The 287,597-nt window shown below is 38.5% G+C and overlaps 1 protein-coding gene across 2 annotated transcripts; it reads left to right on the top strand.

The window, feature by feature from the left end:
• The first annotated feature begins 44,563 nt into the window (after window positions 1-44,563).
• Window positions 44,564-169,168, top strand: ZBED1 (zinc finger BED-type containing 1). 2 transcript variants are annotated; one of them, XM_063305044.1, is made up of 7 exons: window positions 49,190-51,158; window positions 62,840-62,947; window positions 74,262-74,330; window positions 106,554-106,655; window positions 132,294-132,501; window positions 147,994-148,201; window positions 168,696-169,168. In XM_063305044.1, exons 1-7 carry the CDS (start codon window positions 49,205-49,207, stop codon window positions 168,882-168,884), a joined length of 2,838 nt encoding a protein of 945 aa, XP_063161114.1. In that variant the 5' UTR covers window positions 49,190-49,204; the 3' UTR covers window positions 168,885-169,168. The 2 variants fall into 2 exon arrangements, with proteins under 2 accessions (XP_063161112.1, XP_063161114.1); XM_063305042.1 differs by lacking the exons at window positions 62,840-62,947; window positions 74,262-74,330; window positions 106,554-106,655; ... (1 more) ...; window positions 147,994-148,201; window positions 168,696-169,168 and adding an exon at window positions 44,564-44,671 and having other exon boundaries at window positions 49,153-51,272.
• The last annotated feature ends 118,429 nt before the right edge of the window (window positions 169,169-287,597 follow it).

The raw sequence follows: 287,597 nt of genomic DNA, 5'->3' as shown, positions 1-287,597 counted from the left end.
AAAACAAGACACAGAGGGTTTTGCAAACATGCCAGGATCCTGTAATGTTATTTAAATCATTTATAACAAACTGATCAAGTAGAATATTTTTGCTTTTAAATTCTGCACTGAGAACATCGAAGTAATATCTTTAATTTATTTTAAGAAGTCATTTCTAAGGCAGAGAATGGGAACCAAGTGCCTAATTATGTCACATGCAAAGCAAATATTAAATAGCTGGGTAACCCTCACAAATTACACAGTTAAATTAGAATATGCTATTAAACTTTGAAAAAAAAAATCTGGAGAACTAACACATGGTTTGTTATATCACAAAATAAAAGTAACAGATATATTAATGGATACATGTAATGCCAATAACTTAGATACCTATGTTATACATCATTTAACCCCATAAACCTACTTATCCCAACTTCACTGATAATTCAGAAGAGACTGTTTACAATTAAAAGCAACAGTCCCAAAGAGTAATTGAAGTACTGCCCTAAAATCTGACATTCTGCATATATCATTACAAGCCCTACTGCAGACAATAAGGCCCTCCCCCACATAAGACCACCTTTGGAAGAAATCCAGGAACTTTCCAACATGTGACCCATATTTAAGTTTCAAACCAAACCTTCATATTTTCATGTATGAATGCACTCAAAGAATTAATATATCAATTTATAACTGTCCACGTACTGAAATTACTGGTTCACCTTGTCTGGTGGCCACCATGTCAAGATAAGGACAAGGTATCTGTAAGTATGAAGGGGCAGGTATTGATGCATTTGTCACAAAGGCAACAATTCACTGACAGGCACAGACTCTGCATGCAGGTCTCAGGCTTCATCCTGGGCATCTTCAGCTAGGATATTAAACTCTCCTGTCTGAAATTTGGAGAAGTGCAACCAATAAGAATGGGGTTATGCATTGCACTACTAAGCCAACAGAGTTATTTGATTGGTTTTGGCTTGACATGATGTGTGAATCCAACCATTATGGTTTGTAAACCATACTCTATACCTTAATGTTGTGTGTAAACTAGGCCAAAGTACAGTGAGTAAACCCTGACTTGTTCAACAAACCATTCTATAAACCCAGTACTAAGTTACATGAATCTAGTTCTAACTCTCCATAAGACACTTTCTCTATGTTCCAAAGGAACCCAAACCGTTTTCCCAAAGGTATTTCTGGCAGTCATGTCTAATCTTTTCCAGCACTAACATTTCAAAATATACTTCATGGGAAATGTAGCCTTCTCTGACACGCCCATTCCAAAAGCTTGCACAAAATTTTTTATTTTGTTTTTTCCTCCAAGTCTATGCCTGTATAGTATCCAGCTAAAAAAAATTAGCTTGTTCTATTCAAATGTTAATTTGATTTGCCATATAAACTGAAGAAATGGGAGACTTTTTTAAAAAAAAACATTCAAACCCCCTTTGATCATACAAGACTGAATTGCAGAGTTTTCTGCATCTTGCCCCAAAGCAGTAGTTTTTGATTTGTTTTTCCTACAGAGGAAAAAAAAAAGCAGCTTTATAAAACTTAGCAAACAAATGACTGAAAGAAAGTATGGGCATATTTGGTGAAATATTTCAGCAATATTCCTAGAAAATGCTACACCTAATACAGGGAATTACTAACTTAACCTAATCACTTTCAAGTGTTGAGAAAAGTCATTAATCTTTGCTTTATGCAGATGTAACGCTTTCATAATTATCTATTTTCAGCAGAGCTCAGCCTCCCAGGATTTAATTTAGCTTGGGTGAGAAATTCTGATCACTTCATGACCATTGGTATAGAATGCTTGGGTAAGTTTTCATTTTAAGATTAGTTTTGCTCTATTTTTGCAAGAAGGCATTTTGCAGACATGAACATTAGAAAAAGTGTTCCTGCTCTATTTTAAATTATACCATTCATTAATTTTCCAATGTATAGATTACTAAAATTTATACATGTATATGAAATATAGCAACCAAATATGGGCTCCAAAAAGTTAGATAATCATTTGATTTATCTCAAATAGATGACAGCCTTCGGGATCAAGAGCTAAACTAGTCATCAATATTTTGATGTATTGTTGAGTATATGAGTATCCATGCAAGCCGCCCCAAATTCCTGGGTAACTTCAAGTTTAGTTAATGTGTTTATAGATTGTCTTATGTAAGTAAATACAGTGAATGAATACATAAGACAGTGTATAAACAAGTTATACTTTCAGATGTACTTTATAGGTGTTGTTAAATATGAAGATGTCCAGGAATATACAATATATGTCATTCACATTCATTTTCAAAGATAAGTAAAACTGAATAAACACCTTGATTGTCTCCTATGAACTGGTTGTTAGGAAGATACTTATTTTCCTTTCCACACTTTTTTCATTTTTAAAAAGGTTATTAAATTTTTCCATTATTTCCCTTTAGTTTCTTATTGTAAATCTTTATACATTATTTAAAACTGTTATCTTCTGTTATTTCAGTTTTCTGTGGAAACATATGATTTAAATGTATTTTTGATATTGTTGTTTTTATTGTTAAGTTTCTCAACACAAAGCTGCTTCATACTGAAGAGGTACATGAGAGCCATTAATGTAATTAATAGCACAATTCTTAAAATTCATCCCAATATTGTTAATATAAAAACTGCCTACTTGATTTCTTTTGATTTCCACAGGACCTTGGCATTTCAAACAAGATAAAACTGTTTTGATTAACAGCTGAAAATTATACTTCCAAAAATGAAAGGATTAGAATCATTTGCTTGTTTTTATTCTCCCCACCCCCAATGGAAAATACCCTAGGGCAGAAATACAAAACTTTTCTTGGTTTCAGGCTTCACTTGGTTCCTTTCTATAAGATGGGTGAAGAATGCCAATTTTCTTTTGTCCCTTTTTATACTGTTCAGGTTTTTTAAGGGTAGAATTGGAAGTGAGAGGGTCTTGGGAACTAAATTATTCCCACTTCTGCCCCTAAACTCCTTTAGAGGCCATTGGACTGCTGAAGTTAAGTTAAACATGACTAAATTTCATGAGCATTATTTGGGGCCATTTTCTCTAGGACTTCCATGTGGAAATGACAGCTGCTTTCATCCCAGAGGCTTCTCAGTCCCATCCTTACTTTTGGAAGGAGAAAAAAGCCACAAATAGGAGGTTGCAAATGGGATTCTGGAAGAAACATCTGCCCACTTTGGATTGCTACTACTGACCAATAGTCTGGGCCAATAAGATCCATATTTTCATATTAGGAGGTTCACCTTCACTGCATCTAAGAATACAACCAGCACTACCTTGGCTCAAAGACCAGTCACATTCAGCCCTCCATTTCCCTAGTTTCCAGCCACCTGGCCTCATGACCTTCAAGCAACTCAAGCTTTTGCATCTATTGTACTGTAAGTCTTCAGTTGATTTAGTAATGATATTGTCTTTATAGACCTTTGATTGTTTTTCCTTTCATGCCCAACACAAATACTGTTGGGGATATGTATGTTTGTGTATGAGAGAGAGAGTTTTATCTTGAACATAGACAGCATTAATTTTTCTCCATTATTTGACAAACAGGTGAATAAAATAGTAGTTTCAAAGGGCTAAATAGGATAAGTACCTAGGATTAATGGCACCCCATTAAAAAGATTTTTTCAAAAACAAAAGGATATACTGGAAATCTCTAAATCACAGTCATGCTGGTTTGTAAATTGTATCAGTTAAACTATGTCTTCAGCAGATATGCATTCATTGCTGGAAACACATATAGGGAGACTAATGTGTTCTGACTAATAAAGATTTAGAAATGTCTTGCTAAGATAAATCAGCATTATATTCATTTTTGCCATAGTGCCTGTAGCTGCTTATAAGCAAGGCATGAAAATTATCGTCCCAATACCTGATATTCTAAGATATCCTGACCCCAAATGCAGATGTTCCATTTAGCTTTCACAAGAAGGAGTGGCAGATTGCTCTATCTCTCCTGAATGTGTCTAAAGCTGAGACTTGGCTCAAGCTGTTTTCCTCCCTGAGCTACAGCAGCAAATGGTCTCCCCTCATCAAGTCAAGGTATATAATAACTCTTGAACAATCAATTGTTGCCTATGGTTACCAGACTTCTTTTTTTTGCCACAAAAACTAATCATGCTGTAGCAGATTATACGGCTAAAAATTGTAGATGCAAGAATCAGTGGTTGGGTTGTTACTGATTGTTCCTGCCTTTGTCTGAACTTCTAAATCATGTCCTCCAACATTTCAGCTGAAGACAGAAATGTGATTTTTTTTAAAGTTCTGAATGTCAATACCAAAGATCACTCTAGACTTTTACCCCGCACAAAAAAACAAACATACATGTACAACATGTTATGAAGGATTTAATATACTGGTTGCATAGCTCTAGTTTATACCCACTCTGATTTAAAGTGTAACAACTTCCTGCAGTATTATCCATGCTACATTAACGTGGGAAAAAGTTTAATTATACTTAGTGGAAATTATTTCTGAGTAAATATAACATTGTTCTATAACCCTTTAAACCTTTTAAAAAGCCATTTTTTCTCTATTTCAGTCTTTCAATTTCTCTCTTTCTCACACACATACACCGTCATTTTATTGTAGTAAATTTTACAAGTTAATTAAGCATTGTGAGAAAAAGTACTTTTTTTTGTCTGACTTGAATCTACTGCAACTTAATTGGGATGACCATGAATTCTCTTACCTACTATCTAAGTAGAACTGCTCAGGAGGAACACACCAATTAGACTCCTGTTGCTATTGTTTCTTCAAGTATTTCTTTTTTATTTCCCTCTGCCAGTTGCAGTTTCTTCTGGATTAGCTTTTCTAAAGTTCACCATTTTATTTTCAGCACCTGCTTTGCTGCACTTGATTTCCTATAAACAATCCACCAGCATTTGTGCTTAAATCAGTGTGTCAAGCCCAGGACCAGGCCTGCTTTGGATGGTCTGGGTAAGTGGTTGCTAGTACCTGGAAGCATAAACAAAACCACAGCAGGAAGTGTACTGGACTCAATGAAAGACCGTGATCTAAGTTGGGAGACACTGGTCACTATGGCAGTAGAGACAGCCAGAAGAATGTCAAGCTAGTGCTTTGGGAGATGATTGTCAACCATTTACTCAAATGGCCAGCCTATTCCCACTCTCTGGAAATGGGGAATGCATGATTATAGAGTGTGACTTGATATCTCAGCTTTGAACTTCTATTCAGAAGTGCTCTAGAAACATTGTACACTAGAAAACATTACAGAAACATTGTACATTTGTAGAAAACATTACAGTTTTCTATCTGTAGGAAAGGGTAAAAAAAGGCTTTTTTATTTTATTCTTTGTTTGAAAGTTAGGCATGCTAATAGTAGATCCATAGAAATTAAAATATTTGTTGGTTATGAATAACTTGTCCCATAGTTTTCAGTGGTACTACCAAAGGCATGACTACCTCACAATCCAGTGACAGAAAACAACACTTCTACTTTCATTTCCATTTTTGATCCATATAGTGCTGGGGAGAAAGTGGCATGAAAAAGAGGCCATGATTAGCAGAATATGAAAAATAATCATTGTACTGAAGTGATTTTGCATCATGATTCTACATTTTACAACTTCAGTGAACACTCAGAAATCCAAGTCAGGTAGCAGACTTCCAGGAAGAAATGGCAAACTGAAGATGGCTCCGCTAAAAGCAGAGCCAACGACCGTGGTGAAATGAAGAGCCAGTAAGTAGATCGGCTCTTCATAATTCTTCTCTGGGCGAGGAGAGGACATGAGATCACCCATATGTGCTCCATACAGTTGCTCCTAGTGAGGAGACCACAAGACAGAAGTCTCCAGCAGGTTTAGAGCTCTGAGATATGAGGGAATAGCCATTTTGCTCAGGCCACAGTAGGCACCTTTAAGGACACTGGGTTTGCACACTTGCTTTTCTAATCACTTTCGAAAACTGCTTGTTAACTGCTTTTTAGCTATTAGGAAACTTTAGACTGACAAGTCTGAAAACACCAAGTGAGTTTCCTTCAATCCTTAGTGAAAGAAGTTTTAAATACAAGTTTAAGGAATTAATTTTTTAATAAACAGCAAAAGGGTGATTAGAACTTTGATTCTGGAAAGTTATAAACAGACTAAGGGTCCATATGGATTTAAAATAAGATTTTGGAATTAATTATGAGAATCCTTCCTATGGGAAAATGCTTTTGTTTCGAAAACTTAAAAAAAACAACATGATGGGATGAGACTCTAGGACACTAGAGGGAACCAGAAGGTTGGACACTAGAGGGAACCAGAAGGAACCAAAGACTACAATTAAAGGACAGAAACACTTAAATTTGACTTACTAATACAGAATGAAGCAAAACATTTTATCATAGGACATATTGAAGGATATTCTTGAGCAATGGACCCAGAAGTTAACTTTAAGAATGTCTGCCTATATAGATAGACTGTCTTAAGGAAGAGGAACAAGTTTTACGTGACAAGATTGAGACTGATCTGAAAGTGGATTTAAAAATGACAGGCTACAAGAATGATGTGGAAAAAGATGCTGCACTGGACATACAAAAGAAACCGGCTGATTTCTTAATAATTAAAAGGGATATATAAATAATAAACCAAGAGAGTGACCTGGATAATCTTCCTATATTGGATATACAAAAGAGGCTTGTTAAAGCTTTGAAGAATTTTGTGAGAAGGGAAAGAAAAAATGAAAATAAATCACGTTCTAGGAATTATTTGAAGGGACTAAAGATGAAGATAGAAGTAAAAGGAAGGAATATAAACTTGGTTCATTTGATCAAGGTTAAAATAGATATGTTGTTATCTCTGGTAACCCTTAATGGACTTTTGCTGACATCGAGACTGAAATGATGAGGCTTTAAGGATTTGTTTATAGATAAGAGATGGGTTATGGGAAGAAGAGATAATTTGTTGTATTTTAAGAGAAGGTGATAAGTTACTAAAATTGTTTATACCTGTTGTGATGAAGGGGGAAGTCATTTCTTTATATATATATATATATATATATATATCTTTTTCTTTACTAGATTATTTTTTTTCTATTTTTCTGTCCATTTTTTGCTGCACCTTCTATTTTTTCTTTTTATTCTTTTCTTTTTTTAGTTTGTATTAGGTTTTATCTTTGCAACTGTAATTTTTAATAATATTACTATTAAAAAAAAGAAACCGAAATCAAGTAGCAAAACTGCAATGGTTAGAAATAATTGCTGTAGTCCTGGCAACTGACAGTGTCTTAAATTCAACAATATTTTAGTTCAAATAAAATTAATCTGCCCCAAAACATTCAATCTGCAACCCTAAATATACTTATTGTAGGAATAAAAGAATCTGTCATGTTTGCTTTTACTCAATTTGTCATTTTTTCAAAATTAAATTCAGCTTTTCTCCCATTTCTATACAAATTTTTCCTTTAAAGTTTGCATTAAACATCATGCATTTTTAAATCTATGTTTATTCCTTTTTACAAATTTTTAAAATGTAGTTCAGATAAAGAATGCAGCCTCTGTCCATTCAGTACGTCCAATTTAACCACAAACTCTTGTTTCTCAACAAAGAGTTTTCTGCCTGAAAGCTTACTACCAGCATTAGGACTCTTACTAGTGGCTTTATATTAAGGATAGAGTATAGAATTTGGGACATTAAAATAGGAACCTCCAGTTCTCATTTATTAGTGAGTTCATTAAGGCAGAACATCTCTGAACATTTTGAATCTCTTTTTCCTAGGCTCATTGCAGCCTGGATTGAGCTGCCATTAATGAGATTGATGGTTAAAGAATTCCTCGTCATCTATGGTTTCTGTCTGGCATTGCTTTGTTACTTTCCCAGCCTCCTCCCAATCTTTCACACTTCTACTTTTTTTACAGTTTCCTTTACATAATTAAGTTCACTTTTCTAAAATATGTTAGAACCCAAGCAGAACTCTGTCAGATTGGGTTATAGATTTATCAGCCTATTCTAAACATCAGGTCTAACTCGAGAACCTCAGAAGTTAGACTAAAAGCAAAACTTCTCTCCCACCATTATTTTCTAGCAACTGGTTTTAGAAACATGGTAAATTTGATTCTAGAGATTTGCATATGTGAGGATAAAAGGTGGTGTCAAGCTTTTCATGGATGATACCAGCTGGATTTGTACAGGCAATGAGTCGAGGATGAAGGCCTCTAATGAATATTCATTAGAAAATTAGGAAAGCCATTAAGAAAAAAAATTAACTGCCAAATATAAAAAGCAACCCTATTAATTCCATGTGTAATTATTGTATCTTTCTCAGCCAGACATGGTGCAACATGCTCAAGGTCTCCCACTTTTGGGCAAGATGAAAGGTTGTAACTCATTATTGTAATAATGGTCCTTTGCTTGTGACCAAACTATCTCTCACAGCTGTCAAGATAGCCAGAGACAAGTTTGGCCCATTACAATAATAATACACAGGTGCCAACCACTTCTCTCACTGAGAAATAAATGGCTACAAGTCCATTATGACATAAAGATGTGAGGAAACAAACAGAATTTGAACCTTATGACAGATCCATCCATCCATCCATCCATCCATCCATCCATCCATAGCTGGTTTTCTTTGTTATTAAGGGCTTTTCTAGTATCTGCAATGAAAGAATTTTATAAGAGCTGGGCCTGTGGAGCTCTGGCTTGAGTCTTTTACAGTAGGTCAAGTATTTGGGTAAGGCTTGACAGCAAACAGCTATCAAGGCAAGTAGCACTGATCCCCTTAACAATTAATCTGTGAAGTTGCCTTTTAAAGCCAATCAAATTGGTGACTATTACCTCACCTAGTGGCAGCAAATGCCATAGCTTAACTATGATTATGTACAGAACTGCTTCCTTTTATCTGTCTTGAATCTTCCCACAGCTATCTTCAATTGATATTAGTATGTGAAAAAAAGAAAAAAAACGTATCAATTTCTCCATGTTTTTATATACATTATTCTGTCTTTCTTCACCTACCTTCTTTCCAAAAAGCCAAATGCTGCAATCTGTCTTTGTAGGAAACCTAACACCCTGATGATTTTGGTGATCTTGTTTAGCATTTTTCATATTTTCCAGTCGTGTGGATAAAGGAAGCAGCATTCTGGCTGGTTCTTTTCTACTTACTGAGAAAACAGTTTCATTATAAAACAGATTATATACTAAAACTATGCCACAAACTGTGTACCCTTGCCTGCCATCTGTGTGGCATTTCATCCATAGAGCTTAAATATGACATAATATATTAAACTTTGGATTTTGTAACAAGTGTTCATAGACTGCAAGGAAATAAATTGGTAATCTGTTTATCATATTCACTTTATATTTTATCTTAATGTGTAAGTGTTCTAAACTTGCTCTCTTTAGTTTGTTCTACAACAAGATGTTTCTGATGCAGGAGATTTCTGCCACATAGCAGGTTTTCTGTTTGCTGCTGCTGCTGCTACTAGAACAGATACAGTCTCCTAAATATAGATTATTTATCTGCAAAATGAATTGCTGTGAAATAACCATACAGCTTTTCTTACTTTTTTTTAATGCACGGTCAAAGGAATTTTTGTGTGTTGGGAAATAAAAGGTCAAACCAGAGTTTTTTTTTCTAAAAGTACTTTTTTGGTACTTAAAATAATTAAATCTACTTTTCTCATGTTAATATTTAAGATCACCAAACACATTATGTGCATTTCTTGCTTGCATTACTTGGCAACATAAATATATTTATTAATTATTTTTATTTGAATTAATTGTTTTAATGGTGTAATTTGGAAATGTTTACAGCTTTCATATATCATGGAAAATATAAATCTAAAACATGGGTGATGGGTTGTTCAGTTTACCATTCTCTGGATGAATTCTTCCATACATTTCGGACCAAATTTTATTTATTGCTTGTAAAATTTTTGTCTCTATATACATGTGCAAGTGAACAGTTCCACAGCAGGAGAAATAAGCAACGTGTTGGCAGTTCTAAACCCTAGACCAATAGACAAATGAAACTTTTTATTTATTCATAACATTTTGTTGTATCATGGGCATTTTCCAAAACTTGTAAAAAATGTTAAAAAATCAATAACATGAAGAATTAATTATAAACATAGTATCAACTCACCCAAATTTAGTAGATAATTAGTATAAAGTACAACAAAGAGTAATATAAAAAGCAGCCTCCAAACCAGAAAGAGAATATAATGATGAATCAACAATCTAAAATGCGCTAAGCAAATAATTAGAAACTCAGGAGAAAAAAAGTTCATTACCTGGTGCTAAAAACAGCAAATAAACAAAACCTCAAAATGTAGCCACTAAGCAAGGTAAGCCTCTCTAGAAAAAGTATACAAGAGATGCCACCAAAAAGCCTCTCCACACAGGTGAAATTATATAGTCTGTGGTGTAATTCTATGCACACTCACTTGGAAGCGAATGTCCATTTAAAAAACCCCAAGTGGGTTATTTTCCAAGTAAAGATTAGTTGGATTAAACTAAACCTCTTCATCTCACACCTTACAACTACAAACCACATCACAGTGATGATCATCAGGTGCAAGGCCATGTGCAGTTTCTATACATTCTCCTCTCTTTGTCAGTATACATTTTATTTCTGGCCCTAACTGTATCACACATTTCTTGAGAGAGCAGAGCAGCCCTGCCAAGTAGCCTGGGTAATTTCCAGAGGACTGATTTGCACTCCGCAAGTCAGCTGAAGGAGCCTTCTCTGGGGAACGCCGCAGGTGACCTTAGGTGAAGTGACACCACCACCACGGTGTTCCGTGTGCATCCAGTACAGATAGCGTATCACCAGGTGATGCAATCAACCTGTGATGAGTAGCATGCGTCTTGAATCCGCTGTACCAATGAGGGGCGTTTTTTCTGGATTCATCTGGAGTACAACCTATGCATGTATTTGGATTCCTGAGGTACTTGCTTGAGATACTCCCCATAGCGCACCATTCCTCTCCCATCCCTTATTATTTATTTTTTACAGAAAGAAAACTCTTCCTCTCCTCCTCTGGCCGCAGGTACGTTAGATGCCCAATCAAAACTGAAGCTAAAGAACACCCCAGTTTAGCTCAAAGGGAGGGGGTGGGAGTTATAAACCCAGCGCTCCCCTCCGTCCATAGGCGCACGCCGCTTTCCACACTCCCCTGTAATTACAGCCACAGCTCAGGCGAAGACACGCAGCGTCAGTAACAGGCGAGGTTTCCCCGGCTGCACTGGCGTTTGCGAGAGAAGAAGGACGAGGCAAGGCGCTGGGGGCGGGCGAGTGGGAAGGAGGCGGGAAAAAGAGAGAACCAGCTCTGCTGGGTGGAATACTAATCAGGCAGGTTCCCTTTCTGCAGCGAGACGGCTTCCTCCTCTGCAGAAAACGCGCCACAGACAGACTTTGAGACGCTCCCTCTCCACGCCGCCGCTCAGCTGAGGGGGAAAAGCACCTCAGGCTGAGCAGAAGGAACTTCTAGGCGCGCGCCCTCCTCCGCCGCCGTTCCTGCCCGGCCGCCGCGCTCCTGCCCTTTCATGGCTTTCGGCAGACAGCTTCCCGGGCGCATTGTTTTTCCCAGCGGCTGCCGCTATTCGCAAGCGGCCTCAGTGTCGCCGTCCAACTTTGAAGGTACGCGCCGATCCGCCGGGTCCTGGCGCGCCTCCCCAGCGCGTCCCTAGACGGGAGGCGAGTGCGGCGGCGAGAGGAGGGAGCGAACCCCTCTTTTTGGCCCCCTCCCTTCCTCCGGCACCCGCGGAGCCCCAGCGGCGCGCGCGGCGCCCATGGCCGCACCGTTCGGAGCGCTAACTTCTCTCCGCCTGCCCCCTCTGCTTCGCGAAGAAGCGCTCCCCAGCCCCTTCGCAGCCGACGGGTCGCAGCTGCAGCAGGACCTGGGGAGCGGCGGCTTGTGAACGAGCGCCCGCGGGTCTATCTCTTCTCGGGCGCCCGGAGAGGGAGGCGGTGCGGAGCTCGCCTGCCCGCTCGCCCGGCGGCTCTGCTTCGCACCCTCTTGTTGGCAGCTTGGCACGAACCAATGCAGATGCAGCCCGGGTTTTAGCTGGGCTATTTCAGACAGCCGGGGGAGTTCGGTTTGCTCTGGATGCTGCTGCTGCTGCTGTTTCTACCTGCGCTTCCTTGGCTATTCATCACCGGGCTTTACGTTCCTGGCATTTCTTCCCGAACGTGGTCTTCATTGCCAACTGATCGCTTCGGCTGCTGCTCTCCCCGGGTGTCATGCAGTCCCTCATTTCTCCTGTGACCAAGGCGATTCTGGTGGCTTTGTTCATCTTCGCCATCCTCCTCATCCTATACGTGATTCTCTGGTACATCTGCCGAGATGTGGATTGCGATCATGGGATCTGATTGCGGATGCTAGGCGAAAGCTGAACGGGCGACTTCTCATTGCCTTCTAGAACTGTGAGCATCCGGTGGGACGAAGCTACTGACTGGGGGATAACCAGAGGAAGGTGGAGAACGAAGGGGGTGGTGGCAATAAAGGTGAGAAAGAATTCCAAGTATTCTGGGGGTCCTAGAGGGAGAACTACAGTAGAAGTGAGCAAGATTGACCTTCAGAGATCAGGATGACCTGGTGAGTCTCTCCTTTTCAAACGGAGAGGGGAAAAGAAAGCAAACTTCTTCTGTCTGATTAAGCAAGAAAAATAAAACCCAAAGATTAGTTTATTTGGTCCTTTAGAAAGTACTGCAGTATCCGGCACTTTTTACTGCCCTGTACTGTAGTTCCATGTGTATCTACAATCATTGTCCCTCCCCCCAAAAAGAACTATGTTTTTTAAAGGATATGTCAAGGTTTTGTCTTTTCCCCTGTATGTGTTTTCCATGTGGCTTATAAACCTGAAGGAAAATGCAAAATAGCTCCTGCTGCTACTTGCAACTCTGGATCTTATCCTCGATTCAATTACATTAGATAAGGAATGTGGATATCTAAGCAAAACAAAAAGCTTCCCATTGTTGTCATGTTCCTTCTTATTTAAAGTCTCCTTTTAAAATATACAGAATCTATGAATGTGTGACTGAAAAGGTGCAAGGCTGTTATCAAGGACTGTTAGATTGTCTTCACAGCCCCCAAATTGGTATGCAGAAGGTAACTGCACTGCTAAACAGACCATAAAGCTAACTCCATTTGGCAGAAAGAACAAAACACTTTGTGAATTCAGAAGGTAGAAGGTCAGTTGAAAATTAGACATTTTTCACTCAAGATTCCAAGGGTACAGTGGAACCCCACACACACACACCATATTTCATGGTGTAACTATTGTAGAATCATTCTCCTATTCTTGGTTGGCATATGTATTTTTTTTTAAAAAAGCCTGTTGAAGGGTCTTGGAATAGGGGGAGGGGGCATGAAGAGTTTTTTGTTTCTTTTCCTTTTAGTAGCCAAAAGAGTGAAGCAGTATCAGAATTTCTTTAAAAAAATGCATTCCTTTTGAATAATAGTTAAGATTCTGTATTTCTTTTTTTTAAAAAAACATCTAAACATCTACACCTTCTCATGCTATTGTAGTAGATGAAATCCATTTCATTAAAATAAATTGGTGGGAGTTTTGCTATCAAATTCAATGCAAAGTGGATAAAACAGGGTTTTCAGTTGTAATGTCAGTGAATATGCACCCTGCAATATCATAAATATTGGAAACACCACTGGAAATACATCTTGCTTGCATATATTCCATAAGCATAAAGGAAAGAACATGATCATTAGCAGTGGGGAATGTAATTGTGATAGCAGTATAATGTTATGACTTAGTCTCCTGAACAGGAGACGAGGTAGGAGGTGAAGATATCAGATACAGTGTTTAGAAGGAAATGATCAAGGCAGGATGTCTTTCTGAAATGGTGTGTGTGTGGAGGATGGAGGAAGGCAGTAAGCTAGACTGATAGAAAAGGGCTTAGGAACCAGAACATATACTCCAGGAGTACACCTCCTAAATTATGTATGTGCTGTGTGAGACATACTTTTCTTGCACAGCATATCTGTTAGTTAAGAGAGACATGTTGGGGGTCAAAGGGGGAAATAGATTGTTTTCAAATCCTCAAAGGTCAAGGTGTAACTATTGTGATCTGAGGTTGCTGCACTGGATTGTCTAAAAGTGACTTCTTACCACTGGAACCTCTGTTTATGTAGCCTTGAGAAATGGAAGAAATGGGAAATATGCTTTTATGAAACAAGGGCTATTAAATATTGCTCCAGATTATGTTTTATGTCAGAGTTTTTCTGTGCCCGATGGTTGGATCAGTTCTGACATTACTGTTAATATATTCTGCCAGCTAACACGATTGCAGCAGCAATGTCATCCGTGTGTACATGCCTGGCAATTCCACTGCTGAATCTGTTTGTTTATCCTTTCCCTCTCTCCAGCTGAAATGCTTGCTGCTCAAGACTATGAGCTTGAGAAAGGTCACAAGCAGATGTTTAACACAACTAGAGTATCTTTTGTGAAAACCAGTGTTTCCCAATGGCACAAATCCTTCTGCCTGAATGTTATCAAGAATAGTACATGGTTCTAATGACAACAGCAACAACATCCAATGTAGTTATAAGACCTTTCAAGTGTTAGGAATGCAATTCCCAGAAGTGTTCTCCTTGCACATATCTACTTTTAAATGAATGGGAATTACTCAATACAAGAGCATAGCTCTTGTTCCTCTAAGTGAGTACTCTGAAGACAACTTTCTAATGCATTGTGCCACTGGCATTGAAAGATAAAAGGGCAATTATATGGAAAAGCTAACATCTGCCATCTCTCAGTTGAAATATACATAGAAGATAACTTTTGCTGTTTTTTTTTTAATACCTTCTACCAGGTATTATCATTATTAACTAATATGTGGATATTTTTTGTGTTTCCTTTTTAATTGCAGATAGATGAATTCATAGACATGACACATGATCAAGCAGTCTCACATCTGTACAGGCTGTGAAATTGTGTTTTCATGCATATATCTTATTACTTCAATAATAGGTAAGCTGTCTTTAAATTTCTTCTGCAACATAACATATTAAGGTTGAAAAAAGTAATTTATAAATCAAGCTAACTATCCTTCAGTTTTAGACTTCACCAATAAAGTGGTCTTTCAAGATAAAAACTCCTAAATATTTACATGGACAGAAGCCCAGTATAAAACAGTGGGACTTATTAAAGGAAAATGTATCTTTATAGTGCAATCTTGTATATTCTTGGAAAAAAGCATTTGGAATTAATGCTTATATCCAGATAAGGTAACATTGCAGTCCTTGGAATCTTATTCTGTGCATGTTTGCATGAAAATAAAGCTACTAGACTCCATGGAACTTAATTCTGAATAAACATGCATAAGAGCTTACTATTATTGTTATTATAAATCATTTTGCCAATTCTTTCAATGGGAAGTGCTATAGAATTTTTTTAAACATAAAATAAATTTAACAAGCCAGGGTTTATAAACATCCTCTAATTCAGGATCATCTAAAACTTTTTGTTCTCTAAAAAGATTCATCTTGAATATGCAGATATATCAAATTAAGTTTTGTTTTTTTGATTATATACCTTTATAAACATACTATGTGAATTTGTATTTATGTGATTATGTAAATAGATTGCAGCCGCTGTTATTGGACAAATACTTCGGAACATTCAGTGTATCTCTAAGAAAAAATAACTTCCTTGAATATTCTTGAAGTTGTGAACTGAAATTGTAAACCAGTTTCTACTCTCATTACTGAAAGGCACCAGCGTTAGAGAAAAGAATGCTGTTTAGAATATTCTCTTTTTTCATTTTAATTAATCTTTGTACAAAACAGAGTGAATCAGTAGATATCTGTCAAGTACTTATATAACATCTGTAGTAGGAAGTTAGTAAAGTATATTATACTAGAAATAACATAAAATGATATTTGAATCTTTCTAGTTCCTGATTTTTTCCAGTAATTTAATAGGTACTGCAATAGAATAAAAAATAACTTGGAAAACTGAGGCAATGGATTCATCTGTGTAGCTTACTAAATGACACTGCTAGACATCTATCAATCTAATCAAGTTCCTCCAACATGATGTCGTCCTGATGTATTTGACAAGGAATTCAACACGTATGTTATTCAGATACAGTTGGGGATAGCTTGTCTAATCTTACTTTCAGAGCTGTGGTACTGAAAAGAAATAAAATCCGTGTTACGCTGCTCTGAGTTTTGGGGGAAAGGTGATGTTCTTTCCTGTTCCTAGCCTGTCAGCCTTTACCTATAATTTTGATTTTCTTAGAGACATAGTTACTCCTCTCCTGACAGGCTCTATTATGACTTTTAAGAGCTGCATATAATGGATACTGGGTCTTCCTTTTTTCCTACATGATACCACAGGGACAGGAAAAATCAGGCTGAATTCCTTCTTGCTATAAAGCTGTGAAATATGCAGAACTGGTAATTTACTTTTCTATAGTCAGATTTATCAGTATATTTACTTACCTACCTACCTACCTACCTACTTACAGAGCTTATTGCTGCTTCAGTCAGAACCAACTCTCTGGTATACAATTCCTGCCTCTTCTCGTTGGAGAATACACACACACTCATACACACACACACAAAGGAATAAAACAAAATAAGCATGCATCAACTTCATTAGCCTGAGGGAAAGGAATAATACAGACCCCAGGCCTGTTTAAATATCCAGATCTTCATAGACTTCCTAAATGCCAAAAGGGAAGGCTATTTAATATTGGGAGGCAGCTATAGAGAAGACAGCTCTTGAATATGGCACTTATTGAGCAAAAATATGGAGACAGCTGCCATACTTGATATTATTGGAAGGGTGGGCATTAATGGAAGAAGGTGTATTTTGCAGTATATATTGGAATTACATGGAGAAAAATTAGGCAACCTCTTAACAATGTGAAATATAAAGGTAAGCTTTAAATAACCTTTGTTTCCTTTTTTTTTTAATAATATGCAATAATATAATCAGGCCTTATATACTTATCTTCTCTGAAACTTGCCTGTAGGAATGATTTAAATTCTTAAATTAAAATAATGTAAATTATTTAAGTTGTTAGCTTTTGAAATGTTAAACTACCCTTTTCGGATTAGTAAGCACTTTGGATTTTTGCTGTGGGTATGTGATGATTCGGTGGTACAGACAGGTTAGGAACATTTTTAGTGCTAGGGTAAACTAGCATTGATGGGATATAGATAATACATAAAAGTGAACCTGCTTTGTATCCCTCACTTTTCCAATTCTAGTTGCTAGTTGCATTCTTTCTGACAATTTTTATTTCACAAATTGAGCTGAAAAGAATACTCAAAGAAGTTATTATCCCATCCCTCCACTAAGCTATCCTTCCTGCTGACTAACCTTTAGTGTAATGTTCAAATTATAGCTCTATCATGGAACATCCTCGTTGTGACAATCTTTTCCTTTATTATCCTTTTGTTCTCCTGCCACTATTAACCCCATTTCAGAGGTCTGAAGCTCTTTAAGCCTCTAAGGTAACCTAATTGGGTGGAATTTGGGGAAGATACAGTATAGCAAAGATACTTGGTTAACATAGGAGCAAAGGATCAAATAGTAAGAAACTACAAAGATGGTTTTTAACATGTTCCTTAAGTTCCACATGTTATTGTTATCCTGTCACCCACGCACTAAAAATAGTCCTAGCCTGGGTCCCTGACAGGAGAAAATATTCCCAGGCTTCAGCTCAGAGGCTTCCTCATACCCATCCTTCCACTGACACCTCACCAAACTCTCACCCCTAGTTCCCTTCTGCTGGAATATAACTTGGGAGAAGGTTCCCAGAATTGTCCACCTTTAACTGATAGCTCCATCACCCACTCATCACTGAGCGCTCTTGCTGTTGTTGGGAAGCTAGATATTCAAAAGTAGGATTACTATGAGTACATTATCAGTCACAAAACATGCAATGATTTATGAGAATGCTACCTACCCTACATCATCTTCCTGTTCAAGGCATTCTACTACTTTTTTAGGACAAGGGCATATTTCAAAATAAAGCATTAGGCTGCACACAGACACACAAACAAGATCCATTTGGGTGCGTAAACATTGTTGAAAAAAGATCACATTGGAACATGTTGCTTTGCTTTTCTGCATTATTTTTTTAGAATGTTAACAATTGGGATAGGGACTTTTGCAGGTATCAGTTAACATATTTGTGGGCTTGTGGGCCCTTCAGAGTGCAATGTTGGGGATTCCAATGTTAAGAGTTTTAATGGTCCTTTCCCATGAATACATATTGTTGCTGAAGCTGGTATATGATTTGCAGAATGTCTTAGAATGTAAATAATTCCACTTACACCCTCACCCATTTGGACTAGCAGTAATAGTTACTAACCATAACAAGTCAGTAATAAAGGTTCCAAAATAGCCATGGTGCTTTTACTAGCTCTCTCTAAAATATTTGCATATTCAGTACTTGAATACTCTTTAAACACAGGTGTTGGAGAATGAGTCCCATTTAGTAATAGAAATAATCTTATTTCTGAGATTATTCCTAAAGTGTGTATTATTACTTATTATTATTTATAGGACCAGTCCTGCCAGGTCAAATTCAGTGACAAAATAATCTTTTTTTTATTTTTTTTTCTGTTAAAAAACAAACAAACGTTGTTTAACAATGATAGAACATATACATATATACAAACATAGATAGAGATATAGTTCATTTCTGTCTTTTAATAAGTACATCAATAGTACTCTGTGTTTTATTATTATTATTATAATCCTTTTGTTTAAAACAAAGATATTTCAAAAAAAGATATTGTCCATGAATAAACAGATTATTACTAAGGTTGTACAATTATTACTGAATATATTAGTAAAGGTTCCAAGCACAGTATTTTTATGATATCAAAAAGAAGTAAACATTTCTGAGTTTAATGCCAAAATCTCAATTATATTATTGTTTATAAATGTTTAAAAATAAAATACTAAAAAAACCACCAGCACCACATTTAAAAATAAAATATTTTAAAAACATAAGCATTAAAAATACTCTGAATGTTTGTTTACCTTGCTGTGTAATATAAAATATATATGGATGCCATTGTTGCTTAAATTTAGTTAAACCTGATATATATATATATATAGAGAGAGAAAGAGAGTGTGTGTGTTAATTTTGCCAGGAATTAACTAGAGGACTTTTGTCAGGAACAGACTACCGCTTTCCCTAGCCCACGGGTCCCAAAACTCTTCAGCTGATTGAACCTTTCATGAAGTTTCTGATTGTTCATCGATGCCCCATACCACTTTAACTAATAGTACTAGTACTACCACTACTATTACTAATCATAATAACATTGACCTTAGATAGTCCCATTGACCCTTGGGGTTGATATTGATCACTTTGGGAAACCCTGCCCTAGCCTGATAAACATTTATTTGTCCCCTTTGTCATCGTGCTGTATAAAGCAGAAATAATTTGAAGTTTCTTCAAACTTCAGAGGGGTCAGACCCAGATTGTTAGGACAGAGTATTCAGTACAGTATTACAGTAGTAATATTTGTTTTAAATAAATGAAAAATCATTGAAATAGGTAGTTTTAGGTTCAAAACCTCATGTAAAACCAATCTTTAGAGTATTTCCTGTTGATTCTCTTTTTCTTCTGATTTATGCTATAGAATATAGAAAGAAACTTAGCAACTGCTGATAATATTATTTTCTTCAAATAATTTGCCAAGAGTTTAAAGCATCTTGGTGAGCTTTTAACAAAATCTTCTACCTGAAATTTAACACTGTGCTTTAAATTTGATGTTAATATGTGTAACTTCTTTCAGTATTTTTATTTGTGCATACAGTATTTTATAAAATAAGCAATATTACATAATGATTCATGTCTATCTTTAATAATAGGCATAAAGTAGAGCTTGATTTGTCAGAATTTTCCATTTTGAAGAGACCTTTCCTAGTTCAGTTTGTGGTACTGTACTCCTATGAACGCGTCTTTGAAATAAGGCTTTGAATTAATCATTATATTAGTGCCATCCTTCAGAGATATTACCTCATGTTATATATTAACTTACAACTAACTCTAGAAGACAGGTTTCCCAAAGTATTCAAATGAGCTGTTACATATTCAGTTCAGTAAACAAGATGTCAGATTTATTAAAGTAGATTAATCAAACTACTTAGTTTGCCCTAAGCGTTCCTGGTATTAACAGAAAAGATCAGTTATTATTTGTGCAGGAAGACTGTACTGATCTGCAGTAAACTGAACTCTTGATTTGCCAGACCTGGCCTTAGTGGACTTTGGATGCAATGGACAAAATCTATCTGTTATTTAATAGATGTGTAAAATCCAATCTTTCATTTAATGGACATCAGGCCTTTCCCCCATCAGGTTTACTGACCTGTAAACTGTAGATGCATAAAAATCATAGGAGTGCAAAACAATTTCCAAAGTTTCTTTATTGAATGAAAATATATTAAGTTTGCAGAAATATGAGCAATTGAATTGTTTCCCCCCTTTAGAATTCATTTTCTCTCCTCAGTTTCCTAAAGTGGAGGCTTTCAGTCTCTTACTCATGGTTCCTGTGTAAATTGGTGATAAGACTATTCTCTTAACTGATAATGGAGGAATGCCCTGGTTGCTAGAATTTAAATCTGTCTCTGGTTCTTAACATGCCATTACAGCTGTCCTCAGATCTGTGAAGTAATTTTAGATCAATAAACCATTGGGTTCATGAATCACATTAATTTTTTAAACCATTTAAATCATTTTGTTGATTAAGCCACAACTTGAAAGGTATAACATATCATACTAAGCTATGATCCATGGTTTACAAACTACAGTGGCTAGATTCACACATGCTAAGTCAAAATCAAACAAAAAGCACTGTAATACAGTGTGTGTGAATGTATTTAATACTGTTTTGAGACAATCTGACATAGCAAGTTTCCTAACTGGAAAGTATTAAAGTCAGATCTGTTAACGTTTAAGTATAACATACCACACAATACACTCCTTTGATCATGACAATGTGTAGCAGACCTGTGGTCCCTATAATTACAGCTATGCATACAGGATAAGAAAGGAGCAATAAAATAATCAGTTAAGTAAATTGCAAAATTGATGTAAGAGATGCATTAGAAAGTAACTGTGTGCAACATTTCTATACATTATTTCTAGAAACTGTATAGAGAAAGCCTTGAGGTGTTTCCAGTAATGTGGAAAGTTTCATGGTCATGAAATTCATATACATAATGCAAATATGTCATTTATTCTTCCTTTATATAGATTGCATACTTATTAAGCCCCTATTAATAAGCATTTGACAAATATATCTGAAAAATAGTTTGATTGAAGCTACAATAATAATTATATAAAGCCTTCATTATAATGGTCTTTAGAGGAAATAAATTGATGCAATTAGCAACATGTAGAAAAGTTTCTTTAAAAGCCCCTTTTAAATTAATGCACTTAGAAAGATAACAAGTTATCACTGCCACCCTTTTGAGATATGTATATTGAACAAGGATTAAAGCTCAGTTGATAATCAGACTCTATTTTAATGACTTGTTTTTATTTCATACAGCAATACCATTCTATTGGGCCTTTAGAGGATTTTAGCTAAGTGAGAAGTTAATGGAAACATGGAATCAGTAAAGATAAAATATGATGTTGAGTGTACACAGAAGGACTCTGACTGGCTTAACATTACAGCTGCTGAAGTGTTAAAGAATGTGCACTCAGCCATTCATTGCCAAAGTGAATCACAGCCGATATCACTGGCTAAATTCCTAAACACTGAGAAGGAAAGAATTGTTTGTTTGTTTATTGATTGATTAATTGATCACATTTATAGAAGGACTGTTAGTGGTTTATGAGATGAAATAAACTTGTTTTTACTTTTGAAAATAAAATTGTTCTTGATGACTTATTTTTTTCCGTGTTAGACATGTAATAAATGATGTTTTATTACTATCCAAATTTTTCAAAAAAAGGAAACACTGTGATAAGAAACCAAAGAAGTACTAACTTTCTTCCTGTGCAAGACTTTTAAAGTTGAGGTAGGCAGCAGTGTTGCTAAACCTAATTCCACTATTACTATCATAAAATTTTGGCCAAGTTAAGTATTTATGTTAACTGGTTGCTTATATATCATCCATCGAGCTTCAAAATGAGTCCAACGTTTCAGAAAGAAAGTAACCATTTTTGAAAACAGTACAAAAATATTAAAATGGCTCTGAAAGCATTTTGGTAAGCAGCTTGAAATGTATCTGTGCTTTGCTGTCACTCATTCCTTGTCTGAAGTGATCAAGATACACTCTAGTAGCACTGCCATAAAGCAGCTTAACTTATAAAAGATAATGTTGGTCCTGATAATGTTTTAAGTGCAAGTTTTCATGATTTAGTTTTGCTCTCTTTGAAATGGGACAGAGAAATCATTTCCCATGTAAGGAAAACTTATATGCAGTTAATATTGCTTATGTCTTAAGATTCTTATGATGTCTTTGAATTCCTATTTAGTTTTATTTGTAGAAGGCAAATCAAAATTCAGCACTGACAGTGCTAATTACAAAACATGATAAATATACAGTCAGATGAACTCCATGGACATCAGGTTGCCATTGTTCTGAGATAATTTCTAAACTAGCCACTCTAGTTGCTGTCTTGTGGATGTGTTGAATTATGCTGGCTGGGATGATGGAAATGTCCAACATACTTAGAGGATGTTGCATTGATGGATATTGTTCCAACTATTAATCTTCCATCTTATTTACAATTTGATAAGAAAAAAAAAGGGCAAAAAATGAGTTCTGCAGTGTAATCCTATACATGTTTACAAAGTTCCAGAGTTCAAAGGGATGTACTCTTTGGATTGCAGCCTTAAATGAACACATACTTGCACTTCTTGGAAGTCTTAAACATGTAGTAAGACATTTGTTCCAATTAATAAGTAGGAATCAACAAAGTTATTTCTGTATTATAATTTGATTTTAAAAATTACCCGCAATAATCACTTTTACAAGCTTAGCAATGTTTTAATTACTTCCTACTCAGTAAATTTACCTTTTTTTAAAAAAAACAAAAAACACAAATCTGAAGCATGGCAAGTTTCACTTTTTAAAAAAATATTTGAGCTTTGATCAAAATTGTTTTGTTAATTGTTAATATCTTTTAACCAGCTTAACATTATACATTATTAAGCATAAAAAGTTTTACTGAATACTTGTCAAACTTTTGAAAATTTAAATGCAACATTTTTATCATAGAAATACTAGAAATATTTTTTACAGTATACAAAGTTCATGGTCTATAAAATAAAAGTGTCCTCGAGTTAAATTCAATTCTTAGTTACTGCATTTATGCAAATTTCCTAAATTTATTCATTAGTTCTCTCAGTCTCAGCAAATGACATCACATAGCCACCCTTGTCTGGGCTCAGAAGCCCAACCTAGTAATTTCTTGGATGGGAGATCACCAAGGCTCTAGGTTAAAAGGGGAAATTGAGAAAATATTCTGGAAGAAAACAATAGGAAACCATTTCCTTCTGTACAAATAGTTGTGTCTATTAAGTCACCAGATATCAAGATCAACTCAACAGAGATTATTATTTTGTTTATATATTAGATTTATATACTGCTTTTCTTCCAAAATCTCAAGATGGCTTCAGTTTAGTATGGCTAAGAATGAAACCTGATTCCCCTTTTCCTGGTCCTTAACATACTATCCTACAAAGAGCAGTTAAAGGAACTTTGTATGCTTACTGTAAGAGAAGGCTAAGGAGAAACATGATAGCAGTCTTCCAATATATGAAGGGATAAAACAGGGAAGAGAGAGTAGATTTATTCTCCCTGCACCTGAGGATAAGAGAAGAACCAGTGGGTGGAAGCTTTAAAGTGAGAGATCCAAACTTAAACTAAGAAGGAATTTCCTGACTGTGACATCTATTAAGCAATGGAACAGGCTGCCTCCTGAAGCTGTGGGTGCTCCATCACTGAAGTTTTCAAGAAAAGATTGGACAACCTTTGGATAACCTATGAGGATTCTTGCACTGAGCAGGGGATTGGACTAGAAGACTTCCAAAGTCCCTTCCAACCCTATGATTCTACCCCACATTGGCACTCAATCACACTCATTCTTTCTACTTCACCAAATTTTGAAGCACTAAGGTTTCATTTCAGTTCATCAATTTGAGAAGAAGTACATATATTTTCCTTCAATATGAACAAACTACTTTTGTTTTGTCTTACTTTATGAAGAAAGCCAACTGGGATCGGGGAGAAATTCTCCTTGGCCATGGAGTTTACTGGGTGATATTGGACTATTCACTATCTACCAGCCCAACTATCTCAGTAAAGCAATATAAAAGTAACAATAACACCAACCCAATGAAGTTAGTGGACCATGGACTATGCTTAGCACAGTATATAAATCTAGCCAAATACAGTTTCCTCAATAAGCCATGGTTGTTCATTAATATCCCAGGCCTGTAGGATAGAATGGGAAATTGAAAATAGGAATTGCACAGCTGGCAAAAGGCAATGGCAAGCCACATCTATGTTATTGCCAAGAAAACAGTATGGATAATTATCAGTATCTGAGGAAACCTTTACCTTATATTCCTCTTAAGATAGCTGAGAGTGATATACAAAAGTAAGAAAATAAAACAGTATTGAACAAAAGGTCTGTAACAAAGTAGACACAATAAAACAGAACAATAAAATAATAAAAGTACAATATTTCATTTAAACAAAGATAATTTAAAAAGTCTGATCTTAACTGTTATCACACAAATGCCTAAGTGAATAAGCAGTGTAGCTCAGCCATATTTTCCCAATACAGTTTCCTAATCAAAGCACTACATTGACAAGGTGTACCCTATGTTATATACAGAGCAAGTCTGCAGGTGGAGTCCCAAACAGCACTTTCCCAGCTAATTTTCACAAGTGGACTTTGAAATTGGGCAGCGGGGGTGTGTGGGGTGGAATTAGGCAGTGGCATCTATAACAAGTAGAAAAGACATAAAAACAATGACAGGTATCACACAAAGGACACAATGTAATACTTGCATCACAATGTTCAACACAAGTATGTAAATCACATCATTTGCATCATCCCTCTAAATACAGTGCATTGCTATGTAGTTTAAATGAGAGCCGGTTTGGTCTAGTTAAGGCACTGGACTAGAAACCACGAGTCTGTGAGTTCTAGTCCCATCTTAGGCATGAAAACCGGCTGGGTGACTGTGGTTCAGTCACTCTCTCTCAGCCCAACCCACCTCATAGGGTGGTTGTTGTGGGGAACATAGGAGGAAGAAGGAGTATTAGGTATGTTCGCCGCCTTGAGTTATTTATAAAAATAATAAAGGTGGGATAAAAATTAAATAAATGAAATAAATAAATGAGTAATAACAAAGAAATGAGTTACTGTGGCAAGCTCATCCTATTTCATTATAATATCAAATTTGAAAAAAGGGAGGACAAAGAGACAATTTTAAATGCTTACATAGAAAATATTGATTGAAATTATCAATTATCAGTGACTAGCAAGTTTATATTGTAATCTGTAAGCATGTATTATAGAACGAATTGGTAGCAATTAGGGCACTGGGCTAGAAACTAGGAGACTGTGAGTTCTAGTTCCAACTTAGACACAAAGCGAGTTGTGTGACTTTGGGCCAGTCATTTTCTCTCAGCTCTAGGAAGAAGGCAATGGCAAACAACTCCTGAAAAATGCAGAAAGCCGTTGCCAAGAGTAAAAAATGACTTGAGGGGACAGCTTTTAAGTGTGTATGTGACATATTATTATACGTTTTAGTTTCGATTCTTTAAATAAGATATATGTAAACATTTTAACATGTTACTATAGCATATATTTGCAATTGACTTATATACTCATTTTATGGTCCCCAACTTTGTACTTGATTTGGGAAAAGCTGCACAATTTTTTTTTTCCTGCACAAGACAGGTCAGAAGTTAGAGGGAACATTGGTGAGGAGAAACATAAAATCAAGTTGATTTCAGTAGGAATGAGTTAAGAAGTCTGTGCTGATAAGAATGAATGGGTGCTGAATGAATGTGGATTGAATATAGGCCCAGTATATACAAAAAACTGCATTGAGGTGCTTTAGCTATATGGAGATAATGAATAAACATCAAGTAGCAAAACAACTCTATGAAGGAACTGTGAATGAGTTGAGAAAAAAAAAAGTTGTAGTTGGGTGCAATTAATGAGTTTGTCTAAAAGAAAGAGGTGAGAAGCTTAAAGAAAAGGCAATGTATGCAATAATGTATCAAGGTGGTAAAGCAAGGATGGTTTGAAGGTTGGAAAGGTATAGAAAAATACAGTAATTTAACTGTATTTTTTTTCTTAAATCACGTCTTTAATTTCTTTTGCGTATTCTTTCTCACTTCTTTTCTGTGCTGTGCATAATGTTCCTTAACTCAGAGGGATTAAGTTGATGAGTATGTACTGGATAATATACATGAATCCAGATTTGTTTACAGGAAGATTTTATAATCACACAACCTGAAAAGATGTGTTGTTTTCAGTTGCACTGATAACTGAATTACATTAATGAAATTATTTGAGAACATAATTGCACAATCTAAAAATTAACTATTTCATTGCTATTTTATGTATTCATGATTATATAACTATTGCTGTGGCAGATTTTTCTAAAAGTGTGTGCTATGTTTGATTATGACTAAGCTTGCATTAAACTAATCTTATGTGGTTGGAAACCAACTGTGTATGATTTAGAGTCATGAATACATACATTTCTAGAAAAAAGAGATAAATACAAGACTTTAAAATATAGGCACAGACCTCAGTTCAAAGGATTTCACATGTAGTAAATAAATTTTGAAACAATTTATGTAATATACATAATGATGTCATTATACAACAATGTTAATGCTGTATTTTACATCATCTGTATGTTGTCATGCAAATGGCACAAATTATATCATTTTATTCCATTTTGCATAATAACATTATTTTGTCTAATTTGTGTAATGACATCATCATGGCAATAAAGTAAAATGTTAAATTGTGCAAATTACATAATTTGTGCAATGATGTTATCATGCAGTTGAGATAAATCATTTCAATGACATACTTTCCTATTTAAAAAACTTTCATGAGTAAAGACTGTCAATTAGTGTGTTAAAGCAATGTTTCACTGTTTAGAATTGGGCTACCTATTTGGATTTCCAAAAATCCAGATGACTATTAGAATGAAATACAGTTATTCTGGCCATTACTACCTAAGCTGGAAGCTCAAGAGAAATGCTTGATTCTGCAACACTATTTTCTAAGTTGTGTTGTATTTTTTAAAAAAAGAACTTACACCAAAGAAATACCAAATAAACACAAGTATATAATGCTTGACTAATGCTATTTTTGCATTTTCCCTCCCCGTTGGATTACATAGGTCATTTCTATTTTTTAGAATGCTAGGGTAATGTCAATATGGAAGTGAGTTAGTGTTTTATTTAATATCTCACAATTGTTTGGAAACCATGCACTGGAAGAGAGATCTTAGAACTTTTTTGTAAATGTAATGGGACTACATGTCCCTTTCACCCATCATCATATTTTCTGTGTATTTTTCTTTCACTCCCTATTTTAATTAATATATTTTTGACACTAGAGGAAGAGGCTATGCAATTAATTTCTGATGCCTTTACCTGTTAATTATCTTCTGCTGCTACCCAAGACTTTCAGAGCCTTTGGGAGCTTCATAATAACTTGTTTTGATTTATAAGCATAGATTTACTCCTGATGGGAATGAAAATATTATATATTATCACTGCTATTTTCTTTCAAAATCACCTGATTAATTTATTGAATGAATATTAGATGAATGTTTTAATGGTTATTATTTTTAATCAGAATGTTAGCCTGAATTTCAGGGAAGCTAATGAATGTTTAAAATAAACTTACCTGTGCCATAGTTGTTATACAGGATGTTCTGCTTGACATACCTAGGTCCCAAAAATTATGAGAGTTTTCACACATTGGGCTGAGCTGCAGTTTGGTTTTGATTTAGTAGAAACTGTGAATTCAGCTTCTGTATCTTATTCAACAAACAACAGCTAACGCAAATTACGGCTTATTGTGTATTAACCCAATCATTATCTGGAATTGGCTTGTGAGAATCTGCTTCAGGTTGGGTGACTCTGTATGCAGGTGTGGGCTTGCCACCCAGTGCTTGAGAAGTGCAGTCTCATTGTCTAGTAGATTATTTGATTGGCTTGAGCTGGAGGTGACAACTAGTGGTATTCTGTTGTTCTGTTTTTGTTGTTTTGTTTTTTAATAGGTCCTGGGAATTCAGCTGGCTCCATTGAATTCTCTGTTGATCTCATTGGGTTTCCTGATTGCCTGGTTTAATTCCTATTAAGGACAGACCACAAAAAAAATCAACAACAGAACAGGCCTATACTTGGAACCTGAAGCAGATTCTCACAAGTAATAAGAAGCAACGGGACAGTGATACTGACATTACACCTATAGCCTGCAAGAAAACCATGTATCTTCTTTGCCCCCATATTTACATCAACAGCACCATCACAGCACCATCATAGGCTCCACAACTTCACCCACAAGATTAGAGGTGCCATCACCTGCTGTTCCACTAATCTAATATTTGCCCCCATCTGTCAGCAATTCCTCTATGGATTCTATGTAAGGATAAAAAGGCCATATTTTGCCTCCCAAACTTAATGGACACAGATTTGACATCAGGACTCAAAACAAAGATAAAGTAATATCAGAGCATTTCAAACATGCTGTGTTTTTAACCTATGGCAATTTTTAATACAGAAGGTACTTGTAATCTGTCTCACATGTAACCTGCATCTGCATAACCAGACTGTCTTTCCCCACTTCATCCCAATTTAAATCCTACATAGTTTAGTCACTCTGTTCATCTGATATAGTGAGCTGTAGCACATGAAAGCTTATTCCTTTTAAGCTTTTACTGTTCCTTTTAATAAAATGCGTTAGAGTCTGAAAGGGTACTACCAGATCCCTTTTGATTTTTGGCTACCTTAGACAACTGAGGACAGGCCATTTGGCAGAAGATGGTATCCCAGATGCAAATGTGTCAAAGGAGGGAGTCATACCTGCAAGAGACCTGCACTATAAAGAAAAGATCAGGAGTTGTAGTTCTATGGATAAGGGAACTGTTATTCATTTATTTTTGTTGTTGAAAGTGTACACGTGAACTATCTACCTATCAGGGAGGCAGGACCCATTTGATTGGTCCGCCTCCAGTGACTGATGGACCTGGCTGGGTTTCAGAAGAAGCTGGGGGTTATACCAGAGTCTCTCCTGCATGGTCCAGCGGAGGCCCTGGCTGCTGTCTGGAATAGGGAGGCAGCCGGAGCCTTGGACAGGATCGCTCCTGTGCAGCCTCTCTTGCCCACCCAAACCTAGCACTCCCTGTGGTTTATGGAGGAGCTGAGGGATTTGAAGAGGGTTAAGAGATGCCTAGAGTGCCACTGGAGGAAGACAAAAACCGAACCCGACAGAACACAAGCTAGAGCTGCAATAAAGGCCTACCTTGTGGCGATTACAGCAGCAAAGCGTCAGTACTTCTCTGCTCTTATTGCGTCCTCAGAATGGCACCCGGTGGCCCTGTTTAAGATCACCCAATTCCTTTTGGGGAAAGGGGAGTCAGAAATCCATCTACAGGGCCGCGCTGAGGAACTTTCGGGGCACCTGCAGGATAAATTCGCTCAGATCCAGACCGAGTTGGACTCCAAGCGTAAGAAAGATACCCAGGGAATGTACTTACCAGATTATCTGGGACCAGTTCGATCTGTTGAACCCGAGGAAGTGGACAGGATTCTCTGGGCTGTAAATGCTACCACTTGCCAATTAGATCCATGCCCCTTCTGGCTGGTGAAAGCAGCTCGGGAGGTGACATGTGGCTGGGTCCAGGCAATGGTAAATACATCCTTGAGAGAGTGGGTGTTCCCAGCAGCCTTTAAGGAAGCGCTGGTGCACCCCCTCCTCAAGAAATCATCGCTGGACCCTACTATACAGGACAATTTTCTCCCAGTCTCCCACCTCTCCTTTTTGGGAAAGGTGGTTGAGAAAGTGGTGGCTTTGCAGGTCCAGAGGATCTGGATGAAACGGATTATCTAGAGCCCTTTCAGTCAGGTTTCAGGCCCAGTTATGGGACAGAAATGGCATGGGTCGCATTTATGGAAGACCTCTGGCAGGAGCAGGATGGAGGCAGTGCATCCATCCTTGCTCTTGACCTCTCAGCGGCCTTCGATACCATCGACCATGGTATCCTTCTGGACCGACTTAGGGAGTTGGGGGTGGGCGGCATGGTTCTGCGCTGGTTCACCTCCTTCCTCCAGGGTCAGTCCCAGTTGGTGTTGATAGGGAGCGAGAGATCCGGCCCACGGCCCCTACTTTGTGGGGTGCTGCAGGGTTCGGTACTCTCTCCGCTCCTTTTTAACATCTACATGAAACCACTGGGTAAGATCATCCATCACTGCAGGTATCAGCAATATGCAGATGATACCCAATTATACATCTCCATCCCGGTGAAGTAAGTGATGCCGTGGCACCCTTTCCGAGTGCCTGGGGGCTGTGGGGGGCTGGATGGGGGACAACAGGCTTCAACTGAACCCAGAGAAGATAGTGTGGCTGTGGATTAATGGCTCCTCAATTTCTGGGAAATTGTCATCTTTAGTTCTGGATGGGGTTGCACTGCCCCAGACAGACCCGGTGCGTAACTTGGGGTTCTTCCTGGACTCACGGCTCCTGCTCAAAGAGCAGGTGGCAGCCATGGCTAGGAGGGACTTTGTTCAACTTCATGTTGTGCGCCAGTTATGCCCCTTCCTGGAGTGAGAGGCCCTTTGAACGGTCACTCATGCCCTGGTTATCTCCCATATAGACTACTGCAATGCGCTGTACATGGGGCTACCCTTGAATAGTATCCAGAAGCTACAGCTGGTGCAAAATGCAGCCATGTGGGCGATCTTGTGTTTCCCAAGATCAGCACATGTCACCCCTTTGCTCCGCGAGCTGCATTGGTTGCCAGTATGTTTCCGGGTCCAAAAGGGGGTGAAACAGGCAGTATTTTGCCCCCACTACCCTTCAACCTTTATATCAATAATTTGGTGAACTGCTTAAATAAGCCAGAATTCCATCCTCCCAAATTAGGAGATCGCAGAATTGCCACGCTACTCTATTCAGATGATGCTGTAGTTCTATCCAGAACCCTGATAGGACTTAAAAGAGCTCTGAAATCTTTGAATCTCTATTGTGACAGCAAGAAGTTGGAAATAAGCTACCAGAAAACCAAGATAACGGCTTTCGCAAAAAGACCGCAATGTAACGCATGGAACATCCGTGAACACAAAATAGAGCAAGTGTCCAGCTTTAAGTACCTAGGCATAGTTATTCACGCTACAGGTTCAAGGAAAGCTCACTGCGAGTATATTGCACCCATTGGACAACAATCGGCCAACACCATTCTAAAATTCTTCCGATATAAGGGGGGATTTTATGTTCCAGCAGCACTTAAACTCTTTTGGGCCAAATCATTAGCCCAACTTCTTTACAGGGTTTTAGTAGGACCTTCCCCCTCATGTTTTACACCACTGGAAAAAGTACAAACCAAATTTATCAGAGTGTTACTTCAGATGCCCATCTGTGTGTCAAACGCTCACCTACAACTTGAAACTGGCATGGTTAGGGTTGTGTCTAGAGTGTCTAGCCTCTCTAATCCTCTGGCTAAAGTTTAAACTATATCCTAAGGGCCTGGCACCTCTTGTTTTTCAAGACAACTTTCAATCTTCATGGATGAAGGCCATTAATTCAAATATTTTAAAGCTAGGATACACTTCAGCTGCTCTTCTAGAGATGGACTTTAACCGAGCAAAGCTAGAGTTAAAACAAAGGATAAAGGATATAGAGAGGCAAACAGACATAGGGAAGGCCCCACTTTTCCTGTCTCCTGTGCATAAAAAATATATTGTTTCTGCTGCTAGCTACCTCGAGCAACTCGAAATTCCCACCCATCCGAGAGCCTTTTCTTTAGCCCGCTGCCATGCTTTCCCATCTGCAGTATTGGAGGGCAAATATAAAAAAAATTCCATTGGTCACAAGACTTTGTCCATGTGACTCAGGGGAGGTTGAAACCACAGACCATGTCCTTCTGCACTGTGCCTTCTACAAAGACATCCACATTAAATTAATTACACCGCTGATTGTAAACATCCTGGATGCACAGATTCTGAGTATATGCAATTGCTGCTTATAGACAAAACTTCTACAGTTACAGCACAGGTAGCAAGGTTCTGTACTGCAGCAATGAATATCCGGCACATCAAGAGAGGCCAACCTTTGTAATTGTCTTGTATACAATAGTAAACTTTTTATAATTTTATCTACATATGCAACATAGTCGTAATGTAGTTTTTCCTGTTTTATATATCTAATACACTCTTGAAAAATTCTATATTCTCAAATAGTTAAAATAGTCTACAGCCTAGACCTTGCATATAGAGTTAGATAATTAGTGTATTTTAACTGATTTTAATATATATTTTTATTATACTGTATGTTGTTAATATCTTAAGCGTGACTATATTTGTCTTACAGAATAACACTATTGTATTGGTCTATGACTGTAATAAAGATTTAACAATTAACAATGAATGAATGAATGAATGGTGGTGTTATATTTATTTATTTATTTATTTGACTTTTACCTGGTCTTTTTCCTTTGGTAAGTCAATTTTCAAGGCAGCTAGCGAAATCCTTCTTCCTAGTCCTACAAGTTGTAGCTTGGGTTGATAGGATCCCTTGGATCCCTCAGACAGCTGGCTTCCACAGGTGGATTTTTTGAGATCTCTGGACTTTTATACCAATGACATCGTCGCCTGGAGTCTTTTGACCCCTGGACTGTAAAATCTCTGTAGTAGCTGGATGGCGTACAACATGAGGCCTGAACTAAGGCCTGGTTATCCCCTCCCAATCCTCCCAACCTGCTGGATACAGCAGGGATTACTAGGGACCCTCCAATGTGAATGGGGGCTCCCCCCCATATGACGAGGGGGGGAGTCCGGGTATGAATGCTATGTGCTACAACACTTGTCTCTGATTGAGAAATAGGGGGTGAGGGGCAGTGGATGTGATGCCCCCCTGCTGTGCAGTGAGAGAGGCTCGGGGTGAGGTGAGAGGTGAGGCAGGCACCTTCACTCCCAGCCTTCCGGAAGAATTTGAAAACCTGGTTCTGCCGCCTTGCTTGGGATGGGAAGGGCAACAGCTCTTTCTGGGGGTGGCTGGCGCCGTACTGCCCTCCCTATTGAATGAGAGGTTTTCACCACATGGATCTTATATTTATCTATTTAAAATGATGGTTTGTATTGTAATTTATGTATTATGGTTTTAATTTGTTTATTTTGTTGTAAACCACCCAGAGTCCCCCCTTTGGGGGAGATGGGTGGTGACGGAAAATTGAAATATAACTAACTAAATAAATAATGTGCGGGTGATAGTTGGGCCTATCAGTGCCGACAGCGAGAGCTGGTACACTAGGGGCCCACCATCCCTTTGTGGTTGTTTATATGTGTGCATGGTTGGATGAGAGGATGGAGGGATCCCTATTTCAAACCAGGAACTTTAGAGATCCAGGACTAGAGGCAAATGGACCGGAAAACCCTGGGGGATGTAGGGCGGGACATTTTATCGAGGTGGTGACAGGCAGGGGATGTTACAATGGAAGCTGGAGGGTGAGTCATCATAGAGGAAGATGCTCCAGGTGTTTATTACCTGTGGCATGTTCCAACCCTCCGTTCTTAAATCTATGCCCTGGACAGCAGACTCTTGGGGGTCCTGGCCTCCGGCTGCTGCTTCTTAACGCCAGGTCAGTCAACAACAAGACCCCCCTCATATGTGATTTGATCACGGAGGAAGGGGCAGACCTGGTGTGTATTGATTACCAAAACCTGGCTGGGCCCTGAAGGAGGAGTGACTTTGTTGGAGATGTGCCTGGTCAAGTTTCGGGTGTGGCACCGAGATGCCAGGGCAGGGGAGGAGGGGTGGTAGTTGTCAGCCAAGAGTCTCTAGTGGCCTTCAGGGGCCCTCCTCCACAAGTAGCCAGTTGTGAGACCCTGTTTATTAGTTGGGTGCCTGAGAGAAGTTGGCAGTGTTGCTGCTGTACCAGCCTCCCTGCTGTGTAGCAACCTCCCTGCCCGAGCTGCTGGAAGCTGTCTTGGGGTTGGCAGTGGAGTTCCCCAGGCTTATGGTTCTGGGGGACTTCAATCTGCCATCCCTGGGGTGGACCTCAGAGGCAGCCCGGGAGTTCAAGCCTGACTCAGATTATTCGGGACCTGACACGAAACAGTGGTCTCACACTGGACTTAGTCTTCTTGTCAGAGCAGTGGCAATGTAATCTGAGGGGAGAGTTCCATCTTTTCCCACTGTCATGGTCAGATCACGCCCTGGTGGCCCTGAGATTCCCCTATGCCACTCCCTTCTGCAGGGAGGCAGGACCTATTTGATTGGTCTGTTGCCAGCAACTGATGGACCCAAAGGGGTTTCAGAGGGAGCTGGGGGTTAAACCTGAAGACCTGCTGCATGGTCCAGTGGAGGTCCTGGCTGCTGCCTGGAACAGGGAGGCAGCTGGGGCCTTGGACAGGATCGTGCCTGTGCAGCCTCTCTTACCCCATCGAACCTGACACTTCCTGTGGTTCACGGAGGAGTTAAGGGTTCTGAAGAGGATTAAGAGACATCTAGAGCACTGCTGGAGGAAGACAAGGACTGAACCCGACCAAACACAAGCTAGAGCCTCAGTTAAGGCCTTTTGGCATAAGAGCGGCAAAACGTTATTTCTCCATTCTTATTGCATCCGCAGAATGCCACCCAGTGGCCCTGTTTAGGATCACCGGATCCTTGTTGGGGAAAGGGGGTCCAAAAGATCATCTACAGAGCTGTGCTGAGGAGTTTTCAGGGCATCTGTAGGATAAAATCACTCGGATTTCGCTCTAAGTTGGACTCCAAGCATGAGACATGGTCTGTGGAGATGCCTGGGGAATGTACTTACCCACCAGTTATCTTGGAACAGTTTGATCCTGTTGGACCTGAGGAAGTGTACAGGATCCTCCAGACTGTAAATGCCACCATCTGTCAATTAGATCCATGTCCCTCCTGGCTGGTGAAGGCAGCTTGGGAGGTGACGTGTGGTTGGGTCCAGTCGATGGTAAATACATCCTTGTGGGAGGGTGTGTTTCCGACGGCCTTTAAGGAGGCACTGGTGCACCCCCTCAAGAATCACTGGACCCTCTGTACTGGACAATTTTTGTCCAGTCTCCCACCTCCTCTTTATGGGGAAGGTGGTTGAGAAGGTGGTGGCACTGCAGCTCCAGAGGATTCTGGATGAAACGGCTTATCTAGGCCCCTTTCAGTCAGGTTTCAGGCCGGGATATGGAACAGAAACAGCATTGGTCGCACTTATGGACGATCTCTGGCAGGAGCGGGACGGAGGCAGTGCATCCATCCTGGCTCTCCTTGACCTCTCAGCGGCTTTCGATACCATCAACCATGGTATCCTTTTGGGGTGACTCAGGGAGTTGGGGGTGGGTGCCGTAGTTTTGTGCTGGTTCACCTCCTTCCTCCAGGGTCAGTCCCAGTTGGTGTTAATAGGGGAGGAGAGATTGGGCCCACGGCCCCTCCTTTGTGGGGTGCCGCAGGGTTCAGTACTCTCTCCGCTCCTTTTTAACATCTACATGAAACTGCTGGGTGAGATCATCCATCTCCATGGGATGAGGTATCATAAATATGCTGATGATACTCAGCTATACATCTCTAAGTGATGTAATGTGGTTGCCCTTTCCAGGTGCTTGGGGACTGTTGGGATCTGGATGGGAAACAACAGGCTTCAGCTGAACTCTAGTAAGACGGAGTGGTTGTGGGTTAATGGCCCCTTGGTTCCCAGGAATTTGCCATCTTTAGTTCTGGATGGGGTTGCACTGCCCCAGACAGACCCAGTATGTAACCTGGGGGTCCTCTTGGACTCATGACTCCTGTTTAAAGAGCAGGTGGCAGTCATGGCCAGAAGGGCCTTTGTACAACTTTGTGTTGTGCACCAGTTACGCCCTTTCCTGGAGTGAGAGGCCCTTTGGTCACTCATGCCTTGGTCATCTCCCATATAGACTATTGTAATGCGCTCTCCATGGGGCTACCCATGAAGAGTATGCGGAAGCTTCAACTGGTATAGAATGTGGCCGCACAGGCAATTTTAGGTGCTTTAAGATCAGCACATATAACAACTTTGCTCTGCCAGCTGCATTGGGTGCCAGTCTGCTTTCTGGTCCAATTCAAGGTGTTGGTTATACCTTGAAAGCCCCACATGGCATGGGTCCAGGTTACCTGAGGGTATCAACCCGTCCCTCCTGGTCATGTAGAGAGGGCATGCTATGGACCCCATCTGTAAGAGAATTCCATCTGGTGGAATTCTCTGCAGCAGCTCCCGCCCTGTGGAACATCCTTCCCCCAGAAGTGAGGTTATCCCCCTCTCTCCTGGACTGCATAAAAAAATTGAAGGCCTGGTTTTGCCACCATGCTTGGAGTGGGGAGAAGAATAGCCATTCCTGGGGCTGGCTGGTTCCCTAGTCCTGCTTGGGACCGGCCTTACCGGCTTATGGGCTGAATTAGATCTGCTGTTATTTGGACTTGACTATATTTTATATATTTATTGATTATTGGTATCATTTATGATTTTCTTGAATTTTAAATGGTTTTTATTGTGAACTGTCCAGAGTCCCTCCTTGTGGGGGGAATGGGCGGTGATAAAAATATGATAAATAAATAAATAAAAATAAAAATAGGATCAAATAATATGAATTTCTATGAGTTGAAAAGCCACTTATGTAGGTACCTGAACTTTGCTGATAATTGTATACAAATTGGATGAGGTATAATCCCTTTGTACATCAGAATTATTTATTTATTTATTTATTTATCTATCTATCTATCTAATTTATCCCCGCCCATCTCTGGCAATTTATCCCGTTGGGGGACTCTGGGCAGTTTACAACAATCGATTAAAAGCCCTAACCATAAATACACAGAATAAAATACAGTAATAAATAATATAAATAGAGGTAAAAATAAAGAATCCAAGTGATGAAGAATCTAAAACAGTCCAAGTGTGGGTGGATTGGTCTATAGCATCCATCTCCATGTAGATCTATTCCCCTCTCCACCCCAAGCGAGGCGGCAGAACCAGGTCTTCAGACTCCTCCGAAAGGCCAGGAGTGATGGGGCCAATCTCACCTCCGGGAGCAGCATGTTCCACAGGACGGGAGCTACTGCAGAGAAGGCCCGCTTCCTGGACCCCACCAGATGAAATTCTCTTACAGACAGGGTCCGCAGCATGCCCTCTCTGCAGGATTGGGTGGGACGGGTTGATGTAATGGGGAAGAGGCGGTCCCTCAGGTAACCTGGCCCCATGCCATATAGGGCTTTAAAGGTAATAACGAACACCTTGAATTGGACCTGGAAGCAAACTGGTACCCAATGCAGCTCGCGCAGCAGTGGTGTTACATGTGCCCTTCTAGGGGCACCAAAAACAGCTCGTGCAGCTGCATTCTGGACCAGCTGGAGCTTCTGGATACTTTTCAAGGGTAGCCCCATGTAGAGCGCATTGCAATAGTCTATATGAGAGATAACAAGGGTATGAGTGACTGTTCGACGGGCCTCTCACTCCAGGAAGGGGCGTAACTGGCGCAGAACACAAAGTTGTGCAAAGGTCCTTCTGGCAACGACTGCCACCTGCTCTTCAAGCAGGAGCCGTGAGTCCAGGAGGACCCCCATGTTATGCACCGGGTCTGTCTGGGGCAGTGCAACCCCATCCAGAACCAGAGATGTTAATGTCCCGGATACAGAAGGACCGTTAACCCACAGCCACTCGGTCTTACCAGGGTTCAGTTGAAGCCTGCTGTTCCCCATCCAGGCCCACACAGCCCCCAGACACTCGGAGAAGGTAGTCACGGCATCACTTACTTCACCAGGGATGGAGATATACAATTGAGTATCATCAGCATACTGATGATACCTCATCCCATGGTGACGGATGATCTCACCCAGCGGTTTCATGTAGATGTTAAAAAGGAGAGGGGAGAGTACTGATCCCTGTGGCACCCCACAAAGACGGGGCTGTGGGGCTGATCTCTCCTCCCCTATCAACACTGACTGGGATCGGTCCTAGAGGAAAAAGGTAAACCAGCATAAAACTACGCCACCCACCCCCAACTCCCTGAGCCACCCCAAAAGTATACCATGGTCGATGGTACCGAAGGCTGCTGAGAGATCAAGGAGAGCCAGGATGGATGCACTGCCTTTATCCTGCTCTTGCCAGAGATCATCCATAAGTGCGACCAATGCCATTTCCGTCCCATATCCGGGCCTGAAACCTGACTGAAAGGGGTCTAGATAATCTGTTTCCTCCAGGACCCTCTGGAGCTGCAAAGCCACCACTTTCTCAACCACCTTCCCCAAAAAGGGGAGGTGGGAGACTGGATGAAAATTGTCCAGAACAGTAAGGTCCAGCTATGGCTTCTTGAGGAGGGGGTGTACCAACACCTCTTTAAAGGTCGCCGGAAACACCCCCTCTCCCAAGGATGTATTAACCATCACATGGACCCAACCACATGTCCCCTCCTGGCCTTTTACTAGCCAGGAGGGGCACAGGTCTAGATGGCATGTGGTGGGGACAGAATTTAATTATGCACCTCAACTCGGTAGCAGTTATTGCCTTGGGCAACCCATTCTTGTTTTAGTCTGCGTCACAGTGATGTAATCTTAAAATAAAGAAACATCTTGAGAACGTTTGGGAGAAATTAATGGAAACATAATAAATTCCTTTAGCTAAGTTTACCATTCCCATACCTTTCATGAGTCTTGAATAAGTAGTTTGCAAACAGCAGTGTTATCCAGGAAGTTTTATACAGAGATTATATTATACAGAGATTAGGATGCAATTTTACTCACTTAGAAGTAAAATATACTGAAATCAGTCGAACTTGCATTGCAGGTAAGAATATTTAGGATAAAAGTGTAAGACTGTGAAACAATCAAATTGCCATTGTCAGGAAAGATTTGTAGGTTTTTGCTTAATTTGTAAAAAAATTTGTAGGTTTTTTAAAGTATTGTAGAATTGGATGAAGTGCAAAGAGGCAGAACAAGACATCACTGTAATAGTCATATATTTCCACAGCTAGCTATGTTAATGGAACACAGCTCTGTGGTGTTATTTGATATTTCCAAATTACACTTTAAAAGACAAATTCCTGTAATAAAATTACTTTATCTGAAAGAAATCTGTTGCTTTCCTCTCTTTAGTTCCTCCTCTGATCTTCCTGGATAGAAAATGCCACTTCTATCTCATTGCAATTTTCAGTAATATGGAATCCTGAAGTCATATTGTTTATTTTCCCATTTGTATTATTTTTGCAGACATAGCATGTAAATCTAGCCAAATCAAAATATTATTACTTAAAGACATTCAAAATTTTTGAACTTTTTTATTAAAAAAAAGTAAAATTAGTTCAGGCTGGAGTAGTCCATATAATGAATAAAATATGTATACTACTATATAACACAATTCATTTGAATGTGAAAGATATACAACTTTTCCAATCAAACTCTAGTGTTTGAGAAAAGAAATGATAGGATCCTTTAGGAACTGTAAAGGAAGTGTAGGGAGGAAATAGCATGTTCTGATGAATCATTTTGACCCATTTTACTTCCTTCAGTGCAGTGAGCATACCAGGTAGTTCTCAGTTAACACCCATTTATTTAGTGATGGTTCAGACTTACAAAGGTATTGAAAAAAAGACTTATGACCAGTTCTCACACTTATGACCATCGCAGCGTCCCCATGATCACATGATCATGATTTGGATGCTTGGCAACCAGTTTGCATTTATGACTGTTGCAGCATCCCATGGTCATGTGATCACCATTTTTGACCTTCCTGGCTGGCTTCTGGCAAGAAAAATCAATGGGGAACGATGTGATTTGCTTAACAACCATGTGGTTCATTTAACGCCCACAGTGATTTGCTTAAGAACTGGCACAAAAAGGTCATAAAATTGGGTTGGATTTGCTTAATGACCGCTTTGCTTAACAACCAGAATTCCAGTCCCAACTGTGGTCATTAAGCTTAGCAACCAGAATTCCAGTCCGAATTACCTGTACTGAAAGGCTAGGCTCAGAGGACCACCAAATATTGAATGTCTGCTGGAAAAGAAAGAACCAATAGAAATCCTGATGGGAAATAAATTAATGTATTTGAACTTCTTAGTTCATGTCTGGTTAACTGGATGAAACTATAATCAAAATACTGGGACTACACCACAATATTGTGTTGTATACCTCATTTATTTCTGTGTAATTAAAGAGATATACTTCTACCATCAATTTTTCTTAGTGACTGAGTTCACATGTTATGTTAAAGTATTTGTGGTGTAGTGATTAAGCTGCTGAATATAGGGCCAGGACAACTCAAGTCCACTCACACAAGGGAGTCAGTTACACTCTCTGCCAAATCTACACCACAGGATTTCTGTTGGGGAGAAATGGAGGAGGGAAGCAAACTATGTCAACTTGAGTTCTTTCAGAGAAGGTACATAGAATCTAACATATAAAAAATTATAATTGCTTAGTTTTGGCTTAGCATTTTGTGTTAAAAATCAGGTAATTGTGTTGCCAATGGAGTTTAAAATAATACTATTTTGGGGAATATATGTGATTTTTTCTAAGCACAATAAGAAAGTATGAAGCTTTCTTTGTATGTATCATAGCTCCAGTGTGACTATCCAGGTACTTACATTTGAGTAAAAGAAAACTGAAAGAACAGCTGGAAAATGGGTTTCATGTATAATATAACCTGTTTTTCTTGATCCTTATCAGTGTTTCTGATTAATATTATGGGCTTTTCCCAGTTAAATATTATTTATATTTATATTTATGTGTGTGTGTGTAACATACAGTATGTTAACTGAGATTTTAAAAAAGAACCTAATTAGATTTATGATTTCATGGACGATAATCACCCCACAAATACTACTGTGAAAATACAAGAACTATAATATCAAAATCAAAAAGCATCACTGGATTCAGATATGCTTACTGAAATCAATGCCCTCTAATAGCTATATTCTATACCATATAGCAGGTTTTTAATACAAAATATGAAAACAAAATGCTAATGCTATGGGAATATTGATTGAAGATGATATATTAATAGTGCTGCTGCACAATGGGTTATAGTGCATGTTTCACTCTCTGTATGTATTTAAAAACATGATATTTCAGAAAAAAGATAGCGTGTTTCTTCTTATGATCTAGAAATTATTTTAGAATTGTATTGTATGGTTAACTTAGAAATCACTGTACCTTGGACTAAATCGTTTGTAGAAGTTAAATCAAGAGCACAAAGCTTAAGTGTAACAACTATACATTTTAATTTGCTAGAATTATTTTAAAAAAACAGAAAAGTTGGATGACTACTTTTGATCTTGAACAAGTAGCTTATTCCCATATTATTCCTAATAGTGGTAATCAAGCAAGAGAAAATAGTATTGGGAAATATAAGCAGTGAAATGGCTACCAGGGTAATGGTTGGCAGTGTTCAGGTACTTCTTTTTAAAAAGAAGTTGTGTTTTAATTGTATGGTGTTGATCAAACAGAATAGCAGTATTACGAACTTTATTTGAAGATCCTAAATGTTCACTTTGACAATAATTTTTTTTAGCAAGGGGCACCATACTGTTCATCATCATCATCATCACTTAATAATTGTTTATTATGTCTATTTACATATAGAATAAAAATTTTAATAACAGGCAGGTGGCTGAACTATCACTCTGGGTAGGAAGCACCACCAGATAGGCAACTGAGTACTGTGGATCAATGTAAGTTGCACAGGGCAGGAATTTGTCTTTGGGAAGTGAGGCAGGGAAGTAATGAAAACAAGAGGCAGCTTTGGGTCTGGAAGCATAGATTCAGATGCAAAGTGACTAGCCCATGAGAGTATATTTCTATTAACGTAGTCTAACATTGTGTTCTTATCTTTTCTGCAGCTGTGTCTCCCTGCTGACTCATATTCTGCTTGTGATCAATTGCACTTCCAAAACCCATTTCATGCATATTCTTGTCTCTAGCCTACCCTTGTGTATTTAATTTTTTTTTCTAAGCACACCTATTTTCATTTCTCTGTAGTTAAATTTCATTCTGTTACTTTTAACCCCACTTTTGCAGTCTACCAAAATCTGGATTTTGAATTTTGTTCTTTTCTTCTTGGGTATTAGCTATCATACCCAAATTTAGTGGGGATTGATGATCATTCTGTATGATTTTTGAGCCATTTTTGTATTGATTTAATTGTCATGTCATCCATCCCACACTTAACTAGTTCCTAATTCTCTTACAGTATTGAGTTTAAGATATATCTGCAACTCTCCCATCTTTTAAGTAAATTAACCTATTAAACTAATCATGATAGACATGTCTCCATGCACAATACAGCTGTTTCAAGTGGTTTGTGCCAAACCGAAATATGTATGTCTGAACTAGACATGGAATCAACCAAGGCAAGGCATGGAGGAGAGGGGAGGTGCCAGGAAGTTAGGGGGTAGGCAGGCCATGGGATATCTGTCACACTGGGAGCTCTTGAGAACTTCAGAGATCTGTTGCTAAGGTTTGTGAAGAAATAGCAGTAGCACCATGTGTCCTTGTTCTGTAAAAGGAGAGGGGTAATGCACCTGTTTTTCCTACTCATCCTATAAAACAACTTTGGGAACCCTGCCAGATTGTTTTAACTGATAACAGAACAACAAAAGTATTCTGTGTTTTGTTTCTGCCAAATGGTGGCTAGTCAGAAGCCTGACAGGACTGCTGGAATGTGCAATGTGTCTGCATAGGGAACAACATATTGCTACTTTTCTCAATTTATGACTTCTAGTAATCATTGCATTGTTTTTAAGGTGGTTACAGACTGATTGCTTGGGCAGATCATAATCTGCCCAAGAAATTTCCCATGTATTGATGATATTAGCTAGTTCTTTCAGGGTTGTATTTGAGTATAGAATTATTGTTAAGTAAACAGTCTGATTAGAACACAGGACCTCCAATAAATATGGCATTCCCATTTACAACAAATAGGACTGACAAATTTCATCACCTTCCTTTTGTGTGTGTGTGTGTGTGTGTATTTCCATGGATAGTGGAAAGCTGCTGTCAGTTTATTTAGCACTGGTCTATAAGAACCAGTGATGTGATTCAAAATATCTTGATTAGTCTGATGTGTCAATTCAGTCATATTCCAAGATTTCTCTCTATGGCATGTTTTTATGAATCATCCATATCCTAATGGTAGAATAGGATGCATAAAGTTACACTTCCCTTTAAACTTTATTATAATGATGACACAATGTATAATTATCTTCTAGTTCTGCTGGTGCAATGTTGGTGACTAACCCTATTATTTCCAGAGGGGAGCACAAATGCTATGCATTTTCTGGCCCAAGTGATCAAATTCATTAAAAATAATGGTTTGTAAAAACAGGTTATAACAAATACATTAAAAATGTGCATTAATCCAATGGCACAATCCAAACTGTAAAACAGGCAATTAGATCACAACTTTGCACAATAGTATTTGTTTTGTGGGATGTGTTGAGTATCATAGGTGTGTCTAAATGATTTAATAGTGGAAATAAGAGCAGGAAAAGACAAAGTTATTGCCTTTAGGTACTGCCTCCTAAAGGCAGAGATAGCAATATAATTGTGCCCCAATGTCTTTCATTCTGAAGAGTGCTAAGTGCTGTAGATGGGTTGTGAAGGAGTCTGAGAAAGAAATTAACACGAGTCTTGACACATTCGAAGCAGACCGCATTAATAAAGCTTAAAAATAACTATTATGTGGGGACTATCATTTCACTTTTTCACTCTGTTTGCAACCCTCCCCTTGACTCAGCTGTAGCCAATATTTAAGTTTCTATTTTAAAATATTGAACTGCGATCGGACTACCTACCTACTTTTGTAGCTTTAAAATATTCAAGCTGTCATCTTACCTCCTTTTAACTCAGTGGAACTTAACTTTTGAATATATGTATAATTTGTCACTTTTGATTCAGAAACGTAGGTTCCAGATACCTTTCGAGACATTACGATCTACCGTATCTTGTTCCAGTTACACAATGAATCAACACTGAAAGTAACGCAGGGGTAGGATTAGACCGCTGATTATTGGTACAACAGTTCTAATTACAGGATGCCTTTTAAAAATACGCTTAATCTATCTGCCTAACAATTCCAGGGATTAAATGATGCAGCGTCTCTCGGTTCCCGCGGCAATCGGGCGATGGGGAGGAAGCAGACAGTCAGCCATAGACGCAGGCATACAAATCCCGAGCACCACCGCACATGCTCAGAAAGGGATCGATCGCTCCATTGAGGCGGGCGCAGTCCTCTTCCGCTGGGTGCGGCTACCTCGTAGGGTTTTGGGTCCTGCCGATTCCGCGCCTGCCTCTGCTGGGAGAGGGGGACTGGCTCTCATCGCCGCCGACCAAGGTACAGACCGGGACCCAAGGTGGTGTTTGCGGTTCAGCGGCGCTTGGCAGCCATGTCGCTATTGTCCCTGCTAATGCCTGCCCTTTGGGTCTATTTTATCGGCTTCCGCGTAGTCCTGGAGCAGCTGTTTCGTCGCCTTCGTCCGCACTCTGTTTCCAAAACAGGTTAGTAGATTGCACGCGGAGTGGGGCGAGCAGTGGGTTCCTTAAAAACCAAAAACGCCAGTGACCCTTCTTGAACGGCGTCGCTTTGCTTATCGGCATGAGCTGGGCTTTTACTCTGTAGAGAGAAGTGTAGGCGACCCGGATTCATAAACAAGAAACCAAAAATGGCAATGAAAGCTTCCCGTTTCTTAGTGGCTGTGTTGGAAGAGTTGGGAGAAGTCCACGTCGAAAAGCTTGTCTAAAGTTACTCTCATCACGGTAAATCTAGCTAGGTGGAACATGAAAATGCTGTAATATAAGACTAATAATAAGATAAGATTCTCTTGAATCAGAAAGTAACTTCCTTGTTAGTGTAGCTAAGATTGAACCTGTGGTTTCATTTTTGATAGCAATACTTTGTTAAATTTTGCACTGAAACTTTGGAGGTAGAGTGCCAGTTATAATTTATATTTAGTCTAAGTAAGGCACACCTGAGCTGCTCTTGATCTGTACGAATGCATCTCCCTTGATGTGACTGACCTTGTTTAGACCTATGCAGACTCTGGGTGAGATCAGTAGTTTCTCTGGTCCACAATATAGCTGTGGAAAAATCTGGCTTACCTGTAAATACACCTGGTCACTCCTCTACTGAATGATCAAGCTCATCCCTATTGTTTGGGTTGTTTTTAGATTGGTGCAATATGTTCCTTGTATGCCTTTTTTTCTTCCTTAACTTCTTTTGGTTGGAACAAACCACCACACTAGGTTTGCAGGATCTTAAAACAATCTGTAGATAAATGATTCAGAGCCGTATTGCTTATGGAAAAGATATACTGGACACACATATAAGCCAGACTTTATCCTGGTCATTTATGTGAATGGATACTATACTAGATCTAGACTGGATTTTTAGATTTCATTTAAATTAGTCTATAATATGTAGAATGCAGATTTTGGTGGAATATATCACTGATGGTCTATGTCATAGTGGTATATTTATTTCACTTTAATTGAAGTGAAAAGTGTTTTGGTAGTGCATTTATGTTGCATTTAATTTAAGTATGAAATGTCTAATGTTTTAATCTCAACACATGTCTTACATAGCTATCTCAATGAAAATCTAAATATGTAAAGAAGATATATTGAGGGCAAATTTTGGTAGGGTTGTTTTGTAGTCCCTGGCACTATTTTGGTTTATGAAATTATTGAATGTCATGATTTGCCTCTTCACTGGATTTGAAAGCCAAAAGCAAAAACTGCATCCATTCAATCTGTATAGTATTTTGCTGAAGGCAAGCACCCCTGTGTTACGTAATTACCATTGCTTAATTACCCTTTACATGGAAGTTTAATAAAATACCACTGCTACTTCTCCTTCCTTTTCCATTTTTCCAAAGTGCAGCTGTTGGGCACTTAGATGGTTAACATTGCCCTTCTTGATTCCAGATTGCTGACAAGATTTCTAAGAAAGGGCAAGAACTTCTAAGGATGAGAAAGAACAACAGTAGAGCCTCTTTGTGAGGCAAGGAAGGAGGCACCTCGCCTGACGTGAGAGAGCAGCAGATACAATACCCTGTTTTCACTAATTCTACCCTAGATGTTTTAGTGCCTCTTCTCCTTGCTTAGGTTACTAGTCAGATCAGGTGGTAATGTTCAGTTTTCTCCCTCCTTCCTGAAGATGTGCTATTCTTTGCTAAAGCCTCATAGCCAGAAGGCTATAGTTTGATATGTCTAAATATTACTTACAGCTTGTTTGTTCCCCACCGGCTTGCTATGTTTCTCTAAATTCTGCCCTCATTTGTATTAAATTTCAAAGTTTGCCAGCTATTTTACTGTCTTTCTCTTGCTTTCAGGATTCTGTTCCAAGAAACACCGCTAGATATTCTGAATTACAGAACCTCTAACTATTTCTGCAACATCCTGAGATAAATTCTCATACTTTGCTTAAAAGTTATGAGAAAATATAACATGGCTCTATTATATTCATGAAAATTCTTAGCTTTGAATATCTCAACGGTAAAATAAGTTTGTTTTTTTGGTATTGATAGGGAAGATGAGGCAAGTTTTAACCTAATTTAATAGGAAGAACAAGTGAACATTGAGCCTTCCTTTTCTAATTAAAGGAAGATGAAGGGTAGTCCTTATTAACCAGTAGGGAACCAGTGGTGGGTTGTAGGGTACAAAGGATCTAATGAGCAGGGGGGCAGGAATCATGTATGTCCATATGCATTACAATACTCCATCTGAATCAAGAGTAGCATCTTACACTCATTTATTTAATATTAGAGTACAATAAATGAGTATAAGATGCTACTTGTAATCTAACTAATATTAGTTACCTGTCATGTAAACTTTGTTGGCCAAAATGCTACTAAAAGCCATTGCTGGGTGTTGGGAAATGCTGGCTTGGTTCCATTTATCAAATAGTTTATGAAGTGCCAGCTGTGGTGCTGGTTATAACTTCTAAAAAAGCAAGCTAAAAGGGCAGCAGGTGTTTCCCTCTTTTGATTCATATATTAGTGCAATGTAATTAGAAGAGGAATGTTCAGAATACTAATGGCTTCATTATTAGCTGTAAATGTGTGATTTACCAGAAGTCTTTAAAGATACCTTGACAGTGAAAGTGGATCTGTTAAGCTGGAAAAACTAAATAGTGCAATTTGTCCTTTCTTTTGAGTTATATTTTTGGACAGTGGTAAATGAATGACAAAATAAGTTGCATACTTAAAAAGTCTGGGCATTTGTGCAAAATGGTTTGCCATTTTCAGTAACAAATATTGAGTAGGGGAACTGTATAGTTTCATGTTATAAGGAAAATACGCACACATATTTACATATGTATTGCCTAACACGCGTGTTGACTTTGTATACAACAATAAGCTTTATCTTTTGAGATTCCACACATCTTTGATTTTATGAGTATGCTAGTTATTGATAGGGATATAAGCATATATGAAAGATGCACAGTTGCTAGCTGTGCAGATAATGAGCCATCCAGAACTAATGAGATCAGCATATAAACACTATAAGCAATTTGCATTATTCATTTATTTGTCAAATTTTATCACCGCCCATCACCGCCCAGTGATAAAATTTGACAAATAAATTTGCATTATACAATTTCAGAAGAATTTGTTACAGTTTAAAACAAAGGCTAAACATGACTCTTAGGAATTTCATGGGGTATGTCCATCTGGTTATCATGGAAATAGTAAAAATGGTTTCTCATTGCCTTCAAGTTGTTTTTCATCTACTCAGTCTAGCTTTACAGCTCTTGGATTTTGTAGTAGTCTCCCCTCTGAGTATAACCAGATCCAACCTGGCTTAGCTTTTTTGAGACCACCTATCATTGCTGAATGCACCCATCTCCTAGGACATTAATCTTGGGTGTAGTCCTGCAAAGCCTTTTATGGGGAGAACTGTGTGGCCATCCAAAAGTATTTTTGAAATTTCTGTGGTTCATACTTCTGGCTTACGGAATTTTAATCACCATACTTGTTCAGATGTGCATCGAATAAAGCAAGCAATTCAAAAGTACTGCTTGCTATAGAGAGCACTTTACACATTCAGACGTATTGGGACAGCTTTGTACGACTGAATTTCTGAAATTTCGAATGCATCACAAGAAATACAGCATAGCCTATATTTTCCTATAAACTGAGAAGTAACACAAGGCAGTGTTTTAAATTAGATTCTAGATGAACATTAAACAAATGGTCTTCCAAATTCTGTTCATTAAGATGCTGCTAGCTTCTAGGTTATATCTGAAAATGTTTGTGTATTCATCTAGACACCCATGCCTATGACAATTGAAATAGTCTCAAAAAGGAAGACCCCCCCCCACAAATTCTCAGTTTACCAAAAGCTTCCCTGCTCACTGGTTTGAGCAGTGCTATATGTTCAGGACCACAAATATTCATTTGTCATAGTGAGTGTTTCTTCTGGTGAGTGTGATGGGTCCATAACACACTCTTGTGCATGGTACAGGGGAAAAAGGCATTAAGCTGTTTCTGCAGTTATCTTGTATGGAAGCATTCTGAGACTTCAGCCAGGAGATCAGGTTATTGATTCTTGAAGTCACACAGTCCTGGTATGCAGAGAACTGTATCAGAGACAAGAAGGGATTTGGTAACATTTTGTTGTATCCTTAGATGCATAAGTTTGTTGTAATGACCCATTCTGCACATATTTAAATTAAACATATGTGATTGAAGCTTTGGCACTTATTCTATTTATAATACTTTAGCAATTTATATCCCATATATCTGCCCAGAAGGCAATTCATTTTGGTCAAGTCTTTTGTCGTGAAGCTTGAATGGCTCCTGCTTGCAGAACATGTAGAAGTAGTATTGTATGTATTTAGTTTCCAAAGAGAGTACAGTCCACTCAGGCATGTTCCAATATTGTTATAAATAAGGTAGGTTTTGTATATTTATAGTAGCATTAATTTTATACAGTTGACCAAACCTGTGCTTTCTCATTTTATCTGCTGCCTTTATCAGGTGCTCATTAATGAGTGAAGAATCAAAAGGTTGGGACAGTGGCTAAGAAGCGATGGAGAATAAAACTTTGGAAACTTCCCCATCAGACCTAAAGTTAGTAGCCCACCCAAGAGCAAAGAGTAAAGTGTGGAAGTACTTTGGCTTTGATACCAATGCAGAGGGATGCATATTACAGTGGAAGAAAATCTACTGCCGCATTTGCATGGCACAGATTGCATATTCAGGAAATACATCCAACCTCTCTTACCACCTTGAAAAGAATCACCCAGATGAATTTTGTGAATTTGTGAAAAGCAACACTGAGCAAATGAGGGAGGCCTTTGCAACTGCATTCTCAAAACTGAAACCAGAATCATCTCATCAGGTTGTTCAGGACAACTTAATTATTAAAACAAGTCATAGTTATGAGAATAAAAAGCATCAAGAGCTGACTTCAGCAGTGATTAGTTTAATCTGTGAAGGGTTATATCCTCCATCTATTGTCGATGAGCCCACATTCAAGAATCTCTTAAGAACAGCTGACCCCAGATATGAACTTCCTTGCAGAAAGTACTTCTGCACGAAAGGAATTCCTGAAAAATATGTTGCTGTTAGAGAGATTGTGTTAAAAGAATTGATGGATATTCCATGGTGTGGCATATCAACCGATATTTGGAGAAGTGATAACCAGAATAGATCCTATGTAACATTGTCTGTTCATTTCCTTAGTAATGGCTCTTCCAGCAGCCTGGCTATTAATTCTCGTTGTCTAAAAACATTTGAAGTGCCAGAGGAAAACACTGCAGAGACAATTACACGAGTCCTGTATGAGATATTCATTGAATGGGGAATCAATACAAAAGCTTTTGGGGCTACAACAGATTATGGGAAAGATGTAGTGAAAGCTTGCTCTCTTTTGGACATTCCAGTACAGATGCCTTGCTTGGGTCAGACTTTCAATGTGGGTATACAGCAAGCTTTTCAGCTTCCTAAATTAAGCAGTGTTCTATCTAGATGTCGAAAACTGGTGGAATATTTTCAGCAGTCTGCAGTCGCCATGTACATGTTGAGTGAGAAGCAACAGCAGCAGAATATTTTGCACTGCATGCTCGTGAGCGATCGTGTTTCCTGGTGGGGCAGCACGCTTGCCATGCTGCAACGTCTTAAAGAGCAGCAGTTTGTCATTGCTGCCGTACTTGTGGAAGATAGCAATAATCATCACCTGATGTTGGAAACTAGTGAATGGAATGCAGTTGAAGGGCTGGTGGATTTGCTTCAGCCATTCAATCAGGTAGCTGAGATGATAGCTGCTTCCAAGTACCCAAGAATAAGTATGGTGAAACCTCTTCTTCACATGCTGCTAAATACAACATTAAATATAAAAGAAAATGACTCAAAAGAAATAAGCATGGCAAAAGAGGTGATTGCCAAACAGTTATCAGCAACCTACCAGCATACTCCTGAGATAGACATGTTTCTCAATGTTGCAACTTTCTTAGACCCAAGATACAAGAAATTGCCCTTTCTTTCGGCATTTGAAAAACAGCAGGTTGAGAACAGAGTGCTGGAGGAAGCAAAAAGTATCCTGGAAAAAATAAAAGACAGTACTTTGAGACCTGAAGAAAAATTATTTGCAGTGTCAGAAGAGCCACCAGTGAAAAAAGTGGCAGTTGTCTCCATGCCACCTCCTACTAGCACTATCAATAATATGCTTGCAGAAATCTTTTGCCAGACAGGGGGTGTTGAAGATCAAGAGGAGTGGCATGCTCAGATTATAGAGGAACTGAGTAATTTCAAGTCACAGAAAGTCCTGGGGCTCAGTGAAGATCCACTCAAGTGGTGGTCCGATAGGCTTGCTTTATTTCCTGTTTTACCAAAGGTGCTTCAGAAATACTGGTGCATTGTAGCTACAAGGGTCTTCCCTGAACGTCTTTTTAGTTCTTCGGCCAATGTTGTTAGTGCTAAAAGAAATCGGCTAGCCCCAGCTCATGTAGACGAGCAAGTTTTTTTGTATGAGAACACTCGCAGTGGATCTGAAGCTGAACCTGATGAAGAGGATGAAGGGGAATGGGGATTGGAACAGGAGCACATGATTAATTCAAGTGACACAGCAAACGGGAATGGCAGTTTTTTTTAATGTGTGTGACTGGCTTCATATAGAAACAACGCACATTCAGACAAAGGCTGCTGTTCTTGAATTACCAAAAGAAAAATTATTATTTTTAAAAACGTATATATTGAACAGCTTCACCATAGGCAGGTTTTATATGTGGAATATATGTGTCTAAATGTCTTGGATCATAGTTGTGATTTGTGATTCAAGAACACTGAAATTGGCATAAAAGTTATAATAAATATAAGTACAGCGTTTTGGAAAAGAAAGATCTATTTTCTCATTGATTTAGGACCAGGAGGTGTAAATAGTAATTTATAAGCAGTTGGTCAATTACCTGCTATAGATCCCTTTAATCAATACTTCAGCAAATATATGGCTTAGGTCAATATGCAAAGCCTTTCTGATGTAGGATTTTTAAACGCTTTGATTTAAGTGTTCACACATTTAAATATTTAAAGCTTTTTAAAGGTCAAATTATCAGGGATTATTATGTAAAGGACCTAATTTTTAATAGGTTCATGTGTTACATCCAACAACCAGATTATTTCTTTGTTGTTTACTGTGTCCTGTAAAATCTCCATAGTAGTGTTAATTTTTTTATTTTTTACAGATCTAGTGAAGTCTTGGCAGATGTAGCTGGGTATGCAATGCTGTAATGCAGGCAGAGGAACCTGTAGACTTTCAGATGTGGCTGAGCTACAGTACTCTTTTCAGGAGCTCCATATTGTGGTCAGTGGTAAGGAATAATGAGAGCTGTAATTCAGCAACATCCTTACCTGTACTATAAATTGAATATAACCTTTCCTAAGATTAACGTCAAGCATTACTAAGGTTTGCTCTATCAGCAAATGAATCTGAAGCTGAGTTGTATTGCCACAGTACAGCTTACTAGTTTTTGTTTCTTGTAGTGTTACTAAGTGATCCTCTGCAGAGCCTAGAAGGAGCGCTTTATTCATTTGTACCTTCAAGAAAGCCTTTCTTCAATATCAAATAACGTATGCTTCTAGGCACCATAGCAGACATACCACATTGAAGCAGCTGCCTTGCTAATTTATTCCATAAATTCTAAACAGATCTGTTGCATAGAAGCATCTGTGCCAATTGGTAGTAGTAGTATGTCAGAAGTGAGATGAAATTTATAGGCTTCTGTGCCAGTTCAATATCATGACATTTCATGTGACTCAAACATGGGATAGATTTTGCTTATTAGGGTTAAAATTATTGCTCTAGACATTTGTAGAGTGCTTCAGATATCTGTTCTCAGCAAGGGATGTGCTGCTTGACAGCTTGTGGAGTGGTGATTTTCATATTTGAGGATTCCCAGGCTGTGGAAGGATAAGACTTAGAAAGCCTTTTGAAATACCTAGACATTTAGGCCATCATCTCTTCTTTAGCTTAGCTCTGATTTGATGTTTTCCTTTTTTGAGGTACCACTGATGGTTAAAACATTCTCAATGCAAGCAGTTCTTGAATGCTTCCCATATCTATGCCCTTTGCCAGAAACGATTAACTACTTTATGTAGAAAACAGCATAGAAGAGTTTTAGGATATGACTCACAACACATGTGAGTGTATCAATTTATGTCACCAATGTAACAAACTTTGCCCTGGAATGTCCTCTTGCAAATAAGAGTTGATAAATACAGAAGCAAGGCACTCTACCTTAAATCAACCTGTAATCAGCCTGTTAAAGAAAACATGGATACAGTAAAGTTTCCTATGCCAAATAGTGCTTAGATAAGTAGAACCTTGTTACAGAGTTTTCTGAATGCTGTTTTAGCATTCAGATATAGCTGCTGGATCCCATTTTGGGGCATGGTTTCTATAACATGATCATGTTGCATTTATATATCATTTGCCATCTTATCTGGGCTGATCTTACATTTTTGCAGTTCTCAGCTGGTGCAATCTTAAGTAGTTAAGGATGCGAAACTACTACGTGATGAAATAGTTATGTTGATCGAGTTATTATAAAGGTGTAACTTTCTGGATCCTAAGTCCTTGCAACATCAAATTGAAACTTAAGCACAGTGTAATAGGTCAGTGCTGCATTTTGGATCTGAAGCAGCAACGATGCTTAGGAGCAGGAGTGGACATACATGGCTATTTCTCAGTGCCTCTTCAAAGAAGCTGCAGGTTTTCCAGGGCTTACATTGGTAACCACAGTCCCAGGAAAATACTCGTTTTTGTTCAGGAGCCCCTGACAGGGTGCTTCAAAGTGGGCATGAGCTCACAAGAGTGGGTGTGGGCTTGCTGTTAGAATCTCAAAAACTTATTTCCCTGGGGTCACACAGCAACTATGGAACCTCAGAGCTTCTAAAAGGAAGTGTTGACAGGTGCAGCCTGTATACCCATGGCTACTCTGGAGAACCATTGGGGTTTCAGATCTGAGGTGCAGCACATCCCTACTACAGTATTATAAGCTGCACTCTTCGGTTATCAAAGCTCATCTTTCTTGTGGTATAGTCCTGGACAGCCTTTGTGGTGGTGACTATGAAACTCCGTGCCTTTTAGGTTACTTGCAGGTCTTCAAGTGTTTTAATTTTACCAGTTGCTCAAATTTACCTTAAAGTTACTTAGTTTGTGCCGTTGTTTTCTTTTTTCTTTTTTAAATAAATTTTATTTAAAGTTTCACAAAGAACATAAAAAGTAACACTAATAAGGAGTCAAAGAAGCAAAGAAAAAAGAAAAGCAAAAGTTCAGAAAAATAATAAATAGAAGCATCTGATTTCCTTTGCAGCAAATACAAATACAATTACAAAATTATCTCTTACAATTACCAAAAAAAACCCCTCACTTTTTTCTATTCGGTTTTTTTCTAATCATCAAAATTACAAATCGTAAGTGTTTTTCTTCCTGTTTCAGGCCAAAAGTCTAAGGGGTTTCCAGTCAGCCATAAATGTAGATAATTCTTTTTTCTCTGATCAAAGGAGTCAATGTAGCCATCTCCACAGGTTCCATCATCTTCACCAACCAGTCCTCCGTTGTGGGTAGTGTCAAACCTTTCCATTTTTGACCGTAGTTTGTGCTGTTGTTTTCTGACTGGCTACTGACAGTTCTGCAGTACTGTTTTTGTTATCTTACATTATATTTTAAAGTTGTAAATATTTGGGATTTGGTATGGCAGCAGTACACTGTATAGTTTTTAATTTTGATGATGTTTACTTAGTAAAATCTACTTGGTTTAATGGAATTGACTTCCGAGAAAGTAAACTGAGATTGCCTTAACCTTGTGCAGTCAAATCGTGATTATGCCCAGTAATATAGGGAAAGAAACAAATGCGCAGATAAGTCTGCACATGTTAGAATATGTCTGACATGTGTTTATGTTAGGTTTCAACACCTATACATTAGAAAAAATAGAAATTGATAGCAGAAATGCAAATTTTGCAGTGTACAAGAGGGAGTTTAACTTTTAGAGTTGTACAGTCACAGTATTAAGGGCTAGTAGCATCTTTGTATAGCAGGTAAAAATGTGTAACTTTAAACTGTTCAGTAACCTATTTTCAGTCTAAAATTCCTACATATTGTCATTCGGGTTTTTCATACAACATTTTCTGAGTAAATCTAGTCTTTAAAATTCCAACTGTATTTGGAAATCCTGAAATTCCAACTGTAATTGGAAAAAAAAAAATAAAAGAGAAATTGTCAGAATACAAAAACGTATTTTTGAATTTTCTGAGCCTTTATATTTCTAGCTGATGATATGAAGTTTTTTAACGTGTGTTATTCCTGTCTTTCCACTTCTATTATGTAATTTTTTATCATATTACATTTTTAATGAACATTTTCAAGTGAACTTAATGTGAAATGTTTTCTTAAGATTTTAACTGAATAGAGTATCTCTTCACCAATGTCCAATTCGTAATAAATTGTGGGACCTGACTTTTGAGACACTCTGTATATCATTTTATGGAAGCACTTTGTCTATGCCTCTGAATTTTGCCTCAAAATAAATTAAAACTTTCATGTACAAACTTGACTATTTGTATCACAGGAAATAAATGCCAATTGTCAGTGACAGAAATTCTAAGATGAAAAAAGCCAAGAGAAAGTGGGATGAGTCCAAAATAATTTCTATAATAATGGTAATGCTTACTGAATTTTAGCTCTGCTCAAGCTTAGGAAGCAGATTTGATTTGATTTTGCTGTGTTAAACAGTGAACAGCTATAAGATATTCTGTTCATTCATTGTAGTTCTTACTCATATCTTAAAATGGGAATTGATTATAGCTACCTGGCTAGGAAGGGAATCAGATATCTGGATTTAAAGAGTCATTGTAACTTCCTAATCAGTTACAAAATGCTTAAACATTGAATTTTTAAGGAAATAGGTATAGGATTTTAGCTCTTTTCTTTAACGAAACACTTATTTCCTTATATTTACAATCTAATAGAAGCAATAAAAACAGAATATATTGATAGAAAATTAGAATATAAATAAATTAAAAGGAATCTGAAAGATGCAGATCAGTTGTTTGTACATTGACACTATTGATAAGATCTCCACCTCTGCTTTCATTTCCATCTCATTTAATTGTTTATTTCCTTCTGTTTCATCCCCTGCTGCATTTTGCCATGGTGTGTTTATATACTTGTAATTCAAGGTAACATTTAATGCATATGATGGCTTTGAGTACATGAAAGCTTATGCTGTAATAAAGTGTTAGTCTAAGGACCTGAAAGACTCATTGTTGCTTTTTGTGTTCTCAATTACAAAAAAGGAATTCTAGGTGGAGCCAAATGGTCATGGGCATTGCACACTTGAAATGCACAACTTTTTTCTCTCACAATAAGATAAGGCATAAATGTTTGTAGTGTTCAAATTTTAGTAGACCTTTTGCATTGAATGTTTCAGAGTTAGTCTTGGCTGTGAAGGGTGGTAATAATGTACACTGAAAACAGTATGCTGATCTAGATCATCCCTGGCAGATAAGAAATGAAGCCACAGAAGACAAGTCACTCCCTGATTATTAGCTGAAAATTGGGCCATGTGTTGGACTGGGCAGCATATCTCTTTCTCAAAACCTATTTCAAAGTTAGATGTGTGGATAGAATCCATGCATCAGGAATTTAGGAAATCAATTAACTTGTAAAAGCTTCTATGCCTACTCCCCAAAACTATTTTTAATAATAAAGAATCCATTTAATGATTCAGTAGGACTAGTAATAAATTGTTACAATGTGGAGTACCCCTATAAGATACTCCATGTTCTTCCTCAGCTGCTGCCTCTCCCAATTTTCAGACAGCATTTTATTTGTTGTGCGTGTTTGTGCCCATTTATGGTTGTATAAGCCGCTGTTTGGTTTTTGTTTTTTTGTTTTTTAAATTCTGTTGTAGATAGTACTTTTCTGATTGCTGGAACACAGGAAATCTGAACTACAATAAGATTGTAGTTGGATGATTCTGGGTGTTGGTCTAACATATCTGGAATACTCAAAGGTGAGAAAAGCTATCTTAAATAATGTTTAAGTTCTCAAAGAAATTGATATATTTTAAATTGAGATTCTATGGTTTCTCTCCAGAAACTTGCAAACTTCAGGGTTAGATAAGGTCAAAATAATCAAGCAATGGATTTGAGATATGCAGTGTCAAAACAGTTTAAGCCAAAATGCAAAGTTCTATTGCCTTTTGAGGAATATCCGGATAAACCTCTCTTGCAGCATACCTGTTGAATGTTCTTTCAAACCTGCTTTAATATTCAGCCTTTGGAATTCTTGTATGGTCGACACTGTACAATACAATATTTCAACCTCAGAGTACGCTCCTGCAGAGTAAAGGAGATTCAGACATGTCCTACTGAATTATGTTTTATGCTGATTCTCACTGAGGCTAATGCATACTTTATTAATCAGTTTCCCATGTCACATAGACAGCTTCTATATTGATTATTTACTTGCTGACGGGGACCAGAAAATGAGTGAGTGAGTTCGTTGCAATTTTTTCCCTTTTTTTTTTGCCACTAGAACACAGATCCTCCATGGGAATTGATTGCTAACAATGGCTAGAGTATAGATGTGGATATTTACTGTTTGTTAATGTAACAGTATTTATATTTGTATGTCACCTGATTTATTAGACTTTAGGTGGCTCACTAGCCTCTGTTCTGGTCTAAGACCACAATAAATGGATGTTTTTTATCTTTTAGTGAGCAAAATGGGCTTAATATTCAAAGGAAGGCTGTATGGTAATGGATCCCCTGATCTGTTCTAGTTCTGTTCAAAAAAACATTCAAAACATTTTGGCACAAATGGGATTTAAAGTTCCACATATGCAAATTCAAAGTGTAAAAAGAAATTCAGATGGTTTTCTTAATGCTAGAATAATTCAGGCTTATTTAAATGTTCTCTTGAAGCCACTTTAGAGAGAAGCTCTATGGTCTTTTGTTCATTTGTTTTTCTTGTATGTCAAAAGTACGGGCACTCTTGTACCTCCTTGTTCCTCAAGTCCTTCCTTTTTTTGTCCAGTGTAGTCCATTTTATCTGCTTTTTCAAGATAGAAAAGGCTGTTCTGCTCTCTTTCAACATTAAAAAGATCCCTCCCCAGCTATTTTTTTTTCAGTCTTGTTTCATCCTTCACTTCAAAGACTATTGTAGAATGCACCTGCTTCTTCAATGAGATCAAATGGTTTTTCCTCAAGTGTTTAGTACAATTCACAATTTTAAGGCAAATAGCTTGGATAACAAAACATGTGCCAGTGGGAATAATTTTTCTGAATGTAGTCTTATTTTTTTTAAAAAAAATTTATTATGGATATCTACTTTATTATATACAGTATTAGTTGATAGAAAAACTTTTTGAAGTAGCATATTTAATATTTTGTTTCAAGTATGCTAACATAATAAGAAATGCTTGAATTCCAGTGCTCAGTAGGATATAAATGTGGGATTATTTCTGTCCTTACAGTCATCCTGCTGAAAGTGGCAGTGCCTTTTCTATGTTATCTGGGCTTTTATGCTAAGCAGTTTATGGATAGAAAACCTGAAGGGAAGTTCAGGATTCTATGCTAGATTGGGAAATAAAAACCCCACCACCAATTCCTATTGTAAGAAAGGAATTGCAAATGATTTCCATATACGTAATCAACTGGACTAAATGGATTCTTCACTTTTTAAAAATTAAATTTTTCACCCAACTTGTATTACAACTCTAATAAATAAATATTATTAATGAATAAATTAATATTCATACCCCATTATGGTATTAGTATGAGGCAGACTAGTGAGGACTACTTATCTATTTGTGCTCACTCACTCTCTTTCTTAGGCAATAATCTCTTAAAACCTTGGATTAAGTATGCTTTCAAAATTTCCAGAATTTTAATCACTTAATTGATTAAATGTTTGCAGTTTTCTTTTCTATTATATGTTGGACATTGCCCAGAATCATTTGGGTAATTAAGATAGTTTATGAACTAAACAAATAAATAAAATAGATATCTGGGCAGCTTAAATTTTTGGAGTTATAACTCACATGCAGTTCTTACTCAGTTTGGACTCTAAAGGGATAAAAGTGATAGATTAGCAATGTCTTGAAAGTAAGTACTGGGACCAGCCCAGAAAAGGTAGCAAAACAGATGATTCAAAATAAAGAATCTATAACTTCTGCTCCCTGACTTAACCATTTAGTTATATATGACAACCACAAGTTTTATAACGTGCTCTGATTACCTTCAAGTAGCATTATATTATTGTGTAACTACAGGGAAAAAAAAAAACACCTTTCCTCAATCTTTTTCTGCTTGTCGGAACCCTCACAGACTACAATGTGTGTGCTCTATTTCCATGTCAGTAATTGGAGATAACCTCCATTGTGTATAGAATACCTTGATATAGCCAATATATTTCTAGTATTTCAATAACTCAGTTATTTTCAAATTAGTTTACCCACTAAACTTTTCTTTCTCCTTGAATATATATGAATGTATATACAGGTAGTCCTTGCTTAATGACCACTTGTTTAGTGATTGGAGTTATGATGGCACTGAAAAAAATGAAGACCAGTCCTCACACTTATGACCATCGCAGCATCCCTGCCACCACGTGATCAAAATTCAAGCACTTGGCAACCGGCATGTATTTACAACAGTTGCAGCATTCCAGGGTCACGTGATTGCCATTTGTGACCTCAGCCAGCTCCTGACAAGCTAAATCAATGGTGAACCATGTGATTCACTTAACAACCACATGGTTCGCTTAATGACCATGTGATTCACTTAATGGCCACAATGATTTGCTTAATGACTGCTGCAAAAAATGTAAAATCTGATGCGGTCATATGATGACTCGCTTGACCGCACTCCCTAATGGCCAATTTTCTGGTCCCTATTTATTGTTTATTTAGCGTATGGCATACAATGCCAGGGAGTCTACAATGTTTTTACACACAGTAAATGTTCTGGCACCGATAGTTGCTAGTTCCTTGTTGCACTGGTGCACCTCAAGAGGGTGAACTACCTTTTCACCAACTGGCCAGCGGCATTCCTAGGGAAGTTGGCTCATCTGGGGCTTTTTTTTTTCCTGGTCCCTATTGTTGTTAACTGAGGACTACCTGTAATCAATTTCAAATTATAATCCAATTTTTGTAATGAAAAAAGCATATTGAAAGAAGTAAATTTCAGTTAAGTTGTGTCTACGGTAATAGTTTTGTTGTTTTTCATGTAACTGATAAGAGCGTACTCTATCGAATTAGAAAGAACTGCCAAATAGTTGTAGGTTAACAGTATAGCTAACAGTGTAACAGTATATTTACCTATTTATCAAAGTTTAATATCACTGCATTCATGAAGGTTATTTATTAAATGGTTTTTAAATGTTTAACTACGTTTCTGATGGGAATGAATTACTTAAATAGATAGCCATTGTGCGTTAAAGGGCCTTAATATATAATTCCTTGTTTCATTTGTTTCCTAAACGTATCCTTTATAGCTTTATGCTGACAAAAGAGTGTGCAGAGTAAAATCTTTGCTCTTTAGTAAGTCATTGTGAAATGTATGAATTTGAGAAAGAAAGCTTATATTAGTTCTTAAGAAAGTATGTGATAAAGAACATTGGCATAAGTTATGGAAGACTTTATGCAACTAGAGAGTGGAAGGTTGCTGAATGTGATGAATATGATATATGATGGAAGTAAAGCATGCATGAAAATAAATGGAATGTTTAGTGAATGATTCAGTATTGAGCAGGGAATAATATAAGTAATTTCTTCTTGGTTGTTTAATCAATTTAAAAATAAATACATAGGGAATGCTTTTAGTGATACCAAAAATATGTTGCGGAGATGTGAATGTATGTACTTTATATATAGACAATGCTATATTGTTGGCTGAAAACCTGACACAAAAATTGAAATAGAAAAGTGAATAATAAGTGGTCCGTTGCAAGGAATAACGTTTTTGTTTAAAGGAACAAATTGACTGTCTAAGAGACTGATTCTGCTTATGAAAGTGAGAGTCCATACATATGAGGAGCTAATATATGAAGGAACGGAGAATGAATGGAGTGGAAGGTGAAGGCAAAGGCCAAGAAATTGTGGTTGAGGGAGTTGATGACTTACTTAAAAGGGGGGAATTGAGAAGGGTAAAAGCAACTCAGCAAACCTGTTGACACATATTATGGCTCAGATTCTAACAGAATGGAGTAAGTATATCACTGTTCAGTTGTAGATAAAAGTACTCCAAATTATCATCTAATCCATCTGTTGACTATCATAAGCCAGCTATACACCAAACACCTGAATGAGGAATTGGTCAGGTGACTCTTACAAAATAATTATATGGTGAAGGAACAGGCCAAAATCTAATCTAGTCCTCCAACATTCACTGAAACCCATTGTGTATCCATGTGGTAAACTCTAAATAGTTGATGAGACAAACAGGCTGCCTTTCTTGATCAGCATCTTTTCATGTTCACTATGAAGATGCATGGAAACATCACACAAGTCTAATCTCTCTTCCCAATATCCTTCAAAAGGGAACATTTATGACCCTGGCTCCAACTTCATTCAACTTCTGAATTAATTCTTTGGTAAACTATCATGAAAGGAATGCCACCCACCTATGCTGGCCAATGAATTAGTCTGCTTCTCAGTGCTACTATCCTTTCCACTTCCCTAGTGGGCAAGAGGTGATCCATTTGGGGTCTTGCATTTGTGCTACAGTGAATTTAAACTTACCATTAACTTAAACTTAAAACTTAAGGTATTCTCAGGATGTTTCTTTTCCACTTTTGGAAATTGACAACATTAGCATTACATAAACATTTAAATATTTAAGAATTCTATTGCAAGTCTCCATATCCTGGTCTGAATAATTGAGATCGTTATCCCTGCAACGTCAGTGTGTGTCAAGCACTATCCTTCACTTCACTTCCCATAACAGTGGTAGGCACATCATGGCTGAAGTTACAATCTTCACAGCTAAGGTAATGAGTTATCTGCTCTATGATGCACAGGTCTGCAGCTATTGCAGTGTAGCCCTTCAAGAAGCTTTCTGATCAAATCTTCTAAGGTCCCTATTCCATGTGTCCAGACATGTCATTAATTCTTTATTGTATTAAGCCTAGAAACAGGTTCATGTTCACTAAAGCCTGCATCTGGCTATGCTGAATGAAATACAGGGTCCAAAGCCACCCAAGATTATAGTATGTAACCTTCCCATTTCAAAAATTGAGAAAAGAGCTACTTCTGTCTTTTTGGGTGCTATCACTGTGCCCCCTATGGTCCTTGGTGCCATAATAAAGTGCAGCTCTATTAAGATGTTACCCAGTCTTGTTTTAAAGGATCAGAGTTGCAGAGAAACTTAAAGAACTAAAATTGGATTGAGTCCAAATGCTTTTCATTAGCTAATTGGGCCATATTATCCATGCTCTGGTAACTCTCAAGCAGGCCTGCAACTAGGGTCTGTGTCACCCGGGGCAAACATGGATTCCATGCCCATTTTGGCACACACCCCCCGTGCTCATTTTGGTGCCCCCCCCAGCACGGCACCTAGAGCACATGCTCCGCTTGCCCCCGCCTAGTTGCAGCCCTGCTCTTGAGCTCATGGTTCACAGGTGTGGCTTTATGGACTGGTCAGCACGTGTGAAGGGTGTCTGTTTCAAATGAGCCTGCTGTGTAGTTGCCTTCTGGGAAAAAAAGCAGGCAACTAAAAAGTACTTATCTGCTGGCTATACTGTCTGCTTTTCAAACTAAGTGACCAATACGTATTCTAATGTACCACTTCAATTTAGCTCCTGCTTTCATGGTTTTATTTGATGTGTTACTTATATTAGGAGAACTAAGTTGAACCGTATATTATGGTATATTATTCTATTCTTATTTGCGGCTGCAACAGTCTTTGTGCAATTTATTAAAATGTGTTATAGAAACATGAAAAAAAATAACCATTTTGATGAGATTGATCTTTTAAAAATATGTACTTTATGTAGCATTACAATCATAAGAAAAATGTAAACTGCCCTGGGAAACAGTTACAACTACAAGGACCGTTGTAATTAACATATGAAATGTTAGTCAGTGATACTTCTGTTTTGATGTGTAATTTTTTGTTGCAAAATCATTCTTAACCATACTTTTTTTCTCTTTTTGTGCAGTTTTTCCTCTTCAAAACGGTAATGTTGCCATAGTAACGGGAGGAATTAAAGGAATTGGTTACAGTACTGTGAAGGATTTGGCAAGACTTGGAATGCACGTTTTAATAGGTATTACTGTTGTGTTAATATCTGTTAATTGTATGTTTTTGTTCTGTTTATTAAATCCCTCCAGAGATATCTGGACAGCATTTTAAATCTTGTAATTACCCTCAGAAGAAGATTGCTTTGTAAGGTAGAGGCTTGAAGAAGAATATTTAACATAATTAGGAAAACACTAACTTATGGCTATTGAACAGGTTTAAACAGGTTGCAATTGGGAGAAGAATGTAAATACTGCATGTACAAAAGAATGGTTTTGTACAGCTTGTTTTGCTAGTGCAATGTTCTTCTATTAGATAAGCAATGAAAAAATAATTGCTTGGAAAATAGGAGTTTTTCTGGTCATTGAGCTGTTACACTTTTACTAATAGACTGGCTTCATTTTTTAAAAAAATCAAAACAACATATAATTTGCATTCCACAAGCACTTGTGAAAGTACCAAAAAAATTGTAAAATGAACACCGTTGTTAAAATAGCATGTATTGGAAGAAAGGTTCCAATAGTGTGTGTGTGCACATGTATTTAAAAATATGTTTTAAAAGCCACTATAGTCATATTCATCCAAGGCTAGAAAAGGAAGCAAAATCCCTATAATGGAGTGACATCTTTATTAGGGCCAATCAAATAAACCCAGAAGTGTGTGTGAGTTCTCCAGAATTCTTCATCAAACAAGACAATATCCTGTAAATAGATACATAAGACGGTTTAAAGAGATACTAAGTATGACCACGCAATTCAGCTGAATTCACTTTCCTTAGTACCAAATCAGAGTTGTTCTATGGCTTTGTTTATGAAAGGATTTATATTTTATTGTTTCTACTCTAAGATGCCATGTGTTTAGCCATAGATTGGTTATAGACTGGGATCTCATGATTATTTGAGTTTTCAAAGGTAGGGGAAGCTGTGGCTTTCTTTGCTTCTTCAGACTGGATTTAATGAGATCCCCAAAGCAGTTAAACTCTCTCTACTGAGTTCCCTGCTTCCATTTTGAAACTACTTAAAACATCCAGCCTAATGTTTGTGAACTTCTTCCTTCCCTGACTCCTTTTTTCATCTCTCATATGAGAGTAAGGTCTGGAGACCTCAAAATTACATGCATACTTAATGTGTTAATTTGATTATCTAGTTACCGTTTATATGGATTTTGAATAAACTACCAAAAAGTGTTCAGAAAATATTTAGACTTTGAAATATTTTCCTTCTGTAATAGATTTATCATTAGTTATTCAAAGTTTTCTGGATAGCAACACATTAGATTTATATCCACATTTACTTTTTTCAAACATAGTGTAACTTGTTCTTCTCAAAATCTTTATAGTCTCATCCAGTGCTCTTTGAACTATTTTCTGACAGTGCAACTTTTTTTTTAATCTTGAAAGGTTTTGTTCATGATTTAATTGTGGCATAAAATCCCCTAAAGTTTAGAATTTCACCTGTTGGAAAAAGAAAGGCCTGGTGATTCATGGAGGATTTATTAATATGTGCTGTTTTGATTCGTAGTTGTTATATGCTTTTTCTTTACCGTGGGAGGGCTTAGTGATTAATTCCTGTCTAATATTAGGCACTTTATACAAATATGGAAATTAAGGACAGGATTAAAAATTATGACAAAGAGAATAGTATCTTTCTGGCTAATTGTATTCTTAGAAGCTAATCGTGATTTTTTTTTTTTTACAAATTTGATAAATACAATTGTCTGTATTTTGATAGTTTAGTCAAGAATTAAGATCTTAAGCATTAGAATTAAAGTTTTAACTGTTAAAATGCTTATTGAAATGTTATTTGTTTCCATCTTTCTCTGAATTTTTTAGTTTTTTAAGACATTTATTTTGAAAGAAAAGGTTGGTCTGAATAAAACTTCTCTTTTTAGTGCATAACAAGCTGTATTATCTGATAGACAATAAATTGCATTATGTATCTTCTAAAGCTTTTGTATTTAGGCCTATAGTTCAGCATGTAAAATGCTTTTTTAATAATCTTTCCCTAGTGACGTATCATAGTCAGATTAGGAAAAAAATGACATTTCACCTGCCCAAGATATATTATGTGACTATGATTAAATACTATTGTGAAGAGTATGTGTTAGAAAAAATTACTCAAACATTCCCTCTGTTGTATAAATAGAATGGGTATATTCATACTAGAAAGTTTCCATCTTAGATCTTAACACTTTGCTGTATAATTTTATTTATTTGTTTGTTTTATTGGCCAAGTACAATTTATCAGCCCAATAGAACTGCTTATGTTCTGTCAGTAGAAGTTGCTCAAAGAAACAAAGAGATGGAATTTTAATAACGAAGTGCTTATTTAATCATCAACTAGAGGGTAAAAAGGTATTCTGTGTGAAATATTTGTGGTTTTATACAGCTAAGATTAAATAAAACAGGCTGGTGATTGCTAATCCGTTTTGTAACTCTTCAAATAAAAAAAAAAGATTATTTCCTGCGAAATTTATCCTATGGCTGACTTGAAGATATAATAATTTGCATTTTTGTCAAAAAAATGTCCATCAAAATGGGTGGTACATTTATTTTTCTGTTACTGGATTGCAAAAGGATTATACACTGATACAATACAAAGCTTTCTATGAATCAGGTTTTCCAAACCTATTTCAAGCTTATTTTCAAGGTGGTGCCATTGTTAATTTTAACAATACTTCTCAATATTGAAGATGAAAATGTATAGAGCGATTAAAAGAGAGAAGAAAATTGAATGAATTCAAGTCAAACTGTGTTAGTAAATGACCACTCATTTTTTCATTCCTTCTCTTCAGAACATAACTTGACAGATACTTGATCTGTAACCATGTTTATGAGCTGCATATAGTAATTTGGTTCTGCTATAGAAAGATATTGCTAAATTAGTACCAAAAACTAGTGCACTTTGGAAGAGATTTTAGTAATTTAGTTTAAACTATGCTCATATGAAAATAAGTGCACAGGAATTTTTGACAATCAGTAATAATTGTTAAGCCAGTTTGGTTCAGCATCAGGCTAGAAACCAGGAGACACTGAGTTCTAGTCCCGCCTTAGGCACAAAGCCAGCTGGTGACCCTGGGCCAGTCCCTCTCTCTCAGCCCTAGGAAGGAGAGAATGGCAAAGCACTTCTGAAAAACCTTGCCAAGAAAACTGCAGGGACTTGTCCAGGCAGTCTGCAAGAATTGGACACGATTGAATGGATTAAAAAATAAAAATCGTTAATGCACAATATGTGGTCTGATTGAAAGGAATGTTAAGAGATGCTTGAGACTAAATACACTAACTCTATTTTGTTTCCTTTTTGTTTCCATTTTCTGTTCTATACCACTATTTCTTCAATTTCTCATACTTCCACTGGTTTTTTCTTAATTTTTTTTCCTTATTTTTAACTTACACATTATGAAAATAAAAATAATTTATGACATAAATACACTCACTCTATAGCAGCTGAAAAGGAGAAAGATCTGATAAAAATCTTTCATTGATGTTCCTCCCTTTCGTGTACCCACTGCTCTGTTTGAATATTAATTTCTTCTTTTACTTAGACTGAAAAAGCGAAAAAAAATGATTTCATGCCATGACTCTCTTAAAGAAAATCAATGGATATATCCATTTTACTGGAGGACTTGTTTGATCTTCATCTGCTGATTATGATCAAACAGGTTGCCTGTGCTGTATAACAAACAAACAAATTGACAGTTAAAAAAAAGCGCTATATTTCTGTTTTTTTCATTTGCAGTACAAATAGAAATTTACCTGTAAACAGATGTAATTGAAAAGCTGATCTAATACATAAGGATCAAAGAGATACTTCTTAAGTATATGTGACAAAAGAGGAACTATAATTATGGGAGGCTAGCAAAATGGAAACAAGGATTCTTGCAAATTGTTTGGATAAGATCAGAGTCATGGCTGAGTCTATGCTGCATGTGACAAAATACTTTTTATATAACATTGGGGGCCTTGCACAAGTATTCTGATTAATGTATATTTGGATAGAAAGAAAGCTATGCTTGTATTCTGTCCTGATAGGTACCCTGTATCCTGGGCAATGATTTTAACTTAGAATCAAAAATTTACAGGGATAAAGACTAGCCACAAAATGAAACTAATTGGAAGAAAAATTAGGATCGATCAAGACCAGTGTTTCTCAAGTATGGTCCGAGGACCTCTGAGGATCCCCCAAGGATCCTCTCTTAATTGTGGAATCAAAATTATTTGCTAGCCTATGTTGAAAAATTATATACTAAAAGCCCGTCAAACAGTTGTGAGAAGCAGTAGCAGCAGTGGTGGAGGAAAGACAGAGCATTGCCTGGACTTACAGTATCTGAGCAGCGGAGGCGGATTGGCGATCTGGCTGCAGATGGTGACACCTCGGCATCAGGAGCGTGAAATGGCATGGCAGGCTGGTGATGGAGCTTGGCAGGGCTGTGGATTGGCTGCTTTTGGTGCAGCTGACTGGCAGTGTTTGGTGGTTTCCTGAATGTGTAGCAGCATGGTGAGGGAGAAGTCAAGTGGACCACGGCTTGTTTTCCATCCTCCATTTCATGGTCCACTCTGGAAATAGGATGGCAGTTGGCTGGGCTGTCTGTCTGCAGTGAGGTGGCTGTGCTGTGGCCCTGGGAGTAGAAGTCCTGCTGACTGGAGGACTCAGATGTCCAGGTGGATGGCAGCAATGGGAGCAGGAGTGGGTGGTGGTGCTGTGGGAGAACCAGCCTGTGTCCTATGGCTGCCAACTGGCCAGCCACATGGTCCAGCAGCCATGTTGGTAGCTCTTCCCTCTTTGTGTAACTTAGGACTTGGATGGGCTGTTTTGATTTGACTGTGGTGGCTAGTGGCCTGAAGGGAACACCTGGACTAGTAAGGATATTGTGGATTTTCGCCTGATTTGTTGGAGTTGGGCCAACAAAATGAAATGTGTCAACATTTGGAAGATATACAGATCTCAGTGAATCAATGTTTTGTGAATGCTGGACCATCAGAAAGGCTGAGAAAATATTTGATGCCTTTGAATTGTAGTGCAGTAAAGAATTGTTGAGAATACCTTGGAACATAAGAAATCATTGGCACAGTACTGAGATCAAGTTTGGTATCAATACTAGAAGAAGTAAAAGCAGATTGCTCTCTGGAAGAACTAATAATGAAACTGGAGCTTAAATATTTTGGACGCATAACGTGGAGTCAGGGGAAGGAGTTACAGGGGAAGGAGCTGGCAAAATGGTGTCCATCAGATCATAGAGTCAGAAGGGACTGAACAACAGTTATAGTCAACTAATTCTCATGTATCTTCATCCATTTTATCAAATTATGCTGTTTAGTAAATTTGCTTTTAATCATTTAGCACAATTTATTTTATAGTTTTTATAGCCTGCCAAATCAAAAGACTCTGGGTGGGTTACAACACATTAAAGATGTGAAAACAACAATAATGGAACATAATAAATCAAACCTCTTCCCCACTGCTTCCCATAGACACCAATTATATTTAATTAGGGTTGAAAGCTCTTATTTAGTGCTAAAAATGAAATTGAATGCTCAGAATATATGCTTGCTTTCATATGATATCCTTTAATGCTAGCACTACTTTATGAACAATATATCATAAACTTAATGACTCTTTGTTTCCTTTAGTAGAGCTTTGAAAGCTTTTATAAATCTTATTTTGAATGCTTTTGTTTGTTTATATGACTTTTGATCAAGAGATGCAATATTTGTCTCACAATTCTTCCTCTGCGAGGACTGGAACTGGGAAGGAAAGATCCTGGGAACAGAAAGGCCACCTGCCATCAAAAGCCCAGTCCGAGAAAAGGATAGCAAGCTGTCTGTTACAACAAAAGGGCAGAACAAGAATGTCTGTCTGTCTGTCACACAAGCTGCCCTGACTCCCAGATTTTTCCTGGTTATCACCTTTAAACCCTAAATGACAAAGGGCCAGGTTATCTGCTGGACTGCCTCTCCTTAAGGGTATCTGCCCACTCCACCAAGTTGGGTAGAGTGGCCACACTCCAGGTCCCTTGCCTTAAATGCTGCCATCTAGTGGGACCTAGGAAGTATGCCTTTTCTAAAGCATGTGGAAAGCTCTTCCCTCAGGGATCTGGCAGGTCCCTGCCATTTTAGCCTTCTGGAAGGCCATAAAGAACTGGCTCTTCCCCGAGCTCCTGGGATAGGTGAGATGGGAGCCTGGGGTTGGTTTTGTTGGAGGCATCCAAGGAGGATGGCTAAAGCACTGGGTTTTTGTTTTTAACCTTTTCTTGGTTTTACTGTCGTTACGAGCTGTCCAAAGTTGTGTTCTAAGATGGGCAGCCATATAAATATTTTAAATAAATAAACATCCATTCTATTTTCTACCTCCCTGCACAATTCTTAGATTCTGTAGATGCTGATCTTTGTCATTATTAGGCATATTTTGTATTGCACTAAACCTTACTTAACCTGGCTCTGACCCTGATGTCCCCTAAGTATGCTGTTGCCTGCATGTAAGCCTGGCACATTTTTTGTTTGGACAGGAAATTTATTGCAAGGTAAATGTGTTGAAATATATAAAGCATTATTTGGAAATTCCGACCACAGCAGAATAATTCTGATTAATATATATTCAATTTTAGTCTCCTTTGGTCAATGGTAATATATGTTTTTATTTACATGATAAAATATATTTTTTATTTATAAAATTTATAAATGATATATAACCATTTTATTTAAATGGCTTTATAAAGGTGGGACGTGGTGGCGCTGCGGGTTAAACCGCTGAGCTGTCGATCGGAAGGTCGGCGGTTCGAAACCGCGCGGCGGGGTGAGCTCCCGTTGCTCGTCCCAGCTTCTGCTCACCTAGCAGTTCGAAAACATGCAAATGTGAGTAGATCAATAGGTACCGCTTCGGCGGGAAGGTAACGGCGTTCCGAGTCGTCATGCTGGCCACATGACCCGGAAGTGTCTATGACAACGCCGGCTCCAAGGCTTAGAAACGGAGATGAGCACCGCCCCCTAGAGTCGGATTCGACTGGACTTTACGTCAAGGGAAACCTTTACCTTTACCTTTATAAAGGTGGAGAGAATGGGTATCTGAAGAAATGAATGGGTTTCCATTTATTAAATTGCAAAACAATTCATGCATCTTTATTTCTCCACTTCTCAACTTAAAAGTAGGACAGACAATAAAGGTGTTTTTGAACTTCATTTATACAGCTGTAATCGAAATTATTCAACCCCCATTGCAAATCAAGTTGATTGTCAGAATGTACAGACTTTCAGCTGTTTGCAATGAACAAATCAAACAAAAGCAATTGAAATAGCTCAACACAATGAATGCTTCAAGTGGTGTCCCCAAAGTCAACTGAAAATGCAACTTATAATGACTTCTCCAGTCTCAAAATTATTCAACCCCTTCATGGCAAGCATCTTCAGTACTTAGTAGAGCACCCTTTTGCTATTATGACCTGCTGCAAATGAGATGCATAGCCAGATACCAGCTTCTGGCAGTGTTCCTGAGGACACTTAGCCCATTCCTCATGAGCAATGGGGTTGCTTGGGTTTACATGCTCTACTGCCTTTTTCAAATCCCACCAGAGATTTTCTATGGGCTTCAAGTCAGGTGACTGTGATGGCCACTGTAAAATCTTCCAGAACTTCTGCATCCAAGCCTTAGTGGAATTTGAGGTATGCTTGGGATCATTGTCCTGTTGGAAGGTCCAATGACACCCAAGCTTCAGCTTCCTTACAGAAGGCATGACATTTTCTCCTAGGATTTCCTGATACTTCAATGAATCCATCTTGCCATCCACACGCTGCAGGTTTCCAATGCCAGAGGGTGCAAAGCAGCCCCAGAGCATCACCAAGCCACCACCATGCTTAACTGTAGGTAGAGTGTTCTTTTCAGCGTATGCTTCATTCTTCTTCCTCCAGATATACCGCTGATCCATCGGGCCAAAAAGTTCCAGTTTTGTTTCATCACTCCACAAAACAGGATCCCAAAACTTCTGTGACTTATTTATATGATTTTGAGCATATTGGAGCCGACTTTTCTTGTGCTTTTGGGTCAGTAGTGGTGTACGTCTTGGAGTTCTAGCATGGAAACCTTCTGTGTTTAGTTCATGTCTTACTGTGCTCACTGAAACCTCAGTGCCTCATGCCACCAAGTCTTGCTGCAGGTCTTTTGCAGTCACTCGAGGGTTTCTCTCCATCTGCCTTCTCAGAAATCTGGTTGCAGCCATTGACAGCTTCCTTTTTCTACCCCGTCCAGGTAGTGTAACCACTGTTCCTTTAACTTTGAACTTGCGAACTATGCTTCCAAAGGTGTCTCTAGGAACATTCAGTGCCTTCGCTATCTTTTTGTATCCTGTTCCTTGTTTGTGAAGGGTGATGATCTCTTCTCTTACCTTTTTGGACCATTCTTTTGACTTAGCCATACTGTATTTCTAACATGCAGTCAAACGTGACACTCAACAAACCCCTAGCCACTTCAGGTATTTCATGTGTTCCAGCTCAAGCACACCTGGTGCAGCTAATAAACCCCTTGATTAGTTGCATCAGGTGTACTTGAGACAACACCTGTTTTGCATACTGTATGTGTGCTGTTGTGACACATTATAGTGGGGGGTTGAATAATTTTGAGACTGGAGAAGTCATTATAAGTTGCATTTTCAGTTGACTTTGGGGACACCACTTGAAGCACTCATTGTGTTGAGCTATTTCAATTGCTTTTGTTTGATTTGTTCATTGCAAACAGCTGAAAGTCTGTACATTGTGACAATCAACCTGATTTGCAGTGGGGGTTGAATAATTTCGATTACAACTGTAAAATAGTGCTTTAAATGTGCTTTCTATTCTTCATTCTAACACTTATGTCTTTATGGTAACTATCACATTTATGTTTTTAGGCAACTTGCAAATGAGGGACAAACTGGCAGATTAATTGAAGATGAAAAATTATACCCTGAATGTGTATTACTTTATTGTTCTTCATATCTTCAAAGAATGTTTTTGTTGTTAGATTTTTTCTTTCTACTTTACCTTATAAATGGTGTTGGTTAAGCAGAGTTCTGTTTTGAAATAATGATTTTTTTTCCTCAATATGAATCTTTGCACTTTTGAAAAATGTTGAACTTGAAATATACAATTTTTCCTCCCAGATTTCAATTTCCCAGGGAAATGTTCCACTTTTATTACTATGTTCTTTGTAAAAAAAATTTCTGCTGATCTTGAAAATGAATATAGAAGTTGAGCAGGTATTTGAATTTAAGTTGACTGTGTTGTGTGTATTTGTACTAACATACATTTAGATACCTTAATTTTAAAGCAAATAATACAATACTTACTTACACCTAGGTCCACCTATGCTGTGTAACACATTGGGCTATGATTGCTCTCCAACAACTTTGATCAAATCTCATTGAATTATATCTGTTGTTTCCATAGTGGTGCAATTTTTTACAAGGTCAGGTTGTTATCCTGACACCCAACCTTCTTCCTTTCTTTTCCAGGCTTACAGTAGAACCAACAATAGCAGAATTACACTTTAATACAGTGCATTTATCTATAATTTCCCTTGAAAGGGGTTCACAGGTTGAATTGATGTACAAAAATGTCATTCAAGACTCTATGTACTCATTTTTGTTCCATTATTTTGATGCTTGGCATAATTGTTTTACATTTTTTCCCATCTTCTTATGTCTTCATTGAAACTCACATAGGACTGAGTTAATATTTCAACTCACATAGGACTGAGTTAATATTTCAACTCATATATTTGTGTCATGAATATGTTTACCGCTATAGGATCTCAGTGATCTGATTGTTGTTATTGTTAGTTGCCATCATGTTGTTTTCTACTCATGGTGACCCTGTGTATAACAGAATGCTGTTTGGTCTTGCACTGTATGCCTGACCGTTCCAATGTTTGCATCCATTGTTGCGGTAATTGTATCAATCCATTGCATTGAAGGTCTTCCTCTTTTCCACTGGCCCTTGACTTTACCAAACATGATGTCCTTTTCAAGCGATTGGTCTTTCCTGACAATGTGCCCAAAGTATGAGAGTCTAAGCTTAATTATCTTCACCTATAGGGAACATTCTGGTTGTATTTCTTCTAAAACTGATTTGTTTGTTCTTCTGGCAGTCCATGGTATTTTCAATAATCTTTGCCAACACCACAGTTCAAATGGATCAATTCTTCTATCTTCCTTTTTTAATGTCCAACTTTCACAGGCATATTGAGAAGACCATGGCATGAGTCAGATGCATCTTTGTTTTTAAACTGACATCTTTACTTCTGAAAACTTTAGATAGGTCTTTGATGGCAGATTTTCCCAGTGTGATTCGTCATTTGATTTCTTGATTACTACTTCCCTTGACATTGTTTGTTGATCCGAGTAGACTGAAATTGTTGACGACTTCAATTTCTTCTCCATTTATTGTGACATTGTTTATTGGTTCATTTGTGAGTATCTTCATCTTCTTCACATTCAGGTGTAGTCCGTATTGGTGATTATAATCTTTGATCTTCATCAGCAAGTACTTCAAGTCTTCTTCACTTCCAGCAAGCAAAGTTGTAACATCTGCATATCTCAGGTTGTTAATGGGTCTTCCACCAATTCTGATATCCCGTTCTTCGTACATTCCTGCTTCTCAAATTATTTGTTCAGCGTGCACATTGAATAAGTAGGGTGAAAGTGTACAACCTTGCCGTACACCTTTTCCAATTTTGAACCACTTGGTATCACCTTTTTCTGTTCTAACAACTGCCTCTTGATCCGTGTACAGGTTCTGCATGAGTACAATTAAGTGCTCTGGAATTCCCATTCTTTGTAATATTAACCATTACTTGTTATGGTCCACACAGTCAAATGCCTTTGCATAATCAGTGAAACAGAGGTAAACATCTTTCCGGTATTCTTTAAATTCAGCCAAGATCCATCTGACATCAGCAGTGATACCTCTCGTACCATGTCCTCTTCTAAATCCAGCTTGGACTTCTGGTAGTTCTCTGTCAATGTAATGCTGCAAACGTTGTTGAATTCTTTTCAGCAAAATTTTTCTAGCATGTGAAATTAATCAGTGATCTGATTAGATACTGTATTTTCAAGCAAATAATAAAAAGGCAAAGAAGACTAAGGACATTTTCAGTATGAAAAAACTACATATATCTTTACTGTACATACTATACTATACTTTACTACATACTATATTTACTGTAAAAAAAACCCTACTGTTTCACTGCTTGCCATCAGTTCTGTTTTATTTTTCTAAACTTTTAATACAAAGTAATATTTGTTGTATTTTATGTTATGTTTGCAGATTTAACATACTGCCAGTTATTCTCTGTCTTTTATTTTGATTTTTATAACAGCTGGAAATGATGAAGAGAAAGGCCAAGAATCTGTGATGAAAATAAAAGAAGAAATTCTGAATGCAAAAGGTAATTTATATAGGTTTTCCTACTATATTGTAAGTATTACATATTTCTCAATTCATTTTCTTTTTTTTAGCTCATTTATTTTTTCCTTTTTAAAAAGGAAATATTTTTAAAAGGATATTTATTACAAACACACATTGCTGAAAAACTGCTTACCCTTTCTTTGCAACATGATAATATTTCTAAAGGCTTTGTCCTTCCATTTTTATTTTCAAAAGAAAACTTTACTGCTAAAGAATTTGGCAGTAAAAGTTGCCAATGTTGGATTAAATGATACCAATAGTCTAAAGCAAAGTAAAGCTTTACACATTTGTAACACTAAACAGTATAACATGGATGTACATCACTTATGAAATGGGATTTCATGTTCATTTTTTCTTACATAGTTCATTAACATGTAGCAATCTGACAAGGCTTAGCCTGTACGTCTCTGGCTATAATGAAGAAAGAAAACCCATATTTGTGGCTATATACCAAACTTACTATTAGGCTTATTAAATTCCTTATAATGTATCCTCACTTGAGAGTGTTTAATTAAAAAACTAACACCACAACATTAATCGTGGTGGTGCTAGCTTTTTGACAGTATGACTGAATATGCCGTAAATACATTACAACAATTAAAGCTGCTATCATTCCTCACCATTGACTTGGTGAGTACAGGATGGGAATTGTAGTTCAATGGCATTCAGAAGTTCTTCAATCCCTTCAAGCCCAATATAATGCAGAGGATATTTGACTGCCTTCCTTTAGATTGGCTGAATCAAAATGATAAAAAGATGGATGCTGAGGTAGAGCATGGCTAGAAACTTAGAGCAACAGTGTATTTTGATACCATTGATCATGGTTTCCTTTTGGATCGGCTCAGGGAGTTGGGGGTGGGTGGTGTGGTTTTGCCCTGGTTCACTCCTTCTGCCAGGGCCTGTCCCAATTGTTGTTGATAGGGAGCAAGAGATCCGGCCCCCGGCTCTTCCTTTGTGGGGTACTGCAGGGTTTGGTACTCTCTCCACTCCTCTTTAACATCTACATGAAACCGCTGGGTGAAATAATCCGCCACCATGGGATGAGGTATCATCAATATGCAGATGATATCCAACTATACAACTCCATCCCGGGTGATGTAAGTGATACTGTGACCACCCTCTCTTGGTGCCTGAAGGTTGTAGGGGTCTGGATGGGGAACAACAGGCTTCAGCTGAACCCTGGTAAGATGGAGTAGCTGTGGGTTGGGGGCTGCTGTATCCAGGAACTTATCATCTCTAGTTCTGGTTGGCGTTGCACTGCCCCAGACAGACCCAGTGCAGAATGTGGGGTTCCATCTGGACTCACAACTCCTGCTCAAAGAGCAGGTGGCAGTCATGGCCAGGATGTCCTCTGCTCAACTTTGTGTTGTATGCCAGTTACGTCCTTTCCTGGATCGAGAGGCCCTCCGGTCAATCACTCATGCCCTGGTCATATCCCACATAGACTACTGCAATGCGCTCTACATGGAGTTACCCTTGAAGAGTATCCGGAACCTACAGCTGGTTCAGAATGCGGCTGCACGGGCAATATTGAGTGCCCCAAAGACATTGTGTGTAACACCTTTGCTGCAAGAGCTGAATTAGGTGCCAGTTTGCTTCTGGGTCCAATACAAGGTGTTGGTTATCACCTTTAAAGCCCTACATGGCATGGGTCCAGGCTACCTGCAGGACCGTCTCATCCCCATTACATAGACCCATCCTACCCGGTCATGCAGAGAGGGCATGTTACCGACCCCATCCATGAGAGAATGCCAATTGGCGGGGTCCAGGAAGTGGGCCTTCTCTGCCGTGGCCCCCGTCTTCCCCCAGAGGTGAGGCAAGCCCTCTCTCTCCTGGCCTACCAGAAGAAGTTAAAGACCTGGCTCTGCCATCTCACTCGGGAAGGGGGGTAGTCAATCTTGGGGGTGGCTAGCGCCTTAAAGTGGTCCCCATGTATTTATTAATCTGAATCGGAACTTTTAATTAGCATCTTGGATGCTATTTTATATTTTATACTTGTATTTATACGTTATGTAATATATCTTGTTTTTATTGTATTTTAATCTTTTTAGCTTTATTGTAAACCACCTAGAGTCCCTTTTTTGGGGGAGATGGGTGGTGACGAAATTTGATAAGTAAGTAAGTAAATAAATAAATAAATAAATTTCCGGTTTGAGACCCATAACAAATAGTTTTCAATTGGGGGTATGCACAAAACAGGAAATAGTTTTGTTTCCAACCCAAAACAAGACATCATATTCCAAAATTCTGCTGAACTGTTTCAGGTTAGCCACAGCTGGGCAGAAAGAAAACCTGGAATGTTTTGGTTCTTCCAGGGATTTCTTCATTCACCTTTGAGTTCCACTTCAACTTCCTTATGCACATGCCACCTTCATTCTACTTTCTTTCCACATTCCTTTCTTCTCCCATGGTGTCATTTTCTCCTTTCTGACAATTGATATTATTTATTTATTTTGTTTATGTTATTTAATTTCATTATTTTTTTTATAAATAACTCAAGGCCACTAGCGTATCTAATACTCCTTCCTCCTCCCATTTTCTCCACAAAAACAACCTTGTGAGGTGAGTTGGGTTGAGAGAGAGTGGCCCAAGTTCCCCCAGCTGGCTTTCATGCCTAAGGCAGGACTAGAACTTACAGTCTCCTGCTTTCTAGCCCAGCACCTTAACCACTAGACCAAACTGGCTCTCCAGTTTGAAGAAGGTCCTAGCATTCAGCAATAAGAATCTTAGACCAAAGCAACTGAAGATCCAATGACCTTGATGGTGAGCTTTAGGAGATGGAATTTTTTTCGATCCTGTTTCTACACCTTTGTTAATCACAAATAAATCAAAATGTGTTAAAAACTTGGATTTTTTACATTGACATTGTGCTCAAATTATGACTTTTTGTGGCCCAAAATAAAAAGTGTAGAATATATTTGGCTTCAACAAGCATTGTTTCTCCATTTTCTGGTAGGAACTGCTTGGGAGCAACTGAGTGAACTGGCAGAGAAGGTCAGAATGATCTTTTCTGTGTACAGCAGAAAGATGTATTGGATGGCTGGAGCAGACCAGTGTTCCATGGCCTCTGTTAGCTCACAGTGGTCTAATCAGACATTTTGCAAGATATTAATGTGATGCTTATATAGAGGCTGGCCTCCAGTTTATTTATTCCCAAATCAGTCGTTAGAAATATACAACCAAAAAGCAATGGAGTAGCTGAATGGCCAACTGCTAATGCTGTTGAATGTTCAAACGGTTCTATATGGAAAGAAAAGAAAACTTTTGTTTTTGGTTTTGGTCTGATAAATGCACACATCCCTGGAACGCAGCACTCACTAGCATGTATTAGCTCTAGAATTATCACAGATATCTGAGTAATGGTGGGAGTGACTAAAGGAACCATAACTGATTTAAAGAGCCATTCACAGTTACACTTTCATACCCCTGTGACTTAGACAAGCATGGCTTAATCTTTGAGGCAAGTTTTTATTTTATTTTATTTTTTAAATTTTACATTACTGTTTTATACTTGATGTGTTGCAATATTATCTTCTTTTAAATGTTGGTCTTAGACCATAAAAATGAGTTAATAAAATTAAAACTATTTATTGTAAAAGAACTGCTATTTGGAACATGTTTGAACTAAAATAGCTAGCTGTTTATAAGAAGAGAATGTTCACTTTTGCCTTGCATAATACACTATTTGTACATGCACCATTTTTACATGCACCATAAATTCGATACTAGGCTGAATAATCTCCAAAATATATTGCCATTAAATAACTGTTTGTGGGGTTCAGAATGTTATGTCTTTTGTTCAGTACTTAAATTGGTGGGGCTAATATCAAGTAGTTTTAGAATTAAGGTTCCAAGGCTGTGGGCTAAATTGGGAATTCAAAAAAACATGGCAGAGGAAAACAATTGCAGACCTCTTCCAAATGGTTGCCAAAAAAACTACATGGGTATGTCCAGAATTCACCAAGAGTCAAACCCAATTTGGAGACTTTAGCTTTAACAGGTACAGAATATTCTTTCTGTCATGTTTCTATAAAACTTCAGTTTTTACAAAGATTACATTCAATACACATAGCAATTTACTTGGATATCAGGTGTAACTATGAGAACTTCAGTAACCAGTCATAATGTCCTATTTTTAAGAGAAGTAAAGATTTATAACATACTTGAAAATGATCATTCCTGTGAAGTACTGCTGCTTAATAAATATATCCTGACTCTACTGCAAACAGTATAGGTATATGAGAATCCATGTTAGGTACCAAAACCACAAATGGTTTTCTTATCTCAAATTTGTGAGAAATACTCTAAACAGTGAAACACACTGTGTTAATGACTGATATAGTTCATTTTTAATATTCTGCAATTGAAACCTTCAGTAATACTCCTATTCTCCTACTTCAACTAAAGTATCTCTTAGTATTTACAGATCTAAAAATGCTATATATAATCCTATTATCCTATATATAATGCTATGAGCTTTACAGGCAATCTCTATAAATTATGAGAAAAAGAAGTCGATACCCCTATGGACTTTTTGTGTGAACCAGAAGAAAATGGGATTATGATTTATGGTTTTTATGATTATATATGATAGATTAGAGAAAGAAGAGAGTTATGTTGTAACCATAGAGTAAGAGGTAAATTTATAATTATACTTATAACTGCTGTTAAAGAAGATCAGAAGCTACTTCTTTGTATCTTTTTTCTTTTCTATTTTTCTTTTCTTTTACTTTTTTGCACTTTTAGCTTTATCTTTGATTTCTTTCTTTTCTTTTTCTTACTTTATATTAGCTTGTATTAGTTTTTATCTTCCTTTTAAAAATTTTAAAAATAAAATTATATATAAAAAAAGAAAAAATGAAAATGATAGTCTTTGCTAAGAAAACCAAAACATATAGATATAAATAGATAATAGTGTGATTTAACAAATAATATTTTAATGTAATTTTTATTAAAATAAAATTTTACATGAGATTAAAAAACTATGGAAACATAAAAGGAAAAGTAGGAAAAAAAAGAAATATGAAAAAATAAAGAAAAAGTGAAAGATAACAAAGGAGGCAGAAAGAGAAAAAGAGAGATATCTAAAAGAAGCAACTTCTGATATTATTTGCAGCAAACACAGTAATTACCATCTCCACCCTCCCAAATTAATTTATCATGGTTCCCTTCTTCCCATAAACAAACCTTTTTAATCAAATCCTGAAATCATCAGTTTATTTTTATCCATTTTCAGCAAAAAGTCCATAAAGGGTAAACAGATAATATCATAAAGAAGTTGGGAGTTGTATTTCAGCCTGCAAACACCTGGAAAACACATTGTCAGTGGAAAAAATATTGAGGATTGTTCCTGCTGTGTCAAAATGTTTGGTGATACATGATAGGCAATTTATCATTGTGGCATTTGAAACATTTCAGAGCTAACATGGAGAACAGATTCTATACCATGCTTCAATTTTGACCCTTTAAGATTGTGATCCATTAAGGATTGCTTAGTCTAAACGTTTGTGATCAGTTTTGGTTATGAAGCTATATGAAATTAGCTATATTGAGGACTCATAAATTAATATTATTTATTTTATTTATTTATATAATTTGTCCCCACCCATCTCCTCCCATTGGGGGACTCTTGGCGGTTTACAACAATCGATTAAAAACAACAACCATAAAATACACAGTATAAAAATACAATAAAGAATATAAAGAAAGGTAAAAATAAAGAATCCAGGTGGTGAAGAACCTAAAACAGTCCAAGTGTGGGAGGAGTGGTCTATAGCAACCATCCCCATGTAGATCTATTCCCCTCTCCACCCCAAGCGAGGCGGCAGAACCAGGTCTTCAGACTCCTCCAAAAGGCCAGGAGCGATGGGGCCAATCTCACCTCTGGGGGCAGCATGTTCCACAGGGCGGGAGCTACTGCAGAGAAGTCCCGCTTCCTCGGCCCCGCCAGATGAAATTCTCTTACAGACGGGGTCCGCAGCATGCCCTCTCTGCATTATAGCACTTCTCTCAATCATCCTGGCTTATAAAAGTAAGTCTTTCTTAGGTTTATACTTAATTTCTTCTATCACTTTTCTCAGTGAACTTCTGAATAGTATCTTTTTTTCCCCATATAATTTAGCTATTTATAGTTCAACTGCAAGTATCCCTTACTAAAGAATTATTCCAGCACAAGGTGGAGTTTAGGCTGAGATGTAGCTAGTAGGGCATGGGTCTAGATTGGCTATTAATGAATTTAAGCAACTGGATTGATTCATGTCCAGATGAGCGGTCACTGGAACTACTATGCAAACTGTTCTAATCTTGAATTAAAAAACAACAAAAGAAATGTCATGTAAATATGATCTTTGGTAATCTGATTTTAATGACATTAATTATCTTCAAAGTGTTGTCCATTCTTGTCCTCCATATATAATTTCAATTTTAATTATGTTAAGTAGATAAAAAAATTCAGTTCTAATCTTCATATAGTTGTACATTGATTCTTGTTTGTAGGGCTAGGCAACAGAAATTCTATTCATTCACTGTAATACAAGTCAGCAGAGCATGTTCTCAAGCCATCAGATATAAACCTAAGCAAGCCACAACTACCTAAAATTTGCATAGTTGTACTCTAATCAAGCTGTTACAGAAAGAAAGAAAAATTTTTCTTCCTTAAATGAAGTTCACTCAGCTCATTATTGTGCATCCTGAATATTTGAAATACTCCAACAATACATATTCAATAAAACATTTTGGGCAGTTGTAAGTAAGGCATCTCTATACTTAACTTCACACTTGTTCTAAGCTCTGAGTACTCCCTGATAAACAGAAATTACCTCCTTCAAACAAGGTATTTTGAAGACGTATTTTCAACATTTTTTTCATTTAAATTACACCATCACTTGTAATACAGCCATGTTCCCTGGTGCATTTCACTCACTAATTGCACAAGGAGCTCAATTTTTGTTAGGAAAGATCATTCTGCCAGGCTTCATGGGAATCATGTTGTCATTTTCACATACCTGCATTCAGATATGCTTTGGGGTTGGCTTTTTCACTCATCTGAAGAGTTCCCTCTAGTTCTGTTTTTTGCTGGAAGGCTTCCAGGCAAATTGTCACTTGTTACTGTCTGGCAAGTAGTGCTGGCAAAATGTTTTCAGCAGCCATGTCTGGAACAGGCTGTTTCAGGACAAAAAGAAAAGATAATTCTGGCCGCAAATCAGAGACAGAGAACAAATATTGTGTAGCAGAAATAATTCATTTTCTCAAAGTTGATGAGGCATCCTGCTTGCGGCGGTATAGGTGTTGAACTATTTGGCATTTTGGAGAATGGTGCAAGGAACAGTGAAAGGAAGCAACGGCTATGAACGCTGCAGTGGCATTGTGGATGTGCTGTTGCTTGATGTGATTAACATTAACATGGTGGGTCTTTTAACCATCAACAGCAGAACTGCACATCTTGCTTCCTCTTGTCTCAGTGAAGATCAGGCAAAAAGACAGTGATATATTTTTCAGAGTGTGAATTCTATTTAATGTATAGCTTCATTCATTTTAATCAGGGGTATTGGAGAAAGGGACAGGAGGTGCAAACAGGAGGTGGAAGACAGATTTATGCGAAAGGGAGTGAAAATCTATTTTGCAAATGTGCAGTATCCTACAAAAGCTCATTTGCACCCACATACAGGTTTTGCATTTAATCATCTAAAAATGTAAAAGAATTAGGGCAATAATAGTTTAACTTCTTGTGCTCTAAGAAAGTATACAAAAATACCTTTTTATTATTTTGGGATAAAAATATCCAAAATAAAATCAAGGAAAATCATTATAGTAGTTTACTTCATTAAATATTCAGTGATTAATTAGTTTTACAGGACTTTTTGTTTGAATTATTCAAATGTATGATTATTTAAGTTCTTAATTTTAACATTTTGAAGTAATTTTTATAGATACTATGAAAACTTATAATTTCCTCAGATTGTGTTAGTCTTTATGCATTCCATTAAAGTGGGTTAACAATTCATTATCTATGAATGCTAATGATTCATTAGATAGGTATTTGCTTGGGTCTTACAGTAGGTGCTACCTGTTAAAAATATTTGTTGTGCATTCTATACATCATAATGGATTTTTTTTGGTTTGTCTTAAATGAGAATACATATGTTTGTGGTTTGAAGCTGCTTCTCATATTAAAGAAAAAAATAGTCACTTGTTGAATCCGTAATATAGAGGTTGGCAAGTGCCAATTTTAGGACCACATGAGACCCAGGCACTCTCTTCTGACCAGGTTTGTTGGAAACTGGCAGCAGAATTTCCTGCAATCTTGAGTTGGGAAATATAAAAGTCCTTAATCCTAAAATAGGCATATCACAGTTAACAAAAATAAAGAAACCCGCTAAATTCTCACAAACGAAGCTCCATCTCACACACAGCTCTCAGGCCCCAAAAAGTGTTACAGGCAGTGCTTGGCTATCTGCAGATTAACCACCCTGATGTAATAGCTGCAGGCAACAACACCTATCTGATTGTGGTTGATTTTGAAAAAAAGCTAAGCGGAGCTTGAATTTGTCCTTGACATCACCAGGAAATCCCAAGGGTACAGGCTAGGCTATGAAGTTGAAAAATATATATATCCTGGAAGAAGGCAATTACAAAACTTTTCAATATGTGCAATGAACCCTAAAAAAAGGTTGCATTCTGAAATGCTCATAAGCACATGGTGGCCAGCTGCAGACATGACTAAAGCTTTTGTTGACTCACCGCAGTGGGTCCTGCTGCCAAGCTGACAACTCTTCCGTTTTAAAAGGAGGCTGCATCTTTCACAACCGAAAGTTCTGTAGCAAACGTTCCAGCTATAAATTGGGCTCTCCCTGTGTGAACACACACTGATCACAGGGTATTCGATCTTCAGTCCTTTAGATTTTGTGTTTTGGAACCAATCACTGAATTCATACTGATAGCCAACTAAAACTGCTTGGGTTGGAATGCCCTCTGCAGGAAAATAAATTGGCTTGTATTTCCAAAATGTGATTTTGGATGGGGCTTAAATATTTGGTTTTCAAACTGCTGATTGAGCTGGTAATCCCTGCTATTTTGTATTTACCCACAATTAGTTTGGGGGAAAGCATATCTTCAGACCATAGACACTTGCCTGGAATCACAATTTGCCATGTTGACTTAGGGCTGTGCTTGCTGAGCTATTCCCACTATAAACTGCTTTGCTTCCTGAGATTTATTGATGATGTATTTATAATTTAGGGTTATGGACAAAAAGTCCTTGAAAGCTCTATAACGACTTCAATTACTTTCACTCTGCCATCACATTTAGTATAGATGAATCTATATAATTAATTAACTCTCTGGATGCTACAGGATGGATAGCTTTAGAGTTATAAAGCTCTCTACTGCCATCTAGTGGTCATATGGAGTTATGCAAATATAGCCATTTGCACAGTCTTCAAGCCCTGCAGTGCAGCCAAATTATACGTTTTTCAGACTGTGGAATCTATTCTATTAGAAAAATCACTTTTTATAATAATCCTTGTTGATAGACACAAACTATTAAGAGATTTAAATCAGACATTTTTCAAACCCGAATAGAAATCCCCACAAAAACTCAGTGTGGCAATGATGTCTTCTAGGAATAATCTTTAGCAAAATAGATAGACCTAGACCACACAGTGATAATTTCAGACCTTAATCAAATCTTCCAAAATATTGGGACAAAAATGGAGGGAAAAAATCCATTTTTACCCCAGACTTCCACATGTCTTATGTTTCATATTATACCTGTCATGTATTTTCCTAATTGTAGAAGGAATAACTTTTATTTATAAAGTCCAATCTGTGTATTTAAATTCATACATCTATTTTTAAAATATGACCTAAAAATTTATTTAATAGTATGATGCATATTGTGCTTGCATTGAAAGAGTAATTATACATTTAATACAAATTTATCATCTATGGCTGTGATGAGCTATACAAAATAATTGCACAGAAATTATTGATCTAACCATGCTGAAGTTTATTACTTAACCCATTTGTGCTTGTACAAAAAATTGAAGAAACAAGGACAATGGTGCTCTTTCTGTACTGGTTCCAAAGTAAAAACAAGCTAACACAATACAGCAAACTGGATATCAGTAGCATAAATAGAAAGCCCAAAACTACCGCTTACCTTTCTAATAAATGTTATGAACCATCTATGATTGCTAATCTATTTCTTTTTCATAAGTACAGTAATCTTGGATCTGTCTGCATTCAGTAGCATAAAAACTTGAAACTATGTTTGACTTGCGCCTGTCAGTGCCTCCTTTGTCCTAATCATTCAATGGAGGTCCCAGGTTTTGTGACCATTTTAATATTCAGCTAAAAACCACTCAATGTGCCACAAAGCTCAGAGGCAAGGTGATTTAACCACAGATAAATTTTACATAGCTCTAAACTTTTTATATGTATCCATGTCACACTGTTCCTTTCCAGGCTAACCAGTGCTATGTGAAGTGCCCAGCAGTAAGTTGTAGGAAACAAAATAAAGGTATGTGTATGTAGAAAATTATATGCCCAATTAAATGCAAAATTCCAGAGGTTAGCCAGAAGAGATAAGGAATTATTTTTAAACAAGCAATGTGCGGAAGTGGAAGAAGACAATAGAATAGGAAGGACAAGAGACTTCTTCCAGAAAATTAGAAACATTGGAGGTAAATTCCAGGCAAAAATGGGTATGATCAAAAGCAAAGATGGCAAGGACCTAACAGAAGAAGAAGAGATCAAGAAAAGGTGGCAAGAATATATGGCAGACCTGTATAGGAAGGATAACAATATCGGGGATAGCTTTGACGGTGTGGTCAGTGAGCTAGAGCCAGACATCCTGAAGAGTGAGCCTTAAGAAGCATTGCTAATAACAAGGCAGCAGGAGACGACGGCATCCCAGCTGAACTGTTCAAAACCTTGCGAGATGATGCTGTCAAGGTAATGCATGCTATATGCCACAAATTTGGAAAACACAAGAATGGCCATCAGATTGGAAAAAATCAACTTATATCCCCATACCAAAAAAGGGAAACACTAAAGAATGTTCAAACTATCGAACAGTGGCACTCACTTCACATGCCAGTAAGGTAATGCTCAAGATCCTGCAAGGTAGACTTCAGCAATTCATGGAGCGAGAATTGCCAGATGTACAAGCTGGGCTTAGAAAAGGCAGAGGAACTAGGGACCAAATTGCCAATATCTGATGAATAATGGAAAAAGCCAGGGAGTTTCAGAAAAACATCTATTTCTGTTTTATTGACTATTCTAAAGCCTTTGACTGTGTGGACCATAACAAATTGTGGCAAGTTCTTAGCGGTATGGGGATACCAACTCATCTTGTATGCCTCCTGAGAAATCTGTATACAACCAAGTGGCAACGGTAAGAACAGACCATTGAACAATGGACTGGTTTAGGATTGGGAAAGGAGTACGGCAGGGTTGTATACTCTCACCCTACCTATTCGACTTGTATGCAGAACACATAACGCAATGTGCTGGGCTGGATGAATCCAAGGCTGGGGTTAAGATCACTGGAAGAAACATCAACAATCTCAGATATGCAGATGATACCACTTTGATGGCTGAAAGCGAGGAGGAACTGAGGAGCCTCATGACAAAGGTGAAAGAAGAAAGTGCAAAAGCTGGGTTGCAGTTAAACCTCAAAAACAACCCAAGATTATGGCAACCAGCTTGATTGATAACTGGCAAATAGAGGGAGAAAACGTAGAGGCAGTGACAGACTTTGCATTTCTAGGTGCAAAGATTACTGCAGATGCTGACTGCAGCCAGGAAATCAGAAGATGTTTAATCCTTGGAAGGAGAGCAATGAGAAATCTTGATAAAATTGTTAAGAGCAGAGACATCACACTGACAACGAAGGTCCGCATAATTAAAGCAATGGTATTCCCCATAGTAACATACAGCTGCGAGAGCTGCACCATAAAGAAGGCTGAGCGAAGGAAGATCGATGCTTTTGAACTGTGGTGTTGGAGGAAAATTCTGAGAGTGCCTTGGACTGCAAGATCAAAGCAGTCCATACTCCAGGAAAGACTGAAATACTTTGGCCACATGATGAGAAGACAGGACACCCTGGAGAAGATGCTGATACTAGGGAAAGTGGAAGGCAAAAGGAAGAGGGGCTGACCAAGGGCAAGATGGATAGATGATATTCTAGAGGTGATGGATTCGACCTTGGGGGAGCTGAGGGTGGCAACAACCAACAGGAAGCTCTGGCATGGGCTGATCCATGAAGTCATGAAGAGTTGGAAGCGACTGAATGAATAAACAACAAAAATGTAGAAAATATTCCCATGTTTTGTATTTAAGTAAAAGTCATATGCCATTTTTCAAGCTACACAGAACGATTCATAAAAAAGAGAGGGAATTGGTGTGGATTTGTGTATAGCTATAAGAAGGAGATACATATAACCACCTGATAGTTCTTTTTTTTTTTAAAGGCTTAAGTAATCAATACAGGAAATCAGTTTGCTTAGAAAAATATCAGTCCAAGTATTTGTGGAAAAATAAATTAAAATATCAATGAACTCATATGGATATATAAATCTGAAGCATGAAATTCAGAATTGTTAAGAGTTATAAGATTATAATAGTGCAAATATAGTTATGGCATACAATTTAAACAGAATACATAGTTGCACATATTTGAATGTAGTCTAAGAAAAGAAAATTCTCTTGCATAATTTCTGATGATTAAACATCATACAGATTTATGTTGATAAACACTGTTTAGTGAACATGTTAATTACATCTGACAGGCTTTTAAATAGTTTTTTTTTCTGTCTAGCCAAATTGTTCCATACCCTTGAAGGAGCAGTTTTCCTGTTTTGATTAAAAAAAAATTAAAAGTGGAAATATGATTTTCATGTATATCTGCAATCACTCAGACTTACTGCTTGTTTCTCTCCTCCAGCATCTAGTTGCTTTTATTGCTTAATTTCGCATCCAGTGATCAAATTCAAGTTATAAGTGACAAAGATGCATGGCTTGGTTCTTAGATTAAACTATTGCATCCAAAGTCAACAGATTTGTTGTAGCAAGAAGTATTGAATCTATTTCAGTAGTGATAATGTAGAAACTTTACAAAAATCCCTTGAGGCTACTTTAATCTTACTTTAACTTTGGATGCTCTGATGAAAGTTAGCCATCAGTAAATTCTCAAATTATGTCCTGCTTTACTATCACTATATAATGCTTTTTCAAAGGGAAGGAGGCTCAATCTTTTGGAAGATTTGTTTAAGAGGATGAAGTGAAAAACAAACAAAGATTCCTCTTGCAGGTAATCAGCTAATTTATTCACTGTTCCTTGTTGGAAGTGTAAAGCTTTCAATAGTAGGCAGTTTTTGAACTAAAAGAAATGTTTAATGAAGGCAAAAACATTGTGTCTATTATTTGGCATCATTATTAGTATTCACAATAATCACCTCATAAATGTTATCATTCCTATCGCCACCACCAATTTTGTATATTCTTTTCAAGTGTGACTCTGTGATCGAATGAAGCTAATACAGAATAAGGGAATTGTAAATGATGTAGATGTTCTCTCAGATCTCTTGAGGATTTCATGGATATGGGCATGTAATTTTGTTGGCAACAATGTGGAAATGGTTTGCCGTTTCCTTCTTCAATGATGTTTGCATTTTTAATTTTCTTCCTCCTGTTCAAGTGCTAACCAGCTCCAACCTTGTTTACTTCTATTCAATCTTTGAAAATAGAACCTAGTAGCTTCCAGCATGCTGACAAAGCCTATAGCCTTCGATTGTCATAATAGATGAGGTGTAGACATAAGTTGTAATAGACAATAGATTACTATAGTCCGTTCACTCAACATACCCTATGCATGTATCCATAAACATATTAAACATCCAAGGAGACATCACACATTCTTGTCTTACTCCCTGCTCCACTTTGAGCCTGCCACTAAACATTTCAATTATTTTCACATTTTATTATCATCATATACCATTCTTGTTGCATTGAAAAACTCCGTATTGATTTCAAATGGTCCATAATTCCACTATATGTATGTTTATACTATATTTTCTCAAAATCAAACAGATGAACAATATACTTTCTCACATTCATGACCTGATGAAGATAAAAAATAAGCTCTGTACATCTCTTGTTTGGCATAAAGCAACACAGCACTATCTAAATTTTGTTCCTTATCTCTCATTTCTTTTTAATCAGAGTTCTACCAAATGTTTTTCCACATGCATTTAAACTATAGTGTGGAAGGAAAGCCTTGCAGGGGCCACATGAACTCTTCCTTCCCTTTCTTTTCCCCCCTGGGACTTTAAGGCAGCCTGAAGAGCACCCTTGGTTTCCAATTATAAAAGGAAAACCCTCATAGCACCAGACTGTGGATGTGTGATGGGTAAAGATTTGTGTTGGGTGGAAGAGCAGAGAGAAAGAATTTGCAGCTGAGGGAGGGGAGCAGGTGACTGATGATGGAGGAACAGGCTTGGACCTCTGCAAACCAAGAGCAGACAAGCAGAAGGAGGAAGCAGAGCCCAGCAGTCTCACAGACTATTATAAGCTTAGGCAATGAAGGAGAACAGAAGTTCATTAGGCCATTTTACTCGCAGCACTTTTTTTCAATGTTCTTTCCACATTTATAGCTTCCTTTTCTTCCCTTTTTTTCTTGGTTACTAACTGTTTAAGCATTCATTCCAATTCCATTCTTTAATATGTCACTATAATTCCCATGCATATTTCTAAAACACTTTTACCAGCCTTCCTTTGCTTCGGATTCATCCCAAACCATTGCTTCTATTTTTAATTCCCTTCTGATAGAGAGTCTTTGTATTCTGAAACAATTATTTTAACTGTATTTTAGCTTTTGTAATGTTTGTAATTGTTTTACTTTATTTTAACTCTGTTCGCCACCCAGAGTCGCTTGTTGAGATAGGTGGCCATATAAATTGGATAAATAAATAACTAAATAAATAAACTGTTTAATTTCAAGCACGTAATTTCTTATATAGTTGTTCTGCTTACTAGTTTGATAAATGTTTGAGTGCTTCATGATCCTCTTATGTATTTGCATTAAATAGTGTACATTACAGTCATCCTGTTACATTCATGTTTTCTTCTCACATTTGTGTTGTGAAAGGGGCAGGTATGACCAGGGATTAGTCCATTACTAAATTTAAAATCAAATAATAATTTATTAGAATCTTCAATCTGCCTCAGACAAAATACTACAAAAACCGGTTGTTTTATCATAATACCTGTTATCGATTGCCATTTAAAAAAAAAAAAGCATATTTCATAAAGTGCCAGTAACAAAAGATGTGATAGAAACATGTTTAAATAAGTGAAATAAATAATATTGATTATTTTGTTAACAAAATTAAATGAATCAGGAAAAGGCTGTGAAACACTAATGAAGAAGTATTTTGCCATCTGGGTTTAAAGATTTTCTGTATAGTTTGGGCTTTTAAATAGCTGTTCATTGCAAAGTGGAAAGATGGAGCTGGAACTCCTTGCTTTGGGAAGGAGACTGCAGTTGTTTGCAAAATGGGGAAAGAAAACACTTGTGATCATGCACCATTTCCTTTATGAATCACAGAACAGCTTAATTGGGTATAGTTGACTGGAAGTTTGCAACCATTCTGGTTCATCTCTCTCTGGAAAAGGTTGCTTTGAAATAGAAGCAACATCTTCAGTGCTCTTAAAAGTTAGTCTTGAAATACTGTACGTGCCCAGAGCACTGTGCTTTCCAAGGAAAGGAAATTACAACTTTATTTTAGCCTGGCTTTTAAACCATATGATACTGGTCAGGCATTTAAGTCATTGTTTCAGAAGACAAATTCTGTACTGCTATCTTGTATTATGAACTCTTTAAAGCCATTCAAAATGAATTCCATTTTGAATCTAAATTATTTTATTCATTACACTTTTCCTTTTGATTAAAAAGATGGTCAAAGAAGAGAACCAATTCAACTCATAATTCTAGAAGAAAGGTTCTACAAAGCTATTTAAAGTAAGAATATAGAGAGCTATTGCTTCAATCTTTTTCCATGGGATCCCCATCTCCCATTCCATTCCATTTTCAAAGATTTGTTTTTTTAAAGGTCAATTCAAAGATCATAAAAATATTGCCCAAGCTTTCAAATTCTCCAGTCCTTTTGAAAATATATAGATGATTCATCAGATGCAGCAATAGAGGCAAAATAAAGTGGTTGATGGCTAAATGTATTGATATATAAATTCATGTAGTCACCTTCTTAAGATTAAATGTGTTTTGTCCACAGATGGTTGATTTTCCCCAAGAGTAATTTATATCTGCCTTAATTCTTTGCACTGTATCTGTCCTCTGGGTATGTGAATGGATAGTTTTTAAATATAAAACAATTATTGTGAAATTAATAATACCTCCCTACCAAGAATCATTTGTATCAAATACCTCCAATATGTCTTTATCTTGAAAGCTATTATTTGCTTTCCTATATAATGCTTTTTTGAGAAATAATTTTTTAGTCAGTGGGACGTATTCCTATCTAAATGGGTATATGACTACATTCTAAATGAAGCATGAATAGAAAAATGTTGATTTATGGATGTTGTCGTAGTTAAGCTTGAAATGAAGTATAGTGGTAGTGTTAGCCTTCTAGTGTTAGACTAATGGAGCCTGGTGCTACAAGGCAGCAGCAGTTCATCCAATCCATTTTTTCCAGGACTATACAAACCTTTTGAAATAACATGCAGAGACAGCCAGGAACAACTTCCAAAGCAGCTGTGGAGCCTGGAAAAATATGCCTAAATTTTCTAAACAGTGCTTTGTACACACTCCCACATTTTTCTTTTTCAGAGGATTTGTGCAGCCCTGTTATTTCCCTTAGCAGCACTCTGTTGCAGCCATGCACAGCTCCATTCAATAGAAGCTCAAGCAGTGTGGGAGTAAAGATTTTAAATGTTCTCTGCTGCTTCCAGTTATTTTGTTTTACTGTTTTGTTTTGATTTCTTGTATAGGCAGATAGGCTGGTACATTATAGTTTAATTCTTCTTTTCAGGGCTATAATTGTTTCATATTGTTTACAGCTACCATGTTTGGTATAAAAAGGGAACACCTATTCAGTGTTTTCTTCATAAAATATTTTTATGTCCTACTCAACCCCTCTTTGAAAATACTGAAATATATGAAGAAAATAGAACCAACCCTCTAACTGGAGTATAATAATTCTAAAAGAAATAGAATAATATGGAAAGAATTTAAATTAAAAGAAACAAGTTGCAACATTGGAAAGTTCTTCGATTAAATGTATGTTTACAATGTGTTGATGGTGTTGTCTATTTACCAGTCAGTACTATATATTGCTATTGCATTACTAAAGAGATCATGATATATATGGAAGACTGTATGTATTTAATGACAAGACAATAGCAATTGTCTTTTTTCTTAGTCCCCTTTTCGGGAGAGATGGGCAGTGATAGAAATTTGAAATATTAATTAATTAATTCAGTTAAGTGCCATTTCTTCTTTTCTGGTAGTAGAGACTATTGACATGCTCCATTTTTGTGATACAAAGTATTTTGCAGTCATTTATTAGGGAAATTTATAGAAACCAGCAACCATTTTCCTTAGCAGGAGTCCAAATTCAGTTAATAGTAGAACTGATTCAGAAGCTAGAGATATTTATTCTTTAACATCATTGCCCTGGAAAGGATAATTTATTGTCCTTTATTTATTTAAACAGAAGTGTAGAGTACTTGTCTATAAGATGCGTATTGCGTGAAGCATGTTTATCACATAAAATGGGAGTTTATCCCTCAAGTTACATACAAACAAAAATAAATGCATGCATCAAAATATTTTTAAAATGTTTATTAAATTGAATAAACTGTTATTACCTTGATAAAATCCTATATTGTTATCCCAATATCCAGTTTATTTGCAAATCGTGTCTATGGAGTTGCTGTTCTTTTCTTTCTTCTTTTTAATATTATACTCCTATTTTGCTGATAGTTCAAGATCTTTAATAATAGATACAATGTTAATTATTCCATACAGAATAAAATGTATTCAAGCATTCATTTTCTAATGCTTAACCACTGTTGCAAGTACCTAATATATTTCTGGTTTTTAAGAACTATTTTTTCTCTTTTAAATTTATTTGCAATTTATAGAATTATAGAAATAATTAGGTATACTTTAATTCTCTCATAGCAACATTTAATGTGAAATCATTACTATATTAGCTCTTTTAATTTTATTCCCTTTATGAATTATTTCTTGCATGGAATTCACCATTTTTAACATACCAGTTACTGCTTTCGCCACCCCAAGACTCAGTTCCTGAGAAGTCCTTTCACCAATCAGTCACTTATAGCTCTGTGCCATTTGTTTATATCTAAAACTGGAGTATTTGAATTAATGTCCATCATTTTACTCCTTTGCCATTTTGAAGCCTTTTTGCTCAGTTTGGACAGATCCTTTGGGAGCTCCTATAGATCTTTTTTTTGGATTTTACCACTATGAATAATTTGGCATCACTGGCAAACTTCACTTCAGCACTTACCCCTAACTCCAGTTCATGTATTGGCAAGTCAAAGCACTAACGTGGGTTTTAGTAAAGATTCAGAGGAAGGGGATAAGTCCCCTTTTCCACAACTTCATTGTATAAAGTGTCTGTTTCTGACCATTTCAAGTGTATAAGAAGTCCTGTCAATTTATCCCGTTGCTGCTGAATTTGCTTAGGAGCACTTGGTGTGGGATTCCCACCCCCCCCCCCGAAGGGTTTTGAAAGCCCAAGTATACAGTATCTGTTGGATTATTATCAACATGCTTGTAGATTACCTCAGGAAATGCACAGAAGGTTAGTGAAACAAGAATCTACATGGTAGCTAGTGACTTGTTGAAGGTATTCTTGAACACAGGCAGTATACAAGGAGGTGACATCTGTTGCCAAATTCATTTTCATATCTGCCCTAAGTAGGCTAGTAAAACGTGAGCACTTATTCATTGCTGGACACACCATTGTCCAACAGTAAGTTCACTCACAAGAAATACCTTTGTATAAGGATTAGTTCTTGCAGAACGCATGCTCTAAGCTTGACTCTTTCATTAATATTGTCACAATTTACGGGTATTAAAGTGACCTGTAATTTCCTGTATCTTTTTAATCAAATCATCTGTTCTCTGATGCATATTTTTGTTAGAAAATTAGCAGTTTCCTGTTTTTTGTTCTTTAAGGACCTCATGCAAATACTGTCTGGATGAAACCAAATTACTTAGGAGAGTCTGTTTCTTGTCTGAGCAAAAATGATTTTCACAAATCATTGTGCATGTGTCATCTATTTAGATCATGCACTGGAATTCTATAAGAATATGTGATTTATCTATCCAAAAGGATAGTTCTTTACTATATTTCATTGTAGGGAATATGGATTGTGGGAAAAGTGATAGACTTTCTGATAGAAATAAAACCATGGCTGAACAAGTTGAATGTGGAGGCCATTTACTTCTCTGTACTTTTTTGGTTCAATAAGTGCTCATGAAGGTAACCAGAGCTTTAATGGAGTTACTAGCAGAATAGTTTAGATGCAGTCCTGTTTTATTAAATGAGGGCAGAGACCTATTTTAGAATGGGTGAATGGAAAACAAGGGTTGTCCCCCCCCCAATTTTTTAAAGATATATCAGAAAACGATGAGTTCTAGGCCTCCCTTAGGCATGAGAGCCATCTGGGTGACTTTGGGTCAGTCACTCAGTCCAACCCACCTCACAGGGTTGTGGTGGGGAAAATAGGAGACAGGAATATTAAGTACATTTGGAGCCTTGAGTTGACCATGTGTGTATGTGTGTGTATTTATAGATAGATATAAAAAAGCAGGATAGTAATAGTAATAATAAGGGCAAGGATTTCTATGACATGTCATATTTTTTCTGGAACCTTTATTTGAATTTATAAGTAAGTTAAAACATGTTTTAGAGTAATCTGGTGAGAATTAGATGCTTTTTATTCTGCCTGAAAAGTCATATTTTGACTTTTTAAAGCTGTTATGTCATATTTCTGCTTAATTTTGTAACAAACATCATATTTTGGTCATATTTTGGTCATTGGCAACCCTCCTGATAAGCCAGCAAGTTTGAGCCAGCAAAGAAAGTGAGAATTTGCCTGTTGTTTTTTTTTCTTATTTGCTCCCCAACTCAGGGAGAGGTGTGTGTGTGTGTTTGTGTGTGTGTGTGTATGAGAGAGAGAGAGGTAGGAACAAAGGCTTCTCCCCTGACCAGGCCTTAAAAAAAGGTGAGAATTTGCCTGTTTTTTTCTTTTTATTATTTGTTCCCCAACTTGGGGCTGTGTATTTGTGTGTGTGTGTGAGAGAGAGAGGGAGAGAACTTTTTTTAAAATGACTTCAGCAGGCAGAGGCTTCTCCCCTGATTAGGCCTGAAAAAAAGAGTGAGAATTTGCCTATTTTTTTTCTTTTTTTCATTTGCTTCCCAACTCAGATATGTGTGTGTTCGAGGTGGTGGGGTCACATGAGAGCTGCAATCTGATTTCAGCATGCCTTAAAAGTAGATGATCAGCGAGTGTGAAATTACGGCATCTTGTTCAAGAATTTGTGGAGCAGATCTTCAGCAGCAATGGTGATATTTTGTTTTGTAAATTGTGTGAAGTTAAGGTATTGCCCCAAAAGCGTTTTAATCTTTAACAACATTGTGACACTGCGAAACACAAGAGTTGTTTAGCAAGATTTACCTTCAATGAGAACAGGCAATGTCTCCTCTTTGAGAGAGATTCTTCTTCAACTGCAGGTTCATCAAATACCCAGTCAGAATTTTGTAAGGATCTCTGTACAAATATTCCCAAATATTCCCTTAAGGAAATTAGGTAGTAGTAGCCTCAGGCATTTTTTGGAGAAGTACACCAGTCACCCAATTCCAAATGAATCAGCTGTAAGGAAAAATTACATCTCTGCCTGCTATGAAGATGTGTTAGCAAAGATAAGATCTGCTGTTGACAACAATAAGATATGGGTTTCAATAGATGAAACGAGTGATGTAAACGGAAGATATGGAGACAATGTTATTATTGGCACTCTGAAATGTGACAAGCCTGGTGAAGTATTTCTTCTAACATGTGAAACTACAAAAAGTAAACAATTCCACTATTGCTATGCTCTTTGACGATTCTATGAAACTACTCTGACCGGATGGTGTATATAGGGGAAATATCCTTTTCTTTGTAACAGATGCCACTCCATACATGACTAAAGCAGCCAAGGGACTTAAGCTTCTTTATCCAAAAATGATCCATATCACATGCCTTGCACATGGTATACACAGAGTGGCCGAAGAGATTCAAAGCAACTATCCTGATGTAGATAAGATAATTTCGAATGGGAAAATACGTTCATTAAAGCTCCACTTCGAGTACAAAAGTTCAAAGAAATTGCTCCTACTTTGTCTCTCCCTCCCCAACCTGTCACGACACGTTGGGGGACTTGGCTGGATGCGGCTATGTATTATTTCACAAACTATGCTTCCTTGCAGTTGATAGTTAAAGAATTTGACTGTTGAATCTTCCTCCATCAAGATTGTGCAAGATTCCTTTTCTGAAACCTTGGCTGGAAACTTAGCATATATAGGATCTCACTTCAATGGATTATCAAGAGCAATCACCCGCTTTGAAACTGTAGGAATGGAACTCAGTGATGCCCTGCACATTGTAAAACAAACTGAGAGTGATTTAAAGCAAGGAAAGGGGAAAGTGGCTCAAAAAATTAGTGATAAACTGCAAAGAGTGCTGCAATCTAATCTGGGTTATTCAACACTTTGCAAAATAAGTAATGTTCTAAATGGACTTGAAGCAAAATTTGAAGACTTCAAGCCAGAATTTTCTCCAGATGAGTTTGCTTTTTTCAAATTTGTTCTTTTAACCTCTTGTGATGTCGAACAGAGTTTCTCCAGATACGAGAACATACTGGTGGACAACAGAAGGAGTTTCGAGTTTGATAACTCAAGATGCACTTGGTCATCTAATGCAATTCTGCTGTTAATGAAAACTAATCCGGAGATGACCATTTTGCTCTCAAAATGTTCATTTGATTCCTTCAATACTAGCACTTCTGCAATGGAAGTGAAGAAGAATACACCTTTTAATTTGTGTGTGTGTGTGTGTGTAAGCACAGATTTTTAAAAATTGGGTGCTAATTTCAGAAAAAATTGTAAAGTCATATTTTTGCTTTAAAAGTCATATTTGCTGTTTAATTGGTCATATTTAAACGGTTTTAAGGTCATAAATGCTTGCATATTTCTAACATTTTTAGGTCATAGATTAGTCTTAAAGATGTTTTAACTTATAAATTCAAATAAAGGTTCCAGAAAAAAAAATGACATGTCATAGAAATCCTTGCCCTGCTTATAAGGTTGTGAAGGGAGAGTAGCTGAGATTTGACTAAAGGCTTATATTTGTATTGTATGCTGCTCCAGATGTTTCAGATTACAGCTTCTGTCGTCCCAAGGCAGCATGACTGACCTCTTCTGTTGACTTGACTGTACTTTGCTTTTTGTTGATGTTCCATCCATAAGAAAGGGCAGTCTGTGTGTGGTAAAGAACATTTGAATACAAATGTAGTAAAATGTTTACCTTTATACTAGATAATAGGAAGTGCCTGGGAGATTGGCTAGCATAAGATAATACGTTCAAATTGTGGAAACATCTTGTCCCTCTTTGGTTTTTTAAAATATGATAAAGTGAGGAAATTGATGGTTCTAAGATTTGTATTTGCAGTGAGCTGAGATTTTCATTATATAGTTCATTTTGATTGTTATTGTTAAGCAGAGATCAAAATATTGCCCTCAGCAGGGGACAGTACAGGTTGCTGTTTTCATGGTAACTTCAACAAAAAAGTTGTTGAATTTCTTTTAAGTACTCTCAGGTACTCAGACAAATGTACACATGCTTTATCTTCTACCTCATTTCCCCATCACAGAAATTATTAGCCTGATGCAGGTATAGCATATGTAGCAGCTGTATTTTGTAATCTACAAGATACTTCTAGGATCTAGCAGTCTCCACTCAAAGTCACCTTGCAAAAAGCATAGTTCAGTAGTTGATTCTTTGCCAACTGTATTTTGTTGTCAGTGGCATGAAAAGAATGATCTGTGAGCCTGTCCTCGAGATACATTTTGGCAACAGTAGCCAGGAAAAAATCCAATGCATTTCTATATTCCTTCTCAAGAATGAATCATACCCCAGTGTTTATCTATATGGATTGGCTGCAACATTCATAGCATGATAGAATGGAAATATTTTTGTGAGGCTACACCTTTTTTGCTTCCCCTCAGTACCTGACAAAGATGTAATTGTGCTGCTTTTTATGAAAGTATTTCCTAGATGGAATGACAAAAGCTTTTCAGCACAAATGATAGAAATATAGGTGCATTTGCTGCTATAAACATTGATGTCTGTGCAGAACAATGACATTCTGAATTAAATTGATTTTTAGAAGAACAGAGGATAATTTGTCAGTGTTTGTTGCTAGAGTTTCCATTTTTAGATTTGGGTGTTGTCTATTCTTGGACAAATTTAGAATCAGAAGGCAGAGCAAAAAAAACCCCCCAAAAACTTATGCTAGATCATAAGCATTTTCAGTTGTGGCTATTTGTAGGTGTAAATACTTATATTGCAATTAGTTTTAAGTTTTATTTAGAATGGATCTTGAATAAGTGCATTTTCCATATTTTTCTAGCTTTTCTTTCTATAGATCTATTAAGCATTTTGAGGTCTTGCATCATCTCTTCTTATCCTAGAAGAACATATACAGTATCATTGATGGCTGAATGAGATTTGAGTTTTACAACTTAAGTTTTATTTGTTGTTTGTTTATACAATTTATAGGCCACCTCACTCCCCGTTAAAAAGTAAAAAAAAGACAAAAAGACCACGAGTACTCCTAAGACAGACATATACTGTACATATACATATACTGTACATATACATATACCTAGAGCCTCCCAAGTCCAGATGGGAGATTCCACAGAAGGTCATGGAGAATAACAGGGCTAAGATCCTGTGGAACTTTCAGATCCAGATGAACAGGCAGCTACTGGGCAATCAACCGGACATCATGGTAATAGACAAGGACCAGAAGACAGCGGTGGTGATAGATGTAGTGATGCCAAGTGACAGCAACATATGGAAGAAGGAGTATGGAAAGCTGGAGAAGTACCAGCGCCTGAAGGAAGAACTAGAGAGGATGTGGAAAGTGAAGGCCAAAGTGGTCCCATGGTGGTAGGAGCACTCGGGGCTATGACTCCTAAGCTGGGAGAGTGGCTCCAACAGATCGCAGAACCAACATCAGAGCACTCTGTCCAGAAGAGTGCAATGTGGGAACAGCTAAGATACTGTGTAGAACACTCAAACTCCCAGGCCTCTGGTAGAGGACCCAAGATTGAGGAAGACATATACCATAGGGGTGAGAGGGGATTTCTTTTTTTATCCCTATCCAGCATGAGCTGAAACTTTACCATACTCCAAAGCTGAGAGAATAGGCAGGTCTTTAATCATTCCTGAACATAATCAGAGTGGGAGCAATTCTCGGGGGGGGGGGGATATCAAGGCAGGCACTGTGACAGAGAAGGCATGGGAAGTGATCCAACATACAGCATACAAAAGCTTCCTTGTGAATATTTTGTTTGTTTGCTTGTTTATTAACAGAGAAAAGCAAATTTCTTAATCTCATTTACAGGCATGTAAAGCAATCTGTGCAATAACTGCTTAAGGCAATTCAAGTGTGATTTCTTCTCCCTGCCCCTCCTCCCTTTGCCTGAGTGATAAAGCAGTAGGAATGTGGCAGTGATTTATTGGTAGTTGCACCAATAAATATAAGTCAAGTGTTTGTGTGCAAAGTCTTTAGCTTAATCTTGTGACTATTTAGGTATATAGCATCTCAGCCAGCCCCTTGCTTCTTAGAGCTGAGCAAGAATGTTAATTACACTGGCTGACATTCTTTCTCAGGCTGACAGGACATGGTCCTCATCCTTCAGCCTTCCCTGGAAAAAAGTCATTAGTGTTAACACTGCCTAGAATCCAGTTTGGTTCACCAGCCATCTAACCTTTTTCTTCCTCAAACTCTCTTTTAAAGTCTTGTGAGCTGCTTCCTTTTTTCTTGCCACCCCAATAGTTCCCTTTTCCTGAGAGAAAGCTTCTGTCTGGGAGAAAAGTGTGTTACCAGTTCTTTCCCAAACCTGTTTTATAATTGAAGAAGACAGCTTACCTGTATGGAAATTTTAGTGACAGGATAACAGACAGCGCTTTGCTGCTACACACTGCCACAGTCTTCAACAGAGAAAACTTAAAACTCCTGCTTGGAATTGTTCTTAACTGATAAAGCATTTCACAATACTGTAGGCATTTTACAAATAAATAATAAATAGGATAGGTCCGAAAGTCCTAATGGTCTTTACTTTGAAGAGTAGAATTTCAAAGTGTGGCTGAGTGTAGCATCTGCATTACAATCTAATTCTAATATGCAATTTATTATGATGGATCTCTATATTTTGAGGCCCACTTTTAATTTTACCCACAGAGACCAGCTAGAACAAAGAATTAAAAGAGGCTTATTAATTAATTGCATTTGTTTTGCATGCTGTCTTCCTTCAAAGGCATTCTGAGTAATTTGCATAGACATACATTTTGATCATAGAAACAAATGTGAAGTATATTAGGCTGAGATACATTGATTATCTTCTGAAAATCTGAAGCTGTATTTATGTATATACATGAATTTTTATACTACTGTGCTCCCAAGATTCTCTGATTTTACAATAAAATTGCAAGTATAAATGTATAAATTGGATATTAATCCAAGAAAAACAGAAGCCTAGATGCCTTGCAATCATAACAACAGTATTAAAGGTCAATTGCTGAGCAATGACTGCAACAAAACCATTATCTGGACTCTGTGGAAAGGAACTCGAGAGATACTCTGACACACTTCGGTGGGAAAAGTGTTCCACAGCAAGGGGGCTGCTACAAAGGATTGTCTTCATGTTAATGTCCCTTTGGTGTCTCCAAAGGGTAAGAACCATAAGTATACCCTTTGTGCTTGCACCCAAAGGCTAGACCAATTCAACCTGAAGGAGGTTCCTAAGGTATCCAGAGACCAAATTATACAGGGGTTTATGGGTCAAAATCAGCAGTATATAGCCTCGTCTCACTCCTTTGCCAGCCTGGAACCAGTCTGTTTTGACATGTTTTATCCAGACTGTGACTTCACAACCTGTGTATAGGTTTCACATTAGGACAATGAGATGTTTTGGGATTCCCATTTCTCTAAGCACATCCCATCTTTTGCTATGATCAACACAATCAAATGTCTCTACTGTACAATGAAAGAACCACACATTGACTTATTTTTGTATTCTTTGGGTTTCTCAATTATTCAGTCTACATCAGCAATAACGTCTTGTATTCCTCAGCCTTTTTAAAGCCACCCTGAACATCTGGCATCTCTAATCTGCATTGAATGATCCCAAGCATTATTTTGCTAGCATGTAAAATAAAACTATTGTATGATAGTTTGTTCTTCAGCAAAGGATTGTTACCTTGTCGTGGTGCTGGAGCTTGAGCACCTCAATGATGCCATGAGCTAAACCGTGAAGGGCCACCCAAGACGGGAAGGTCATGACAGAGAGGTCAGACTAAATGCGATCCCTGGGGAAGGTAATGGCAACCCACCCCAGTATTCTTGCCGTGAAAACTAAATGGATCAGTACAACCAGAGATATGTCGGTATACCATCGGAAGATGAGACCCCCAGGTCGGAAGATGGTCAAAATGCTACTGGGGAGGAACAGAGGATGAGCTCAACTAGCCCCAGACGTGATGACGCAGCTAGCTCAAAGCCGAAAGGACGGCTAGCGGCCGACGGTGCTGGTGGTGAACGGCGAATCCGATGTTCTAAGGATCAACACACCATTGGACCTGGAATGTAAGATCTATGAGCCAGGGCAAATTGGATGTGGTTATTGGTGAGATGTCAAGATTAAAGATAGACATCCTGGGCGTCAGTGAACTGAAATGGACTGGAATGGGCCACTTCACATCAAATGACCACCAGATCTACTACTGTGGACAAGAGGACCACAGAAGAAATGGAGTAGCCTTCATAATTAATAGTAAAGTGGCTAAAGCAGTGCTTGGATACAACCCAAAAAACGACAGAATGATCTCAATTCGAATTCAGGGCAAGCCATCTAACATCACAGTGATCCAAATATACGCCCCAACCACAAATGCTGAAGAAGCTGAAGTAGAGCAGTTCTATGAGGATCTGCAGCACCTACTGGACAACACGCCTAAAAGAGATGTTATTTTCATCACAGGAGACTGGAATGCTAAGGTGGGCAGTCAAATGACACCTCGAATTACAGGAAAGTATGGCCTGGGAGAACAAAATGAAGCAGGACATAGGCTGATAGAATTTTGCCAAGACAATTCGCTCTGCATAACAAACACTCTCTTCCAACAACCTAAGAGACGGCTTTATACATGGACTTCACCAGATGGACAACACCGAAATCAGATTGATTACATCCTTTGCAGCCAAAGGTGGCGGACATCTGTACAGTCTGTAAAAACAAGGCCTGGAGCTGACTGTAGTTCAGATCACGAACTTCTTCTTGCACAATTTAGGATCAGACTAAAGAGATTACGGAAGACCCACAGATCAGCTAGATATGAGCTCACTAATATTCCTAAGGAATATGCAGTGGAGGTGAGGAATCGATTTAAGGGACTGGACTTAGTAGATAGGGTCCCGGAAGAATTATGGACAGAAGTTGGCAGCATTGTTCAGGAGGCGGCAACAAAATACATCCCAAAGAAAGAGAAAACCAAGAAGGCAAAATGGCTGTCTGCTGAGACACTAGAAGTAGCCCAAGAAAGAAGGAAAGCAAAAGGCAACAGTGATAGGGGGAGATATGCCCAATTAAATGCAAAATTCCAGAGGTTAGCCAGAAGAGATAAGGAATTATTTTTAAACAAGCAATGCGTGGAAGTGGAAGAAGACAATAGAATAGGAAGGACAAGAGACCTCTTCCAGAAAATTAGAAACATTGGAGGTAAATTCCAGGCAAAAATGGGTATGATCAAAAGCAAAGATGGCAAGGACCTAACAGAAGCAGAAGAGATCAAGAAAAGGTGGCAAGAATATACAGAAGACCTGTATAGGAAGGATAACAATATCGGGGATAGCTTTGACGGTGTGGTCACTGAGCTAGAGCCAGACATCCTGAAGAGTGAGGTTGAGTGGGCCTTAAGAAGCATTGCTAATAACAAGGCAGCAGGAGACGACGGCATCCCAGCTGAACTGTTCAAAATCTTGCAAGATGATGCTGTCAAGGTAATGCATGCTATATGCCAGCAAATTTGGAAAACACAAGAATGGCCATCAGATTGGAAAAAATCAACTTATATCCCCATACCAAAAAAGGGAAACACTAAAGAATGTTCAAACTATCGAACAGTGGCACTCATTTCACATGCCAGTAAGGTAATGCTCAAGATCCTGCAAGGTAGACTTCAGCAATTCATGGAGCGAGAATTGCCAGATGTACAAGCTGGGTTTAGAAAAGGCAGAGGAACTAGAGACCAAATTGCCAATATCCGCTGGATAATGGAAAAAGCCAGGGAGTTTCAGAAAAACATCTATTTCTGTTTTATTGACTATTCTAAAGCCTTTGACTGTGTGGACCATAACAAATTGTGGCAAGTTCTTAGCGGTATGGGGATACCAAGTCATCTTGTCTGCCTCCTGAAGAATCTGTATAACGACCAAGTAGCAACAGTAAGAACAGACCACGGAACAACGGACTGGTTTAAGATTGGGAAAGGGGTACGGCAGGGCTATATACTCTCACCCTACCTATTCAACTTGAATGCGGAACACATCATGCGACAAGCTGGGCTTGAGGAATCCAAGGCTGGAGTTAAAATCTCTGGAAGAAACATTAACAATCTCAGATATGCAGATGATACCACTTTGATGGCTGAAAGCGAAGAGGAACTGAGGAGCCTTATGATGAAGGTGAAAGAAGAAAGTGCAAAAGCTGGCTTGCAGCTAAATCTCAAAAAAACCAAGATTATGGCAACCAGCTTGATTGATAACTGGCAAATAGAGGGAGAAAATGTAGAAGCAGTGAAAGACTTTGTATTCCTAGGTGCAAAGATTACTGCAGATGCTGACTGCAGTCAGGAAATCAGAAGACGCTTAATCCTTGGGAGAAGAGCAATGACAAATCTCGATAAAATAGTTAAGAGCAGAGACATCACACTGACAACAAAGGCCCGCATAGTTAAAGCAATGGTGTTCCCTGTAGTAACATATGGCTGTGAGAGCTGGACCATAAGGAAGGCTGAGCGAAGGAAGATCGATGCTTTTGAACTGTGGTGTTGGAGGAAAATTCTGAGAGTGCCTTGGACTGCAAGAAGATCCAACCAGTCCATCCTCCAGGAAATAAAGCCAGACTGCTCACTTGAGGGAATGATATTAAAGGCAAAACTGAAATACTTTGGCCACATAATGAGAAGACAGGACACCCTGGAGAAGATGCTGATGCTAGGGAGAGTGGAGGGCAAAAGGAAGAGGGGCCGACCAAGGGCAAGGTGGATGGATGATATTCTAGAGGTGACGGACCCGTCCCTGGAGGAGCTGGGGGTGTCGACGACCAACAGGAAGCTCTGGCGTGGGCTGGTCCATGAAGTCACAAAGAGTCGGAAGCGACTAAACGAATAAACAACATGATAGTTTGTTAAACTATCAATGTTAAACTTCTTTCTTTGGTACTGGAATTTAGACTGACCTCTTTCAATCTGATGGCTACAGTGTGGTTCTCCAAATTTGCTGAAATAGCTTGGTTAGAACCTTTACTGATTCTTCTTCTGTTCCTTCCATATTTCTGTAGATATTCCATCAAGTTCTGTAGCGTTTTGACTTGTTAATGATTGGAGTGCTGGTATAATTTCATCTTCTTTCCCAAATGAAACTGCTTCACAGTTTGGACTCAAAACTTTTGCTTGAAGAGCAGCTAGCAGCTGTGGCCAAGAGGGCATTTCACAACTTCATCTTATGTACAAATAATAACTATTCTTGGAACAGGAAACATTATTTACTGTTAATCATATCTTCATCACCTTTCCATTGGACTATTACAACACACTCTAAATGGGACTGCCCTTCAAGAGCATTCAGAAGCTACAACTGGTCCAGAGTGTAGTAACTTGAGTAACTCTGGGCACACATCAGGGCAATCATAATAACACTATACTTAGCTTCCAAGGACAATTCAAGGTGGTAATTATCATCTTTAAAGCTCCTTTATGGTTCAAGGCCTGAAGTAATGGTATGTGGGAAAGACTTTTGGAGATGGGGCAAAGAGATGCTGCCTAGGGAACAGTCAGATAACAGATAGCATAGCCCTTAGCTGGATACTGGGAAGAGCAGGAGGCTAAGAAGGTTACGTGGAAGAAACCCTACCTAGTTTCTTGGGCAGTAAAGGTGACAGGAGAATTGTACTTCCAGACTTGCACGATTGATGTCAGCCTTACCGGGTACACCAAACAGGAAACACAACCAGATAAGCTTTACTGTGAAGCTACATTAACAGAATCAAGTCTGTATGCCTGAAAGTACGATTCTCCTGTCTCCTTTACAGCCCAAGAAACTAGGGAGGGTCCCTTTTAAGCTCCTGCCCTCTCCAGTATCCAGCTGCGAGCTATGCTGTCTCTTATCTGACCACTCCCTAGGTAGCATCTCTTTGCCTTGTCTCCCAAGGTCTTTCCCACATACCATTACACCTGGTTATCAGTGGGACCACCTTCTCCCAGTAACATCTTCCCACCTGTAATATCCAATAAAGTGGGCTCTCTCATGTTTGTTTGTTTATTTTTATCCCACCTTTATTTTTATAAATAACTCAAAGTGGCAAACATACCTAACGCTCCTTCCTCCCCCTATTTTCCTCACAACAACAACCCTGTGAAGTGAGTTGGGCTGAGAGAGAGTGACTGGCCCAAGGTCACCCAGCTGGCTTTCATGCCTAAGGCAGGACTAGAACTCACAGTCTCCTGGTTTCTAGCCCAGCACCTTAACCACTAGACCAAAGTGACTCTCTTAACTAAAGATTGCTATCTACAGGGATCACAGGAGCATGCCTTTTTATTTGCTGTTTCCTTCCCTTGGAAAAGTACATTCAGATGTCCCTGTGCCTGCTGATATTCAAAAAATCTATAAAGATAATTGTTCTATCAAATCTTGGAGCAGGGTTGTTACGGCAGTTCCTCTGCATAATGAGTAGGAGGGAGGTTGGTTTTGAATGTTTGATTTTGGTTAATGCATTTATTTTTTTGTGATTTATGGCTTGGGAGTTTGATTAAATTATTTTGTTTTTTAACTAAAATCACGGATTTGGGTGACTGACTGCCATCAGTTGAGTAGGAGAGTCTACAAATAAATATAACAAACTTGGTTTCCTGGAAAAAAAATGGAAGCAAATCTTGATATGTGATTGTGAAATATATATAGGTTCTGAAATTACGAATGGCCAGATAGCGTTTTTGCAAAGGTGGCCTTTGCTGATCTTGAAAAGCTAAGCAGGGTCAAATACTTGGATAGACTGGAAAGTCAAAACCACATCCTGGGAGAAGGCAAATTACTTCTGTAGTGTTGCCCTCCAAAAAACATGAATTTTTCTATGAAATCAGTAGGATCAAGCTTGACAAAACAAATATTACTTTACCGTAGTAACCCAAACTGACCAATGTATTTTCTTAAAGGTACCTATAAAGACATATGGCTGCATATTTAAAATAGAACCTGGGGAGGGAGGGAGGGAGGGATCTATCTATCTATCTATCTATCTATCTATCTATCTATCTATCTATCTATCCATCTCATTAGATTTTGACAACACCCAACTCCAAGACAATTCTGGGCAGCTTACAATTTAATACAAACAACAAATTATAAAATATAAAACATGAAATATATAGAAAAAAAGACATAGCCTGCAAAAATATACTACTCTGTGCTGCAGAAATTTTGCAAGGCTACAAATAACATTTCAAATAAATTGGAAAATTGTATAATTTTCTAATCAGAGTACATGTAATTTTGTTTTGCTTGTCACTGATTTGTAATTTTTTTTCCTCTCTCCTTCAGTGGAATTTTTATACTGTGATTTGGCTTCCATGAAGTCCATATATCAATTTGTTAAAGAGTTTAAGGCAAAGAATTGCCCACTTCACGTCCTGATCAATAATGGTGAGTTTTTACTTAATGCTTTGGGGCGGGGGGATGAGTGTTTGTTTATTCAAATCCATGCTGTTCCTTGAATGAAAATAGTTTATAGCCCTTTTAAATTTTCAGCAAAATTATGTAACTAGTTGCAATATAATTGACTTTCTTGTACCTTTTTATGCTAAAACACTTGTACAATTAGCACCTCTTCCCCACACCAACTTTTTTGTTATTTCTCTGTAGAGTCCCTCCAAACGCGTGCTCTAAATTGTAGACAGAAAAAAAAAGTACATAGAAATAATTGTATCAGTTATGCTTAGCTTATTTCAGATAACCTATGTTCTACCTATTTCTTCTTCCTGGAAATTCACAATTTCACAATTGTATAGTATATTAACAAGTTACATTGCTTTTGCAAATTTTCATATATATATATATATATATATATATATATATATATATATATATATAGGTTGCTTATTTTGTTTAGTTTTGGGGGTCTCTAAATACAGGTACTATAATGTTTGCTAATAGGGAACTTTATGTCAAAATGGAACATGAAATTATCTTGGCATTTTGGGAAGAGAGTTGTTGCTTTTGATATCTATGGTGGCAAAAATCCACCTTTTCTGACTACAGTAACAGATTTTAGTTAGAATGCAACTAATGAAGTGAGCTGCAGGTCATGAAAGTTTCTGCTTTTTAATGAAATGTGTTAGTCAAAAAACGTGCTATCAGACTCCTTCTGAAATTATCTTGGGAGAGACTACCAGCCCAAACAATAAAATCATAATGATCAGAGCATGGCCATCTGTGGTTGATTAGTATGATTGGTGACTCCAGTTATGTATTTTCTTTTCGTGCAATCCATTCCACAGATACTGCACACGGTTTGTTCAAAACATACAGTATATTCTGAATGATGATTTATGGAAGCTCACTGACAAAAGGTTCATGATTCATTGATTTAATTGCAGCAAATGAAGTTTGACCATGTGAATAACCTCAGAGTAGTAAAATATTAAAACTTAAACTTTTTTGGAGCATAACGCAACTGATTTAAAGTGATAAATATATATCATATAGGTTATATTTCAGGACTATGTTGCCATATCTTTTTATTTCTGATTTATTCAACATATGAATATTTAGTGCTGAGGCATGTAAAATAATGTTGTCCTAAGAAAATATGACTGGCCAAGTATGCATTTTGCTTCAAGAACCTACTTTATGCTGCTAATTAAATATTCAGAGTAATAAGTAAGCAAAATATTTAACAATATTGCATGATCTCCTTTTTTAAATGAAAAACCCTTGGCTTTTATTGATTTTTTTTCTTCCCGCTTTAATAAACAAATGGACACAGGTATTACTCATCACATAATCTTGCTTTTGCTATCTCAAGCTGTTATTATTGCCATTAAGATTACTAGAAGGACAAAACAAAGAGCAAAAAGAATAATCCTTAGGCACTGGAAAAATACTTTAATTTCAGATATAAAGGATTGGATTCAGAGATGTGTGCCTTAGCAATTTTTTTTAAAAAATTATACATTCAATTAATAAAAATGCACATTATCTTATAATATAAGAGTCACTGGAGATGAGGCAGGCCCCCTCACACCTGACCTTCCAGAAGGCCCTGAAGACATGGTTCTACTGTCTCGCCTGGGGTGGGAAAATGAATAACCATTCTTGGGGCTCACACACTAGAGTCCCTCCCACCAGCCTGGATTTTATATCTTTCTTGGATTCTATTTATTTACTGTATTTTTAATAACTCTTTTTATGAGATTTTAATGTTTATATTTCACGCTTGATTTTATTGTAAACCGCCCAGAGTCCCTCTTTTGGGGGAGATGGGCGGTGGCTAAATTTGATTAATAAATAAATAATAAAATAAATAATATAATCTTTATAAAAAATTCTTGGACAGGCCTGGTCAATACTGAAAGCTTAGTATTTGTTAAAAAACTTACAAGATCAGGTGAATTCGGGATATAGTTGTAATAAACTTTTTCCTTGTTTGTTTGCTTTTTTATGTATATTCTTATGTAATGGTTTTCTTTCATTTTGTTTGTTTGTATGGTTAATTGTTCAATTTTATTTTATTTTACATTCTTTTAATTTTACATTCTTTTATGTTTGTTTGACTCTTATAAAGAGCCAAAGCTCTAGTGATAGAACATTGGCTGCATTTGAGTGACTATTTTTTTCCCCTTTAATCCCTCATGGAACTCCATCAAGTTCTCATGGAATCCTAGGTTCCATATGTTTGAAAAACCCTGATCTCTTGGGTATAATTTTGCCTGGATTATTTCTCAGTTGAGTTCTTGTAAGATCGTGCTTGCATCATTAGTGATAGTATTAAGCTGTCTTTGTTGGTGGCTTTTTCAGTTTCCTTCATTTTTTTCAAACATCAGGATCTTTGTGTGTGTGTGTGTGTGTATAATTCAAAGAAGATAAAAACTAACAAACTGTAATAGACAATAAAGAAAACAAAGTTAGAGACACAGAGAGAAAAAGACAAAAATACAGGAAAAAAGAGAGATAAAAAGAAATAGAAGAAACTTCCAATTTCCTTTGCAGCAGATACAAGTATAATTACAAGTAAGTTATCTCTTACTCTATGGTTACAAAAAAAAGAGCTCACTTTTCCCTATTATCTATTTTTTTTTCTCATCACTGAAACCACAAATCATTAGTGCATTTTTGTTCTGTTTCATGCAGAAAGTCTCTAAGCAGTTTCCAGTCAGCCATAAACGTAGATATTGTCTTTTCTCTAATCAAGGAAGTCAGTTTAGCCAATCTGTGCAAGTTCCATCATCTTCACCAGACATTCCTTTATTGTGGGTAGTGTCAAACCTCTCAACTTTTGAGCATATAGTAATCTTGCTGCAGTTGTCATATATAAAAAACAAAGTTCCATGACTTTTTTCTAGCTGTCTGTCCATTAATCCCAAAAGAAAAGCCTCTGGTTTCAATTCTTCATTAGTCTTCTGAATTAGTGTATGTATCCTATTTTTAAAACTTTTTTACATGTCCACCATACATGATAAAATGTCCCTTCATGTTCACATTTACAGCATAAATTCGAAGTACCTTTATACATTTTAGACAATTTCTCTGGTGACAAATATCAACAGTCTATCATTTTATAAAAATTCTCTTTAAAACTAGAACATAATGTAAATTTCAGTCCTTTCAACCACATATTTTCCCATTGATCCATTTCTATATTATAACCAAACTTTTTAACCCATTTTATCATATTTATTATATCATGTTTTTTCACTTGTTCTTCTTATGTCTCAAATTTCAACAAAGGTTTGTGCATTTTAGAAATAACATAGTCATCATTTGTACATAATTGTATTTCAAACTCAGTCTTACATTGTTCAAAACCATAAAATCTTTTATCCACTTTAAACCTTTATTATAATTGTACACAGGAAAACCATTGAGAAGTATATTTTATTTATTTATCAAATTTGTCACCGCCCATCTCCTCCAGATATCCTTCTGTCATCAAATCTTCTCTTGAATTTATTTTACAATCCCCTTGAGAAAATTCTAGTGTATCACAATAAGTTAACCATCTATGTTTACTTACCATTTTTAATCTATAAAATGCTTCTTGTGCTGAAGGCCACAAAGGTGTTTTCAGGAACAACTTAGATTTGTATTTATTCCATACTCACAAAATGGCCTGCCTGACATAATGCTTTTAAAAATCTACATTAACCTTAGCTTTGTCATACCATAGATATGCATAAACATCAGGATCTTCGTCAGTGCATTAGTCAAAAATATTTAAGCTTTAGCTTTCATTATTAGTGTTCATAGACAACAGTCTTATTTTACTTTATCTAATACTTTATGATTTGTTCTTATTGTTCTCCAAGATATTCTCAACCATTTTTGCCAGCATCAAAATTCAAAGGCATAAATTTTCTTTATTCAATCTTTCTGATATTCCTGCCTTCAAAGACATCTGGCCTTGACAATTGTTGTTGTTAGTGGGTATCTCTGCCCTTTAATCTTTGGTCTATATCTGTCTTGGTCTTTCACCCAAGTAACAGATCTATCTCTATTTCATGGTTTCGATCACCATTCTTGTGAATTTTTGAGCCCATTTTCTAGGCTCTGATTAATGTCATTTTCCAGAATTAATTCAATTAACTGTAATTCAATTAACAAACCTTTGTATTATCAGTCATTTTAGATTATTTTTGTATAGTTCTTCCATATATTTTGGCATCTCTTTTTTATATCTTCTTTCTCTAGTAGATATTTGCCTTTTCTGTCTTTTTTATTAGGTTCATCTTTGCATATCAGGGTTCCTTGATTTCTATAATTGCCTTCAATATTTTTTTTGCCCTTCTGACCAGTTTCTTTGCATAGCCTACTATTCTTGATGGGTTCGGTAACTCAGCATTTAGTTGAGCAACCCTTCCTTTGCCTTTGTTGCTTTTCTGCTTTCTGCCTGTCTTCTTCTGTTTTCAGCATATGAGCAACCAGCTAATTCACATTCTTTTGCTTTTTGCACTTTGAGATATTTTTCTTTGCTTCTTTAATTAAGTCACAAATCTCAGTCCACCGTGACAAGTTGTTACAAGTCACCATAGCACTATTCATCTTTTGCTTTCTCTGCATCTCTGGTTGGAGACCTGGATCACTAATATTGACCAGCTTGCCTTGGATTCACATTGAGATCATTCTGTCATTCTGGGGATGTAGCCAAGCACTGATCTTGACACCTGTTGTGTTGTATGATTTTCCATGGTAATATATCGGATGCTCCTCTGATGGGAAGTCACTCATTGCACTCCATTTCAGTTTTCTGATTGTCAAAAAGTCAGTATTCAATCTTGACATTTATACTTCAGTGTCATAGGGTTTTGTGTTCAAGATTCTGACATTCCACGTAACAATGGTATGGATATTTCTGCAGTATTCAATTTTTCTTTTGCCTCTGGGCACAGTGGATTATTTCTGCTTGTTAAAGGCCATTTGATTTTCTTGGGAGAATGCTGGAATCCATTTCTTCCTCCAGTAGAAAAGGAAATTTATCCCAGTGTAAAATTTGCTTCACCTCTAACAACAGTGAACAACCAAGGAAGGAAAATTTACACAGTTTCATTAAGCAGGTTTAGGTTGAAGGAAAAAAGGATTAGATTACAGAATCTTGGAAACTAAGTAAGATAACGTTGATCCTCAATCATTAATGAGTACATCAAGGTGGAATCTGTGTGAGTTGAATTTGTCTCTTCTAGATCTTTTAGCTGATAGATTTAGGCATTATGAGATATAGCTAAAATGTTCATGTATTCTCATTTGCCATTTGAACAACTTCCTGTCCTTTCCCAGATTCCAATCTTACAGCTGCCCTTGCTGGAAGTTCCTACCCTGCTTTTTGGGGATTTCTGGAAAGTGATACTGTCTTTATGTACCATTTACATAGCACATTAAAGAACGGGATTGCTGGATTCCTCTGCCTCCCTCTTCCCCTTTGTTTTCCCCACCAATCATTTTCCTTAACAAGGGATGGGACTACAAAAAAGAAGATGAGTTTTATGGATGAGTAGGCTGTCAGGTTTAGCCATCTGGCAAAACCAGCTCCTACCTTTGTGAAAGTGTTTTGCAAGAACTTAACAGTTGATTAGTGGTGGTGAGGATTGTTCCATGTGTGTTTTAATTAATAGGGGATAAATCAGTCAGCCAACCATTAAATTAAGAAATTGCTTTTGTGATCCCTTAAACATATCTGTGCCTGCCATGTCTGCATGACTTAAATTTCTAGATTTATCTGCTTCAATGTCTGTTCTTCAATGTGATTATTACAGTTGTTCTGTTTATTATTGATGCAATTATATGTTAAAATCATATAATCAATCATGAAATACCCTTTGTCTCTTTTATGTAAAGTACACATACACAGATTCATTGCTTTATAATGATTCTAATAATTTAGATCTATAAGGTGCTAATTTTTAGTTTCATATCAGGTTATGGGTTATGCATTGACCCTAATTTCTAGCCATTGTTTTTGAGATTTAGTGATACAGGGTGTGTCCAGATGACACCAAGCATGATCCATCTACTTTGGTTCTAAATCAGTGAAGAGGTAGAGAACAGTTATTCTGAGATAAAGAGCAATTTATTGGGGAGTGAGAGAATAAATACTTTATTCGCCCTTCATAATCCCTGTTGTCTGGGAATTACAGGAAAGCCCCATACAACATCTACAGGCTTAACTATTTTATATGGCTAGGCTGCAGAATATTGTTCACCTAGGCATTTTTAGTGCATATAATGTTTCTTCTTTTATTGGTAATTTTCCTTTGGAGAATTGGTAATTTTCTCTGCTTTGATAAATATTTTTTTTTCTGTAAAAAGGCACAACCCTTTATTTTATATATGAATTAAGTAATCATATTGGCTGAACATTATGTTAATCATAGAATAATTATTCCAGTGGAATTTTATTTATTGCCATTGATGTTTATGCATTTAGTATGGGTTTCTTTCTCCTCCTCCATCTCCCAATATTCATCTTACATTTATAATGCCCTATCTACTTTGGGCTTCAGTGGGGGAAGCATAATCCTACTACACCTGGCAGATCTTTCAGCAGCCCTTGATCCCATCAACCATGGTACCCTCTGGATCACTTATGAGGTTTGGGAATAGGGTGTACCATTCTTAGGTGATTCTGTTCTTTCCTAAATGGGTGATTCCAGAATGTGTCTATGGGGAGGATTCAGTATCTCCCCCATTTTATTAAACATCTCTATGAAGGTGCTGGGGAAGGTCCTCCAACATTTGGAGGTTCAGTATCATGATATGTTGATGATACCAAGTTATACATTTCTACTCCTGGCTGTCCAAGAGATGTGAAATTCTTGAGCCAATACCTGGAGGCTGTAAGGGTCTGGATGGCAGGAATCAGGTTGAGACACAACCCTAGCAAAATGGAGTGGCTGTGGTTTCAGAAGCTAACTGGTTCTGGATAATACTACTTTTAGCTCTAGATGGAGTTGCTTTTACACAGTCTAAAACACAGTGTCTTGGACTCAGCTTCTGCTGGAACAGCAGGTGGAAACTGCCCAGGAGTGTCTTTTCACAGCTTCAACTGGGGGGCCAGTTGCAACCATTCCTGGAACAGAATGCACTGGCTACAATCACTCATGTTCTTGTCACTTCAGGAATAGACTACCTGTGTGGGACTGCACTTGAGGACTATCCAGGAACTGCAACCAGTGCAGAATGCACAGCCTGCATGTTAACGCAGACAACCTGGTATCGTCATATGACACCAATATTGTAGGAATTGAATTATTTGTTGGTTTGTTTCTGGTGCAGTTCAAAGTACTGGTTGTTGTTTATTCGTTTAGTCACTTCCAACTCTTCATGACTTCATGGACCAGCCCACGCCAGAGCTTCCTGTCGGTCGTCAACACCCCCAGCTCCCCCAGGGACGAATCCATCACCTCTAGAATATCATCCATCCATCTTGCCCTTGGTCAGCCCCTCTTCCTTTTGCCTTCCACTCTCCCTAGCATCAACATCTTCTCCAGGCTGTCCTGTCTTCTCATTATGTGGCCAAAGTATTTCAGTCTTGCCTTTAATATCATTCCCTCAAGTGAGCAGTCTGGCTTTATTTCCTGCAGTATGGACTGGTTTGATCTTCTTGCAGTCCAAGGCACTCTCAGAATTTTCCTCCAACACCACAGTTCAAAAGCATCTATCTTCCTTCTCTCATCCTTCCTTATGGTCCAGCTCTCGCAGCCATATGTTACTACGGGGAACACCATTGCTTTAACGATGCGGGCCTTTGTTGTCAGTGTGATGTCTCTGCTCTTAACTATTTTATCGAGATTTGTCATTGCTATTCTCCCAAGGATTAAGCGTCTTCTGAATTCCTGACTGCAGTCAGCAACTGCAGTAATCTTCGCACCTAGAAATACAAAGTCTTTCACTGCTTCTACATTTTCTCCCTCTATTTGCCAGTTACCAATCAAGATGGTTGCCATAATCTTGGTTTTTTTGAGGTTTAGCTGCAAGTCAGCTTTTGTACTTTCTTCTTTCACCTTCATCATAAGGCACCTCAGTTCCTCCTCGCTTTCAGCCATCAAAGTGGTATCATCTGCATATCTGAGATTGTTAATGTTTCTTCCAGAGATTTTAACTCCAGCCTTGGATTCCTCAAGCCCAGCTTGTCGCATGATGTGTTCTGCATTCAAGTTGAATAGGTAGGGTGAGAGTATATAGCCCTGCCGTACCCTTTCCCAATCTTAAACCAGTCCGTTGTTCCGTGGTCTGTTCTTACTGTTGCTACTTGGTCGTTATACAGATTCTTCAGGAGGCAGACAAGATGACTTGGTATCCCCATACCACTAAGAACCTGCCACAAATTGTTATGGTCCACACAGTCAAAGGCTTTAGAATAGTCAATAAAACAGAAATAGATGTTTTTCTGAAACTCCCTGGCTTTTTCCATTATCCATCGGATATTGGCAATTTGGTCCCTAGTTCCTCTGCCTTTTCTAAACCCAGCTTGTACATCTGGCAATTCTCGGTCCATGAATTGCTGAAGTCTACCTTGCAGGATCTTGAGCATTACCTTACTGGCATGTGAAGTGAGTGCCACTGTTCGATAGTTTGAACATTCTTTAGTGTTTCCCTTTTTTGGTATGGGGATATAAGTTGATTTTTTCCAATCTGATGGCCATTCTTGTGTTTTCCAAATTTGCTGGCATATAGCATGCATTAGCTTGACAGCATCATCTTGCAAGATTTTGAACAGTTCAGCTGGGATGCCGTCGTCTCCTGCTGCCTTGTTATTAGCAATGCTTCTTAAGGCCCATTCAACCTCACTCTTCAGGATGTCTGGCTCTAGCTCACTGACCACACCGTCAAAGCTATCCCTGATATTGTTATCCTTCATATACAGGTCTTCCGTATATTCTTGCCACCTTTTCTTTTCTTTTCTTCTTCTTCTGTTAGGTCCTTGCCATCTTTGTTTTTAATCATACCCATTTTTGCCTGGAATTTACCTCCGATGTTTCTAATTTTCTGGAAGAGGTCTCTTGTCCTTCCTATTCTATTGTCTTCTTCCTCTTCCACGCATTGCTTGTTTAAAAATAATTCCTTATCTCTTCTGGCTAACCCCTGGAATTTTACATTTAATTGGGGCACTGTTGCCTTTTGCTTTCCTTCTTTCTTGGGCTACTTCTAGTGTCTCAGCAGACAGCCATTTTGCCTTCTCGGTTTTCTCTTTCTTTGGGATGTATTTTGTTGCCACCTCCTGAACAATGTTGCGAACTTCTGTCCATAGTTCTTCCGGGACCCTATCTACTAAATCTAGTCCCTTAAATCTGTTCTTCACCTCCACTGCATATTCCTTAGGAATATTAGTGAGCTCATATCAAGCTTATCTGTGGGTCTTCCCTAATCTCTTTAGTCTGATCCTAAATTGTGCAATAAGAAGTTTGTGATCTGAACTACAGTCAGCTCCAGGTCTTGTTTTTTCCGACTGTATAGATGTCTGCCACCTTTGGCTGCAAAGGATGTAGTCAATCTGATTTCGGTGTTGTCCATCTGGTGAAGTCCATGTATAAAGCTGTCTCTTAGGTTGTTGGAAGAGAGTGTTTGTTATGCAGAGTGAGTTGTCTTGGCAAAATTCTATCAGCCTATGTCCTGCTTTGTTTTGTTCTCCCAGGCCATGCTTACCTGTAATTCCAGGTGTCATTTGACTGCCCACCTTAGCATTCCAGTCTCCTGTGATGAAAATAACATATCTTTTAGGCGTGTCGTCCAGTAGGTGCTGCAGATCCTCATAGAACTGCTCAACTTCAGCTTCTTCACCATCTGTGGTTGGGGCATATATTTGGATCACTGTGATGTTAGATGGCTTGCCCTGAATTCGAATTGAGGTCATTCTGTCGTTTTTTGGATTATATCCAAGCACTGCTTTAGCCACTTTACTATTAATTATGAAGGCTACTCCATTTCTTCTGTGGTCCTCTTGTCCACAGTAGTAGATCTGGTGGCCATTTGATGTGAAGTGGCCCATTCCAGTCCATTTCAGTTCACTGACGCCCAAAATGTCTATCTTTAATCTTGACATCTCACCAATAACCACATCCAATTTGCCCTGGCTCATAGATCTTACATTCCAGGTTCCAATGGTGTGTTGATCCTTAGAACATCAGATTCGCCGTTCACCACCAGCACCGTCAGATGCTAGCCGTCCTTTCGGCTTTGAGCTAGCTGCGTCATCACGTCTGGGGCTAGTTGAACTCATCCTCTGTTCCTCCCCAGTAGCATTTTGACCATCTTCCAACCTGGGGGTCTCATCTTCCGATGGTATACCGACATATCTCTGGTTGTACTGATCCATTTAGTTTTCACGGCAAGAATACTGGGGTGGGTTGCCATTATCTTCCCCAGGGATCGCATTTAGTCTGACCTCTCTGTCATGACCTTCCCATCTTGGGTGGCCCTTCATGGTTTAGTTCATGGCACCATTGAGGTGCTCAAGCTCCAGCACCACGACAAGGTAGTACTGGTAGTTATGTTTAAAGTACTACATGCCTTGGGGCTTGGTTATCTTCAAGTCTGCCTAGTCCAAATAGAATCTGGCCGCCCAAGAGGTACTTGTGAAGAATGCCGGCTCAAGGTCCCCACGCAGTATGAAGTGCAAGGAGAGAGGACTCAGAGATGGGCATTAGTTGCAGCTTCCCCCCTCCTATGGAATGCCCTCTTACCAAAGGGAAGAAATGCACCCTCTCCATGTATTGAGGAAGCTTTTAAAAATGTGGCTTTTTAAATGTTCACTGAGGACAGAGGCAAGAATGTGGGATGTACTTGAGTTAAATCTGTCTGCTTAGTGTTTTTTATTATGCTATTATTTTAATTAAGTTAAATCTATGTAATATTCAATAAACAATATATTCTATTTTATTGTATGTACTCCATGTTATGCTGTAGGCACTTAGAGTAATTATGATTGTCATAGAAGCATATGTATAAATAAATAGATAAACCAGTTTAAGTACATAATTTAGTCAATAGTCTACAGACTGTCAGAATTAAATGTATAATTATATGAATTGCCTCAGAATCTTGATTTCAAGCATATCTGCTTGCATATACTTTAATGGCAGAAAAAGAATGTCTAAACAAAATCTGTCTTGATGTATACTATACCGTACATATTACTCATAAACACTTTTGCTGTTGCCTTACTTTCTCTGTTGATGTCAGATTAATCAAAGGCTTTTGAAGTCAAACTCACTAAGCTAAATTAGGAAATTGCACATAAATGGCAGTTCTATCAAAACAGAGGAATTTTAAAAGTAAAACCCACGTACTATATGATTGTCATATCTTTTAGAAAATTAAGAATTCTAAGGCAACCTCTTAATGATTCTCTGTATCAATAAAAATAGTGTTACTGCAATGGTTTTACTAATCCAGAGGTAAGCAAGAAAAAAAAATGAGGTTGGATTTTGGCAATAAATAATTGCACAGATATTGTCAGTTTAAAAAATAGCTTTTGTTGTAGAAGTTCACTCCTTTAGGACCTATGATTAAAGTGGAGGACTGAAGTGTAGCAAATTGCCATGTCTTAATGAAGTGAGGTGATTGAAAGAATGTTTCCTTGGTGTTTAATCTGCAAAACATTATTTTAAAGCTGCATGCTCAGTGGCCTCGGGAGAAGGCTCCCCTCAAACAGCCTTCCAGCATTTCTTGGGGTGTGGCATTGCAAAAGCTGTGACAGCTCTGGAAAAGGTAAAGGTGGCAGAAGGTGCTGCTTAACTTGCTATGCCTTTATCCTGGGCTTTCACTTCGGGTGCTAGAGCTAAGGCCTGTGCAATGGTGGTGGTGGAGGTGGTGGAGATGGGAGAAGGACAAGACAGGACTAAACAAAGACAGAGAGGAAGGGGTAAGATAAAGGCCCTGGGTTGTCTCCCCATGATTAACAAACTTGTTTCCAGTATAAAAGAAAATGCAGGGTAAATCTTGCTCCCAGGAAATATATTTCGACATGTATTTTATTCTGGAAGTATTCTGGATGAATTTGTCTTTTTTATCTGAAGGAATTCCTGCAGTAAATAAAGAAGAAATACCTGTTGACCCTGGATTCTTTGGAGCCATGTAACCTTTGATAAAATCGTTAGCATAGCTATGAGTATGCCCTGTTTTGCTGCATAAAGAACGACACCATCTTCTCATCTTCCTCTTCCTTAGCCATAAAGTAATGCCTCTTAATAGGTGTTGAACAGCTGGAAACAAATATCAAGATCTCACAGGACTAAAGCTTGGTGGCGCAGTTAAGACATATACTTGAGTGGATGCAGTAGTGACACATTATATGGGGACCTGTCAGTTAGCAATTTAACACCAACTCAACCTTGAAAATGGAAGTTGTGCCCTGATGTATACAACTAATACTATACTATTTTATTGCATTTCTTTTTTTTTCTTCTACATGCTTTCATCTTTTTTATTTTTGATTGTTGCACAATATACGTGCTACTTCTAAAACCTAGAAGAGTTGTCTATGTGTACTATAAGTTCAGGTAATACTGAACTTTTCTTAATATCCTCACTAGGATATGCTCACATTGTACTCAATTTGTTCCCCTTTTTGACTCCCACCAGTCTGTGCATTAAATAATCACGTATTTCAAAGAAACTTAATGGGGATGGACTTACTAGAAGAGTTGAGCACATTGTTATATAATGAGGGTATAGGATTTTGAACCTTTTAGGAAGGCAGTACCAGAAAAGTGTACAAAGTAACTTTTCTGAGATAAAAATTGATTCATTACCTCCTGCTTCTAGGATATGAACTGTTAAAAGACTTTTAATGGAGCTGTAAGACAGAATTGATGGTGGAAAAAGGGCAAGTGCAGAGTGGCTTTTTTATGTTACTGAGACAGTAATCCAGATTTATACAGCCCAGATTTGTATACTGTATGTTTCTGGATGGGGAACAAATCAAGATTTAATATACGTAACGGGAAAGAGTTAGTAAATAGCGGCTTTACAGCAAGCAAATTATTTGGAATGAGATTTATTGAAACAGTACTGATATTAAACAGCATTTTGGCTTTCACAATAATCTCTAATAGGAGTGTGCATGACATTTTATTTATTTAATTTCTATAGCTGCCCATCTCAACAAGTGACTCTAGGCAGCTTACAATCATAAAAACCATAAAACAGTTAAAATAATTAAAAGCAATTACAAAGTACAAAATAAATAAATATAGTAAACAATGCATAGCTGTTAGTATAGCCAAGAAACGGGGCACTTAACACACTTGGGATCCCAGGCCCGGGCACATAACCAGGTCTTTATGGCCTTACAGAAGACCAACAGGGTCAGGGACATCCTGATCTCTGAAGGGAGAATATTACAGAGGGCAGGTGCTACGGCAGGGAAGGCATGCCATCTAGTCCCCATCAACTGACATTCCTTGGCTGATGGGATAGCATGCCCAACCTTTCAGATCAAATTGGACATAGAAACAACTGGAAGAAGACAGTCCCTTAGATAACCTGGTCCCAAGCCATGGAGGGCTTTGAAGGTGACAACCAGCACCTTGAACTGTGCCTGGAAGCACACCAGCAACCAATGCAGTTCATGTAGTAGTAGTGTTACATGTGTCAAATGCAAACCCCCTCACTGCCCAGCTGCTTGACTTTACAGTGAGAACCCTCAGCAACACCAAGCAACAAAAGAGCAATCATACAATAGTGTGTTTGCATGTACATGCACTACAATTGCCTGCTGCACATATTTCAGATGACCTCCCCATAGCAGAGAGAAGCCACAGTAGCAGAAAACCTTAAAAAAAAACACACACAGACAGTAACTGCAGGCAAGTAGGAAATAATGTGACACTGCAATTGGAACAATCCCCTTTTGTCTGGGTTGCAGTCTGCTGGTCAGAGCATTGCCTCAACATTGTGTACAGTTTATGTCGTCAGAGCCAATACATCCTGTATGTTCTAGCCAGATCAGTAGCTGAGGTTCAGCAATATTGCCATGCATCTTTGTGAATGAGTGATTCATAGGAAGAGTGGATGAGTCTTACTGCAACTCTGGTGATGCAGAGATTCAATGAAACTTCATCCATTCTGAATATCATTTAACTAACGGCCAAAGATCAGAAAGGCCAACGATGTGAGTTGTACAGAATCTTATCCAGTCTGCATTTCTTGAATGCCATGAGGCAGGCTTGGTTAGGTGAGTAGGTGAATGTGACACAGGAAAATTTTAGGGGCACCACTTGCCAAGTGGCCATACCTTGGTAATGGCTTCTCATATTGGTCTTCAGAGTGACATAATGGGGTAGTTATCTTTTACTAGCTGTTCAGGAAAGTTGTTCAAGGGAGCAGTTCTTTAGAACAGGAGTGAGTCTCTAGACTTTGAGTGATTAGATGTCACTTAGTCATTTGTCCTTGGAAACACCTCTCACTTGAGACCCTGGTTAGTGGGCAAGCAATGTATTATAAGTCAATTGTTGCCAAGTCTGGTCCAGAGTCCAAAATGATTTATTTATGTAGAACATATATACGTACTGTAGGTCAATGCAACTAAACAACATCACTATGGGCAGCATACAAAATAATTAAACATAAATATAAAAGAAAAATAACACATGCCACTGAATCAAACTGAAACAATTAAAGTAGATCCATTTTCTAAAATCTCCATCTGGCTCACTGAGTCACAAAATAAAGCATTCTGTGCTGCCGGCTGAGCCAACAAACATCTCTCTGATGATAGTTCCCTTTAATCATTGGTAACACAGCCTAGCAAGCTTGAATACTAAACTCTGTGCCAAATGGATTTTTTTTGGTATATAATCCCAGTATCACGTCAGGTTGCCAAAGCTTTGCTGTGTGCAAAGCCCATCTACTTCTGGAATTTGCTCAGGGTTTTGTCTAATAAAAAGGTCTATGGAGAACTTGGTCTAACATAGTCATCTTGGTGTTTAGGAGATTCATCACAAAGAAGAATGACTTAACTGCAGAAACTGCCTTGACCAAGAATCTCCAGTTCTGGGGGTTGAGGAGGTAAACAATAGAGTGTCTTGCAATGTTAATAACAGCAGACAGGAGAAATTCTTCCAGTTGAGACACCTTAAGGTATCAAGTGTTCAGCTGCATGGAGTTTGACCTGGCATTTTTCCATTTTCTGAAACACATTTTTACAATATCCTTTTACACTTCGTGGAAATAACCAAGATTCTTGCAGCATTAATTCGCAATAGTACTGGTGGCAACTTTGATAATAGCTGGGATGATCTTGGTGCTGCCCCCATTTAGGCAAAGGCAAGTGCAAATGTTTAGGTGCAATGCTGGTCATATGGACAAACTGTAGATCTTTGTCCTACTGCTTGTTTCTGTGAAACCATGGATGGTTGCCTTCGAGCTGCTCAGTCAGGTAATCTTCAGTCATGTGATTCATTAGCATGTTCATCTCATCTGCTTTGTGTGCCAACTTCAGCACCTCAGCATGAAGCAGCATCTACTGTACTTGTACGTAGGTCCTGCATCATGGGAAGTTCTGGTCTCCACAGTTTCTTAAGCCTGAGTATATTGATGGAATGCATAATGATGGAACAGAACGATGTATGAACTCTACTTGACAGGTCTAAATGTCTGGGGTGGTTGATCTGCACTGTCGATATAGGTGTCCCGTTCAGACTCTGAGGTGGCCAGACAGAATTATTATCAAAACTCCTTATTTAAAACAACTATTTACAGTAACAGAGTCCTGGCAAATAATAAGGCAAGGTAGTTCTAATCAAGACCACCCAGGCAAAGACAGATGAACAGGCACAGCTGCAGGGTCAGGATGTGGCAAAACAGCAAGGCAGAATTCAGCTAACTCTGTGATTGAAGCTGTCAGACTTGGTGTAGCTAGAGTGCTTGGCAAAGCAGAAGCTGGAGGCAAGGTCCTGTGAGCTGGCATGCAGATAAGACCCGACTGACATGTGGAGGCTAGGCAAGACTGAACTGGAACCACTGGACGAGGCTTGACTCTGGAGGCAAGGCTGGACTGGACTGGAGACTTGAGGCAAAGCTGGAAACTGGAAGCAAGGCTGGACTGGATTGGAGACTTGAGGCAAAGCTGAGAACTGGAAGCAAGGCTGGGCTGGACTGGAGACTCGAGGCAAGGCTGAGAACTGGAAGCAAGGCTGGGCTGGACTGGAGACTTGAGGCAAGACTGCAGGTTTGGAACCAGGCTGGACTGGACTGGAGTTCCTAGGCAGGGCTGTGGGCTTGGAACAAGGCTGGACTGGACTGGACTGGAGATCCTGGGCAAGGCTGGAGCTTGGAAGCAGGACTGGACTGGACTGAAGATCCTAGGCAAGGCTGTGGGCTAGGAGCAGGACTGGGTGCACACCTGATACGTGCTGAAACGCGGTGATGAGGTCCTGAGCTAGATGTGAGACTGCTCAGCCAGGATGGCAGGAGGAGGATCCTCTGAAGTGGCTCGTGCAGAAGGCAAATCTTCAGAGGTAGAAGACGCTGGCGCTGATTCCAGTCTGGCTGTAGGCAAGGCTTCTGATGCAGGTTAAGGACTCTTCTGCAAGGGCTGTGAGCTCGAAGGATCAGTTGTTTATGGCAGCTTGCTCTTCACACGTCTGCCTTTTATGCTGATCCCTTCCACACCTTTTCTCTCCAGCAGCCAATTGGGCTGTTCTATGTTTCGCGTACTTCTCTGCTCTCCTGTCTCGTGCACTGATTGGAGAGTTCAAATTCCCCACTGGAGCTTTTCCAATCCCCATTTGCCATTTCTCCCGCTCTGCTGAGTCACTTCCTAGTTCTGCTTTTTCAAGCCTCTCCTGAGCACTTTCGCTTTCCCCCTCTGACTCTGGATAAGTTTTGTTCTTGGAGTCAGACATGGGCTGAAACCTCACAATAGGGAGAGGCTGAAGTGCCTGATGAAGTGGCACAAGTGGAATAAAGCTGTGGAGTCAAGCATCTTCCATTGTGCTGAGTAACTGATGGTCGAATATGCAATAGCATGCATCAGAACTCTTGCTTTTGAACCACCTTGCCTCCCCTCAACAGCACCTTTAGGCTTGCTTCTAGTCCATAGCACAGTTTACCTACTTCTGCCAGGAATCAAGCTTGCTAATAAGCTTGCTTGATTCCTAAGCAGGTGCTTAAGTGTCCCCATGCTGATCTATGCCTTGCAGTGGTTACAGGCAGAATAGCAGTGCTCCTACACCATGCTTAGGCCTTCAGCGATTCAGCTTGCTGATAGTGGATACCTGCTGGTAACTCTGTGTCATCAGTAGCAACTCTGGACTCAGGTTTAGTTTCTTTTTCTCTTAACCCTCATCCTATAAACAGCTGTCCTAAAAGAGGGGAGTGGGATTGAAGCCATTAGTGGACAGCTAGGACCACTGAATGGAGCAGAGCTTAACACAGCAGAGAATCTGCGCACAGAAAAAGAATATTATCTTAAATAGCTTTAATGAGTGTGTTAGAGGAATACAGTTTATTATCTTATACACTCAGCCCTCGCAAGCATAAAGAATCACATGCTTAGAAAAAGTAAGTTTAAAAGTAAAAAGAGCCTTACTGATTTTATTCTTGGTTCAGTTGCATCCATCTTTGGTGGAAAAATGGAGATTCTTTGTTTCTTCTGTTCCCTAAACTTAATGAACTCTTATCCCTCATAGCTGCTAAGAGCTGCATGCAGAAAATGGGAAGAATCCTTCTTCATGGCCCAAGCATGTGGTCATAATGGAGGGAGAGAGAGCAGCATGCCTGCTGCCTCCTCAGTCGGTGGATGAAGGAGGAAGAGAGAGAGAGGAAGTGGGAGTGGCAACAAACAGCTTCCTTGCACATACATATGCTAAATGAGGCATGCTGATTTGTTAACATCTCCAACAGGGATGACAGAGAGATGAGTCAGCATCTCTTCTACTTCTGCTGGTTACTAAGCACTTTCTCAGCTTCACCCTTGGTGAGGCCACCTGGTGGTACTATTGATTCTGCAGGGGGAATATGCATGTAAACTCAGGCTTCCTTATAGCAGTCACCTTCCCTTGATTAGTAAGCTTTGATTTGTCCCTCCTTTTCAATATTACCCTCCCTGTCAGTCATGGCTTTAGCAGGACTTTCGTATAGGTTATAGGCCTAATGTTTGATGCTAGCTCTAAACTGGGCTGGGGTGAGGAGAGGCAAGGCAACGCAAAGCAAGGCAACCCTGTGCTTAAAATAAGACAGATGAGCTCTGAACGGTATAGCAATTGTCAACTTGGTAGGGAGGTCAGTATTTTGTATCTAGAAGCAGCATAGCGGTTCTGTTATAACCTGTCACTCAGTACCAGTACACTCAATTCTTCACTAATGCCTAATTCAAATAATTAATTCTCACAAAAACAAGTAAAGAGGCCTTGGGAGAGGAAGATTTTTTTGGCCAGAGAAATGTCCTTTTAAATTCAAAAGGAAGCTGATTTGAAAAGATGAGAGGTCTGAAACTCAGTTTTTTTCTCTCTTCCCTCTAACTTCATTAATACTGTTTTAAAACTCAAACTAAAAAAGAAACAAGACACCTACTTGAACTAAAGTGGGATTGGGCATGTGGGGTTGCCTCCAAGACAACTAGATATACTCACCAGCTCTAGCCATAGCAGATGCCCCAGCAGTGAGTCAAAAGCTATTTGTAAGTATTTTGCAGCAATTCCTGGTATTACCTAAACAACCTAAACCTAAACTCTTGGGTAAAGGGGATTCGGTGATCTACCTACAGGGCCATGCGGAGGCGTTTTCTGAGCATCTGCAGGATAAAATCGCTCAGATCCGTTCTAAGTTGGACTCGTAAGCATGAGGCACAGTCTGGGGAGATGCCTAGGGAATGTACTTACCCTGTTATCTGGGCACAGTTTGATCCTGTTGGCCAAGGAAGTGGGCAGGATCCTCCGGACTGCAAATGCAACCACATGCCATCTTGACCCATGCCCTTCCTGGCTAGTAAAATCAGCCCGGGATGTGACTTGTGGTTGGGTCCAGGCAATGGTTAATGCATCCTTGAGGGAGGGGGAGTTTCTGGCTACCTTCAAGGAGGTGCTAGTGCACCCCCTCCTCAAGAAGCCATCCCTGGACCCTACTACAATGGGGAATTTTCACCCTGTCTCCCACCTTCCCTTTTTGGGAAGGTGGTTGAGAAAGTGGTTGTGTTGCAGCTCCAGAGGATTCTGGAGGAAACGGATTATCTAGACCCCTTTCAGTCAGGTTCAGGCCTGGATATGGGACATAAACTGCATTGGTTGCACTTATGGATGATCTCTGGAGGGAGCGGGATGGAGGCAGTGCATCTATCCTTACTCTCCTTGACATCTCAGCGGCTTTTGATACCATCGACCGTGGTATCCTTTTGGGTCAGCTCAGGGAGTTGGTGGGTGGGTGGCGTAGTTTTACGCTGGTTCACCTCCTTCTTCCAGGGCCAGGCCCAGTCAGTGTTAATAGGGGAGTTGAGATCAGGCTCACAGCCCCTCCTTTGTGGGGTGCCGCAGGGGTCGGTACTCTCTCCTCTCCTTTTTAACATCTACATGAAACCACTGGGTAAGATCATCCATCTCCACGGGATGAGGTATCATCAATATGCTGATGATAGTTATACATCGGGGGAAGTAAGTGATGCCATGACTACCCTCTCCGAGTGTCTGGGGGTTGTGGGGGCCTGGATAGGGAACAACAGGCTTCAGCTGAACCCTGGTAAGATGGAGTGGCTGTGGGTTAACAGCCCCTCTGCTCCAAGGAACTTGCCATCTTTAGCCTTGGATGGGTTGCAATGCCCCAGACGGACCTGGTGCGTAACTTGGGGGTCCTCTTGGACTCACGACTCCTGCTCAAAGAGCAGGTGGCAGTCGTGGCCAGAAGGGCCTTTGCACAACTCCAGGGCTGGTCCCAATCGGTGGTGATAGGAGAGGAGAGATCCACCCCTCGACCCCTCCATTGTGGGGTGCCACAGGGTTCGGTTCTCTCTTCTCTCCTATTCAACATCTACATGAAACCACTGGGTGAGATCATCCATCACCATGGGATAAGATATCACCAATATGCGGATGATACTCAGTTATATATCTCCATCCCGGGTGAGGTAAGTGATGTGGTAGCTGCCCTCTCTCAGTGCCTGGGGGCTGTGGGGGTCTGGATGGGGAACAACAGACTTCAACTGAACCCTGGTAAGATGGAGTGGCTGTGGTTCCTCTGTATCCGGGAAGTTATCATCTTTAGTTCTGGATGGGGTTGCACTGCCCCGTTCAGACCTGGTGAGAACTTGGGGGTTCTTCTGGACTCACGACTCCTGCTTGAAGAGCAGGTCGCAGTCGTGGCCAGAAGGGACTTTGCGCAACTCTGTGTTGTGCACCAGTTACGCCCTTTCCTGGATCGAGAAGCCCTCCGAACAGTCACTCATGCCCTGGTCATCTCCCACATAGACTACTGTAATGCGCTCTGCATGGGGCTACCCCAAAGAGTATCCAGAAGCTCCAACTGGTGCAGAATGTGGCCACGCAAGCAGTTATTGGTGCCCCAAGATCGGCATGTTTGACACCACTGCTGCGCAAGCTGCACTGGGTACCAATATGCTTCTGGGTCCAATTCAAGGTGTTGGTTATCACTTTTAAAGCCCTACATGGCATGGGACCAGGTTACCTGAGGGATGACCTCATCCCCTTAACATTGACCCATCCCACCCAGTCATGCAGAGAGGGCATGCTACGAACCCCGCCGGTAAGGGAATTCCACCTGACAGGGTCCAGGAGGTGGGCATTCTCTGCAGTGGCACCCACTCTCTGGAACAATCTGCCCCCAGAGGTGAGGCAGGCCCCTTCGCTCCCGGCCTTCCGGAAGAGCTTAAAAACCTGGTTCTGCCACCTCGCCTGGGGATGGGGGGGCACCAGTTCTTCTTGGGGGTGGCCAAGTACCATAGATCTCTCCCCAATGAATAAGATCTTCACTGCTTGGATTTTATATTTATTTTATATTTATTTATTGGTTTATTATATTTCAATTTATATGTTCTAATTCTGATTTTATTGTAAACCGCCCAGAGTCCATTTTTGGGGTAGGTGGGTGGTGACAGAAGTTTGAAAAATAAATAAATAAATAAATCCCTGATCATTTTCTCTAGATCTCTCACCACTCCCTCAGTGCCCTATGGGATCATTGTATGCCTGTTTTTTTGCTCAAAAACATCACCTCACCTAGGCTAAACCAACAGGCAGGAAAAATTAAAGTCAGTTATGAGAAACAAAACAGCACTCTGAGCCCATTGCGCAGATTACATGGAATGATGGTACTAAAAATCACCATATTTTCTTCATGCAGTTGTATCACTGCAGAAGAATTGATGAAGAGGTATAGTAGTACAGTGCACTTTTTCTCTCTTGACAAATTTAGGATGAAGTTCCTCCATACTTGGACTTTATGTAGAAAGCTGTGTAAATTACAGCATTGTATTGTGAAGTCCTCCACATCCTATACAAGTGCTTAGAAGAGTTACTTAACAAGCTGTTGTAAAATGTATATAATCACTTTCACATTGACCCTTTTATGCATATTCCGTTTGTAATAATTAAGATACTGAGGACAAGAGCTTCCTAATTTGACACTTGTATAAGGGAGGGAGAGCAGTGTCCCATAATGTCCCATATAAAATTATCTTTGTAGAGAGTCAACTGTCTGGGTTCCTATGTGATTCACAAGATAATGTCATAAGATCATCTTCAGAGGTTGTGTGTTGGAAACAATGTCTTAAAAATACCTCTGGCAGTAGGTCAACTGTCTGAATTGTGAGCAAGCCTCTGATAAAGAGTGCTACCAAGTCATCTCCAGATGATGGTTATACTCCCTGTCCTATAAAAACATATAAAAAGATGGCTCAACAACAAAAAAACTTTGAGCATAGACCTAAAGGCCTGGGAAAGTGCTACACAGCTGGCTCCAGGCTCCTGATGAGCTAAAGGGACATGATCAGGTACCTTCAGCTATATAAATTTACTAAAACAAATTTAAAAAATACCTTGATTTGATCCTATTGTTTTCAAATCCTCAAACTTACTGGCTACACTTACTTGTTTCACTGTTTGCAGTGCTTTTTTTTTTTTCCTAATGAACCTCAAGTCTCATAGTTCTTGGCAGCTAATAGCAAAAAAGCTTTCTTGTGCTATTACTGAAATTTAGTACTTGGCATCTCTTCCCAAGCAGCTGAGGGGAAAAAAATTATGGCAGAAAAAAAATCAAAACAAAAAACTCTCATAGTAATATTTCTTTGTTATGCGCCTTTACCAAGGCACAATGCAGTTCAGAAGAAAAGCAATTGTTACAAAATTCTGTCCCATAAAATTAGTTAACAACTTATCCAGCCAGTAAAACTAATATTTACAACTAAATAATGATCATACAGATTTAAATGAATGCTCTACAATACCGCAGAATGCACGTACATCCATAGTTAATATAAAACAAATATTAACCTGAAAAATCAGACTAGCTCCACACTAACTTACTTTTGGAAAAAATGGATTTAAACAACTTTAAATAGGCATCATACTTTCACAGAGATAAAGAGAAGGATGGAGCTAATTCCAAAATCATGGGGCTAGGTCCTAGTCCCTCAAAGTCTGGATCTTGGAGACCAAGGCCCTGGAAGAAGAAACAGAAAGATGACCCACCCAGAAGAGCCTAATGAACGAGCAGGACTGTAGAGGGAAAGAAGAGCAGACACATATCTGGATTGTTGTAAATGGAAGACTCTAAAGACAAGTTTGAACTTGGCTTAGCTCAGATACTGTGAGAGATTGTGGGGAGATTGGGAAAACAATGGAAAGAAGAGTGGACATAAACAAGCAGTAAAAGGCAAATCCATTGGTAGCCTATCTTATAGATGGCAATTCATCTTGGGTGACAAGAAAGCTGGGAAGAAGCTTTACAAATCATTTAAAGAAACTCCACCTGATGAACTCACTATAAATTAGGGTTGGAAACTTATCTTACAGTTTCCAAGATTCTGTATTTACTCCAAGACAAGCGTTAAAGGTTTATGTAGATCTTGCCCAGCTGTGTGGGGCTTGACAGGGAGCCAGTAAAGAGCTCATGATGTTGTGAATCATGGGAATAATATGGAATGTCCAGAACAGCTCAGATAGGGTTGGAGAAAGGAATCAGGAATACCTGCCAGGATCCTATTGCAGTAATCTATGCATAAACTAATATATGCATCAGTAAAGCTTCAAGTGTTAGAGGAAAATTTGCAGCCCACACTGTAAGATCAGTAAATGGGTATAAGATCAATTGAACATCAGTCGAGACTGTGGGCTATAGAAACTAGAACAATCTAGGAGGCTTGGTGATGAATAGGAGGGAAACATAACAGAGAATGAGAAGGATGATCAGGCCAGAATACAACAATCTGCTTCTTATCTGTATATTCAACTTGAGTTGATAAGCGAATCTCCAAGATGAAACACTAATGACACATTCTGTCATAATTAACCATGCACCATCATTATGGACTACAAAATCTGACAGACCTGAGTATCAGCAGTGTAACAATGAAACTGAAAACTGTGGCTCTGAATCAGGGCACCCAAGGGAAGGGTATAGAAGTAAAATATTACAGGCAAGTGACCTCTTCTCAGGAAACACCCACTATAAAAGTTCTAAAACTATAATCTGCTATGCAAACTGAAAGCTTGAAAGAAAAAAGACTTGAACCAACTGAATGTTTGCCCAGTGGTGCTCAGGGACCATAACTTAGCTATAACTGCTGATCAAGCATATAAAATAAGGTTGCCTTTTCAGAAGTTAAATGCTGCATTGCTCCAGTGAATGCACCCTGCTTATTGGAATGTGTCCTGCTTGTCCACTCCCTGTTCCAGTCATCGTCAGCCTGTGTGTTATATACAAGATCTTCTGTGACATTTATACATGGCTCTCCAATTCCAGCTTCTTTAGGTTGTCATGTTGTGATTGAAAACATATTCCTCAACGGTACTAAACTATTGTACCGACTTGTTATACAACTGCTGTAAATTAAAAGCAGTGTCCACATATTCCAACAATTTGGGGATTTTTTTTCCCTACATACCAAATTGAGAAGCCTGAGTTAAAGAACTGGGTGAGTAGGTTTCTCTCTCTCTAAATAGTCTGTATTTTCAAAAAATGGAAATAATGAATATTTCTGCTACATCTTTATATTCTTTTCCATATTTGGCACTTGAATCTTTAATTTCCTAATTTATAAATGTACTGCGCATTAGCATTTGAGTTACTTCCACAACAGAATAATCAGATCACCTTAGAGTTCTACTCTTGAAAGTTCTCTTACCACAAACAAATATACAAAGATATGAGTAAAACTGTGCTGCAAATTCAGTCATGTATGGAGTCCTTGGTGCTCTCTGAGCCTTGTTGTTTTCTTGCAGACGTTTCGTTGCCAGACTAGGCAACATCTTCAGTGTGAAGAGGGAGTGGGGCTTGCTCTCAGTTTATATACTCTGGCTTGCCCTGCTTGTGTTGGTAGGGGTATTGTTCTCTCCTAGGGAGTTGATTGGGCTGTTGTTTGCTGCTTGGTTGATTGACTGAGTTAATAGTTCCTTGATTAAGGTGTATTGTGCTGTTTGATGGTTCATCTGGTATTAATCCTAGTGTTGATTTTTGCATATCTGGGTGTTGATTGCTGGCAAGGGAGTGTCCTGGTCTTCTGGCTTTTCTATTGTCTCTTTGGAATGGTATGTAAATGTTGTTTACCTCTACGTGTCTGTTGATGGCTGCTTGGTCTGAGTGCCAGGCTTCCAAGAATTCTCTAGTGTTTTTGGATTTGGCTTGGTTTAGGATGCTCACTGTTTCCCAGTTGAAACTGTGGTTGAGTCTGTCCATGTGTTGTGAGATTAAGGAGTTCTCATTGTGTCTTCTGACTGCTAGTTGGTGTTCATGGATGTGCTCTGCTAGTCTTCTGCCTGTCTGTCCTACATAGTGGCTGTTACAGTCTTTGCATTGTATGTTGTAAATAACTCCTGTTTTTTATTATTGGGCTCTTGAGTCTTTTGGCTTGCTTAATACGTTTTGAAGAGATTTAGATGGTTTATGTGCTACAGTGATGCCATGCGGTTGTAACAGTCTGCAACTCCCTTGCCAGCAATCAACACCCAGATATGCAAAAATCAACACTAGGACCAAGGACTCCACAGTTCAACCCTGAGCTACAAATATTTGCTTCAATTGGTATCAGTCATGTATTTTTTAAACAAATGTTTTCTTAAGTAATTGTTTTCTTCCTGCATAAAACAAATCCACCATTCCTGTCTGCTTGGTTTGTTAGCTTTAGCTTTTGTTTGTTTTTCTGTGAAGATAGCCTTGGTCAGTTATTTTCTCTGTGCAGAAATTGAGTTTTTTTCATACCACTGATGAATCGGTACTGAGATAGTGTCGTTGAAAACAAGATGGTGCTGCTTCATGCATGTCCTGCTTATGGACTTTCGATGGTACAGTATACGTTGGCCACCATAGGGAAAAGATACAGGACTTTTCTTAATTTTTTACTTGGCTACATGAAACAAAATCAGGCATATGTATCAACAAAGTTCATTTTCTTGTTCAAATCTTCAGCTGCAGTGATGCTGGTACCTGAAAAGAAGACAGAAGATGGGTTTGAAGAGCACATTGGTGTTAACTACTTGGGACATTTCTTGTTGACAAACCTCCTCTTGGATACACTGAAGCAATCAGGAACACATAGCCACAACGCTCGAATTGTCACCCTCTCATCAGCCACCCATTATGTAGGTGAATTACATCTTCATGATCTACAAAGCAGGTATGAAACATTTCTTCCTAATATTATTAATCTCTCCTGCTAACAGGTGTGTTTATTAGTAGAATAGAGAAGCCCAGTTCTCTTTTCATTCTATAGCCCCTCCAGATTAAAGTATGCTAAAAAGGAATGGAAGTTTGCATAGAGAAGATTTGCAGGAGGGAAGCTGTGGAGGGGATAAAAGAAGGAAAAGTCATATTATATAAGCAGGCTTCAGAAAACAGTTCTCAAAAAACTTGTGTGTGTGTGTGTGTATAAAATTTATTCACACACACATACATATTATACATAAAGTAAATAGCCCAAATTTATTTATTTCATATTTGCATGTTATATGTGCCTCTTGGACTTTTAAGGAAATTTGGAACAGGAAAAGCTTTGAAATGTCATTCTGTACTCCTCTTGTTGACATTTCCCCTTATCAATTATGTTCTGCATTAGACCAGATTTCCTGAACATACTTGCCATTTGATGGTAATTCTGGCAAGTATTAGTTTTAATTTGTTCCACTTAAACCTCTCTGTTCATAATGCCTGCCCAGAGCTCAGCATTTTGCTACATTTTGATCATGGAGTTAATTTGCTGTTTCGGGTTTTTTTTATCTGTCATCTTTCTACACAGCTTTTGCTTAGTCTTGTTAATCTCATTGCTATAAAAGAAGACACCATATAAATGTAGGCATTATTACTAGTTATTGGTGATTGAATTAAACTCCCTGACACACTTCATTAAGGTTGGACCTGAAGGCATTTTGTCATGACAAGTGAATTCGCGAAATACAACCAATTCAATGCAGGCTTGCACTATTTATAAATAAAAATTAATCTTTTTCTTGCTATAGTAATTGTGTTAAATGTAGAATTTGAGGGGTTTTTTTAAAGGTACAGTGTCCATAGACATTTCCCCACTCCTAATCCCTTACCTTTACATTTCCTTTTTGAGTTTGAATTATTAGACTAATAATCCCAATTGGCTTGCTTCTCATCTAAACTAGTTGTGTTTGTATACACGAAAAACATATTTTAAATCGTTTGGTTGGGGGGAGAGTTTTCTTTAAATTTGGCAGTAGTTTAGATTAATAACACCACCTCCTCTCAACTCTTGAAAAATAAGCTGATCATTTTTTGTAATTTAAAATTACAATGACAACCAAAGTTTAATTAATTGCATCCACTGGTAGTAAACTAATGGTAAAATAGCATCTACCTGCATAAAAATTGCTACGTATATATTCTTGGTTCTTCTTTTCTTAGCAATTCTTAGCAAGAATATTTCCATGGTTCTTCACATACATCACAAGGCTGATAATAAAAGTGACAAGGGTTAAGTCTAGTTTTAGTGTGGAATGAGAGTACTTTACAAATTGGTATAGGTCTACATAAAAGATATCTCAGAAATGTACAGTTGGGATATTTAAACTTGTCCATGATTTGTAGCACCCTATATTGTGAAAACATACTGCGCATGAGTTACATATTACCATGCCCCTTTGATTTACTGATTAGCATTTTTATATTTCATATTTTAAAACATTACTGGTTGTGTACTGTTACAGTTCAAATCATACCAGTAAAGCTATTGCAGGAAATTTATTTATCACTTAATCTAATTATTATTTGGAGTCACTTATGATGAATATTAGTTCATCATAAGTGACTCCAAATAATAATAAAATATTGGGACAAAAAGCTTGTTGTGGAAAGTAGCATTAAATCTTGATGGAATGAAGCAGTTCAAACTACATGGTAGAACAGTTTTTGCTTTGTGTAGGACACAAAATGCATGCTCAGGGTCATGATCTGTTGCCTGAAGTACAGAGATTGATTTTGGATTTTGTCCCATGTCCAGTGGGCCTTTGCTTTTTTTCTTTTAACCACAGTAACATCACACATAGCTTTAAAATGTTTCTGCAGTTTCAGAAGTGGTTTACAGTGTAGAGTCGGCTGGGAGTAAGGATGGCTTTTCAAGAAGCATTAGTCTAAGCTCAATTTTCATATAGGAAGCTCACAGTTCATTTGGAATTTCAATCACTGTGTGACAAGTATGTTCCACTGAGGTTCCCACAGTGGGTGTGTTCCTAATGTATGTACTTAAGTTCCTGTAATTTGCAACAATGGCTCAGCATTCTGGAAGTTAAAATCAGCACATTGAGAGAACACTCAGATTAGGAAATAGTGTTCTGTAATTGCAAAATACATAGACTTCATTTAGGGATGCTGTTCAGAGGAGTGGAGGAATCGGGCCATTCTTTTCCCCATCCTTCTGTCCCTATCACATTTGTTTTCTTGGTGAATAAAAAATTAATGGAAACAAATATGTTTAGAACACACAATTTTAAGTATTTTATCCTGAATGTGGGAGAAGTGATTGAACTGTGGTGTAAATCTTCAACTCATGCAAATACTTATTTCCTTGCTATCAAAAGCTGAAATTGTATATCCTCATTTCATTTGGCAGAGCTTTGGCTTAGCACAAAACTTAATGGTACTTCAATTAATGTGTAATTTAGGTGTGCAGATTTTTCTTTCCTGCATTTCTCTGAAAATGCAGGTACACAGTCGAGGGGATAATATACTTATAACAATACACATTCGTTCCAGGGTAAAAATTCTTCTAAATGGACAACTGACTCTCTTTTCCCTGTTACAAAAGTCCATCAGTTACTTAAACAGAAGCACTTTAACTGCATTCAGAGCCTTCATATGTTTAAAATGGTGTGCTTCCTTTCAAGAGGAAAACAAGAAGCAGCACTATTCCTTAAGATCCTGACTCCAAATCCTTTAGGATGGGGAAACAATTAGGCAACTCCCTTTGTAAAAGTTGAGTTAACAGCTTGTGGTTTACACAATGACTATAAAATAAAACATTGCATCTGCATTTACTAAGAGCAACCCTAACTTCAATAACTTAAATTATTCTGTGAATAGCTATTATTGTAACATCTACAGATCTCATCTGTTTTCATTTTCTCTTGTACCATGATAGAGATTAAATTACATTTTGACAAATAGTATAATTCCTGCCCATATACACAAGGGATTCAAGGTCTAACTAGTAATTATATCCTGAACTTACCTTTTGCCCTAGTATTTGTTGATGCACTCTCACTATAAGAGCATGATAAATTCAGAAGCCCTAAGAGATTTTGCATCAAAAAGATTCATGTCCTGAGTGTGTCCCTGCAGAAATTCTTCAGCCTTCAAAAGCTTTCTTTGTTTCTTTGAAATTTTAGTAGTTTAAATCTTTGGAAACTCAAGTACTGAATACTGCTGTATTTATCTGAAAGGAAAAGGATCCTGAATTTGATACCCAGAAAAAGGAAAATACAAACTTTCACACTGCCCAATCTTCTTTGTCAGTTAATATTGCTAAGTGCCTCTGACAGAGCTCACTCCATACAATATGTATATGTATATGTATATGTATATGTATATGTATATGTATATGTATATGTATATGTATATGTATATGTATATGTATATGTATATGTATATGTATGTAAGCCGCATATATGTAACAGTGTGTACTGATATTAATGCACAAGTTTGAAGCCATACCCCCCAAATTAAGGGCGGAGCCAGGACAAAAAACAAGTCAATTGAATTCAAATAATTGAATTTAAATAAGCTCAGGGTGGGGACTGTACACATTTCTAAGGAGATGCCATTCCACTGCAATAGAGAAAGCCCACTTCCTGGGTCCCAGATGGCACTGTTTGAGGTTCCCATCCTGGTCTCAGTTACACATGCCAGATTGCTTCCTCATCCACAACTAAATCATAGATGAGGACAGTCTCATTATATATCAACCTGGCATTCGGTCAGAGTCCAAGGCTACCAAAGATTGAGTGACCTGGTCTTGAGATGAATACTGAGGGCTGGAGGGCAGGACAGGTGTCAACCATCAGCCCTGCCATTCCCACAATGGGCCAGCCCTCAGTTTCTTGCCATCTCTCTGTTCATCATGACCTTGATGAAACTTGGTCTATATGGAAGCATTGATTAACAGTCATCAGCAGGAAAAAAAAACAAGAACAGTTATATATTTTTACAGATAGATTTGAATCTATTCATTTTTATAGAACTCGCAAAAACAAATAGACTAATCATAATCCTGAACCTTAAAAAAAAATGTGATTAAGGCAAGGTTAAAGACTGATTATGAAAAATATTGTACCCAGAATTTGAAAAAGGCTGATTTATGCAATGAAGTAAAGAATATTCTCAATTCATTGTTACAGTCTTTTATATGGGCAGGAAGATGTATTAAGAAAGAAAAGTAATAAACTGGAAGAACTAGCCAACTTCAGTTGTTTGTACTTAGCGACAGAAGCAGAACAGAGAGGAATGATGAATAGAACCTTAAGATTACAAAGCTGTAGAAGATAATGATAGTGTGAAAAATAACATCCAGAATTTAAAATAGCTTATGTAGAAGATGGGGATTTAAATAGGATTAGAGGCAAGATCAAAGATAGATAGGGAGGGGAAAAAGGCAAAAGGTGAGATGAAATCTAGAGCTATATTCTAACTCTACTTCAGTGGTAGAGGAGAGTGGTTGAATTTATCAAAGAGTAGAACTATCTGCATATCAAGAAAGATAACAGGAGCAAACATTTTAAAAAAGTATCTGCATGTATATAATATAACATAATTATAGAAGTAAACCAGAAGTAATAATTTCATTTGTGCTGTCATCACCATGAAACTAAAGAACACATAGATAGCTGTGATTCACAAACACTGCAAAATATTACATTAAGAGACTTATTTAAAAAACAACAACAACCATACATATAGTTTGCCTTGTGATCTAGGGAAAAAATTGTTCTTCAATAACTATTGCAATGTTGATAACTGAGTGCAAGCAATATCTTAGGAAAACCAGCAGCAATCACTCATAATCATAACATAAATGATTGTATGGCTGTGCTGTTCTGTTGAAGGACACCTACTTCAAGAAGCATTCTGTGAAATTAATTTAATATAATATGAAGGCTCATTTGAAGTTAGGAGGGCTCATTCCATAGAAGAGAAGAACAAATCTCTTTAGACAGACTTGGTAAGTAAAACAGATCTGGCTTCTCACCCGTTGTTGCAGAAGTACTGTCATTATATTCAGACAGTAAATACACCCATAAATATTTCCTTTTCTATGCTGCCTGGCATTTATTTATAAATAAACAAGTTCATGCATATGTATGTGAGCGCATACCATTTAAAGAAAATAAGCCATATAACTGAAAAACACTATTTTAGATAAGTATACTTAGCCATAAATGAAGATTTAAAGAAGAAGAAGCAACTACTGTGGGAAAAGCACTGTTTGTTTGTTTGATGATGGTATTCTGCACCCAAAACTACTTAAAGGAGGTTATACATACAGTTTAAATAAACAGAAAAGGCATTCCAGAAAAAGGCAGTGGCAATCATTTCTGAATTGTTGCAGAGAAAATTATATGGAAATGCATGTGCAGTCACTAGGAGATTAAGGACAATTGTGCTAGCAGTGTATCTGTTGTAAGATATGGAAAAATACAATTTGTAAAAAAAATAATGAAGATCTATATATATATATATATATAGCCATATAAGGCAATAACATATAGATCATGGTTGGGGGAGATTTTAAGGTGTAAATACTAATATTAGGTAATAGCAAAGACGCAATATGTGTAAAAAGTTTAAGCTAGTAAGTAACACAATGTTAAATAATTAAACTAACACGAAGACAGAAAGAGATAGTAGGGAAAGCTCACCAAATGATAAGAACTAAGATTTAAATGCTTCAGCAAAGGATCATTACCTTGTCGTGGTGCTGGAGCTTGAGCACCTCAATGATGCCATGAGCTAAACCGTGAAGGGCCACCCAAGACGGGAAGGTCATGACAGACAGGTCAGACTAAATGCGATCCCTGGGGAAGGTAATGGCAACCCACCCCAGTATTCTTGCCGTGAAAACTAAATGGATCAGTACAACCAGAGATATGTCGGTATACCATCGGAAGATGAGACCCCCAGGTCGGAAGATGGTCAAAATGCTACTGGGGAGGAACAGAGGATGAGCTCAACTAGCCCCAGACGTGATGACGCAGCTATCTCAAAGCCGAAAGGACGGCTAGCGGCCGACGGTGCTGGTGGTGAACGGCGAATCCGATGTTCTAAGGATCAACACACCATTGGAACCTGGAATGTAAGATCTATGAGCCAGGGCAAATTGGATGTGGTTATTGGTGAGAAAGATAGACATTCTGGGCGTCAGTGAACTGAAATGGACTGGAATGGGCCACTTCACATCAAATGACCACCAGATCTACTACTGTGGACAAGAGGACCACAGAAGAAATGGAGTAGCCTTCATAATTAATAGTCAAGTGGCTAAAGCAGTGCTTGGATACAACCCAAAAAACGACAGAATGATCTCAATTCAAATTCAGGGCAAGCCATCTAACATCACAGTGATCCAAATATACGTCCCAACCACAAATGCTGAAGAAGCTGAAGTAGAGCAGTTCTATGAGGATCTGCAGCACCTACTGGACAACACGCCTAAAAGAGATGTTATTTTCATCACAGGAGACTGGAATGCTAAGGTGGGCAGTCAAATGACACCTCGAATTACAGGTAAGTATGGCCTGGGAGAACAAAATGAAGCAGGACATAGGCTGATAGAATTTTGCCAAGACAATTCACTCTGCATAACAAACACTCTCTTCCAACAACCTAAGAGACGGCTTTATACATGGACTTCACCAGATGGACAACACCGAAATCAGATTGACTACATCCTTTGCAGCCAAAGGTGGCGGACATCTGTACAGGCGGTAAAAACAAGACCTGGAGCTGACTGTAGTTCAGATCATGAACTTCTTCTTGCACAATTTAGGATCAGACTGAAGAGATTAGGGAAGACCCACAGATCAGCTAGATATGAGCTCACTAATATTCCTAAGGAATATGCAGTGGAGGTGAAGAATAGATTTAGGGGACTGGACTTAGTAGATAGGGTCCCGGAAGAACTCTGGACAGACGTTGGCAGCATTGTTCAGGAGGCGGCAACAAAATACATCCCAAAGAAAGAGAAAACCAAGAAGGCAAAATGGCTGTCTGCCGAGGCACTAGAAGTAGCCCAAGAAAGAAGGAAAGCAAAAGGCAACAGTGATAGGGGGAGATATGCCCAATTAAATGCAAAATCCAGAGGTTAGCCAGAAGAGATAAGGAATTATTTTTAAACAAGCAATGCACGGAAGTGGAAGAAGAGAAGAGAATAGGAAGGACAAGAGACCTCTTCCAGAAAATTAGAAACATAGGAGGTAAATTCCAGGCCAAAATGGGTATGATCAAAAACAAAGATGGCAAGGACCTAACAGAAGAAGAAGAGATCAAGAAAAGGTGGCAAGAATATACAGAAGACCTGTATAGGAAGGATAACAATATCAGGGATAGCTTTGACGGTGTGGTCAGTGAGCTAGAGCCAGACATCCTGAAGAGTGAGGTTGAGTGTGCCTTAAGAACCATTGCTAATAACAAGGCAGCAGGAGACGACGGCATCCCAGCTGAACTGTTCAAAATCTTGCAAGATGATGCTGTCAAGGTAATGCATGCTATATGCCAGCAAATTTGGAAAACACAAGAATGGCCATCAGATTGTAAAAAATCAACTTATATCCCCATACCAAAAAAGGGAAACACTAAAGACTGTTCAAACTATCGAACAGTGGCACTCATTTCACATGCCAGTAAGGTAATGCTCAAGATCCTGCAAGGTAGACTTCAGCAGTTCATGGAGCGAGAATTGCCAGATGTACAAGCTGGGTTTAGAAAAGGCAGAGGAACTAGGGACCAAATTGCCAATATCCGATGGATAATGGAAAAAGCCAGGGAGTTTCAGAAAAACATCTATTTCTGTTTTATTGACTATTCTAAAGCCTTTGACTGTGTGGACCATAACAAATTGTGGCAGGTTCTCAGTGGTATGGGGATACCAAGTCATCTTGTCTGCCTCCTGAAGAATCTGTATAACGACCAAGTAGCAACAGTAAGAACAGACCACGGAACAACGGACTGGTTTAAGATTGGGAAAGGAGTACGGCAGGGCTGTATACTCTCACCCTACCTATTCAACTTGTATGCAGAACACATCATGCGACAAGCTGGCCTTGAGGAATCCAAGGCTGGAGTTAAAATTGCTGGAAGAAACATTAACAATCTCAGATATGCAGATGATACCACTTTGATGGCTGAAAGTGAAGAGGAACTGAGGAGCCTTATGATGAAGGTGAAAGAAGAAAGTGCAAAAGCTGGTTTGCGGCTAAACCTCAAAAAAACCAAGATTATGGCAACCATCTTGATTGGTAACTGGCAAATAGAGGGAGAAAATGTAGAAGCAGTGAAAGACTTTGTATTCCTAGGTGCGAAGATTACTGCAGATGCTGACTGCAGTCAGGAAATCAGAAGACGCTTAATCCTTGGGAAAAGAGCAATGACAAATCTCGATAAAATAGTTAAGAGCAGAGACATCACACTGACAACAAAGGTCCGCATCATTAAAGCAATGGTGTTCCCCATAGTAACATATGGCTGCGAGAGCTGGACCATAAGGATGGCTGAGAGAAGGAAGATTGATGCTTTTGAACTGTGGTGTTGGAGGAAAATTCTGAGAGTGCCTTGGACTGCAAGAAGATCAAACCAGTCCATCCTCCAGGAAATAAAGCCAGACTGCTCACTTGAGGAAATGGTATTAAAGGCAAAACTGAAATACTTTGGCCACATAATGAGAAGACAGGACAGCCTGGAGAAGATGCTGATGCTAGGGAGAGTGGAAGGCAAAAGGAAGAGGGGCCGACCAAGGGCAAGGTGGATGGATGATATTCTAGAGGTGACGGACTCGTCCCTGGGGGAGCTGGGGATGTTGACGACCGACAGGAAGCTCTGGCGTGGGCTGGTCCACGAAGTCACGAAGAGTCGGAAGCGACTAAACGAATAAACAACAACAAAGATTTAAATGTGTAAAAGCCTTGGGATAATGAGGTGGAAACTGGCAGGCTTACAAATAAGGTAACAACTTAGAATACTTTCAAAAGGAACAAAGGAAAGAAATGGGCCTAATTAAAAGCTTAGCATTCAGATGTCTTGTAGCCTAACACTGACCAACAGGGGAGACATATGCCAGATGTGTGATAAGAACAACTTCAAACGAAGGCTCCAGGATGTGCTAAGCAAGGAGATAGAGTAAATGTCACCATATGAGAAATTGGCCTATAAAGACTTCAATGTGTGAAAACCTTGGAATGTTTTAAATGTTTCAAAATGAGGCTTTTACAAGCGTAAGCAAAATAAGATAGAGGGGTCCAGGGGATGAGGCGGTCGGAAGATTGTGCGTCTGAGAGTATCCAGCCAATGGAGAAACAGGCCAGAAAAGGGTGGGGGAGGGAGACGAAACAGGTAAAGGTATAAAAAAGTGTGTATTTGTAATTTTGGGTGTGGCATCTCTCCTTTCAATCAGACTCTGCGTAGCCTGGTCAAGGTGCCCACTGCGCTTTGCAAACCGCTCAAATAAAGTAAGTTCCTTTTCAGAGATCTCTGGTCCGTGTTTTCATTATTTTTATATCTAACATCTATGAAATCTGTTGTCTTGCCTGGAGGTCTTTCTCCATTCATTTTAATTGAAATAACAGTCAATTTCATGCAGTTGCCATGAGTCCTTCATATTATTTTCATGTAACAAAAAACAAGAGAAGAACATTCCTCCTTTTGAATTACTAATTATCAAAGTTTTGTGTCACTTCAAAGTGATAGATTTAAGCAGTAAGGTACAAGTAGTATGGAGAAAATAACAAATGAGTTTCACACCTATTGTCAGCTATTTATTTAGTCCTGGTATTTCTATGCTACTCTACTCCAAAATGGCTCCAAGTGGCAGTGTGAGTAATCTAGTAGGCAACTACGTTTATATAAAGTTTTCTTGGCAACAAAAATAAAATTGCACAAACTGCCTGAGTGGTTAGAGCTGTGACTATTGCCGTAACTTACTTCCCTGACAAGTGTCTCTAGGAAATTAAATACAGGTATATTTCTACCTAATGAACAGTGTTTAAAGTATAATTTAAGTACAAATTATTTCAGTACATTAGTACTTATAAAAGAGAAGACATCATACAGAGATATCTGACTTCTGTGTTTGAACTTATTCAAAGCATTTGTAAGTCTGATGCCAAAATTACCCCTAGAGGATGGAATATCTGTAGCACATCACAAATATAGGCATAATTATTAAGAAGATATTTAAATATCTTCAGATACATGTGGATTTTTATTAAGAATGATCTTACTGTGTGCAGTGTTTTTATAAAGATATATAGCAAAATGTTGGCTTGAATTCATTCCTAATGGATTTCTTGTTGTGCCTCAAGGCTTATAATGTAATTGGACATAATTTCATTTCATTTCATTTATTTACTTATTCCAATTTATATAGCTGCCCATCTCACATATGTGACTCTGGGCAGCTCACAAACTAGTCTGCTATAATTCCCTATCAGTAACTGCTTCTCTGAATGCTCATACTTGTAGTAATAGTACCTTGTCTTCTGTTAACCTTTGAAGATTGATTTCAACTTTTCTAAGCATCAGGGTCTTCTCCAATAATTCTTACCTTTGCATTATGTGTTCAAAATATTTAAGCTTTAGCTTCATTGTCAGTACTTCCAGTGAGCTGTCTATTTTTACTTCATCTAGTGTTGAATCATTGATTCTTTCTGCAACCTAAGGTATTCTCAACAATTGCCTAGCACCATAATTCAGAGGCATCAGTTTGCCTTCATTCAGCCTTTCTGATGGTCCAGGTTTCACAGCGATATGTTACAACTGGGAATACCATGACTTTGGCAATAAAAACCTTTCTTGTCAGTGTGATGCTTCTGCAGTTTAGATGATCTATAAGAATTGGAGGAAAGTAGTTTGAGAAACTAAGTGGAATGGTTTTTATATATAAAAAGGAGGTTCTCAAACATTATTATACTGCTGCCACATAAAGTGATAAATAAATCTATGTGAGCTCCCACATGAATAAAGCTAAATAAATAACAAAATCATTTTTTTTTTTAAATGTAAAATAAAAATTGGAATGGTTGGCAGATTTTTCAACAGATGGCTAAAGGATTTAGCAGTCTTTCAAAACTTGCTCAGGATTTTGCTCCTGCTATGCCTGTAAAAACGTGCTTTGGCCTTGGTATAGCTCTGCATGAATAAGCCACTTTGCCTCTAAGGAAAGCTAGAAGGAGCTTTGCCCATTTTCAGCCTTGGCGCACACAGGCTGTTTGGCTTGAGCAGGTGAAGTGGGAGCACTCTCAAAACTTTCTTCTAGCTTTGCTGCCTACTTTGTGCATTGGTAAAGTGAGAGGAATATCGACAGTCACTCCATGCTTTGCTTTCCACTTACCTGAAGAAGCTGTACTGAATTTTCAGTGTGTTCCAGCTTTATATGTAAGTAAACTATCAGTGTTCCATAGGCAGAACAGAGTGCTCTCAAAACTCATTATGGGCCTGGAAATAATTGTGACCTTCTCAGTCTCCAACTAGCAACCCAGACTTTTAGAGCCCTTGATATAAAAATATATACCAAGTTTTTGCGAGACAGAAAATCCTGACTCCTGGCAGCAGTAATTTAATTATAGCTCTCTAATTGTAAGCTCTACTCAATTACGTGTCTCTAAAAAGGGAACCCAAAACAGAAGTCTGGATAGGTAAAAGGCCTCCAGAATGTTAGAATTGACATGAGTAGCCCTTGATGTATTGTTCCAACTTCTGTCAATCAATATACATCAGTATCTCCTTAATAATGTGTACATTTTAAGTAGCAACAGTTAAATGAATAAAAGAACATAGCACAACACACACACCCCAGTAATTGAAGCCTAATTTAGATTAGTGTTATGTTATGGTTTGTTTTAAGATTTTTTTATTCCACCTTTATTATTTTTATAAATAACTCAAGGCGAGGATCATACCTAATACTCCTTCCTCTTTCTATTTTCCCCACAACAACAACAACACTATGAGGTGGGTTGGGCTGAGAGTGACTGGCCCAAGATCACCCAGGCAGCTTTCATGCCTAAGGTGGGACTAGAACTCACAGACTCCTGGTTTCTAGCCTGGTGCCTTAACCATTAGACCAAACTGGCTTTCTTGCATTATGTTGTTATGTTAAGTTTTATGTTATGTTATCTTTTTTACATAGTACACTGAGTCTTGTGTTCAGTGGAATATGAGAAAAGAACACCTGAAGTAAAAGGTACTGTACCAGGCAAAATAAGGAGAGTTATTCCATTCTAACATAAGATATGGTGCAAGATACTCTAGACCATATGTAATTGTTCCTCAGTTAAGGGGCAATAAGGTGTCTGTGCAAAAATATGTCTGTTCTTGGATATAAAAGAAGCAAGAATAGCTTCTGGAGGGAGAAAGGAAGAGAGAAATTGAAAAGAAGTGGTTTGTTTAATTGAGCATCAAGGATGAAGATTCTTTTTTAGAATGAAAAGCCCACATTAAAATGTGCACATTGATCAGTTAAGATTATCAACCATTCTGCACTTGGGCACTTTTCTTAACCTTACCAGCTCTTCGTAACAATGGAAGCCAAGAGCTGGAAAATGGGGTGAGACAAAAATCCTTCCAGGGATCAAACTATCTGAAGCATACAGCAGAGATATACGACTGTTTCTGAAGCTGTATTTGTAAATAATGTTTACAGGATTGTTGAGAAAACAACACAATGACAAGAAGCAGCAGTGATTGCCCATCTGCTGTGATAACACTGTGAGGCTGGTTGTGGAGGGACAGTTTGACCTCTGTCACGCAGGATTGCCTGGAGGGCCTCCCTGTTTCTCAGTTCAGTGCACTATATTCAACATTTTATTGAAAAAAATGTTAAGGATAACTCCATTCACATTACTGAAGAGCAAGGACCTAAGAGCTTCTTGCGTCCATATTGACACAAAGCACTGGCATCTTGGTAAAAAGGTGACTCCTGCATGTAACTGGATTTTCTGTGGTGGCAGACTTGTTAATGTAATAATTATGTTTATAGTTTTCACTATTTCATTCTAAGTTTTACTTTAGATATATATTGCACTCACCACTTGTAACAGAAACAGTCAAGAAGCGTCAGATAGGAAATAGGAAATAATCCATTTTGGATGATCCGTTATCATCTTCAAACTTGCTAATCTCAAAATGCAAAGAGCAAAAATCACTACTCTTCCTCAAGCTCTTGCAGGTCCTCCGGTAATAAAAATTCCTTCGCCTCTATCAACACAACAGAGGAATGAAATAAAATAATTTTCTTGTACACACTCACATACACACATAGCCATCCACGCACCATTTCTTATTTCACCATTTCATTTCTTATTTTAAGTGCCATATACGAGTGTTTGGGGAATCAGTACCATACATGTGTGTGGCCTTCTATTTCCCCTTCCCCTCTCCCCAAAAACCAATGAGAGGGAGCTGGAAAGCCAGCAAGCCACCTTTATTCTCGAAAGACCTGAAGCTGAAGAGCCAAGAAATATTGTGAAGCAGGGCTTTCTACAATTGGCAGCATGGACTCCACATGAGCTCCATAGACTGTCGGTATTAAAATGAGTAAATGGTACTGTTCTTACAACTTAAAACGTTATTATTTACCAATAGAAGTAAGCTGTCAAATACTGTGAACATCATGGGATCACAAAGGTGTTCAAAGCTGATGTTGAACTGGTACAGGTGTTTTAGAAGTGGGATGAATTTGGCGTAATCTAATTGGCCAGTTTCAGATAATGTTTCTTGTACATTAGATGCTACATAACTTGCCTACATCCTGGAGCTCTTCCCACACTTAAAGTTCAGCATTTGGGGGGGGAGGGTGTACCCTATTAATTATATCCATTATTAATCTGAACACGTAATTTGTCACAGCATGGTTATGTGTACCAAAGGGAGAAGGCAGTATCACTTAGATATGCCCTTATCAGTGTGTGTGTGTGTGTATACCCCCATGATGTTCACAGTAATGTGCTAATTTATGACCTCTGGCTTTGCAGTCATGACTGCACAATAAAATATGCATTAAATTAAGTTTCACATTAACCCTTGAGTGTTGTAGCTGAAGACTGGGGATCTTCAGAGTCCTACTGAAACATTCCATTCTTGCCACTGGCATGTTCAATACTATTTTGAACAGAAGATCCATATATTTCTAGGAAGGTGATTTGAAATGAAGTTGTAAAAAATTAGACCTTATCATTTCTGAGTTACACAGCCATTGTCAACATTCTTTAATGTAAATTATGTTATTATGGAAAATTGTTTTTACCCTATATTCATGTTTACTTTGCCTCCATTGTATATAAAGCTATGTGTGGTTGCCTTCAAGTCAGTGTTAACTCCTGGAAATTGCCTGGCTGAGTTTCTGCAGTTTTCTTGGCAAAGATTTTCAGAAGTGATTTGCCATGGCCTTCTTCCTAGGGCTGAGAGTGACTGCCCCAAAGTCACCCAGCTGACTTTTTACCTAAGGTGGCACTAGAACTCATGGTCTCCTGGTTTCTAGTCTGGCTCCTTTAATCATTACACCAAACTGGCTGTCATTCAAAGCATACTTACTATTTAATGTACAGTAGATAATTGCCACAGGCCTGGCTTGTGAACTCTATAGCATGGGACTGTTTGTATTTGAAGCAAGAAGGGATTTTTGGAAATTATAGAAAATGGAATCATATACATGGCATTCTGAAGTTTTCATTCTAATACTCTAAAGAAGAAGTTTTTTGGCTTGCACTGTGATTTAAATTGTAGGAGGAGAAACATGTCAGCCTATGTTAGCCAGAAATCAAAAGGAATCCAGTAGTACTTTTAAACAACAAATTTTATTAAAAGGCATAAACTCACAAAAGCTTATACCTTTTAAAAAATGTTAGCATGAGAGAGTGCTATGGGACACTTTTTGATTATAGTCTACAGCAGAGGCTGAAAACTTATGGCCCACAGCTGCATGTGATCATTCTCTGTGGCTTCTAGAGTGTCTTTTTACAACTGTTGTGAAAAATGGTGGCATAATTTTTTCTATTTTCATGCAAAAGATAAATTAAAACTGTAAGTCTTATATTAGGCTTCATAGAACTGTTTCCTGAAACCAAGGAAAGCTTGATCCACTTTAACCCTTATCTCCTCCCAAAAAGTCTTTGGTGAGGTCCTAGCTGCCAAAAACTGCCCACTTCTGGTTTATACTAATTTATCTCAAACGTTTTCCATAAATCACTCAGCATAGGGTACATTGGTTCCTGCAATATAATAAGTGATTATGGAGAGTTTTCCTGCTGTGTTGCAGCTTTTCATAATTTCCTTTTCATAATTCATAATTCCCTTTCATAAGTTACCACCAAGTATCTGAAAACTGTGTCATGCTACCTTTTGAAATTATATTTATTTTTATATGATTCTTCTTTTTTCCTGTGTGCAGTTGCTTGTATTCACCCCACGGAGCTTATGCTCAAAGCAAACTTGCCCTTGTATTATTCAGCTATCGACTGCAACATCTCCTGATGTTAGAAGGGAGCCATGTGACGGTTAATGCTGTAGATCCTGGAGTAGTAAATACTGATCTCTACAAGAATGTCTGCTGGGCAGTGAGAATGGTCAGGTGGATGACAGGCTGGATCCTCTTAAAGGTACTTGGAAATATTTTAATGGTTCTCCATCACACTGATCTTTTTGTACCTTAATGGTGTATTCTCTGATTTCTAGTATTTATTGTAATTTTTATACACCTCCTCTATTTTTCTTGTGATTTTCTTGTGCTGTCAATGTGAGGAACATACTTGCCCCAAGGAGTTGATCCAACACAGTGAGAATCTCTTGGGGACCCACAGATCACAGCAAGTCTCCATCTAATTCCATTCATCCTCATCAGCCAGAGGTACCCCTTGCATACTGCTGTAGTCCTTCAAACATCATGCAAGGCACAGTTCTAGCATCGCTGGCCAGTTTTACCTCCACTTTTGTAGCTCCGAGATTCCTACAGCATCCTTCTTCTTAACAGTGGAAATTTTGATGAAAAACTATTTAGAACCAGTGCAAGATTTTCAAATAAGTGTGGCTAATACTCAACACAGATTTTCAGCCTCATACCAAGACTACTTTATAGGCTCAGTGGTAGAAAGGCTGACCAGCATAGTAGTGAGTACCAGTTAACATTTGGGTTTCACTTTTGAATATGTACTGTATGCCCTTCAGCATTCTCAATATCAAAATAGACAAGACCCAGGAGCCTTTATAGTTAGATCTTCATCTTCAGTAGTGTGGGTGGCAAACAAGTAGGATGGCTGAGGTGGCCTAGAGGATCTGTGCTACCAAGAAAGGATCTGGCATAACCTCAGTCTTCATGTTGGAGAATTCTTCAGCCAAGGTTGTTGTAGCAAACAGAAAGAATCTAGGGAGAAGGGGATATGGTGAATGGTGTCATTACAACTAGAAATACTCATTCCCTGAGCAGTTTGGTCTGGAAGGCTGCAATTATTTTTAGTTCTCTGCCCTGGTAAAAAATTTGGAAACCAAAACTTGCCATGCATTCTAGCGAAAGAACTCCCATGATATAATAGCTAAGGTGGTGAACTAGGATGAAAAATACCCAGTTTCAAGTCCAGCCTCAGCCGTGGAAACTCACTGGATGGTTTTGTGCTATTCATTCATTCTCTACTCAGCCTACTAGATAGGGTTGCTTTTGGAAGAGGGAGTATACCCTGCCTTCAGCTTCCAAAATCTAAAACATAAATACATAAATAAAATCTTGCTGTTTGCATCAGTGCACCATTTTCTTTAAATACTTAATGTGAAGAGTTTTGATTGCAATAATACCTATTATTATTATTATTATTATTATTATTATTATTATTATTATGTCAATATTATATAATGCAATATTAATAATATTTTATTAATTTAAGGCTTTAGCTTCTCATCATGGTGAAAGATGTATAGCAAATTTGATCAAAGACTTTCGGTCAAAATCCCAGATACATTTTAGTCAATAAAGTGGTTCAACTTTTTTTTTTCCTTTTTGGTGTTACGTAGAAAACATGGCTTGTCTATCTTGCCCAGTGAAATGGTACCTGCGATATACCCCTTTTGAGGTTTTAATTATAACCCAGTTGCACCTTCTGTGGTTCTCCACAAGGCACATTTTGACAAATAAAGGATATATCTTCTTGGAAATGCTGTAAATTAGAGAATGACCATTTTGGCTTGCTGATAGAACTGTGTTAAAATAACAACACAGAGAGAGCTTAATAATATTTTCTAATCACATTGTCTATTTCTCAGGTGTGCTTACTTGTTTTTAAAAAGTAATTACTAATACAACAGAAATGGATTTTGTGGGGAAAATCTCTCTTTAAAGAACCAAACCCTGTTGCTTTCTGTATTTGCATTCAGAGGCATTTTAAAAAAAAGTTTGCCTCACCTGCTAACATTACTTTCCTTTTGAAATATAAAAGATGTGGCATGCCCTATCAAGTGATTGAAAATGTGCTTCAAGTGTTCTTTGTGCCATTCTGCTTTACCCATATGCCAGAATAAACAATTGGTTTCATCAAAGGGGAATGAAACGGTTATTAAAAATTGTGGCTGCCGCTGCTTATGCTATTTTTCATACTTCCTCTTTCTTTATATTTCCAGTGAAGTACCTGTTATCTTGACAGAATAAAACATAGGAGTGCAAGTCAACAACTAAATTAAATCTGCCTTACCTGCCTGCAGGTACTCTGTTCATCTAATGCACTGTTGTGCTCCACATAATAACTGGGCATAAGATAAATGCTCATGTTGCCATGAAAATTGCTTCTATGAGACAAAAAGTAAATACGGTAGTAAATTTTATACCCTCCAATTTAGCTCCCAGAGAACTGTATAGAGTTTCCATCAGGAAAATACAGGACAAGAGAGATAATTTATCATGTAGACATTTAAACTGAAAAGAGTCAGTGCCAAGAAATAAATTTTAGCATTGTGATGAGAAAATGGAAGCTGCAGGAAATCTGTCCCACAAATCAAGGAACCATTTTCTCAGAGAAAACCCTCAGAAAATATAGATTGGATAAGTAATATGCTACTGTCTTGGAGCGATAGCACTTTGATTACAGGCAACAAAGCTATGGGGTTGCTCCACCTTTGTCTTCCCAGGTTCTTCATAAGTCTCCTGTTATGTTAACCAGCTCTACTCACTGTGCCTTGATTTTCTTGATGTCTGAAATTTGCTCACCTTCTACTCCCCTCCACCCCCGTTATTGTTATATATTTTTGAAAGAATATAAAATAGTGATGGAACAAATAAATGCAGGTACAGATCATGAAATACTTTTATATATGTGTGTGCAAGAGATACGTAGGTAGGTAGATTGAACGATCAATCTTCATAAGGTTAAAAAGTACCAAAGAATAAAAATACAAAAGGCAAATTGAAAACTGAAAGATAGCACATAAGTGAAAACATTGTGAAGGGGAATTTTGGTGACATATTCTCACCTTCCCTTCCCTTCCCTTCTTTTTCCCCAGCCACTAACCACTACTTAAAATATTTATGCTAACTTTAATATTATACATTGGAGTTTATTACTTATATCTGTTTAAGTCATTTCATCTGTTGTTTTTAATTCATCTCTTGATTCTTTTCCTGGAAGCCGTTTCCCAAATGTTGGAATCTTCCTTGCTGTGTAATGTGTCATATATAGGGGGAGCCGTTCCTGCTTAAATTAAATTATGAATTTACTATCAGTTTTGCCATAGCTGCACATTCACAAGTTTTGTTCTCCCAATTATGTATTGTCAGCAGAGTTTCACTTTTCCAGTGTTGAGCCAGGTTCCATATCATGAAATACAGGCAGATGAGGCACAAATCTGAAATATCATAAAATTAATATATTCCAATAATCATTAGAACTTTATGATATTACAAGATATTCCATACCCATTTTCTAATCAGATGTCCATGTTGAACATTAGCTAAAAGTGCTTGGTTAACACAGCTGAAGTAATTAAAAAGACAGTAGGTAGTAAATAATATATTAAATCAATATTTATCAAATTAAGATATGAACCGCAGAACCCAAATTTTGGATATGGCATGATTCCATGTATAAGATTGTAGTCTAAGAATGGTTTCCAACTAAAATTAAATTCTATGTCAATTTTGCTTTTTTTTTTTTTTTTTTGCTTTTAGGGACTTTAGATACATATAGTAGCTTTAGGGATTTTTCTTTTAATTCAGCAGCCTGTGATATTTCCAAGTGAGAACATGGAACATTTCTACACAGGTGGTTTTCCTACCCTGGGAATGTTTTTTTTTTAAATCCTCAGGTAGCTGAGCAGCCACATGAGAGCCCCAGTTCTAGTCCCACCTTAATCATAAAACCATCTCTGTTGTATTACTTCCTGTACCTTAGTGAATTGCATTTTTATATCAATCCTTCCATGGTTCCACACAGCCATTTCCATGCATCTTAGACTCTACCTGGTTGGTGGTTTTTGGATGATGAGTCAAAAGATATTTTTCTCCATGATCCTTCCTCCCATTTCCTTATGACTTATGCCCAGCTCCATCTTTCTCTTCCCATTTCCCATATAGTTTCATTGAGGAAGCATGTTCTACACCTCTGCTTTATTTCTACCCCCTCACCCTCACTCCACCTATAGAATTTCACCTCCAGTTCAGCAGGGTGAAAAAAATTTATTCTGCTCTTCCCACAACCTGACCAAGTCAGGACTTAATGTCCTAGTTCTCTCCAGCCTTTTTGCTTACTTGACAAGAGACAAAAAATGGATTGTGAAGGAGGTATAGTATACTGTAGAGCCAGTTTGGTACAGTGATTAAGGTACCTGGGTAGAAGCTGGGAGACCATACGTTCTAGTCCTGCCTTGGGCAAAAGACAGTTTCTCTATCTTAGCCCTGAGAAGGAGACAATGGCAAACTACTTCTGAAAAACCTTGCCAAGACAACTGCAGGCACTTGTCCAGGCAGCCTCTGAGAATTGGACACAATTGAATGGATATTTTTTTTAAAAAAGAGTATCTTGTAGTAAACTATTTGCTTAGTTTTCTTTCTGTGAACCGGAGGAGCTGACTGTGCAAACCCACAGGGCTTCTTCATCCATTTCTCAAGGAATGACCTGTAAAGGGAGAGTAGAGAGTGCTTTGGGTTCTCTTCCTCAGTCCCACCCAATCAGGAGCACAATCTCCACTGCTAGTATACAGTTTATTGGTTTGCATACATAGTGTCTGGCTTTCTCTTTGTTGAGTTCCAAGACAACAGCCCCAGCCCAGGTTTTGTTTGTTTGTTTGTTTGTTTGTTTTGGGGGAGTTGGGGAGAGGGAAGGTAATCCCAACCTCTGCATACCTACTTTTTCTATAAGAAGCAGTGGTGCTGCCTTTAGTTTTGGAGGAAGAGAACAACATGGAGCTTGAAATCTTTTTGTCTACCCTTCAGCAGATTTAACATGAAGAATTCAGAGAACAGCGTATTTCAGAAGACCAACTTAAATCTTGATGTTGTTCTTTGGATGGCAAGATTTATGAGCTGCTGTAGTGCTTTGACTTCAGTAAGGGTGTGGGATAGCTGAGGAGCCACCACATGGAAAACAGGCAAGAGTTCTCTCCAGTGGGAAATTGCCTGGCTCATGGCTCCTTCATTAATGCTGCAAAGCAATTTTTGCAGCATTTCCTCTGTGTTGCAGCTAAGCCAGAAATGAATTGGCTGAATTGCTGAAAAACTATGACTTTATGAGAACGCAGGTGTAATGCCTGTCCTGAATTGGCAGAAATGCTGGTGGAGCAGTGGTATCAAATGCTGGAGAATACAAATGAAAGGCTGCTGTTGTCCTTGAGGATTTCTTCTTGGCATCTGGTTGAACTATATAGGACTTTGATCTGATCCACCACAGTTCTTCTTTGTTGTGCTCTTGAATATTATGTTTTAGGCATGCATCATATTTAGGAATCATTTAACATGATTTTTTACATGTTAAAATACATATGTTTTTATAAAAACATATTAATTTTATCCAAATTTTCAGCCCAGTATAGTTGCCACTTGCCACTTGCAATTTATATTGAAATAGTTGTAGCCACTACTTAGCAGTAGGATATCTCCAAACAGACAAAAGTAGTAACTGTGGAGGATTACTTTGGTGATGGGCTTGAAATTCTGGTATTGTTATTTTTTTTAAAGGCAGGGAACAAAGTGAGAAACAAGGACAATAAAGGGGATCACATGAGGTATTAAATATACTTTATAGACAAATATTAGGGGTCTTTATTTTGATGACATTAGAGGTCTAGAGAAGTTGAGTTGAGCCTGTGTAATTGCATTGGATTGAATTCGTATACAGGTGGTCTGTTTTTTGCTGAGAATCACATATCCAATATATGAAGGATAACTATCAATTTTTATGACTTACTGGACATCAGCTAAATAGATCAGTTTATCATGCCCATCTGTGTTGTTTTACATTTAATAATTTTTGTGATACCCACTGTAAGTTTGTAAGGTTGGTACTCAACACAATTAATAGAATTAAGCCCACTGATTTTTTTAAAAAGATTATTTTTCTATTATATTCATTTATCTGTTTACTTTACAGGCAAAATAAATTCTGATTCAAACTCTGTAATTGTTTCAATTAGAAATAAATTTAGATCATCCATAATTTATTCCAATACATGGAAAATTATTTAATTCATTCATTCTTAATTATTGTGCATGAACTTTGTACATAAAGTACAAAATACATAAAGTACAAAATACATAAAGTACAAAATGCATAAATCTTATATTATGTTGGGCGTACCTGCTGTCTTTTCATTTTTATTTATTATGTTCTGTCATAACTTTGCCTCTTGAGATAAAATTAAGCCCAGAGCATTTATTGTTTCATTTGAGCAAGTTTAAAAATCTGTACCACAGAATATAAATGGATAGGATTTTACAGACCTCAAAGTAAGGAAATGCTAGACCTCTTAATTAGAGATTATTTCCAAAATAAGAAACATTCTTTATATGGATGTTTATATCAATATGTTGATTCTTTGTATGGAATATATACATGAGCTATTAAAATCATAAGGCTGGACAAGGTCATTTAGACCACAGTTCTCAACCTTTTTTTACTCATGGCCCCCTTCTGAGCTACACTTACCTCTGTCACCGCCCTCATAATTCCTGTAAGTTGGAAAAAAGGTACTTTACCATCTCTACCGTTTATTAATCTAAGCTGCTGAAATTAGCAGAGGAGTATGACAAATTGACCATGCACCTGGCAGCTAAGTTTGGGTGGCTCCCTCAGAAACTTACTGTGGTCCCCTAGAAATAAGGCATGGCCCCTTGGGGGTGGGGGTGGGGGGTGAGTATATGACCTATGTTGAGAACTACTGATTTAGACTATTAAGTGTAACTCCTAATCTAAAGAGAGAAAACTTTTATTTCAGTTGCAGTCCAGTAAAATAGATACACATATAACTAAATTGAAATAAATTAATAGCAAATTTAAAAAATAAAATAATTATATTGCTATCCAGTCAAAAAGTCTTAGAAAATGTGTGTGGCAATTAACCTACAATGTTACTTTCCAGATTACACTGCATGACCCACCCTTTGTGTGAATACATCTGGCAAAGGGAAATCCAAGTGTTGGGTTTAATTTTTATAACAGCCTGATATTTCTATTTTGATTAAGCTCAACTAATGCATTAGAACAATGTAAAAATACTCTGAAATTGAAATAAATACTAAATATTTAATTAACTACAAAATCAAAGTTAAAAAAAAATCTGCCTCATTATAAGCCTTCAGGGCTGTGTGTTTCAAAAGTATTGCAGAAATATATAAATCACATCTAAGTTTTTAATATTTGTTTCCCTGTTACTCTTTGTTCTCAAAGTTTCCTTTCTCAAAGCTGTATAAATTGTTTAAAACAACAGGCAATTTATTGCTTGCTTAAAATTACAGAAACATAGGTTTAGCAAGATGGAAATAATTAAAGTAATTTATCACACAGAGTGATGTGAGGTGTTTTGTTTGAATAAAAATTAACTTGATTTTCTTTCTTCTGCATCTGTGTTCCAGAACTAAGGCTTTTGCAAAATTCACTAATGACTATAATCCTCTTAGTGAACACAGATTAAGATATAAAAGGTTAAATATTTTTAATTCGTTCATTAAGGATATTTTGTGATTAATGAAAAGCAAGTAGTTATTTTTAAAATTTATTTCCAGCCATGTTGTTTTCTCTATGACCCCACTAATTCTACCTTAGCTTTCTTAAAAACTTTATTGAGGCTTGTAGTGGGGCCTAAAAAGTATAGTAAAGGTGGATGTTATCTCAGGTGACTTCTGTAGGGTGAAAAAAAGTATCTTATTGACATCTCCTTTCATAACAGTCAAGTAGATCATATTGACGAAAATGAGATGCAGCATCTGTCCACATACAGAGAAATACTTTAGTTGATTTTTAGTATTCCTTTGACTTACTCCTCACACAAATTCATAAGACTTGTCGTATAGATCACTGGACTGCTAGGCCTGCTGCATCTTCATCTTCTTTCATTTCTTCTGGCAATTTCCTTCACGTAAGTGTATCCTACCCTCACACACATTTTGTTCCCATTCAGAAGAAGGACAAGGCCACTTTGTAGCTGGCTCTCAAGTATTTCTCAGCACTTTAATGCACTTCTAATCATGTTTTTATTAAAGCTGAGGCATAGAAGCAATTGTGGGTAGAATTGGGAAAGATTCTGCCAGAAATGCTGGAGATTTGCTGCTAGCAGTGCCAACACTTCTTAGATGCATGATTGCTCTTACTATGATGCTATTTCTTATCTCCCAGTGTATCCTATCACCATATTGTAAATCCGAGCATGTAGCCGTTTTCTATCACTGGCTGCATTGCAAATGAGGCTTAAGTCAATAGAGGATGACATTAGTGACAAAAATTTATGAGTGACACTTTCTCTGTCTGACATGCCTCTTTTTCCATCATTTTCTTTGTGTTCCTGTCATTCTTTCCAAGCAGTTGGCTTGAAAAGGGACAGATATCTCTTAAGATTTGAACTGATCTCTTACAAAATAAAGCCAAAGGATTACATATGAAATTAACTCAAGGGGCACAAATTGAGCTCATCTACATACCTTTGGAATAAATTGTTGTTATGTGTATCAGCAGCAATATAGTTGGTAATTTATTCCACTGCCATCAATACAGTTGGCAACATATTCTACTGCCCACTTCTTCCATTAAAGTCATGACTTCACTATATGCATAATGAGGCATTATAATCACTATGTGCATAATGAGGCATTATAGTCCGCTACAGCAGAACTCCTTTCCTGTGCTTGGCTTAACAGACTAATATGGTTAGTCCTCTTGAATGTTCTACTCTACAACTGTTTGTCTCATCTTTGTTCTTGATATGTTGTGCTTTTTGTGTCATCTATTGTCTTTACACTAATCCTCAGAGTATGAGAAATAAACGAAATGAGCTTGAACACCTAGCAATAGAAGGAAGATATGATTTAATAGGTGTTATGGAGACTTGGTGGGATGACTCATATCATTGCATCTAGCTATTGAACAATACATTTCTTTCAAAATGAATGGAAGCCATAGAAATGCAGAGGAGATGTTGAAAATATCCACTCCTGATCGGATATCCAAATGAATGATTTTGGCAATCCTGTAAAGAACATCTGGACTGAAATATTTGAAGGGATGGATTAAGTACAGGACTATTGTTGCCTAAAACACCCATCCACCCAAGGAGAAGCGGGTAATGGTTCTAAAAGTAAATTTCAGATATTTCAAAGAGACATGAAATAGGGAGCTTCCAATTAACTTGACATCTGTTGGAAGCTAACATGGATCACATGAAAACTACTGTTAAGAATTAAAAGGCTAAAAGAGAAATGCAAAGGGACAGTATATATAAATAAGTATATATGAATGCAGTGGGGGGAGGGGTTTGAGCAGTTTAGATTAACTGGTGTTGGGTCAAAACTATTTGCATCAAACTCTTCATCATCTAATTGTGATTGCAAAAATGCAGAATTTCTTAGTTTTGTGGTAATTCCACTAGACTGATTTCTCATTAAGAGCACAATTTCAGATTGCACCCATTTCAAGCATATGCTGATGGGGAGGGGAAGACTAAGTGCCAGGTATGACAGTGAGCAGCTCAGGAGCATGTGTGCAATGGTGCAATCCAAACCAATGCAATGGTGTTCTTGAAAACAGATGTTCTTAAATCTTCCATCCATTACTGTGAAGGTAATGTGTCAGATCTCACCCTTCTACTTGGGACAGTGAATTGTTTGGGAATGGCATAAGGCGTGTCAGTGACAACAATGTAACAGGGATGTGATTATTTGGCTGTCTTGTTTTGTAGGTCTGAGTCAAATACTTTTTGCTTGATTTCAGCCATGGTTTCCTCTTTCCAAATAAGCAGAAAGACTGCAGTAAGCCAAATCAGCAGCTCTTTGTCTTTTTCAAGAGAAGGTGAATTTGTCAGCCAGGATAAGCTGAGGATTATCCCTTCCAGACCTTATTTCAGGTAGCTAACTTTCTCTTGCTGAAAACATTTTCCTTCAGGAAGTGGATAAAGGCACAAGGGATCTGCTATCCTTAACTGATTCTAATGTGCAGTGAAGCCTTACAGCTGATCTACACAACCAGGTTGTGAGTACAGACCACTGACCACTTATTCAGGGTGGTAATGCACAACTGTATCCTCTACCCACTGCCAGCGCACTAGAAGAGCAACTTCAACCCATCTCTTCCTGCTACATGACAGAAGTAATGTTTTCTGACCTGTGCTGACAAAAGCCGTGCTGGCTGGTTTGCATTTTATTGTACTGTATTCTCCTCCATTCCAATTAGCCATTGTACACTGTGGTAGGAACACATTCCTCTCTTCCAGGAACTGATCATTGCCCTCCATATTTTGTTTTACAAGCTCAGTGATGACACATTGGAAAAGGAATGAAAAGGAGTACGTTTCTTTTCTTTTACACAAGTTGCTGGATGAACAATAAAAGTAGACCTGACATTCTGCTACTTTCCACTTCCAGCTCAAGCAGCAGGAGAAAAAGAGGGACTTTTTGAGGTCTCTGTTGGCTATATCATGGACAACGCTGGGGAAACGGCCTAGGGCCTTTGACCTCTAGACTGTAAAATTGCTAGAGTTTGGCAACCCCCTCCCAATTTCCTTATCCTTTCAACAACGAGGTGTGGTAGAGATTAATAAGGTCCCTCCATGGTGAATGGGGGCTCCTTCCCTGTGTGTGAGAGACGAGGGTGGAGTCCGAGTGTGAATGTGCTGGTGTGTTAGAGCACTCCCCCCCGAGTGAGAGACGGGGGGAGGGATAGTGGATGTGATGCCCCCTGTTGCCTAGTGAGAGAGGCTTGGGGGACATAGTGAGTATCTGGGTGATGGTTGGGCCTATCAGCGCCGAGAGCAAGACCTGGTGCGCTGGAGGGCCCACCATCCCCTTGTGGTTGTGGGAAGTGTGTATGGTTGTATGATTGTATGAGAGGATGGAGGGACCCCTACTTCAAGCCAGGAGTCCTAGAGGTCCAGAACTGGAGGCAGCTGGACTGGTGGAGCCTGGGGGATATAGGGCAGGACATTTTATCGAGGTGGTGATGGGCAGGGGATGTTATGATGGAAGCTGGAGGGTGAGTCGTCATAGAGGAAGATGCCCCAGGTGTTTATTACCTGTGGCATGTTCCGACCCTCCAGGCTTAAACCTAGGCCCTGGACAGCAGACTTATAGGGGCCCTGACCTCCGGCTGCTGCTGCTTAATGCCAGGTCGGTGAACAACAAGGGCCTCCTCATATGTGACTTGATCACAGAGGAGGGGGCAGACCTGGTGTGTATTACCGAAACCTGGCTGGGCCCAGAAGGGGGAGTGGCTTTGTCAGAGATGTGCCCGGTTGGGTTTCAGGTGTGGCACCAGCCGGGGTGCCGGGGCAGGGGAGGAGGGGTGGCAGTTGTCATCAGAGAGTCTCTAGTGGCCTTCAGGGGCACTGCTTCACAAATAGCTGGTTCTGAGACCCTGTTTTTCAAGTTGGGTACCCGAGAGCAGTTGGGAGTGTTGCTGCTGTACCAACCTCCCTGCTGCGTAGCAACCTCTCTGCCTGAGCTGCTGGAGGCAGTCTCAGGGTTAGCGGTGGAGTTCCTCAGGCTTATGGTTCTGGGGGACTTCAATTTGCTGTCCCTGGGGCGGGCCTCGGAGGCAGCTCGGGAGTTCATGGCCACCATGGCGGCCATGAGCCTGACTCAGATTATTCGGGACCCGACTCGAGACAGTGGCTACACACCAGACTTAGTTTTCTTGTCAGAGCAGTGGCAATGTGATCTGAGGGAACAGTTACATCTTTCCCCTTTGTCATGGGCATCTGCAGGATAAAATAGCTCGGATTCGCTCTAAGTTGGACTCCAAGTGTGGGACGGAGTCTGGGGAGATGCCAGGGGAGCATATTTACCCAGTTATCTGGGAACAGTTTGATCTTGTTGGACCTGAGGAAGTGGACAAGATCCTCCAGACTGTAAATGCCACCACCTGTCAATTAGACCCGTGACCCTCCAGGCTGGTGAAGGCAGCTTGGGAGGTGACGTGTGGTTGGGCCCAGTCGATGGTAAATACATCCTTGCAGGAGGGTGTGTTTCCGGCAGCCTTTAAGGAGGCATTGGTACACCCCCTCCTCAAGAAACCATCACTGCACCCTACCGTGCTGGATAATTTTCATCCAGTCTCCCACCTCCCCTTTATGGGGAAGGAGGTTGAGAAGGTGGTGGCACTGCACTCCAGAGGATCCTGGAGGAAGCGGATTATCTAGACCCCTTTCAGTCAGGTTTCAGGCCTGGATATGGGACAGAAACTGCATTGGTTGCACTTATGGATGATCTCTGGCAGGAGCGGGATGGAGGCAGTGCATCCATCGTTACTCTCCTTGACCTCTCAGCAGCTTTCGATACCATCGACCATGGTATCTTTTTGGGTCGGCTCAGGGAGTTGGGGGTGGGTGGCGTAGTTTTACGCTGGTTCACCTCCTTCTTCCAGGGCCAGGCCCAGTCGGTGTTAATAGGGGAGTTGAGATCAGGCTCACAGCCCCTCCTTTGTGGGGTGCCACAGGGGTCGGTACTCTCTCCTCTCCTTTTTAATATCTACATGAAACAACTGGGTAAGATCATCTGTCTCCACAGGATGAGGTATCATCAATATGCTGATGATACTCAGTTATACATTGGGGGAAGTAAGTGATGCCGTGACTACCCTCTCTGAGTGTCTGGGGGCTGTGGGGGCCTGGATGGGGAACTACAGGCTTCAGCTGAACTCTGGTAAGATGGAGTGGCTGTGGGTTAACGGCCCCTCTGCTCCAAGGAACTTGCCATCTTTAGTCTTGGATGGGGTTGCACTGCCCCAGACAGACCTGGCGCATAACGTGGGGGTCCTCTTGGACTCATGACTTCTGCTCAAAGAGCAGGTGGCAGTCGTTGTTAATATGTTTTCTGCTACAGATTAAGGTTACTATGGTAACTAATCATTTTGGCCGGTGAAGAGGTTGAAGTTAATTGTTCTCTTTTCAGATGTTAATTTTTGCACCTGGGGAGAAGTACTTGCCTGGACTTGTTTTAGTTTCAGTTTCCCTTCTGTGTAGGCATGTAGAGAGTTAAGCAGCTGTCACTGAGAGCCTGTAAGAATGCAGAAGCTTTTAAATATGTTTGCTTTCTGTAAATAAAATTATTTTTATAGAAATGCCTGGTGTGTGACTTTTCTGATCTCTCCTGGGCCAAAGGCTTTCTTAGCAATCTGCTAAAAGTCATGGCCAGAAGGGCCATTGCGCAACTTCATGTTGTGCGCCAGTTACGCCCCTTCCTGGAGCGAGAGGCCCTTCGAACAGTCACTCATGCCCTGGTCATCTCACATATAGAGTACTGTAATACGCTCTACATGGGGCTACCTTGAAGAGTATCCGGAAGCTACAGCTGGTCCAAAATGCAGCTGCACGGGCAATTTTGGGTGCTTCAAGATTACCACATATTATCCTGTTGCTGTGTGAGCTGCACTGGGTGCCAGTTTGCTTCCAGGTCCAATTCAAGTTGATTATCACCTTTAAAGCCCTACATGGCATGGGTCCAGGTTACCTAAGGGACCATCTCATCCCTGTTACATCAACCCGTCCCACCTGCTCATGCAGAGAGGGCATGCTGCGTACTCCATCTGCAGGAGAATTCCATCTGGCAGGGTCCAGGAGGCGGGCCTTCTCTGCAGCAGCTCCCGCCCTTTGGAACACCCTTCCCCTGGAAGTGAGGCTAGCCTCCTCTCTTTTGGACTTCAGGAAACGATTGAAGACCTGGCTTTGTCACCATGCCTGGAGTGGGGAGAGGAAGAGCCACTCTTGGGGTTGGTTGGCTCCCTAGTCCTGCCGAGGCTGGTCTTGTTCCTCTCTGGGTGGTATTAGATCTGCCATTACTTGGATCTCATTACATTTTATGTTTATTTATTGATATTGATATTTATAGATTAATGATATTATGATTTTATCAAATTTTAAACTGTTTTATTGTGAACCGCCCAGAGTCCCCCTTATGAGAGAGATGGGCGGTGATAAAAATATGATAAATAAAATAAAAAATAAAAATAGTAAAAGGCATTCACAAGTGGAGGGGGTTCAGAAAAGGTTTATCAGTGGACACAGTGATGAGAGCTGATTGTTAAATTTTCTGGAATTTTGCAAGCCAGTTGAGAGCAGAACTAAGCCATGACTCCTAGCTCACCAATCAGCTGTTCTGTGGCTAGTGATGTGGCACAGTGGCACAGGGATGCTGCCTAGGGAATGGTCAGATAAGAGGGCATCGCCCACAGCTGCCAAATGGATCAATAAAGAGGCTCAGAAGGGACCCTTCCTAGCTTCCCAGGCTGTAAAGGAGGTGGCAGGAGATTTGCACTTTCAGACTTGCAAAATTGTGTTGATACAGCCTTACAATAAAGCAGAATTACTGTAGCTCATCTGGTCATGTTTCCTTTCCTGTCTACTTGGGAAGGCTGATAGAGGAATAGGTTGTAAATCTCCTGATCTGCACCTCTGCTTAGCATGAGTATATGCGTTTTTGAATATGCTTTCCCCATTTTACCCAGATCTGTCTGTACATTTTGAGCTTCAGAATGCATCACAAAATTTGGAAAACAATGGTAATGAGTCCATGACTGTTCTTCAGTTTATGAGGAGTATATGTTTGCACTGCAATGCAAACCCAATTAATTTTATTCCCCTTCCCAGAAGATTGTGTTGCAGACCCTTCCTTCATAGGCCTTTATTTTTAAGAGATAACTGAAATACATTTTTAATATGCAGCACTTTACAGCCTGCTGTGCTGCCTTATTAATATGATTTTTAACTTTCCACCAGGGATGAAAAGGAGGAGGAAACAATTCTGCATTATTTATTAGATCTGCAGCAGATACTAGTCCTCTAGGTTTCAGCCAAAATGTTCGGTGGTTGCATAGCGTGTTAGAGAAAAACATGTTATCTATATAGTTACACTGGATGCTTTTCAACATTTTGTTAATTTATTGGTCTAAGTCTTTAGTTAACACAGCATTTAATTTGGACTCAGTTTGAGCATACCAGTGCTCTTCTCATAGGCCTGGGGTAGCAATAAATGAGAGGCTGCCAGCACTTTTACTGATCCCTGGGGCCAAGCTGCACATATGTAAAAGTGCATCAAACACTATTCCAAAGTGAGTTTTTAGAAAAGCCATATTCTTCAGGAGTGGGGAAGTATCTAGAGTGAAAAAGTGGTATGAAGACATGGGGATATTAATCTTTTTCTCCCGTTCTGATTCCCATTCAAGATTACACATAGTTCCAATGCCATTCAGCCTTTCACTAAAATGTTCTTAAGATATAATAGATCGGATGGAGTGAAACATGGTAGGCACAGGAAAAATGTCCTCAACTGTCCAAGCATACAAATCTAGAAAAACTAATCAGAAATTTACATTTTAGGATCATACTTTTAAAATCGTTTTTATATGTGCCAGACAACTTTGGCACATGCAATTGAACCTTTATTTTATTTGCTTTTCCCCTCCATCAACATTCCCATGCAATGGCAAACTATACATCTTTTAAAACTATTCTTAGTTTGAGTACTAGTATAATGCTAATATAACAGCCAGTGATGTTTAAGAAAGAGAGGCATCAAGGTCTTCTTGGATCTATTTCTTTGATAGAGAATACCAGAGCTAGATGGGCAATAAGTAGACAATGAATGCAAGTAGCTAAGATAGAAAGAGACTGGCATTTAAGTTACATAGTTATAGTCTGTATATTATACAAACTATTTTCAGCCAGTGTATTTTATAAATTTTCCTATATTTACATTTGAGATGAGACAAAACCCAGGAAAAGGAAATTGGAAGCATGGCTGAGTTATCTAGCAAAGCTGTTTAAAATTTTAGAAGTACTTATTATTAGTATTTTGGTTAAATTAATATTGTTCTGTGTGCCAACTAGGAAAACAAATAGGGGTTGCACGTACGCTTGTTCAAGCCGTTCAAGCTTATGCAATAAATGTTGCTGGCAAAACATGAACCTGGTGTGTGTATGTATGTATGTATGTATGTATGTATGTATATAAACATTGCTAATTTATCACTTTATTTTTGTCTACGATACAAGAAAAACAAATCTCCCCAAAGTGAGAAACTGTCAAGATTAATGTAAACATTCCTTCAAAAATTGTTTTCTATCTAAATTCACATTGTGTATCACAATATTTAATCTAAAGCATTTTATTAAATATTAAAATGAATCATGAATCTTTTCATGAATGGATGCAATTAAAATTGTCTACAAAGAAAGATAAGTCACAGAAGAGTATTTCAACTGTCTTCTGAAAAATCATAGGGCAGCATGAACTTCATTTCATGTTTTTTTGCTAATAGAAGACATGATGATTTAGCAAATTTCTTTAGCCATTTCTGGGGGGCTTCCAGGCTGAAGCAGAGAAAAAGAGAATTTTAAAAGAAAGCAAACTGTTTGACAGAAGCTCAGAGAGATAGAAAGGAATATACAGTATATATGGGGAAAGCTATCACATTTTTTTCAAAGTAAGATATGTAATTCACAAAAGGCAAAGAAATCTCAGGTGAAATTTCTTAGGGGACAGCGATGGATTACCCTTTGTCATTTTCTATTGACTTCACAGTCTTCACTTAATGAATGTGACATTTGTAAACACCAATTGATTACTTGATTTAGTAATTGGGTGTTGAGTGTTTGGCTTTAACCATATGTAATATATAACAGAATAGCATACCATGGCAAGATAAGTACCTGATATTTGTTGTTGTTTATTCGTTCAGTCGCTTCCGACTCTTCGTGACTTCATGGACCAGCCCAAGCCAGAGCTTCCTGTCGGTCGTCAACACCCCCAGCTCCCCCAGGGACGAGTCCGTCACCTCTAGAATGTCATCTATCCATCTCGCCCTTGGTCGGCCCCTCTTCCTTTTGCCTTCCACTTTCTCTAGCATCATCTTCTTCTCCAGGGTGTCCTGTCTTCTCATTATGTGGCCAAAGTATTTCAGTTTTGCCTTTAATATCATTCCCTCAAGTGAGCAATCTGGCTTTATTTCCTGGAGTATGGACTGGTTTGATCTGCTTGCAGTCCAAGGCACTCTCAGAATTTTCCTCCAACACCACAGTTCCAAAGCATCTATCTTCCTTCTCTCAGCCTTCCTTATGGTCCAGCTCTCGCAACCATATGTTACTACGGGGAACACCATTGCTTTAACTATGCAGACCTTTGTTGTCAGTGTGATGTCTCTGCTCTTAACTATTTTATTGAGATTTGTCATTGCTCTTCTCCCAAGGATTAAGCGTCTTCTGATTTCCTGACTGCAGTCAGCATCTGCAGTAGTCTTTGCACGTAGAAATACGAAGTCTTTCACTGCCTCTACATTTTCTCCCTCTATTTGCCAGTTATCAATCAAGCTGGTTGCCATAATCTTAGTTTTTTGAGGGTATATACAGTAAATAATATTTGGAGCATATTGTTTTGGCTCACCTAAACCAACCAAATCACTCTGAAGATAGAACATAGTTTTATTAGCATGCATACAGTATATACAGGGCTACCAGCACTTTGCTGAGCAGCCCTGGGAAGAAGCAGAGCTGATAACCTTTGGCCTACTATATTGCAAAGGAAAAAGGCAGATACAGTGTAAATTACAGCATGAGGTTGGAATGTTTTAGATAAACCCATCTGTGTGATCTTGCTATTATTTATCCCTTCCAACTAGTTTGGCATGCTAGTGATACTATCTTTGAGTTATGATCAGTGAATAGAAACAGTTTGGTTTCCTGGGCCACAAGTTCCTGACAGCTTCTTCTCCCTGTTGCCACTCAAGGGTCAATTCACCTTGCTGTGAATCTTTTCTTACAAGGGCACTTTAAGCAGTTCAGATGTTGTTGTTTTTTTTGGGGGGGCACCTTTTACCAGCACATTATACTCGTTCTGTTTTTAACTATCATTTGTGCCAAATACCTTGTCTTTAATCCTGGGGCTTGAAAGAGTTAGTTTTCATTAATTAATTCACTCATGTTATCCATGATAGCAGTTATTCTCTCATCATTCATTGTCCCCTTTCTTCCATTTCCAAGAACTGGAAAAGGGTTGTGTTAAGACACCTAGAACCCAGGTAGGTTCTATGATGGACTAGTTGCCTCTGAAGTAACAGAGACAGCGCAGCGATAGTGAACAGTGGCCAGTGGTGATTTCTGGCCAGCGAAAGTCTGCAGATAAAGGAGACACTGGAAGATTGCCCACCTGTGCCCCAGACAGCTGCTTCTTGTGAGGAGACTGTGAGGTGGAGGTCTTGCAGTCTTCTCATGAGTAAAGCATCTGGGGTCAAGGGAGAAACTGCTTGCTTGCACTTGCAGTGTGCAGCCTTTTAAAGGACACTAAGATTGACCAGCCCTCAGCTATGGGCCAAACTCGGCTCTGGAAACAAATATATAATATTTGCTCCCAGTGCCTTAAAAGTTGTTGAATTTATTTTGTTTTGAACACAGTACAGATGTTGAACTATCTATAGAAATATGGGAAGCACATCCCTTGTTACTGTGGCCTTAGGTGAGGAATAACAGATCTGATCTTGCCAGCTTTGGGGGCTATACCTTCCATCATCCTGAACTATTAATCACATTGGCAAAAGTTGATGGGTTGAATCTTAGGGTTCTCCCTATTTTCTCAGTCTGAAACTGTCTGCCTTATATTCCTCTGAAAGTTTCTGCAGCAGTCTTTGCTTGCTCAGCAAGAAGCAATCCCACTGCCATCCTCAGTGGAACAACCAGGAGCTTTCAGAACATGCAACTTGCAATCAGCAGTTATTCAAGACGTAATCTTTTCATCCTAAACAATTTGAACACACAGCCCCTCAGAATATATAGCTTTCTATATATTTATATAGAATATATATATATAGAATATATAGCTATCTATATATTTTTTTTCCATTTCTGTCCTGTCTTTTAATTCACAGGTTCTAAACATACAATCTATTTTTTTTGTTTTTACAATTATAAAATTATATTTTATAATTGTAATATATAAAATTATAATAATTTTATAATTGCTTTCTGTTTCTGATGGTTCTAGGTGGCAGTAAAATCTGTGGAATATTTCCATTATATTCTCAGTTCAGCAAATAGAAACTCCTGCTGTGGTCTAATTATGCATGACAACCCACATGGCATCAATTACAAATATTGCAATATATACTAAAGGAAAAAGGTTTAAATGCATATTTTTTTAAAAAACTAGAAATTTTTAACAATACTTACATTAAACTGTTAAATGTGAAGCAAATAATATCACATCAGTAGAAATCATTGCTTCTGGTCTGATTTTTCATTTGATACATGCTAGTTTTCTCTTTGAAAGTAAAGCACTTTGCTTATAATTCTTTGGGTAAAATTAAATCCTCCGATTTTACCTTGCTGTTCTGGATTAAATGCCACGACCTTCATTTGCTGGCAGTCTTGTTTTCATGGCTCTGGCTAACTGAACAAAATGCATTACACAGATAACTTACACCTTTATCTGTTTATAGCTGATTACAGAACATGTCATTCTGGTAAAAGGACTAATTACACTAGAGATTGCAGTATCATTGCTTGTTTCAGAAATGCATTAATTCTGTTTCTGAAGAAGAGATGATTTGCAGTTATTTATAACATTGCTACCTAGAGATTGAAAAATCATGGACCAAATCCATATTAGTGAAGAAGCCGGTCTTCTCAGTATATCTTCAGACATGCAGTAACCTCCAGTTATTTTCATTTACATATTTAAGAAAAGGCAGAGGCTGACATTTGCAAAGGATTTAGATTTTGAAAACATCACTGATGCCTTACCTGAAGAATCTGTTGTTCTAAAATGACTGAAATCATGGTCAGTTTTTAAGGTCCTGGTGATATTGCAAGCATGATAATAAATATAAAAGCATAATAAGGCAACTTTAAGGTGCAGAATTATTCATTTATTTTATTTTTTATCCCACCTTTATTATTTTTACAAATAACTCAAGGTGGCGAACATACCTAATACTCCTTCCCTCTCCTGTTTTCCCTGTGAGGTGGGTTGGGCTGAGAGAGAGTGCCTGGCTCAAGGTCACCCAGCCAGCTTTCATGCCTAAGGCAGGACTAGAACTCCCAGTCTCCTGGTTTCTAGCCCATTGCCTTAACCACTAGACCAAACTGGTTCTCAACATCAGAACTGTTCATCCTTGTTTTTTAATGGCCCCTGTAATCTTGTAACTTTTTCAGTCAGACCACTTTAATCATACATTTTAGGTCCTTATTTATCTCCTGTGGTTCCTTCTTTTCTCTTTTAATTCACTTCTTTTCTCCTTCTTCAGAAATAAATGAAGCTGTCAGTATCATTCTTCTGATTTTTTTTCTCTTGACTGCTAGGTAATGGCATAAAAATAAGAACAATTCTTAATTACATTTGCAGAAAACATGAAAGAAGTCCCTATTTTTATCCTAATTTTTCACATTCTTTGTGTTTTCAATCTATGTTGATTCCTCTTTAACTTCTCCAATCCACAGACACCAGAAGAAGGTGCGTCCACATCGACCTATGCAGCAGTTTCACCAGAGCTAGAAGGAGTTGGCGGATGCTACCTTTACAATGAGCAAAGGACAAAATCTGCTGATGTCTCCTATGATGGGGAGCTGCAGAAAAGACTCTGGACAGAAAGCTGCAGACTTGTTGGGATTCCTGATATAGTACCCTGATGTAGAGGTCATGGGGAGAATATGATGGGCTTGCTGTGGGAATTCAACCTGTCTCACTGACCTAAGCTGTGCAGCATCACTCATACTCCAGGAATTCACTGTTCAGTCACAAGAGCAAATACGGACATTGTTTGAGCTGCCGTCTGCCAGCAGTGGTGGCAGTGGTGATGGTGGGCAAAAAAATTCCCAACCAGAATTGTATGTACAGTGGTTTTAAATTTAACCATCCATTTTGGTAATCATGATGTTTCTGTCTGTGATTAAAAACAAACTCTTTAACCTTATGTAGAATTAAGAGTTTTCTTTAATAAAAATGTATTATCATTCAAGGTTAAAACAGTATAATATTGTCTCAGTTCTTCAAAATCCAAGGATTTAATTTGCTTTTCAGCAACTTCAAAAAGCTGGAAGGTCTTCTTTAATCCTTAATTTTGGTATTCTTGCTCCTGTCAAAATATTATAAAACTAATAAGATGTTCTTTTTTTTAACGGACCTAAAAACCAGTATGCCAAAGGTCACAAGCATAGTCTTTTTTCATATTTCAAATGCTAGGCTTGCTGCAATCTATTTCAAACTTCTGCTAACTCCTTGAACATAGGCCATAATAACTACTTTTTTGAGCAGTTTGTAATAATAAAGTGTTAGCTGCTCCATTTTCTGGGATGGTTTATTTAACGTTCAAGAAATGCCACAGTCTATGAGATAAGATTGATATGTACCATAAAATCATCTGTTTTCTCTATGGAATATCTTGCTCTTATCATCTATATGTGAAACACAATTTCAGAATTTAAAAAGTTGACATTAAAAAAAATGGCTTTGTTTCACATCAAATAACTTCCACAAATCCCTGGCTTTTTTTTTTAAGGATCCTTGCTTACTTCAAACATTTTGAAATGAGCATAGGAGAAATATGCCTTAAAATTGGCATGCTTTCTTAATGGACTCAGACATTAGAGGTTTTTTTTACAAGCTGCACTATAAGTTTTTGGGGTTATAGATATAATTCCATATTCTAACACATTTTAAACTTTAAATGTGTACATTTGCAACACAGTCCTCCAGGTCAGTTGACATAATTCTCTTTCTGTATTAACTATGCAGAACAAGTGGACTGAAGTTGACTTTTTAGACAGTTTGGGATTTCTATATGTTCTCATTAAAATGATCAAGTCAATAGTCCTTTGCCGTTGCTGTCCTTAGAAGAGAATATACTATATGTCGCTAGGGTTGAACTGTGGAGTCCCTGGTGCTCTCTGAGCTTGGTTGTTTACTTGCAGACGTTTCATTACCCGGCTAGGTAACATCATCAGTGCGAGTGAGTGTGGGGTTTGCTCCCTGAAAACCACACCCCCACCAACACTGGCAGAACAAGCAACTGTATATAAACAGGGAGCAAACCCCACACTCACTCACACTGATGATGTTACCTAGCCGGGTAATGAAACATCTGAAGCAAACAACCAAGCTCAGAGAGCACCAAGGATTCCACTGCTGTCCTTGCACATTCCAATTCATGCCCAAATATTCATAGTGGTATAGGAATGTTTATGACGTGGCAATAGACAACCAAATCAGTAGAGGTGATAACATGTGGAACAACAGCAGCTTGAAGTGGCACCTGCCTAGTGCATTGGTGCAGCTGTATTTTAATGTTTCATGTTGGTAGTTAAGAAAGATGGTTCCAGTGATTCACTCCAGACTGGCGTCAACCCTAAACCAAATTTCCATTTTTGTGATTAAGCAGATTTTGCTCATAGTTCAAAGAATCTAGTGAATTGAAGTCTGCCTGATGATGCTGAAAATTTCTTTTTGTTATAAAGTTAACTTCATGGAATTCGGAATATACCTACAGGTCTATTCACATTACAAACTGAAATTGTCATAATCACAAGTTTGTAATGTAGGCAAGCCTTTGATATCTTTTGAATTACTGTTTTGTTTTTTTTAATTTGCAGGATGAACTGGACTTTATGCTGTTGATTTGATTTCAGCAATTTACCATCTCGGTCCTCATGGACTTTTACTGATGGATGCCCTTCATGCAAATAACATAGGAAAGTAGCATGAGTAGTCTTTAAATCTCAACAAACTCCGTATAGATACCTCCTTGCACAAATTTCTCATCTGCACAATTGCATTAGAAGCAGTACAACGTATGAATGCTTCAAGTAAAGTGGCTCCTTGGATAGAAGTATTGCTGAATATTTGTAATGAATGGATCCCATTCTTACGTTCCCTCTTGATTTGAGTACTTAATGTTTTTATTTAATAGTACCTCTGAGACTCCCCAAAACAAAAATAATCTCTTGAACTGGCAGAACAGATTCTCATCAAAGAACAGTCAATATTTGATTGAAACGTACGTAGAAAATTTAAGCATAACATTTTAGCCTCTCTCTCCCTCTGTCTCTCTCTCTATATATATATATTTATATACATATACATATACATGATCATTCCTCAGGAAGAAAGTTTTCTATATTTTTAAGTGTTTTATGAAAACATGTGACTATTGCTATTTTTTAAAATGAAAATAATAGCACTCAGAGAAGTTGCAAGCAGCACATTTCAGAACATGTTTATTTTCCAGTCTGGAAAATATGGTTGCTAGGATTTATTTTTTTTTAATGTGTATTCTGCCTTCAGCTAATGACAAGCAGGAGCTCTTGGCAGGTCTGTGTTTTGCAACACAGCTTATTCTGGGATCAGTGACAGCTCATACTCATTGTTCAACTACTAAACACCGTTTCTCATTGCACATTCAAAAGCATTCATACCATATTTTTTCTGAGTTGAAAAACTAGTGTGAATTGCCTCTCTATTTTTTTTATTTTAGTAAATGCATTTGAAAACTGTTTGCTTGGCATTGTTCAGGACAGCCAGTATGAGCAGTTGTTCAGAATATTGTGTGGTTAGAAGACAAACATCTGAATCAGAATAGAGGTTTGGTAGTGCCTAAGCTCCAAATCTGATGCAGAGGCATCTTGGCCAAACCGAAAATTCATCATGAACAAATGTGTGTGGCTTCATGGTGGATAAGCGGGACAGCTTCTCTGAAGTAATTCTTCCTTTGACTTGGATTTTAATTTGCTTATTTGACAGTGTAGTCGTAATACCAGGGACGCGGTGGCGCTGTGGGTTAAACCGCTGAGCTGCCGATCGGAAGGTCGGCGGTTCGAATCCGTGCGGCGGGGTGAGCTCCCGTTGCTAGTCCCAGCTCCTGCCAACCTAGCAGTTCGAAAACATGCAAATGTGAGTAGATTAATAGGTACCGCTTCGGTGGGAAGGTAACGGCGTTCCGTTCAGTCATGCCGGCCACATGACCACGGAAGTGTCTACGGACAACGCCGGCTCTAAGGCTTAGAAACGGAGATGAGCACCGCCCCCTAGAGTCGGACACGACTGGACTTTACGTCAAGGGAAACCTTTACCTTTACCTTAGTCGTAATACCATGTTTAGGAGTGGCCACTAGTTCCTATCTTTATTTCTATGCCTTATATCACCTCCTTGGATGCTGGGTACTAATTTATAAACAATTTCTGAGGTTTGTCTTGACCATTCAGGCATAAATGGCTGCAATTATGGCTCTGGCTATGCTTACATATATTTTGTTAATTTTCAGTGAGTTCTTAAGCTTAGGTCACAAGAGAATAAACAAACCATCACTTTTAAATATAGTTGTTTTAGGCAGCAAAATTACAAAGGAACAGAAGCTGAACTTAAAGGAAATGTTGCCCTATGAATGAAAATAACAGTCATTACAATGAAAAGGGTATATACTTGTGTGTTATTGCTGCTTGATAGCCTTTTTGTACAGTACATCTTCAATATCACCTCTGATTATATTCTAGCAGTATGCATTCTTAGAATGCATTCTATAAAAAGGAAAAACAAAACAAATTTCCCTTTTTTGCTTGCCCTTTTCTCATCTAACATTACATTTCAAAGTAATCAATATCCTAGCAAGCTATTCCAGCAAGCTAATTCTCTGGTACTTCCCTATTTCTGATACAGGCTGTTAATTTCAGATAATGTTCACTGTGTTCCATTCCCACTCCTATTCTTAGCAATGATCTTGCTTGTTTTTCTCCAGTCCTTCTGTACTGTTTCTATTGGAAGGAAAGAAAACATTCCAAAAGATTCAGATGCAAAACAGTTAATCAAAACTACACATATCAGTCTAGATCTGGGTTTCTCAACCAGGGTTCCGTGGAACTTTAGCGTTCCATGAGAGGTCCTAGGGGTTCCCTGGGAGATCATGATTTATTTAAAAAATTATCTCAAATTCAGGCAACTTCACATTAAAGAGGTAAGTTTCATTATTTTTAATTTAAGAACACTGTTAATGCATATATTCAGGCCTACACATGAAATGAATATAATTTTGTAACTTCTAGACTATATTTGAACCTATATTTCAAGGGTTCCTCCAGGGTCAAAAAGTTGAGAAAGGCTGGTCTAGATAGTGGGCAGAGATCAGCAAAGCCTGAGAAATTCAAAGCATGAGCAGGAAGACTTCCACTGTTTAGGTGAGCTTTTAAAACAAGGTGATGGCTCTGTTTTGCTGTTGGTCTTTGGTACTTCATCCCAAGAAGAAAGGCCACTTCTTTTCAGATTACCTGCTGAAAGGTAAGAAAGTGTCCCAATCCAGAGGAAGATTAGAGAATCAGAAGAAAATCACCATGTAGGGAAATGTGTTAGATTGATATCCTTTTTCTTTCATTTATATTATGGATTGATCTTTGAATCCTTAGTCCTGGTTTGTTCCATCTACTTTCTCTCTCTCTCTCACTCATTCTCCCCCCCCCTCTCTGTGTATGTGCACCTGCTTGTAAAAGCATCTGTGACATGAAGCCTGCAAGATTTATTATATTTTCCTTTTCTCTTTCTCCCATTTATTTTTCTCAGCTCCCTAATCTACAGAATAAATAATAAGTACCTTTTCTGAAAATCAGTAGACTCAGTCAGACAGTGAATTTAACATACCATGCATCCTGGCCATTCTGCTAACTGCAGAAAAGGCAAGAAAACCCAGCACAGCAGGTCTTTCCACTCTGACCTCCTGAGTAAAGCAGCAGAGAAAAATTTGCTTTGTAAAAGAGTGGATGGTAGCCCTATAGAATAGGGTCTCCCCAAGACTGTGAAAGGGAGCAACAGTAGGGATGGTGTGGAAAAAGCTAAAGGTCCCTGTAATGGTATGTGGGAAAGACCTCGGAAGACAGGAGGAAGAGCTGCAAATTAGACAATTAGACAATGGTCAGGCAAGCCAATGATCCCCAAGGCCACAGCAGGCTCATATTGACCCTACTATTCACTATCTACAACAGTTGTGCATGATTAGAGGTAGTCTGACAGTTTAGGAATGTAGTGATAGTGGAAGAGAGGTTGAGGTGATGAAACTGTGATTGAGGAAAGTGGGTGGGCTAGTCACCAGAGGGCTATCAAGCAACCAGGTACATCATTCTGTGCCTAGCAAGGAGGAAGGTGAGGTTAATAGAGTTGGGTAGTTGAAGAGAGGAAGTTATGTACCTGGTTATTATCTCAGAGTAGATGTGATGTGACCTGAGGTTGGGGGACTTTAATATCTGGCCCTTGTTATGGTAAGATCACTCTTGGAGTGTAGTGAAGCTGTCATGGCCCAGGACTCAGACTCTGACTCTGAAGAAGCTGCTCCAGCTGAACCTATGGAATGTCAGCCTCAGGACACACTACAGTAAGCCAGGAATCACCTGAGGCTGTTAAAACACAGGCACCACCAGAACACCTGGGGCAGTCAGATCATGAGGCATGGCCCTGCAAGCCCTTGGGCTCAGCAAATAGAGTAGAGAGCAGAATAAAGACACTCAATGAGGCAAGGGAGTAACTAACCTAATTAAAGTTAGCTGGCTGCAGCCTGATTTAAGAGACAGCCCTGATCCATGTTCCTCTGTTGGAAACAATTCTCTGATCTTATGCTCTTGTGTGTCATTCCTGTGAATTCTGCTCCTGAATCCTGAAACTTTGACCTTTGGACTGGCTGAAAAACCTGACTTGGCTCTCTGAACGTTGGACTGGATTTTGACTTCTCTTCTGCCTATTCCTATTGGAAGGGAAACTACCCAATTTTTTTTCCCTAGAGACTCTGTGTTAATTTACGTTCCTTTCCTTGTCTGCCAGTTATCTACTCAGCCTTGAGTAAAGTGCTATTCTCGCCCAACAACTGTGTGAGTTTGAAACCTGTAATGGACAGAAGCTGGCCAATGCCTCCTCTGTAGGAAAGAGGGATCTATCCAATTGGTTCACCCCAGGCAGGCCCGCAACTAGGGGGGGCAACTGGGGCATGTGCCCCGGGTGCCACGCTGGGGGGGTGCCAAAATGAATGCTGGGGGGGCGCCAAAATGGGCACGGAATCCATATTTGCCCCAGGTGACACAGACCCTAGTTGCGGCCCTGACCCCAGGTATCTAATGGATGCATTTAGTTTCCAGAGGGTGCTTGGGGAAGTTCACGAAACCTTGATAGACAATTCTGCTAAGACTTGGTTACCTGTAGGAATTTGCAGGCAGCCTTGGATGGATTTGCACCTGAAAAGCCTCTCCCTAGGTGAGGGTTAGATCTCTGCTTTTTTTGGTTTGGATGGGAAGCAACAGGCTCAGGATTAATGCTGGCAAGATGAAGTGGCTTTGGATTCAGAAATCAACTAAGGCTGGGCATATTCCATTGGTTCTAATGGAGTTGGGCACCTCCATGCTGAGCTGGTTCAGAACTTGAGGTACCTTTTGCTTGAGGAGTAGGTGGCCTTACACAACTCCATCTTGTGTGCCAATTGCTAGCATTCCTAAATCATTAGGTCCTGCTTACGGTCATTCAGGTTCTGCTAACCTACCAGTTGGACTATTGCATTACCCTCTACATGGGCTGCAATTGAACTCTGCTTTAAACCTGCAGCTAATCCAGAGTCTAGCAGCCACAGTCCATCTCACTGTGCTTGGAGAACACCTCTGTTTTAAAAAATGCACTAGTTACCAGTTGACCTCCAAGTGAAATTCAAGGTGAAGCTTATCTTTAAAACCATACATAGGAGTGAGTTCAACATGGCTTAGGATATCTTTGGAACTGCCTGTGTTCTGTGGTTTTTAATCATCTAAAAAGATCTGGGTGAGCTCTCTTTGGGTCCCCACTTGAAAGAGGGTTATCACTATAAACCACAAAGGCAGGGCTTTTCTGTTTCTGCCCCTTTGATATCAAACAGCATTCCCCCTGGGATCAGGTCAGCACCAACTCTCTTGGCATTTAGAAAGGCCATTAAGGCTTGGCTTTGGGAGGGATTGAAAGCTGGGTTGTGGCCTGAGTAAGTGTTGATTAATTATTTGAGATGAATTTTTCTTGGTTTAGATAGATTGATTGATTGATTTTGGGAGGTATATAATATTATTACATTTTGTTATTGGATTTACCATTTTGCAGGATTGCAGGGTCAGTTTTATGACTGCAGTAGCATATAAACCTGAGAAATACTTACACCATTTACAATTCTTGTTTGTTAACTGAATGGCCCTTGACGAAAGAATTTGTTTACATCATTAACATAATGCACATCTCGAGAAACAGGGAGAAAACTGAATTCTTTCAATGTGTTTCCTAGTTCAGATTATTAGCATTTGAATTGTAATTCCATTCCATAATTCATGCAACATCACTTGGGTTACATTCCCCAGCCAGTTCACTTGTTGCAGGATCACTAGCATTCCATGGATGCATTCGTGTGCATTTCCTGTGACAATACAAATGTAGGCATTTATTTTGCTGTATCTATTAATCAACGGAATAAGTGAATTGTGACATTCCATCTTCCCACATCATGTAAACGTATCAAACTATATGTGTTTTGTACATTACAGAAATATAAAAAGAGTCCATGCAATGTGTACAATGAGTGTCATTCTCTTAGCAGTATTATATTGATAGAAGATTTTTGAGGACAAAGATTTTTCCCCATCCTATCCCTCTCCCCTTCAGTCAATTGACTTTGAAAGTTAAGGGAACCTTTCAGAGGAGAGATAGCTAGCCTAATAACATATACATATTGTACAGTGGTTAATTATTAAGTACAAAAGGCATAATGCGTTCAGAATAATACACTTCAGTCTTGAGGAATGGCTTCAGCTGGATACTTTTCTTGCTACAGTGGAATTTTCAACTGCAAAGCTGTGAATAGCAGGAAGGCCATTATTTCATTTTTTCAGTACGGCCGAAAATCCATTTTTTGCTTGTCTCTTTCAAACAATATTACCCACAGCAACACTCTGTGGAAATCAAAAGGGATCAAATTCTTGTGGGTGTCTGCCATCCCTGCAGGCCTGAAACATGCTAACAAATCTTAGTCTTTTCTGTAAAGAAACAAGAAGAGAACATTCCTTACGATGTTCCAGTTTTTCCAGCCCACATTTATTCACTATCCAGAATCTCTGCAAGCAAAACAAGTGTAGCCAATATTCAGCTTGGCTTGATTCACACAAACACATCAACAGAGTTCCCAGTTCTCTCACACAAACATCCATTGCTTATATTTATTTTTATTTATTTATTTGATTTTTATTCTGCCTTTATTTTGATCAACATATGTCAACCTATATGTAATTTTGTGTTATTAAAAATATGATCTGAAATAATCAGTAAATAATATTGACCCCTGTGATACTGAAATTGTATAACAATTTAGTTCAAGTATCCTTTGCTTGATGACATGGTATTTGGCTCCATGGGTGTGCAGGATGGGAGAGGAAGGCTAACGCATGTGTAAAACATTTTACTCTGCAGAATAATGTACAGTTCTATTTTAAAAATCCCTTTTGGATGTTTTGAATTTTTGCATATCTTGGTCACTAAAGTTCTCAGAACTTCATGTGGATGCTACTGTACATAAAGGGAGTCTGACTGCACATATAGCACCAGACTTTGGTGCTTATTTCATTTATTTCATAAACAAAGTCATCCAACATTTGATAAGCCAGTGTGAAAAAGTAATCACCCCATCCTCCCAGTTAATAAATCCAATTAAAGGGCCAGTAGGGTGAGCACTGCATTAAGCCATTATGGCTGATTCAGGCCAGCCCTGCCCTATATAAATCTCACAAACATTGTCTCCTTTCATCATAAAATTGTCCATGAACTTCCAAATCCCAGAATAACATCCAGGGAACTGGAGGTCATTCTCACCTTGTCTAAAGTATGATTCCAGAAAAAGCACTGGATAAAATGGGATTCATTGAAGAGTAGCAAGACAAAAGCCATGGCTCACTAAGAACTTTGATGCTTATCGTAAGTTTTCCAAAAAGCACCTGGATGTTGATCCAGACCTCTAGAGGGATATTATATGCAGTCAAAAGTAGAACTTTTTGGCTATATGGGTGTTGTTGCTTTGGTGGAAACCAAACATTTATTGTGTTCTACAATAAGGAACCCGAGCCAACTGTAAAGCAAGGAGGTAGTAGCATCATGTTCTGGGGCTTTTTTGGCTGACTTGTCATCATTGAAGGAAACATGAATTCTCCTTTGATATAAGTTCTGCAGAAGAATGTTAGTCTAATCTTCAGCTGAAATTAAAGTGAATCATGCAGCAGGACAATGATCCTAAACATGTATTCAAGTCTACAAGAGAATGAATGAAGATCAAGTTCAGTGTTTTGTAATGGCCAAGTCAGAAGCCAGACTAAAATCCCATAGAAATAAAGTGGCAGGACCAGAAACAAGTAATTCTTGCTATAAATCCTCAAACGTCACTGCACTGAAGCAGTTCTCCATGGAGCAATGGGCCAAAATTCCTAAATAGCAATGTAAGAGACTGCCAATTAGAGAAACTATTGGTTGCAACTATTGTGGTTAAAGGAAATGCAGTGTTCCTGAATCAAAGGGTCACACTGACACATTGCATATTGGATAACTTTGTTTATGGAAAAAAAAGGATCTTAAGCTCATGAGTAAATCTACAAGAGAATAGCTAAAAGCAAAAAAAAAAAAAAAAGTGTTTTGGAATAACCGGATCATGGCCCTGGTCTTAGCCCAACTGAAATGTTCTGGCATGACCTGAAGTAAGGAGTTGTCAGCCTTCTGGGATAGACCAGATCAGAAAAAAGACTCCACAAGAAGATCATGCCTTATTAGTATAGGTTATAATAAGAGACGCAAGCCTGGATGTGCTTTACCTCCTTTCTCTTTTATATCCCAGTGAATCAGGTAGGGGCCTACCTCAGACTCTTCCTTATATTATCTTGTTTCCCAGGACTTAAGGAATGTTTGCTTATATAACTGTTCTTGTCTATTTCCCCCAAGGTCATCTTCCTGATTCTCTACAGAAGTTCATTAAAAACAGCCCCAAAATATCAATGAGTTGAAGCAGTTCTGTAAAGGTCAAACATACCTCCAAGCTGATGCCCTGAATTGATCAAGTATGGGAAACATTTGGTTACTTATTAAATTTTTAGGCAATCCAGCCTCAGAACAACTCTGGGCAGCTTTACAAGTTAAAGGAAACATAGTATAAAAACATAACCATCATCTGAAGGACAACATAACTCCAACCACATCACTTCCAATTCAAATGGCCTGCTAAACACCCTAACCTAGTGTCTGGGGATAAAACAAGTTTTGATTTTGAGCAAGGTGGGGATCACACAAATCTCTGGAGACATACTATTTTAAAGGGTGAATGCTAAAACAGAAAAAGCCCAGTTCCTGGGTCCTGTTAGATGGCATTGTTTAATCAAGGGATCCAAAATTAGCTGACCTGTTAGAATGTAAAGGACAGGCTGAGACTACAAGGACATAGGTGGTCCCTCAAATAACTAGGTCCTATGCCATTCGGGGCTTTATAGTTAATAACCAGCATCATGAATTGCATGCAGAAACCAACTGGTAACCAGTGGAGCTCACATAATAGGGATATTACATGGGATTAGTGAGGCTTCCTCATCACTGTTCATGCTGCCTCATTCTGGATGAACTGCAGCTTCCAAGTGGTCTTCAAAGATAGCCCATATAGAGTGCTTTGTGGTAGTCCATCCATGAGGTGACCAATGCATTAATCCTGAAATCCATTCAGGAGTTAATGCTAGAAAATCTCCAGAACCAGGAGGATCAAACACCCACAGTGACTCAGGCTTGCTAAAGGATGACCCTGTTCCTCAGGCCTTTGGGCTCACTCTCTCTCCTTCCACCAATACAGACTGGAATAAATCACAAAGAAAGAATATGAATCACTGAAGTACTGTGTCCCTAAGCCTGATCCATGCAAGTGGTTCAGAAGGATACTATAGTTAATGTTAGCAAAAGCTACTGAGCGATCTAGAAGGGCCTGGAAGGTTGCCCCACTTTTATCCCAGCCCCACCATAGATCATTAACAAACATGACCAATGCCATCTCAGTACTATGTCCAGGCCAGATAAGATCCAGATAATCTGTTTCTTCCAGTATCTTTTGGAGCTGCAACCCAATTACTGTACCTAGTCAACAATCCTCTCTGAGAAGGGAGGGTTGGAGACTAGATGAAAATTGTCCAGTATGATGAATCCAGTGATAGCCTTTTGAAGAAGTGGTGTACCACTCTCCCCGCTCAAAACTAGTGAAACCACCCCCTCTCTTAAGGAAGCTGACATCACCTTCCAAGCAGCCTTCGCAAGCTGTGACAGGCAGGAGTCCAACAAACAGGTTGGTCCCCAGGTTCCTGCCCACTCCTTCAGGAGTTACAGAATCAAACCCTTCCCAGGTAACCAAGTAAAACCTTGCCTCTGGCCACCTTGACCAGACCTGCCCAATCAATGTCCAACTCTGAACTAATCCAAGCTATTTTGTCTGCTAGTTTTATAGAATATTATTTGAAGTTGAAGTCATTGCTGCTGACAAAGGTGCCACCAGTTACTAAATCAAAAGCTTCATATACTTTTTTTCCAACAAAGACAGATGGACAGAAAGTTGGCTCAGTGTATTCCATAAAGTATATTATTTTATGTTGGTGTGCATCTGTGTTTTAAACCAGAATCCCTTTATTTATAAATAGAATATAGAGGAAGGGTAGATCACACTGTGGGTCCCTGTGTTGCTGCAGGATTATAGGAAGTTCTAAGGGGTTCACAAACTTTCACCATTACACGTAAGACCTCACATCATTTATCCAACCTTTGAGGGCATGAGGACAGTTCTGGACAGTCTACTAGCTGATCACTCAAATGGCGAGCTTGCATCATATCCATTCATCCCAGTGGGACATGCTCAGTTGAATTTGATCCACTGTAATACTTAATGAGTGACTGTGAGAACAAATGCATGAAAGTACATAAAGCCTGTTGAAAATTAAATCTCCAATATCAGATATACCTAGCAGCATAAGAATTCCAAGATGGGGAGGGGAGTATAAGTATAAGAGAAATATCCGATAAGCAGAAAATATAAATGTGCCAAAATGATGACATGCTGTTTTCTGCCTTGAAAATAAGTATTTTAGAATAAAGTGAAAGTGAATTCTACCACATTTAACAATGTTCTGCCTGTCCTTTCTGCAACCTGGCGTGATAAGATAATGAATTCTGCATCCAGCACAGTTTGTTAATTCCCACCCTCAAAGGCTTCAGCCCTTATCATTTTTCTTTTCCTTTACCCCCTTTATTTTCTACCATTCTCCCCTTTCCAAGATTTATCTCTCAAACTATATTGCCTGTTGTCAACTTTTGCCCTGCCTGTTATTTCTTCCCTTTTACTTAACCACCTCTCTTGTCTCCCTCTTCCAAAATCTACCTTTTTTTCATGAAGTCATTGCCTTTGTATTGTAATTCTCTCCTCCAGCTGCAGCCTTTCCAGTGTGAAACAGTAGCTGATAGCATGAATTACCTCTGAGTCACCTCTCCCTTCCTTCTAGCACCCTGGCATATATGATGGACTACAAGTCCCATTACCCCCAGCTTGCATGACCTGGTTTAGTTTGGTCAGCAAATTGGGAAAGAATGCTTAAGTATCTTGCCCATGATTGAAATGTAAATTGTAAATTAATTAAGGAATGTTTTTTGCGTCTCTCTCTCTCTCTCTCTCTCTCTCTCTCTCTCTCTCTCTCTCTCTCTCGCCAGCTACTATGTACCAGGTGCAGATGATGACTCCATGGATGAATGAATGATCAGACCCACCATTCACAAATGTGGCAAGTCATGGAAACCTATATAAGCAAACCATATGATTCATTGTGTGATTCTGACTTTCTAATATTTTGAATTTAATTGCAGTGTTTGAATGAATAGAGCGGAGAAGCTCCACAGCAGGTGTGTCCACAGACAGGGTCAACAGCATCAAAATGGCAGGTCCAACTGGAGCAGTTGAAGCCCCATCCCTTTTTATGTGCATGTGATACATGTAGTACACATTAAAAAGTTTCGGTCTTTGCCCCAGTCCTGCCATTTTGATGCTGTTGAACCCCTCCCTTTGGATGCTGATGCTCCACAGTAACATGGTTTATCATCAGAAGAGAAACAAAGTGGCTTTTGAGCTTGGCACTGCCACATTAGAGGAGCTGTTTCTACATCATCCCCCCAAACACCTTCTCCCTCCTTTTTCCCCTGCATTTTCTTACTGCCTTCAAGCAGCCTGCTCTGTGGATAATGTTTGCAAATGAAAACAGTACCAGCATGCTAAGAAAGTCAAGAGGCGGAGATAACATTACTGCCACACAAGGTTACCAGAAAGGGGGAGATCACAACTGTGATTAGAAAGCTTGGCAGAGGGAAATATGGGCTCTGTAGGCAGAGGAAGCTGTTTGTCATTTGCATTTGTGCCTGCTTCTCAGCAATTTTGCAACGAAAATGAAAAAGGCCTGGCACCACAAGAAGAAAATTAAAAAGTTTATGATTACTTTATGCTAATGAAAAACTTTTCTCGAAGGCTGTTTGGAAAAACCATATGGTAGGGAAGAGGAGGATGGCTGTACAACAGAGAAACAAATATAGTTCTTCCGGATTTTTTTTCCTCCCAATGTTATTTATTCCAACTGATGCTCGGCTGCAGTGAGACATATGCTTCAGAAAATGACTTTGTACAAAACCTGATTTTTCATAGAATCCATTTTTTTTAACCCTGCTGTAAATGGTCATTTTAAAAGAGGTATGCAGGGGCAAAATGTAGCCTTACAGATTGTCCCTCTGTGATGCTTGGTCTTTAACTGCTGCTTTTTGTTACCACCCACTCAGTACTGGAAGTCTGCAAGATAATTCACCATGCATGACTTTTGCATCACTCTTGTGGTGACAGTCAAGCCAGATATGTCAGCTAAATAAATCACTGACATATCAGGAAAGGATGTACCATACTGGAAGACAGAGGTTTTAACCTTTTATCCTATCCCAGGCCCAGCTGAGTCTTTCCCCCATGCCTGGTGTTTATAACAAACCTGAGACAGGACAAATGTTGACAACAAAGGTTCACAACTTGAGGCCCAAAGACTTGGCTGGTCTCCCAGAACCCTCATAAAAAATACCATCCCATTTCTGAAGTCTACATGTACTATATCCAAAGCATTCCTTTGGTCACTAACCTAGCCATTTTGTCAAAAAATGGAATATTTGTCTGGCGCAATCTATTTTTAACAAACCATACAGGCTTCTAATAATCATCTTGTTCCTTTCTAAGTGCTTGCAAAGCCACTGCTTGATGGTTGTTTTAAGGATTTTCACAAGAACTGGTGTCAACCTGATTGGTCTGTAGTTTCCTGTCTACCTTTCCCCCCTTTTTAAAGGCTGTAACTATGTTAGCTCTTCTCCAATCTTCTGGCACTTCCCCTGTACTCCCAGAATTCTCAAAGATTAGTATCAGTTTTGAAATCATATTTGCCAGTTTATTTAGCATCCTGGTATGTAATCTATCCATCTCCAGACAAAAACTTGAACTCATTCAAAGCAGCTAGGTATTCTCTCACCAATTTCTTATGCATTTTGACCCACATTTCTCTTCTTCCTCCATGGTGTGGCTTCTAACAGGTTGGAGCACTTTATACTTTTGTGAAAATACAAGTGCAAAATAGGAATTAAGTAGTTCAGCCTTCTTCCTGAGGCCAGTCACCTTCTCACCATGTTTTCCAACCAACAGATCAACCACTTCCTTGGCTTTCTTCTTGTCTCTCACATACCCAAAGAATGCATTTTTGTTATTTTTGATATTCATTGCAAGCTTTAGTTCAATCTGAGCCTTAGCCTTCCTTACAGATTCAGTTTATTGTCTAATATTATGCTTCTGTTATATGCACCTCTTTCCATTTTTAAAAACTTGTCCTTTTTGTTTATCAGTTTATCAGACAGCTGTTTATGCAACCATGCCAGTTTCATCTTATGTCTCCCATTTTTCTTTCTCTTTAGTATTATTTGTGCTTGGTCCTTACTTATCTCATTTTACAGCATTTCCAAGTACTCACAAACTAACTTTTTTTCAGGATTTCCTTCTATGAAATCCTTCCTACTTTTTACCTTGGTTTATTGAAGCCAGCTGTCTTGAAATCTACAAATTTATCTTCATGAATTCCATACCACCAGGTTTCAGTAATACCAACAGTCATATTTCTCTCAATCCCCTATGGGACTTCAAATTTTGCACATTGGTGTACAGACATCTAAGCCCTTTAGTACTGTCCTTCTTGGTATTTCTTACCAAGTTCTCTAGCAGACAGAAATTAATCTACCGCCCTATGAATGTTGTTGTTGAAAACATCTGGAACTTTTCTTAGTCTATAGAACTGAAATATAGATAAATAGACCTGGTATTGAAGCAAATGCTCCAATTTAAAAGAAGAAAGAAAATATTTTGACTCTTGACTATATGCAGTTTCTCCTATGTCATATATCCACCTGTTTATCAGCAGTGTTGAAGCTCATCACAGAAACTATCTGCAAACTTGAATCGGCAGTTAGTTGTAATGTAGGTTTGTAACTTAATTTCACATATGACAACATTCTTTGGAAGGGAAGCTATCATTGCCCTTAGCCAATGTGACATATGTCCATCCCACCACTATCTCAGGACAGCAGTTAAGAAGGACATGCACCTATGCAATAAAGAAGCCCCTCACTTGTATCAAACATGGGATAATGTAAGGTTTTATAGGGTATAGCTCTGGCTTACTGAGAACGCTGGAGTGCTCATATGACCTGCATGAGCCCCAAATGGGTACTACGTTGTACACCATTATAGTGAATCATATTCCTAATGTTGAATAGAAGGAGCCAAATGAATTTTTTCATGGCAAGGGCTCTATGGAACAAAAACTTTTCCCCAGCTAAAGTGACTACTTAGGACAACACAGTCATCACAGAAAAAAAGCCAGATCGTTTTTAATACCCTTTCTAATTTTAGATTAAAGACATGGATAGTCGGCCTGTCATTTGGGAGATGGCTGCTGCTGTCCTTTTATTCTGCCAGCTCTTGAAAGAGAAGGCTGCCCACTGGTCTCAATGATCAGAGAATCCCTTGACATTTCTTATTCTGTCAGAGCCTCAATGTAATAATGCAGCCCCCTTCTCAGTTTCAATAGTCCTTTTAAAGATGCTTGCTCCTCTAGTGTATCTCATTAAATGAATTCAACAGCAGAGCTGACAGAAAAACTGCTGTGGGATAAAATTCATCCCACAAGGCAGCCATTCTCACCTAGCAACAATGAACTTGTGAAAGGGACAGGTCCTCTTGAAACGGCCAAGCATAGAAGAATGGCGACTAGGCCTTTCGAGAAACTGCACAATTTATTTCTTTTCTTTGTCTTTTTCCTTTTACTTCTCTCTGCATCCTTCAAGCCTGTGGGGGATTTCATTTTAGTTATTTTTTGCCAGGGTGTGTGGGGAGTCCATAAAGCACATGGTGTTCCTTTGCTAGCAAAGCAACCAAATACCTGCTGCACAAATGCCACAGTGTTTGCATTTCAGTCATGTTCTTTTTATTGCTAGAGCAGCTCTGCTGCCCATCTTCACCAATCCAGGAAACTACCTGGAGGTCTGTTGATGAGAATCATGCACACAGGGTGTGTGTGTGTGTGTAGAGAGAGAGAGATATGCCACAAACATAAAATCAGGTAGGCAAACAGACTACAGGGGCAGAAAGTTTAACCCTTTTTTCACTCATGTGAAAAAGAATGACTTTTTTTCCCTTTCAGAAGCTGATAATGTTGGTATGGAAAACATCAGTGCCATGCTTGGCCTGTGAAACATGCTTTATTTTTGACAGAAATTTATGCCAAGTTGAATGGGATCCCTAGCCAGAGAAAAGCCACCACAACCAATCTGTTTAATCATTCTTCCAAATTCTCTTTTGTTTCAATGAGCTGTAGAATTTCCTACTAAAGTGAACCTACCCATATGCACTGGGTTGATTGTAAATGCTAGGACTCCCAGATGGGTATTAATCAGTTCCAGAGAGACCTGGAGCAGAATGCTGCAGTGCACAACATGCTGTTTGGGATTTCACTCTCTCAGTTCTTCTCCTTCCTGTCTTCTGATGCCCCACAGTAGCTCAGCATTCTGTACACACTGATTGTGTTTAGTCCTTTTTGGTTTGCTTTGAGGGGAGGGCATTGTCCTTTGAGGATTTATTTCTCTTAAAGATCCTTGGAATTTTGCAACTTTTAGAATTCCTATAAAGATACTGATACTCTTTTTCTCTCTCTGGGATGGATGGTGCTATTCTGATTATGTCATGTGAACACTGGAAAACTGTTGTTGCTATTAGTGAATATGTGTATATGGGTGGGTGGGTGTAATTTTCTATGTTTTTTATAGATGTTAAATGAACAAGAAAAAAGGAAAGCAGAAAGAAAAAAAACCTCTACATATTTATAAAGTATAATTATATACTAATTATATTGGCTACATATATATTTAGGTCCTGTTATGTAATTAATTATAGCCAAGTCAGTTTGCTTAACAATAGATACAAAATAAAAAAAATTAAAATATAAATTAATATAGGCAGCCCACATTTCTAAATAGTTCCTCTATCTTGGCAGTCAGGTGTTTGTTTAAACATAGAAAAAGACTGCAGTTCTTCAGATCATTGTATATTTGTCTTTCCAGCTTTGAAGTATTGTTGTTGTTTATTCGTTTAGTCGCTTCCGACTCTTCGTGACTTCATGGACCAGCCCAAGCCAGAGCTTCCTGTCGGTCGTCACCTCTAGAATTTCATCCATCCATCTTGCCCTAGGTATTAGGAGTATTAGGGAGACTTTTTCTGGCAATCATTAAACCAGTGATTCTTGGCAGCTTGAAGACGTGTGGACTTCAACTCCCAGCATACCTGGCTGGGGAATTCTGGGAGCTGAAGTCCACATATTTTCAAGCCGCTAAGGTTGAGAATCACTGCATTAAACTATGTAATAACCATTTCTATTGTCCTCCTATAAGTTTGCAAACATTGAAATACGATTCAAAATAACTTCTACAGAAAGTGTGAATGTTGTTCAAATGGGACCCATTACTGCACATGTCTACATCATATCAACCAGGGATGCATTCTGAATTCCACATCTTCAACAATTAGTTTTGCTGTGTTGAAAATGCCACTTTATCCAGATTGAGCAATATTTCTTTAGTGGAAAGCCTCAACCACACATTATACGTGAAACAAAATTGTTCTTTATGAAGGATCTGTTAGTTTTATAACCTTCAGTGCTTAAAAGCTAATTTTTCCTTTTGATAAAAGCAGACCTTTGGGAATAAGCCAAATATCAACAGTACTAATAGTTAGATTTCTTGTAACTGCCTAATTACTCTAAAGTGTATCTTTGTGCTCTCCTTTTTCATTTTACAATACCCGATAGAATTTGTAAACCAAATTCCTTTTTAAATGGCTGAAATAATTTCATTTAAAAAAGGAATGGGAAGTTGATTCCACCTAATATAGTGCATTCTTGTCCATGATTACTCAAAAGTAAACAGCACTATTTTCAGTTGCCCAAATGTTTAATAGTTTGGTAGAACGTAAGGCAATTTTCTGAAAACCTTTAGTATTTTTTATCCATTTATTTAGGGAAAAAACTGCCAGAATTTAGTGACAATTAAGTCATATCTGAGCAGCAAGTTTAAGTATATGTGTATCAGTATACCTCCTACTTAATGGAATATAGGCAATAGTAGATTAACTTGCAAAGCTAGCTTGCACAAAATAGATTAGACAAGCTAGCTTGCATAAAACAGCTTGAGCATGCTTGGGCTAAAATTAGGTGATACGCTGACCAAATGTGCCAGGACTAACCAGTACTTCCTTTACTGTTAGCAAGGAATCCTGCATGTTGTGCAGATATGACTCAGGTTAGCAATCTAATCTACATCTTCTCCATTTCACTAAAAATGTTCTTTGAAAGCTTCAATTGATCCAAAATCTGATACATGGCACTGATCAGTATCTATAGATCCTAGTGATTAACATAACATATGGAATATTGAGACATGGAAGGTAAGAGGAGTCAATGATAAAGAACATGAATTGAAAGGAAAGGAAAGGAAAGGAAAGGAAAGGAAAGGAAAGGAAAGGAAAGGAAAGGAAAGGAAAGGAAAACAGACATATAGGGTGCCCATGAAATTAAGAAAAATGTGAAAGATGCAAGAGATCTGAATGGGATATCTGCAGGGAAGTCAAAAAAAGTAAAGATGTAGGCACAACATGTGATCATAGTTCCACCCCTTTTTTAATGTGTGTCATGATGCATGTTAACAAGGGCAAGGCTTAAATCACATGGATGTGGCCACCATCTTGATTTTTTTTATCCTCTCCCCCCAGACACTGTAGATTTGAATAAAGGTGGTCTGATATTGTGGAGTGGAATTAATGAATGCATGCTGGTCAATGGGGAGCACTAAACAAGGTGTAGGTTTCATTTATGAGTGGATGGACTAAAATGTATTTCAGAAAGTATGAATTACAGTCATCTAGGTTGTTGTTGATAAATATGGTAGTTAGGGATCTATAATTTGGTTAGCTTCCTATTACATTTCAGTGTATCAGTGGTGATAATGAAAGAACCAAAGATAAACTTGAAGAAAAAACTGTAACATTCTGAATGAACACATTTTAGGGAAAAAATATTCTGCTAGATGACATAACTAAATGGGTGGGAACAAGACAAGAGAAGACAGAAAAAAGTACTGCAGCATTTGGAGACTGAAGAATGAAAGAAAAAGGTGACTGTTTAGTGAGTATCTGCTTAGAAAAATTCTATTTTGAATAAAGGTCAAGCATCACTCTCTTTATACATGCAAGTGAAAAGGAATTAATATAAATCTAAATCATTGGTTGTTTGCTTGCTTGATTAAAATGAAAGATGAAGAGAATTAATGAAGGATGCAAGTTAGATGAGAGGTTCTGGCTGTTGAAAACTGTTATATAGTAGAGGGTCAAGAACCTTGGGAAAAAACTGGACTTGGATAATAAAGAAAGAACTGAAAGAAATGAGAATGAAAATAGAATGACTACAGGAAGAGAAAGTATGATTCCTATATGGAAAAGTATTATATAATAGATTAATCTCCTAACAAAATGAATGCAAAGTTCGAAATAAGGAAAGATGATATGGAAGCTCTTTAAAAGAATAATTATGTTACAGAATGCCACAGAAGTGGATGGCGTAATTCTAATGGGAAATATGGGAAATGTTCCTTGATGGAATGATGAAATGAAAGAGCCTGTGAATGAGAAAAAATACATATGTTTGAGAAGAGAAAGAGGAACAGGAAGAAGATTTATAAAGTCTATAAAGAGAAAAAAGATAGTAGCAAAGAATGGCGTTGGAGAGAACAGGGAAGAATTAATATTAAAAGAGGCAGAGAAAATGCAGAGTGATTTTGGTGAAGTTTTGGAAGTAGTGGAAGAGCACTAAATAAGGAGGTTGTTAGCCATGTTAAATAGGAATTTGGTGACTGGAGTCCCAACAAATCTGGAGGTCAAGGAAAGTTGGAATACATTATATATTTATATCGAATAAATGCAATAGCTCTTGTTAAGTATTCCTATATATTTCAAGACATTTCTTCATTAGGGTAATACACCTTCAGTTTTCTAGTTTTAAAGATCTAGTAGTAATTAGAAAATTCACAGACATTTAAAAACCATAGAAAGCTGTGTATTAAATGTCCCATTTGTCCACTGTTTGAATTATTATTGAAGAACATTGTGATAATCACTGATGGCGAAGAAATAGTCCTTCTTGGTTTTGTTGTCAATGTTAGTTAATCCTAGACTGTTATTTCTCCTGAAGGACATTTTGTCTACAACAGCTGTAACAGATGCATGAAGGAAATTTCCCATATTGATTAGCAGCCCAATGCAATATATTGTTGGTACCCTCTGCCATGTACTGAAAGTAGATGTTGGCTTTTTAATACTACTTATGGTTTATAAGCATCCATGGTATATGTGCATGTCAAAATAGGCCAAATGTTTGCAGCAGTGTGATCAGACCCTTTTGAACATGTATCAGTGTTTAATCCCATATAAATCCTATATAAATCCCATACAATACAATCCCATCAAAATCCCATACAATGCAAGGGTTAAATGTTGTTGCTGTTACCGCCGTCTTGTTACTCACCCCCCTCCATGCAGATGTTGGTATTGTGGTTAGTTCCCTCTGACAGCACTGGCTCTCCACCAGCATATCATCCTCTGAGAACAGCTATGAATCATTTTTCCTCTCCAACCATTATGTGTCAAGAACAAGTCTTACTGTGGACATTGAAAATATTCTGATTTATTTTATTGCTTTCTGTTAAAAATTCACAACTTATAACATGTTGCCTCTAACATGGAGGCAAATCATAACCATTTTTTTCCAAATAATTTATTAATTAGTCTTTACAACTGGCATGTGAAGGTAGCATCCAAGAATCAGAAGGGAAAACCCTTTCTAAACAGCTTGGGCTAGGAGAATGAATGCAAGAGGATGTCATTCTGCTATTACGACTTAGGATGGAAATAATTCAGCCAACAAGTAAGTTATGTAATACAAATCTACTGGAAGGCACAATTGGAGGTTTCAGCTATAGCTGACAGATTGTTTATAAAGTGTGATACGTAGTTCATGTCTTCTTCAACTGCTTTAAATAATTAAACTTTAACTCACAAGCTTAGGGGGCTTAACCTTTTAATATTTCACCTATTAACATGGACAGTTGCCACCCTTTGTGGTAAAATCAATTATGGAAACTTTTACCAGTTTTCTCCAACCTTAGTCACAGCACACAGTGAATTACACCTACAGCAAAAGTTTGCTGTTTATCTCTCTTTAAAGGGAAATGGATGGAAAAGGACCATTTGCTTTTGTGTAAGAGCTGACACTTTGGATCCTAATAATGACCTGATTCATTGAAAATGCAGAATTCAGATTTACTGAGAATGTGTACAGATCAAGAGAAAAGCTGTAATTGAAGATTCTCGCCTAAACTACCTAATTAAAAGTTAGCAGACAACCCGCTCCCCCCTTACTTCTCTTCCCACCTAATTCCAATGGTCAGGCATGCCAAGCACAGATGTCTCTGATGATATGACCTTGACTTTTCCCCTTAGCCCAAACAGAATAGTTTCACACTCCTTGGTGTTCCCCTTCCCAACTGGTTCTTGACACGCATTGACTCATCATGGCAGACGAACACGATCAGATGATTCATCAATCATTTGATTGTGGGGTCTGACATTTTGTTGGATTTGATTCTCCCAGCTAAATAAATGGCCTCCCCTCCCTAGCTATTGGATGTAATGGAGCCAACAGTATTCAAGCTCCATATCTTAAATATAGCAAAACTAGTAAGTCTGCGTGTTAAGGTGAAGAATCTTGAATACAGTTTAAATGAAAGAAGCACATGAAAGAATCCTCAACTAGTTCAAGAATGTGAGTCTATAAAAGAAGGCACAATATTGAGCTATGTTTTGCATTGTGTGTGCTGTGTTTCTGAGCATCAACCCTATGTTCACCTACCATCCAGTATGCTTAACTACCATCCAGAGCAATAGTGATCAAAAAATATTGTTCAAGGGCTTGTTAAGATTAGGCACCCTAACTAGATAGATAGACAGATCCAACAAGACTTCATTTCTTGCCATCTGCCAATTCCCCTTTTTCCAGGATTATTTCCTCTTTAATACCATATTACTAATCAGACACCTCCTCTGGAACATTTGTTATGACATGCTAAGTAAGGAATCCAGAACATTATAGCTTATGCAATAGGCTGAAATGCTGAGAATTAACATGGGCAGACTACTACATCTTTTAAGCCCAAGTGTGAAGGCAGCCTAGAGGTATACTTACTGGTTGCATAGCCAGTGTCCCCATTCTCACCCTTCCTACTCCCAAACTTGTAGTCACAATGTTAAGGTCTGAAGATAAGAAATTCTACCACATAGTAGCATATATAGACCTCTGAAAGTAGAATACCCAGCCAAATATGGAGAATACTATTTGTCTTTAAGTGATTGTGAGTGCAACAGTCTGTTAGACTTTGCCATTCAGTTCAGGAAGTTATATGGTCCCATGCTCTTTGAATATCCTTTCACAACTAATTTGGGCTTTGAGCTTACTGCTCAGAGAAGTCTAAGGCCCTCTCAAATAATTACTGTCCAGACTGGAATTCTTAATGACTAATTCATGAATTCATCAACAGGTCTACATTTTGCCAAAGTGAGAACTACTAGATTGACACATCCTTTGGAAAAGTTAGGTGAGGAGGGAAGCGAAGAGAAACTTTTAACAGCCACAATATAAATATCAGAGCTTATTAGAGCAAAAACCGCTTCGTTGTGCACTAGCACAAAGGAAAAATGTCACTCAGAATCGCAGTTCTTCTGCCTGTGAAAAGCACTTGCTGCTCTGTGAGTTCCAAAGAGTTGCAAACAAGTCAATTTGTCAGAGCAGAGAAATCTCAGGATTTGGAGCTGCCAGACACAGGCTGTAACTGAAGCACTTATACTTATCAAGGAGAAGAACCAGAGAACAAAACCTTTCTGGTTAGGGAGGGAGGCAATAAAATTTGACAAGCAACTGCAGACAGCTGCCTCACTTACAATTTATTTTATTTTTTAAACTCATGACTTCAAAATATCACTGCCAGACAGGAATTTCCCATACACTTCAGCCATCTTCAAACATAAAGATTATCTGGGGTTAATTCAAACAAGGATAAACCTGTGACTACACATCATAGTTCCTTAACTAACTATAGTTAGTACAAGCCACAGATCCCTAAGGCCCCTTCTACAGGGCAGCCAACCCTGATCCCTCAATCAACATCAGCTTTTTTTGCACTGTTGTTCATTTCTTTCTTTGCCTTTCCTTCCATGAGCTGAATAGTATTTCCTCCAGCTGGTCAATGGGGAGCACTAAACAGGGCAGCTAGCCAGTATTTTCTACCATTAGTTATTTTTCTCTCACTGTGTTTGCTTTTCACAGCAGGTGTGTGTGTATGTATGTGTGACCCTAAACAAGTAGAAAAAAAAGTAACCATTGTGCAGGGATGCAGCAAAGTTATTTCACAGAGAGCCAAGAGGCAAGAGAGAAATAGCATCAGGATATCAAATATAAGCAGTGCCCCGCTGGATCATACCTCTGGCCCATCTACTCCAGCAGTCTATTCTCATAGTGGCAAACAAACTGTACAAGGAAGCTCACTAGTCTCCCAGCAGATGCCTTCAGAGTCAGCACACTGCCATTGAGGCTAATAGCCATTGATCCTCATGTCTTCCATGAACTGGTCCAAACCTCTTTTGAAGCCAGCCAAGCTGGTAGCCAGCACCACATGTCATGGTAGTGAATTCCAAGGTTTTATTATGCTTTCTTTACACACACACACACACACACACACAAGCTGGGAGAGTGGCTCCAACAGATCCCAGGAACAACATCAGAGCTCTGTCCAGAAGTGTGCAGTGCTAGGAACAGCTAAGAGACTGTGCAGAATCCTCAAACTCCCAGGTGTCTGGTAGAGGACCCAACGCTGAGGAAGACACATACCACCCATATGGGTAAGAAGGGAATTTTTTGTTATTTTTTTGTGCATATATATCATGGAGACTTTGCTGTAGGAGTGCAGTGGAAGTCTGAGAAGCTGGGAGGCAGAAGACAGGAATTCCTGACAGTGGGGATCTCCCTGCCCTGCAGTTACAGAAGAAATGTAGCAAATCTGTCTTCATTCAGTGTACAAGGCCCACCAGAAGTTGCAGAGAGTCATTAAGGACCCACAAAGGAAAAGGATGGTTATATTTGAGTCTGAAGACAGTTAAGTAAAAAACTAGATGCAGTTACAGAAATATAGAGCCAATGTAGTGGTTAAGGCATCAGGTTAGAAACCAGGAGACTGAGTTCTAGTCCCACCTTAGGCACAAAGCCAGCTGGGGACCTTGGGCCAGTCGCTCTCTCTCAGCCCTAGGAAGCAGGTAATGGCAAATCACTTCTGAAAAAGCTTGCCAAGAAAACTGCAGGGACTAATCCAGGCATTCTTTGAGAATCGGACACGACTGAACAGATTAAAACAAAAACAGAAATATATGACCAACAAAAGTCAAGGATGATTCTTATAAGTAGCTACTCCAATTTTCAGGAATGAACGCATAGTTATTGCTCAACTTTAGCTTCAAATTTAACTTTTGTTAAGTTATATGTGTTCAAAGAGGTTTTAAAATCTGTCCATCTATAAATGTAATCAAAATAAAAACAATCAAAATAAAACACTTCAGGAAAAGGAATTAAGCAATTCAACAAACTACAGTTTTTAGCATTTTAGCAGAAACAGCAAAGTAACTGCAATCCCCACCTTTAGTTTCCTTTCATTTCCATCTGGCCTTATCATTTGATCTGAGAAACATCTACAGCTAGTGTTTTGAATAGCTCATATTTTATGTTGCCCTAATCAAGACTTCATAGAAATGTCACAACTGTTATCCAAAATTCCAATAAAATGCAGAAGAATTTTTTTCTTTTAAATTGAATCAAAACTGTATTACTTGGGAAAGAAATAAGACATTTATGTGGAAACAGAAAAAAAGTCTCACAATTAAAAACGTAACATGGATAACAGCTTTAGGCCTGGGCAGAAGGGGTAGCTCTGTTATATTTTCATAATTTGGTATGGTCGCTTTACAAATTAGAAATTATGTCCAGCATCAGTTAAGTTAATATATTCCAGATCTGATAAAAATATGATCTTTTAATAGGCACTGCTTCGGCGGGCAGGTAACAGTGTTCCGTGTAGTCATGCCAGCCACATGACCACGGAGGGGTCTACGGACAAACGCCGGCTCTTTGGCTTGAAACGGAGATGAGCACCGCCCCCTAGAGTCGGACACAACTGGACTTAATGTCAAGGGAAACCTTTACCTTTACCTATGAATATTCAACCAAGTTTGTACTTCATGCTAAGCCGTGGTTTCCTAAACCCAAAAATCCACAGGGATGATGACTATAACTGTGAAATAAATGTATTTTTTATTCTTTGGAGAAAAACTATGACAGACTCAGGAAAAAAAATATTAAAGGACAGAGACATCACATTGACACCAAGGTACATATTTTCAAAGCCTTGGTTTTCCCATTTGTAACATAGGGACATGAAAGCTGGACCATCAGAAAGGTTAAATGAATAAAAATCAATGACTTTGATCTTTGGTGCTGTAGAAAAATGTTGAGACTACGTCATACTCCAAGAAGAAGAAAAAATGCAATACTATATGAAATAAAACCAGACTGCTGACTGGAGCATTAACAATGAACTTAAAATTTAAATATTTTGGACAAGCAAGAGTCTTTGGAGAAGACTGTATTGCTTAGAAAAATCGAAAGCTTTAGGAAAAGAGGTCAGCAGAAAACAGTATCACTATCACTGATATCCTAAGCATGAACTAAGAAAGCTCAAAGAAGCAGTTACCGATTGAAAAATATTGGCCAATTGTTGTTCACTGGGTCACAAACATTAGAAACTGAACAACTGACCAGCAACAAAACAAATGCCAAATCAGATACAATGTGACATTTTGGTCTCAGTGTTTAATAGTTAGATTAGGAAAGTTTGATGGGGTTCATGCATCATACTAAGCCAAGGTTTGTTTAATCATGATTTATTTAATAGATCAGAATTGTTTAACTTCATACATCATGCTGAATCAGAAACAAACAAGCCATACTATGGTTTAATAGTATGTATAAACATGGACTAGGCCTGTGTGCAATAAAAACAGTATTTTTTCAAGGAGAGCTAAAGTTCTTTTCTGCCTATATGCCTGGATGCAGAAAACTTGCTTCCCAGAGTGATTTCTGCTGTTATGTACAATGCATGTTTGACATGGGTGCTAATATTCATGCGATAGAGGCAAGTTGTGTATGATCCAAGAAATGGGAACATTGAAGCTCTCCCAGAGTTCGTGAACTCCTAGCATCCGTCTCCATTTGTCATGTTAACTTGGGCTGTACTATCTGAAAAACCATACATTCCCATTCTTAAAATCATGTTTTAAGGAAATAAACCAGAATTAGTCTCTGTGGCAATACACAAGTTCTTTATCTAAATGTAGAATTTGTTTTCTGGTTTGGACAAATCTGATTATTTCAGGATTTTTTTCTTGGGTTTGTACTTTATTCTTAAAAGTAATTTCTGTTACCATCTATGATTTATTTTACAGTATAAACAATGTAGCTCTTTGAGAAAGGAGAGGTGGGGGAAAGGAAATTCCAGAAGAAAGTTCAGGCATAAGTCAAATGGCAAAATGTCTGCTTTCCAGATATTCGCTGTTAATGAGCAACTTCAACACTGCTGCCTTCCCTTCTCGTTAAGGTTTACATTTAAACAAGATTTATACTGAAACTGAGAACTGTCTTGAAAGTGGGACATGTAGCCACACTAGTTTCCATTATCTATGTTTATCGATTACCTATCTATGCTAGGAAATTAAACTACGTCAAGAAATTAAAAGCAGTAGTGAGAAAAGAAAATCATCATATTCACCCTTTAGTTACATGTGACAGGATGAGTTACATGTCGCAGTTATTTAGAGAGGCCAGCTATGAGGTCTTAATATTTTTTAAAAAAACATTCTCTTGACAAATTACCACCCAAAGTCACTGAGAGTCATTTAATACATTATTATGGTTGGTTGCAAAGTCAGCCAGATGTTAGACTGGATTTATCATTTTTGTCCACCTATCGAGTCCATCCCAAGGCAGATGTTGTTTGATGGTGTTAAAGGTATTGTCGCAGGATGGAAGCGGTTCCAAGTAAAGCTGCCTTTTGCAATTGACTGATGGTGATTTTGTCAATGCCAATGGAGTTCAAGTGGTGCTCCAGATGTTTTGGAATTGCACCCAAGACGCCTATTCCTATTGGTACTATTTTTGCTTTATTTGGACACAGTCATTCTACTTCTATTTGCAGGTCTTTATATTTTGTGATTTTCTCCAGTTCTTTCTCTTCTATTCTGCTGTCTCCAGGTATTGCAATGCCCACTATCCAGACTACTTTGTCTTTCTTATCAAGAATTGTTGAGTCTGGGGTGTTGTGTGGCAGATGCTTGTCTGTTTGAATTCTAAAGTCCCAGAGCACTTTGGCTTCTTCATTTCTATTACTTTGTCTATTTTCTGGTCCCACCAGTTCTTGCTTGCAGGCAAGTGATATTTCTTGTAGATATTCCAATGCACCATTGTTGCTACTTTGTCATGCTGTTGTTTGTAATTAGCCTGTGTGATCTTCTTGCAAAAGCTAACTAGGTGGTCCACTGTTTCTTCAGCTTCTTTGCAGAGGCAGCATCTGCTGTCTCTGGCTCTCTTCTCAATTCTAGCTTTATATGCATCTGTTCTTAAGGCTGGGACTTGTGTGGCCAGAACTGGCCCCTCTGTCTCTTTCTTCAACGTTCCTGCTCTTAGCCATTATTATTATTATGGTTGGTTGCACAGTCAGCCAGATGTTTAGAATGGATCTGGCAACCAAGCATAATAATAATTTTATTTATTTATTTATCAAAATTTTCCTCACCCATCTCCTCCCACCAGAGGGACTCTGGGTGGTTAATTATTGTTATTATTAAATTGATTTCAGATATACCAGTTTGGGTCAAAAGTAATGGAGAAAGTAATGGACTTTCAATTAGGCTTTAGGCTAGGATATTGGAGTAAGAGTTTGATTATCTTGATACATGACGTATATGAAGAAATGGAGGAGAGGAACATGGACCTATTACTTCTGTTGAGCTTTCAGTACCATTACACATGGTATCCTTTTGGACTGCCTCTTGGGACTAAGTTTTGAGGGCACTGTATCACAGTGACACTGGTTCTTCAAGTCAGGTTTTATCCACAAATGGATGTTTCAGGATTCTGTGCCCTAGAATGACCCACAAAATTTTGTCTGGTCATCTAAGATGTGCAACTTGAAATTGCCAGGAAAATTGGAATGAGGGATCACCAATCTGCTGATGCTACAAATGTTGTTTGCTACATAACTTGAAGGAAAGAGTTGACATTCTAAGCCATTCCCTAGGTTCTCTAGGGGCTGGATTTGGGTAAACAAGCTGAAATTAAATCCAAACAAAACTAAAGTTCTGCTGGTACAGAAAATTATGATGATCTGAGATATTTCTGGAATTTCACTTAGTGGCAGCAGCAAATGGTGTGCTTGCTGCCATTTTTCCTGAGCCAGTCAATTCTGAGAGCAATTATCCAGACTTGATTATATCATAGGTACTGAAACATAGTTTTAATGGAGCTACCTTTAAAAACTATCTGGAAGTTTCAGTTGGGGCATTGTTTGACACCTAAAACATGGTAACCTTAATATATTCTTCCAGTACCAGAAGACCTTTGCTGGTTTACAATTAGATTTCTAGCTCAGTTTTAGCTGTTGGTTTTAAGCTTCAGAACTCTAGATTATTTAAATCTTGGTTATCTGAGAAACTGCCTCTCTCATTTGAGCTTTCCCATATATTAGCAGAAGAAAATGTTCTCCCTGGAAGAGGCCCACTTCAACATCTTCTCCTATGTTACCCCCAAACATATTGGCCTGGGAATTTCAGGTGGTCTCCTCTCTCTATTTTCAGAAAGAATGCCTAAGTAGGACTTACCTCTTTTCATCTTTTTTATTGGTGGAACGCAAAAGTATAGGAAAGAATAGGGAGGGCCCATCAATAGACCAGTTTCGCCATCATATAGAAAGGTCAGGGTAAAACAGAAAGTTTCTTTTTTCATATATTAGTAAAATTAATCTCAGAGTTAAATCTCCCATTGAATATATTTCTATTAAAAAGTGCCTGAATTACCAAAACAAACTAAAACAAAAACAGAAAGCAGGTATTAGCTACATTAATCTCACAAAAGCAATGCAAAGTTTTGGGACATGATCCTGTGTAAGCTCTGTTTCAATTAAAAGAAAAAAAAACCCTATGTGAATAATGTTTTTACACAGTTTAGTCACTAGATGGTCTGCTATTGGTGAGTCCAATAAAGTTCTTCTCAGCTGTTGTATCCTTTAAGGTTTTCATGACACTATAATAAATGAACATAAATACTGTGTAGGGCATAAACCTGTGTGGCCAAACTCACCCTTTATGAATGACATCGCTGACTGAGCAGAAAGATCGAACTTGGATGACAGGGTCACTATACCTGGGGCCTGATTCATACTTTATGTTCAGGCAGAAATATTATCACCTTGTCAAATTGAGGTGAGCATTCTCATGTTTGACTTATTTAAGGACCATTTGAGTCATATGAGCTCATGCCTAACATGCTTGAACACATTACATAACAGAGTGTGCAAGGAATTCAAAAGTGTACATTTCAGCCCTATTTCAACATCCTCATATGTGTCTCCATCTTCCCTTCACATTCAGGTGTCAGTAATCCTGGCAATTCCTTAACCTCTTTCACATACTTTGTACCCTAATGCTTAATGCCAAGGAAGGCCACAGAGGAACATCAAGTTTGCTGACTTAATCAGGTTTTGAATTCTGCCTGAAAGTTACTGAAATTTTATGTGTGCTCATGATGGCAAAACAAATATATTCACTTTTTAATAATTTCTGGCTCTCCAAAAGCAAAATGCTTTCAGTCTTTTTTTTAAGCTCCTTTGGAACAAATCAGCCATTGACTTCATTCATCATCATCTGATAACTCAATGGGCCCAGGGATCAATATTAATCAACCTTACAGATGCCACTCCTAGTGATGGTTAATGCACTGATAATGCCATCCTTGTTCCCAAATCCCATCAGGGACCAGACAGAGTAAAAGGAGGAACCTTATCAGATCTGGCAGTAGACAGTTTAGGAGGCTAAAATTAACCTTGGACAATTCATAGAAGGAACTAATTATTTGTGACTGCTAGACCCTGGTGAATGGCATAGGTTTATTGCAGCACAGATCTTACCTAGATACAAAAAGAAGTAGGAGAAATTCAATGAGCAAGAAAAAAGAAAAGAATAACTTCATAAGCCCTAAGGGACCAGTAATAGAGAACTAACAGCTTGATTTAGGATTAGTTCAATTAAATTCAGATGATTTTGAGCTTATATACTGCAAATCCAAGATTTCTGAAGTGTTGGTATTTAGGGCTCAGTTGTTGGACTGCAGTTATGAGAATTTCCAACCAATACAGTAATTTGTTTATATGAATTTAATCTTAGACTGATTTCTCATGAGACCTCCCAAATAAACATTTAACAACATAAAAACACGAGCTATGCTGGACCAGACCAAAGCCTTATCTAATCAAACATTGTTTCTAGAATGGCCCTCAAACAGGAGGCAAATATAACAACACACTTCCACCCATGTTTCCCCAAAAGTTATATTCAAAGACATATTGCCACTGTAAGTAGATATTATATATAGCTGTTCTGATGAGTAATCACTAAAGCCCCCATCAATGCATATCTATTTTTGGCTGTAAATTCCATAACTATGAACTGTATGAAGAAATACTTTATTCAATCTCTTCTGAATTTCACACTATTCATTTTCTTAAGTGAACTTTGAATGTTTGTTTATAACTATTAGAAGGGTGTACTTTGTCTAAGTAAGGGACTTTATACCAGAATGATGATGCAATTCACCTTGTACATTTCCTGTGAATATAGTACCCTTGTTTGCTGGATCCTCAATATACATTCTTTGTCACATATACACAGATTCTGGTATACCCAGAATCACCCTTTTTCTTTGGGATATGTTGAAAAACTTCAGTCAATTTAAAAGTAAGGCAGAACTCACAGAGAAGCTGCAAACCAAACCTGGGAAAACCACAGAGCTAACATTACTTTCTCTCCCTCCTTAAAAATAAAGTTTGTAATTTCCAGGAGAAAAGATGTTCCAGGTAAAAGGAAGCAGAAGGTGTTTAAAATTGCTGAAGAAAGAATGGAACCCCTTCATGTTCTGCAGAGTTTCACCATTGCAAAAAGAAGTATCTCTTTTTTTGAAAAAATGAGAGCTAGAAATAAATTGGCTCAGCTGCTGAACGCAGCCAATATTAAGAGGTTGAACTGTCACAGAAGCCTTGTGTTTAGGTACCTTTAATGACTTGGACAAAACTTCCCACTAGTGAGCTTCATGGTTAAGCACTGATTTGAAGTTATGTCACTTCTCATCCTCGCCCAGCGCGAAGTGGGCTAAATTGAATAGAGTCAAATGTGGGAATTCCACCTTGCAATTTGAAAGTAGTTTCATGTTGGCAGTAAAAGGGTTGAACTACAGTAGCAACAAAATGCCTCTATGTCACAGCCCAGGTAAAGATGTTATTTTCCTCAGAAGATAAGCAAGATTATCAACTTGTCAAGATTATCAGAAGCCCCAGTATCATGGAGAACAAACAGATGGAGGCCTTGATACCCTGATTTAAAGGATTCTGCTTAGCACTGGAAGCAAGGTTATAACTCATGGCAATGCCAGTGGAAGCTTTTGGAGAGTCAGAAGACAGTAACCTGAAATCAGGGCTATCCAGCTACAGCTATGCCTGCTTAGACAACAACAGAACCTTGGATATTTAAGGCCCTCTCAGAAGAGATTTTTTCTACTGGAACAATTATCTTGAAGTCATATATTGTATGAATTCCTGGCCACTGGACTGGATTTGACTTGACAACTGCAACTAGTTCCCTTCTGAAGCTTTCTAACTGTATTTCAACTGCTTGACAGAACTGTTATGGAACGTGTCTCTGAAGGGGGAGATGATGTGGTGGATTTCAGTAATGCTGCTGGTTCTCAGGAAGGAGAGAGCACATTCCAAGAAGGAGGACAAGATAAAAGGAAACACAGTCCAGGAAGCGATTGTGGGAAAACTAAGAGGTTCGGAATAGCCCCACCCTAGAGCCTTCCCAGGTTATTTCCCTTTAGGTTAGGTAGACTAACTTTAGTCTGGCAAGATTCTGTCTATACAGTGTGAGGAAATAAAGAACTGAAGTTTGACTGGATTGAGTCTTCATCGTTCATAGGCTGGGCCTGACAAGAGCTGATTCTTGCCTGTCTTTAGACACTGTTACCACTTGCAACCCTGATAGAAGGCTAAAGCCTGATTTATGGTTTAAGGAACAAATACAACTATAAATAGATGTCTTGATTGTTAACTGATCTCTTTACTTCTTGCCAGAGTCTTGTTATGTTTTGAAACTCCATTTCCCACATCCTTACATTGTTATATTATCTCTAACATTCTCAGCCCCCCCATACTGAATATGTGTGTTCACTTAATCATGAGTAGAACAAATTACAAAACAGAGCAATTACAAATCCTGATAAAGAAGACTCCTGGTCATGGGAGTTCTCACTGATATGAGTAGAAGTCCCCTAATGATTACCTGATCAACGTAACAAAGTCAAGGATCCATCTCTCCTTTTTATGCTAGAGTATCTTATTAAAATATTGTATCTACATATCTTATTAAAATATTGTATCTACATAAAGCTTCTGATTCACCAGATAACCCACACTGATCTTGCTGAGCAATATATATCCATGTCAGCAGCTTTTGTTCTCTTAACCTTCCCTCCCTCCTTATGTGGCCTACACCTCCTATGAAAAATTGGTTAAGTGCCATGTATATGATAATTCACTGATTAAATTTAGCCTTGAAGGCACTTTAATTGAAGCATTCTAAATTACAAGGAATTCAAAAGAAACCCAATCAGCTTCTTTTTCCACATGTCACAATAATGAGGGAGAAAAACAGGGAAGAGTCATCCCACTAAATTAATGACCTTTAACTAGAAAATTAAAAAGACATTCATCTTCTCACAGCAAAATAATCACTGTAGCACAAGGTTCTTGTGCCAAATACAACAGCTGGTAAGTTATTACCAATGACCGTAGAGCAAAAGGAAGGTGAATGAAATTTTTCTCCTAAACAGTATTCAATATGTCAACAAATTCTATAATTCCATTCCCTCTCCTGTGCATCATGCCCATATCTGAAATTCTTTCCCATCATTCCCTTACTACAGAAAGCTGTATTCAATCAGTTTACAATATAAATTTCCAAGCATTTTTTCTTTTATTTTTCTGTACCAGAAAAAAGTATTATTCCAAAAGAAAGACAATCCTAAACCTAAAACAATTTTCCCCAAAAAGAAAAGTGTGTGCCTGTGCTTCATACATATATATTGCTTTAAGTCTCACTCCAAGGAAGAGTAGATTTAGAACAAAGCAGTAAATTTAGGTTGAGTTAATCATCTATACACCTGTGATCATTTATGAAATTAACTGAACCCCATATCACTGGTTTCTCTTACACCATTAAAACATTGTCAGGGAAAACACATGTTTCTCCTTTCAAAAGAAGAAGCATAGATGAAAATAGAGTGGAGGAAATGCATAAGGAAGGGAGTAAGTAAACTGGAGGGAGATCATGTAAGGGAAAGAGGTGACCAGTCAGAGAAATAAAAAAGAGAAGCCCTATTTAGATATTACAGAAAGGTTTAAGCAAAGGTTAATCTTCAAGCTAGACTCCAAGGCTATTTACACCTCATCATTTTACCTGTTTTCAACAGTGTTCTCTTTTCTTTTAAGACATCATTCTCCCATTCCAGTTTCCAGATAGTTACTTATGAAAACATGTCCTGCTATTGGGTTAACATAAGAAAGTATGTAGGCAGTACTGTAGATAATTATTTTTCAAAAGGACAAATTAAAAAAAATGTTAAAGCTTACACATAATGGAGAAGCTAGCTGGTGACTGGAAGCTACAACTGAATTTAAAGCAAAAATTCTACACAGCTGGATATTGAAGGACAGAGCATCCACCTGTCAGGTTTTATGGATTTGTTTTTAGGAAATTTATTTAGACTGAGTGGAGGTTGAAACTTACTGCTTCTGACATAAAAACATTGCCCTTAGGCGAAATATAGGCAAGCCCAAAGCACAGTTAATATCACAGATGATCTGAAACAGAGACAAGCCAAGTTACAAAGGAAGCAAAAAATATTTTATCATACTCAGCCAATTGAAAATAACCCTGGTTCTGTAAAAGTAAAGATTCCCAAGGTGAACTAGAATTATGGTGACTACATGGCTACATCCATGTAGCTTTCTTGGCATCAGTGTGGAAGAGATTTTCCATTGCCTTCTGGCAATTCTTGTCTTCACAGAGAATACTGTAGCTGTGGAGTGCACCAAAGCTTATTTCTGATCACCTATGAATCTCTCACCATTTTCTGATGTTGCATCAGGCATTTCCCTTCCTTTCCTGTCATATATAAAAGGAAAAGCCAACCTTCTCTAATCAAGGCACGCTCTAGATAACTGTTTCTCAACCTTGGCAACTTTAAGATATGTGGACTTCAACTCCCAGAATTCCCCAGCCAGCCATGTGTTTCCCATGAGAAATACTTATCTAGATGGTTATACTTTAACAACAGATTTCCAAACCATTATGGCCTCTGTGAAGAATTCTGGGAGATTGGCCATACATCTGGGGGATACCCATTGCATGGAAAGATTGGCATAAGCTTCTGAATGCATGCCCTTCAGACATAATTCCCAAAATTCCCAGGCAGCATGCTGCTGGAGAGTTATGGAAATAGTAATCTTACCTGGAAGGTATGAGTTTGAGTGGGGCTGATATAAATAGTGCCTATACCCAAGAAATTGTCTCTTTTGGTCATTTGAGCATCAGTGAGAGCCAGTTTGGTCTAGTGGTTAAGGCACCAGGCTAGAAACCAGGAGACTGAGAGTTCTAGTCCCACCTGACGCATGAAAGCTGGCTGGGTGACTTTGGGCCAGTCGCTCTCTCTCAGCCCAACCCACCTCACAGGTTTGTTGTCATGGGGAAAGTAGGAGGAGGAAGAAGTATTAGGTATGTTCCTCGCCTTGAGTTATTTATAAAAATAATAAAGGCAGGATAAAAATTTTTAAAAATGGCTTTTGTTCTGTATCAGATAGTAGATTTGTCTGAGGTATGTAATACTACTTTATCTTCTGTCACTTATTCCCTAGACCTGCTCCTTAAGTGTAGAATACTGTTTCTTTACTCTTACTGGGCACCAAGCAACTTCTGTTCTTCAGCCATGCAGAATATCCAATCTCAAGAACAGTGACTCATAGTTTACATAAAACCACAAAATCTAACCTGGTGCTAAGAATAATCAGTTGCTCCATTTATTTGGTTGTCCACAAATAGCATCTATCCTCTGCACATCTTCTGCTTGGTTGGAATTCTCCAAGGGCCAGCTTTCTTTTATAGTACTGAAAATTCAGCAGTGGGAGAGAGATAGAAAAGAATAACCCTTCACCTGTGTGCTTTGACTCCTGATTTGTCCTCCTTTTTGGAGAACTGCCATGAAAAAAGAATTATTATACACTTCATCTCACAGGGAAGCCCATGATATAAAACATGGTCCAAAACCTTCAATTCTCATCCTCACTCTTCTCCTTCTAGAATGGATTCAGCTTTTCCCTAAAATAGAGCTTCTCAGTCTTAATGAGTAAATGCAGTAAGTCTATGTAACCTTTGAAGAGAAAAATGATGTCTTATGAAGGATACTGTTTGGTCTTGCTATGCTATTTTATTGGATTTGAGGATTATTTGGAGTAGAACAAAAGTTATAAAGACCATTACATTAAGTGGCTAGCATAATATTAGTGTGTGTGACCCAAGAAATATGGCTGCTTTTGCATATGTCAGGCTTCTGTCAGTTCAATGTAAGAAACCGAATGAATCCCTCATCTAGACAGGGAATGAATCTCTGCATCTATTTTGTTTTTGAGTTTCCACCACTTTTGCATGTACCAGACCTGTGTGCTTTTGAAACATATGTACTATGCATACATTTGTCATATTTTATGACTTACTTGTGGGAATGTGTATTCAGCATGTTCTTTATGGAAGTTGCATCTCATAGAACCATACACCTATAGAGTCAGAAGGTGAATTTAGGCCATCATTTCCAATCTCCTGGTAAACGTTAAAATATTTTCAAGAAATATTTAGTACAGCAGGGCCCACCCCTGTTTGAGTACCTGATCCCATTACCATAGGAAGTGTTTTCTAACAGCTAATCAGAATCTTGTTAAAGAATTCATTAGGACAGAATGAAGCACAACAGTTGCTTTGCAGGATTATGACACACATTATTGTGTGGAATTACGATTATAGAACAATCTGGTTTATTGTCCTGAATAACAAGTGGCAGTGATCTCTGATAATCTCCAAGGACAATTTAGCAGGAAATCATTAAGTGACACAGTGCTGTATCAGACAAGGAGAATAGAAGGCGATCAGAGTGGATAATGGTTCAACTACAACTGGATCTACACATATAGAATATAGGAGGTTGGTGATGCAAAATGTTTCCTTTTAAAAACATACTTGCAAATTAAAAAGTTGCATTACATGAACAGTTTTGTTCTAAAGATCAATGGCACCTTGCATTTAAATGTTTATATGATGAATGTTCAGCTGTTTTTCAAAACTACAGTCTTTTATTGGAAGCTTATAATGAAATACAGATCAGTACAAGCTCATAAAGTTCTAAATCAATTGTGTATAATTTTAATACCAAACCAGGCAACAAAAGCCAGATCAAAATTTAATCAAGAAAAACAAGTACTTCAATTTTTTTTCAGTTAAAAACCAAAGAGAACGAAGAAAAGTGTTTTTTTAAAAAGCTTCAAATCAACAAATGAAAGTAGGCATTTATTTCTTAGGAGGGAATTCCAATTTTGGCAGGGTCAGCACTGAGAAGACCCTATTGTATTACCTTTCCATCTTGTAGCCCTAATGGTGAGCCACCTAGTAGGATCTCCACTGATTGACTGAAGACATGAGCAGATCCAAAGGTATCAGAGGTGATGTCAGGGATGGTATTTCCATGGCAAAGCAGTCTGGGAAATGTAAGAATGCGAGGCAGAGAAAAAGTGCTGTCTAATGTCTGATGCAATGTCCAGCACAAGACGTCACAAGACAATGACAGAGCAGGCTGATGCAAGGTGACATTTGATTGGCTAGCAGCCACATAAATATGGAAGCAAAACATAGGCATTCTCTCTCTCATTTGTGAAAAGTCTTCCTGTTACTCTGCTGGTTTGTTTGACAATTTAACTGCTATATTTGGATATTGGACACTGGACTATGTTTATTGGATTATGGATATTGGTTTCTCTATGGAATTTGTATCCTTTATATATCAACAACTTCTAGAGTGCTATGCATAAGTGTTACTGTTCTTTGCACATTTTTATATAAATAAGCGGGTAAATAGTGCACCACAAGGACTGATATTTTTAACCCCAGGGACACGACGCTTAGTGGAATTTTCTCTCCAACAGGTGAGACCCATGTGATTCTCCAGATTTTTTTTTAGAATGCAACTTCAGTTGTCCATGTTGACAGGAACTCAAAATTTAGTGCACTGTACCAGCTGAAATTTTCAGTGTTACCTTCAAGGAAATCTCCAAATAGACTGCACTGGAAAAAAGTATTCTTGGGTATATATTATTTCGAAGTGAATATTTGTAGCTCAGGGTTGACCTGTGGAATCCTTGGTGCTCTCTGAGCCTTGTTGTTTTCTTGTAGACATTTCATTGCCAGATTGAGCAACTGTTGAAGCTGTTGTTGAAGCTGTTTGCACTGAAGATGTTGCCTAGTCTGGCAATGAAACCAGTGAGCACCAAGGACTCCACTATACATTATTTACTTGACAGGAAGGTGAGTTTTTTTTCTTAAATAAAGGGGTTGGAAGTTCATCTATATTTTCTGATTGGAAAAGAAGCATCTTTTGTAGCAACCTGTGTCTGCAGTATTTTGCACCTGTTACCCATTCCTCTATTTTCAAGAGATGCTTCTTTTCCAATCAGAAAATATCGATGAACTTTGGCAAGTTTTGATCCCACTGTCAGTGGACATATCGGGGCTGCAAAAGTGATGCTGTGGGTCCCATGTGGGTCCCTGCCCTACATTTTTGCATCCCTGGGGTAGCTTATAAAAATGAGAGGGCAGTTCCCTGTGCCAAGGAATTTAAAATCTAGGAAATAAGGGAAATGAAAAGTAGAGAAAATGTAGGCAAGACAAAAACCAGAAAATAAAATTCTGGCAATTTTAATCATATTAAAATATTGTACAGAGACTAGAAAGATAAAGCCAAAGGCTTCACACAGAAGTTATTCTATGGTATACAATTAGCTATGTATACTATAGGTGCTTTTTCCACAATCTGACTTAATGCATATCAGGTATCTCACACCACTAGAATTCTAAACTCATTTTGAATTCTGCTTCCAAATTACCAGAGTTTGGTGATACTTAAACCTAAGTCTCAGTATTATTGCTTAACCCTACTTCTAGGTATATTATTTCTTTCTTCCGCCTATCCTTCCCTGTCATGCTGGACTCACAGGAAGGCCTGTATTTAAACTATACATTCATTTTGTCCTTGAATTACTTAGGGAAGGAAAGCCATCATCATTAAGACTGTCACAGTCCTGCAATCACACAAATGCAAAAGATGCATTTAAATTTAAAGACAAGTGGGTTTTATCTTCACGGACTTTAATGGTCTGGCATATTTTCTCAAATCAGAAAAGAACAAAAGCATCTATCTACCTGGAGTGCTTTTAATTATTGTGGTTTAGATGAAGAAGAAATGATCCCTCAAAGCAACTATAATGATTAATCTATTATAACAAGTGAACAATATGCATTTATAATAAATCATCCACTATATTTTAAATGAAAGTACAACAGCAGCTTCACAGAATAATAAATACTGGAGATTTTGGAGGCTCTTATAAAACTGGTTACAAAGGAATGGGGTGAGGGAAGAGTAAATAAAGCAATAGGATCAAACAGATCTCCAAGGGAAGGAATTCCAGTTCCTAATCCTACCACCAAGAAAACCCTTTTTGTATAATCTATCCATTTAACATCATGGACTGTATATAGGTGGGCTAGATTATGCAAACTAAGCAGTTGTTTAAGCAGGGTGATTCTGTGCCTATCACCCTAAAACCATGAAGATTTCCATTAATTCATTCAATTGTGTCTGATTCTTGGAGAGTGCCTGGACAAGTCCCTGCAGTTTTCTTGGCAAGATTTTTGGAAGTGGTTTGCCATGGCCTCCTTCCTAGGGCTATGAGAGAGTGACTGGTCCAAGGTCACCCAGCTGGCTTTGTGCCTGAGGTGGGACTAGAGCTCACGGTCTCCTGGTTTCTAGCCTGGCACCTTAACCACTATACCAAACTGGCTCTCCATAATATATGCATACCCATAAATTAGACATCATTTCAATAGAAATTCAGTTCATCTTAATCATAGTAGATATAAAGGATGGCATATAAAGTCTACAAAGGCAATAAAGAAGGAATATTGTATTTAAAGGAATGCAATAAAATATGAGCCAAGGAACTAGTCCCTGTGGCTCAGGTGGTGTGCTGAATTTTTGGAGGATGAGGTTGCTTCAGACTATTGAAGGTAGGCATTTAGCTTGCATCAGCATGCTTGCAAACCATCCCTTCAAGCGGGGCGCATCATTTAATGTCATCATCTATGTGATTGATAAGGAGAACTGAACTCTTCCATCTTGTCAATGATACAATTATTTTTCTCCCAATCTGGCTTTGAGAACCAATAACCTGAGGGGGAGCAGGTAATATCTGAAACAAACCCTCTTTCCCAGCATGGGGCATTCCAACTATCTTGGACTATATTCATTGGCAAGAAGTTCTAAAAGTTATCAACTAACTCTTCTGAATTAATTATTACTAAAATTGGGGGTGGCTGAAATAGAGATGTTAAGCCGCTTTTTCAGGGGCATAACAAAACTGTTGACTGTATATTTTAAAACATTTCAAGTATTAAAAATATGTTTATAAATAGAATAATATGGTTATTTTATAAAAGTAAAACATTTTATTAAACACAATAGTTTAATAAAATATTTAAAATACTAAAATGTTTAAATTCATTTCATCCAGTTTTTTTTTCTTTTAAGGATTCTTCCCACTAATTATTGTACACATGCCCCTATAACCATAACCAGAAATAGCCCCCTTAACAGTTCACAGACATGGAATACCTTCACCCTTTCCACCTATTATCCAGGCAACTTGATAAACTTGCCCTATTAAGGAAGGTGATTGGTGGCAAATGATACTTGACAGGAGGAGAAACTAAGCTAGGAGCATTCAGCAATCTTTTTCTTCATTTGGCCCACAATGGATACAGAACAGCAGCCTTCATCAGCATAGTTAGTTAGCTATTTAGTTATATGGCCACCCATATAAATCTATATGACTCTGGGTGGCATACAAAAAGAAGACCATTACAAAATAACATAGCTGATTAAAATATTCTAAGCAACAAAATGGCAAACAGAACTGAAAATGTCTACAAACCTGCCCCCTGGGGACTCAGTCCAGGTCTTAACCATTGTCCTAAAGAGCTGTAGGGTTGGGGCCAATCATATGTTTGGGGGAAGATTGTTCCAAAGAGCAGGGGAACAAGAAAAAGCACACTTTTTTTTTGGTATAGAAAAAAACATGCATATTTTTGTTTTTTATTTGTTTTTATTTTAATTTAAATTGGTTGTTTTAATGGTTTTTATATATTCTTGGTTATTACTATGTATGCTGCCCAGAGTCATTGTGTGAGATGGGTGGCTATACAAATGTGATTAAATAAATACTTCCTGGGTCCCATAAGATGACATTGTTTCAGTGAAAGGATCCAAAGTGTGTCCTCCCTGTCAGAACACTTGGATGGACAGATACACTAAGGAGCAAGTGGTGCCACAGATAACCCAAACCTATGCCACATAGGGCACAGAGTGCTTTAAAAGTGATAGCCAGCAACTTGAATTTCACCCGGAAGCCTACTGGGGGCCTTTACCACAACGCAGGAGTCTCAAACTAGACTGCTCCCCTTCCACAAACACTGACTGGAACTATCCCAGAGGAAGGGGGAGAACCACCGTAAAACAGTGCCCTCTACTCTTAACTCCCTAAGCTAGTCCATAAGGATCCCATGATTGTTGGTATTGAAGGCCACAGAGAGATCAAGGAGGGCTAGCATGGATACCATACCTCCATTCTGAGCTTGCCAGAGGTCAACAAGTGTGACTAAAGCTGCCTTAGTATTATATACTGGTTTGAAACCTAGAGTCCAGATTTGTCATGTTCACTGTTTCAATGTGCCTGGTACATCATAACGTTTCGCATGTCATTAGCCAGATACGTGTTTGATCTCAGAAGGGAGGAAGATTCCTCTTTGGGAAGTTCTTATCTGTTGGCTGCCGGGTCGGAATGTATTTGGGTTATCTCATGTGTTCAAGGTTGCTTTCCCAGGATGGGCAGAAAACGGTTGCTGGCACCTGGGAGGGGGGTGGTTGCTATGGCTAGGAGGGGGGAGGGATTACGTTTGTAGCCGAGGGTTTTTAGTTTGTATTTGGTGCGCTTTTGGTCATTCTCAGCTTTCTCTGTATCTGCCTTAATGTCCTTAATAAATCAGATTTCATTTAGCAACCTCTTGTGAGTCTGAGTATTTGGGATAGGCAACCATTACAAGATTATCCACTTCCTCCAGGACCCCCTGGAGCTACACACACACTTCCAAAAAGGGAAGATTGGAAACAGGACAAAAATTATCCAGATCTGAGGGATTCAGTGATGATTTCTTGAGCAGTAGACCACCTGCTCTTTCAGAGATGGTAAAACTACCCCCTCTTTCCAGGAAGCGTTCACCACCACATGGATCCACCCACCCACACACTCCCTGGAGGCCTAAACCAGCCAGGAGGTGCATGGATCTAAGACACAGGTGGCCAAGCCTACAGAGCTGAAGATCTGTCCACTTCCTCAGGACTAACAGGATTGAACTCCTCCCAGATAACATCACAAGACTATGCCTCAGTCAACTCCATAGAACTTGTCCTGCTGGAGTCCAACTGGAGTGTTTTTATATACTGGGTGTTGAGAATAATCTGCACAGTGACCTTGCAGCTCCTCCCCCAGTCCCTCGTGACCCAGGAGGGATTGGGTGGCCCTGAAAAGAACTGCTGGCTGAAAGTTGGAGGGTGCATAAAGAGTGGAAAAATAAATACCTTTCATTGTTCTTATTACAACAAGGTAGGGCTTAATATAGGCCCTTACCTGTGTCCTATTGGGTTGCAGAATAGCAGGTAGCAGTGGGGGAGCACAATTTATGTTGGCATGCATTTCTGCAGGCTCAAGAACTGGTGAATATAATCATCTGTGTTGATTTAACTTAATTTCCTTTACATTAAAATATGGAATATAGTTAATATGATTATTTCAATGAAATAATAATACTCCCCTTCTATCATATTAAAAATTATAGTTTATTGCCAGCTGTTGAAGTTGTTTTGGCGGTGAATCCAAGGCAACACCCCGGTGCAGAGGGCCTGAAACCAGTAGTACCTTAAGCATGCAGCTACGTGCAAGACCCTCAGCAGAAAAGAACCTTTCTGACTTCGTTGCACAGATCAAAATGAGAAAATCCAACTTGTGCCTGAATTTTCCCTTGCTGTTCACCTGTGCTAGAAATTCTACACAACATCTTTTCCCCTGCTCTCCAGGGAGAAGTTTTGTATTACCACTTGAAAGCCTTGCTCTGTCTATTGATCTGCTTTTCTGTAAAGCAAACTCAGAGCTGTTTTTATTTGGGGGCACAATACAGAATATTTGTGGACATTGGCACAATCTATTACCTAGATTTAAACATGATTCATATATCTCACCTACAATGAGGCCAGAACTGGTGTTCTGGAGAGCTGGAGAACTTTAGTAAATAAGGACCACATAAGGTTTTAGCCATCTGGAAAAGGAGGAGATTTCAGTTATGTTATAAGATAATCAGTTATTTCAGCTATCCTAAGGGTGGTTCAGTGGACTGAAACATTCTCCTTGATCTTTGAAAGCTAGTAATAAACATTACTTGTTTCCTAATAGCAGTCTTCTTTGGCAGCACACAACATTCTGCTTGATGGGTCATAAGTGGGAGTACATTTGCATGGACAAACTAACCAAGTTGAAAAACAGTGAAATTTAAAAAGCAATTTAGCAGTGAACCGTTTTAAACCACATGGACTGAACACTCAGCTTAAGTGGGTTCTTCAAAATGCCAGTCTTTTTCTGGACTGAAAACATTTCCTGTACAGACTATGAATTAGGGCAGACACTGCTATACTTATCCAATGTAACAATAAACAAATGGCACACACTAAAATAACCTGGTAAATCTGATGCAGTTGGCAGCTCCGTTAGTAAATATTTTCTGAGAAATTTCCAAACACATTTCTTTTAAAACATTATAATGTGATGGTGACTAGCTTTCTTTTTCTTCTATACAAACTTTATCTTCCCCCAAATAATGCAGAAGGGTACAAAGGGGTGCTGGCCTGGAGCTCACAGAATTATATGATTTCATAATATACAGTAGTTTGCTTCACTTTGGTTTAGTGTGTTGAGTCAAACCAGCCATTGTGCTTTATAAAATGTGATTCCTAGCTTAGTTTTCTGATGGTTAAGCCAAATCATGTATAAATGCAATCCCAGATGCAAACCTATCTACTAATTAACTTCCTTTGCAATGCTACTAGTGCAGAAGTAGGCAAGATTTGCCCCTCAGATGTTCCTAGGCTTCAAGTCTCATCCAGATTGCATGACCAATAATCAAAAATGATTAGAATTATAGTCAGAGAAAACCTGGAAGGCTAATGTGAGCAGAGTTCCTCCAGTGGGAGGAGATGGGCAGTGACAAATTTGATAAACAAACAAACAAACAAACAAACTGTTAAGCATAATTTGTGCTGGATGAACTTGCTACAAACTTTGCAGTCCACAATTGCGGATCTCTGTCTGCTCACTTCATTTAGAGCACTGCTGTGGGAAGGCTTTTATTTGTACTTCTTGTGCCTTTCTTGACTTAGAGCAAGCTTTGTTGTGGATTCTCACACCCATTCCCGCCACTTAAATTCCCCAGGTTTGCTTCCCCTGTTTGTTCCCTCCCTGAGCTCTTTTTGCCATGGTAGCCTTGAAGAACACCATGGTAATCCACTGTAGAAGGTATTCTCTCATTTTAACCTGACAAGTACTCTACAGTATATTAACTCAGCAAAGATTGATTGTCCTGTATCTCTCTCTGAATAAACCTTAAATAATGATCTAAACCTGAGATTCAGACCAGCACGATGCTCTTCCATTTCTATGGAACTTAAAAAAGAAAAGGGTAGAGTAGCCAGTTACATGTTTATTTTGATTTTGAGGAGCAAGCAAGGCCAGTTTTGGGGTGGGGGGAGGAGGTTTCAAGATATGCAACAGGAAAGGCACCTGGAAAACCAGGGGACATCTAAATAGGGTGTACTGTATCTCCATACCTCCCTCCTTCCCTGTGTTCTGCCTAGTGCTGCAACAGCCTCCTGCCTGCTACTACTCTGCCAATTTCTTGCACAGGGCTTGCTCATTTCATGGCTGAGATAGCTGTTATTCATGCTTGTCTCCTTTCTTGAAGGCATAAAGCCAAGCAGGCAAAGGCAAAGGCAAAGGCAAAGGCATGGGCTTTGTGAGTGATGATAACAACAGCTGCTGCTGCAGAGACAGAGAGATACCTGTAACCTGTATAATCTAGAAATGATATATATGTACTTCTTCCATTACAATTTAGATTCTCATCATTTCCTGCTAGGAAATGAGTCAGTGAGCTTCAGTCTGCATGCTCACACTTCGTCTAAAATGGTGCTTTTGGGTGAGTCATTCCATTAAAAACAAAATCCTCTGTAACAAGAATGTACTTCAAAGGTACTGGGCTAAAAACTGAGAGACCATGACTCTATTCCTGCCTTAGATGTGAAGCCAGCTGGGTGACTTTAGGCCAGTCACTTTCTCTCAGCCCTTGGAAGGAGGCAAGGGCAAACCACGTCCAAAAAACGTTGCCAGGAAAACTCCAGGGACTCCTCATGACCTGAAGGCACACAAGTGCACACACAAAAATGTTGGCTATGCTATGAATGTATCAACTGCACTTTTATCCCTTTGATACTTTCCCATGTTATACAAAGAATGTTGAATGCAGAGTTAAGTCTGACTGTGAAACAGGATGACAGTTGAATATTAGGATGTGTGATTTTTATGCAGTGGGCAGGAACAAGGGGTTCAAATGACAAATACAAAGTATTAACATTAGAAAAACCTTTCTGATTGTCGCTCAGTAGGAATTTTAATGAGAGCAAAAGGAGAGGGTCAAATAGAAGTCAAGGGAAATTTTATGTGCATAAGAAATGCAGACCTGTTTTTCCCTGTAAGAACCACAGACATCATCATAGCTGGAAGCATTCAAGGGCAACCATATCCCCATCTAAAAAAGACCTACCCTCCCAGCTCTTCTGAAAATAGTCCAAACACACCTGACCTGACATTAATCTGGGTGGTTTAGCTATAAAAAATAGTTAATCAGTCAGTTAGGTGGTTACAGTATTTAGTTGTCATGCTTGGGGTGGGGTGGGTGGATATTTAAGAACAAATCTGACCATTGCAGAAACAGGTCAGATGGAAACAGGCAAAAGAGGGGACAAGTAATCTGTTATGTAGGTTGGGAAGGAAAATGAAATGCAGGAAGATTTAAATACTATTTCTATAAGTAGGTTCTAGTTCTGTAAATTAGTTCTTGAATCAAAGTAGTTACTGAAATCCTTTTAGCTTTGCTTAATTTACAGGGGCAGATGCACAAATATTTTTATTTCAGGATACTGCTGGCCCAGTGACCCAAGAAGTCAGTACTGTGCTGGACTTGCACATGCATAACTGGTATGTGGTAGACTGGGATCCCACAGTCTCTTGGTGGCCTCCTACATTCCTGAGAAAAACCTATTTTGTACCACAATCTACTTTATTCCAGGAAAAATCCCTCTGCACTACCTAACCCAGAAAGAGGAAAGTGGAAAACTTCCTGCCTACTTGTCGATAGAAGTGTGTGTTAAAGTTAAAATCCTTTCAGAATGAGGCTGGTGGTTCAATAATTATTATGTATATCATGTTCAAAGACCTGGAGCTGAAGACAAAAGGAGAAGGGGGGAAAAAATAGCAGTGACTCTGAATAGTTTCACCTGACTCTAGCTCTTCCAGTCAGACACAGACAGACAGGCAGAGAGAACAAGGACAGAATGAAATAGGACAAAGGGGAACAAAGGCATTGCAACTCAGATCCTTTTCTATAGAACAAAATTAAAATTCTAAATTGAATCTAGCTTCTGTGAGTTCCTAAAGCTCTGTTTTTCCTGGGGATTGGAGTGCTGCTTACCTGGCTTTGACCCAGCTGGCAAGAGATGTTCTATTCTTCCAGTGACAGAAAAGGGACAGGAGAGACAAAAGAGCTCCCTTTCTCCTTTTTGACCTCACCTGAAAGGGGAAAACTTCCTGCTTTTGATTTATTTTTCCAAGCTTTGAAGGTCTTTTGCCACGATCTATAAAGTTAGACTTGCTTGACAGATCAAGTTTAGTTTTTTTTTTCCCCACTCGTTTCTGTCTGTACACCCTGCAAGGCGTGTATGTGTGTTTGTGTGTGTGTATGTGTGTGTATATAAAATTTGTGTGTGTGCGTGTAAGCCCTCTGTGAAGTAGCTCAGATTTGTGTTACAAATGCAACAAGTGCCTTCTCTGGAATAGTATCCCCTGAAGGTGCCAGTCCAGCCCTGCTGCCCTTTAAATGGGCCTTGAAGACCTCACTTTTTCCCTGGGTGATGTAGAGGGCAGAGGGAATGGCCTTGAGGGACAGGAGGAAGTGCTGCTACCAAGATAATGGTCAGATAAAATAAACCTGAGTCTGGGGCAGGACTGTAACTTGAATAAATGTCTCAGTCAAGCCCCTCCCTGGTTCTTATGAAGATAAAGGGAGGGGGAAAGTGCATTCAGACTTGCAAGATTCAGTTACTATAGCTTTAAAATAAAAGTACTGACCTACATGACATTGGAGTCCTACTCTGATCTACCTTGAAGGGCTGACAGGTTCTGGTTTAGGGGAGGGGTGACTTTTAAGTGGAATTGTATTAATGGGTTGGTACATTGGTCTCCTGGATATTGCCACCTTTTATCTGTTTTATTGTATTGGATTCTGTTTCTAAAATGTACTCTGCACAGAGTGACTATGGGTGAGCAGTCTTATATATTGGATTTATCTAAGTAAATAAATGCCAAAAAAGCAGCCAGAGCTGCTCAGGCACCTTTAGAGCTGCCACACTGTTCTGCGACATATTGGATGGAACTATTAGTTGATGGTTGAGCCATAAAGTCTGGTTAACTAAATTATGGCTCCACCAATTATGGTTGAAACATAATTTAGCTAAACATACTTTACTGCATAAGCCACAGTTGTATTTTGTACAACACCCTAATCCATAAACCATGGCTTACAAATCACAAAACCTGACTTTAAACAAAATGCTAACCCAAAATCAAATATACCCACTCCTCAATTAGCAAATATTAGCAAATACAGTGCTAATAAAAAATTCATTTTCTGACCATTGCACACATTTACAACCAAATTTTGTGCATCTAACAGCAACACACACCAGAATGAGAGTAACACTAGTGTAACTATTTGAGAACTATCTAAATGAGATGGCAGCAACCAGTGATCTTTGTAGTATCTCTCTCTCTCAGTCATGTGTTCACTTAGCGACCATTTCGCTTAATGACCTGGTTGTTGGAATGGAACTCAGTCACTATTGAGGGGTGGCTGTAAACCAAACCAAATTAGGGCTTACTGCAGAATCTGATCCCAGCTAATTTGTCCTATTGGTTTTAATCAGTCTTTTGTAAATTTAGCTAAGCCTGTCCAATGAAGTTAACTCTCTGTAACCTACTACATGTAGAAATCCATATAAAAAGGTAGATATTTCACGATCAGATTAGTGTTGTTGCAGGAAGTATCACAGCATTCTCTCTGCGCCTTCTCAGTTTAGGCAGAACTATTCTGACAGCTGCCATAGGTCACTGATCTCCATTTCATTCCATGGCTACCCTAAATAGAATATGGTACGTAGTGTCATTCATTCCTAGAAGTTGCAGGAATGATTGTCATTTCCCAAACAAGGTTCCTCTTGTACATGACATCTTCATCTGATTCACTGTCATACTTGCATTCTCAAAGAAATAAATCCTTAGACTTTAGAAGTCTTCTAGGAACTCTAGACGCCTGCAGCTTTAAGAAGGCAGGTTTAAGATGTATGCATGTGCAAAGGTGTATAATAAATATATGCTTTACATATAATCTACTGCTGTCTTCTAATTTCTTATTTTACCCTCTTTTTCTCTTTTTAAAAAATATGTTAGAAAATTAAATCACTTCTATTAAATTTTTCGTTATTTTATACAATTATGAAGCATCTAAGGGGATTTTTTTTCAAGTCAGTGTTGACTCCTGGTGACTGCCTGGACTAGTCCCTGCAGTTTTCTTGGCAAGGTTTTTCAGAAGTGGTTTGCCATGGCCTCCTTCCTCCTAGGCTGAGGAGAGTGACTGGTCCAAGGTCACCCAGCTGGCTTTGTGGCTCCTAAGGCAGGAGTCTCACAGTCTCCTGGTTTTAGTGGTTGTAGCCTGGTGCTTAACCACTACAACGAACTGTATTTATCTTGGGGAATACTATAAAAATAAAATTATAGTCAAGCCAATTACTTTCATGTATACTGATCCCAAGACGTATTTTATTTACATTATTTTCATTTTTTAAAAATAGGGATATATATTAAATGATCCTCAGCATATGGGTGTCTGGCTGTTAATTGTCACAATTATGTTATTTCTCAGATCAGTATTTTTTATACAGATCTGTTAATTTCCATGCCATCTTAGGTACTGTATGTGGGAATGGAATTTGAATTACAAAACAGCCACTGTGCCTCTTCTATTTAGAATTTTACTGGAGTGCATCCCAATTAAAATAATAGTGCTTTTGTGTAGCAATAATAGTAGTAAAGTCTGGCTTTTTCCCCTTGTTATCATGTCTGCAGATAGCCATCCAGTGACTATGTTTAAAGTGACCCATTCTGTCCTGAGGAGGGACAAGTCACAGGATCATCTACAGGGCTGCTGTGAGGAATACTCCAGTAAAGTCATTTGGATTTACTCAGAATTGGACTCTGACTGGGCAAGTCCTATCAAGGTGACAGAAGCAAGGTCCTGTGTAGTTAAATGGGACAAGTTTGAACCTGTAACTCTAGAGGAGATGGACAGGATCCTCAGGTCTGCTAACATGACTACCTGTTTATTAGATCTCTGTCCTTCCTGAAGGTTGCCTGGGAGGTGATAGGCAGTTGCATCCATGCTGTAATCTCAGAATGAGTCTGGTCACACTTTTTCTGACTAACAAATCTTATTTAAAAAGCCTAAGCTTTCGTGAGCTGCAGCTCACTTTATCAGATACATAAGTGGCTAGGCTGATGTAGGATATAAATTACTATTAAGTTGGGGGCAGAGGGAAAAGGAGGGGAACACAGGTTGGTTATGCAGGTGCACATTCCATGTGAGAGATTACAATACTTTATCAAATAACAATTGCAATGTGTTAAAAACCATTATGTTTGTTCAGATCTTCTGAGATTGCCTGAAACCTTTTTTATGTACATGAGTAAAAGTCTCATTTTTCCAACACATTCTCTTCCAGGTCTGCTAGAGAGTGTCCTGGGAGGTATTTTCTATGGGAAATCATAGATTGCATCTATACCTGCCAGATAGATCTGGTTACCAAACCTTTTTGCTGTGTCCTTCAGAACAGATATGCTACTTCCACTCATATAATTAATGAAAATAACTTCAAACCAAACAGACAAAAATCTAGACTTTGGGGGCTGTATTTGAAGGACACATGCTCTCCATTAGTGGTCTTAAGAATCCATACAGTCTACTATATGGTATACAGGTAAGGCTACCTTCTGGCTAGCAAAAGGATCCAGTCAGTTCCACTTTCCAACTGCTACATTTTCCAGCTGACTACATTTTTTAAAGATGTGACCAGGGAAGAGTCAGAAATGGACTGAGGGAAGAATCAGAATTTAAAAAAAACCAAAATACGAACATAGCAAATAAAACTTAATATTACCCAAAATCTGAATCATTGAGGATACTTTCTCAGCTCAGCTTTTAGGGGATTTCCTGAGAATTCCTAGCATGATCAGACCTTCATCCTTTGCCATCCACTTGACTCAGAGTGAATTTCACTAAAAAATTGCTGGGGAAAATGGAATATTCAACTTGACATTTAATATTTTGGCTGACCTGACCAGGGACCCTCTAAGAGAGTCTTTGCAGACCTGTTTAATATAAGGTTGAATGGGAGGAAACTGCATGAGATGTGATGTACCGATATGCAGATTTTTGTTCTGCAATTTTTGGCTGTATTCTTTGTTTAAAGTCATTGCCTTGCAAGGGAAAGGAAATTTTTTATTTATATATACTGTACACCTGACAAAAACAAGTGCATGATATTTAATTTGTTGGAAACTAGATATTACTTTCATATTAGAAGGAAAAAAATCCATATTCTTTCTCATTTTGGTTTATTCTCAATTTGTAATGTTAATTATATTTATTTCTTCCTTTTTCTGTAGAAATTCCTTTTATAGAAATTCAAGAAATATAATGAAAAAGTAAGGATATGTCTTTCCATCAGAAAGTTCCATCACAACTTCTCTGAATATTTAGGATTTTTATGGTTTATTTCCCTACCTAGTGGCAGTTACACTACAACTCCCAGTATTCTCAAATAGTACAGCCAGTGATTGCACTGGGCGAGTATTGTGAGAGCCGTAGTCCCACATATAATTTAGAGCAGCTATTCCCGCCTAGCATACCCTTCAAATGTGTGTTCTCGGTAATGGCCATGCTAGCAGGAAATTTTGACAATTGAACTCTATACATCTGAAGGGTGTTCAGGCTGTAAAAGGCCTATCTAGCAGGTGGAAAGTGGAAGAAAACTACTGAATCAAATTTATACTGCAAGTTCTTCCTTTATATGAAAATTTCTTAATTCTGGATTTTCTGCATACTGGGTATCTGGCACAGATGCAGCACAGTGACAATAAATACAGCAGCTTGTTTATCATTATCATTGAAGTGTCAGTGATAACAAATATTATGTATGAACTGGAAGTACAGCCACATGACGTAAGTTGCTCTTTGCATATTCCTTGCTAATTGTTGTTCCAAATCACAGAATAATTTTTAAATGGCATTCATTCATTTAATAGGGCATAAGAGATGAGTATGAAACTCCAATGTTCCTCAGGCAATCATGCCCTGCAGTTGCTTGATAACCTGCTGCTGTGTCAACAGGAACTAGCTGAAATAGCTGTTCTTTGTTTCTGTGAGAGTGGTGGTAGTTGAAGTAAATAGACACCATTTGAATAATACAATAAAGCAATGAAATCAAAGCAAAGCAAAGGAAGTTGTTTATGGATAAGAGCAGGGTAATCATGAAATTGCTCTAACCAACATCTTCCCAGTTCTTTTCAACTGTCTCAAAAAAGAGGCAGAGGGAAACAGATGGCAAATACTGAACTCAGCTGTCAAGGAGATAGGGAAAGTTGCCATTCAGAGATATGATTATTTCCAATAAAGAAATTCATTCCTGAGGAAGAGGACAGTCAATTGTGAAAAACCTGGAGAACAGCAAAGAGAAGGAATGGATTAGAATACATCTTGGAAGGAGCTTTAAACATTGGACTTCAATTGTTCAGCCCAGAATCAACGCAAGCGAGGTAGGGTGGGGGGTTGCCTGTATTTCATACACTTAGCATTGTGTCTCTTGGCTTCACTGTTTTTTGCTTGTCATGTTAGGCAAATATTGAAGGAGACAGGAAGGATATTCAGTGTTCCTCCTAAATGCAAAGAATTGTTTCACATAACCGCTCTTTGGAGCAGATCCCAACATTTAGTGCACACTCCAGAGCTCTTCCAAGTAAGAGGAATGTAAGAAATGGTTTCATACCAAACCGGGAACTTGGTCCATCTAACCTAGTATTGTGACTCAGTAGCAGATCTCCAGGATTTCATATCAGAGTTTTTTCCAGTTCTGCTTTAAGATACCAGATATTTAACTTTGGATACTTTGCAGTCAACCATGGATACTTTGCACTGATTCGTGGCCAGTCTGCCAATCCATATCATTGCTATCCAGTCTTCTCAATATTTAAAGTACCCTAAGAGAAGGGAAGAGAAGGCAGGCTAGGGTAAAGGTTATGTTAGCAGCAATATATTGTGGAGAGACAAATAGAAAATTTAATCATTAAATTAAAGTTGAAAGTAGTAGTTTTTTAAATAAATGTACTTTTTACAGTAGGAATCCTAGCATTTATTGTAGCAACAGAGATTTGCACTCCTCTTATGTCAATATAGCATGCAAATAAAAACATTTCAATTCAAGAAACAGAAATGCCAAGTACTCCATAAAGACTTTCATTTATCTCTCTATCACACATCTTTTGAATATCACCACAGAGGGTAACTTTTTCTGCATGTGTGTGAATCATTTCTATATAAGAAAGACAAAGAATGTCATCTTGTGGGACCCAGAGGGCTCTGCCAGTTGATTTTGTTTTACTGTAGTTGGAATTTGCTGTTTGCTACTTCAGACATTTATTATTTGGATTATTTTAATCATTGTTTTAATATCTACACTGCCCAGAGTCACTACTGTGTGATGAGTGGTCATATCAATTATTTAAATAATAAATTCATAAATACAGGGATTAATTCATTTTATAAACAGAGGAGCTAATTTTATAGAAGGTTAATTTAAATCAGTTGCAATTAATTTGGTTTAATATTTTTTTATCCTTTCTCTGCCTTTTTGAATCATGGCACTTATTAAGAGTTATACAAAAGACAAGGAAATAATTGATCTGAACTATATTTTTCCCTTTTATTTTCTCAAACAAATATGGCTAATAAAAATCATACTACTATTTCTGTTCTTGGAATATGGTCTGAATTTCCTCCTAAAATTACTGACGTAACAATCCCTACATTCAGTTCTGTTTTTAAGTAGCTCAGCTCAGAGAATTCTGAGAGTCTGCGTCCTTTACTTGACAATATCCTTTATGATTTAAAGATAATGAAAGAACACTGGAATCTTGAAACTATCCAGTCAGACTTAGCATAATTTTGTCTTCAGTGCAGTGTTTTGTATTTTGTATTTTATATTTTATAATCTTTTCTAAGTTTTCTCATACATATACATATACATATATGGAAATATGTGTGGTCTTGGTTTTTTTCCTTGCCTTTTCTTCTTTTGGATTTCTTATTTCCTTATTTTTGGCAATGTGTAAATACCTATCCTATTTCAAGGAGATGATGGCTTTGATATATGGTGATATATAAATACAGGTAGTCTTCGCTTAACAATGGTAATTGGGACTGGAATTTCCATCACTAAGCAACGTGGTTGTAAAGCATGACATCACGTGACTGCATGGCTTAGCAATGGCAATCCCAGCAGTCCCAATTGCCATCATTAAGTGAGGATTGTGGATCATTAAGCGAGGAACTCATGTGACCAAGACTTGTGATTTCCTGCTGGCTTCCAACATGCAAAGCCAATGGGGAAGCCAGCAGGAAGTTGCAAGTCCCAGTCATGACAAGCCTAGGCAGCTTGCAAGGAGGCCAGCGAGTGGGTGAGTGCCACAGAGTGCGAGCAGGTGGAGGGCTGGTGTCTGCCATGTGGCATGAGTGCAATAGGTTGGTGCAGAGTGTGAGCAGGTTGGGGGCTGGGGGCTGCCATGCAGCATGAGTGCAACAGGGTGTGTGTGTGGGTGCTACTGTGTGGTGCAAGTGCAGCAGGGTGCAGGATGGGTGCTGCTGTGTGGCATGCCTGCAGGTGGGTGGGGGACTAGGCACCACTACAGGGCACACATGTGGCAAGGGCCCACACTTGCCAAGCTGTCTCGGGACTCTTTGGGAGAAAAAAACAGTGGGAGCAGGAGCAACTTAAAGGAGCAACTTGTGACCTTCCCTCTTTCCCATTGACTTTGCTTGCGGGAAGTCAGCAGGGAAGTCACAAATGGCGATCACGTGACTGCAGGACACTGCAATTATCCTAAGTGTGAGCTGGTTGCCAACCACCCAAATCATGATCATTTGACCGTAGGGACACTGCGATGGCTGCAGCTTCGAGGACCAGTAGTAAGTCATTCAGCACCTAATAACTTCAAACAGTTGCTGAACGAGTGGTCACTAAGCAAGGACTACCTGCATACTTTTAAAGCATATATAAGACTTTCCACCTTCTCAGTCTTGCATCAGAGTTGCTCCCAACCAGATTAGCTTCTGGAATCCTGATCTTTAAAGGGTGGATTAATAATGTAATATAGGTACTATTGCTATGTCTAATCAAGAAAGAGTTCCCTCATTTTTTTCTAAAATGGTATTTGAATATATTATTATAAAAAGACCCATATTTAAAGTAAATGCAATAAGAGTTTAAAATTTTCTTATAAGTAAGCATTCTGCAAATGTATTAATTTTTTGTGGCTATACATTGATTATCTTATGTGTACTTCATGGAAAAATAAAAAAAAATAAACATGAATATTTAAGGAAAAAAAGTTAAGGTATTTTTCAGTACATGTACAAGCCTACATGCACCAAAATTATATAAAGCTTTTGTAAATACTAAACCAGAACATTATATACTTAAAACAGAATATTTGGTCCCCAAAGTTATAGCTGTTGCAGCACCCCCGTGGTCATATGATCAAAATTTGGGTGCTTGGCAGCCTGCCTACATTTACAACTGCAGGGCGCATTTCACATTCCCCTCACCTGCCTATCTCCCCGCCCGCATCTCTGGCCTTTCGGCTGCCATGCATTCTGCCACACCTGCCACCCCCAGCTTACCTTTGCCATCTTTTTCCTCCCACTGCTGACGAGGCACGTCCGGCCTGGCCCTTGGTGAGGCAGCTGCTGGCCACATGAGGTCTTCATCTTGTGAGGCTTCAGGAAGGTCATATGTGGCCTCACGAAGAAGGCCTTGTGTGGCTAGCAGCTGCCTTGCAAAGGGCCGGGCTGGGCGTGTCTCATCAACAGTGGGAGGAAGAAGATGGCAAAGGTCAGTTGGGGGTGACCGTGGCGGTGAAGCTCAGGGTGGCTTGTACACCCTCTTGTCCCCAGCAGCAGCCACCCCTGGCCCAGATGTGCTTGCATGGCACTGCAGCAGCTACCTGCACGCCCTCCCACCCCCAGTCCAGCTGCACTTGCATGGCGCTGCAGCAGCCACTTAGCCACCCACTGGCCTGCTTTGCTTATTGGAAGCTGGCAGGAAGTTGCAAGGAGGTCCTCATTTAACGACGCATGGTAATTGCTTAACAATGGCAATGGGGACTGCCAGGATTGCTGTTGCTAAGCGATGTGGTCACGTAACATTGTGCTTTATGACCACATTGCTTAGCAACAGAAATTCCTGTCCCAATTACTGTTGTTAACCAAGGACTACCTATATATCAAGTAGATTTGTCAAATCAAAATGGGTGAGAATAGCCAAAAAGATTATTTCTCAGTACTGTAAATACAGTTTGACAATCTTGAATCTTGAAATGTTTGTTTTAGTATGTTTATGAATTAGTATTCCATCACTCTATTGGAAAGACAGTATTACTATATGTAGTCAGGGTGTAATGATGTGTTTAAAAATGGGCTGAATGTGCTTTTTATATGTAAATTAATTTGTTTTTATTGTTTATTTCTTTCCTTTATCTCTTTTTGCAGTTTTTGTTCTTTTTCTTTCTTTTTTTTCCTTTTAGTGTCTTTCTTTCAGTATATTAAAGCAAGTTTAAAAACAGCAGATGCTGGCTGTGCCTGTGTAGCAAAACCAACCTGCAAATCAATTTGTGTTATTCTTGGTTTTAAATTGTCATACCAACAAAAATAACAACATTCACAAATACTGATGAAAATTGAAGATGAAATATATAGATCATTGTAGCCTGTTGATATCTGAACAGTCTTGGCTAACTTATATCAAAAGTCTCAAGAGTGCCTTTTTATCTCAACTAAAAAATACATTTTGCTTGAAGATTCTTAACACAGCTCAGATTAATCTCTAAAGCTCAGGAAAAGTTCAGCGCTGGCATTTTGTATAGTTGTTAAATAAAATACTTGATTCTAAAGCTTGTTTCTAAAATATAAAATGCCAGAACCGAGACTATTTGTGACATCTTTTGTTACTAGTTTGAAATATATTCACACATGGGCAATTCAAGAATTGGAAGCTGGGAAAATAGAGGCAGGAGAAATTGGTTTCAAAAATTGCCATGGGAGAGGGGAAATATTTTCCTGACATTTTTGGTGTTGCATTAGATATATTTTTTATGCTAACATAAAAGAAAGCAATTCTTAAACATAAAATTCTCCCTTTATGAAAGATGTTTTCAAATACACCACTTGATATTAGTGTACTTCATGGCATTTTAAGAATAATAATTTAAAAAGAAATACCTTTAGAATTCATGCTGAACTGGTGACAGTGTGCTACATGTGACAAACTGGGAGAGTAGAGAAAAAAGATACAACAAATTTTAAAGTATGGCTTTTTAAAGACTTCAAGTAATTCCTGTAGTTAAATGTATTGCATTGCCATTCTATGCCCTTTCTATATTTGCCCCCTCATCAGTGAGTCATTCCAAGGCTTGTCATTGGGCTGTTTAGCTCCCTACCCCTTTATTTTATTTTATTTTATTTTTCTTTCTTTTTATTTTTCTTTTTATTTTTCTCTTTCCTTTCCTTTCCTTTCCTTTTTTCTTTTTTTTGTACTTCTGCAAATGGTACATTGCAGTGTGGGTGTCTATGTGCATATATGGTCCCTTATATGTTGATGGAACTCTTTGAGCTACATAATGACTGGCACTTGGAGAATTAATATTGGAGTTGGTATATAAAACAATACTAGGAGACATAAGGATGCCTTCATCGGCTTGTTATGTTAACTGCACTCCACTGTGATTGTACTATTAACGTAACTGCAAGACATACCTTGCATGTGATAATTCTGCACTCCTGAGCAGGGTCACTGTTGCAGCTGTTGTGGATAACAAATGTGCCAGGCAGACTATTGTGGTGGTAAAAGATACTGCATGCACTACCAAGCCTATGAGATGTCAGAAATTGCTTGCTTTATTTTCTCTTCCCCACCCCCCATTCACCTCACAGAGAGGAGAGATTGGAGAGAAAGAGATTTCAAAAGAGTACTGTAAGCCGTTTGCATCTGTTTGTGTCACATTGCTTTCGATGTGTAGAACAAACAGCTTACTCTCTTGCAATCTCTTTCTCTCCAATCTCTCTGCTCTGTAAAGGGGAAAAAAGAAAAAAAAATAGGTCAGGCACAGAACAATGTGTACTGACTGTAATGGTGATCACAGGACTGAGGGACACTGCAAAGGTCATAAATGGTCGTAAATAGGCCGTAAAATTATTTTTTCAGCACCATTGTAACTTCGAATGGTTGCTGAATGAATGGTAAATGTAATGTAAATGTAAAATGGTGGAGTGTCCTTGCAAGAAAACATTCACAGCAAGCTGAATTGACCCTGAGTAGCGACAGGGAGAAGACTCAGTCAGGAACTTGTGGCCCAGTAAACCAAATTGTTTCTATTTACTGATCATACAGTAAGTCAAAAATAGTATGGCTAGCATGCTGACCTAGTAGGAAGGTATAAATAATAATAACATCACACAGATGGGTTTATTTAAAACATTCCAATGTCACACTGTAATTTCCACTATTTCTGCTTTTTTCTTTGTCTTGCCTTTGCAATGTAGTGGGCCAAAGGTATATCAGCTCCGGTTCTGCTTTTGCTCAGGGCTATTCAGCAAAGTGTCAGTGCTTTGCTGGGAGTCCAGTATATATTGTTTATTGACTGCATGCAAATAAAATTATGTTGTATCTTCAAGGTGAGCCAGGTTTTGGCCACAGCACTATGTTCACAGATAACTCTAAGCCTGGTTTTCTTAAACCAAAGCTTGTTAAACATCTGTAATGAATTGGCTAATGCCTAATGTCAAGCTGTAATGGATACATCACACTAATCCAAAAACAAACAAATCACATTAAGTCTTTGTTATATGTGAATCAGGATCCAAATGATTGCCAGTTTATTTGAAGCCAGGTATTTGAACCTTATCTTTTTCCATTCTAACTTGGGATTTGGTAAGCATTTGTCTTCCAGGACTTCTCAATATGGCAAACCAATCACAACTTTTGGTTGACTAGAAATGTGGAGCAATATAAGTAATTTGGATCTTGAGAACTGCTCAATTCAATCTACCCACCAGGTTATTTGATGTACCCTTCCCATCTGTCCCTTTACATAATAAGCTTGGATTTTGCTATGAGTAGGAAGGGGGGAGAGGGAGACAGGGAGGGAGAGGGGAAGAGGAAAGAACATAGAGTAGGTACCATATAAAAGAGACAGTGGGGGGGGAGAGATGTACAAGTATACTGTATATACTTGTTACTTGAATTTTACTGAGCTAGTACCTATTATTTTTGTTGTCCTCAGCTTTCAATGCATTATAACCCTGTTCTGGAATAGAGATGGGAAAAAGTAAACTATTCATGCATTAAACCTTGTGGCTCAAATATGTTGGGATTATATTTCCCAAAAATTCAAGGCCATGATGGTCACATTGGGAAAGACAGCTAAAATATGTAAATAAAATAAAATGTGAAACATTCAGATATATTTATAGTCTCACATGTCATTGCCTGAAAGTTATTTCATCATTAAGTAGCAGCCATGAAAACCTACCCTCTGTTTTGCAAAGAACATAAAGCTGAGCTGAAACCTAAATTGAACCAAACACCATATTACAAATGAAGGCTGTTCTCTCTCACTTTCTTTCTCTCTGAGTTTCTTTAGCAAAGCCTGTAATTGCAGAGATGAGCTAACCCCTGAGATAATTCAGTGTAAGAACAGATGCCAGAGGTCATATTTTGGCACTAGAAGTTTTGTGCAGATTTCTTCTGCAAATCCTGCTTTCTTGCTGGGTAAATTAATTATGTCATTGCCTGCTTTAAATTAACATAATTCTAACCTTTTCATGTGAAGAGATCAAACACTCCTACATAACTAGCAAAATGTGGCTGTAAATGAGGGGCTTCACTCAAGGAAAGCTGGCTTTTCATCAGCCCCCCCTGAGCTTAATTAGAGAAACCTCAAAGAGCATATGAGGGGAATTTCCAATTTAGATGAATATGTCAAAATAAAAGGGCTATTGATTTGCTTAACATATTAAATAGGAGATACAATAAGGAGGCTTTGGTATTTTTGAACACCAGAACTACAAAATGCTTAAAAGATAGAACAGTACTTACGTTTTTATTAGCTCTAGTTATTAAGGGGTGACATGGAGGCAGAAGATCTTATCTACATGGTCTAGATGCTCTGATACTGTAATTCTATAAATGCATATATGTGAAAGGTGAAAGGTCCCCTGTGCAAGCACTGAGTCATGTCTGACCCTTTGGACCCGTTTTCTTGGCAGACTATAGCGGGGTTTGCCATTGTCTTCTCCATTCATCACCTTCCCCAGCAAGCTGGGTACTGATTTTACTGACCTTGGAAGGATGGAAGGCTGAGCCAGCTACCCGAGAATCCAGCTTCTGCTGGGATCGAACTCGGGTCATGGGGAGAGTTTTCGGTTGCAGTACTGCTACCTACAACTCAGCACCACACGAGGCTTCTTTGATAAATGTATATATACTAATATAATAATATTTAAATGTCACATTTCCTTCGAGGAGTTTTTCTTTCTTTAAACTGCACAGCAGATATTTGAGGTAGTTATGCATAGGAATTGTCTCAAGGTCAGTCAATAAGGCTGTAGAGGGAACCAGAGAGCCTGGTTAAAGCACCAGGCTAGAAACCGGGAGACTGGGAGTTCTAGTTCTGCCTTAGGCACAAAGCCAGCTGAGTGACCTTGGGCTAGTCGCTGTCTTGCAGCCCTGAGAAGCAGGCAATGGCAAACCATTTCTGAAAAACCTTGCCAAGAAAACTAGGGACTAATCCAGGTAGTCACCAGGAGTCAACACTGACTCGAAGACACACACACACACAGGGAACCTGGATCTTTCCTGTCCTAATATGAGATTTCTATCCATGATATTGCACCAGCTCTCAAGTTGGTGCAAATGTTCCCTAGCACTAGCTGTGCTAGGGAACATTTCTCTATATGAGTCCCTTTCCTTCCTTCACTGTTGTTTATTTTAGTTTAATTTCTCCTTGGGAGCATTAATGAATGGGGAGGGGCTGGCAAGATTGATTGACTAAGTAGGTTGGTGGGCTGGCACATATGCAGTGGGCAATGGCAGCAGCAGCACCTTTCCTCCACTCTAGCTTCTGACCTGACTTTGCTGTCAGAACACTTGGAGAAGGTTTTTTCAACAATCTCCAAGGATGGTGCTGACAGTGATGTCCCTGAGTGGTCTGTTTCCTTGATTGCTTGTAGTTGTAGAGATGGGGAGGTAGAGAGGAAAAAGACCCCATTGAAATCCCCATGATTCCCACTCTATAAGGGTTCTGCAAATCTTTGAAAACATGATTTTCCACCCAAGTCTGGGGTTAGATTGTTTGTTGAGCCCTGATGTTTTCTTCCCCCCAGTAATGTATTGGGTGATTTTATCCAGGTATACATTTCCTGTTTTCTTTTTTCTTCCCTTATTTTTAACTATGTAAGCTGTCCAGAGCCATTTGGGAATCAGATGACCTTTCAAATCTAAATAAACAGATAATTATATAGAAAATCTTCAGATTTTATAGACATTTTAGGTTTAAAGGCATGCATTCCCTGAAATGATCCATTCAGTCAAGGTTTTACTGCAATCAATAAAGTAAATTTAATTTTCATGTTCTTATCATGAATTGGAAATGTATAAGGAGAACTAAGCCATAACAGTTCTTTACAGTATGTGAATCTTAAAATTTACACCATTATCTTTCCAACCAGTAATCTTCAGCATAGCCTGATTGTAAGAACAAGCAAACAACAACAAAAATTAAAACATGCACTAAATAATGTAAAAGTAGATTTAAAAAAAAGATATTTTGTACAAGTAAACTGTTCCACAGCCAAGTTCTGAAGACTTTGGAGAAAGCAAGATCTGTGCATGTATTACAGCTAAAACTTGCCTTAAATATTATCAATTTTTTCCTTGAAAAGGTGGGTTTTATATTTTATTCTTGGAATGCTTTAGAATTTCCTCTGAATTTACCTTGGTAATGTTGAGTTTATGTCATTGTTGGATGGCAGAAGGTGCTCTTGCATATCATTTTGCTATCCTCAAGCCTCTTTCTTTCCATTCTTTCCCTACAGAGAAAATTCTCATATAAGTGAAATGTGAGAAGCAAGGAAAACTGAAGACCTTTGGAAATATAATTGTACAATGAAAGACTGAACAACAATTTCAGGTGCTGATTTTCACCATTAAAGGCCTAGACAGCTCTGGGCCTTGCTGAGACCACCTTATCCAATTTGAATATGAATGGGAAAGTCATATAAATTTATATGAATAATCTCTAGACCACTTTATAGTCATGTAAATGCAAATACACTATCTTCTGCTTATAACACTGTCGCTGAAATTCTATTATTCTTTGATGGACATTTGAAAACAAATTATCTTTTATGAAATGTAATGAGAAATAGTCAGGAAAAAATGCAGGGCAACTTTTTTTCTGCATAGCACTAACATGGATGATTTTTAGAAATTATAGGAGATTAAGAGTGGGTGTTTTTCAAATCTCCTTTCAGTCTCAATGGGAAAACTTTCAACATGCTGTTCTTCAAATAGGCAGGTTTCTATCAGCCTACTCATAGACCAGGCTTGAGAAAGACAAAGAGAATTTGAACTGACAGTTATGGGAAGCAGCACAGGGCCTCAGAGGCAGCCCCAAAGTGAACAACCCAGTTGCCTGTGGAACTGCCAATAGATCCAGATGGCTGCACTGAAAGGAGAGCCTTGTGTTGACATGTTCTGCCACAAAAGGGTTATTGAAGGACAGTTTTTGGAGCATCGCTGCAGATGTACTTGAACTGAGTATAGAAATTGATCTTCTTGAAGGCAGAATTTTTGCTCATGTTATCATGACAATTACACAACATTTTGGCTTAATTAACATGCTAGTCAGAGGCTTCAGTAAACTGTGAAAGATCAGGAATATCTCACATAAGAGATTTGGGTTCAGATCTCTGCTCACCAGTCAGCCTTAGGCAAATTTTTATACTTCAGTCTTATTTATATCACAAAGTCTAACCAATGGTATTATAGAATAAACTATAATGAATTTAAAAACTTTATTTGATTCTGGGATGGGAGAAGGATTATCTGAGATGCAATGTAATGATAAACTACACGCCTTACATCTTACAATCTTGGATTTGGTTCCCATCTAAAATGGTTCTATAATACTGGAGAGATTCTTGTCTTTGAAGGTCTGTCAACGAAGTGTACGCTCTTGGGATAAATAGAATAAAAAGTTTATTATGCAATAAACTTATTATGCTTTGAAGTACCATGCAAAATGCTGTCTGTCTGTCTGTCTGTCTGTCTGTCTGTCTGTCTGTCTGTCTATCTATCTATCTATCTATCTATCTATCTATCTATCTATCTATCTATCTATCATCTATATCTTCCTATTCATATTCCATGGTAGGTAGTAGAAAGGCCATACATTTTTCAGCTACTGTTCATACCCTGGCCTTAATAAAGAATGCTAAAGATGATGAGTACAATGTTATTGTAAAACAACCTCAAAAGCTAACCTTGTTTGCACTTCCTTATATCATTTTATAAGGGTTATTAAATACAGAGATTTCAAAATTACTGTTATATTTGCACTGAAACTATTTGACAATTGCATACAAAATAGATCTGACTTCAGAGGGATAATTTGCTTTGATGAAAATTTATGCAAAGCATCCATTTGAAGCTGCTCCACAAAGCAGAATGGCCCCTCCATTCCTAAAAGTGAAGCAGCCGCATTGCTTAATTTGCATTGCCCCTCTGGCTATCAGAACTGGGAGACATGAAGCTCAAGATGAGCCAGTGTATGAAATCCTTATTTACTTTGACTTTATCATACCACAAGTAGGCGTGCCACCCAAATCTTAATTCATGACCTTCAAGCAATAGGGGTGCTATATTGAGGATCTGGAACAAATATAAGGCAAGACTGTCTCCTAATGTACCGTTATGGCTGTCACCACAGGAAGCATTTGTTAGGAGAGAAAATGTGGGAGGAATAAGTTAGCTAAAGTATAAAGTTCATTAAATTTTGAAGAAGATGAACTGAAACTTAAGGGAAAAGTTAGAGTTGGAGGGTTTTACATGCCATTGGTTTACTTATGCGCAATTGTCAGAATGTTTTAAAGTGGATAAAAAGAACAATAAATTTGTTAATGAAACAACTCAATTTGAAATGGAACTCTGCATGAATGATGAACACATTATTACTAAGATGTATAAGATGTTGTTACAGATGAATCTGGAAGATCAACACGTCAAGGAATGTATGATTAAAAGGGCTAAGAACTTTGGATATGATATTATGCTGGAGCAATGGGAAAATATGTGGACCAAAGGTTTGAAATTTACAATGAATTATAATCTAAAAGAATTTTTTTATAAAATGATGTATCGTTGGTATTTAACCCCTAATAAATTGACAAAAACACATAATGGTGTAACGAATGTCTGTTGGAAATGTTTTCAGGAGGAAGGAACTTTTCTATCATCTTTGGTGGACCTGCGAGAAGGCTAAAAAGTTTTGGGACCAAATATGTAATATTGTACAAAAGATTCTCAAAGTGAACATACAAAAAAACCCAGAAATGTTTCTCTTGGGTTTGATGGAGGAGGAGTTAGATTAACAACATGGAAATTTACTTTTGCATATGATTACAGCTGCAAGACTTCTATATGGACAATGATGGAAAGATCCACATATACCTACAGTGGAAGACTGGATTACTGAATTAATGGATTTGGCCCAAATGGCGAAGCTAACAGCTTTAATAAGAGAGAATACTGTCTCCGGATTCATCGCTACTTGGCAATCACTTTTAGACTACTTGTATCTGATGGAAAAAAATGAAGCTTTAATTGTGGGTTTTAGTGACTAAATGGTTTGCTTCGAAAGAAACAATATTAATATGGTTTAATTATGGGTAAGAAATTATATCTCAAATTGTATTTATATCTGTATTGGAGAAATCAGAAACCATCTTTTGTTTCTTCACTTTTGTAGTTTTTTTCTTTGTTCTTTAGCTACCTTTTCTTGCTTTCCTATATTTTTAACTATATATGTTGAAATTGAATAAAGTGCTTATTAAAAATTAAAAACAAGAAAATATGTGATTAAGATTCAGTGTAATTGTGATTGATTAAACATCAATAACTAAAAAAAAAGATGAGCCACCGTAGGTTGTTGATAACAGCTGTGTCACCTCCATGGAGCAAAGCAACTTGAGCAAGCAAAGTGCAAGTTTAATACATCGTCCCTTGGTGCAAAATCTAAATTCAAACTATCTCTGGTTTACAGATTCTCATATAGTTGCAAATATAATTATTTCAAAATACATACTGTTTCTCATTGTCACTGAAGGAAAATCGAGATTTGGGGATGTAAGAGTACATATTTGCTGGCATAAACTGCAGAGGTGTTTTTAAAATTATTATTTCATATTGAGCCATGGGTAAATTATTTAAATAAGGACAAGGCCATTGCCAGGTATAATAGGCTGCAGAAAAAACATCCTTCACTAAGTGGCTTAATACTTGGCAATGGCCTTGTCCTTATTTATGTAATTTACTCATGCCTCAAAGTGAAATAATAATGTCTTATACTTTTTGATGTATATAATGAATCCTCTAAGAATGGTAACTGGTCATAGTTTTATCAGGTGTATAAAAGGCTGATTTTAAAACCAGATAAAGATCCTAAATTTTGCGTAGTTATAGACCTATTTCATTAATTAATGTGAATACTAAGATCTTAACTTTTATGGTCACTGGATGGTTGCAGAAGGTCTTACCACATATAATTTACCCCTCTCAGTTGGGGTTTATCAAAAATTATCAGGCATCAGACAATTTATGTTTATTGATATTTTGGATATAGCGAAGATAGAATGCAGTACTGATATCTTTAGATGCAGAAAAACCCTTGATTTGGTCTGGATTAAATTTCTTTGAGTTCTAACATATTAATACAATTCTGTACAGAGTTGGGTTTTGTGATCTCCACTGACTATATTCAGTATTTGGGACTACACATGCCCAAAAATATGTCTAAAAATGTGGAAATGGTGAAACTTTTAGAAAATATTTAATTGGATATAAAGACATGGGTAAAAATTCCCTTAAGCCTGTGTCGTAAAATTATTGTTATTAAAATTAAAATTAATATTGTCCCTCATTTGATTTATGTCCTTTAGAGGTATCCCTTTGCTAATACAAAATAAATATTTCCTTTAGATCAATAGGTTACTTAGGGTACAATTGTATTGTAGTTTTAAGGGAGAGAAATTCAGACAATGGATTAATGAATGGAACAAGGCTGCAGATACTAAATGTAAATAAAATAGTATAGAATTTAAGAATTTAAAACAGCAATAGTTGAAGTACTACTTTCAAAGATAACTTCTTTATTTTGTTTCCTTGCAAATGTAAATATTTCAGTTTGAGGTAGCAGTTGCAATAATGATTAATGAAAATCAAAGGCAAATAATGTTCAGTTATCTGTGCAAGAACTGCATTCACCCAGAATTATAGATAGGTATATTCATAATCATTTGAAAATTTAATATAAGTTTACCAACAGTTATATAAGAGATAAAACCATCATGATTTTCAAATGTAGCCATACAAAAAATACCAGAAGTATAATATGTGTTTCCTGAAAATTTAGAAGAAGAAACATTAAAATGCCATCAAGAATCAGTAGACTTAATTTACAAATGTTAGAAAATACTTGAATAAATAAAAGCCTCCCCAAACTCCTGGATTTTTCTCCAGTTCAAATATATTAGTAAATCAATTCAGCTTCCAAAACCCACCAATGTCATAGTAAATGGACAGGTCTTAATCTGATTCTGAACTAATGGAAAGGCTTAGTGTAGATGAGATAACAATACAAACACATATTGAGTTGTTTTAAGATGTAATCTCCTAGGAATGGCGCATGCAGGAAATGTTTCGTGTGAAAGAAAAATATTCCCTTGCAGCTGAAAGTTACCTCACATATATATGTTCATTATCACTGAATGGAAGATGGGCGAATTAGCCATCGTACTGTATATCACAAACATCACCAAGGTTTTGTGTTATTTCCTGTATCATCTTTCCCTACTTGGCATCTTCCAGATGTTCTGGGATTACAATGTTCTGAGCCACCAAAGCCTATCTGCAGACCACTCTGAGATTTGCAGTTCCAACATATCTAGAAAGCACCAGGATGATGAAGATCAATGTCCTACATTTGTGCTGGAAGCAGTTCATCCACTTTATAATCCTATAAATTGTTCAGTGAGAAATTGCGAGCCATGCCAATGTGAAATTTAGGCTTTTGGGATAGATTTTTGTTGTGGCAACTTGCAAAGAACAGATAGAGAATTTTATATGCACCCAGCCACCCCTATCAAAACATATGCCTATATAATAAAGAAATACAATGTATTTCAGGAAACCATTGTGAACCGCTAATGTAGAATGATTTGTTGCAATGAATAAAACAGTTTGAAAGTGAAAGGTCCCCTGTGCAAGCACCGAGTCATGCCTGACCCTTTGTGGGGATGCTGCTTTCATGATATTTTCTTGGCAGACTATACCGGGGTGGTTTGCCATTGCCTTCCCCAGTCGTCACCTTCCCCAGCAAGCCGGGTACTCATTTTACCAACCTTGGAAGGATGGAAGGGTGAGTCGACTTGAGTCGGCTACCTGAGAATCCAGCTTTCGCTGGGTTCGAACTTGGGTCATGGGGAGAGTTTTCAGTTGCAATACTGCTGCCTACCACTCTGCGCCACACAAGGCTCTCTATAAAACAGTTTAGAAGGGGTCAAAGAATCTCCTCAAATATTTAATTAACAAGTGATGGTGGTTACAAGGCTGCATGGGGTAATCACTTTTTCCTTCTCTTTGTGTGTCATAGCCGGTCCATAAGCCGCATGTCAACCAACTGTGTAGGTAACAGGAAAACTTTTCTAGTACTAGAGTTCTTTAAGCAAGGGGGAATTCTGACTGGCCACCATGAAGGAGCTTTATCCCAGAAGGAACAAGCTTTACATACATCAGCCAATCTTTTACTGAATTCTGCCAGTTCTTCTCTGCAACCCTATAGAGGACCCCAAAGGAATTATTTGTTGCTGCTACGTGAAGACAGCTACAGGTCAGTTGGAAAGTGTTTTTGAGAAAAGGGTGACAATGTGGACATGCCTCAATGAACAGAGAGGGATCCAATTCAGCATTGGACAAAGAGAATAGTCCCTGCTCCACCTCCTCCAAAGCCAAGAGAGGTGCAGGAGAAAACAGGACAAATGGGGAGGGTAAGAAATACAGAGAAAGAAAGAGGGAGAAAAAAGAAGGAAGAAGAGAGATAGAGTGCCGCAAATGTATGATGGTGGTGGTGGTGGTGGTGTCCTGCCCCACTCAGTTTGGGGAATGTGGCCTCAGCATGCCACTCAAAGGTTAAATGTAGCTCTCACCCCCCTGCCCCAGAATGTGCAGCTGTGAATATGTGCTTTAGTTTCCTTTCTCATTTTAAGCACACCCTTAAGAGGTTCCCACCAAGACAATAAAATCTTTGAGCTGCAAATAGTTCATCTCTTCCACTCCATGATGTTGAATGCCTAGTAGTCCATCTAGCTTAGTCACTAACGAGTTCAGGGTTTCAGATGCAACAACACTTTCTCCATAATATGCAGGAAAGACTATTGCAAACACCCCTTTCCTCTACTGTTAACTGTTCAGTGAGACTAAGCATTTATGACCCAATGCACAAAGAAGCTACTGTATGTTGTCCATAGCTCTCTCTTGCTAAAAAACACTAACGTTTCATTCACAGTAACAGATGATAATTTTCTCCCGTAAAAAATGTATGTACTTTGTATATACTGACCTTTCTCTTCTCCATTTTTTATAAGTGACCTACATAGCCATTTCCCACTGGTTTCACATCAAAAGATCAATCATGTCAGATTTTGGGAAAATATCACTCTGGGTAGCTAAGCCTCAAGGACTGGTATTTGCAAAATGTATTTCAAGGTATAATGCAAAAAAAGGTAGCATTAAAATAAATATGAGTCTGAACTTTCATTAAGTTAAATAGCACATTCTCCAGCACTAGAAAACAGTTAACAGTGAATTATAAATATTTAGCTGAGATGCTGGCGAAAATGTAAAATGAGCATGATAAAATATTAATATTTTTAAAATGTTGAACAATGGTAGAGTTTAAATCATAATATGCCTTTTAAAAAAAGGTGAGGGTTACATATTATGGATATTTAAATACCACTAATTCTCAATCAGTTTTCTGACCATCTTTCCTAATAAGTAAACACAGGATTGCTGCCCAGGTTGAATAAAACAAATAGACCACTGATACTGCACTACTTTAAAGCAAATAATTTTGGGAACTGAGGCAATATAATCAGAAATGGACTGAAAACAAAAGTAGATTATTTGACCATCTGTTTCAAGCAGACAATTGCAAGTAACACACTGAGTAGATCCAGCTATCTATTTTGCATTTCATCAGTACTTAGCAAGCGTAATATTTAATAATAAAATATTGCCCAACCTGCCAGCAATACCATAGCCATGGGTTTAATTATTTGGTTGCTTAAAATTATACACTTGTGATAACTGAAAGCAGTTCATGAAAATAGGTCACCCTTCTATCCACATGTGTTGGAACTTCAACAATAGAAATTTCCAATCAGACTGCCTGGGAGTTTCAATCTGAACTGGAACATCAAATTGAGGAATGATGATCAAGGTTCACTCTGCTCCTCTTCCAATTTAGCCTTATCCTTCTTGCTTTGAAATTGCCCATTTAACGCTGTTCTGATATTTGGCATATTGATATGTTTTAGTTCCTTTCAACATAATTAATGTTTATGCTATTAGCAGCAGATAATAAGTAAAACCTCAAGTTATATAGAGCTTCTAGAAAACAAATTGACAATCTGGTAGCATTTAATTATTGTGGACAACCCCCCTGCCAACATGAATAATAAGACCTATAAATTCCAAAGTCTGACGTATTGCAGGTCACCAGATTAGCTTCCTGCCCTCCGATGTACAGCCTCCATAAATTGGTTAGCTTAATGTTGTAGGTCAGTCATTTGGGCAGTCCTAAGAGAAAAAGGAATCAGTTTGATCTGCTAGGAGAAATACTGTATATTGCTGGGGTCTCTTGTGTGTGTGTGTGTGTGTGTGTGTGTGTGTAGTTGATTTGCAAAAAGATGGAAAATTAGCTTTGTATCTCCTGTATTATTCGCTAGATTTGCATTTAGTAGAGCTAAACCATCCATGTAAGGAGATCAGACAGCAGGGAAAGAGGGGAATGTATGATACAGATATATAACTTGATTAATTTTGCTGGTATCTTGGGTGACTTTAGAAATAAAACTGTGGAGAAAATGATACTCTAGTCCTTTGGCCAAGATTATTACACACAGAATTATTTCTTCACACCTCAAGATATCTCATAGAACTTGCTGAGGATATCCTTCATGTCTTCTGATATTACATTTAATTCTGGAACCATTGTCCTCTTTTGTCAGACAACTGAAGGACAATTTGGACATAACAACTGGAGTTGAACACAAGCTGTTACTATATACTGATAACGTATTATGCCTTATGGATAATTATAAATGCTGTATACTGAAATGCATAAACACAGAACAACAATATGGTAAACTATCAGGCTATATAATTAATTGCGGCAAGTGTCATATATTTCCTATAGGCTCCAGTGTACCTATGAAGATTTGTAGAAATAGGGGTTTGACCTCATGTTTAGATTCTCTTGAATGGAATGAAAGAATAATGTTGGCCTTAATTCATAGTTTGTGATAATTCCAGGTGGAAGTTTTCAGGAAAATCCTTTTTTGGTATTCATGAGCTAATAGACATATTAATACTTTAGTCCAGCTTATTGCTAATCAATTTTTAAAATCCTATTCTGATTTTAGTTTCAATGCATTAGCAGTATCTGAAACTTTAGAATTATCAGGATAGAAAAGGGTGTTAGATGATTCTGAATCCACTATTTTCTTTTATAGACAACTAAAGAGAGTATTGGTTGTTTGCAAGAACTTTGAAATAAATATTTTGAATGATTCCTATTAACAAATAAATGGTTAAAGAATGTTGACTATATTTCCTACAGTTATAAAATGAATTCAACATTTTTTCATATTTATTGGACATCTCAGAAAATGCTTTAAAATAAGTGTTGGAAGTGTAAATGATTAGAGGATACTTGGACTTATGACATGGGCTTGCCCTACTGTTGTTTCATATTGGTTTGCCATTCATGAATTTGTTAATATGATTTGTGAAAAGTAGTATGGTTTAACGATGTACTGTAGATGTATATCTGAATTATATTGCCCAAATTGGGAATTATTTGAATAATTAAGGATTTACCAGGGCATAGTTAAAAAGTTTATTTCATTATCAGCTTTTCAATTTTGGACTGAAGTTATGTCTTTTTCTGATCATAAACTGGCTCTCTAGTAACATTATGGAAAGTTTAGCAATATTACTTTGTGTGGTCAAAGTTTACCGCTGTGCTTAAAAAATGAACATTGTTTTTAATCTATATCATAGTATATCATTTCTGTTTTTCTTGTGTTTGTTTTTCTTTTTGGTATGACTTTTTATTTCTGTCTTTTTTCCTTCTATATATTAAAGGAATTAACCATTTTAAAAAGTATCTCACAGAATTAGCTCAACTAAGTAGGAATGACATATTTTTTCTTTTGTAGAGATACCAGATGAAGGTTTTCTTTTGTGATCACCCTTTTTCATTAATTAAATATCATGGAGATCCAGCTGTTCATTTGTAACCCACCCCAAACTTCCTACTACTGCTAGTAGGTCTCTATCTAAAAATTTCTCAAGACCGAAGGATTTTACTTGCAATATTTTGTGTTAAACACACTACTTAAGCCTTTAGCTTTATGCAGGCAATTGTTACATCATTATGAGCAGGTTGCAGGAACAGAATGGGGTGTTCCATCTAAAGACTTTCATTTCAAATGTCTTCAAGGCTTATGCCCTCAAAGCCTAGTGGGAGTTATACAAAAAAAGGAACTTTCAAGTGCACATCTGAATGTAAATTGAACAAAAATGGTAAAGGCTGGCATTAACACATTCCTTAGACTATCTATTTTCTGCTTTTCTATCTGGGAATATAGCTACAGTACATGGCTAACATAACTGATTCTAAAGCTATGCTAAGCCAGACATTGCCATGCATTTCACATAAAGCATTCACCCATTTTTTTTTCAATTAGCATTATCAGTGTAGCACAGAATGATACATCTGGAAAAAAAAAAAGATCCTCAAACAGGCCTTGAACTTCCAAAGCAAGAACACCACAAGGTCAACATATACAATAAAAGGCATAATTTATTAAGGATCCCAAAAGAGAAGCACAGCTCTGAAAGATCTTTACAACAAACAGTTCCTAATCATCCCTGAGTACACCAAAGTTGGTGTACTCTACACATGGTGGGACTACAAATCCCAGAATGCCCAACCAATGGTCCTCTGGCTGGAAATTCTGGGAACTGCAATTACAAAGTATCTAGAAAGATGAAGCTGGGAAAGGTGTGTGGTGGGTGGGGAGTTTCTTTGGGGGAGGGGGTTGGTGGTTGAAGACCACATTTTTTTCAAATACCAAGGTTCACAGGGGGCCTCTTATCCTGATTTTTTTTAGATTTCTTCTAATTTCTTCTAGGTGTTTTTTTTCTTTGTTTTGTTTTTGATAGCAACATAGATGAATTAAAGCTAAAATACTTAATATAACTAGTTTATTTTTTCTTTTTATTTATTTCTTTTATTATTTATTACTCATATTTAGCCACCCCCCATCTCCCCCAGAAGAGGGACTCTGGGCGGTTTACAATAAAATTCCCCATAAAACATAAACATTAAAATCACATAAAACAATTATAATAAAACCCAATAAATAAATAAATTTCCCCTCCTCCTCATTCAAATTACATTGCCATCATTTATTGTTTGCCACTACAACAATATATTATTGTCTCAAGGTGTAACAACTGCAGTTTAAAACATTTTTGTAATTATTATTTTGTTAAAGCACAATTGAATGCACACAGTAGACAATACAAGAATTCCATTTCCAGTGGCAAGTAGGTTTCACAAAGGTACACTTATTAAGATACAACTTTAGCTTGCATCACAAGTGTTAGGATATCACATTTAAAATTCACAATTAATTTTTTAAAATTATGATCACTTAGTGGCAGGCCTAGATTTGCAAGTATGTATGAAGTAGTTTTTAGAACCATGGTAAATTTTCATTTAAAAGCGCAGCTTGAAACTGGCATTCAAATTAGTTTTGATAAACATCCAAACATAGAATAATCATCCAACACAATCCTAGCTATTTAGAGCCCCTGGTTCTTACTTGGAGAAATGTAAGCATGTGTTTAATTTAATTCTTTGTAGAAATTGGTAGGAATTAAAAGATCTTCATTATAGATAGATTATGGCCATAAAGATTAAAAAAAGCACAAGTGTTTGGATACTGAATATATCTGTTCATGTTTTTATCATGGTGAATCAAAATAATAATCTGCTTCTTCTTGCAGTGTTCAGATATTTAGCCTGCTTATGGATTTCATCTAAGCTTTCATTCAAAGCCCTGAAGAGCAAGAGAAAAAATAAGAAATTCCTTTTTTCTTTTCATCAGTATTCAGAAAGGATTGGAATTTTGAAGTCATCATATTGATTACGTTGAGGATCATGTATGTATGAGTAACTCTGCACCATCACTGCAATCTCTTTACTTTACAGAACACTTCATTTAATTTTGCAAAACCACTGGCAGATTAAAAGTATACACACCAGCATATTTTTGCAACATATTAGACTCACAAAGTAAATCTCAGTTCAGTTAGAATTAGTTCATTTATAATTGTGTGTCAATTACCTGTAACTGAACATTGTAGCACATACAGAACTTCTATATCTCATTTGCTTTCCTTTCTCAGAAACAGCCCTGCTGTTTTCCTATACAGGTAAGTAAGGTATGTAGCAGAGTTGTCCAGATCTGCAGGACACTCGGTTATTACCAAGAATAGAGGACAAAGAGAGAGAAGAGAACTTCTTTGGATGACAACCTTGCATTTTCTGGGACATTAAGTTGCAGATACAGAAGCAAGGAGCTTTGCCATTACCTTCGAAGATCCAGTTGATTGATTATGTGCTATCAAGTCCATATTAACTCTTACTGACCACATAGATAGATTTTCTCCATGATGACCTGTCCCCAACCTAATCCTTTGGGTCTTGCAATGGTGCACCCATTGCCACTATAACTGAGTCCATCCACCTTGCTGCTGGCTATCTGCTTCTCTTTTCTTCCACCTTTCCCAGCATTTGAGTCTTCTCCTTTAGTGGGCAGCCTGCAACACATCCAATGTTTCTGCATTCTCATAGGAACTTGCCAGAAAAAGTTGGAGGACACTAGGACCAATTACTGACCTTCACAACTCAATATAAACTGTGGCTGGCAGACCAGCACAGTTTTCCACAGATTTCAGTAAGGTGACATTTGTGCTAAGTTTACTAAAGGAAGGAGCAGCTATAGTAAATGGGCCATACCTGTCATTGAGGGCAATGACCCAGTGCAGGAGAATTACCAAGACTTTATATGAAAGTTCAAAGAGTACTTCGACAATTTAATATGACACCTGACAGCAAGTTGGGAGATCCATAAACTCAAACAAGGGCAGAGGAAGGGAGCAGCATATCTGCACTTTGTTTCCATGGCCGAGATTCAGGTTTCTCTGGGAATATGTGAGACTGAAACTGATGGGGAAGGTGATGTAATGAGAAGAGGGCATGGCCTTGAGAGAGAGGAGAGCTGCTACCAAGTCAAAAGTCAGATAAAATAAACCTAAGTCTGGGGCAGAACTGTAACCTGAGAAAATGTCGCAGACAAGACTCAGCCTTGTCTCACTCCTTTGCCATCCTGGAGCCAGTACATTTGGTCATGTTCCATCCAGACTGTGGTTTCCTGACCTGTATATAGGTTTCACATGAGGACAATGAGATGTTTTGGGATTTGCATTTTTCTAAGCACATTTAACCTCTTGACCTGATCAATACAACCAAAGGCCTTTCTATAATCAATGAAGCACATATTGACTTATTTGTCTGTATGCTTTGGCTTTCTCAATTATCCAGTGTACATCGGCAATAATGCCTTGTGTATCTAAGCCTTTTTTTTAAAGCCAGCTTAAACATCTGGAATCTCTCTTTCAATGTAGAGCCCTAATCTGCATTTGACTACACTTGAACTAAAAGTAATGTGATCCACTTAGTAAATACTCTTGAATAACTCTTATAGCAGTCTAAGTCCTGGGAAGAAGTATTTTGCTGTGGGAGCTTGGTTGTGAAATCATTGCCTCTGGGTAGCCTCCAACCCCAGAGCTTACATTTGGCCCACTCTCTGTTCACTCACTATAAGCTTCAAGCAATTCCTCTTCTAACCAGGATTAAGGCTATATAGCTTTTTATAAGATGCATTTATTAGCATATGGGGGAGAGGGACGGTAAAATCTAATAAATCTAATAAATAAATCTAATAAATAAATAAACAGATATGACTATTACTGGATTTTAGCACATTTATTTTATTTCCTTGTAGCATTGCAGTGAGAGTAATTGATGCCTATTATGGAGGAAAGGTATAAATTATCATACACACACACACACACAGTATATATACAGTATGTATGTGTGTGTGTGTGTGTGTGTGTGTATACACACACACACACACACATACAGATATGTATGTATGTATTTTTGTTGTTTATTCATTTAGCCGCTTCCGACTCTTCGTGACTTCATGGACCAGCCCACGCCAGAGCTTCCTGTCGGTCGTCAACACCCCCAGCTCCTCCAGGGATGAGTCCGTCACCTCTAGAATATCATCCATCCACCTTGCCCTTGGTCAGCCCCTCTTCCTTTTGCCTTCCACGTATGTATGTATGTATGTATGTATGTATGTGTGTGTGTGTGTGTGTATGTATATATATATCCATTAAATACAGTAAACAATTTCCAATGTGTATTTATCCTATATTTCTTTATCCTTTTCACTGAATCTGCATCTTAAACTTTATACATATTTATTACCTGTCAAGGAAAATAAGTTGAATGTGCTCTTTGCTATAAATACTTAATATCTCTTGCATCTTGATATCCAAAAGGAACTGGAATACCTCATCAAAAATTAAACAGAAGTCATGGTTGGTAGATCTGTTTACATACTAACTTTAAACAGATAAATTGGTATTCTTATGAAATCAAATGTTGAGAAGGGAATCAATTGTGTTCTTCACAGCTGCTTCTGGCACTTACAAGATGACTCATTAGAATGTCCCTGTTATAATCAGAACATTCACTTTTTAAATAAATAGAGAATATGTCAAAGTATGATTCATGAGCAATTGATGCTTTTGACTCTTTCATTCTCAGTTCATGTAGGTCTATTAAGGGAAAAAACTCAGATTCACAAATACCTTTGCAATAGTTGTGGGATATATATACATACACATATCCGCACACATACACACACATACAGAGAAAGAGAAAGAGGATCCAGATATTATATTTATTAACTCAGAGAATAATTTCTTCATCATGATCATCATTATCTCCAACCTAATGATACATTTTTTTCAATGCCAGAGGCAACTTTATTTTCTTTGTTGCAAGAAGCTAATATAACTTATTTCTGAAACAGGTACTGAACAGTGGATTTGGGCAGCATGCCAAAGATAAAAAGATCGCTTAAAACAGCTTTTTCTAACCTGTGCCCCAATGAGTGGGAACTAGAACCTACAGAATTCTCTACTAGCATGATCAGTAACTATGCTTGCTGGAGTGTGAAGCCTACATAACATGAAAAGGCTATTTCTTCCACCCAAATGATCAGGGCTCAGAATTATGCAGACAACATGGAGTTCCTATTGGTTAATTATCCATTACCCATTATCCATTATCTCTGACCTCTACACAGCTGTGCTGACTTTGAGTACAGATCTCTGAGATATCTAGATCCTGTATTATTAGGGTTCCAGACTCTGCAGAGTTGCATTCATGTAGAAGCTAACTTAATAACAACTCCTGTTCAGATGTCTTTGTTCAATGCAAGGAGGTCAAGTAGAGCATCTAGATCAAGGAGTTTTCAAGAATCAAATAATTGCTTTAAAGTTAATGACTGCTATTTCATGCCAGAAATGCAAGAAGAGAAAAATCAGCTTAATTTGATGAATTTTTTTCACTTCCAGGGATAAAATTGGTGCCCTGCGCTACTGTGAGACATAAGGCAGGTAGATGACTTCTTATGACATCTTTGGAAAAGATCAGACTAAACTATATAAACAAACATATTAAACTAAATATTGTGTTCAAACACACAGTATCTAAAATTTGGCACTGAGATCAGTTAGGCTTAACACTAACTGTGGCTGAATCATGTTCATAACTTTTCACTGAAAATGTCCATTTCTAAAAACTTTCATTTTACCATTACAGATGCCCGTCACTAACAATGAACATCAACTTTCAACCATCCATGGATGATATGCCCCAAGAGATACTCTAAATGACAATGTAGCTCTGACTTCCAGAAATGTGAAAAATCCATTTTTTTTAGAATGCTGCTTATTTTATCAGTTGACATGAGGCTCATGAGGTTCATCATAAATTTCATTCTCTAAAACTTTAACGAAAAATGGCTCTCCTTGAAACTCTCAAGCTATTTTAAAAAGTGTTACAATTTCTATACGATCCTATTTATCGTAGAAAGAGATTTAAAATTACATCACTAGAAAGTATTTGTCCTAAGTGTTCCAGAGCAAAGCTATATGATATTAGCACTTTCTGGCTTCAGCAAAAGAAGAAAAAGAAAAAGCTAGCTTCTTTAGGTAGTTTATTTCATTTCAGAACTTCCAGGAAACAAATGAATATATTATTCCTGAGAAAATGTGGCTCATATACAGTATACAGTATGTATCATCTATAATAAGTTAGTATATATTATCATTACAGTTCCTTTAAATATGAAATCCAGCATTCTCCAGTCTGATCTTTCAGATGTATTGAATGTCCAACCCCATAATCCAAGGATTATGACAAGAACTCTAATGGAACTAATTTTACCTTATATTCCCCAACAGACATCTATTATGGTACTACTTTGTTACAATGGTTTTTCCAGCTGAAACTGTCCAACACCTTTGTAGTTCATGCCTAGACTTGTTCAGAAGGTAGATTTAACTATCAATGTCAACAAGAACAGTGCATCAATTACTGAATCAGTGTGGACTATTATATTAACTCACCGGGGGCACTTTATTATGTTTACTTAGTGAAAACAGAAAAAATGTTTCCTAAAAAAGGTAGCTTATTACAAGAAAGTCAATCCTATTCCAGATTTGTAACATTCCACCCTGCTTCTAAGGCTTCTAATTTGCAGAAACAATCATCATTTAAGCTTTTAGGAAAAAATATGCTGAAGATTATAAATTATCTTTTAAAAACATATGTAACCTCAATCTCTCCCAGGAACCCAATCCTTTCTGTAACATCAATCATCCTGAGAATAGCAGAAAGTGAATCTCACAAAGCCTTGGAAAAAAACTGTGTAAAATAACAGCAGATTTGTATTTAGCAACAAATAGAAAATTCAGGGTGTAAATTATGATTTTAGCCTGATTTTCTGTGATTTGATTGCTTCTGGAGGCTGTTATCTCTTGTCTGTTAGTACAGATACTTCTGACAACTATCAAACCCCCAAATCCCTTTTAAAAAGGGATTATTTTTAGTTATTCAAAGTTCAGGCATACAAATATGCACAAAGAAGGGTTCTGAGGCCTAGGACATTATAAAACTAGGGTTTCTTTTCTGGATAAATATTAATAATCTTCTAACAGCTAACCTGGAAAAAAAGCAGGAGAAGCCAACCCAAAACATAATTGTTCTATTTTCTAGTGAACATTTAGTTTGTGGCAAGCTGAAATGGCCCAGGGTTATGTACTGCAATTTTAATGCAAACAAGCAAACCATTTGAATCTGTTTATTAATCAAGAAATTTATCAAAGTTCTGCATGAAAAACTCCATCTCAAAATATATGGAAGCCAAGTACAGTTGATTGCATGAACCATTGTTTACCTGCTAAGGAATAAGCTCTGCTGCTTGAACATTCTCCTTCCCTTTTCCTCTTTTATTGGTAAACAATAATGAAAGAATTCAGACCGACAACAAATAAATCTCACTGTTTCTTGCTTCCAATTCAGAAACTATGGTTTATGTCAGGACAGGCAATTTTTGCAGCTGCCAACTTTGATTTCTTTAAAGCCATCTTGAGGGGCTAAAGGAGGTTTGATAGTAATACAGAGGCATCACTAGAGGTGGGCAAGGTACAACAGTCAACCCTCCATTTCCCTTTTTTTTTTTTTCTGGTGGTTTTTGGGTAAAATACTCTTTCCTTCCCTTTTTTAATTTTTGTTGAGAATTTTTACTTGAATAAAAGAAAAAGAAGAAATATATAAAAGAAGGAAAGAAGAAAAGAAGAAGAAAAAAGAAAAAGTACAGGAAACAATACAGTTAAGGGAAAAGAAAGGGAAAAAGGATAATTAAAGAAGTGACTTCCGACCTTCATTACAGCAGTTACAATCAAAATTATTACCCCTCCTTCCTCTTAAACATAACAATAATCCCTCTGTCCTCTTATTCAACACTTTTTTCAACCTTCCAGTCTAAAAATCATCATTTTAGATCTTTCCATTTTCAGCAAAAAGTACATAAAAGTTTCAGTATTCCGCAAAAGTACTTGTTATTTTATCTTCCATTGTGGGTACTTCAATATATCTCCATATTATACATGTATAATAATCTTTCTGGCTGACAAAATAATATCCTCTTCTGTGAATTTATCTATCATAAACAAACATATTCTTCTGGAATGATCCAACAATCCTCTCCTCCCCTCTATAACTTTCACTCCCCTTAGTAATAACCATTTTTCTTTATTTCAAATTTGTAATCCATAAAAGAGGAGTAATAAATTAAAGAGAGGCTTTCCCCCACCCCCGTCCATGACACTTTAGTCCCTTTCAGCACTCCGTACTTCTTCTCAGAACTTCATGTTCCCCTTCTTGTTCTACTTAGCTCTTTGTTTAACACAGTCAACCAACCAGCTTCCTTAACACATTTAAACATTCTTCTTTCCCATGGAGATATATATCATCTGTTCATTTAATTCAAAAAATACTTTAAATGGGCAACATTCCAAATTTAACTGTCCCTTTAGTCCGTTTTTTAAACTTTCTTATTCCAAAATCCTTTTTTTGCATTTAATTCTCTTTAATTCTTTCTAACTAGTCCCTTCCTTTTTACTTTAATCTTTCTCAGGTGGCTTTAGGTGCTTTGCTGCTCTGAAGGTCTCTTTACACTTTAAATTTACTGAATTTACACATGCTTTAGAAAGTGGGTTGGGCATACCTAGTGTCATTGAAACAAGCTTCGCATGAGGGTGTCAGCATGATGTCTTCTCCTGAGGCACCTGTGCTCTACTCGCAGGTGGCCCGCAGGATCCCTCAGGCCCTGCAGACTTCCTTGCAAGCAGCAGCTGCTCCAGAGGTCATGTGGGTGATCTCATGACTTCTCCTTGTCCAGAGAAACTCCATTATGTCAAGCATATTGCCCGGCTGTCACTCTCTGCCTCTGAGTCATCCCCACTATTTCATGGAGATGTGTTGGTCTGCCATGTTTCCACCCGGAAGTCCGTAAAATGCTTTTTCCTAGTGAAATTAATGCTTGAAGCCCATCAGAAAGGTAACACTATTTTTACTGATCATGTAGGAAAATAAAAAGCTAAAACCTCATTGCCCTAATGAGGTGGTGCTCTTTCTCTTTCCATGCTTTGATTCCATTTAGCATTAAGACTGAATAGATTGTTTCCCTTCCTTTTCAATTTATTATTCCAAAGTTTGTGAATAATTTAGAACTGCTATTTTAGGGTTTCTGGTTTAATCTTCTGACTGGATTCTTGACTTCACTGCCTCTCCTTATTAGTCCTTATCAAGCAATTGCCCCCCCCCCCCATTTGGTGAAGGACTGCACCTACTTATGAAAAAACTCAAATGTTGATGTGGAAGTCCCCATGCTAAGAAGCACTATTCAGCTTTTGTTTCCGTCCTCCCCAAACATTTATCCTATGTAATCCCAGTTATATACTGGCACAATTGACACATCTATCTTTACACCAAGAGTATTTGATTGATCAAGCTGGATTGATCCATTAAATACTTTCTGCTTTGCTGGCTAAACTCAGGACATCAGAGATGGAGCATTTTTCTTGACTGGACAAAATAACAGCCAGTCTTATGAAAGAGTTGGCTGTCAATTCTCCTTTGCATTCCATAAAATTATGGATAGTGCTCAAGAAAATGAGGGGGAGAAAAGAATGAGGAGGAAGAGAAAAGAGGGAAGTGCAGATGATTTCAGTCACTTTTTCTTCAATGAGTTCTGAATGTGTGTTGAAATCCATAGCTTACTGAAGGAGGAAATAACTAACTCGTTCAGTGTGGCTGTTTTCATTTTATTTTCAGTACTCTCTGTGTTATTGAGGCCTTTCCTTTCCCTTTCTCTTTGCTTTATTTTCTATCTCTATCTCTATCATCTATGCCAGTGAGTGATTGATTTATCCAATTTGTATGGCCTCCCATCCAACTGAGAAACTCTAGGCAGCAAACAAAAACAAAGGATTATACTGAAACAAAGACCAGCTAAACTGCACTGAGACTCAATAAAAACACAAACCATCAGACACGTGCATCCATGCTGGAACTCCCAACTAACATCCTGCCCCAACGCCTGGGAGAAGAGCCAGGTCTTCATGGTCTTGCAGAAGACCGAAATTGGAGGGGCTGTCCATATTTCAGGCTTCAGGTCTGGTTTCTAAGGTTTAATAGATGAATTTATTATCAATATATCCTCTACATGTATACTGCATAATTCCAAATCTATTTCCTGTATTTTAGGCTTGGCACAAGTTTTGTTAAATTCTGCAATCCTGAGTTTTAGGTGCGAAGATACAAAACACCTTCCTTTCTAGTATGTTTTTAAAAAATGCTGGAAGGAGCCTTTGGTAACAAGACTAAGAACTCCCTGGCTGATAAGATTATGGGGTGTCATGAGGTTCAGCCTGACTGTGAGCAACATCTCATAATTATCTTTCCCTGGGGAATTCTCAGGAGAAAGAGTCTGCCAATGAAGTTTTAAATTATTAAACATTCCAGTTCCAGTTTGTGGCAGAGGCATATTGGAAATTCATTCCCATAGTGGTAATACTGTTCAAGAAAAGTGAATTAATTAAAAGTAAGGAAAAAGAAAAGAAAAATGCAGCACTCGTACACTCAGGCATAACTAGATACTAATACATGTCCTCACACATACATAGACTCACACACTCATATGCAAATATTAGTACAGATGCACACATACCAACATCCAACCAAATACCCACATTGTTATACTTGTGTTTTCTTTCCTATTTTTACCTTTCTTTAAGGGATTAGAAAAACAGTAAAAATATATTCAAGTAATACCAACTCTAGAGCAATAAAAATGCACACAACTATAACTGCAATTGCATAACTATTGTCATTGCGTAACAGGCAGTTTTCTTCATATTGCCACAAACAGTTAAAAGAAAAGTTATGTAGGGATGTGCAAAATTTCATTGGCCAAATGAGGCAAATTTAAGATGTCTACTAACTTTTAATTGGAATGACCCTTGACTCAATTTGTCAGATTTTGAAGATTCATGATAGGAAATGTTTTCATTTATAGGTCATATGATATTTTATGAAGTCTTCTAATACTGGAACACAAGTGACTGAGACATCTGTCTTCTTTTTAAAACAAAGGTCACTACAATAGGAAACAGAGATATACAATAAGACAGACACAAACTTACACCATAAAATATTGAGTTGGACATTGCATCTGGCAGTTGCTTCAATATCATTTAAATTACACTGTATTAATACAATATCATAAATAAATATATTTTTCATTTTTGCATAATGAGACAACTTATAGCTGCTTAGAAAAGTGGCTTTAATTCCAAATGATAATAAAATATTGATTAGCACATCTAATTTCATAGGAGACCACAAGTAAAACCAAGCAGTAGGAAATCATATTTAGCAAACTGCCGGAAGAAAGATAGAGGTTAGGCTGAACACAGACAAGTGTTCAGAAATGAGCTACAGAAAATTGATTTTATATTATATTGTATTAGTAACTGAATATGAATGGAACACATATCTGAGATAGCATAAACATCACAAAGGGCAGCCAGATGGTGGAAGTGTCTAAAGATAATTGCAATAATTTATTTTAATACTCTCCTTATAGGCTGCTAGTTATAGCCAGAGGGGGAGAGAGAGAGAGAGAGAGAAAGATCTATATTAGTTGAGGAACAACAAGGGAAGAAAGAAAAGGACACTGCCCTGGATGGGTCTTGATATGACCTAACACAACTCTTCTCTTATAAGGCTTGACTGAAAGGCTATATTGATGCTGTTTCTTCTGATTACATACAGATAGCTATGTGATTCAGGGCTATTACTCCATTCTTGTGTGATATGGGCTGGGATGAATGGGTCCATACAGTAAACTGAGATAGGAAAACAGTCACAAGGCTGTATTGGATGAATAAAGACAAAGATAGGGACTGGAGTAGACCCTAACATTAGTAAATTTCTTCAGAGGGCAAATTCAGAGATGGAAGCCAAGCAATAAAGGAAAAAAAACTGTGTCCTACAACCTGACTGGGCATCAGAGGCTAGACAGATTTCTGCTGATAAAGTGGAGGATACAGTTCTATTACTGGAACAGAAGAAATATTTAACTGGTTGTTCAGTTGGTTTTGAGCCTGATATGGTAGTAACTTCTATCTCTCTTGGGCCAGCCCTGATGGGAATATAACATTATAAATTCTGAGAACCTCATGCATACCAGTTATACTTTTCAGTTTTGGACTAGTGTCAGGGAACCCTGATTCAGATACCCTTCCATCCATGAAGTTCATTGGGTGGCCTTAGATCAGTTACTAGGTCTCTGCCTAACCTACCTGATAGGAGAGTTCTGATGATAAAAGGGGAAAGACCAAACTATGCAGACTGCCTTAGCCTCTTTGGAGGAAGCCCCTTAGCTTTGAGATATTCTGATCTCACATTGAACTCCATAAAGCTTATTGACTTAGTATGGATGTTCAGTAACATGATGTTAGCTAGTTTAATTTGTGTGGAAAATCTATGATTTGTTCAGACAAATGCAAGTGAGTATGGGAACATGCTACAAAGGATATATACTGTCACTTACCTACTGTTGTCCTAGATGAAAAATGTCACATTAAACACAAAACATATGTTCATGTTATCTCCAGAATGGTTGATTTAAGTCATCTGTTTGTTTAGCTCTTCTGCTCATATATAAATTCAAAGCAGCCCAAAAGATAACAGCCTCATTTACAAATGTACTAAATGAGTAATGATGGATCTTGCAGAGGTTCAAGATCTGATGGATATTTCGAGGCAAGAAAAAATGGAAGCAAGACTGTCCCTATAACAAATAGATATTTCATGAGAGCAGAAGAAAATGCTTTCCATTTATAGCCTAATCTTCAGATATGATGGCCATCTGTCCTACTTTACAGAGGACTGTCCTCTGCTTGAAGGGCAGTCAGAAGAGAATCCTCAGTTTACATGTGCCCTTATCTGAAAGGCTGCCCAATGCAAAACAGTGAAAAAGAGGGCAAGGGGGGACTTTTTGTTGTTGTTTATTCGTTTAGTCGCTTCCGACTCTTCGTGACTTCATGGACCAGCCCACGCCAGAGCTTCCTGTCGGTCGTCAACACCCCCAGCTCCCCCAGGGACGAGTCCGTCACCTCTAGAATATCATCCATCCATCTTGCCCTTGGTCGGCCCCTCTTCCTTTTGCCTTCCACTCTCCCCAGCATCAGCATCTTCTCCAGGGTGTCCTGTCTTCTCATTATGTGGCCAAAGTATTTCAGTTTTGCCTTTAATATCATTCCCTCAAGTGAGCAGTCTGGCTTTATTTCCTGGAGGATGGACTGGTTGGATCTTCTTGCAGTCCAAGGCACTCTCAGAATTTTCCTCCAACACCACAGTTCAAAAGCATCGATCTTCCTTCGTTCAGCCTTCCTTATGGTCCAGCTCTCGCAGCCATATGTTACTACAGGGAACACCATTGCTTTAACTATGCGGGCCTTTGTTGTCAGTGTGATGTCTCTGCTCTTAACTATTTTATCGAGATTTGTCATTGCTCTTCTTCCAAGGATTAAGCGTCTTCTGATTTCCTGACTGCAGTCAGCATCTGCAGTAATCTTTGCACCTAGGAATACAAAGTCTTTCACTGCTTCTACATTTTCTCCCTCTATTTGCCAGTTATCAATCAAGCTGGTTGCCATAATCTTGGTTTTTTTGAGGTTTAGCTGCAAACCAGCTTTTGCACTTTCTTCTTTCACCTTCATCATAAGGCTCCTCAGTTCCTCTTCACTTTCAGCCATCAAAGTGGTATCATCTGCATATCTGAGATTGTTAATGTTTCTTCCAGAGATTTTAACTCCAACCTTGGATTCCTCAAGGCCAGCTTGTCGCATGATGTGTTCTGCATACAAGTTGAATAGGTAGGGTGAGAGTATACAACCCTGCCGTACTCCTTTCCCAATCTTAAACCAGTCTGTTGTTCCGTGGTCTGTTCTTACTGTTGCTACTTCGTCGTTATACAGATTCTTCAGGAGGCATACAAGATGACTTGGTATCCCCATACCACTAAGAACTTGCCACAATTTGTTATGGTCCACACAGTCAAAGGCTTTAGAATAGTCAATAAAACAGAAATAGATGTTTTTCTGAAACTCCCTGGCTTTTTCCATTATCCAGCGGATATTGGCAATTTGGTCTCTAGTTCCTCTGCCTTTTCTAAACCCAGCTTGTACATCTGGCAATTCTCACTCCATGAACTGCTGAAGTCTACCTTGCAGGATTTTGAGCATTACCTTACTGGCATGTGAAATGAGTGCCACTGTTCGATAGTTTGAACATTCTTTAGTGTTTCCCTTTTTTGGTATGGGGATATAAGTTGATTTTTTCCAGTCTGATGGCCATTCTTGTGTTTTCCAAATTTGCTGGCATATAGCATGCATTACCTTGACAGCATCATCTTGCAAGATTTTGAACAGTTCAGCTGGGATGCCGTCGTCTCCTGTTGCCTTGTTATTAGCAATGCTTCTTAAGGCCCACTCAACCTCACTCTTCAGGATGTCTGGCTCTAGCTCACCGACCACACCGTCAAAGCTATCCCCGATATTGTTATCCTTCCTATACAGGTTTTCTGTATATTCTTGCCACCTTTTCTTGATCTCTTCTTCTTCTGTTAGGTCCTTGCCATCTTTGTTTTTGATCATACCCATTTTGGCCTGGAATTTACCTCCAATGTTTCTAATTTTCTGGAAGAGGTCTCTTGTCCTCCTATTCTATTGTCTTCTTCCACTTCCGCGCATTGCTTGTTTAAAAATAATTCCTTATCTCTTCTGGCTAACCTCTGGAATTTTGCATTTAATTGGGCATATCTCCCCCTATCACTGTTGCCTTTTGCTTTCCTTCTTTCTTGGGCTACTTCTAGTGTCTCAGCAGACAGCCATTTTGCCTTCTTGGTTTTCTCTTTCTTTGGGATGTATTTTGTTGCCGCCTCCTGAACAATGCTGCCAACTTCTGTCCAGAGTTCTTCCGGGACCCTATCTACTAAGTCCAGTCCCTTAAATCGATTCTTCACCTCCACTGCATATTCCTTAGGAATATTAGTGAGCTCATATCTAGCTGATCTGTGGGTCTTCCCTAATCTCTTTAGTCTGATCCTAAATTGTGCAAGAAGAAGTTCGTGATCTGAACTACAGTCAGCTCCAGGCCTTGTTTTTACCGACTGTACAGATGTCCGCCACCTTTGGCTGCAAAGGATGTAGTCAATCTGATTTCGGTGTTGTCCATCTGGTGAAGTCCATGTATAAAGCCGTCTCTTAGGTTGTTGGAAGAGAGTGTTTGTTATGCAGAGTGAATTGTCTTGGCAAAATTCTATCAGCCTATGTCCTGCTTCGTTTTGTTCTCCCAGGCCATACTTACCTGTAATTCGAGGTGTCATTTGACTGCCCACCTTAGCATTCCAGTCTCCTGTGATGAAAATAACATCTCTTTTAGGCGTGTTGTCCAGTAGGTGCTGCAGATCCTCATAGAACTGCTCTACTTCAGCTTCTTCAGCATTTGTGGTTGGGGCGTATATTTGGATCACTGTGATGTTAGATGGCTTGCCCTGAATTCGAATTGAGATCATTCTGTCGTTTTTGGGGTTGTATCCAAGCACTGCTTTAGCCACTTTACTATTAATTATGAAGGCTACTCCATTTCTTCTGTGGTCCTCTTGTCCGCAGTAGTAAATCTGGTGGTCATTTGATGTGAAGTGGCCCATTCCAGTCCATTTCAGTTCACTGACGCCCAGAATGTCTATCTTTAATCTTGACATCTCACCAATAACCACATCCAATTTGCCCTGGCTCATAGATCTTACATTCCAGGTTCCGATGGTGTGTTGATCCTTAGAACATCGGATTCGCCGTTCACCACCAGCACCGTCGGCTGCTAGCCGTCCTTTCGGCTTTGAGCTAGCTGCGTCATCACGTCTGGGGCTAGTTGAGCTCATCCTCTGTTCCTCCCCAGTAGCATTTTGACCATCTTCCGACCTGGGGGTCTCATCTTCCGATGGTATACCGACATATCTCTGGTTGTACTGATCCATTTAGTTTTCACGGCAAGAATACTGAGGTGGGTTGCCATTACCTTCCCCAGGGATCGCATTTAGTCTGACCTCTCTGTCATGACCTTCCCGTCTTGGGTGGCCCTTCACGGTTTAGCTCATGGCATCATTGAGGTGTTCAAGCTCCAGCACCACGACAAGGTAACGATCCTTTGCTGAAGTAATGAGTAATGATGGATCTTGCAGAGGTTCAAGATCTGATGGATATTTCGAGGCAAGAAAAAATGGAAGCAAGACTGTCCCTATAACAAATAGATATTTCATGAGAGCAGAAGAAAATGCTTTCCATTTATAGCCTAATCTTCAGATATGATGGCCATCTGTCCTACTTTACAGAGGACTGTCCTCTGCTTGAAGGGCAGTCAGAAGAGAATCCTCAGTTTACATGTGCCCTTATCTGAAAGGCTGCCCAATGCAAAACAGTGAAAAAGAGGGCAAGGGGGGACTGGGAATTGCTTAATCAACTGTCAGCACCTGGATAGAACCTGAGCACACAGATCAACTGATCAGTCTTTCCCATTACAGTAAAGCCTGGCTGCAGCTCTTAAATTATTTAAATAGCCTGTTAAATGTTGTGGTGTCTTCTGTCCCCAGGCTTGGCCCATCAATATTTCAAAATAAGATTTATGTTAAATTTCACTTAAAGGTAAAAGGAGAAAACTGCTTTTAGGATTAGGAAGTGATACCAAATAGAGAACCTCCCACACAATTTACTCTTCATACTCAACATAGCTTGCCCCTGATACACTAAAGTTCCATTTTCATAGGAAAAGTGTCCAGATAACTTTTCAGCTGGCTTCACTGCTCCTGCAGTGCAATTCTGTGAATGTTTACACAGATTTAAATCCTACTGTGCTCATTGGGTCTTTGATAAGTATGAGATGGCCATCATTTATGTTATGCAGGTAGTCCTTGACTTACGACTGTTGGTTTAACGATGGTTTGAAGTTATGATGGCCTTGGAATGGATGCTTTATGGCCTGTAAAGCACTTCTGAGTGTTGCACCCCCCCACGGTCACATGATTGCATTTCAGCCACTTGGCAGCCAGCTCACATTTACAACCGGTTGCAGCGTCCTGGGGTCACTTAGTCATATTTTGAGACTTTTTTGCTGGTAAAAAATGCCCATTGGATTTGCTTAACAACTGCCATAAAAATGATTGTAAAATCAGGTTCGGTTCCATGGTGACTCGACTTACAACCACAATGACTTACGATGGAAATTCTGGTCCCACTTGTGGTCATAAGCTGAGGACTACCTATACTGGTCTTTATGCCTGAAACTGTGGAGCAGTTTTGTTTAAATCTTCATAGCTTGTAAGTCACAGATTCAACCTACTGTGTCATTCATTGAGGCACTTGTGAAGAAAATTATAGTAAGTGGCTAAGGAAAAAAAGAAGGAGTAGGAGCATTGGTGATAGCCATTTTGTTGGTCCTAAGAAATTCTGAGTTCTGGTCACCAGTGTTTCACTCTTGTGACTTACTGTTCAAAAAAAAAAAAACCCCACCCTATTAAATCTGTGTATGCTGCAAACTAACTTCATCTTACTATTAGTTCATCCATAAACATATTCTGACACTTAATTTGATATATTCCTTTAATGTTCAATTACACTATCCCCAACGCTAAACAAATGCTTCTCACCCTTTCTGTTGCTCAGTTAAATTAGAGAAGGTAGTTTTTCTTAGTAGATGAACTTCTAGTGTCATTGTCAAGTATAACATGGAGACAACTAAACATCACATTTGTAAATTTGTCCTGATTAGGCCACGGAAGTAGAAGAAAACCAAAACTTAAATGAAAACATATACTACTAGGTATGATAAATTGCACCTTAAATTTATGGTGTGAGTTTTTATTCTGAAGTTTTTAATCTGAAATCAGAGTTATCAGATGTTATTGTTGAATGTTTTGTCTCAGAATTTCACAGATTTTTCTAACTGGGATTCAATATGTTTAATGATCCTGTAAACATGTAAACCCATTTATTCATCCAAATATATATAACTATATATATACACACACATGTATACATATACATATACATGCATACATTCACACACACACACACATACACACACACACACTTCCTGTCAGGAATTTGTTAAAGATTGTAAATCAAAATGACTTTTCCTGTTCTGAAAAAAATAAAAGTATTTTCACATTTTAAAACACTTCACAACTTTTTCATTCTACATTGGTGTGCCATTGACTATCACACAATTTAAGTTGTTCTTGGTTCTCAGAATTACACTGTCAGCTTGCTATGGTTGTAATACAGCTGAATGATTTTTGATGTAATTTTCAAAGGATCAAAACAATAATAAATACAGAGATGCTCAAGATCTCTTTTTGCATCAAAGGCTGCATTAGTTGCCTTCCTGAAATCATCGGTGTATGGTCAGAAAAGTGGGTGTGCCCTCAATGGAGTTATGGAAATAAAACATATACATTAATATTTAGTGAATTAATTACATGAAGAAATACAACACATTTGAACTCAGAAAGTATAGTAGCAAGGCACTTCTAAGAGATCTAAATATTTAAATGTTAGTAGATAGGAGAGCACTAATACCTTAGTCACTATATATTTTTCTAAAATTGAGGGTGGGGAGAGGTCCAAAACCATCTCTGCATCTTTGAGAGACAGATCACTTAAGTCTATATGCCATCAAGTGGGACGTTTTATATTGGTTTTTATATTCTTGCTAGCTGCCAAAGGTTGTTTAAGGTGGGCATCCATGTTGTTGTTGTTGTTTATTCGTTTAGTCGCTTCCGACTCTTCGTGACTTCATGGACCAGCCCACGCCAGAGCTTCCTGTCGGTCGTCAACACCCCCAGCTCCCCCAGGGACGAGTCCGTCACCTCTAGAATATCATCCATCCATCTTGCCCTTGGTCGGCCCCTCTTCCTTTTGCCTTCCACTCTCCCTAGCATCAGCATCTTCTCCAGGGTGTCCTGTCTTCTCATTATGTGGCCAAAGTATTTCAGTTTTCCCTTTAATATCATTCCCTCAAGTGAGCAGTCTGGCTTGATTTCCTGGAGGATGGACTGGTTGGATCTTCTTGCAGTCCAAGGCACTCTCAGAATTTTCCTCCAACACCACAGTTCAAAAGCATCGATCTTCCTTCGCTCAGCCTTCCTTATGGTCCAGCTCTCGCAGCCATATGTTACTACAGGGAACACCATTGCTTTAACTATGCGGGCCTTTGTTGTCAGTGTGATGTCTCTGCTCTTAACTATTTTATCGAGATTTGTCATTGCTCTTCTTCCAAGGATTAAGCGTCTTCTGATTTCCTGACTGCAGTCAGCATCTGCAGTAATCTTTGCACCTAGGAATACAAAGTCTTTCACTGCTTCTACATTTTCTCCCTCTATTTGCCAGTTATCAATCAAGCTGGTTGCCATAATCTTGGTTTTTTTGAGGTTTAGCTGCAAACCAGCTTTTGCACTTTCTTCTGTCACCTTCATCATAAGGCTCCTCAGTTCCTCTTCACTTTCAGCCATCAAAGTGGTATCATCTGCATATCTGAGATTGTTAATGTTTCTTCCAGAGATTTTAACTCCAGCCTTGGATTCCTCAAGGCCAGCTTGTCGCATGATGTGTTCTGCATACAAGTTGAATAGGTAGGGTGAGAGTATACAGCCCTGCCGTACTCCTTTCCCAATCTTAAACCAGTCTGTTGTTCCGTGGTCTGTTCTTACTGTTGCTACTTGGTCGTTATACAGATTCTTCAGGAGGCATACAAGATGACTTGGTATCCCCATACCACTAAGAACTTGCCACAATTTGTTATGGTCCACACAGTCAAAGGCTTTAGAATAGTCAATAAAACAGAAATAGATGTTTTTCTGAAACTCCCTGGCTTTTTCCATTATCCAGCGGATATTGGCAATTTGGTCTCTAGTTCCTCTGCCTTTTCTAAACCCAGCTTGTACGTCTGGCAATTCTCGCTCCATGAACTGCTGAAGTCTACCTTGCAGGATCTTGAGCATTACCTTACTGGCATGTGAAATGAGTGCCACTGTTCGATAGTTTGAACATTCTTTAGTGTTTCCCTTTTTTGGTATGGGGATATAAGTTGATTTTTTCCAGTCTGATGGCCATTCTTGTGTTTTCCAAATTTGCTGGCATATAGCATGCATTACCTTGACAGCATCATCTTGCAAAATTTTGAACAGTTCAGCTGGGATGCCGTCATCTCCTGTTGCCTTGTTATTAGCAATGCTTCTTAAGGCCCACTCAACCTCACTCTTCAGGATGTCTGGCTCTAGCTCACCGACCACACTGTCAAAGCTATCCCCGATATTGTTATCCTTCCTATACAGGTTTTCTGTATATTCTTGCCACCTTTTCTTAATCTCTTCTTCTTCTGTTAGGTCCTTGCCATCTTTGTTTTTGATCATACCCATTTTTGCCTGGAATTTACCTCCAATGTTTCTAATTTTCTGGAAGAGGTCTCTTGTCCTTCCTATTCTATTGTCTTCTTCCACTTCCGCACATTGCTTGTTTAAAAATAATTCCTTATCTCTTCTGGCTAACCTCTGGAATTTTGCATTTAATTGGGCATATCTCCCCCTATCACTGTTGCCTTTTGTTTTCCTTCTTTCTTGGGCTACTTCTAGTGTCTCAGCAGACAGCCATTTTGCCTTCTTGGTTTTCTCTTTCTTTGGGATGTATTTTGTTGCCGCCTCCTGAACAATGCTGCCAACTTCTGTCCAGAGTTCTTCCGGGACCCTATCTACTAAGTCCAGTCCCTTAAATCTATTCTTCACCTCCACTGCATATTCCTTAGGAATATTAGTGAGCTCATATCTAGCTGATCTGTGGGTCTTCCCTAATCTCTTTAGTCTGATCCTAAATTGTGCAAGAAGAAGTTCGTGATCTGAACTACAGTCAGCTCCAGGCCTTGTTTTTACCGACTGTACAGATGTTCGCCACCTTTGGCTGCAAAGGATGTAATCAATCTGATTTCGGTGTTGTCCATCTGGTGAAGTCCATGTATAAAGCCGTCTCTTAGGTTGTTGGAAGAGAGTGTTTGTTATGCAGAGTGAATTGTCTTGGCAAAATTCTATCAGCCTGTGTCCTGCTTCGTTTTGCTCTCCCAGGCCATACTTACCTGTAATTCCAGGTGTCATTTGACTGCCCACCTTAGCATTCCAGTCTCCTGTGATGAAAATAACATCTCTTTTAGGCGTGTTGTCCAGTAGGTGCTGCAGATCCTCATAGAACTGCTCTACTTCAGCTTCTTCAGCATTTGTGGTTGGGGCGTATATTTGGATCACTGTGATGTTAGATGGCTTGCCCTGAATTCGAATTGAGATCATTCTATCATTTTTTGGGTTGTATACAAGCACTGCTTTAGCCACTTTACTATTAATTATGAAGGCTACTCCATTTCTTCTGTGGTCCTCTTGTCCGCAGTAGTAGATCTAGTGGTCATCTGATGTGAAGTTGCCCATTCCAGTCCATTTCAGTTCACTGACGCCCAGAATGTCTATCTTTAATCTTGACATCTCACCAATAACCACATCCAATTTGCCCTGGCTCATAGATCTTACATTCCAGGTTCCGATGGTGTGTTGATCCTTAGAACATCGGATTCGCCGTTCACCACCAGCACCGTCGGCCGCTAGCCGTCCTTTCGGCTTTGAGCTAGCTGCGTCATCACGTCTGGGGCTAGTTGAGCTCATCCTCTGTTCCTCCCCAGTAGCATTTTGACCATCTTCCGACCTGGGGGTCTCATCTTCCGATGGTATACCGACATATCTCTGGTTGTACTGATCCATTTAGTTTTCACGGCAAGAATACTGAGGTGGGTTGCCATTACCTTCCCCAGGGATCGCATTTAGTCTGACCTCTCTGTCATGACCTTCCCGTCTTGGGTGGCCCTTCACGGTTTAGCTCATGGCATCATTGAGGTGCTCAAGCTCCAGCACCACGACAAGGTAACGATCCTTTGCTGAAGGGGCATCCATATAAATGCTCTAAATCTATTTGAAAAGAAGAAAAAAGGCAATTGAAAAAAGAAGTAACTCTGCTCTAATTCTTCATGTTTAAGCTTTGCATTTACAGTAAGTTCATCCAAAAGTCTTGCCTATATAACAACCTGGATATTTTCCATTTATCAACCTATTTTTCTTAATTTCAATCCTATCACATAATTACATTCTGTTCTCCAAGCAATTCCAAGCAATCCCTATAATTCAGATTTTTTGTCAATTGGTAGTAGCAAATTTCAGTGGCAATGCTTTGGGAGGAAAGAAGCAAATGTGACTGATGTTTGCCCATCTTTGAGAAGAGCATATAGGAAGCACAAGCATAGCTTCCTATGCAGCACAAAAGCAAGAAGTAGATCTCTTGTTTGACCAGTTTCAGATGATTACAAGAAAACAAATTTCTTCAGAGAGAACAAAATCTTCAGGGAGAAAATAATATACTTAGAAATTTAAAATGACATTGCTTATCCTCAAACAAGCGCATAGGGTGCTTGTTTCTGTAATCTTAAGTTTGTCTGAAGAGTTTTCCATTTAATTTTTAATGGAGAAATCTCCAAGTAAACATGCAGTCTTGGATAGTGGTGGCATAGAAATGTGGCTGCTGGCATTCGTCCAAATTTTGCCACTGAATTACAATACTTCTAAACCACGCTTCCATCACCACCATCTTGTGTCCTCCTTAAGCCCACTTTTAGCCTCAGACTAAGGTGATTAGATCTGTTGTAGTGATAAGGCCTTGAAGATCTCTCTGATCTTGATATTTCCAAGCTTTTGCTTGCTTCAGAATACTAATTTTAGATAGCCAATTATTGGCTATCTAAAATTAGTTTACTTGGACTATGTAAGTTGAAAAATCTGGTTAACCATAATTGCTACATGGTTAATTAGGTGATTATTAGAGGTAGGACTGGGCTCAGTAGAATAAGTTCATTTCTTGCAGCTGGGAAGACACATTAGTTTTATAAAGACTGCCCTCCACCAACCACAGGGAAATATGGGAATCTAATGATGTTGCCAGGGTTGGGTGATCCCAGAATTCATGGCCCATTTGGGGGGAGAAGTGGGTGAGTGTTTAAAGAGCCAAAACAAGTGCCTTAAGCTTTGCATTTTGTCCTTTAAAGTGGTCTTAGATGGGAAAAGGTTTTTTTTTTAATTGACACCTATTTCAAGGGTACTTTCAAACCACAAAAAAGTGTTGAGGCCATGGACTGTGCACTTAGGAATAAATCAGCTATTCAGTTATGAGGAAGTTGTTCCCTTTCCAAAAAGTAAATGAAAGCAGTTATGGGTACAAGATGATAGCCTGACCGTATATTTACCTGCACATCCTTTTATATAATATATTGCCAGCTTTGGACTTGTACTTTGGACTTTTTAATTATAGGTAGATCATCCTACAGTAAATAGTTCCACTCAGTAATAGTGAAGTGCTTACTTCTTTAAAAAAGCAAAACATTTTTTAAATATGTGTTTTTAAAATTAATACATATTTTTATAAATTAATGAATGGGTTTTTTTTTTACATTTTGGAGCTATAATCATTCTTTTGGGTGCTTTTCCAGGGAGCCTTGTTCAATGTTTTCCTGCATTTTACTTCTTGCTCTTATGTTTAGTTTTTGTTATTTTTTTTCCCCATCTGCATACACTGTAGCATAGAAAGACAAAGAAAAGAGAACATCTTGGTGTGAATTGTGAAGTTACAAGGAAAGATTATGTGAAGAAGAGATGGGTTGCACCTTGGTGCAGAAAACAGTTGTGCTGCAAAGAAAGAAAATGGATTTGTCTCAGTGTGAATAAAACATTAGCTTCATTTGAATCCTGAGCAAAGCTTTCAATGCTTATTGGAAAAAGACAGATCAATACTTTAGAAAATGTTTTGGTATCCTCTAAGACAGGGAAAACAACTAGCAATACCAATATCTTATATGTTTAATGTCTCAGTGATTGGGTGAACAACAGCAAAAATCCTCCTTAGACCCATCTCCTACAAGGAGAAATATGTGTGCTTATAATTTAAAGTCTTACTAGGCTAAGAAACAGAGAATGAAATATCCAAACTACCACACAAAGTTAAGAAATGTTTTACAGTGAAGCAAAACTCCCAGATGAATTTCACTGAAGCTACATACAGTAGAACACTATATCCCTAACTTTGTTATTTTAAAAATTAGGAGCATCCAGGACCAGTTCATTTACTGTTTCTGAGACAAAAAGAGCTGCATTTTACCACTGTTGCACTGAACATTCCAGATGGGATTTGCCTAAAGCTTTAGGTCAGGCATAAAGAGATGCTTGGAGTGCATTGGAGGAAGACTCAGAGTGAATCTGACAGGACATGGGTAAGAGTCCATATTAGGGATTACCATGTGGTGATAAGGTGGCAAAAAACCAATATTTCTCTGCCTTTATTGAATCCACTGATCCAGAAGCCCTGTTCAGGGTAACCCAGTCCTTACTGGGTAGAGAGGACCCCTGGAACACCTGATGGGCTGCTGTGAGGATTATTCAGGCTATCTGGTGGATAAAGTCACTCAAATACACTCCAACTTGGACTCTGACTGGGAAGGGCAGACTGAGATGCCTGAGGCACAGCCTGTTGGTGTGATCTAGGATGATATTCAGCTGATGACTCCTGAGGAAGTGAACAGAGCCCTCTGTACTGTTAATTTGGCACCTGTTTCCTGGATCCAGGCCACTCCTGCATCATAAAAGCAGCCAAGGAGATGACCCACAGTTGGGTCCATGCTGTGGTGTTGGCCTCTTTGACAGATGGGTGGTACCTCCTGACTTAAAAGAAGCAATTGTTCTCTCCCTCATTAAGAAGCCAGCCTCGGACCCAAGGATAGTTTTTGACAACTATCGTTCAGTCTCCAACCTCTCCTTTCTGAGGAAGGCTGTTGAGGAGGTAGTGTCATGTTCCCCGTTGCAAGGCATATGTGCATCACAACGGGGAACATGCACATTATGTAAGAGAAAGGGATAAGCATAATCCCTTAATCACTCAAGCACCCATATCCAGAAGGGAACCCCTAACACAATAGATAAGCCCTTCAGACCAAACTTAGCACCCATCAAGAGGCAAGGGGAATGCCTTCCCATTCCCGCCGGGGATGCATTCACACCTCCCTCAGGCATGCATGTCCACAGAGTAATGCCCAACATAATGGGAGCACCCATCAGGCAGTAGTTAACGCCTATCAGAAGATCGGGGAAACACCTTCAGGGGACGCACCCGGTCCGGACGAAGACAGGGAGACAAAGGAGATCGCCGGGATCGCCCATCAGCTGACGCATCGAGGTCTCAAGCATCCATCCGGTCCTGGCCCGAGGGTAAAGAAGAACAACGTCTGCCAGCAAAGTATAAACAGGGCACCCTGTCACCACATAAGGATTCCTGTCTTTCTCTTTGCACGCACACCGTTCAAATAAAACCAGAAATCCTTAGACCTTCTAAGTGAGTCTGAGTCTTATTCTGAGCATGGCTGCCTTGACAGGTAGTTGGTCTGGAGTTGCTGAAAACCCTGGAGGAAACAGGTTATCTGCAGTTTCTGCAGTTGATGAGAACCCAAGATTTAGAACAAAGACAGCTTTGGTCACGCATGTAGATGACCTGTGGCAGAGCCAGGATGGAGGTAATACATCCATCCTTGTGCTCCTTGATCTCTCAGCAGCTTTTGATACCATTGGACATTGTATCCTTCTAAGATGGCTCCATGGACTAGGGATTGGGGACGCCCCTCCATGGTGATTTTCTTCCTTTGTCTGGGACCAGTTGCAGTCAATGTTGGTTGGGGTGGAGAGGTTGTTCCCTTGGCCCCTCCTTTGTAGGGTGCTAGAAGATTATTCTGTCTCTTCCTTCTTTTCAACATCTTCATGAAACCACTGGGTAAAGCCATCCTTTGGTTTTAGGTTCATATCATCAATATGCTGATGATACCCAAATATATCTTTCAACCCTCAGCTGGCCAAGTGAGGTTGTCCATTCTGTTCCAGTGCCTGGAGTCTGTGCGGGTTTGGTAGGGAAGGAACATTATTTGACTCAATCCTACCAAGTGGTTGTAGATGTTTGGGCCACCCAGTTCTGGGCATATTCCATCTCTGACCTTGGACAGGATTGTGCTTCCCATTCAAGGGTGGTGCACAATCTTAAGGTCTTCTTGGATTCACAGCTCCTGCTTAAATCAGTAGGTGGCAGCTTTGGCCAGGAAGGCCTTTGTACAGCTTTATCTGGTGTGCCAGTTGTGCCCTTTCCTTGATCAGGCCATTCAGATAGTCACTCATCCCCTGGTCACCTCATGGCTTGACTACTGCAATGTGCTCTACATGGGGCTGCCCTTGAAGACCACCCAGAAGCATCAAGTAGTCCACAATGCAGTACTGTTTGCTAGTTTCTTTCTCAGTGAGATTCAAGGTACTGGTTGTTACCAATAAAGACCTTCATGGCATAGGGCCTGGTTACTTGAGGAACCACCTATTCCATTATATCTGCCCATCCAATTTGATCTGACAGGGTTGATGCACTCCAGGTCCTTTGATTTAACAATGCCACCTATTGGGACCCCAGAAGTGTGCCTTCTCTGTCACAGTGCCTATCCTTTGGAATGAGGTTCCCCCAAAGATCCAGATGTTTCCTACCCTAGTGGTGTTACACAGGGGCTTGAAGGCCTGGCTCTTCTCTCAGGTCTTTGGCAAGGGTGAGTGATAGATTGTGTGGGTTTGTTTCTTTACTTTTTCATTCCTGTCCAGTTCTTGTCATCTTGTCTTTTATTCTTTATTTTTGTTTCTTATTGTTTTTTTTTATGTTTTTACTTGTGAGTTGCCCTGAGTCATTGGGAGTTGGGTGGCACCCAAATTTTATAAATAAATAATTAAAAGAGTGAACAGAAGGAAAAAGAAGAAATATTTCAGTCCAGATAGCCATTTGAAGCTGACCTGCATGTCAGATATACTTTAAATATTTCTAGCAGAAGAAGAATGGCACCACCAAAAGAAACTGGATGGCTTTTTACTCATAACTTTAGACCTTCCCATTAACACAATTAAACTGGACTTCCCTAACCTGCTTATCAAGGTGAGTACCATGCCAAGATACTACATCCCGGTTCTCCTGGTAAAAGATATTAACAATCCTGGAGAACCAATCCTGAGCATATGCTCTCAAGGTTCTTGCATTCCTCTTATTCTCTCAGGGATAAGGAAACTGTGGCCTTCTAAATGCTCCCAGCATTTTTCACCATTAGCCATGCTATCTCAGGCTGCTGTGGAGTTGTTGTTCAGCAACATCTGAAAGACTACACGTTTCTCAGGCCAGACAACTCTTTGTTGAGTTAAGACTTTTTATCTGCACATTGTTGATCATATGATGTATTGTCTATTCTCACACTAGTAGCAGCTCTCCTAGGTCTTTGGAAAAGCTCATTTCCAACCCTGCTTTATGATGTCTAACCAGAGCTGCCAGGAATTGAACCTAGGACCTTCTCCATTTTTAGACAAGATTCCTGCCAGCTAATGACAAATTGGCTCCTTTTCCTCCATCACTGGCCTGCCTATAGGCCCCTTCCTGAATTCCACAAACTCTGCTCACTGTTATCCAGTGACAGCACTACTATAGCTTTCCAAACAAAAGATGAAGGAATGGTTCAAGAAAAACTTAAGTGGGATAAATACTGAGAATTAAGGTTGGCTGTTCCCCCTCTATTCCAAGTAGGTATCGTGCAATCATAGAATTATGAAAATGGAAGAGGACTGCAATGATAATCTAGTCCAGTCCTCTGCAATATGCTGGAAAACAAATTAAAACATCATTGAGAAATGGCTGTTCAGCCTCTTCTTAAAAAAACTCCAGAATTGGAAAACCCACAGCCTTCATACATAGACTATTCCAGAGTTGTATAGTTCTTACCATCAGGAAGTTTTTCCTTGTATTTAAATGAAATCTAGGTCACTATAACTTATTAACCACTACATAGTTTCTGTGGCAGTGGAAGGTAGTTCTGACCCATCTTCCTTAGGGGACCCTTTTAGGTAGCCAGATATGGATATCATGTCTCCTTTCAATCTTCTTTTTCCAGACTGAATATTCCATGTACCTTTATCCTGTCTGCATAGGGCATGTTCTGTCTGCATCATCTATCACCTTCCTCTGAACCTGATATAACCTGTCAATTTACCTCTTTTCCAACTATTCAGGTAATGTACTTCATTGTGTTCCTCTAGAGATCTAATTCCAGTTTAAGATATGCCAAGAACAACTATAGAGAGAGATAGAATTGTTCCCTGAAATGCTTGCTAGAACAGAAATATGGGGACCCAATCAGATAGATAGTTAGATATTCAATCCCTTAAGATGTATTGGATTTCAAGTCACAGAATTCCTAAGAATTCCTAGAAGACACCAAGTTGCATTCCTTTTTTTTCCTCTTGCCATCTAAATACTTTTACAGCCATAGACATTTATGATTAGCTAAAGCAGTTGAGTTGTTGTACGTCTACAAATCATGGGAAATGAAATTTCATAATTTCCATGACAGACAACAGTTTTTTTTATTTAAATGTGATAAATTGGCATGACATTTTATAAGCCGCTTCATCCAAATAATTAATGAAAATGTGGAAGAATACTGAGCCCAGAACTCAACCCCACTTGAAACTTTCCTCCAAATTTACCAAAAAAAAAAAAAAATGCTGTGTATGGATTTAAAGACAATTGCAATTTTGAAGCATCAGGGTCCTGCAGCCTACACTCAGATAAGCAGGGATTAAAACCAGACAAACAATCAAGCAGAAAGCAATACCTAATCGAGGAACTACCTGTCCTGTTCAGACTATGAGGCGGCCAGACAGAATTATTATCAAACTCCTTATTTAAAACAACTATTTACAACAGTAAAGTCCTGGTGAATAAATAAGGCAAAGCAATCTCAATCAAGACCACCCAGGCAAGGGCGGATGAACAGACAAGGCTTCAGGGTCAGACTTAGGCAGAACAGCAAGGCAGAATTCAGCTAACTCTCTGATTGAAGCTGTCAGACTTGGTGAAGCTAGAGTGCGTGGCAAGGCAGAAGCTGGAGGCAAGGTTCTGTGAGCTGGAATGCAGAGAGGGCCAGGCTGACATGTGGAGGCTAGGCAAGACTGGACTGGAACCTCTGGGCAAGGCTTGGCTCTGGAGATTAAGCTGGGCTGGACTGGAGAGTCTAGGTGAGGCTGCAGACCGGAAGCAAGGCTAGACTGGACTGAAGAGTCTATGCAAGGCTGAGGACTAGAAGCAAGGCTGGACTGGACTGGACTGGACTGGAGAGTCTAGGCAAGGCTTGAATCTGGGAGCATACCTGAATCGCGCTGGAGCAATGCAACGAGGCTTGGAGCTAGACGCGAGGCTGTGCTCAGCAGGGACAGCAAGGAGAGGCTCGACTGGAGTGGTTTGTGCAGAAGATGGTTCCATGGTGGCAGAAGATGCTGGCACTGATTCCTCTCTGGCTACCGGCAAGGCTTCCAACGCAGGTAATGGCTCTTCCACAAACCCTGTGAGCTTGAAGGAACAGTTGTCTCCAGGAGCTTGCTCTTCGCACGACTGCCTTTTAAAGCAATCCCTTCTGTGCCTTTTCTCTCCTGGAGCCAATCGAGCTGCCTTCTGATTTGTGTGCTTCTCAGCTCTCTTCTCTCAAGTACTGTTTGGGGAATTCAAATCCCCCTCCAGAGTTTGTCCAATCCATGTTTGCAAATTCTCCTGCTCTGCTGAGTCACTTCCTGGTTCAGCTTCTCCAAATCTCTCCTGGTGAGTTTTGTTTTCCCCTTCTGACTCCGTATAGGTTTCATTTTTTGGAGTCAGAAGCAGGCTCAAACCTCACACTACCAAGGAGACAAACAATCATAGGCTCATAGGGTTGGAAGGAACCTTGGAGACAAGCAATATTGTACCCTAATCAAGGAACTACCACGGAGAAACCACCCCCTTACCAACAGGGACAGGGCAAGTCACTGTATATAAACAGGGAGCAAACCCCACACTCACTCACACTGATGATGTTACCTAGTCAGGATGAAATGTCTGTAACACACAACCAAGCTCAGAGAGCACCAAGGCCTCCACAGCACCAGGGTCGATTATATATAGCAGTCAAAATGCAGTGTAGTGATCAGAGTTGGATCAGGAGCGAAGGGACTCAGGTTCTAGTGCATCCACAGGCATGGAAGCTCACTGGGTGACTTTGGGCCAGTCATTCTCTCTCAGTCCATCCTACCTGACAATGTTCGTTGCTGTGAGGAAAAATATGATGAAGAAATACATCGCCTTGTGCTCCCCAAAAGGATATAAATCTAATGAATGCAATTCAATGTATGCTTCACTACTGTACTAATCAGAATGTTATATGAAGTACTGTATCAAATGGTTTGCTAAAGATAAAGTATATTATGGGCATTCCTATTGTTTCACAATTAAGAAAGAAATAGCATTACCCTAATAAGACTTATTCTTGACTAATATATTCTGCTTTCTAATAATCACTGCAAACAAATATTTTCCCTGTCTTCCAAAAGGGAGAAAAGAAGGACCCCGTGAACTATAGATAGGTCAATCTGATATGAAATTTATAGAGCAGATCATAAACCAACTCTTCTGGTGAGAGAACTGTTCCACAATAGCTGCCAGAACAGGGGATAGGCCAGCTGGCATAGTTACTGTATGTTACTGCAGAAGTTCTTAGAGTTGGGCAACTGCTCAGCAGAAGAAGCAGATTTTGGCAATAGGCTGGCAGAAGCAAGTTGATAGAGGCAAAAAGAAGTAGCACATATACTGGTTCATTTGATCATTAGTATTGTTAAAACCCAGCTCAGTTTCTGAGACAGCAGAGAGAGAGAGAGGAAGGTGCAGCCAATTTATTGAGATACGGAAAACTCATCTTCATGTTGACTTCCTTTACCATCAATACCCACCACCCCCAGTGTTGGAAAAGCATTCACAGTTTCTAACTCTAGCTGAAGGAAGGAGTATCTCTGCCTACACGAAAGACAGAGCATCTTCCTCTCGTGAAGATGTGGATTCAAACTCAGATACTATGATCCTGTCTTTGAAAGAGGGGGGAAGTATATAGTCTGCACATTTACTACACAAGAATTATATGGGAGGCCTCTTTCCCCTTGAGTCTTAAGTAACGGAATTTATAGACTTTTAACTAGACATACCCTGTGATTTCTCTGAATAGGGAGATGGCTTTCCTACCCTGTTATTTTTAGTTAGACTGAGTTGGATCAGGGAAGGCAGGCATAAAATTAATTTTGTTCTCTGCAAGATGTTGCATGATTTTTGATCAGGTACAAGAATCTGTTGGAGACTTAATCCTTTACCATGTTCAGTCTACAAATGGATACCTGAAACTTCTCACCAGTCAGAAGTGGGATGCCCATACTTTTTAAAGAGTTCATATTGAATTGTTTTCCTAAAATATATATACAATTTGCCATTACCATTACTGTCTTCTGAACTACTCTACAATAGCCACCTTTACATCAATGTCAGTGGTATTATCATAATGTGCTGGAAAGCACTGAAATTCTACATTTTGTGGAGAAAGCATCCATATTGCTTCTACCAAAGGGAAGTGCTATTGCCCCAACAATTTAAATTATATTTAGGTTAGCATCAATAAATATATGGAAATATAAGTAACTTAGTAAGTAATCAGCGGATAGCAATCTTACCTACTGCATTTTTCTTTAAACTCAGTTCCTATAATTTCATTCATATTCCATGCAACTCTTCCAGGCAATTTTTTTTCACTTGAGAAATGGCATGTGCCAGGCCTGATTTATGTTGTGACCTTAAAAACAATGTACCTTATGTCTTTTTAAAATCTCAAACTGGCTTGGCAAAAGTAGCCTTTTAAATTCTCTTTATTCTCTTGAAACTTGTTGTAAATGTCATGTCATAGCCAGACCAAAAATGCAATTTTTCCTTGTCCTGTTTTTATGCTTGGTGTCTAAATAACCACCAGGAAACACTCCCTGCGGTTCTGAAGAAAGCATGGATCTGGGATGAATAGAAATGATCAGTAATTCATTGTTATCCTCCTTTGGCAAGGACAGGAAGCACAGCTTTTCTTGCATAGTAACACATCTGTGATCTGTACTCTAGGAAATATATCAGAATGCAACCACTTCTACTTAAGATCAAAACACTATGCAGCATCCATAGTCTATTGTACGCTATGGAAAGGGAAGCAAGGATTGGTTCCACTTATTTCCATTATCCTGACAAGTAATTATTATGAAGACCTATATGATGTCAATAGTATGTGTATATTGAAAAGAAGAAAAAAAACCCACTCCAATGTATATAATAAAACACAATTTATTTGAAATGTAGTATAATTTTTTCTCTCTCTCTCTCTCTCTCTCTCTCTCTTTTGCCTTTGAGCCTGGACAAGTCAATGGAGTTTTCTTGGTAAGGCTCTTCAGAAGTGGTTTGTCATTGCCTCCTTCCTGGGGCTAAGAGAGAGTGACTGGCTTAAGGTCGCCCTGCTGGCTTTGTGCCTAAGGTGGGACAAGGTGGTTCCCAGTCTCCCAGCTTCTAGCCTGATGACTTAACCACTACACCAACTTTTGCAGGGTGTAGGAACAACTTTCCTATGAGGAAAGATTAACATATCTGAGACATTTAAGCATAAAATAATGATCTATGTCTGATTTAGCAGGGAATACCTATAAAAAAAACTGACCTGCCTGATGTTTTAAGTGTTGATTTTAACATTGGCAATACACTTTTATAATGGAATGAAAGAACCAAAGTTGCATTAGAGAGAGGGCTAGCTCCAGCCAAGCCAAGCAACATGAACTAAACTTTGAGATGTGACACCATGACCAATGATTGGTTCTTAGCTAGATAGATTTCCTGATACTGATCTAAACATTCTCAACTGCATTTTCTTAGGTTTCAGAAATTAAAGATTCAGAAACTAAATTCCTATGTAAATTTATTAGGTGGGTATTCCTCTATTAAACCCCACATCCCTCTGTTATCTCCAGAAAAGCATCTCAATATACAGTGCAATGCAAATTCACAATGTCTATACCAGTGTTTCATGGCTGGCTGGGGAATTCTGGGAGTTGAGATCCACACATCTTAAAGTTGCCAAGGTTGAGAAACACTGGTCTATACTGTAACAAGACTAAAGATAGATAGGATCCAGTAGTTTTTCAACTACTCAGAAAGGAAGTGCTTTAAAATCCATGTTGTGACTTCTTTCATAACTACAGAGTCCTCTCTGAAGTCTATTGTCAGAATGGGCAGTCAGAGCTTTGCACATATTCATCCTCCAGATTACTTTTGAAGGTACTGTTTCCTGATAAACCAACTGAGCCTTCTCTGAGGCTTTTAAGAGAGCCAGACAGCTGGTAAAATAATAACTCATATTGATCTGTCATTCCCTTAATAGCTATAATTTTATAAACATTAGGAGATAATAATAGGATCTATATTACATATGCAATATTAAGTAAAAAAAACACCTTTTAAATTCTGCATGCTAAAAGATGGGAGTTTGGGAAATTATTTGGTTGAGTTGGTTTATGTATAGCCTTTCAGAGAAAATCAGTAGGGATTTTCTCATATAATTTCTGTTCTCATGATGAATCAGTGGATTTTGCTGCTAGTGAACTAGTCAGTTTTAAATGCTTTAAAAAGTTGACATTAATAAATAGAAGACAGCCTAAAAAATCATCCCAGTGGTGTAGTAGAATGCCCTGGATACTATGTACACTATCATTTTTCTGAACCCTCACCAGCCACGTGAAATCTATTACCTAACCATGCCATCACTTTATCAGACAGCTTTGCAAATATAATTTTGATGAATGGCATCCTCTTGCAAAAATCAGCTCTTTGTGTTGTAGCATAACACAGGAACAAATGAAGTAGAAGAAAGCAACAATTACAAATGATTGGACCTACAGCCCAGATGCATGTCAGGCAATGAGGAACTTAACTTTTAGTCTTCAGAAAATATGATTTCAGTTTTACAATATATATGAATAAAAATATATATGAATGACTCCTGATTATCTTGGATTCTGAGTTACTCTACACACACAGGGGTGCCTTCTTTTCATGAAAGGGTTCTGATTTAATACAGTCTCTCCTGCTGATGAAAGGTAAGATGATTTTTGTCTATTCGGTCAACAACAGTCAGCAACCCCAGCGTCCACTACTACTTGAAAGATACATTAAGCCCTCAAAGCAGTTGGAATTGGACTTTAAGGGTATATATTAGAAAAATTAATCTTCCGGCAGGACTGTTCCATAATCATGAACTTTATTCATATAATGGTTAGAATCCAAGCCATTATATAAAAACTGGGAAAGCCATCTAGAAATTGTTGCATTTTTCTCGATAGGCCATGCTAGTTGGGCTATGGAGTTGAAGGTCAGCAACACTTAAAGGACTAAAGCATTCTCAGCCTTCCCTTGATATCATAGAGTAGTGTTTCTTAACCACAGCAACTTGAAGATGTGTGGACTTCAACTCCCAGAATTCCCCAGCCAGAGATGCTGGCTGGGGAATTCTGGGAGTTGAAGTCCATACATCTTAAAGTTGCTGAGTTTGAGAAACACTGTCATACAGCCTCTGAGGACCCCTCTCCCCCATTTTCAGTATGAAGGTTGAGTAGAGAAGCAAGTAAAACATGAATTTATATTTACTCTGTTGTTATCAGGGTCTTCTCCCCTTAGGAAATGAGATTCAGTGGATTTTCTTTCTTGCTTTTATATTGCAAGGAGAAATACACATGATGATGTTGTTTTAAAGTATGTCCTGAATGACCTAGGAAGGAACAATTATAAATCAAAGTCCTACTATGCTGACTTAGTAAAAAGGTATGCACAACATTGGTTTTGTCAACTGAAACCTGAAAAGAAATATGCATATTGTTATAAGTTGCAGCTGGGAATTAAAGTGACGGTATTTAATTAAAAGGTAGGAGATGGTTCCCTTACCAAATCCATGTTTATTTGTTATTATTTATTTAAAATAGTTTATACAAGTAAATAATATAATACACTTTACATTTTGCAATATGCAGAAGCAGACATAGCTAAAGCAATTAACAAGCCAACAAAATGGGGGACAAAACAGAAAAAAGTATAAACTAGTACTCACTTCTCATATCCTGATTTTTAATTTATTTTTAATATCCACGGTCATTTGATGTACTTGGACCTTCCAGGAAAGTGTTGGTGAATTGATGGTGTACAATGATAAGTATCTCTATGTACCTAAAAGAATGAAACCATTTTTTCAGAAAAGATGGCCATGTTTTGATTGCCCTTGAATAATTCCATTTTGATGTGTTAATCTATCTAAAATGTCATTTGCTAAAGATTTGTAAGGCAATTTTGAATGGAGAGACCTGTTCCCCTTTCCTATTGGCACATTGATTTCCCACTGGACAGCATGAACTAGACCTTTTGTGGTGTACATGATTTGTTGATTCATTAGAGATGGATCAGAGATTTAATAAAGTTTGTTGTTGTTGTTTATTCGTTTAGTCGCTTCCAACTCTTCGTGACTTCATGGACCAGCCCACGCCAGAGCTTCCTGTCAGTCGTCAACACCCCCAGCTCCCCCAGGGACGAGTCCGTCACCTCTAGAATATCATCCATCCACCTTGCCCTTGGTCGGCCCCTCTTCCTTTTGCCTTCCACTCTCCCTAGCATCAGCACGTTCTCCAGGGTGTCCTGTCTTCTCATTATGTGGCCAAAGTATTTCAGTTTTGCCCTTAATATCATTCCCTCAAGTGAGCAGTCTGGCTTTATTTCCTGGAGTATGGACTGGTTTGATCTTCTTGCAGTCCAAGGCACTCTCAGAATTTTCCTCCAACACCACAGTTCAAAAGCATCGATCTTCCTTCGCTCAGCCTTCCTTATGGTCCAGCTCTTGCAGCCATATGTTACTACAGGGAACACCATTGCTTTAACTATGCAGGCCTTTGTTGTCAGTGTGATGTCTCTGCTCTTAACTATTTTATCGAGATTTGTCATTGCTCTTCTCCCAAGGATTAAGCGTTTTCTGATTTCCTGACTGCAGTCAGCATCTGCAGTAATCTTTGCACCTAGGAATACAAAGTCTTTCACTGCTTCTACATTTTCTCCCTCTATTTGCCAGTTATCAATCAAGCTGGTTGCCATAATCTTGGTTTTTTTGAGGTTTAGCTGCAAACCAGCTTTTGCACTTTCTTCTTTCACCTTCATCATAAGGCTCCTCAGTTCCTCTTCGCTTTCAGCCATCAAAGTGGTATCATCTGCATATATGAGATTGTTAATGTTTCTTCCAGAGATTTTAACTCCAGCCTTGGATTCCTCAAGCCCAGCTTGTCGCATGATGTGTTCTGCATACAAGTTGAATAGGTAGGGTGAGAGTATACAGCCCTGCCGTACTCCTTTCCCAATCTTAAACCAGTCCGTTGTTCCGTGGTATGTTCTTACTGTTGCTACTTGGTCGTTATACAGATTCTTCAGGAGGCAGACAAGATAGCTAAAGCAATTAACAAGCCAACAAAATGGGGGACAAAACAGAAAAAAGTATAAACTAGTACTCACTTCTTCATATACCACGAAGAACTTGCCACAATTTGTTATGGTCCACACAGTCAAAGGCTTTAGAATAGTCAATAAAACAGAAATAGATGTTTTTCTGAAACTCCCTGGCTTTTTCCATTATCCAGCGGATATTGGCAATTTGGTCTCTAGTTCCTCTGCCTTTTCTAAACCCAGCTTGTACATCCGGCAATTCTCGCTCCATGAACTGCTGAAGTCTACCTTGCAGGATCTTGAGCATTACCTTACTGGCATGTGAAATGAGTGCCACTGTTTGATACTTTGAACATTCTTTAGTGTTTCCCTTTTTTGGTATGGGGATATAAGTTGATTTTTTCCAATCTGATGGGCATTCTTGTGTTTTCCAAATTTGTGGCATATAGCATGCATTACCTTGACAGCATCATCTTGCAAGATTTTGAACAGTTCAGCTGGGATGCCGTCGTCTCCTGCTGCCTTGTTATTAGCAATGCTTCTTAAGGCCCACTCAACCTCACTCTTCAGGATGTCTGGCTCTAGCTCACTGACCACACCGTCAAAGCTATCCCCGATATTGTTATCCTTCCTATACAGGTCTTCTGTATATTCTTGCCACCTTTTCTTGATCTCTTCTTCTTCTGTTAGGTCCTTGCCATCTTTGTTTTTGATCATACCCATTTTTGCCTGGAATTTACCTCCGATGTTTCTAATGTTCTGGAAGAAGTCTCTTGTCCTTCCTATTCTATTGTCTTCTTCCACTTCCGTGCATTGCTTGTTTAAAAATAATTCCTTATCTCTTCTGGCTAACCTCTGGAATTTTGCATTTAATTGGGCATATCTCCCCCTATCACTGTTGCCTTTTCCTTCCCTTCTTTCTTGGCCTACTTCTAGTGTCTCAGCAGACAGCCATTTTGCCTTCTTGGTTTTCTCTTTCTTTGGGATGTATTTTGTTGCCGCCTCCTGAACAATGCTGCCAACTTCTGTCCAGAGTTGTTCCGGGACCCTATCTACTAAGTCCAGTCCCTTAAATCGATTCTTCACCTCCACTGCATATTCCTTAGGACTATTAGTGAGCTCATATCTAGCTGATCTGTGGGTCTTCCCTAATCTCTTCAGTCTGATCCTAAATTGTGCAAGAAGAAGTTCGTGATCTGAACTACAGTCAACTCCAGGCCTTGTTTTTACCGACTGTACAGATGTCCGCCACCTTTGGCTGCAAAGGATGTAATCAATCTGATTTCGGTGTTGTCCATCTGGTGAAGTCCATGTATAAAGCCGTCTCTTAGGTTGTTGGAAGAGAGTGTTTGTTATGCAGAGTGAATTGTCTTGGCAAAATTCTATCAGCCTATGTCCTGCTTCATTTTGTTCTCCCAGGCCATACTTACCTGTAATTCGAGGTGTCATTTGACTGCCCACCTTAGCATTCCAGTCTCCTGTGATGAAAATAACATCTCTTTTAGGCGTGTTGTCCAGTAGGTGCTGCAGATCCTCATAGAACTGCTCTACTTCAGCTTGTTCAGCATTTGTGGTTGGGGCGTATATTTGGATCACTGTGATGTTAGATGGCTTGCCCTGAATTCGAATTGAGATCATTCTGTCGTTTTTTGGGTTGTATCCAAGCACTGCTTTAGCCACTTTACTATTAATTATGAAGGCTACTCCATTTCTTCTGTGGTCCTCTTGTCCACAGTAGTAGATCTGGTGGTCATTTGATGTGAAGTGGCCCATTCCAGTCCATTTCAGTTCACTGACGCCCAGAATGTCTATCTTTAATCTTGACATCTCACCAATAACCACATCCAATTTGCCCTGGCTCATAGATCTTACATTCCAGGTTCCAATGGTGTGTTGATCCTTAGAACATCGGATTCGCTGTTCACCACCAGCACCGTCGGCCGCTAGCCATCCTTTCGGCTTTGAGATAGCTGCGTCATCACATCTGGGGCTAGTTGAGCTCATCCTCTGTTCCTCCCCAGTAGCATTTTGACCATCTTCCGACCTGGGGGTCTCATCTTCCGATGGTATACCGACATATCTCTGGTTGTACTGATCCATTTAGTTTTCACGGCAAGAATACTGGGGTGGGTTGCCAATACCTTCCCCAGGGATCGCATTTAGTCTGACCTCTCTGTCATGACCTTCCCGTCTTGGGTGGCCCTTCACGGTTTAGCTCATGGCATCACTGAGGTGCTCAAGCTCCAGCACCACGACAAGGTAACGATCCTTTGCTGAAGATTTAATAAAGGGTTTGGTGAAATAATAACATTGCAAAGTCCTAGATTATTCTAAATATCCTTAATTCTGAAGGATAACATTACTGAGCAAGCCTGCCACATGTTAAACCAGGTACCTGAATCTCCATTTGAATATTGAACAGATGAAGCAGGATTAATTTCATCTGAATATAATGCACCTATGGATTATTTTTATTACTGCCTGCTACAAGTTTGCAGTTTTGAAGCTAGCCTAACAAAGGCAACCATAAACCAGTTCCACTGATAATATTATGTAAGAAGATGCAGAATATACAGCAAGGCCAGATTCATCATGTTTAGGAAGGCAACACTTATTTGCAATCAAAGTATTTTATTTATTTATTTAAATTTGTATCACTGCCCATCTCCCCCAACGGGGGACTCTTAGCAGGTTTAAACAAGAGCATGATATTCAATTCAGGCAATTTAACACCAGATTTTTCCATTCTGTATAGCAATCATTTATATTTTATGCAATGAATATGAACTATTTATATTCGCAATTCATGTAGAAATGTTTCTTCTGTATAATACTTCACAATTTGGCCTCTGTCATGCTTGTAATGATAAAGGAGTGGGCGGTTTTTGGTGCCTTTGAGGCAGTGTTGACTCCTGGCAACTGCCTGGACCAGTCCCTGCAGTTTTCTTGTCAAGGCTCTTTGGAAGTGGTTTGCCATTGCCTGCTTTCTAGGGCTGAAAGAGAGTGACTGGCCCAAGGTCACCCAGTTGGCTTTGCATCCAAGGTGGGACTAGAACTCACGGGCTCCCAGTTTCTAGCCTGATGCCTCAACCACTACACCAACTTTTGTAGGGTGTAGGAACAACTTTCCTATGAGGAAAGATTAACATATCTGAGACACTTTAGCACAGGGGGAAAAAATGCAAGCAGAAGGAGCATGACAGATATTTATACAGTGAAACCTGAGAAGAAGAATGTCCTATTGATTTCTGAACAGATACTTGATTGATCATTGTAGGCAACAGAATGAGGGCTTAGAAGGCCTTCGATCCAATCAAAAGGATCTCTGCTTTTACTTTCTCATCACTGTTGAGGTTAATTTCTGCAATTGCAAATTACAGATGTAGGGTCAATAGACAGTTTTTCTCATAACTATAGCAGTAGACAAAAAATATTAAAAAATATTAAAATTGTAATTCCATGCTTGTACAGTCTGGTGCCAATACAGTTAAAGTAACACCTGTGATAATGACGGAAGTTCCATTAGAATTATAAGATATGCAAGTAGAATTTCATCACTCCAGAGCATTTCTTCACAGGCACTTCCACAATACAACAGTTTGAAGATGCAATTTTGGCAACCTTGCAACACAGAGAAGGAACAGAGACTTACTGTCCTTCAGGTCCTGAAGAAACTAAGGGCTAATCTCCACTGCTCAGTTGCCCCACACCAGAACAAGCCAGCAACCATTTCTGGAGGGCAGAAACAGATAGCACGGCCCTTTATTAATCCCTAAAGGACCATCCAAACCAATGCACACTGCATTTTTCTGCTCTGTTGCAAAGTACAATTTCTCATGTTAAGTTGTCAGAGCATTCCTGTCTGATTCAGATAGCACTTTTCAATCTGTTATAGTTCATTGGCCACTTCACTAGGGGAAAGAACACATACCTTCAATTAAGTCAAGGCTTACTATCTCTAATAACTTTTAGAACTGCCTTTACCATGAATGCTATAATAGCATAATGGTTATAACATTTGCCTTGTAAATAGAAAGTTGCTGGTTTGAAATTCAGCAGAAATACTGTTCTAAACAGTGAGAATGCTATTTTTTTTTCTTTCTTTAAGCTTCCTACTTATCTCCTTTCTTTTCTTTCTTAATCAGTGCACCATTTCATCATTTTTAAAAGCTATTTGTTGTCCTGGCATGTAAGTGTATTTTGATGCTTTAATTCTATATGTATGTATATATATATATATATATATATATATATATAAATTCAATTTAACTTTGAACACTTTGCGTGTATATCTGTATCTATATATCTACATCTACCTCATTTGCATCTATATATCTCACATAAAAAGTCTCTATGTCCTTATGTCCTGGAATGTACATCTAGGAGTATATACAGTATGTCCAGGAATACCCATCCACAGGGAGGAAAGAGACTAGCAATTGCTTCCTTGAATCAGAAAGATCCAAAGGCACAGCAGCAGATGAAGTGTCCAATGGGATGTGGTACTCTGGGGTCTAGTATGCCAGGCAAGACAGGATTCTCCTATGAGACAAGTTGGCATGAACCGAGGACTGGAGCAGATTTAACAGAAAGTACAAATGTTTAAGTGTCAGCAGTCAACAGTTCTTTGTTTCAATTTGCTAAAGAAAAAATAGGATTATAATAGATGAAGACAAGTGCTAAGTATATCCCATTAAACCAAGTGAACATAAAATGGATAATCTCTCTGCAGAGTGTTTCCTTATCTTTCGTTCCATGCAAAAGAGAAAATATATTTTCTTTTGTGTGTCTAAATATATGAGCAGCTCCTATGAGAGAGAGCAGCAAGGCCATCAACCTACTTCTCTGATTAAAAGTTCAAGGTGAGTTATTTGACCATTCCAGAAGAGTTTCATGATTCTAGGTACACACAGTTTGTAATTCCAGATCTAAGTCTAACATAGGTCCATTACGGAGTCATTCAAAATGTATGCACATTTTAAATTAGATTTGAGTACTGTTTTACATGCATTTCAGCCACTATTAATGTTGCAGAATGCTGGGAAAGCCTTTAGCCCAGGAGAGGTCAAAAAAGTCACACACCAAGCATTTCTATAAAAATAATTTATTTACAGAAAACAAAAACAAAAGCAAAACATTTAAAGGACCTAGCTCCCTTTTTGGAGCAAGCCTTGCTGAGCTACATTTCCAGCAGAGAGAAAAAAAAGAAGTGAAGACGACAAGTCCGGGCAGGATTCTCCCCTCCCCCAGGCTATTTGCATGAAGCACGTGAGAGGAGACAATCTAATACAACCCCTTCACCTGGCCAAAATGATTTGATACAATAGCAGTCTTAATCTGTTAGTAGGAAAACCTCAACACTCCCCTTTTTACACTACAGATTAAGATGCAAACCAATCTTCTCTGACTTTATATGTCTTTCCATTCATATTACCATTATCTCCCCTTTGGTTTAACAGAAAGCTACCATTCTTCTTCCTGTGTTTTTCCAAACCTAGGTAATTGGTCACAACTCCAAGGCTTTTTAATATGAAATGGCTTTTTATGCAGGCTTCAAAATCAAGCCTTTGTTTTTCTGTTGATGTGAATAGCAGCAAATCATCAACATAAATGCACAGATACATACAGCCTTGTTTGTCCTTCATATATACACAGGGATCTGCTTTTCCTTTTTCAAAACCAAAATTCTGCAGTTTTTCATCTACTTTTTGGTTCCAGGATCTAGCAGCTTGTTTTAACCCATAGATTGACTTCTGCAGTTCACAGACTAGATTCTCCCCTTTTTCATAGCCAGGGGGTTGCTGCATGTATAATCTGTGGTCTAAATCACCATAGAGAAATGCAGTTTGAATGTCATAGTGGTTAACTGACATTCCCTTGAGTGCAGCAACTTTTAACAGTAATCTAATTGATTCACCTTTAGTAACTGGTGCAAAAGTCTTGTCAAAGTCTAAATCTTTCCTTTGAGTGAACCCTTTTGCAACCAACCTTGCTTTATATTTTTGGATTTTGCCATTAGCATCCCTTTTCAGTTTGAAAACCCACCTACAACCCAGACAGCGTTCATTGGGAGGTAGATTTACCAGTTTCCATGTTTTATTTTCTTTCAAGGATGCTAATTCCTGTTGCATGGCAGAATGCCAATTTTGTGCAATCTCAGGCGGTAAAGCATTCACTTGTTCTAAAGACTCAGGTTCTGTGAATATGTGAAAAGCCTTTACTGTTTCAGCCTGAAAACGTGATGGAGGAACGCCTTTATTACTCCTCTGAGATCTGCGAGGTAATACAGGACTTAAATTTTGACTCCTATCACTTTCCTGAGAAGCATCTGTCTCATCAGACAGATCTTCAGTTTGCTTTTCTGATTTAATGTCCTCATCAGGCAAAAGATCACCATCAGCAAGTCCTTGCTGTTCTCTTGTGGTGGTCAGTTCAACTGGAGAGCTAGAATTTAATCTCCCCCAGTTTTGTTCAGCAAAAGAAGCGCTTTTGCTAATTATTAATTTCTCTCCCATTATGAACCTGTAGCTCCTCTGGCTTTGTTCATAGCCAACAGGGATGGCTTTCTTTGTTGTGGGGCCTCCTTTCCTTCTCTGCTGTTTTGGAATGTGAACCCATGCAGTGCTACCAAACACTCTAAGATGGCTTACCTTTGGTTTCACACCATAAAACAAATGGAATGGAGTGTCCTGAATCATAGAGTTATACAACCTGTTCTGTACATAACAAGCAGTCGATAAAGCTTCTCCCCAGAACTTAAAACATAATCGTGAATCTTTTAACATGCATTCCATCGCATTTTGCAAGGTTCTGCCCTTTCTTTCAGCAACACCATTTTGCTGAGGGGTGTACGGGTTAGAAAGAATTTGTTCTATCCCCTTTTCCACTAGGAACCTTCTGAATTTGTGAGAAAGGTATTCTCCTCCTCTATCACATTGGAGTGCAGATACAGGCCTAGGGAATTTTCCATTTGCCCATGTCACAAAACTTTTAAATTTCTCAAATGCCTCATCTTTATGTTTTAAGATGTAGATAAATGTGTATCTTGAGAAATCATCAATGATGGTCATTGCATACCTTGCTTGTCCAAGACTTGGAGCAAAAGGACCAATAATATCAGAGTGTACAATTTCCAAAGGTCTAGTTGTAACTCTGTCACTGTGCTTACTCACAGGAGCTTTTAGTGTTTTGCATTCTTTGCAAACTACACAATCTAAGTATTTATCACAGGGTTTTATCTTTAGGTCAGCACACAGCTGTGGCATTTGTGCTATATACTTGATATTAGCATGACCAAATCTCCTGTGCATCAGGTGTACACATTGGTCATGATATGGTGTGTTGCCAACTGCAGCCTTGCAGCTTGGCTTCCTTGCATTTTGCACAATGTACAAGGAGTCTTTTAACATACCAGTAGCACACAATTTCCCATTTTTACGTATCTCACAACCATTTTTCTTAAATGTTATGATATACCCTGTTGCAGCCAATTGTGCCACAGATAAAAGGTTTGATTGTAAATTTGGCACATACAACACACCTTTTACAGTTTCTCCTAAGCAGGATAAATACAAGTCACCTTGTCCCATAATTTTGGTCACAGACCCATCAGCCAAAGATACACTTTGTCTTTCAGTTTTAGACAGTGACACAAAAGAGCTTTTACAATTACATAAATGACAACTGGCCCCAGAATCTAACACCCATACATCAGAATTACCCTTCTCAGCAACCTGTGCAATTTGGGTTGTCTGAAGAGCCTTCTTCTGTGTTGCCCTTGTGTTCTTCTGCTCTGTCTTTCTACCCTTGGGTCTCATGGCACAGTCTCTTTGCAAATGTCCAGCTGAACCACAAGTGAAGCATCGCTGGCTTGCTAGCGCTGTGGCCTCAGGTTCCTTTCCCTTCTTTTCCCTCATTTTCTGGTCTTGCAGCTTTCCAGAAGAGATGGGGGGGGATCTTTCCTCTCTCTTCTCCCATTCAGCGAGTAAGCGCTGTGTAACATACGATGGGGTGAGGTCTGCTTCAGGCATAGCCTCCAGGGTACAAATCAGCGTGTCCCACGTTGCATTTAGTGAGGACAGGAGGATGTAGGATTTTGTGAGAGGTGTAAATTCCATTCCTCTCTCCTGCAACTCAACAAACAGCTGCTGAATAAAATGCAGGTGCTCAGGAAGGCTTTCTCCTTCTGCAAGGTAGGCTCTGTACAGCTTTTTCGTCAGAGTAACTTTACTCCCTGCTGTTGCCTTTACATATAAGTCTCTCAAAGCGTCCCAAAGTTGCTTTGCAGACTGCATGCCTCGCACGTGGACTAGCTGATTGTCCTCAACTCCCAGGATAATGGTGGCTCTAGCCCGCTCATCCTGTCTCAGCCATTCAGCACTGGGATTTTGGGGGGTTTGCTCACCAATTTGCAGCCAAAGATCCTCTCTGCGAAGATACATTTCCATCTTCAGGGCCCAATTCAAATAGTTGGTCTCTGATAGGCGCTCCAGAGGCATCGCTGAGGGCTGGGAGGTAGCCATGGCTTCTTCCTTCTTTTGCAAGTCACCTCAGCTAGCTTCTAAGTCCTGCAGACCGGCAGTTGCTGGAAAATCTCCAGGTGGCTCCAAAGAAAATCTTCACAGGTCTTTGCTACCTGCCTTTAAATTGTGCACGAGGTGTGGAGCTGACCTCTCTTTTCTCTCTGGGTTTTACTGCGTTGTTTACTGGGCCCATAACCTGTTGCAGAATGCTGGGAAAGCCTTTAGCCCAGGAGAGGTCAAAAAAGTCACACACCAAGCATTTCTATAAAAATAATTTATTTACAGAAAACAAAAACAAAAGCAAAACATTTAAAGGACCTAGCTCCCTTTTTGGAGCAAGCCTTGCTGAGCTACATTTCCAGCAGAGAAAAAAAAAAGAAGTGAAGAAGACAAGTCCGGGCAGGATTCTCCCCTCCCCCAGGCTATTTGCATGAAGCACGTGAGAGGAGACAATCTAATACAACCCCTTCACCTGGCCAAAATGATTTGATACAATAGCAGTCTTAATCTGTTAGTAGGAAAACCTCAACAATTAATTCAATGTTCTGTATCCAACGACATTTCAGCAGATTTACCAAAACCCCAGTTTCCTTTCAATAAATTTTGGTTTTACTAGTTTGTCTTAAACTTGTTAGGATGTTCTGAGTTGCTATCTGGATATGTAGTTAAGTATTCAGGATGTGCAAATACAATTACTCTCTGCAGAGAGATTATCCATTTCATGTTCACTTGGTTTAATGGGATATACTTAGCACTTGTCTTTACCTATTATAATCCTATTTTTTCTATAGCAAATTGAAACAAAGAACTGTTGACTGCTGACACTTAAAATGTTCACAGTATGGCCTGCTAAACATTAGCGCAGACAACAGGCCACACTAACACTAATAATGATGATAATTTTCTGCCTGTATTAAGAAAACCTATAATTTTGCATATTAGTGAAAATCAGTAAGTATTCTTGGATTTATCCAAGAATTGTAGAGT

The sequence above is a fragment of the Candoia aspera genome, chromosome 5, assembly GCF_035149785.1.
Source record: "Candoia aspera isolate rCanAsp1 chromosome 5, rCanAsp1.hap2, whole genome shotgun sequence".
Lineage (NCBI taxonomy): Eukaryota > Metazoa > Chordata > Lepidosauria > Squamata > Boidae > Candoia > Candoia aspera.
Note: the sequence above shows the minus strand (reverse complement) of the source record. Positions and strands in the feature narration are given on the sequence as shown.

Excerpts from the sequence above, each read along its gene's own strand:
- ZBED1 (XM_063305044.1), top strand. The coding sequence starts at position 49,205 with ATGGAGAATAAAACTTTGGAAACTTCCCCATCAGACCTAAAGTTAGTA. Across the intron at positions 51,159-62,839 it reads TTTGTATGAGAACACTCGCA|TTTTTCCTCTTCAAAACGGT; the intron begins GTGGATCTGAAG and ends CTTTTTGTGCAG. Across the intron at positions 62,948-74,261 it reads TGGAATGCACGTTTTAATAG|CTGGAAATGATGAAGAGAAA; the intron begins GTATTACTGTTG and ends TTTTTATAACAG.